We start from the raw sequence: 280,053 nt of genomic DNA, 5'->3' as shown, positions 1-280,053 counted from the left end.
AGAATGAATATATGAAAGATGATTTCTTCATTAAAATCGAAACATGGCACAAACCAGACTTGGGAACATTAGAAAATGTAAGTTTCAACTCTGCACTTTTAGTACAAAAGTCCCTGGAAACGAGAATTCTATATGTAGTTCACTTTGTCATCATCAAAGTAATGTCACCTGTGTATCTGACCGCACCAAGCTGTGTCAAATTGAGATGAGGCGGGCAAGCAGCCAGAAACCAAATAGGCTTTCCCTATCAGTCCGCTTGCCTTGACACTTTGGTAAAGTTGCTGTTTTGATCAGCAACTCTCTTTATCCGAGACAAGGAGAGCATGAATAAACAAAATTCACAGATAATCCCCAGCCCAATTTTAGCCATTAGTTTTGCTAATTAGATTGCTTTTATATCTGAGTGTTTGTCAGAGCTGCTCTGCATAGCAGGATTGATTGCTTTAATTTTTACCTCTTGTCTGCTTTGCAAGGGTATGGGCTCATGTTAGAGAAATGGCCAAAAGGCAGGAGGGATAAAGTACTTGAATAACTTACAAAAATGTTGAAAAGCTGTTGACTTATATAAGTTGGTTCACATTTATCTCTTTAAGATTCAAGAACATCTTTGAGTTAGGACTTAAAAAAATGTAATCATTAACTTTTGGTAAGGTTTGTCGTGGAACTTGGGAAGTCCTGTTGTATAGGTTGATGCCCTTGGTCTAGGAGTTCTCAAAAGTGTGGTCTTTGGATGGGCCAGCAGCAGCACAGTATCTGAGGACTTGTTTGAAATGCAAATACTCTGACCTCACCCAAGAACTACCGAACCAGAATCTCTAGGGGTGGGACTCAGCAGTTTCTGTTTTCTGATGCACATTCATTCCAGGAGAGTAGGTTAATGATTGTGGCAAATTCTGTTTTTACTGTTCTATTACGGTGCTCTTACGTTATTGATGCCAGTTAATAGAACTTTGAATTTTAATATGTAGTATTTTACTTGAGTTTTCTTTCAAGTGATCATTTGACATTTTATGTTGTTTTTCTTTTTGTTTTTTTTTTTGAGACAGAGTCTTACTTTGTTGCCCAGGCTGGGGTGCAATCACGTGCTGTCTGCTCAGTGCAACCTCTGCCTCCTGGGTTCAAGCAATTCTCCTGCCTCAGCCTCCCAAGTAGCTGGGACTGCAGGCATGCACCACCATGCCTGGCTAACTTTTGTATTTTCAGTAGAGATGGAGTTTCACCATGTTGGCCAGGCTGGTCTTGAACTCCTGACCTCAGGTAATCTGCCTGCCTCAGCCTCCCAAAGTGCTAGGATTACAGGTGTGAGCCACTGCACCCAGCCTTTATGTTGTTTTTCTTAGTAATCCTCTATAATTTATAATCTAGATAAGATTATTTGGTGTGCATTAATCTGTATGACTTAATCTGATATTTTCAGCTTTTAAATGGGCATATCTTTGGCAGTTTTCAAACAATTCCTAATTAGTTCACAGATGGCATTTCAGAAATAAATGATTGATCAACATGCAGTAGAGAGGAGTTGGCATCATACTGAAACTGAATAGCTTTAGGATAATCAAATTTTGGAGAGATTTTAGACCATACAGTGCATCATTTGAATTCTACTTGTAATGTCACCTTATGTTTGTATAGGACTTTGTTGGTTACAAAGGTTACAAGTACTTTGTTGTGTATCATTTGGATTAAGCATAGGTCTCGTATATTTAGTTACATAAATCATCTGTGAGGACTGTCAGAAGATAATATTGACAGGTTTCTATTCATTTGGCAGCATCCTCATTCTCTCCTTCCTTATTATTTGGGGTTATAAGTGGTAATAAAAGACTTTTAGATCCTGCAAAATGTCAGACAGCTAATATAATGAAATAATAATTTGGGTCTTTTAATTCCCTATAATGTCCCCTGAGAGACTCAAGATAAAGATTATATGTGTAAGCATAATAGAATAATCTACAGTTTGTTTTGTTTCTTTTCTCTTTGTCATTGGTAGGTACATGGTTTAGATCCAAACACATGGAAAACTGTTGAAATTGTCCATATAGATATTGCAGATAGAAGTCAAGTTGAACCAGCAGTAAGTATTACTCAATGACATTTAATCTGTTCCCTTTTACAGTTAAAAATTATTTTCTACTATCACATTTGGGATTAAGTTAAAAAAATTATTTCCTTTCTTTCTTGTATGGCCTACATTTCTATGCCGAAGTGAGCTTGGAGTGAAGTCTAGTACGTCTGTGCAGCAAAGAGACCAGAGTAAGAGAGAAGGCGATTTGTTTTCTGTGTAGATTTTGGCTTTGTGCAAGTGATCCCTTTAAGAAATCCCAGTATACCTGGGAAATGTAGGTTGTTTTCATTGAAAAACAAAAAACACATTGTTTACAAAATAATTCTCCCTCCAGCTAGGTCCCTTTTACTTTTCAAATGTGATTAAGAAAGCAAAAATTTAATTTGCATACAAGTATTTAGTAACTCAGCTACAGTTGTTATTTGTGGAAAATGGTTGGTGTAGAGTATCTTTTTAAAAATGTTCTTTTAGATTCCAGAAGTAGGTGTAGAGTATTTTAATTTAATAGTTGTTTAGCTTTCTATTTTGAATCCTATTAAGATGTAAATATTTCTACTCCTGGCTTTTGACTTAATAAAAAAATTTCTTTTTCACAAGTAAAGATGCTTATTCCTCATGCCAGATTAAGACTCAAGATAAAGATTATATATGTAAGCATAATAGAATAATCTTAGGCTGGACACAGTGGCTTCCACTTGTAATCCCAACACTTTGGAAGGCCAAGGAGGGAGGATTGCTTGAGCACAGGAGCTTGAGACCAGCCTGGACAACATAGTGAGATCCTGTCTCTAAAAAGAAAAAAACGATTAGCTGGGCATGGTGGCATGTGCCTGTAATTCCAGCTACATGAGGAGGCTTAGACAGGAGGATTACTTGAGTCCAGAAATTTGAGGTTGCAGTGAGCCGTGATCGTACCACTGCACCCCAGCCAGGGTGACAGAGCGAGATCCTAGCTCAAAAAAAAAAAAAAAAAAAAAAAAAGGCTAGACATGGTGGCTCAAGCCTGTAATCCCAGCACTTTGGGAGGCTGAGGCAGGAAGATCACGAGGTCAGGAGATCGAGACCATCCTGGCTAACATGGTGAAACCCCTTCTCTACTAAAAATACAAAAAATTAGCCGGTATGGTGGTGGGCGCCTATAGTCCCAGCTACTCGGGAGGCTGAGGCAGGAGAGTGGCATGAGCCCGGGAGGCGGAGCTTGCAGTGAGCCGAGATCGCGCCACTGCACTCCAGCCTGGACAACAGAGCGAGACTCCGTCTCAAAAAAAAAAAAAAAGGAAAAAACAGACCCCTGTCTCATCTTGCCAAAGTTTATGAATATTAATGTGGTTCTTACTTTATAGTGTGCTAAGTGCTGCTTTGGTTTTACACAGCATGTGTAAATACAAGCACTGGTCCTCTTCCTCTAATCTAGAGAGCTAAAGCTTTGGAATAAGAGTGGTACCCTTTGTTTTGTCGTGGTCAAGCACGGTATGTTCAGTAGGCGTCCCTTTCCATTTCTATTTTTGGTGCTTATTCCCTGAACTTGAGCAGTGTTGTAAGTGAAACAGAAATAAGTCAAACGCTAAATGTCTGGTTTTGCTGTTGAAATTTAAAGGTAAACTTGCCTGAACAAAGGTCCCCGACCTTTTCTCAGATGTCACTGGGGTTGAGACTGCCAGCAGTGACCCAGTGCCAGGCTGGGCCAACTCTGCTAGGGCCCCCTTCCTGCTTAGAAGTGTGAGCACTGATAAGGGACTTTTGTTCTAGAAGTTCTTAAATTTTAGTTTTGCTGTGATTCGAAGTTGTTTCAATTTTAGGGATATTTCCACCTTTGACATTATATAGGGAGTTTTTCAATCTGTAGAAATGAAATGATATATCTGTTATGCCCTTTTATTTCTCTTGGTATTGTTTACAGCTAAGATTTACTATATGTGAAAGAATGATGGGAAGAGAAGTAATTGGGAGTAATGAGTGAGTTAGTTAATGACTAGGTCAGGACAGCTTACAAGCCTGGAGCTGCCCATCACTAAAATACCAAGCAGCAGTATGCCACACCAGGATCGGGTGCCCTGGGGAAGGCATTCCCATTATGTTGTTGGTGTTTGAAAATGCTATAATGACCAAACAAAATGGCTCGACTGACTCAGACTTATGGTCCATAGGTTTGCAGTCTACGTTGTTCACCAGCAGAGTACAAGATACCTTTGGTTTTGCTGGAGGCATAAAAATTCTTTGTTCCTGTCCTCAGGCGAAAATGGGCAGTGTTTACAGGCATGAATGCTGGTGGAAAGAGCAGAGTAAGGGCAGATTGCACAAGAACCGTGGAGGCCCTGGTTCCCATCACCTCCACCTCAGCACAGACTTCAGAGAGGAGAGGAGGCACTGGATGCATGACAGCAGCACTTGAGATAGGTGCTCCAGGTGGAAGGCACTGCACATGCAAAGGCTGAGTAGGTAGTTCTCTGTGTGAAAATGGTGATGTTTGGGGTGGATAGCTAGTGAAAAAGACTGGATTGAGCCCAAGTGAGGAGGATCTGTGTTGTGAGGTATGGAGCTTTGACTAAAAACATACATTCTAAAACTAGGTGGGCTTCAGATTTCCATTCTGAGGCTCTGCCACCTACTGGCTATTTAATCTTGGACAAGTTGGTTAGCCTCTCTTTGCCTGTATTATCTTGTGTAAAATGAGAGTAATTATAAGATTAAATGTGAGCACTTAAGAGTATATTAGTCTGTTTCATACTGCTGTAAAGATACTACCCATGACTGGGTAATTTATAATGGAAAGAGGTTTAATTCACTCACAGTTCTGCATGGCTGGGGAGGCCTTGGGAAACTTACAGTCATGGTGGAAGGGGAATCAGGCACGTTTTACATGGCGGCAGGAGAGAGAGGAGGAGGAAGGAGGAACTCCTAAACAGATCTTGTGAGAACTCACTCACCGTCACCAGAACAACATGGGGGAAGCTGCCCCCATGGTCCAGTCACCTCCCTTCCTTGACACATGGGGATCACAGGTCCCTCCCTTGACATGTGTTAATTACAATTTGAGATGAGATTTGGGTGGTAACACAGAGCCAGATCTTATCATACAGCCAGTGTGTAGTTCAGTAAATGCTAGCTGTAATTATCATTATTATTAGCTCCAGTTGTACAAGAGTTCCAAGAGTCTGTGTTCACACCAAGCATTGTCTGGGGACTAAACACAACCTGCGTATATGTGGCTTTTTGATGTTCATAGCTCCTAATTTCCCATTACGTTTTAGAGATTAGTAAGATATAAATTTATTTTAAAGTTTATTGAATTTGCAGGAACTATTTTTTATTGGGATAAAATACACATAATCTAAATTTTACCCTTTTAGCCATTTTTAAATGTATAATTCAGTGGCATTTGGTACATTAACAGGGTCCTGCAACCATCACCACTGTTTAGCTGCAAAACGTTTTCATCACCCCAAGAGGACACCCTGTACTCATGAACAGTCGTTCCCTGATTCTCCTTCCCCCTAACCTCTGGCAACTGCTAACCTGTTTTCTGTCTTTTGGGATTTGCCTATTCTGGATATTTCATATAAATAGAATCACGCAACGCACAGCCTCCTGTGGCTGGCTTCTTTCTTATACTTCGCATTGATTTACAAGATTCATCTTCGTAGTGTGTGTCAGTACTTCATTCCTTTCTATGGCTGAATAATATTCCAGTGTATGGATAGACCACATTTTGTTCATGCATTCATCTGTTTTTTGTTTTGTTTTGTTTTTGAGACAGAGTCTCGCTCTGTCGCCCAGGCTGGAGTGCAGTGGCGCGATCTCGGCTCACTGCAAGCTCCGCCTCCGGGGTTCACACCATTCTCCTGCCTCAGCCTCCCGAGTAGCTGGGACTACAGGTGCCCACCACCATGCCCAGCTAATTTTTTGTATTTTTAGTAGAGACAGGGTTTCGCCATGTTAGCCAGGATGGTCTCGATCTCCTGACCTTGTGATCCTCCTGCTTCAGCCTCCCAAAGTGCTGGGATTACAGGCATGAGCCACCGCGCCCAGCTTCATACGTTCATCTGTTGATGGACATTTGGGTTTTTTCTACCTCTTGGCTGTTGTGACTAGTGCTGCTGTAGACCTTTGTGTCACAGGAGCTTTTCGTCTAATGTGCTGTCTTGGGGGATAATTAAAGAACTGTTACGTAAGGATTATCAGACCTTTTGATGTAAAAAAAAAAAATAATTCCAGTATGCATATTTCTCTGTTACAAAAAGAAAGAGAAGAACTTTTTGGTGGCAAAGTTGCCCTTGACAGTTTTTAAGCCTGGAGCAGAGCATTGAGCTTCCAGGGTTGGGATGGAGGGTGTGGGGGTGGGCGGTGTTGAAGGCAGGTATGGGTGGTGGCAGGAGAGCTAGGACCAGACCCCCATTTCAGGGAGGAGGTGACTGTGAAATCTAGTGGTGCAGGGACCCTGGGTCTGCTCTTTTCTTCTGCACATCCTTGTCTGTCCACTTTCACAGGCATTGACAGCTGCCCCTACACTCTAACCCTTTAATTTCCGCCCCATTGTTTGGGCCTTGACTAGTTAGTGTTTTAGGATTAGCTTCTGTCCCAAACACCTGGACCACCTGAAGGTCACTACTTCTTACCAGATCCAATTTGGTTTTCTGTTAAGTTAATTAGTTCATTTCATTCTGCCCTTTTAGGTAATTTTGTCACTCGAATATTCTAGTCTACAGTGTAGAGAAAAGGCACAACACCTTTGCTATTCTAAAACGGTAATGTCATAGCAGTCAATAGTACTGAATGCCTGTGCAGTGTGTACCAGTGCTGTGCATGCAGCACTGTGGTAGCTGTCGAGGATTTGTATAGCACCTACAAGAGACTTACAGTCTTAGCAAGAGAAGCCCAGTACAATGAAGTAGTTAACAAGTGGCAGAGGCTTACAGCGTGGTCCAAAGTGCTGTAGGATTTCAGAGAAGAGAACAGATGATCTGTAAGAATGCAAAGCTGAAAAGGCTGAAGGAAAGACTCCTGACATGAGGATGTGTAGAGTTTTGATGAGTGGAACAGTCATTACACTTTTTCCTCTTACACTCGTTGCTCTGACACATTATACGTTTATTTCTTCATTTTTCTCTCTCCCTTCCAAGTAGAAATTAAACCTGAGAGGGAAGAGTCTTTGCAACCTTAGCCCATGTCTCCCCAGATCCTATAACACTGTCTGAAATGTAGTGGGTACTCAGTGAATTCCTGTTAATAAATGAATCATAGGCAAGCAGAATAGAAATGAAGGTACAGGTGTACCATCTGACATTGAATTGGAGTAGTTTTTCGAGCTGAAGGGAACCTTAGCTACCTAGGCCTCCTTGCATTTAGACTGTGCTTCACATAATCCTAAGAGTTTCTTGCCCCCTCCTCCCTCAGGTTATCAGGATGGAGCAACTAGAATAAGGGGCTGAGTTCCTTCCTGTTCCCTCTCCCAGCGCAGTTGTGCTTGCTTGTCGTTAGTCTTGACTGTAAGATTTACTTTGAACACACAGTTCTGCAGCTACAGAAATTTTGGTTTCAGGGCTAACCTCCTGAGGCCCAGGTAAGCTAGTATTTCTCATGATCACTTAGCTAATGCCTAAAGTGGAAATCCCAATTCTCAGATCACTGACTGATTCTTCCCTAGCTCAGGCCTTGCCAGGGCAGTCACTCTTCGAGCTGCCACTTGAGCATTCTCTTCCTCTCCTCACACTGCTGTGCCACGGACCATACCCTATGCTTTCCTGTTCCAACACACTACTTGTTCTCACCTCCTTTCTGGGACTCCTTTCTCTGTCCAAAGTTGACATGTCCTTCAGGATCTAGGTAGGTCGGAGCTTGCCTCCTCCAGGGAGATTTCTTTCAAGTTGAAATCAGTCTTCCTCTCTGCTGAATTTCAGAAGCTTTTGCTCATTTCATTGGTGTGTTTTGTTCTCTTTGTTTAGCAACCTGTTCCCTTTTTACAGAGTAGGCCCTTCATAAATATCGGTCAGATGAACCTGATGAGCTTGAGAATAATGATGAAACTAAACACTATGAGCCAAGAGTTTGTACTGGAATACAAAATCAATTTGATGTCCTTTTGATAACACCTGGGTTGGCAAGGGATGAGGAAGCAGGCACTCCCATACATTGTCTGTGGGAATGTAAATTAGTGGAACTGTTGCTAGTCTAGCAGAATTACAAGTGTACATAGCCTGTTGACCCAGCAAAATTCTGCTTCTAGGAATTAACTCTACCCACTGTAAAGTGACAGGTGTATAAACCTAGGATCAGAAGTCTAAGTGTTTCTTTATCAATCGGGAACTGATTAAAATCATTGTGGCACACTCATGTGATGGAGTTCAGTGCAATCATTAAAAGGGAGTGAGCTCTATTTGTACTGATGGAGAATCCTTTTCAAGACAACCTGGAGGGAGAAAGACAAAGAAGTATGTATAATATGCTTCCATTTGTTATATTAAAAGGGAGAAAAATAGTTTGCTTAGTTATGTATGGACTATCAAGAAGAATGCATAAGATGCCATTAATAGTGATTTCCCTTAGGACAGGAATGGGATGGAAGAGTTGAGGTCTGACAGAGATGTGTGCAGTGGATCAGGGGATAAACTCCTCTCACCAACTGTATGGTTTCTGTTGCTGCATAAGAGATCACTACATATTTAGTGGCTGGGTAATGTGACCTGATTAGTTTGATTAATTAAGGGAATGGCCTCCCATTACCTTTGCCACAGTCTGTGGCTTAGAAGCAGGTTAGCGGTTCTGCTTGCACTTAACGGGAGGGAATTACATGAGGGTGACTTATGGCAGGGAGGGGTTTACTTTAGGATGCATCTGCCATACCAGCAGTCAATGTTTAGTGCCTAAAACTTGCTCTTTAAGGATTGGAGTGACACTAGAATCGAGAGCTTAGTAACTATGAATAGGCCAGTAAGTGGGTGTGGGATTGAGTGGGGGTGGGGCTGCACCCCATGGATTGGGTCGCCTGTTAGACCTGGGGAGGTGGGGTGGGTGGGGATATTGGAGCAGAATCTCCTTCCTAGATTTGCTGAGTCTGTCTTGTTCCGGGGACCAGAGGACAGCTTGTGGAGGCTCAGGTTGGATGGTTGAATGGCCAGATCCAGATCCTACCCCTTCAGTCAGCCCCAGCTCTTACCCTGCAGCTCAGCTGGGAGCCTGACTCTCTTGCTTTGTAAACAGGGAATGATCCCCTTTCACAAGACCACCATCATGTCTGGGCCTGTACTAGGAGGCTGTAGCTAGAACCTGCGTTTTTCTCAACACTATTTTTATGACCAAAGGGCAGCACCTTCTGAATGGGAGATCGTGTGACTACTGGGAATTCATGTTCCTCTAATGCGCCTGTGTTTAGTGGTAACACCTCACATGTAGAATCTGGTTACCTATGCAGTTGTGAATATCCAGAAGTCAGGTAAATCACTGTCTATAGTCTTACCCAATTTAAAATTTCATGATTTGACCTTTTCTCCCTTAAATGAATGTGTTGGTGGTGATTTGGAAAAAGAAAATTAGGAAGACCTTCTGAAGGTATAGTGATCCTCAAAGTTTGTACTTGTGGCACCTTGACTCCTGGAGATTTTTGTCTCAGTCTGATTTAATCAGTGATTTTTCATTCTGTATTTAATGACTTCTGGTTTTTCTTGAGTGAGCTAATTAAAAAAAAAGTTAAATGGTTGAGTTTCTTTCATATTACTTGCTTTTAAAAAGAAAGAAAACAGCTGCATTATTAAATTTGAGTGAAGTCCTCAGAGTCAGGACAAACATGAAATAGTTGGGAGTGCAAGAAACCAAGAATTTGAAACTCCACCTGGTGGGGGCTTTCTGTCACTGCAGGTGAATGTAATACAAATGCAGCCCCAAATATTTTAATTCAGAGTGATTGTTGATTACTCTTAAGATTTAACTCTCTCAGCTAGGTTGTCAGGTGGCTTGTATACCACTCTTGTAGATTTGCTGTCTTTGGTAGTGTTTATGAACTATACTTCACCATGCAGAGAAGAGATGGGATTTGACTCATGGCATAACTGAATACTTGAGTGGATGCTTTGACATGTTTACATAATTGGAGGGTGACATCATCACAATAACTCTAGGAACAAGGATTTGTTTTAAAAATCTGTCAGTGTGACCTAGGGTCACAGAGTAGTTTGCTACAAAAATCATATGTATTTAAATATATGGGTCATTAAGACTTTTTGTTGATGACTTGTGGGAAGTCTGTATATGACTATTGCTTTAGCCACTGTTCTCTGTAATTTTCTAGAAGCTACATCACTTCCTGATGAAAGAAGCCAAGTAGTCTGGGATTTCTGCATAATGTCCTCACTTAGTATCTTTTGTCCCTTCAGAATGTACCTACCATAGGAAACGGATTTCCTGTTTCAAGAGAAAGTGACATTGTAGTGAAGTGTTATTAAGTTGTTATATCCTTTAAGAGGGAAGCGTCCTTCTGCTGGTCATCCCAGTGGTCACAGAGTACACCATGCTCCAGCAGGACACACCTCACGCCCTCTCCATCCTCAGAGCCCCTTGTTTTAAACCCAGGCATCACTTCTAAAAGTCTTCCTCAGTAAGCTAGATGCCTCTTGGCGGTCAGGATTGTACTGTACTCATCATTTCTGTTTCCAGGACCTAGCAAGATGCTGGATGCATGGCGTGGCATAAGCTCTTCCATAAAGGTTTGGTAGATCAGAGAGAATTTGCAAATGTTTTTTCTGTCTAGTATTATAAAAAAGAAGAAGAAAAGGCTTTTTGGAGGAGTTGAAGTTTTTATTGTTCAAATAGTAAATGAAAAAATAAAATCTACTTTAATTCCTTCTTTAGTAATTCTGGATAAGATATATATTATATGCCTTAAATTCTAAAAATTTTGGCCAGACACAGTGGCTCATGCCTGCAATTCCAGCATTTTGAGAGGCTGAGGCAGGAGGATTGCTTGAGTTCAGGAGTTCGAGGCTGCAGTGAGCTATGATCATGCCACTGTACTCCAGCCTGGGCAACAGAGACTGTCTGAAGAAAATAAAATTTCTGAGTGTTGTTTCTAAATGAGCAAATACCTTTTTGGTCAGATTAAAAAGTGTTTTGGTTAGATCAAATTGTAGTAAGAACCAGGAGTATCCAGCATAAAACACCACAGTGTAAGTTTTAAAGTTTTTTAATTTCTAAAGTTGTCACTGATACACAACCACAGTAAAAAGTTTAGGATTCCTTAAATGTCCTGATGAAATGCACATGCATATCTTCAGCACATTTCCAAAATATACACAAATGAGTCAGTTGACATCTGCTTCTGCTTTTTTTTTTTTTTTTTTTTTTTTTTTTTTTTTTTTTTTTAGGTATAAATTTGAATCTGGCTCTTTTTAATCATCTCCAGCACTTTGTCTAAGTAGCTTTCCATGATTTATATACAAAAGTCACTTCCCGGGAGAGGAAGACTCTTTAAAGTGTAAGCTGAAGTATACACACGATTAACATCAGAGAGACCTTCGTTTTTGGAAGTAATTTGAAAGAAAATGAGCATGGTTTAGAAAAAAAAAAAGAAATTGGAACCACATTTTTAGATATTTATGTATAACAAGAAAGGATTGTATCAGCCTTCCTCTATAGTACATACTATGTGACTTTATTTGTATAATTTTCAAGGTACTTTTTAAGTAGAAACAATGTTTAATCCAAAATTTTAAGGCTTACATACCTAAAAGTGATGCACCTTAACATCTGAGTGTTTTTTACATGTTAATAATAAGGAAATAATGATATAAAAGCATTAAATTGAGAGATGTAGTTTAAAAATCGGGATCCATTTAATATTGAAATGAATCAAATTTAAAGAGAGAATGAAATTTTTCCCCTCGTCTTTCAGCATGTTTGAGTGTAATGCTTCAGTTCATGGTGAAATTTTTCCTAAATGAGATGGTTCAAGATCAAGCATTAGCATTGTGTGACCACAGTGCCAAGACCATGGCTTTTCAGCATCACCAAGGATGATGTTCTTGAAAGGAAGAGACACAAGCTAGAAACTCGTGTGCCATATTCGTTTTGGGTCACAGAATGTGCAGGGTATGCCCTGATTGATAGGGAACTTCCCTGCAGAGTAGGAGGGGTCCCTGTTTTGTGGGCTACGCAGTAAGTTTGTTGTGCTCCTAAGATAAAGCTCAGATTTCATTCATATCACGTTCATCTTTTTGTCCTTTTTAACTTCACACTAGTTGTTACTCTCATGTGCCTCTTCCTTACCTGCCCATGAATATAATTTCCACTGTCATATTTACCCAAAATCTCCATCCTTTTTTCTGGTACCTTTCCTCATTTGCAGATGTCCCCCCCAGGGGGTAATGGGGACACAATTACGGGCTTCGAGTGCTGCAGCCCTCCTGCCTGCCCCAGGCAGCCAGCCTTCCCTCCCTACACTGTGTGGTCCCTGGGTTGTTGCTGCTGTTGAGACTCTGGACCAGTCTGCAACATCTCTTTCCAGCAGAAACACTTCGTGCAAGCAGCTTTTTCAGCACCAGCTTCTGCAGCAAAGCTGTGGGTCCACTCACTAGTCACATTTTTTTTCTTAATACCCCAGAGGACACAGGCACTCCCAAGTGGGAGCATGAGGCTGCTGATAATCAGCTCAGCCTCCTTTGCAACACCTGAATCACCTCTGCTGAGTCCAGCTCACTCACACCTCCCCCGTCCTGTCCCCAGTTTGGTCTCCTTTGGAGACCATGGTCATTAGGCAGGTCTGTACATGCATGACTTCCAGTTGTGGGTTGGGTCTGTCCACTAGTCCAGTTCTCTGAAGATTGCCTGGAAGTTAAGAGGTGGTTCTTTTTAGAGCCCCTGAGGGTCGCTGGGGAGCATTTTTAGCTAACTTCAGAGCTTGCCTGTCAAAGCCTTTATTAGGACTCAAGCCAAAACCCTGAGTCCCTTTGCATTCAAGTGTGGTCTGCCCGCAGGCAGCTTATTAGAAATGCAAATTTGTTGCCCCTTCCCTGTTTAGAATCTTTGGAGTAGGGCTCAGGGCTCTTTCTGGCCCTCCAGGCCATTCCTGCGCATGCCCACCTTTGAGAAGCTGCATTCTAGTATACATTATTAATGGTGAAGATTGTAGCATAGGCACCCTTCTAGGATTTTGGAAGCAGAAGGAATCTCAGTTGGAGGCCATGGTCCAACAATATTCCCCTCAACCTTTATTTTTACTGTTAAAAGAATTTGTAGCCCAGGGAACTGCTGTAACTCCCCAGCCATGTAAGCAGTGGAAGGGGAGCCAGGACTCTAATGCAGAGCTCCTGACTTTATTTTTGTCATTCGAGAACAACTTTTTGCTGTATGATGTTTCTTCCTTTGCAATATGTTGATTAAGAGCATTCTTAATTTATTTGAAGGAAACAGGCAGCAGCTGTTCTTCCATCCCTCTTCCCTAGTCCCCTGAAACCCCAGTTTTTATCAGTAGTAGTCTTGGTCAGCTCCTCCCACAACTGCTGAACTCTGATGTATTTTGAAGTTCGCATATGTGCAATAGAGTAAAAGGATTGGACACCCAAAGATGTGTTTTGGTGTGGGTACTTACAGGGAACACCACTCATACATTTTCTCATTTGTTCATTTAATAAACATTTATTGGAACTTACTGTTTGTTTTGTGTTACTGTGGATAAATCTTTCTCCAGTTAAAGGAACAATTGTATCTGTCTAAAGAGAGTGAGTTTCTTAATCGCGGACATGCTGAAGTGTGTATAAGTGACTTACAAGTTCCAACTGTTGGTTGTGTAGTATGTGAGTGCTCCTTCACCAGAGGGTTATTTTTCCTTACAGCTGATACAGACCAGTGCTGGGCACCAGGCTGCAGCCATAGTCAAAGTTCAAAGACTAATCGGAGCCACGAGTTTTGGAGTTTTGCAGTTTACTAAATGAACAGACATTTTAATTGCTTGTCAAAGGACTATAATGGGATTGTTGGGCTTATCTAAACTGTTTCTGAGCAGCTTTGTAGAAGTCTCAGGTTAATCTTTTTAAGGATTGTGATGTCAAAGAAACTGAATTGGTCTTTAAAGTTTGTACTTTTTGCTTGTTCTTTATTTGGTGAGTATGTCTTGGTAGTAAGAACAGTGTCCTGTTTTAGTTGAGGGCAGGAATATACTAAGCCAGTACCTGTTTTTTGAAATTTCAGTTGCCTTTGGGAATGAACATAAATGATTTGCTTTTCCATACATTTAGTTCTTTTCATTTCGAACATACCATTCCATTTTTTGAGTTTTTTTAGTGAGCAATCTGACACTTCTTAATTGTTTTAAACCATGGGTGTATATTGTTTAAAAAAAAGGTATTTTGCTCTTTTTAAACATATTATTTTCTAAAAGTTGGCAAACTGATGAAACTTGGTTTAATTTATTTGGATTGAATCTTAGGGGCATGTAAGTTTTGGTCACACCTTAAGCAGTGCTTGTCTCTTGTGCTCTCAGAAGGATTTGGTGTATCTTTTCTTTTGATCATACATTCTCTGAGACAATGCCCAGATGTTACATACTTGTGTAGATAGTCTTGGTAACACATGCTTTACTAAACTTCGTCATTGCACTCTCTAAATAATCTTTATAATATTAAAACTTTTTTCTTTTCAAAATGAAAAAGAATGATGGAACATGACCAGAAAAAGTTAAATATTGGTTGAAGCCATGTGAAGTTGTTAGTATTTGTAAGCTTTTGAGCTACAGAAATGACGTTTTCTTATGGGTCAACCTAATATATCCTCCAAATTAATTTTTGGTAGATGATACCCTAAATGGTCAGCAGTCCTTTTGGTTCTCTCTCACAGCTTTCAAGAAGCTCCTGTGTTTTAGATGTTACATTTGTTCCAACTGCTGCTGCTTATTTCCTAAGAAGGGCTTTCTGCTTCTTGGAGCTGTGCAGTGGCTACCCGGCTCTTTAGACCTGAAAAGAGCTTTTGTTTATTAGAAGTCTGTGGCTGAGATCCAGCCAGTCCTAGCCGGGCCTATGGTTGCCAAATGCTGCTTTGGTTGTTTTCTTCAGCATGAGCAGAGACACACTTGATCTCAGTAGAGTACCATGTCTTTTTGCTGTTAAAATGAACCTAGACGTTCATTTCTGTCTTAAAAATGTGTTACTTATCACTAGGGTGTGTGATCCAAAAACTCTTTATTATGTGTGCATAATAAAAACATGAGAATTGTGACCCAGCTCCTAACTCAAGATGAATGCATGTGATAGTAGCTTTCCTGAACTTAGGGAGAAAGCACCTCAAATACACGTTTTGTGGTAGCAGTGATTTTGCTTATGCTTAAGAAATTTCTGTTTGCCAAACGCCTGTCTCATCTTGCCTTTACTGTGAAACAGACTGTTGTCAAGGTCTTTTGTAGTAAGTTAGAGATTTTTCCCCCATCTTCAAAGAAGATATAAATAAATGTAGGCATGTTTTCTATTAAAAAGAAATGTGAAAATGTTTCCTACATTATTCCACTGCCTTACATGGTCACACACTTTCAGATCATTTCCAGTAGTAGATTTAGAGAATGTCCACTATATTCGAAGGCATGGTTGGATAGTGCCCTCTTGTGGGAAAACAACATATTGCTTATGTCGTGCTTGCTTAAACATTAGCAAGGATTTTAAAATTTTATTAACTGGGTGCAGTGGCTCACGCCTGTAATCCCAGCAGTTTGGGAGGCTGAGGCAGGCAGATCACCTAAGTTGGGAGTTCGAGACCAGCCTGACCAACATGGAGAAACCCCCTCTCTACTAAAAATACAAAATTAGCTGGGCATGGTGGCATGTGCCTGTAATCCCAGCTACTCGGGAAGCTGAGGCAGAAGAATCGCTTGAACCTGGGAGGCGGAGGTTGTAGTGAGCCGAGATCGTGCCATTGCACTGTAGCCTGGGCAACAAGAGCGAAACTCCATCTCAAAAAAAAAAAAATCGGTGTGTACAAGCATGTTTTGTACAAAATGCTTTTTCACTAGAAACCATTATTAATTTAAGGTTTATTCCTAATTTCTTCCATGTTTTAAAAGTAAAAAGGCGGGGAGGGTAATGGAGGTGATGGGGGTGTGAATAGGATTTGCTCTAGTTCCTTGGGTGGGGGATAAAATTCTCTGAGAGTCAGAAAATGTTTTTGAGCAGCTCATGGCAGATATTTGTAAAGAAATAAGCATAAACAGCTCCAAGTCAAGTTTTTACAGTGCATTTCTTATAAAAGCCCCTTTTCAGCCATGTAAACTCTTTTTTAAGGAAGGCTCCCTAGGCTGAGAGGGAGCAAGCGTCCCTTCAGGTACTTGAGTCTAATCAAATGGTAGAATGTAAATCACATTTTTTCAATAAAGGATCATGGTTGGCTTTGGTGTCAGACAGGGCAGCATCTGAGTCCTGGCTCTTCTGCTCAGTGATGGTGGACTCTGGCAAAGAATTTCACTTCCCTGCCCCTAGTGGTGGTGATAGTCCAGTACCTTTATTTCAAGTTTTTGAGCATTAACTGGGAGAATGTGGGGGCCTGACACATAAGTGTGTGCTTCAAAATGGTAGCAGGAATGATGTTGCTTATTGGATTTTGTTCTTACTTTAAAAAAATGTTTAATTTTTTTCATATTTTAACTTTTTCATGTTGAATATTTGTTAACTTAATGCTAATGGACTAAATGGAATCTTGGGACTTAGAAGCTAAAGGCCAAATCATGGACTAACATTCAGAGTGAGAGAGGGCTCACTCTGAATTTTTACTAGGGTGTTTTCCCCCATTTCAGTTTAAGGAAATTGATATAATATGTTCAGTGATTTACTGTCATTTAAGGAAACATGCCTTTTTGTAAATAAAACTTTTCTAAATGTATCACTTACATTTCAGGTATATGCAGTATAATTTTAAAATATGTAATGTTTAACAAACACCTTTATGGAATTAACTTGTTAAAACTCATTTCATTGGTAGTAGAGTTTGAAATATCTTCATTTTTAAGTGTTATAATATATAAACATATACTAGTAATAAATACAATATTACAATAATAAATATATTCTATATTTGTGCATGAACTGCCCAAAGCAGGAACCCACCTCCCCCTGAGGAGAGTGCTGGGGTGTAGCCCATGGGCAGCTGCTTAAGGCAGCTCACTAGCCCCAGTAGCTCTGGGCTATACAGGAATCTCAAGAGCTTGCTCCATTGGGCCTCACTTTCTCATCTTATCCTGGAGCACAGCTATTTGGTTTCCTTGCTGTGTTGTAGGATATGGAGTGTATCACATAGCCATCTGTTTGTAACCTTTTCTTGGGGCTGAAATTCTGATTTCTTTCTCTTTCTCTATTAATTTGTATCCTTCCAAAGGCTTTAGGAGTCTGCCTCCATAAACATGACAGTGTTGGGGATAAGGATAAGATCAGAAAGAATGGAATGAACGATTAGTTTAGTTGTGCTCTAGCCTAGCAGTGCTCCCACCACCCACATGCCAGGCTCACCCCCACCATCTCAGGACTCTATGGAGGGTCTCTTTGAGATCAGAAAGATTACCAAAAAAAAAAAGTGTTATGTTCAGGGGTGTAGATTTGACTGCATTTCTCAGTTCTCAATACAGTTGTTTAAAATTCAGCTTTTAGGATTCATTGGTGGAAAGCCAGTAAGGTTTAATGAGAGGACTGAATTATAGAATATTTTTTAATGCAGTTTTGTCCCTCTGAGGTACATTCAGTAACAGAAACTAGGCCAACAAGTTATTGACAATTAGTGGTCCTTTGGGAATCTGCTTTAATGAATAGATAAGAATGATTTGTAATTAGCATAATAATTATATGCAAATGAATGCTTCTGAATTGCTCTAAAACACTTCTGAACTGTTTAAACAGCCCTCCTGAGATCTTGTTACTCTATTAATTTGTGTAGCAAATCTTTTTTTCATAGATCATGCAAAGATAAACTTCAGCCCAGCCCCTGTCTGAATGATTATGTATTCCAAGGTAGTAGGACCTGAATTAATGAGATTTACTTATACTATATTAATGGTACTCTGTGGGAACCTGAAAGGTTGAGGAGTCACTGGGGAGATGTAATTAAAAATAGAAAAGAAAGCTGCTTATTTGAAAATAACTGTTGAAATCAGTTTCTTAAACAAGTTAGTAAATGTTATTTCTCTTTACACCTCTGTTATTTGCTTTTGCAAAATTTAATGTAAACTTTTTTTTAATGGGCTTACTTACTCTTTGGAGTCTCGCTTGAATTTTGTCAGCTTGAGTTAGTTATTCGTTTGGCATTAGGGTCAACAGTGATAGGATCCAGGAACTCATTTAGGTGCCACAATACTGGAAAATTCAGGGCAGTGCTAATAAATGATGTTTGTTATTTATCTTCATATTTAATTCAGCTTTATTCCCCATCCTGGGCTTTATTTTTAGGATGTGATTAGAGGAAATAAGCCTTGCTAAGTTGAACTGCAATACCCATGCATTTAAAACTTAATGATTATCTTTGAGCTATTTTAATAGACACCTAATTAATCATTGTATGCTAAAGGAAAGCATTTTATATAACAGGCTGCAGGATCCTAATGTCTCTCTCAAGCTTTTATGTTTGCCCAGTAAAACACCCCCTCTCCACAGGATAGAAAATAGGGGTTGATCTTTTATAAGCAGGTGCCAAGGAGTTGCTAATGCTTGTGGTTTGGGTCCTCTTTTCCTTAGTTTACACTTAGCCTCACCTCTAGTAACCCATGCATGGTTATTTAAGCAGTTTCTGGTGTCTGGAGCTCATCTCAATTTTTCCACAAGCTGTCAAGAAACTCCTACCAGCCTGCCCCCCACCTCCTACTCACTTCCCCATTCATAATTAGGAGTTAAATCTGGGCTCAGGGACATTTAGTTTGGCTCAGCACAGACAGATTTTGTACTTTCATTTTTGGGGGCAGCCACTGTACTCAAAGATTCATGAAACTAATATTCTTTGTATTCGAAATGAATCCGGTTTCTATTGAGAGTTTCTGTTGAGATCTGTAGTAACAGATGTACACCCAAGAAGTAGCACAACTTTTGTATTCCAGTGACAGAAAACAGTTATTTATAAGAAATTAATGAGTGTATTCTGTGGCTCCAGTGTGGAGACTCAGTAATCCATTTATTTACCATATTATATTTTGTTTTGTTCTCCGAAGGCTATCCTGCCTTTTTTTCTTAAATAAGAGTTTTCAATTAAATAGAGTTGTATTAACACTAATCCGAATATACCTTATGCTGATACTATTGTATTTTTTCTTTGTTCAGGCACTATTATTGGTGGAGCAAGTAGTGTCTAGGGATATTACACCTAACTTGATAATGATGGTTTTACTAAGCCCTTATTCTGGCCAGGCCTCTGGGCATTATACAGATAATTAAAATTGAATCATAAAAAATTTTAAACACAGTGCACTTTAGCAATAAGATTTTTCTACTTTTAAACATGATTTTAAAACCCATTTTAAAAATGCATTTCCTTGGCCTGGTGAATTTGCTCTCTTTTTTCCCCAAGGATTACAGAAAGTGCATAGCAAATTCAGCCTTCAGAATACCCAGGAGCTGAAGACTCAAGTAGGCTACAGCTGTCTTCACCCACAGTATTCTAAAAGAACTAATGAGATGAGAAGTCTGCAGCTGGTGGCAAGCACAATAAACCATGAGCCAAGGGCTTCTCTTCATCAGAGCCTCCCCTTTCCCCATGGGATCCCAAAGGAGACAGAATACTAACAAAGCCAGCAGGCTGTCTCATTCCACACTATTGCTCATTTGCAGCTATAATTGGTAGCTGAGGTTGCATTCTGTATGCTGAAACTGTCATACATGAAGGAATATATTTGTTCATTGTGATACGGATATAAATTGGCCAGTTTTCAGATACAGCAAGACCAAACTAGATACCCAATAGTGAAAATGTAGCAAAGAAAATACTGTTCAAAAAATTAGGTGTTTGTTGTGGAAATACAAAACTGAGGTTGTTAAAAAGCTACTTCCTGCTTCTTAATATCTTGCAACTTAATTCAGCTGATTAAACATTTACGTATTCTTCATATTCAAACTAACGTAAAACAGAAATTCCTGGGTCTTGACAAGATTCATTATTCTCATCTTTCAAGGTTAAAGTGCTATTGTTAATAATTGGGTTTTGTTACGTTTTCAATATAATATCTTTAATATTTTCTGCTTTGTATTCAAGAGGAGAAAAAGCAGAGAGGGGAAGACTTCATTTCATACATACATATGTATATGTGTATGATATTTTACATACACACAGTTGTACTTCATAGGAAAATCCACTTTGATATCTCTAGTGCTGCGGCTTCTTGGTATTTTTGAAATGTGGTTTGATTGTCTGGCATTTGTTGACACCTTTTGCCATCATCCTGTGAGGTGTACCAGAATGTGCCCAGGACTGAGGCTAAGGAGGATTGAGTTGAAGTGCTGGGGTAGGTGAGCCCTACCACTTCCTCGTCAGACTGTGGTTTTAGCATCTGTCAAATGAAGGAGCTTGGGTGGTCTTTAAGGTTCACTTTACTTCTATGATTCTGTGAATCCATAGTTCACATTTTTCTCCTGTTAAACATGATTTTAAAATTCATTTTAAAAGTGTGTTTCCTTTGCTGCTTTTGTTTGGTTTTGATTCTGACAGTAATTGTCTCCATTCTCTGTTGGCAGTTAACAGGTACTTCCTGGGGTTTGAGTTACCTGTTCTTTGCTTGCTTCTTTCTTTATCCCAACTAGACTGATTCTTTAGGAGCCAGAACTGTGTTAGTTCTCTTTTACTTTATCTGTTTCCTTGAATTACCTCTTACTAATAACGTCTGGTGTGCTACCTTCTATATGGTGGCTGTTCAATAACTAGATTTTGATTGAGGGAAATGATGCTGAAAGTGATTATTTGATACAATGTTAAATACTTTCAATGTTTGAAAAAGAAAATGAGCTTGCTTTTAGGTTTTAATTCCAAGCCTCTGACCAGAAGAAAATGTTTTATGGTGTTACAGGTTTATTTATGTTAATAGAGTAGCTTATTTCTCATTGTGAATCCAGGTCTTGAAACCACCTGTACACACAGTTGATTCTTTTGTCAATCAGAAGTGGAGTTATTCATTTTTAGGATGCAGTTCAAAATTGTAGTTTAAGAATTCACACTTGCTGACAGTAACTGATCTTTCTGCTGCTTTGCCCAGACATAGGAAGTAAGTCCAGTTGTCCAGCTCCTTGCAGACTGTCCATCCCAGTTTGTCGTTCCTGGGTAATGCTGATGCCTGTGGCTATGCCACATTGCATATTGTAAAGCATTAAGACCCAGTATAGCCAGACCTATTTGCTGTTTAATACTTTGAGCTTATTGTTGGTCCTTTTTGTAGACAACCTTTAGAGAGGCTTCAAGTTCTGGGTCACATATTTACAGACTTATCTTTCTTTAAAGTTTTGTTTTCTCTCTGAACTGAACATTTTTCCTTCCTCACATAATTTGTAACTTTCTCTTTAGGAATTACTAACATGGCATATGCACTTACTGAGTAACTGTTGAGTTTTGAGTGGCTGCTTCTCAACGTGTTTTGTTGTTGTTGTTGTTGTTTGATTTGTGGAAAGTTCGTATTATACTGTGGAGCATGTTCAGTTCTTGCTTTTGCTCATACTGCCCTTATCTCTAGAACAGTGATTTTTAGTTAAGGTTTCATATCTGACTCATCTGGGCATTTTTCACTAAGTATGGGGTCTCTTCACGAATTCTGTGAAGGACCCCAGAGTCAGAAAGTCTGCTCAAGAAGGAAAGGACTCTCCCTGCTGTCTCTTTCTTTGCAGTGTTTTAAACTGACCAACCGACCACGGTCAAGTTATTGTTGCAAGTCTCTCTTATTGTTATTAATCTGGGCTCTAGCTCTTCAAAAGTAATTTTATCTTTTTTTCTGGAGAGAGAGAGAGTGTGTGTTTGTGTAATGACAAGAGAACTTTTGTAAAGCAGATAGATTTTAAAAGATTTTCTTTTTTCATTTCCTCCGTTCTGTCAGGAAAAAGATATACTAAGGGAAACAGAATTTACACACACTAGAACCCTGAATAAAACCTTCATTTTAGAGCCTTTCCCCTGTGGTATATAACTGAGGCAGTCCCGTGACACCCCTCCTTCGCCTCCTTTGACAGTGAGGGGATGACGTGAGTGCAGTCCTTCTATGAGGAAGACAAGCCATGTGTATCCCAGGGCTCTCGAACAAGGGTTTGGAGAAGCCAGTCAAGAAACTGAGATGTCCACCACAGACCCAGCTGTAGGAAGAGGTTGGGGGTGCTGCAGAATCGATAGTTCTGATTTTGTTCCCAGCCACAGTAGTTGCTCTGGCCAGCATTAACAGTCCAGTGTCATCATCTACCTGTAGTGTCAAAACTGGGATGGGTATGTTTTATTCTTTGAATGTGATTATCCATATATCAAAATGCTTAAATTATTTAAAAAACTGTTGAAAGATTTGTTATTGGAGACAGCTGTCCAGTAACCAGTCAGAATGGATTGCTAGTCCAGGACTTTTATTATTTCTTATTATGTAGTTATTTAGCCCAAGGTAAAAGTTTAAAGCAAAGGAAACCAAACTGAAAACAGTGTCTTAAAGAAGCATTTTTCTACTTTTACGCAAAAGCACAGTGAGTCTAATTGATTTCTGTCCTGTGTTTTGGTAGCTGCGAAGAGCTATTCTGGCACGGTTAAAGAATATTCTCTGGTTTTCTTCTCTGCCTCTGACTTTGTTTTGCTTTGCAGGACTACAAAGCTGATGAAGACCCAGCATTATTCCAGTCAGTCAAGACCAAGAGAGGCCCTTTGGGACCCAACTGGAAGGTACTGGATGCTGACCTTTCTGACAGGCAGAGTCTTGGCAACAGAACACTTGACAGGTCCTGAGTCTTGAAGAGCTGGTGACGTTTAAGTGAAAAATAGAAATGGCACAAAAATAGTTTTATTTGCGATAAGGACTTACAGCCAGTTGCAGTTGGCCAGCAAATCTGTGCTGCATTAACAAACAGAACAGAGCCAGACTGTCACTTTCAGCATAATGCAGCTCCAATAACTCTTAAAAGAGACAAGTGATTTAGTCTTTGGGGATTCTAATGTTCTCTTTTGAGACCTGAAGCAGTATAAAAATCCATTTTAAATGAAGGTTTATAGTTTAAATTTAGTCTTATTAAAAACTGAACAAGCTCCCTTCACCCAAGCTCATATTCCTGGACTTTTAATAGTTATATTTTTGGAAAGCAGGACACGAGTGAGCAATTTTTGTGGCAAGCAGTTTTTGTTTTTGTTTTGTTTTTGAGACAGAGTTTCACTCTTGTTGCCCAGGCTGGGGTGCAGTGGTGCAATCTGGGCTCACTGCAGCCTCTGCCTCCTGGGTTGAAGTGATTGTCCTGCCTCAGCCTCCCGGGTAACTGGGATTACAGGCATGCGCCACCATGCCTGGCTAATTTTGTATTTTTAGTGGAGACGGGGTTTCTCCATGTTGGTCAGGCTGGTCTCGAACTCCCGACCTCAGGTGATCCACCCGCCCTGGCCTCCCAAAGTGTTGGGATTACAGGCATGAGCCACTGCGCCCAGCCAGTAGTTGTTTTTAAATAAAGTGCACACCCTTACTTTATTCATGGAAGTAAGGTAATGTCAAGGTAATAATTTAAATTGCTATAGAAATATAATGCATTTTAAAGACATCTACTAAACTAAATGACAGATCCTTAAAGAAGTCTTAATGTGTTATTGGCAAGTTACTACAGCTAATTTGACAAGAGAAGAGCATAAAAACTTAAACATGCCCAGAGCAGATTTTCCACTCCCAGGGTCTTACTTGGTAACCAGTCTGTCTGTGCTGAAGCCAGTTACAGGTCATCGATAAGTGATGTCTAGGTACTAGTTGCATGCAGATAAGAGGATTACTGTTACAGCCCCACAGAGAACTCATTGAGTGGTTCTCCCTGGGTGTTAGACTGTTTTGTGGACTGTCTTGTGCATCAACTAAAAGGAAAAATGAATTTGACTTTGGTTTATAAGAAATGATTCATAACTATATTATTTTCACATTTGTTCTCTGGGTAGAGTTTAGTTCAGAATTCTCCCAGTTTTAATACTTAGCATGTTAGGCCAATCTTGCATTATTACAAAGAACCTGAGAATGGGTATTATATATAAAGAGGCTTGGGCCAGGTGCAGTGGCTCACGCCTGTAATCCCAGTACTTTGGGAGGCTGAGGTGGGTGGATCACTTGAGGTCAGGAGTTCAATACCAGCCTGGGCAACATGTTGAAACCCCATCTCTACTAAAAATCCAAAAATTAGCTGGGCACGATGGTGCTTGCGTGTAATCCCAGCTACTCAGGAGGCTGAGGCAGGAGAATCACTTGAACCCGGGAGGTAGAGGTTGCAGTGAGCTAAGATTGCACCATTGCACTCCAACCTGGGCGACAGAGTGAGACTCCGTCCCAAAAAAAAAAAAAAAAAAAAAAAAAAAAAACCAGGCTTAATTGGCTCACGGTTCTGCACACTGTATAGGAAGCATAGTGCTGGTATCTGCTTTTGGGGAGGCTTCAGAAAGCTTACAGTCATGGTAGGCAAAGGAGAAGCAGGCGTCTCACATGGTGGAAGTGGGGCAGGGGAAGTGTGCCATGCACTTTTATACAGCCAGATCTCGTGTGAACTCAGAGTGAGAGCTCACTTATCACCAAGGGGATGGCCCAAGCTATTCATGAAGGATCTGCAGTCATGATGCAAACACCTGTTAGAGGCTTTACCTCTAACATTAGGGATTGCATTTCAACATTGGGGATTACATTTCAGCATGAGATTTGAGCAGGGACAAATTCCCAATCTATATTACCCAGAAAGTGATATATACCACTTATAAATTAACAAATTCAGCCTGCTTGATGTAAATTTGCTTTAATGGATTTAGTGTCCCCAGCCTTTTCCAGATTTCTAGCTTCAGACTTTAGAACTCAATCTTAGTTGGAGGAGAAGCCCTTTGAGATTTCACACTGGTCTTCTAAACAAGGACACCATGCCAGAGAGCAGCCCAGATGGTGGCTACCTCCACTGGTGCTGTAACTTCTAAAAAAGTACATCTTGTTCCAGTGAGTAGTAGCTCTAGCTGACAATACTTTTACAGGGAGTAAAGGGGCATGAGGTTGAGACCCAGAGGTGAATTAAATATTGTATTTTCTTGAAATTATTAGCTTTTCAAGTATAAACATTAAAAGACAATGCTACATTATGTGGTGGGCTTTATGTTTGGGCTCAGATCCTTCCTATAGGAACTCCTGATTTTATAACAGGCAGCAAAAGTAGTTTGATACTATGACTTGTACTGATTTCTAACTTTTTAGGAACTTGGAATATATACCATGTCTGGCCTGATTTGTAACTGATATTGCTTTGTCTTTTATTATTGACTAATGATTGAAATTCTAGAATAGGTTTAGTTCTTAGAAATAATGTGAATTTTGTATTTCTGCAGATTGCAGAACTGCAGTTTTTTTCCATTTTCCCCCCTGTGTTAAACAGTAACTTATTAGGCTGATAGGGTGCTGGTTGTTTCTGCCCATTTGCCTGTTGATTGTTCATTTTATCCAGATGATGGTGTATCCAGCTACTCTTATAAATTCAGCTACTGCCTGACTGAATTTCTGTGAATTACTGTGATCTCAGAAATAACTAGTGCAGTCAAGAATAACTGATAATAATTAAGCCATCCACTTGCTGCTGTGGAGGGAAATAAAGCGTAAGAAGATAGCTGATAATATGGCATACAGGAAAATAGGAACCTTTGGACTTGATCTTACCAGTGTCTTCTGTAAACATGTTCAGCAGGCCCTCTTTGCCAATTACTGTCCTGGTGGAGGCACTGAGGGTAGCACTGGGGAACGATAATAGTTGGAAATTTTTATACTTCTGAAATGCAAGGAAGAAATAGGGAACAAACATGATAATTATGGCTGAAAGGAAGAAGAAATCTTATTGTGGACCCACTTAACCAGGGTAGTGTTGAAGAATGTTCTTATAGAAGAGCTGCCTGGTAGTTCCACAGTCTCTCTCTCAAAAGGCCTCTGTGAACCATCCCACACATACCCTTCAGCAGAAACCTGCCTTACCAGTACAGATTCCAAAGTCTATTCAAAGCTAAATGCAAATCCTATGATTTCTTTGAAACTTTTCCTTACTTGTCTGATGGTGGTATTTTCCCTCTGAATTATTGCAGTATTTACTTCCTGTCTGCACCAGACTGACTAGGGGTAAAGAAACTTTTCCTTGGTACCAGGTACTATACAAGGTTACATTTAATCTTTACAACCTTCCTGTGGTGTAAGTTCAGCTGCTTTATTTTATATAGTTGAGAAACTTGGGCAGAGAAACACATGTAATAGTTGTAGGAGAAACAGCAGAATGTCTGCCATTTCTGGAACACCTGATTCGGTGGTAGTTACAGCAGTGTGTAAGGTATGGAGATGTAGCAGATTTTAACTCTTAATCCAGTGACTCCTAGATCACCGTTCTGTACCTTTTATGCCCTGTTGCATCATTGGCAATTGTGTGATGCCCTATTCATGGTATTTGCCAGAATTTGATAATTTCTGTTACACTAGTGGTACGTTTTCAATGGTCAGGGAATCTGTAAGTGTCGGAGGCACTAAGGGAGATCCATTAAAAAGCCACTGGGAATCTACACAAGTTATAACTTAACCCTCACTCTGAGCCTTGATTTCCACATCTCCAAAATGGAAATGATTTTAGTAACTACCTCAGAAGGTAGTTGTAAAGACTGAGTGAAATAATGTTAAGTTCCCAGCACAGAAGAAGTGCACAATCAATGTTAACCGTTATTGTTATAATGCTTTTGTCTTTCGTCTCTTGGGGTTGCTGAGATCTATAAATGTGCCCCTGTATTTATGATGCGTAATTCTTATCTGTCTAGTATTCAGAGTTCCCCTCATTCTAGAATGTGTTCCCCTCATTCTGGTATCTAGGGATTGTTAAACACATCCGGGTTCACGTGTCTTTACCCCTCGTGGTTATATATGTTTAATGAGTGATTTTATTTGGTCATGCATAAAGCAGAGAGCCACACAGTTTAGAGAGGATTCACTAGCAGGGGATGATGAGGTTGCTAAGGAATATATTTTCATATTTTCCACATTTGTTAAGAGTACAGACAATTTTTTTAGCCTATGATGTGATACATATCTTTTATTTTTAAAAAACTACAAACCCAGAGATGCAGGCCTCAGTTGTATATTTATTTTCCCTCTGAAGAAAGAATTTTTAAAATCTGAGTGCAGAAATTATATTTTTGTTACTTAGGGTTCGGCACTTGATGAAGTGACTGTGTGCATAGTAATAGGAAAGCGATTTATAACCTGATTAAGATTTTTGCTTCAAGGCAGAATTGTGCATTTCTGATGGATGTTAATGTCTTGTTTCTCTATAGCACTGTGTGCACGTGTGTTTGTGTGTGTGTGTGTGTGTACCTGTTTCCATTTGTTTTTAGCTTTTCAGTTTCCCTTCCTGATTTGGGTGAGGAATTGTTATTTTAACAGATTGAAACACTACCTTTGACGATTATGGTTTCATTTTTATCCCATGGCAAGGCCTCATTTCTTCCTTCATTTAAGCCAGACACCTCTTGAAGATTTAAGCTTCTGTGTCTACAAATACATGATAGTTAATAATTAGGCCTCTAAAGGTCTTTGTAAGAGGCTTTGTCAAAGCGTCTCTTCCTTATAGGGCTTGATGTGTCTCGGAAGTCTCAGCCAGAGCTCTGAACTTTGGAATATATAAGGGGATCAGGTCAAATAAATAAGTTGATCCAGAAATTATGGTGGTTTTTAAATTATCTTTATGTACATGTTCTTTCTCATCATAAAGGCATGCCCCATTTGTCTTCTGTGTTAACTCTAGCCTGAGCAAATGCTCCAGCAGTCCGAGCTTGGCCTTTCAGTTTTTCATACTGTTTAGCTGCTCAGTCAGCTTTAGACTCATTCTAGAACAGCCGTAGAGGCCATTCTGGATCCTTCATGCCAGTGGAGGGAAACCATATTTCTGCATTATAGAGATGTTAATTTGTTTACTGCCATGCTACCAAGATTTCTTTCTTTGTCTACCCCATGTCTGTGAAAAGATGTTGGTACCCTTGGTGTCAGTGACCTAAGATAATGAAACTGCAAAATTTTTTTGGCCAGGGATAGGAGGAGTAGAAGTGAGTGATGAGGGAGAAGTTGAAATTCAGGTGTGGAAATCTCTTTTGAGATAGAGAGTGGCAGGAAAGCCACCCAGAGACTCAAGTGGCTTATGAGCAGTGTTTTTTACTTGTTAGCCGCCCTAGTAGAAACACTGGGAGGTGCTCTCTTGTTTCTTAGCCTCGACTTGTCTGTGAGGTCCAGGGAGGATACGAAGCATTTGAAAACATGTTCCCTCCCTGTAATCTCACATTTGAAACCCCATAGTGGGTGGCATAAAGAGGCTTAGTAATTAGTTTCTGGTTAGACCACATTTTGGATTATGTATAATAAAGCAGACCTTCAAGCATGGCTGATTTTTTTTTAATATCTAGTTTGATGACTACATTTTTTATTTGATTTTTAAAATAAATATATAGCACATAGTATGTACTAATTATATTAACTCCTACAGAAGATACCAAAAAAAAGCTGTTCCATGTCTTTAAGAAGCTAAGTGCCCAAAGAGTGAAACTGATTAATTCTAACCTTATCTTGGCTATGGAATGTCTCTGTTCTCAGACAGAGTTGAAGGATTCAGGCACAGACGAATGAATGTCTTATTCAGGTTCAAGAAGTAATTTGGCAGTGTGAGCTTCTTGCAGATTCTTCCAGACACTTCCAGAAACAAAGTTTTCTTCATGAGTTTCATTTGAAGGTGAACTTGGGGTTTTACTTGAAAATAGTGTCACTCCTGGAGTAATCACCCACAAGCATGAAGCATTTAACATAGTCCTCTTTAGTAAAATGGGTGTGAGCCATACAAAAAATTAAGTTTGGAGGAACATGGAAAATGTGACTGATTATCCTCTCACAGGCAGTAAGCTTTCCTGTCTGGATCTTATTTCGCCTTTTTGTGAAATTAGATTAACCTACAATTAGTTCAGTCTTTTTAAACTCACATTTAATCTCATGTTTACTTCTTCCATTTAATATTTTCCATTTACCCCACCAGATGGGACTTCCCCACCTTTGAATGCCACTAGAGTCTTGCCGATGACCTTCTCATGGCTCCCAGTGTGTCTTGGGTCAGGGTGGTGGTTTATGTATTCCCCCTGTCTTCCTTCCCCCCACCTCCTCCATCTCCTGTTGTTCACACTGAATTTTAAACGGTAGGCTTTGTGTCTGACTTACCTTGATATGGGTCAGTGCCAAGCAGGGAGGTTTGCTCATAGTAGGGGCTTGTAAGTATTTGCTAGATTCAAGTTAACTACCTTAAACCAAATAAAAATCAAATATTGGACTTCCCATGTATTTACAGAAATATAATGTCCAATTTAGGTCTGTCCAAATGGCTACTAAAATAAATGGTTACCTAAATAAAGTTTAGGTTACCTAAATAGAGAGAATAGCTGAGTTGGGGAATGGGGTTCTGCTTGAAATTTCAGTACATAGACGTCACATATATTTCGTAATCTTGTGTTGATATTTACTGATGCACACACACTGGCAGCACTCCCAGCAGTGCATTTATTTTTAACTTTCTTGGTGAAATCTGGGTTGGAAACTTAACATCACAGAATCAGCAGCTGAAATTAAGCATTCACATTGCCTAAAATTGAAAAATGAAAATATGAAGACAGTTATGAGCCTTACAGAAACTGCTGTGTCTTTGCAAAGCGTTAACTCTGGTTCAGTGTAGCACATACCTATTCCATCTTCATCCCAACACAGTTTTAAATAGGAAAAAGTATGTGTAAACTTGACAAGTCTCATGAAACTGAAGGGACTGTATTTTTAGAAAATACATTTCCAGAATGCCTTTGGATTCTTTTTAAAAAATGTTAAATCTCTTTTACGTTTGTTTATATTTGTTTGTCACAGATTCGAGAAACTAGTTCTTGTGGATAACATGTACTGATTGCTCACTCCTCCAGTTAAACACACTGTGTTTTGTTTAGTTACATTGTGTGCCTCTAGTATACATTACTCCCCCTAAGACCTCATCCACATACCTTAGAGTAACCTAATATGTGTTGTTAAATTAAAAACATGACTCAGGCTTGGGAGTTTCATTTACAGTTAGAAACATGAAATGTAAGGAATTCAGTGAATATACAAACTATTTAAATACAATTTTGGAAACATTTCACAACTAGTGCTTACTGTATTACAGATGAAATTTAAATTACGTAGCAATGAGTCATAATTTGAGGTTCTTGTTAGCCCATGACGTTCATCTTGTAGAACTTTTGATTGTTCTCTTTGTAATCAACCATTCTTTACCTTTTTAAGTTGTCCTTTTAAATTTTCATGCTTTATGTAAAACTCAATTTATTAGCAAAATCATTTTATTTACTCGCAGATTAGCAAAGAGTTAACTGTTTTGCCTTAGAGGAGGAAAATGTTAGGTTTGGGCTGGATTGGAGTTATGTGTCAAAGATCTTAATTCAGATTTTGGTTTTATTTGCTTTGGGGTTGTTTTTTAGCCAATGAAGAAGAAAGAATCAGAAAACATTTTTTTAAAACTTTTATTTTAGGTTTGGGGGTACATGTGAAGGTTTGTTATGTAGGTAAACACATGTCACGGGGATTTGTTGTACATAGTATTTCTCACCGCCCGCCCCTCCCCTGCCCATACCCAATAGTTATCTTTTTTGTTCCTCTCCTTCCTTTCACCCTCCGCGCAACATTTGTATTTTTTTAAAGCCAGAGAGGAAGCTTTGCCTTGCCACAGGCTGTGAACCTCTTGAGAGCTAGGCAGAGACGCTGGAACTTCTTTGGGTCCTGTGGATTCTAGAACATTGCTCTGAGAGTGGGGTCCCAAATATTTGCCCCATTGAGATTTTTCACATTTTAAAGGTTACACATTTCTTCACTAGCATGTTGCTGATAACCTAGAAGAGTTGATCATTTTATTTTGCATGTATACCTTGTGATTGCTTTCAAGAAAAATTAAATATGGGATGGACTAAAGTTACGTATTAAAGATCTTAATTCAGCTTTTAACTTGATTTTGTTTAGCTTTGTTTAGATTTAATTTATTAAACATCAGAAAAAAGAAGCCAAAAGCCAGATTGTTTATAGTGAAAGAAGAATGAAGACTTGAAATAGTACCCAGATAATTTAGGGTAAAGTTGGTCTTTGTCCGAAAATACTCTGCTGAGGGCAAAAAAACTTCTTTAGAGTCAATTTGTTTTTCAGTGTATTAGGTTTTTTTAAATTTTTAAATGATAACTTTGAAAATAATTGTACACAAAAGAAAAAAATTAGTTGTAGTCTCATTTAATTACTATTATTTGGTATATTTTCTGATTCCTGTAGTTTATTTTGTTAGGAATGTTTGTACCATACATAGATACCTATTTATATTAATTCTCCTTTTTTTCTCCCACATTGTTAACTGTTATTTGAATTTTTTTCTTTTTTTTTCTTTTTTTTGAGAGTTTTTTTTTGAGTTTTGCTGTTGTTGCCCAGGCTGGAGTGCAATGGCACGAACTCAGCTCACTGCAACCTCTGCCTCCTGGGTGCAAACAATTCTCATGCCTCAGCCTTCCAAGTAACTGGGATTATAGGCACCCGCCACCATGACCAGCTAATTTTTGTATCTTTAGTAGAGACGGGGTTTCACCATGTTGGCCAGGCTGATTTAGAACTCCTGACATCAGGTGATCCACCTGCCTCGGCCTCCCAAAGTACTGGGTTTACAGGTGTGAACCACTGTACCGCTGGAAAAAAATGTTTTTTAATGGCTGTATGCATAATAGCCCATCGTATGGAAGGCCTATGAAGTATTTCACCTGTCTCCTGTAGTGGGTATTTCAGTTAATAATTAATAAGTCCAGATTTTTGCTGTTAACAGATAAATCTGTGGTATCATTTCTTTACTTGATTAATAGGATATGTTTCTAAAAGTGGAATTACCAGGTTACAGGGTACAGGGTAGGATATGAACAGCTTTTAAGACTTTTTATTACCTAGTGTCAGATTTCACTCCAGAGAGAAGATACCAAAAGGATTCTTTTAGGTTAATGTACGACATTCAGACATTTTCACTATTTTCTGTGCCATCATAAGTATGGAGACTTTCAAAGCCATATTCTTAACTTAATCAGTACTTTAAATAACTGTAGCTCACATTTAACAGATGACTCCCACAAATCATTTTGAGAATTGTATGAGAACTTTTAGATATCATGTATACATTAATAATAATAATGATTGAAAAAAATGTATATAGCTTGTGTGTTCTCAACTTTCTTCTGGTAATGTTTATGTTTTTAGGCAGCAGGCTGTTTAGTTGTTTGTTTTTTAGTTGGGTACGTGTTCTTCTCTGAAGGGTTTTTAAAAAAATAATTACTTGTAAATTGGATGGAAAACAAAAATCAGATTGGGACTGAATATACATTTTAGATCTGGAAAGATATCTTAGGGAACTGGTTCCTTTTTGTCCCGTGGCTTATAGTTTCTAAAATGAATTTTATAGAACAATGCCACTTTATGAATTACCAGTATTAATTGATTTGAGTTGCTTGCCAGAGTCACTAGAAAGAATGTGAGAAATAAACTTGGTTGATTGTTGAAGTCACGTATGTGTACTCTGTTCTTGGAGCTCAAGTTTAGTGTAGGCATATTTGTATTACATTTAGCTTACTCCTTTAATTAGAACCATGCTTCATCCCACTGTTTTTATAAAATTGCTGGAGAATTCTGAAGCATCAGTGTTCTAGGTACACCCAAGATTTTCATTTAGTAGAAAGTGTCCAATGATTTGAAGTTGTAAAAGAAAGCTTTCAGGAGCTCATAATTAATAGGACCTTCTAATGTTCAATCTGGAAAGTATCTTAGAGTTCATCAGCAGTTTGGTGGGGTACTCAGTCATAGAGGAAATTCACTATGGGTGGGTGACAGGCAGGGGAATATTTCCTGAAGCCCAGGCATATTACAGAATAAAACACAAAATTGTAGGAAGTTTTAGGACAAGTCATTGGATGTCAAGGATATGTAATGTTTACCACCTACAGCCCTAGACCAATCCTGGCCCTCAAGGACCTTAGTTCGCTCACCCCTGCTTTTAGTTTTTCCTCAGTGGAGAATGAAAAGTCCTGATAGAGTCTAGTTTTCCTGTTACAGAGGGAGAAATGAGGCCCAGAGAGAGGTTAAGGATCCTGACCTTTGTTAAACAGGAAGTTTAACAAAGTAGCACTCCTAGTCTAGTGCTACTGTTTGGCAGCTATATCTCACAATTAAGTGCCATATTCTACATATACCCAAGTTGTATTGCATATGAGGATTTTCAGTGACATTCATTGGATTAGGAAGTACTTCAGCATTGGCTCATTGTTTATTGATCAAATGATCTGTGAAAGACCAACTTTGTTGTCATTTCAATAAAGCTGGGCACTTAGAAGCTAGCTGTGTCTTATGGAAGGCTTGTTGACTGCTTCTGCATCCAGGAGCCCAGCTTAAGTGCCAGGGGCCTGCAGAGCAAGGGGAGTAGTATGTAAATATTTGATTTTAGCCCAAGCCAGCATCCACAACAGGAGGATGTTTCCGGGGTGAGAATATTGACACCAAGGGCAGCATTATTTACATAATTATCCTCTTCTCTATTAGCTACATTTATGTCCCCTGACAGCACCTAGCACAGAGTAAAGGGTAAATGGTACCCACTTCATACCTGCTGAATTATATTACTAAAATATGGGTTTGTATGTGTGTATACATATACACATACACATACATCCTGAATTTTCACATTGGTACTCTGTTTTAAGGGGGAAACGTCATGGAAAAATAGAGCTAAGCTAGCCAAGATATTTTGTTAACAGAGCTCACCTGCAAGAGAACAGTTTACTATAATATTTTTATTTAACTGCTTACTGGTGTTACCTCGTTGATGTAGCCCATGTATCAGGTTATTCTTCAGAAGATGAAATGTTACTACAGAACAAATATCTTGAGAAAAGTTGATCAATCATGTAGGACTCTATAGAACATTCAGTCGCATTAATAATACCAAGATAATAATTTTTCATATAGTATATCCCTAGAATTAACTTAAAACTGGGCCATGGTAGATAATGGGGAAAAATGTAGTCTGGTGCTTCAGTCATATAAAGGAAAAATAATCTTGAGGTTTAGAATAAGACTTAGAAATTAATCATTTTTTGAATGTATGTGGCCGATTTGAGAATCTTTGCTCACACGCAGCTTTTTGAAAGTGGGATGAGTTGAAGCTGGTAAGTTGAAGCTGACAAGCAGTGGTGGCAGCACCCAGTGGGACTGATCACTGGATCAGTGGTGAAGTCTGGGCACCACCGTGTGAAGACAGGGACAGTGGTGAAGAGGGAAGAGCCCGTGGGAGAGGCAGCTTTGGCCTTTGACTCAGTGATTTAGTTTTTATAAAAGGGGTCCCCGTCGTGTTGCAGTGACTTTCTTCTCTTATGAGGCAATTTGTTCAAAACTGTCTTGCAGATTCAAAAGTGGTCAATACAACGTTTATTAAAGAACAAGGGAAAGAGAGAACTAATGTGTATTAAGCCCTTCAGTCTCACCTACTAAGCACCTACTACACTGCCTTACTCAGTCCGCACAACCTCACAACAGTCCTAAGATGATGTCCCTTTTTTTTCTTTTAATCATCTTGTAAGCACACCAACACTGGGGCTTCAAGTTTACAGAATGGCTCTTTTCCCCAGACCATACTTGCAGTCTGCCTCTGCTGTCTGTGGTGCTTTGATATGTGCCTTCTGTAGTAGACCGAGCCCCTGAGGACAGGACCATGCCTGTGTTTGCTCACTGCTGTGAACCTGTTCCAGGCTTTTCTGGGTCAGCTCAGAAGTATCTTGGTCTTCTGCACACATCACCTTGGAAGTGGACCTGTATATTTAAGTCACTGATGTATGCTGCAAGCTCCTGGTTCACACCCACTCACTCCTTCCTGAAAATAAACATGCTAGTATATTGAACTCACTAAGTAAGGCAAAGCCTTAGTAAGACTCACAGAAATCATCAATAATAACATAGGTTGCAGTGCCCCACCTCCCACCCCAGTTTATTTATGTCTTTATTATTATTATTTTTTGAGATGGAGTCTTGCCCTGTAGCCCAGGCTGGAGGGCAATGATGTGACCTCAGCTCACTGCAACCTCTGCCTCCCTAGTAGCTGGGATTACAGGCTCCCACCACCACCCCCAGCAAATTTTTGTAATTTTTTAGTAGAGACGGGATTTCACCATGTTGGCCAGGCTGGTCTCGAACTCCTGACCTCAAGTGATCTGCCCACCTCGGCCTCCCAAAGTGCTGGGATTACAGGTGTGAGCCACTGTGCCCAGCCTTTTTTTTTTTTTTTTTTTTTTTTCCAGAAATGGGGTCTTGCTATCTTACCCAGGCTGGTCTCCAACTCCTGGCCTCAGGTGATCCTCCCACTTCAGCCTCCCAAAGCTCTGGGATTACAGGCATGAGCCAGTGTACCCAGCATCTCTTGGCTCTTTAAAAAAATAGTTTATTTTCCCTTGTTTACCAGAACAAGTCTTGATTTGATTCCTGACTACACTATTTAAACTGTGAGGTGTAGTCATTTGTGGAAATTGAAGTCTGTATGTATAGGATTTACCTCCAAATATTTGGTAATTACAGATTATTTTTGCTGTTGCATCACTTTTCATATCTCCCTTCTATTGAAAATACCTCAGTTAATAAACAGTGCAGCTCCACTTGCCAATATCTGAAGATACAGAAGAAGGCTGAACTTCCTTGTCATTTTTTATTGTGCCTCACCACATCCACAGTGGGAGTGCGGTAATGGTGTTATGAGAACCCTTATGTATTAAAGACACTATTGGTTTGATGTGAATAGAATTTGGTATTTAATATGAAATCTGAATAGTGTTATTTGAGGCAGAGCAACATACCTATTAAACTTTAGAGCTAGGAAGTAACTTGGTCTGTGGAAGGAGGGTTTACAGCAGGGGAATACTGCGGCTTTTGCTAAAATGATTTCAAATTTTCAAATATCTGAATTAAACACATGAGATTGTAATTTTCTTCATGTATGTCTATGATGTCGTTATACAACAGTCAATTTTAATGAAAACATAAATATTTAAGTCATAATTTCTCCTTTTCAATTTTTCTCATCTAGAAGGAGCTGGCAAACAGCCCTGACTGTCCCCAGATGTGTGCCTATAAGCTGGTGACCATCAAATTCAAGTGGTGGGGACTGCAAAGCAAAGTAGAAAACTTCATTCAAAAGGTAAAATCTGCTCAAAATGTGGTGACTTAGATTTAGGATGAGATCGGAGCTAGCTATTAATGGGATATCTTCTCTGTTATTACTTTTTTTCCTCCTTTATGATATGAAAATTATTGTCCCTACATAATTCATTTCAGCCCTTCTTTATACCTCAAAGCAGCAAAGACAGATGGCAGCAGAGGTTTTAAGGGACTTTCTTTGGAGACAAGCACAGCAGCTTTTTGTTCAAAGTGCTTACCTTATGGTTTGCCCAGCGCTTCTGTAGAGAACCCTTTCCCCATACAGCACGTCCCCAAGAGGACCTGGTGTTCTGATCCTGACTGGAGGGAGAGAGCGGGCCCAGCCTGCTGAAGGACTCCCCTGCCCCATCTCAGCTGGACCCTTCCCCCTACCCTCCATATCTCTCAGAATATGTATGTGTGCCTTGTGCTGTCACAGGGGATGTCTTCTTTAGAGGTCTTTACTGAAAAATGGGCACACTGTGAACTAAGGTACACAATCTGAGGATCCAGATTCTACTTGTTTCTTTTTTATGTCTTCTTTATTAAAGTGAAAGTAACATGGGCAGTTAGATCTAGGAGGAGGGGAGAATTGGAATTTTATAAATGCACACGGTTGTTACTACCTAGGAATGTTGAAACATTTCCTTGGTGTTTACTTTTCCTGTAGGGCGAATATTTATTCTGTTATTATTATAAAGAAGCCCTCATTATATCTCAGATCTCCACAATTAGTTATGTCTGTTTCATCATAACTTTTCTATTTTTAAACTATAGCTGCTGTAGTATTTTATAAGACAAGGATCTCAAAGTGCTGGAAACTTTGATTATTCATGGGCCTGCTTACAGTCAGCATTCTGTAAATATTGGCATTCTTCCTTCCTCTCGGATCATAATCATAGATTAACAATCCAGTTCTGATAAATAGAAGTCACATATGTAATTGATAAAGTCCTTTCTATTCATGGAAGAAGATTTTTAAGTTGAATATTGTCCAGAAGTACTTACTGTTCCATGCACTTTTCTCTCTTCTTGGGAAAGCTGAATAAAACTTAAATAATCCATCAATTGAAACCGCTAATTATATACATGGTTTTTAAATATATTTATAATAGTGGCAGCAACATGTTGTGTAGAAAAATTAAGGGAGAGTTTGTAATGATTCTTAATTTAATAAAAGAACCCAGGACTCTTTTCTTTCAATGCATTATTGTATTCCACCTCATAGTGAATGTTAAGAATGACAATATATAGTTTTATAGCAGAAGAAATCTAGTTGACCTTTGCTCATTGACATTTAGAAAAAGGTAAAAATAAATCAGGCCCAGCAGGAATGTGTTGGATTAGGTCATACACACCGCATTTTTTTAGTTTCTACTAGATCATGACACCTTTGCCTAGGAGATTATTTTTCATTTCACAGGGAAAGTTTTTTTTTGTTTGTTTAATTTTGCTGGACACAATGATAATTAAATGGAATTATGATTTCCACAAATCTACAGAGTAGTCTTTTTGAACCAAATGTGTAAATTTCATGGGTTAATTGGAACATGTAAAGTTAATGTGTCATTAATCTTAGGTTTTTGTCATCTTATGCTACTTTTTTGTTGTTGTTTTAAAAGCAAGAAAAACGGATATTTACAAACTTCCATCGCCAGCTTTTTTGTTGGATTGACAAGTGGATCGATCTCACGATGGAAGACATTAGGAGAATGGAAGACGAGACTCAGAAAGAACTAGAAACAGTAAGACTGGCTGTTCTATGGCAATTCTCTAATTTTCCCTTTTCTAAAACTGTATACATGCTTGGTAAATACAGAGTTAGAATTAGGAAGAGTGTTGTTAAAAATCATTCCCTATTCTACTTATTCTCATCAAAATGGAGTTTCTTAGACACTGCTATTCCTTCACATATTCTGATCTCTCTTTTGTTGAGCATCTTGCGTGAAGGTAGACTAGAGTTTTCTCAGTCTAGAATTGGTTACCTGTTAAATATCTAATGGTTCTGTATTCTTTCTTACACACTAGCTTTAGTTCTGTAGGCTGGTTCCTGGTTCACAGTCGTTTTAGACACTTTGTCAGACTAAGTTGCTTTTGGCTCAGTTTGTATCACAGCAAGCTTAACAAATGTTAACATGATAAGTCCTAGTTCGCTTTTTTTGTAGAAAAGGTAAGGCTAATGGTATTGTTACTAATTCTGGAAATGCCTCCTCTGCTTCCCCCAACTGGCAGTGATCCTTATTTCTTCCTAAGCTTTGGGCAGATTCAGGTGATCCTTGGGCAGGAGGTCAGCATGCCACAGTTCAGTGTTACAGCCCATCCCAGCTGCTCCCCACCACCAGTGGGCAGGGCCGGCAGCCAGTGGGTGTCTTCTCTCTCCTCGGGATGGATTCTTCCCTGGCTTCCTCTTGCATGTGTCTGGTTTTGTTTTTGCCCTGGGCCATGCTTGTCTTCAGTTGGCAGTAAGGCCCCATGGGTGAAACAAACCCAAGGAATGTCCAGGGCCTGCTAGTGGTTTCCATGTGGTCATCTCGAGTCCTGCCAGCAGGTCCAGTTTTGGAAGCCCTGCAGGTGTGAGCGTTTGACAGACGCCTGCGTGTGAGGCAGAAACTCCATTTAATCACAGGAGAATGGCAGCAAATCAGATTCTTTGGCACAAAAGGAAACCTATTTTTCTGGCACATAGCATCGTAAAGAATCTGTTTAAAATTGCTTACTTTTGGTGATTACAGCAGATCTGCTTCTAATTAGTTTTATATAAACCTTCTGAGAGGACTAGGACATATTTTCTTTATAAGGCAATAAAATATTTTAACCTTATCTTATACATAAAGTAAACTATAGGCAGACTCCAACTTATGAATGGATTTTGTTCCAAAAAATTTTAAGTTGATTGTTTGAAATTTGGAACATATTTTCCCATAGAGACAATGTTATAAATTAGGGTTTGGTTTCTAGACTAGCCAGCATAATATGCCTCTTTGACCCCAATTTCTCATACTAATATTAGGACTCTGAGTTCTGGATATAGGGAATAGGGTGATGAGATGGCAAGAGTGGAAGATACCCCCCTCATTCCTTATTTTTAGTCTAGCCACAGGCAAAACACTTAAATAGGCAAGAGCAGATCATGGGCACTTCCTACCTTTCTTTCTAGGCCTCTCTCCCACTTCTGTGTTCCCTTTTTCAAGAGTCAGGTGCCTTTCTCTGACTCTAACAAGCACCCCCCTGGCCCTCGCTACCCTATCCAGTTTTAGTCCCATTTGCCTTGTCTGGTTTCACTCCCTCCAAGTGCCCAAGGCTTCAGGAATACCTGCCAGCTCTGCCTTTGGCTCTTCCAAGCAGCTGGTGGGTGTCCACTGAACATGAAACAGAAGCAGCAAGAGACACCCAAACACGCTAAGCCCATGATGCAGCACTGGCATTTCCTACAAGGATTTACCAACAGCTCAAACCCTTGGGAAAGAGCCCTTCTCTCAGTTTTTAATTTTTATGCTGAAGAACTGTGTGTCACATGGGGAAGAGTAGTTACCATTGACCAGGTGATAAGCCCTATCTGGTTTGGACTCTAAACCCTACCTATCTCTGGACCCCTTGGACAGAACTTGACTGAGATTTCTTCCCCCAGGGAAGTGCTCTTGCTTCTCTAACAAGTCCTCAGCCTCACGATACCTGAACACAGAATGGTCCCAGCCTCAACACGCTGTGACCCTCCGCTGTGGAGCTGGTGACTCTTGCTCTCACCTATGGCAGTGGGCCTGCAGGTGCAGCTGCTGCTCCATGCAGATCAGTTATTTGTGAGTTGGGAATTGCACTCGAGAAGAAGGTGTAAGATAGACAAGTAAAAGCCCAATTCCTTAGTGTCACCATTCTTATACCCACATTGCTGAAACTGATTAACCCCCTCATAAAGCTGGTGGAAAATCTATCATTGGTTCAGAGTGAGGGTACATAGCAGTTGCTTTGTCAAATATCTCAAAAACATTTTAAGACAAATTTCACCATTAAGTGGTGCATCTTAACGTTGAATCCCATTTAAGTTATTTTGCTGTAGGTCATTGGGGAGTGCTTGGTTCCACACACAGAATCAAGATGCTGCTGCTTTGAGTCCTAATGGTGGCTTTGTGAAAGCATCCTCAGAATCTGGGCAGCATCAAGCCTGCAGGCCAAGAATGCCTACCCAGAAAGCACCTGCCTCCTGAAGAGGCATCCCATTTTAGAGTCCTCTTCACACGCAGAAATTTCTTTTTCCTTGAGGTCCTGACCCCTGACACCTGATGATAGATTTTAATGACATTATAATGCTCTTAATTCACAAATATTTTAAGAATTGGATTTCTTTCAAATGGGTTTTGGCCCTGGAGAGAACTAGCATCTTGAGAGGTTAGGCACACGAGGAATGCCCCTGCCTATGATCTGCAGGGAACTGCCCTGGAGTTGAGGCTCAGCAGCTGAAGGAGGACTTTAGGTAAACATTTTACCTGTTTGTTCTTAACTGGCACCTCCGGTTCCGGGGTGGGGGTGAGGATGTGTTGAGTTTTAACGTATTTATTGCATTTGTTTGTTTTCTGTTCATTTCGTTTTTTGTTTTCTCATTGAGTGGTGTCACTTGTCTGGAGGCTATTGTTATGAATGCCTGTCCTTTCTAATACATCTGTGTGCCCTTCATGGTTTGCCATACATTGTTTCTGTGCTTGCCTTTTCTCCCTTTCATTCTCCCTCCTTGCCTTTTCTCCCTTTCATTCTCCCTCCTTTCAGTAAACTTCCTTTAAAGGACTCCACTGAGAGACCCTGTTCTCAGAAGCAGCAAAGAGGTGTGGCCCACACCCTCATGGCTTGCTTGTCTGGCCTAGGGACTATGCAAATATGGACCAGACCCTTGGGGTATTTTCTCACATTATATTGGCAAACAATTTGTTTACCCATTGGCTGTTTTTGATAATTTTTTATCAGTCTGCAGGCTTTTGTTTTTTACAGTTAAGGATAGATAAACCTTTTTTGTGCTAAGAAAAGCCTTTTGCAAGAATGTCTTCAAACCAAGGTTATTTGAGGGGCCACAGAACTTCATTCTTAATGTGGATATGGTTATGAACATCACTTCATAATCTCTTCTAGATCTTTTTTCTCCCCTTGCTTACTAACCCCTATTTAGAGTCTGATTTCAGCAGCTCACAATTTTATTTTACGTTTAGATGCGTAAGAGGGGTTCCGTTCGAGGCACGTCGGCTGCTGATGTCTAGATGAGTCCCCTGTAGGGTCAGAGACAATGTCAAACTGTGTAAGTGAAGACCTGGGTAAAAAGATGTTTCGAAACCTGTACCTTTTTGGTGATGGGCAGTTAACTTGCTGAGCAGAAGCTCTAAGTGTTAAATGTGGTTTTATTTTTAGAATTTAAAAGATAAATATTTTAGAAATTAATAGTGAACACTTATTAATAGTCTTTAAAAATTTTACCTGTGGACCAGGTTGAATTTAGTAATCCTGGGTTAGTTTTTAGTGTTATGGGTTAGAACCCAGCTGCCAGGTGCTGTTACTCATCATGTAGCACATTGTCCTGGAAGCCAGCTGATTTTTCAATACTGAGTTAATTGACCTGGTTCTTTGTAGAACCATTTGTGGTTAGTAAGGAAATATGCAAAATCACTTGAGATCAAATAAAGATCCTCTATCCCATACCATACGAGCCAACCTCAATAATTTATTTTGGCTGCAATATTTTCTGTGCACCAGAAAGTCTTCCTTGATATTTCGTCTTCAGTTGTTACAGTTAGCTTTACTCTGCGTAAATGCACTTTAGTTTTAATTTATGGTGTGAACCATTTTTGTGGTCTTATTTCTCTAACACATTATATGCCCATATAACAAATTTTCCCAGAGATGCAAAAAAAAAAAAATCAAAATCTCCCTCACAAATTGAAACCAGTGTGAGTAAACAAAAATCAACAGTGTGCTGTCATCATTTGTTTATACTGAACTATAATGTTTATTATAAAGAGAACGAGATGTAGCACTCCCCTCCCTCCACTGTGGTTCTTTGCTGCCCCACATGAGCTACCTGCTCTTTAATTTTTGAACATTGGGATGAATGAAATGTTCAGTTGTGAGAAAAGCTAGTTGTGCCAAATAAGAATGAAGTAACTCTTCCAAGATTCCCCCCAAACACTTTTAAATTCCATGTTCATTAAAAAAAAAAAAATTTAAGTTATTGTTACTTTTGTTAAACTCTCCTAAGTTTTTGTGATTTATTTCTGCCTCGACTTTATTTTCCCCTCTGATGAGACAATATATTGTGGCATTAGTAGTAAGACCAAAATCTTTTTGAACAGATGAAAATTGTAAGATGCAGTAGTTGGGGTACATTTTCTGCCAAAAGTTTTGATGCATTTGGAGAGTGTGTGTGACGAGCTGCTAACATTTCCTGTCTCTGTATTTTAACACATTTTGCACTGTCTTTCACTTTTCTTACAGTTACGTAATCAAGGTCAAGTGAGGGGAACAAGCGCAGCCAGTGATGAGTGAAGAAGAATCTGACCAGTATCTTGCAGTGTTGACGTTTCCCAGATGTGTGCTTGTGATGATACACACACATGCACAGGTTCTCAACCACGTGTGTATATATGTATGTGTGCATATGTCTGTAGCTGTATATAAAGCGCATGTAGAGCTACAGATCCAGATACACACACTTGTGTATATATGTACATACAGACATACTGAAGGGATTAGTACAATTTCTCCAAAGTACTGTACCTATCTTCAGCAAGAATGCAAAAGAAAATATTTTCAATATATATACCTGGAACAGATTTTAATAATTATCAGAGTAATACCATTAATGGACAAATTGACTGCAATGTAATACTAGCTGGTATGTTTCATAAATGTCAAGCTGTGGACCAACATATATAGCCTTTTATTATTTTTCTCTTCTTTTAAGTCAGTCTGTTATAAATTTTTTTTTAGTCCCATAAGCAGTAGACTCCCACAGAAAATTTCTTCAAAATTTTTTGGTGTTCCAATGAATCTGGGATGTAAACTCTGAATGTATTTATAACTATTTATTTCTGGATGGTCATTATCTTGTAGCCAAATTTGACAATATAAAGTAAGGAGCAAAGTTACAGGCCAGTTTTTACTTGTTTGCCCTGAGGGAAAAATCCTTTTAAAAAAAATTTCTGGTTTTTATTGGATTTTTGTATTTTAAATTTCAAATATTTTTCTACATCAAACCTAGCAAAAATGGAGATGACGGTTTCTGATTTATAATAAATACTAGACAGTTTTCAGGCTCCTGTTAGACAAACACATTGATGAAGAAATTAGTCTTAATAGGATTGTAGGCTGTGTAGAAAAGTTGGAAATATAGCACTTCATGGAGTCTTGTTTTGAAGATGACAGTTTTCTGTAACTACAGCTTGGAAACTATGCAAATGGTCTAGATTCCTCAGAGCTCACATGATAGGATATAGTTAGTGATGACATTTTGCTCTTCTTGTGGGAACACACACTTCAAGGAGGAGATAGTGACTTTGAGATAGGAACAGTTTAAGATGCAGTGTGAGTCTGGCCTGCGTGCGGTGAGGAGGCCCCGCCAAGAGACTGGTGGACATCTGACTGTGGGATGTGCTCTCAAGTAGGACGTCATCAGGACAGATTCTGAATAGGCATCATGAGAGTGCTGGTCAGAAACGGCTGCCACTTTTTTTAATTTAATTTTATTTTTTATTTAAAGGAAGGAACAATAGCTAGGTAAGATTTTTATCAGCTTTCTCTGTCTGAATCCAGTTTTTCCTCTGTCAGTCCTGGAAGCTTGAATAGAATTATATTGTTGAAGCCTTCAGGTCACAAACTGTCTTTTGTAACCTCCTGTCCCTCCTAAAACACGCCAACCCCTGCAGTCAAATCACATTAGTAATCTGATTTGCTGACAGTCCTGCCCTGCCTGCTCCTCGTTTTCCCACATGTCCTGCATCCCTCCCCCACTGGAGTGATTTCAGTGAATCAGACAAGGAAGGATGTGTAGGATCACTACTGCATTGCAATACCCTGTTATCCTCAGCAACAAAACCCACATTTCATACATCCTTTGTGTACTCAGGATAAAGACTGATGTTTACTCTCTGGGCACTGTTGTAAGATAGGTTTTGTCAGAGCATAATCATTGTCTGCAAAGTGTTTGGTGCGAGGAAGATTATTGCTAATTTTGTGAAATAAAGAGTCTAGCCCTCTCCTTTTAATGAACTTAACTCTCGCTGGCATCTGTAGTATCATTGGGAGCTTAGGCGCACATGGAAATGAGAGCCCGGCGCATGGATTTTAATGTTTTTCTAACAACTGTGGAGATTTGAGGGAATGTGTGGTGAATGTAAAATACCTAGTTTACTTGCCAGTCTCTTGTGTAAATTACAGTAAAACAAAGTAAATGAAATTTAAACAAAAAATAAATTTGATCACAAAATGCCACTTGTGTGCTTGAGTGGTTGTTTCCCTGAGCCATGTCTGGTTTGAAACACCTCAGACCACTACTCTGTTTTTCATGAATTCTGTAATTCGCAGCACTACCAGTCTGGGAAAATTATTTTGTTTTAATTGCAAATTCTTATTCTTGAAATGTACCTGTGCCACACTAAGTGGTTACGTTTGATTTCTTAAGTAATTTTCTGTCTTTAAAAGCTAAGCAGTAAACTAAAGGATTATATATTATTAGTCTCAGTGGTTTTCAGATTTATTTTTAAAGGGGAAAACAGGGAAAACCCATCGTATTTGTAAAGCACTTAGGATTTTGCCGTTTGTTTCTGATTGTTTGAAGATTAGGGCTTTTTGGTGCGTGGTCACCTTTCACCTCTCCTTTTAGGATTTAGTCCTTTCCAGTCTGCTCTTTTTGTGCGTGTCACAACCATATTCTTGTGGTTCTGGCTCATATTGTAGAACTGCTGAACATAAGGAGAGGTAGCCAGCTGTATGGTCGGATTTAATATATAATGTTATATGTTGGGATATCTTAGTGGTTTGTTTTCTGAGGTAAGTTTCTTAGTGTTGTGTTTGAGACATTGTGTTTGCGTTTATGGCGACACTGTCATTCATGCACTTGGCCATCTGAGCGTGGATACAGCGGGCACTCGGGTCTCTCTGCCAAGATGGATGAAAGCAGTGTACATTCCAGTGTGGGAGACAGACATGTGGACAGGTAAATTACAAGGCAGTGTGATAAAGAGTAGAGAGTTGGTTGAGAGAGATCTTAGACACCATCCTCATTGTATAGATGAGAAAGCAAAAGTCACCAAGGCAGCCTGGCAGCTGGGACCCAAGAAGCCTAGGGTGCCAGTCCTTGGGCAGTGCGGGGTTAGGCACACCCAGGGCCCTCCTGGTTCCTGGCTGACTCTTGGACTCTTTGTCTCTAATTGGAGGCCATGATGCCCAGCTGTAAGGTGGTCAGCTTCACTTGAGACACTATATCCTTTAGCACAGCGGGGGTGATTTCTTCCCTCCTGTTTCATTCATTTACCAAATGGCCTCCTAAATGATCTAAAATCACTTGGATCTTTTGTCTTTGTGGACCTAACACCTGGCTTTTAAAGTTTAACTTTCTGTCCCCTCTTCAGCTTGCTAAATTGAAAAGTGTTGCAGCCCAACCTCCACAAATCTTGTCTCAGGAAATAAGAGACATTTGTTAACATTTGTTTTGTACCTCTCAGCAGCTTAGTTGACAAGGGCACCGTGTGGGATTTCCTGTTCTTGCTCATTTGGAAAGAGAATGTTCTTTGTTCTTAGACCCTCAGCTCTCATGTGAGAGCCATAGAATGTTGCGAGGTGGAGTTCTGTGGATACAGAAGGAATGTTTTCAAGTTAGACTTACTGCCAATGTTAGGATTTGGGACTTTGCATGATTGGGAGGGAGAGGGAGTGCTGGAGAACAGGTTAAAAGTTGTCCCGCTGAGCTTGGAGCATCTCCTGCCAACCCGGAGTGCTTCCCAGGAACCCTGCCAGTGTCACTTGGGGTTATGTTTTCTGATTTGGAAACATTAAGCCGTAGCAGGTCTCTTCAGAACTGGTTCTTCAGCCGGATTGCCCTGGAAAGCAGAGATTGCAGCTCTTCTAAAACTGCCTCTCACAGAAGTTCCAAGGCCAGGCTAAATATTGAATGCAGTACTCAGCAGCTGGGACACCTGATGCTTTGGTGGCCATCCCTTTCTTCCATCCAAAAGGGCCCCCACTGGAAGGCATCTGTTGTTTTAAAAATATTTTAGGACTCATTTTTACTTCCCCCACTCCCTCAAGATCACATACACTCCCCAGTGGGGGTTACAGCCTCTTAGGAGGAATCGCTGCTTCATGACTTCCTCAGGCATTTACATTTTTCTCTTCTGTTGACTTAAATCATGAACTAAAATTTATCCCTAGAGGAAAAAAGAATGCTTCCTCCATTCTGGGCTCTTCTCACTGTACCCAGACTATGTCTTCAGGACTCTCATCTCTTGTCAGTTCTGTTGTGCTAGAAAGACTGGTTTGAAAAAATTCAGCTCGTGTAAACCTGTGCCCTCCACCCTGTGGGGAACCCATGTGGGGAGCCTTTGAAAATATCACTTATCAGCTGGGCGCAGTGGCTCATGCCTGTAATCCCAGCACTTTGGGAGGATGAGGTGGGCGGATCATGAGGTCAGGAGTTCAAGACCAGCCTGGCCAACATAGTGAAACCCCGTCTCTACTAAAAATACAAAAAAAAAAAAAAAAAAAAAAACAGCCAGGCATGGTGGCGAGCACCTGTAGTCCCACCTACTTGGGAGGCTGAGGCAGGAGAATCGCTTGAACCCGGGAGGTGGAGGTTGCAGTGAGCCAAGATTGTGCCTCTGCACTCCAGCCTGGGCAACGGAGTGAGACTCTGTCAAAAAAAAAAAAAAAAGAAAATATCACTTATCTACCAGTTGTCTTTCTGTGGCTTGGGTTTGGTGTGCTCTCTGTTCAAAGGACGGGGTAAATTGCTAAGAGAATTCCTGTTCTCTCTTCCTGGAAGATCATTGAGATGACTGCCTTCTCTCCCCTACCCATTCTTCAAAGCTCTGGCGTCAAGTGGCACTTCCTCTAGGAGACCTTAACTTGGAATGACTCCCTCTGCAGCAGTCCACACCCCTCATTTGGCTCATACAGACTACGCTTTGGTTAATAGATGTCATCTTTAGATCTCTGTGTGTTTTGTGTCCCAAAGAGTTTGGGAGCTCCTTAGAGGTAGGCGCCACAGCTGTGCCCCCAAGTAACTTTCCCTGATGGAAACTGACTCTGAAAATGGCTCCTTTTTACCTATAACAGATATCTGCCTTCCCTGTGCCAAGGACCCTTTTGAGTCCTGGGGTTCGAGCAGAGGGATTAATAGCCAAAAAGTCAGGAAGATGTAACTTCTGCCCTCAGAATTGAAGCCTACCAACTAGCAGTGGGAAGTAGTAGTTTTGGTAGCTGATTGTAGAAAATTCGATGAGAACAGAGGAGAGAGCTCCAAGTCTGCATTTCCCTCCTTGCTTTCCAGGCACCTAAACCAGAGGTTTCAGAGACTGCAAACTAAACGAATCTAAAGCAAAACTCTTTTTAGTCCTTCCTCCTTCCCCAAAATGTACTGTCTGCATTTACTATTGGTTAACTGTATCACTGGCTGTGCTGCCCAAGCCAGAAATCCTAACTGGCCCCTAAGTCTAAAAAACGCCCCCAAATGACTGAAATCCTGCCCCTTTTGTATGTCCTGGTCCAATGCAAACTATGCTCTGATGCACCATCCTCTCATCTAGGGTGGGGTCTGAAAAGTTCCTGTAGAAGATTTTAGGCTTTGTGGGCCATATGGTCTACTACAAATTATTCAGCTCTCCCCTCACAATGCAGAAACATCCACAGAAGACACATAAATGAGCACTGTACCTGTTCTAGTAAAACTTTATTTACACAGAGAAATGGCAGGCTGGATTTGACTGGAGAGGCCATGCCTCATTTGCCAAGCCTTGGTTAGGGGATTGTGTGTATAATCAGTCTCTGCCAGAGTTAGCTTTGGTGCTGTGCCCCTTCTGGAACACGTGCATGACTTCCTGAGGCCCAAAAAACTACTGCAGCCAAAGCCAGTGTCCTTCTGCCATTCTTAAAGTGAAGCCAATGAGGCTCATCAGTCTCACTGCCTGTACAGGGTCAGTCACAGGTGGAAGGAATCAAACTGATTTCTCTGCTGCCCTAAACATGCACATTGACCACAGAAATAGCTCTAAGCACCTGATCCCCCACCAATATGCACAGAAAGCTGAAGGGCAGAGCTATGATGGGTTAACAAAAGCAGTTGATGTATGGAATAGAATGAAGATAGGCTGGGCGCAGTGGCTCACACCTGTAATCCCAACACTTTGGGAGGCCGAGGCGGGCAGATCACAAAGTCAGGAGTTGGAGACCAGCTTGACCAACATGATGAAACCCCATCTCTACTAAAAATACAAAAATTAGCCGGGCGTGGTGGCACATACCTGTAATCCCAGCTACTCAGGAGACTGAGGCAGGAGAATGGTGTGAACCCTGGAGGAGGAGGTTGCAGTGAGCCGAGATGGCGCCACTGCATTCCAGCCTGGGCGACAGAGCAAGACTCTGTCTCAAAAAAAGAAAAAAAAAGAAGATAATTCTGATTAAACTCTTCTCAACTGGCATAGTTTCTCTCTACATCTGTTGTCCAGAAAATGCTGTCTGTGGCTGTTAAACTAAATCCTACACTCATAAAAAGGCTCATAGCTATCCTGTACCTTTTCCACGATTGAAATACAACTCCCTATATGAACACCTTACCCTGGGCTTGGGGTCTTGGCTTCTGATGGGATGTGCTAAGTCCAGGCCTTTGCTTAGAAAATGAGCCCAGAGTTTCTGCGAGTCAGTGACACTCCACCTTGGGTTGAATCTGTTTACTTCTTGGATTTCTAGGAAGCAGTAAATCGCCATGACATGCTTCCGCCTTGTTGATCCCTTATATATTCTGACACCACCTGCTAATCAGTCGATAGCAGAATTGCCTTGCACTCCAGACTGAGGGAGGTTCATGAAGTGGAACGAAGGAGTGACCTCCTGTGTTTATTAATGTATGTGCTAAACAAAAGCTTCGCCTCCAGGCATCCCATTGCATGCTGGCTCTCTGCAGCCCAGAATAGTGATGCCAGGTTTTCAGCGCCGTCTCCACTTTCCCATGGCCCGGGGAGTCCCTGAAACAACTTTTCAGCCTACCAAGAGGTGCTGCGAGTGCTCCCCACCCAATGTGTCCTATAGTCTTCTCTCCCAGTGTCATTCTAAGGGAGGTGCTGTGTAGGACGAGAGACTTCTCCCAAGTGAGGCTGGAGGGAGGTTCGGGATCAAGCCCAGAACAGCCATGCATAGACGTCACTCAATCCATTCATTCCCTTAAATCAGAGGTCGGCAAACTTTCTATAAAGGGCTGGATAGTACATATTTTTGGCTTCGTGGGCCATACAGTCTCTGTTGCAACTAAACTACTCAACGCTGCCTTTATAGTGGGAAAATAACCATAGACATTACCTAAATGGGCATGGCTGTTTCAACAGAACTTCACACAAACAGGCAGCAGGCCAGATTTGGCTCAAGGGCCACAGTTTCCCAAACCCCTGCTTTAAGATTCTTTTCATGGTTATTCCTCTTAACATATCAGATTGCAAACAATAATAGCAGTACCAACCAGCACTTAATAGCTAGCACCTACTGTAAGTCAGGTACAGCACATAATTGGCCTCTAATCTTCACAATCACCCTATGAAGTGGGTGCTGTCACTATCCTTTTATGCTTGAGGAATCTGAGGCGCAGATTAATATATTTTGCCCCAGATTTTACTACTAAAAGTGGTGGAGCCAGGGCTGTCATCCAGGGGCCACTTCAGAGGTGCTCATCCTGCTGCCTTGTCTTTGAGAACTGCAAAGCGCCATGCTTGTGGCGTTCAGCAAGGGGCGACCCTAATGACATAAATTCTGTTATGGACACCCTAGGCTCCCAAACACCCCTTAGGAGTAAACTTCCATGGCTGATTCTTCCCAGAGCCAAGAAAACATTTCTTCCTAGACAGTGTTGAGCATCCCCTCAGTCTTGGTGTCAGGAACCCCCATGTTGCATTTTACATCCAACCGAGACACCCTCCTCAGGCAAGGCTTTCTGCCATAACTCCTCATTCCCCCTTCCCACCCCTCATCCTTGGTTTTTGCAATGGTGCTGGGAGGCTTGAGGGTTTCAGGTCTCCTGTATCCATGCCTCCTATTGTAAGCCGCCTCGGAGTACTTGGAGGGCAAGGTTTAATGATAATGAAATGCAGAGACAGGAACTGTGCTGCAGCAGGGTGAGAAATCAGAATACCTGCCCTCCCTCTCCTGCCATGGCCAGGCAGGAAGTCTCCCGGCCTGCCAGCATCCAGAAGGGAGCCTCTGTGGTGGTTTTGTTAGCGTGGGGGGATCGTGGGTAGACGCCTCCCTTACCCCCAGAACTGTCTTCAGTGTTTTACTTGACAAGAGAATCTTACTAAAACTTTTTGTAAGACACAAGGCCTCAAGAACCCTTTCTATATGTGACTGTCCAGCGGTGCCTTCTAACACTGGGGATCAGATTTTTTCGGTTTGGCATCTCATGGCCCATGAGCTCACTCCCCTTCCTCCACACAGTGCGTGCCAGAAAGCCCATGTGGGGGTGGGGGCTGTATTTCAGGATTCCTCCCGGCCTCTTCCAACCTGACAGGCTCAGATTTTCCACTTGTGCGATTGAAGTCAGCTCCTGCATTCCTGCTGGGGAGCTCCCTGCCTCAGGCGGGGGCTTCTCCCACTTGCCCTGCGATTCACTCTCCACGTTGGTCTGCTGTCCCCGCAGGTTATGCCGCAGGGCATCCAGTATCCTTGGGGATGGGGGGGTGGGCAGGAGGGGGACTCTGTGGGTGACTAGGCAGCCAGTCCCAGCCTGGCTCCGGGCCACCAAGAGGAGATGGCCTCTGTCTGCTCAGGCCTTCATGGGAACAGGGAAGAGACCTCTGGCCAAGCAAGGAACAGTGGGATTGCTGTTGATTGGGAAGAGCTTCGTTCCATTACTTGTCAACCTATCTCAAGAATGTGCAGCTCGGTGGTCGTGACTGACGTTGCTGCTGGGGTTTTAGCATCCAACACCTGCATTCCAAGCCCACTGCCTCCACTTACCAAGCAACAGGCCCCCAAGTGGTCGCAGTCCCCCTGAGCCTCAGTGTCCTGCTGGTGGAACTCGAGGTCATTATACCAACACAGAATGTGGCTGTGCGACAGGCCTGGCCACAGTGATGCGTGGAAATCTCTGCAACACTGGGGTTGCCTCTTGGTTGGTCTGTTATTCAGCGAGGGTGACCAGCCATTCTGGTTTGCCCAGGATAGAGGGTTTCCTGGAAGGCTGGACTTTTGCTGCTAAAACCAGTACATTCCTGGGGGAACTGGAACAGTTGGTCACCCTATTGTGAACCCCAAATGTCAGCATTCATTTAAAAACAAATACGAGAGCTGAACCAACATTGTATAGGAAACGGGCAACCTTGTTTTGAAACCTGATGTGTCCCAGACCAACTGCCTAAACCCTCCCACTTGAGTCCTAGCAGGGCACGAAAGTTCCCAGGGTGGGGGTGGGGAACAGGTTATATGGAAGCCGTTATCCCAGGAGGTGCTGGCCAGGAGGTCACCGGCAGTGCTTTCCTCAGGCAGGATGATGGAGAAAGAGTGAATCCCTCCTCTGTGCTGTAGTGCCTCATTCCATCATGACAGCACCCTGGGGAGTGAGGAGTTACTGCCCTCCCATCTCCTTGAGCAGACATAGGTCAGGAAGCTGCTCTCAGGCCGGGCCCATGCCTGTAATATCAACCCTATGAGAGGCTGAGACGGGAGGATCACTTGAGCCTTAGAGTTCGAGACCAGCCTAGGCAACATAGCAAGACCCCCATCTCTACAAAAAAAAAATAATAATAAAACATTAGCTAGGTGTGGTGGTGCACACCTGTAGTCCCAGTTACTCAGGAGGCTGAGGTGGGAGGATAGCTTGAGCCCAGGAGGTTGGGGCTGCAATGAGCCAAGATTACACCCCTGTACTCCAGCCTGGGCAACAGTGAGACCCTGTTTCAAAATAAAAGTAAAAAATTTTTAAAAGCTTCTCTCAGCTGCAAAGAGTCAAGAGCTCCTGTAGCCAAAGATCCCTATCCAAAAGGAAGAGAGAGCATATCATTCCATCTTTGATTTCAGGACACAGACAAACCTCTCTGGGCCCAAGAGGCCCAGCCACCCTCTCCATCTCTGCCTAGCTGTTGCCCCTCACCACCAGGCTGCAGCCAGGATAGCCTTCTTCCAGGTTCTCTGAGACCAAAGCCCACAGTGTGTCCTGTAGGCCCGGAGCCCTTTTCCCTCCTCTTCATCCTTCATCCTCAGCCCCAGGGCCCTGCCCTCCAAGAAGCCTCCCTGGACCTTCCGACTCGACCAGCCTCCCTCCTGGGCACCAAGCTGGGAGCTCCTTAAGGCCAGATCCCAGGAGTGCAGGGCACTGGCCATGGTAGGCTCGAGGCCTGCCCATTGCCTGCCACAGACTAGCCCGTGCTCAACAGACCTGTTTTGAATGAATGGAGTGGAGAAACCCAGAGTTTAACGGCTCTCTTCCTATACCTTTCCCACGGGTCACCAGGCAGCCTCCCTGTGACCATTAACCATTTCCCTGGCCCTGCCTGCAGCATGACCCAGGCCCCACCCAGATAGGAGCCACTGTACCTCAATTCCCTCCCATCCTTTGCGGGGAAATATTTCTGTTTTATGACGAACTCTGCTCCTGATTTCTCTCGCGTTATCTTAATGAATTAACTGGGTCCCCATAGTTCCCCTGGCCCCCCGCAGTTTATGAGCTGTACGGCAATCTCTGCGATCTTACTCAACCCCACACAGTTGTTGTGCTGTTTCCTATTACAGTAATTGGCATAAACTTTATTCTTTTGCAGAGAGATTTTTTGGCCCGCTGAGACTGCATAACCATCTGCCATAAATTGAGACTAGTACGGCTTATTTTGGTGAATGCAAAATTGGATCTCATTCTTTACTCTGTGGCTTGATTCAACTTCCAGATGGTTAATCCACATGAAGTAATAGGAATGCACCACAGCTCTGCTTAGCTGAAGATGGAGACGTAATATTTATTTGCTGATGTGGAGGCCTCTGAACGCTGTCCTGTTGGGATGTCAATATATAACACAGCAGCACAAAAATGTCAGCTTGTTCCACAGGCGCGACAGTGTTCCTCTGAGTTGCCATGGGGAACCCCCGGATGTAATTTTTTTTTTTTTTTGTCTGCCCTTGACCTAATCTCAAGAGGTTTTGTTCTCTCCTGGGCTGTTTCTTATCAGTTATGTCTGCCCGTGTAGCTGGCTTCACATCTGCTTTGACTTTAGTGCCTGTGACATTTTCATTAATACTTTTCCAAGGTTGAGCCTTTATTCCAAATATCCTGCAGCTCACGGAAGCCATAGCTCAGCTGTGCCCAGCTGGGGGCTGCAGGGAAATTTGGCCTGGCAGTATGGGCAAGCTTGGACCTCTCCACTCAGTTAGGCTCATCAAATCCTTTTTAATTTCTACTTCTCCTTGCACTGGCCTGCTGTGCTGGGAATGCTCTGAAGCAGATCTAGGTGAGCAGATCTGGGGTCTTAGACCTCACCAGCACTTTTACTCCGGGGGGCCTTGGCTGCCCCCTCTGCCTGGATTACCCATCCTTTGCCAGCCAGCCTTGCCTGCACAAACTCCTCTGGATTTCAGAGTCTGTCCCAGGGAAGATGAGAACTCAGGGCTTCCTCTCTGTCCTGACCTGGCCCTGCAGATTCCCTGTGTCTGAATCAACTGGAGAGTGTGTTAAAAATAGAGACTCTTGGGTCTAGGGGGCACCAACCACCACACTTTGCCCAGGACTGTCCTGGTCTTAGCACTGAAAGCCCCACCTCCTGTAGAACCCCTTAGATTGGGGGCAAACTGGGACGATGGGTCACCCTAGCTGGACCCACCTACTGATCCAGACTGGCAGAACAAGAACTTCTGAGGGCTCAGGCCTAAAGACCTGCATTTTAATTTGTTCTCATGTGTAATTCTGATGGTGATTCTAAAAGCCGTTCAGCCACAGGTGCCTGCAGGACCCATGCTTTCTCTCTCCAGTGCCTGGCACACAGTGGACTTAGAGGACATTCTTACGATTTTAGTACACAACACCATCATCATGTACTTAACGGTGTTTGTCTCCCTCTGTCCGGGTCCCTTTTCTGTTCTCAGTTCCCAGCCCTGTGCCTGGCTTGCAGTCACCACTCAGAAAAGATTGACTGGAGGAATAATTGGATACAAGCAGATATTCATGGTAGAGAATGGGACACACAATTCTTTGCCACACACTTTTCCAAAGTTCTGGGGTGGACTGTATTAGAAATTAGATCACGGAAATTCTAGTAGGGCAGGCGTCTGATCTAGGCTCTTTTTTCAAAGGAATGAAAACCTTGAAAGTTTCAAGATGGAACAGATAAGGAATTAGACCTAAGAGATTCAAAGACAGAATGGACTAGAACTGTGAATGTTCTGAGATGGAATTGCTCTCTCTTCCTTAAATCGTCATGGGAGCTTCTATTGGCAGAATGAATAAGAAGCTGGACCCCTTGTACCTGATTAACGAAGTTCAACATTCCTGGGTGCTTTCAAATGTTTAAAGTTCGAAGCTCCTCCAGTACAGCTATGCATGAAGGTGGACTCAAGTGTGAGGTCTCCAGGCTGGGCAGTGGGAACTGGGAAATAGGCCAAGCCATGGGGAGGGAGTGGGAACCAGTGTCTGGGTCCAGCAGGATCCCAGTACCGTGATCCTTCACTCAACTTACACAGGGCTCACCCAGGTCCTGACTATCTCCCCATCACTCCAAGTTGCCCTGTTGCCTTGAGCAGCAGATTTTGCCACCTCTGTTCCAGTCTGTGCAGTGAAGATGAAAAGACCCTTCTCTTCTCTTGAGGTGAGGCTTCAAAGTAGGTGCAAACATACAGGATTATTTGAATGGGCTTTATCTTTCCGTGAAACACTGCAGTTGACCCAGGGGCCTAGACCCACACATTCTCTCTTGTTGGCAAGAGAGAATGGAGGTGAGGAATAGAGTCTGCAAATGGAAAAGAAGCCGAGTGATCCCCTTAACAAGGGATCGAACCCACTGGATTTAGTGGCAGTCATCATACTTGTTCAAATGCATGCACTAAAGCTCTAGTGACGGGCTGTGGCAGAGAGCCCTGGGCACCGGTGAGCTGGAGACCTGGCTCAACTCCCTGCTCTCTGACTGGGTCAGATGTGCCTCTCATGCCCACACTGGATGCATCAGTGGATCCCGTTGGCTCTGTTTTCAGAATCTGCCCAGGGTCTGACTCTTCTCGTCTTCCCATCACTTCTGTCCCTTCCACCCTGACCCTGTCCGGCTGCCATCCTCCCTCCCTGGATTGTTGCTCAAGAGCTTTCTAACTGGCCCCTTCCCCTCCCACAGAGGAACCACAGAGATTCTAGCCAGGCGTGGTGGCTCATGCCTGTGATCCCAGCACTCTGGGAGGCCGAGGTGGGAGGATGGCTTGAGCCCGGGAGCTCAAGACCAGCCTGGGCAACAAAGTGAGACCCCATCTCTACAAAAAATTTAAAAATTAGCTGGGCGCAGTGGCGTATGTCTGTGGTTCCAGCTACTTGGGAGGCTGAGGTGGGAGGATTTCTTGAGCCCCAGGAGTTTGAGGCTGCAGCGAAGTATCATTACACCACTGTAATTACATTACTTCAGCCAGGGCAACAGAGCAAGACATTGTCTCAAATAAAAGTGGGGGAGATTCTTCTAAGTATCAAACAGGTCACATCCCTCCTCTGCTCAGAGCTGTCCCATGCAACTCATAGTGAAGTGCAGATTCCTTCCTGTGGCCCTTACAAGTGTCATCCTTTCCCCATCTTCCAGTCCTTCTCCCCACTCCAGCCACACCGGCTGTCCAACACACCAAGCAGGTCCCCTTAGCCTTTGCACTGGCTGTTCCCGCTGCTAACACTCTTCCACCAGATCTCCTCCTCGCAGCTCCCTCCCTTACCTCACATAGGTACCCAAATGCTCCTCTGCAGGGGGCCTCCCTGGACCACTGTTTAGGCCCTGTTCCCATTTCTCATAGCTCTTAATTCTTCACGGCACTTATCTCTACGGGCAGTGTGTGTGTGTGTGCGCGCGTGCGTGTGTGTGTTGCTTGTCTCCCCACTGGACTAGAAGTTCCATGAGAGCCTGGTTTGCACTGTCCTCAGTGGCTGGAACCAGGCTTGGTCCATCCTAGGTGCTCAGTCAGCTTTTGCAAATGAGAAACTCCACCGTCTCTCTTGTGTTAAAATAGGCCAGCAACTCTCAGTGAACCACACAGTAGTTGCAAAGATCACATAAAGCTGAACAGGGCTGTCCAAATGTAATGATGGCCATTAGCGTCTCTCCACCTCAGAGCAGCGATTCTGGAGCATTCTGTGTAATTGGAGCACAATTAAGCATATGGCAGTGTTTCCACTGGGCCGGAGATCTGATTCCGAGCTTTCGCAACACGGTTTCTTTCTTGTTCCCAGTAACATCAAATCCGGATCCACCGTCAGGCGGGCTCTGTGGTCTGGATCACAGGAGAATACTGGGGAAAGAGAATCCTGCTAAAAGGATTTAATCTCAAGACATTGGGCCACATATTCAGGGATGATTTCTTGGATTTTGCAAGCAATGTAAATAACAGCAAGAGGATTCCCGCTGTGTGACGTGAGGTGCATCCTGCCGGGCTGGGACAGGAAGCTGCCCAGGCTGGGCTGCTATGGATGCACCAGGCAGGGGCCCCCGATGCAACTGATGCAACTGGCAGAGCTGCACCCCACTCCTCCCTGTCTCACCCATGCCATACCACCCACTGGCCTCACTCACTCTTCCAGGAGTGCCAGACACTGTGCAAAGCATTCTCTGGGTGGCAAGGGTTTAAAGGCCAATAACAGAGATGAGGATTAAGATGCCAGTTATCACCCAATTCAGTCATGGAGTGAGATTTCTTTCACTTATGTACAAATCATGGCTCCCTGGCTGAACTGTGAGCTTCCTGGGGGTGAAGTCTGCATTTGAAGCAGCCAGCCTGTGGCAACTTGGAAGTCATCTGTGGCATCTCATTTTTATAGATGAGACCATGAAAGGAGGAAGTGAAGCGTCTAGTGGGTCAGGTTTGGAAACAACTTAGATGTTCATCTGTGGGGAAATGGATAGATATAATAACGGATACTGGGTGGGCACAGGGGCTCACGTCTGTAATCCCAGCACTTTGGGAGGCGAAGGCAGGAGGATCGCTTGAGGCCAGGAGTTTGAGACCAGCCTCGGCAACAGAGTGAGACCCCCGTCTTTATAAAAACTAAAAAACAAGATTCTCCAGGTGTGGTAGTGCATCTGTAGTCCCCCCTACTTGGGAGGCTGAAGTGGGAGGATCACTTGAGCCCAGGAGTTCGAGGTTATAGTGAGCTATGATCATGCCACTATACTCCAGCCTGGGCAGCAAAGCAAGAACCTGTCTCTTAAACTTTTTTTTTTTTAAAGGGATATTTGTAAAATGGATTATTATACAGCAATGAAAAGGAGTGAGTTATCACCACACTTACCAGCAAGGATGAATCTTAAAAATTAATATTGACCAAGAAAAGAAAGTTGCAAAGGAGCCACAGTTGGTAATATCATATATGTTCATTTTAAAAACCATTTACCCACGGCAGTTCTTGGATATATACATGTGTGTATATAAAAGGGTGGCAGATAGCCTGGAAGAACAAAACTATGTTGAATACAGGATGGCCCATGTCTGTGGCTATGGGGAGGGGAGTTGACTGGGTTTGAGGGGCTGTCTAGACCAATGATGATATTGAGCCTCTCACAAACAAGTGTCCTTGAGGGAATCAATTCATTCCTGTGTCCCTGCCAATTAAAATAAGTGAGTAAGTTTCCCAGTGTCTCCCAGTCTGCAATGAACACAGCCTGAGCCAGGGGCCCATGACTCCCAATCTGCCTCCCCAATGGGTCTTCAAAAAACACCTGTCCAATTCATGAGACTTCTGCATTCATAAAATCAACATACTAGGAAAGCTTTCTTAGCCAACAAAAAATTCTCTTTTGAATCCTGAATACAAAAGTCTACCCCTGAGTGCATTCTCCCATCTGCCTGGAGATCCTGTGTGTTCTTTGGTTTATGTGAAACATCACTGTGTCTGCTTGTTTTTGCTGTTATGTCTTCTTGTTCTTGCTAAGGGAGGCTGATTCAGCCTTAGCACATCCCCTCCTTCTTAAGAGGCCCCCTTTGTTCTTCCATGATCAAACTTCTTTGGTTTTTTTTTATTTCCTTCTCTCCATCCAATCCCACTTAACTTGAACATCATCTCTGTGCCATGACCTCTGCTGGGTGGGATCCAGATGGCAGTGCAAGATAGTTCTTCCCCTCAAGGGACTTAAAATTCAGTACTCCCCTCCCCCAGGCCTAGCAACAGGGTAAGGCAGGGTCAGCGTGAAGAAACAGGGATCTCCAAAGGGAGGTCTATTCAGAGAAGTAACTTTCTTTCTGTCTTCTCTTTCTTCTCTTTCTCTCTTTCTTTTCCTTCCTTCCTTCCTTCCTTCCTTCCTTCCTTCCTTCCTCTCTTTCTCTTTCCTTCCCTCCATCCTTCCTTCCTTTCTTTCTCTTTCTTTCTTTCTTTCTTTCTTTCTTTCTTTCTTTCTTTCTTTCTTTCTCTTTCTTTCTCTCTTTTTTCTTTCATTCCTTCTTTCTTCTTTCTCTCTTTTTCTTTCTTTCTTTCCTTCTTTCTTCTGTCTCTTTCTCTCTCTCCTTCTTTCTTTTTTTTTTGAGACAGGGTCTCACTCTGTCACGCAGGATGAGTGCAGCAGTGCAGTCACGGCTCACTGCGGCCTCAACCTCATGGGCTCAAGCAATCCTCCCACTTCAGCCTCCCAAGTGCCTGGGACCACAGGCATATGCAACCATGCCGGCTACTTTTTAAATTTTTTAAAAATTAATTTAAAATTTAAAATTAATTTATTGGCCGGGCGCAGTGGCTCACGCCTATAATCCCAGCACTTTGGGAGGCCGAGGCGTGTGGATCACGAGGTCAGGAGATAGAGACCATCCTGACCAACATGGTGAAACTCCGTTTTTACTAAAAATATAAAAATTAGCCGGGCGTGGTGGCGCGTGCCTGTAATCCCAGCTACTCAGGAGGCTGAGGCAGGAGAATTGCTCAAACCAGGGAGTCAGAAGTTGCAGTGAGCCAAGATCGCACCACAGCATTCCAGCCTGGCGACAGAGCGAGACTCCGTCTCAAAAAATATATATATATATAATAATAAATAATGTATTATTATTTTTTTAAAGACACAGGGCCTCACTATGTTGCCCAGGCTGGTCTCAAACTCCCAGATTCAAGCAATCTCTCGCCTTGGCCTCCCAAAGTGCATGCCTGGCCCAGGAGCTTTCATAAAGACCATCAACAACCAGGCCTGTGCGCAGAGGAGGGTGGGCCGAAGCGGGAGGGAAGTGGAAACTGAGTTGATGAGCAATGGTGGAAGGGCCTGGAAAGCAACATTCCGTTTCAGAGAGAGGGGAGCGCTCTGCCTGTCTGCAGCCCTCAAGGATCCAGTCATGCGGGTTTGGGGGAAGGAGGGCCCCAGCTGGAGTCCACACGGGTTGAGACAATTAGGGGGATAATTTGGGCTGAGTCATCTTGGTGGAGGCCGGGACGAGGGTGTTGGGTGGGTGTGGGCCCCATCAGCATAATTGCTCCAGACTTCTGGTTCTCTTTGGCACAGCACTGAAATAAGTTAATCCACCGCTTGAAAAGTGTTGATTCTCCTCCTGTAACTTAGCATGAACAGCAAAGTCTGCCTGAACCTGACACCAGGGTGACCTAGTGAGGGTCCTGTCCCGGGGGCGGGAAGCAGGGATCAAAGGGGGAAAACAGGCCAGTGCTATTCCTGCCCCAAGCCTCAATAACGCCTTAATCTGGAAAATGGGAACAAGACCATATCCCATCAATTCTAAGAAGTGCTTTTCTTCCCTCATTTTAACATCTCTAAAATTGTGATGTGGTTTACAACTGGCAGTGTCTTAGATTTGGTGAACTATGATGATAAGAAGAGAAAAATAGAAGAATAGCTACCAATCGCTACCAAGCACAGAATGCTTACTCTGTGTCAGGCACTGTGTCTGTGAACTTTACAATGTAACCCTCTCATCAACCCTAGGAGACAGGGTTTCATTTTATGGATGGCAAAGCCAGGGTTCCAAGGGGGATTCACATGCTCATACTGGTCACAATCAGTATGTAGGGAATGCAAAATATGCTGAAGCGTTTGCTTTCGTTTTTGTCTTTTTGAGACAGGGTCTGCCTCTGTCATCCAGGCTGGAGTGTAGTGGTGTGATCACAGCTCACTGTTGCCTCAACCCCATGGGATCAAGTGATTTTCCCACCTCAGCCTCCCGAGTAGCTGGGACCACAGGCACGTACCACCATGCTCGGCTAGTTTTGTTTATTGTTTGTAGTCTCATTGTGTTGCCAAGGCTGATCTCAAATTCCTGGGCTCAAGTGATCCTCCCACCTCAGCCTCCAAAGTGTTGATATTACAGGCGTGAGCCACCACACATGGCCCCGTGAGGTGGTGTTGATGCTTATACATGTACATGTAGTTTGAAAAGATTGCATATTTAAGTATTCAGTGTGGTGCCTCACGCATAGTAGGCGTTTGATTGTTCTGCCCTTCCAGGCTGCCTCTTTTCAGATGGTAGCACTGCCAGGCATAGGATGGAGGCTGTAGAAATGTTTGCTGCCTGGCAGACTGGAAGGACGGATGAACTTCCCCTAATCAATGCCCCATTCACATGTCTCGGCTCCCTGCAGGTCATCTGCGGAGAGATAGCCCCTGTGCTCTTGGCCGGGTGACTGGACAGGCTGGCTAGAAGGGCTGGAGAGTTAACACCCCCAGCCCCACCTCAGGAGCAGCCCTCAGCCAGAGAGGGATGGGCACTGGTGGGTAAATACCCCAGCTCCCTCGCCCCTCTGTTGGGGCAGCTGCAGCATAGTGTGCACAGTTTCCCAGAGGTCCCCAGCAGGACTGCGCCCGCTTCCCACAGTGGTCAGCCACTCCCTAATGCATCCTTCGCTGGTTTCCTCCTCTCTCACTTCCCCACTCCCGACCCTACTCCTGGAATTACCTGGCAGACAAGGGGCTCACCCCGAGATCCTTGCCCGAGGGTCTTCTTTTGGGGGAACCCAGACTGAGGCAGTAGTGAAGTGGGGTTCAACCTGATGGCGCCAGCCAAGGTAGTGGCAGGTGTCAAAGGATTGGCTGATGATAAAGGGGACCTACAGGATGAAGAGGGGGGCCAGGCCCTCAGATGACTCACAGAAAGATGCTCCCAGTCACCGGGAGAGTTCTTAGTTCTGTGGCTGGAGATTGTTAAGCCTGGGGATCTGCCGAGGCGGCAGGTCAGTGGCCAGACGAGGAACCGCAGGTGAATTCATCACTCATGTCTGTGTGCAGAGTGGGGCTGGCTTCTGCCCGAGGCCCCGAGAGACACCTCAAAGTTGCTGCAACTGTGGTCCTGGGGAAACAGCGCTGGCTTGCTTGGAGTCAGACCCACCTGGGTTTAGATTCCAGCCCCGCAGCTTCTGGGCTCTGTGGGTCGCATCTCCTTCTGAGCCTCACTTTTCTTGTCTGTGCAAGAGTCTCCACATCACAGGTTGCTGAAAGGACTCGTTGCAATAAGATGTGTAAGTGCTTCGTACAGAGCCGGGCACATGGTAAACCCTCACCACGGAGGCTGGGTGTGCAGGCTGAGAGTCAGTTGCTGGGTTCAGGAACTTTCAATGTCTCTCTGAGTTTCCATTTTCTTTCACCTGTAAAATGGGAAGTGGGGGCAAATATCCTCACCATGAAAGCACTGTAAAGATTTAGAGGTTATGTACAAGAGGCTCAGAGGCAGTGTGCAGTGGCCATGTGGCGATGTTGGAACCACTGGTATGAGGAGTTAATAAAAATGTATTTTATCCCCAACATTCACTATACTCCTGCCACACTGGCCTATTTTGTTCCCACCACAGGGCCTTTGCATGTGCTGTTTCTGCTGCCTGCAAGCCCTCCAGAACCCTGACGTCCAAATGGCATCTCATAACCTTCCTTCCCATTGTTCCAACTATACAGCTTCATGTGCTTGTTGGAGGTGGCCTCTCCCTTTAGCTTGAGCCCCAAGAAGGCAGGGGCCATGGCTTTTTGGTTTGTGAAAGCTTCCCTACCTCTGCATGCAGATTCTAGCATACAATCAATGCCCAATGAATGTTTGTTGAGTGAATGTCTGAATAGGAGGCTTGTGTCTTCAGGAAACTCCTGAACATATGGCTCAAATGTAAAGAATTTTGGGCTGGGGTGGGTGAGGGAAGAGAGTTGTGTTTGTTTCAGCTGTTTAGTCCAGGCTGGAGGAAAGGGGCATGTTTGTGGGGCCTGATGAGCCTGTGTTCGGAGCCCAGCTGTGGCTCTTGCAAGCTCAGCGATGCTGCCCACCTATGGAGCCTCAGGCTCTTCATCTGTAAAACAGGGAGAATAACATGCACCTTAGCGAGTTGTCAGGGAGAGGAGATAAGTATTAGATTGGTGCAAAAGTATTGTGGTTTGATTGGTGCAAAAGTAATCACAGCTGGGCACAGTGGCTTAGGTCTGTAATCCCGGCACTTTGGGAGGCCGAGGCGGGCAGATCACCTGAGGTCGGGAGTTCGAGACCAGCCTGACCAACATGGAGAAACCCTGTCTCTACTAAAAATACAAAATTAGCCGGGTGTGGTGGTGCACGCCTGTAATCCCAGCTACTCGGGAGGCTGAGGCGGGAGAATCGAATCGCTTGAACCCGGGAGGCGGTTTTGGTGAGCCAAGATCGTGCCATTGCACTCCAGCCTGGGCAACAAGAGTGAGACTCCATCTCAAAAAAAAAAGTAATCGCTGTTTCTGTCATTGACAGTAATGGCAAAAACCGCAATTACTTTTGCACCACCTAATACATGGCTCAGCAAAGCCAGCTGTATCTGCAGATAGGTTATGTCTTCTACTTTTCTTCAAAGAAGGGGCTGTTTACCTGGCCTTGATGCTCTAGAATTCTCCACAGACCCCAGAGCCTGGAGCCCAGGGATGTACTGTGGTCATGAGGCCGTCACCTATTGCAAAGTTATAATTGCCAGGTCAGATTTAATAGCATCCTGGAGAGCAGATCGCCACGCCGGGTGGCTCCACACATCACTCTGTTGGCTCGCCTGGCAGGGTTGCCCTGGTGGGTGCAAGGGGTCTTTGTTCCCGAGATTCATGCAAAGGTCAGGCTGTGGTAGCATGAATGTTTCCAGGCAATTCTTGTCTATCGGGGAGGCATCTCTGGCCATGTCTCCTTCTTGGTCTGTGATAGGGAGAATTGAGACCAAGTCTCCAAGTGGGGACAATGAGGGCACAGGGACGGTCATCGAGAAGAAGACAAGGCTCTCGGGGCAAGGGTTTTGCCTTCAGCTCTCAGAAGGGCTGCAGAACTTGCAGGCCCAGGTAGGGGATGACAAACAGGATCATAAAGGGGCTCAGAGTCAACTGCCAGGTTTGTCCCAGCAGCCACTATGTGCAAATGGCTTCAGTTCTCTGGGCGTCAATTTCCTCCTCTCTAAAATGGGAATAATGGTACATAGAAAATGAGGAGATACAATTGTAAATAAGCTTTTTAAAACAGCCTAAGGTGCAGCCACTCTGACCGCACAGCTATTTCCTCTCCTGCTTATTTCCACCCCCTCCTGTCTGTGCACATTCAGCTTACGTGGCTGCAGGCACAATGTGCATTCTGCTTTTCTTAACTTTCTGTTAGATTGCAATTCCTCATGTTTCTACATGCTTCTCAGAGTTCACGTTTTTAATGGTTGCTAGGTTGTCCATTGTGGTGGTGTCTCAGGAGTAACACACACTCTTTCTCTGTCTCTGTCTCTCTGTCTCTCTCTCTCTCTCTCTCTCTCACACACACACACACACACACACACACAGAGAGAAAGAGAGAGAGAGAGAGAGAATCTTTGCCATCTGTGAGGCATTCAGATCACTGCTAGATTTCTACCATGACAGACAACACTAGAATGAACACCTTCCTATTGATTACTTGTTTTTACTGCTTTTGAATTATCTCGTGGGGATAAATTCCAAAGCCAGAGTTCCCTGGATGCTGCTCCATAATTTTGCCATTTGGGGTCAAGAGCGGCATTTCCAGCAGGCTGTTCAACAAAGGGGCAGGCTGCCTTGGGTGGCAGTGAGCCTCCCATGCCCGGAGGTGTGCAAGACAATTGGGGCGGCAATCCATTGATCTGACAACTATTTGTTGGGTCTCACAGTGTACCAGGCAGGGTTAGGGGCTGGGGAAGCTCAAGACTGGTGACTCCCTGGCTCATGCTGTGAGGACCGCACTCCATGCAGCCACGGCTCTGCATGTCTGGATGAATAGTGCCTGGGCAAGGACTATGGTATCCCATGCTTCAGGAACCTCAGCTCCATCAGCCTCTGGCTCTGTCTTCCCCTGGTGACCTTGCAATTCAGAGAGGCCATTGCGTGAGATATGATTGTTCCATTCAATCCTGACTTTAGACCAGAGATTACTCGAGGGTTCTCCCCTTTTAATATTTACCTGTAGAATTTATTCCTCCTGTCTAATTGCTGGGTACTCTGATCAACATTTCCTCATTCCCCCATGCCCCACCCCCAGCCTCTGGTAACCAGTCTCCTACTTTCTGCTTCTGTGAGTTTGACTTTTTTAGATTCCACATATATGTGAGATCACGCCGTACTTATCTTTCTGTGTCTGGCTTATTCACTTAGCATAATGTCCTCTAGGTTCATCCATGTTGTCGCAAACGACAGGGTTTCTGTCTTTTATAATGCTGAATAATATTCCCTTGTGTGTGTATATACATGCATGTAATTTTTGTTTGTCAATTAAATATAAAGGCCAGGTGCGGTGGCTCACACCTGTAATCTCAACACTTCAGGAGGCTGAGGTGGGAGGATTGCTTGAGCCTAGAGTTCAAGACCAGCCTGGGCAACATAGCAAAAAAAATAAAAAATTAGCCAGGTCCGTGGTGACACCCACCTGTGGTCCCAGCTACTCTGCAGGCTGAGGTGGGAAGACTGCTTGAGCTCGGGAGTTTGAGGCTGCCGTGAGCCATGATTGCACCAGTGCACTCCAGCCTGGGTGACAGAGTGAGACCCTAGCTCAATCATTCAATCAATCAAAAGAAATTAATGCATAAAAAAAAATACACACTGGGCACGGTGGCTCACGCCTGTAATCCCAGCATTTTGGGAGGCCGAGGAGGGTGGATCACGAGGTCAGGAGTTCGAGACCAGCCTGATCAACATGGTGAAACCCCGTCTCTACTAAAAATACAAAAATTAGCCAGGCGTGGTGGTGTGTGCCTGTAGTCTGAGTTACTCGGGAAGCTGAGACAGGAGAATCGCTTGAACCTGGGAGGTGGAGGTTGCAGTGAGCTGAGATGGCGCCACTGCACTCCAGCCTGGGCGACAGAACAAGACTTCATCTCAAAAAAAAAAAAAATTGCAGTTATTAAAGATCACAATGGGGCTTTTGAGATAGCAGCTGTGGAAGTTACTTCTTAAGTTTCTGAGAATCGCTGAGCAGCTTCTGTGGTCAGTCCAGGGTGTGTGCAGAAATCCCACCCTGCAGGGGCTCCCATCACAAACTGCTGGCCTTAGTGGTTGTCTGAAGGAAGTTTGAGACCTGATGCCGTTGGGTCGCTGTGTGTCCTTCTGCCACTCACTTCATTGTTCTCTTTCCACTTCAGGCAGGTGGTGATAATCCTTGGGTTCCAGCCCAAGCTGGGGCACTTCGCTCTCTCCCCTACATGGTCCATGATCAAGGTTCCTGGGGACAGACTCCAGATTTTCCTTTGGGGCCCAGCACCCGCTCTCCCATCCCAGACTGCAGATTTGGGATAGGGCTGATCTCACGCCCTAACTCTAGGGGTGGGCCTTGATGCAGACCTGGCCGACAAGATACCACTGTAATTGGCTGGGGGATGGGCCCATCAGAGCCAGCAAGTGCCAGCTCTAAGACTTTGGCTGAAAGTTCTATGCAAGAGGGATTTTCTCTCTGGTGGGGTTGCTAAGCCACAGGAGGCAAGCCTTGAGCTTCCGGAGACTATCTTGTCATCACAGAGGGAGGGCCTGTCTGGAAAGAAGCCAGAACATAGCCAAGACATGGAGAGAGGCTGGTTTCTAAATTGAGCACCTGAATCCAGCCATACCTGAAGCAGGAGTCAATTATATGAGTCAATGAATTTCCATTTGGTGTCAGCCAGTTTGCGCTGGGTTTCTGTCACTCCTGACTATTCTATTGCCTCCACTCATACTCCTGTGCAACATAACTGCTGCATAAGAGCTGGAATCATCTTTCCACAACACAAATTTGACCTTGTCACAACTGTTTAAAGCCGTGCGAGGCTCCCCAGTCCCCTCAGGATAAAGCCTGAACTCCTTAGCCTGGTGTTCAAGCCCCAGATCTGTCAATGGCAGCCTCCTTTCCCACTTTGTCCATCAAGGACATTATATTTAGCTATACACTCCCCTGTCACTACACCTTTGTGCCCTTCCTCATGCTGTTCCCTCAGCTCAAATGCCTGCCCCCATTGAACTTCACCTTCCATGCTCAGTTCCAAGGTAATTTCCAATGGAGCTGGGTTGGGTTTTGCACATTGAAATTACTTGCTCATAGAACTACCAGGAGTGTGCATTATAAATGCAGTTCCCCCCAACTACTGGGCTGGATTCTCTGGGGTGGGGGCCAGGAATGTTTTTTTTTTTTTTTTGAGACAGAGTCTCACTCTGTTGCCCAGGCTGGAGTGCAGTGGCATGATTTTGGCTCACTGCAAAATCTGCATCCTGGGTTCAAACGATTCTCCCACCTCAGCCTCTCGAGTAGCTTTGATTATAGGTGCCCACCACCAGGCCCGGCTAATTTTTGTAGTTTTAGCAGAGACAAGGTTTCACCATGTTGGCCAAGCTGGTCTTGAACTCCTGACCTCAGGTTATCCATCTGCCTCAGCCTCCCAAAGTGCTGGGATTACAGGTGTGAACAACTGTTCCCTGCCGAATCTCTGATTTTAATAAGACCCCTGAGCATCTTCCTGTCTCCCCCACTGCCCCATGTGTTTTCCTCCTCTGAGCCTCATTTGTCTGTAAAATGGATATGAGAAATCTACCTGGAAAGGCAGCTGGGGGGATGAAGTGCGACAATGTATATAAGCCTGTCGAGGGACACTTAATCAGGGCTCCAGAGTGATTATGATGGTCATTAGGGTTATGCTGTCTTGCAGGGCAACTCATTGTCCCCATTTGCCCAGGACAGAGGGGTTTCTTTGAATGTGAGACTTTCAGTTTTGAAACTGGGAAAGGTCTCAGGTGAACCAGGATGAGTTGGTTACCCTGCATCCCCTTCTTTCTTTTCCCTGGGACAAAGATCTTGCTTGCCTGCCCTGACCCCACTGTTCAGTAGGAATCACTAAATCTGGCACCACAACGGAAAGGCAGGGAACTCCAGGAACAAAAGGACCAACCAGTTTTGAAAATACTAAGGACTGGCGTTTTCCTTCCAGCAGTGACGTGGTCTGTATGTTAACCTTGTCCCACGGCACAGGTCACGTTGTGACACTCCACGACCTCTCAGCCCCACCCATGTGCGTGGTGGGGCCAAGAAAGCCATGTTGGCCACAGTCTGGCTTGTGTTTTCTCAGTTCTGGACACTCCAGACTATACATCTGAATATTCCTTTTGGTAGAGTCTAGGAGATTTTATTTATTTATTTTTTTTCTGCACTGAGTTCCTGGATTTATTTTGAGCCGAACGGCTCCTCACCCAAACTCCCCTGCCTCCTTTCAAAACCCAAGGCCACGTCCAACCTCACAGGCCCAAACCACGCTTACATAACCCGCAGTGACACTAAGTGTTTGTGAGGCCTGCTGAAGTGGGGCTGGGGCTGCCTGCTCTGGAGCACAGGGGACATTTTGTCCTGCAAAATGATGCTGTTTGGGGCGTGTGCGTGAGCGCGTGTTTTTCCCCTCCTGAAGTTCAAAAACAACTCCTTTTGCTCAAACTGTCAAAAAAGAGAAGAAGAAGAAAAAAAAGAAGAAGAAAGTCTGCAATAATTTCAGTGTTGGGCCCAGATCAAGAATTGCAAACACTAAGATAATATTTTCCAAAGTTACCAGGCGAGTAGGAGTCGCCGAGTTACGGGAAATTGGAGGCTGACCTGGTGTAACTTCCAGGGGCCCCGTCTCCTGGCTGCTTCCTCAACGGTGGTGGGCTTTTTCCTGTGATCATTACAGCTCACCGTGATCTTGTCCTTACTACATGCCAGGTTCCAGGTGAGACACTTCTCTCCTTTATCATATTTCTTCCTCACAAACGGGTCCTCTTATTATCCCCATTTTGCAGAGGAGAAAAATCAAGTTCAGAGAAATGGAAGACCCTAGTTCAAGGTCAGTGTACTGATTACTGGAGAGTAGCGATTTGAATCGAGGTCAGCCTGACTCCAAAATATAGACCACCACTGCATGATGTCAGATGAAGTACCTACTGTGTGCAGATAGATGCATGTTCAGTTTTCATGGGGCTTTCTTGATGAATATCTAGCCAAGACTCAGCTTCCATACTTCTTTTATATTTTTTATTTTTTGAGATTCAGTGTCCTTCAGTTATCCAGGCTGGAATGCAGTGGTGAAATCATGGCTTACTGCAGTCTCGACCTCCTAGGTTCAAGCAATCCTCCCACCTCAGCTTCCTCAGTAATTGGGACTACAGGCACATGCCACCATGCCTGGCTAATTTTTTTTTTTTTTTTGTAGAGATGGAGTTTCACCATGTTGTCCATGCTGGTCTTGAACTCCTGGGCTCAAGCCATCCACCCACCTTCCAAAGTGGAATTACAGGCATGAACCACGGCACCTGGCCAGCTTCCATACTTCTAGCCAGTCCTCCAAAAGGTGGCATTTGGTGGTTTTTTTTTTTTTTTTTTTTTTTTTTTGATGGAGTCTCACTCTGTCGCCTAGGCTGGAAGTGCAGTGGCATGATCTTGGCTCACTGCAACCTCCACCTCCCAGGTTCAAGCAATTCTCCTGTCTCAGCCTCCCAAGTAGCTGGGACTACAGGCACCCGCCACCATGCCTGGCTAATTTTTATATTTTTAGTAGAGACGGGATTTCACTATGTTGGCCAGGCTGGTCTCGATCTCCTGACCTTGTGATCCACCCGCCTCGGCCTCCCAAAGTGCTGGGATTACAGGCATGAGCCACCACACCCGGCCAGTATTTGGTGTTTTTGGGGTGGGGAGAGTTCTGTTCGAGAGGCTGGCACCTGCAGCCACACTGTGTTTACCAATGGGCCTGTGGTGAATGCTCCTATAACCTGGTTCTCTGATGGAGAAATCTGAGGGATGGGATAATTTCAGTGTTGGCCCCAGATCAAGAATTGCAAACACTTAACTCAGAGCCTGCGTCCATGAAACAGTTCAAAGAGAGAAAGGAGCTGCCAGTTGGCTGAACACCTTCTATATGCATGATGGACCTTATCTGATTTAATCCTTACAAAAACCTCTGAAGCCAGGTGCTGCCATGTATACCCACTGTAGAGCCAGGGAACCTGGACTCTGAGAGGGAATGGGATTGCCCAAGGTCACACAGCTTGGAGACAGTGGAGTGGAGATGGAACCCACATTCACCCGATTCAATCAATGTGTCCCAAATACTCATGCTGCTAGGTGAGGCCTCTGACAATGTGGAGGTGAATGAGACACACTCCTAGTCCTTAAGGTGTCTGGCTGGGGAGATAGGCCAGAGACCTTGCAAAGTGACAGTGCTGGAATGGAGCAGCTTGCGGGTCCGAGGGAGCAGTGAGGGAAGGTTTCTTAGAGGTGGTGATTACACCAAGAAATACCAGCCTAGAAGGTTCATGATGGCAGAGGCTGCATTTATCCTGTTCACCACGGTTGCCCAGCATTGAGACATTGTAGGCACTCAAAATGTATGCGTTGAATCACTGAACAAGTAGGCAAGGTAAGAGAAAGTGGTTGTGGTAGACAGAATAATAGCCACCAAAGATATCCTCCTCCTCATCCCCAGGACCTGTGACTATGTTACCTTACAGGGCAAAAGGGACTTTGCAGATGAGATTAGGGTTAAGGAGTCTTGAGATGGGGAGATTATCCTGGATTATCTGGGTGGGCACAATCTAACCATCTAGGTCCTTAAAAGCAGAGAGCTTTTCCTGACCACGCTGAGAGGGAGGTGTGACTACGGAAGAATGGCTGGAGAGAGGCAACGCTGCTTGGCTTTGAAGATGGAAGGAGAAAGCCAGGAGCTAAGGAATGCAGTAACCTCCAGGATCTGGAAGAGGCAAGAGGACAGGAGCTCCTCTAGAGTCTCTGGAAAGGAGCACAGCCCCAGCACCTCGATTTTAGCCCAGTCTGACCCATGGCTGCCTTCAGACCTCCGGAACTGTCAATTCATAAATTGGTTTTGTTTTAAGCCTTATAAGTTTGTGGTAATTTGTTACAGCAGCATTAGGAAACTAATACAGTGGAAGACAGTTCCAGGCAGAGGGAACAGCATGTGCAAAGGCCTGGAGGTAAGAACATGGCCTGCGCAGCAGAGTGCCAGCAGGGGGCGCCAAGGCTGGTGTGCCTGCTCCTGCTTCCTGCTCTCTCTTAACAAGACACATTGGCAATGAGATAGGTCCAGGTTCACCAACATCAGTAGACATCTGAAGGCTCCCCGTCCCCCTCCATGTGCACACCCAGGGGGCGTCCTCTGGAAAGCCAGCTAGGGAAGCCACATTGGCAGGTCACACTGGGAGAAGAACCCCTGCTCATCTCTGGCCTGCCTTCTTTCCAGGGATTTTATGAGACAACGCGGGGTAGGGCCCTTTGGGAAAGGGAGGAAAGCTTGACCAATGGAAGGGATGTTTAGCTGTCAGAATGGAGCCCAAGGGTTCTGAGTTAGGCCGTTCTTGCATTGCTATAAAGAAATACCTGGCTGGGTGTGGTGGCTCACACCTGTAATCCTAGCACTTTGGGAGGCCAAAGTGGGCAGATCACTTGAGGCCAGGAGTTTGAGACCAGCCTGGGAAACATGGCAAAACCCTGTCTCTACAAAGAAATACAAAAAATTAGCTGGTGTGGTGGTACACATCTGTAGTCCCAGCTACTCAGGAGGCTGAGGTGGGAGGATCACCTGAGCCTGGGAGATGGAGGTTGCAGTAGGCTGAGATGGCACCACTGCATTCCAGGCTGGGTGAAAGAGTGAAACCTCATCTAAAAAAAAAAGAAATCCCTAAAACTAGGTGATTTACAAGAAAATAGGTTTAATTGTCTCACAGTTATACAGGCTATATAGCAAACATAGATAGCTCCAGCATCTGCTTCTGGGGAGGTCTCTGGAAGCTTCCAATCATGGCAGAAGGCCAAGCGGGAACTTGTACCTCCATCACATGATGAGAACAGGAGCAAGAGAGAAGGGTTGGGGAGGTGCCATGCTTTACAACAACCAGCTCTCAAGAGAACTCACTCACTATCGTGAGAACAGCACCAAGCCATGAGGGATCCTCTACTATGACCCAAACACCTCCCACCAGGCCCCATCTCCGACACTGAGGATTACAATTCAACATAAGATTCGAGTGGGGACAGATATCCAAAACTACATCATGCTCTATTCTTATGTGCTCTCATAATCGTGGTACTATTCCTTTACGATTCTAACCTCGTTGTAGCACTTTATGGTGTGCCCTGTAGTCTCCCGCATGAGCCTCCCCTGAGCCTGTGAGGTCTGCAGAGCCAAAGGCAATAGTCCCAGGACACAGAGGATAATAGTGTTCAGAGAGGTGCGCTGACCTGCCTGAGGGTGCCCAGCACGGTGTGCAGAGATCAACTGGGGGACCTGTGTCTTCTGATGATTTCTTTCCTGCTCCCACACCACCTCTTGAGAGGTGAGTGACATGCAGTTTTTAAAAACTGTACATAACATAAAATTATCATTTTAACTATTTTTTTTTTTTTAGACAGAGTCTCGCTTTGTCACCCAGGCTGGAGTGCAGTGGCACAATCTTGGCTTACTGCAACCTCCGCTTCCCAGGTTCAAGCAATCCTTCTGCCTCAGCCTCCAGAGTAGTTGAGACCACAGGCATGTGCACCACCATGCCTGGCTCATTTTGGTATTTTTAAGTAGAGATGGGGTTTTATTGTGTTGGCCAGGCTGGTCTCAAACTTCTGACCTCAAGTGATCTGCCCTCCTCAGCCTCCCAAAGTTCTGGGATTACAGGCATGAGCCACTGTGCCCTGTCATTTTAACCATTTTAAATGGTACAATTCAGTGGCATTAAGTACATTCACAGTGTTATGCAAACAGGACTTCTAAATAGTTCCAGGGCATCTTCACACCAAAAAACAAAAACAAAAAAAAAAAAACCCTCCATATCCATTAAGCGGTCAGTACCTATTCCCCTGCCCAACCCACCCCCAGGCCCTGACAACCACTCATTTACTTTCTGTGTTTCTGGATGTGCCTAATCTGGACACTTCCTATAAATAGCATCATATAACCAATGACTTTTTGTGTCTGGCTTCTTTCACTTAGCACAGTGTTGTCAAGTTTCATCCATGACATAGCATGCATCAAGACTTCATTCCTTTTCATGGCTGAATAATATTCTGTTGCATAGATACATGTACCACATTTTTTTCATTCATTCATCAGCTGATGGACATTTAGATGGTGTCCACCTTTTGCCTATTATGAATAATGCTGCTATAAACAGGTGTGCTCAAGTTTTGTTTGAAGACCTGTTTTCAGTTCTTTTGGGTTTATTATACCTAGGAGTGGAATTGCTGGGGCCTATGGGTAATTCTAAGTTTAACTTATTGATAAACCTGAATTAACTTTTAACTTGCCCTTGGTCACAGTTTGTGAAAATTAAGATAGAGCTGGCGTTTCTGACTTGAGCCTGAGTTCATTGCCACAGTGCTCTCCTGGTTCTGAGGGGTACGGAACTGCCTGCCCAGGTTAGGCCCCCACACAGCTCTGAAGAGTCATCACTGTCACTTATTAAAAACTGAAGTTTATGGCACAGTCTGGGACTAATGGAGTTGCCCAGAGGAGGTGAGAATAGTAGGTGGACCAGCCTCGGCAACATGGTGAAACTGTCTCTACAAAAAATACAAAAATTAGGGCCGGGCTCAGTGAATCATACCTGTAATCCCAGCACTCTGGGAGGCGGAGGTGGGTGGGTCACCTGAGGTCAGGAGTTCGTGACCAGCCTGGCCAACATGGTGAAACCCCGTCCCTACTAAAAAATACCTTAAAAGGCTGGGCGCAGTGGCTTATGCCTCTAATCTCAGCATTCTGGGAGGCCGAGGTGGGCGGATCACGAGGTCAAGAGATTGAGACCAGTGTGGCCAACATAGTGAAACCCTGTCTCTACTGAAAATACAAAATTTAGCCAGGTGTGGTAGCATGCGCCTGTAGTCACAGGTGTGTGGGAGGCTGAGACAGGACAATCACTTGAACCCGGGAGGCAGAGGTTGCAGTGAGCCGAGACCACCCCATTGCACTCCAGCCTGGGTGACAGAGTGAGACTCCATCTCAAAAACAAACAAACAAACAAAAATTAAAACAAAAAACAAAAAACAAAAAAAATTAGCCAGGTGTGGTGGCCACCTATAATCCCAGCTATTCAGGAGGCTGAGGCAGGAGAATCACTTGAACCCAGGAGGTGGAGGTTGCAGTGAGCCAAGATTGTGCCACTGCACTCCAGCCTGGGTGACAGAGTGAGACTCCATCTCAAAATAAATAAATAAAATAATAATAAATTTAAAAAATACAAAAATTAGCTGGGTGTGTTGATGTGTGCCTATAGTCCCAGCTACTCGAGAGGCTGAGGTGGGAGGATTGGTGGAGCTTGGGACGTTGAGGCTGCAGTGAGCCATGATTGTGACCACTGCACTCAGCCCAGGTAACAGAGAAGTAGGTGGAGAGATGTGTTGGAGGAGGCCTTCTTGTGTGAACTTGAAGGAACAGGATGTGAGGGGACCAGGTGCCCGTCGGATGCCCTCCTGGGTGCCTGATGGGACAGAGTTCAGAGGTGAGGATGTGTTCCGTGCCTGTGGCCATCAACAGCATGAAGAGGGCACAGGGGCTGTGTGGAGGATCCAACAAACCTTGTTCAAGGCCAGCTGTGACGTGCGCCAACACTTCCCTAGACCCCAGATTTTCCATCTGTAGAATGGGACTGCTCATCTGAATCTCTCTAAGTGCCGAGGTTTGGCGGTCACATGCACAAATGCACAAGTGGGCCGGCGTCTGGCCTTGCAGACTCCATAAATGGCTGCTGGCATTGTTGTTACGATGAGTGTTAGGGTTATTTGGCCTCGGAAACTTCCCTGCCCAGGTCCAGGGCCCAAGCTGGCTCTGAGGAATCTTGCTCTCGATAAGAAAGCAGGAGGGCAGATTCCATTTAAATGATCACCCCCAGTTTGAAACATGTCCTTAAACAATTTCTGAACTGTTTCACAGTGTGAGTTCACCCGCACTGCTAATATCTTCAGGGATTTAAAAAACATATTTGCAACAAAGAGGCCTTTGTCTGCTGGCCCGGGCAGGCTGGCAGGGATGTTACACGAAACCAGATCGGCAGACGTTGGCCACAAACCTGCCGCATTGTGTCCCAGTGGCGACAGTGGTGATGGTGGGCTGGATTAAATCGGGCCTTTTGTCCTGGAGGGAATTGCCACCAGCCACATGACATGGGGTGGTGGGGGTGGGGGAGGAAGGCTTAACTCTGCAGGTCCGGAGTCTGGCAACCCCCCTTCCCTAATATTTCCCAGCCTTGGTGATCTCATCACAGTAGCCTGGAGAGGGGGCACTAGCACCGTCCTCAATTTCCAGACGTGGAGCAGGGAGCAGGGGATGGACTGAGTCAAGGTCACCCAGCACATGAGTGGCACTGTTAGGATTTGAGTTTGGATCTGAATGTAAGCCCTGTGCTCCCCTGTGGGACCAGGCATTGGGTTTCAGGTCCAATTATTCTGCAAACATATGTTGAGTATCTATCACGTGTCACCCCTCTGCAGGCACTGGGGATCCAGTAATGAATAAAGTGAAGACATGGGTTCATTCATTCATTCATTCACTCATTCATTCATCCAATATTGGTTGAGGTGAGTAGGAGAACTGATAGAGAAGCTGTCCAGCAGGTACCACACCGTGTAATCCACCTGCCTCACGCATGCTGTATCACACAGACCCAGGGCTCAGAAAGATGACCAGGTTTCTAGCTTTTTTTCCTGTCTTTTTCTCAGTGCGCAGGGCCATGCCAGGCACATAGTAGGTGCTCCAAAAAAAAAAAAAAAAAAAAGATATTTACACGCAGGTCCACAGCAGCATTATTCACAATAGGCAAAAGGTGGTTCGAGACCATCCTGGCTAACACGGTGAAACCCTGTCTCTACTAAAAATACAAAAAATTAGCCAGGCGTGGTGGCAGGCACCTGTAGTCTCAGCTACTCAGGAGGCTGAGGCAGGAGAATGGTGTGAACCTGGGAGGCGGAGCTTGCAGTGAGCCGAGATTGTGCCACTGCACTCCAGCCTGGATGACAGAGCGAGATTCCGTCTCAAAAAAAAAGGTAGAAACTACCCAAATGTCCATTGATGTGGATAAACAGAACATGGTATATCCATACAATGGAGTATTATTCAGCCCTAAAAAGGAATGAAATACCGAGACATGCTGCAACATGGATGGACCTTGGAAACATTCTGCTAAGTGAAAGCAGCCAGCCACAAAAGGCCACATAGTTACATGGTTCCATTTATATGAAGTGTCTAGAATAGGCAACTCCATAGAGACAGAGAGTGGATTGGTGGTTGCCTGGGGCTGGGGGAGGGGTGAATGGGGAGTGACTGCTTAATGGGTGTAGGGTTTCCTTTTGGGGTGATTAAAATGTTTGGAACTAGATCGAAGTGGTGGTTGTACAACATTGTGAAGGCACTAATTGCTGCTGAATTGTTCACTTTTATTTAGCATTCAATTTTATTTAGATTTATTTAGTTTATTTTTGTTTATTTCTTTTTTGAGACAGAGCCTCTGTCACCCAGGCTGGAGTGCAATTGTGTGATCTCAGCTCACTGCAACCTCCTCCTTCTGGGTCCAAGCGATTCTCCTGCCTCAACCTTCTGAGTAGCTGAGATTACAGGTGTGCACCACCACGCCTGGGTAATTTTTTTGTATTTAGTAGAGATGGGGTTTCACCATGTTGGCCAGGCTGGTCTCAAATTCGTGACCTCGAATGATCTGCCCACCTCTGTCTCCCAAAGTGCTGGGATTACAGGCAAAAGCCACCATGCGCGGCTGAATTGTTCACTTTTAAATGGTCAATTTTACATCCTGTGAGTTTCGCTTCCGTAAAACAAACAAACAAACAAACAAACAAAAAACCATGACTTGAAGGCCGAGGTGGGAGGACAGCTTGAGCCCAGGAATTTCAGACCAGCCTGGGCAATATAATGAGACCTCATCTCTGCAAAATTTTTTTTTAAAAATTAGCTGGGCATGGTGGCGTGTGGCTGTAGTCTGGCCACTTGAGAGGCTGAGGTGGGAGGATCGCTTGAGCCTGGCAGGGTGAGGCTGCAGTGAGCTGTGATTGCACCATTGTGCTCTAGCCTGGGTGACAGGGCAAGACTCTGTCTCTAAAAAAAATAAATTAGAAAACCCAAAATGTGACTTTTCACAGTGACTCCAGGGATAGGATTTCAGCTGTTCCCTCTTACAGATGAGGAAGTAAAGGCTCCAAGAGGGTGCTGGCCTTGCTGAGTGCCGGGATGGACCATGATCCTCTGGCAGTCTGGGCCTGTCTTCTGCAGACCCCTCTGCAGCAGCCTTGACATTGCGCTGTGCGCTTCTGTCAAACCCTCTGCAGGCTTCCCCCAGCGGCCCAAGGTCAAGGTGAGTATGGGGTTCTGTCAGGAATTTGTCTTAGCAGTGAGGACCCCAGCGTCTCCAGAAGGGAGCTTGTCAAACCAACTTGAAGGGCCTGGTGTTCCTGAGACGTATTTCCATCAGGCAGGTGAGCCAGGCTCTTCGGCCGCCTTCGTATACGCCTGTAACTGCCAGGAGACACTCAAATGCCTGTGCCAGAGGATCCACATTTCTCTGGGCATCCCAGGCCCCGTGGAGACAGGTCTGTAGCTAAGACGTTCAGAGAGGGCATGGCCCCTTCTCGCTGTTCAAACCCAGGCCTTTTCTATGCGAGTGTAGAGGTGACCCCATGCTCTAGTCACCTCCAGTGCAAAATTAGATTCTGCTGAACTTCGAGTACTTCTTGGGTAGTTGTCTTTGGTTGGAGGAGTCATGCCTGATATTTCTTCTGGGGGTTGGAAGAAGATGGTTTTGATTTTCTGAGACTAAAGGATCTCACAATTGGAGGTCAGGAGGTGGGTTCCAGCCTCAGTGGGGAGTTGTTTCTAGCTTGCTTTGTGATCCTGGGAAGCCTTCTCGACTCTGAACTTCATCTTCCTTATGGTGCTTTGTTCTGGCCAGAGTATTAGAGGGATCCAGGAAGGAGAATGTGGTCTCAGCTTGTTCTTTCAACCCATGCCACATACTATAGAAATATGATTGTCACCACCCAGAGCTGGACCTCATCTTCTTCGGGCAAAACTATAATTGCATGTGGATTTTTTTTTTTTTAGACAGGGTCTCTGCTGGAGTGCCGTGGCATAATCATAGCTCACTGCAGCCTCAGCCTCCTGGGCTCAAGTGATCCTCCCATCTAAGCCTCCTGAGTAGCTGAGGAGCTGGGAGCATGGGTGCATACCACCACACCTAGATATATATATATATATATTTTTTTTTTTTTTTTGAGACAGAGTCTCGCTCTGTAGACTAGGCTGAGTGCAGTGGCGTCATCTTGGCTCACTGCAACCTCCGCCTCTTGGGTTCAAGCAATTCTCCTGCCTTAGCCTCCTGAGTAGCTGGGATTACAGGCGCCTGCCACCATGCCTGGCTAATTTTTTTTTGCATTTTCAGTAGAGACAGGGTTTCACCATGTTGGCCAGGCTGGTCATGAACCCCTGACCTCAGGTGATCTGCCTGCCTCGGCCTCCCAAAGTGCTGGCCCCAGCCACGATATATATTTTTTTATTAAAAAAATTTTTTTTTGTAGACATGAAGTCTCACCATGTTGCTTAGGCTGGTCTCAAACTCCTGGGCTCAAGTGATCCTCCCACCTCAGCCTCTTGAGTAGCGGGGATTGTTACAGGTGCACCACTGTGCCTGGCTAATTTTTATTTTTGGTAAAGAAGAGGTGGTACATGCCTGTAATCCCAACAACTGGGGAGGCTGAGGCAAGAGAATTGGTTGAACCCAGGAGGCAGAGGTTGCAGTGAGCCAAGATCGTGCCACTGCACTCCAGCCTGGGTGACAGAGCGAGACTCCATCTCAGGAAAAAAAAAAGAAAGAAAAGAAAAAGAATCAAGGTGTGCTGAGTTGACTAGTTTACCCTGAAAACTCACATCCACTTGGACCCTGTGAATGCGACCCTTTTTTGATAATAGAGCCTTTATAGATGCAATCACATTAAAATGTGGTCATATTGGATTAGGGTGGGACATAAATCCAATATGACTGGCGCCCTTAGAAGAAGAGGAAGATTTGAATACAGGGACACACAGGAGGACACCACATGAAGACAAAGGCAGGGATTGGAAGGATGCCTCCACAAGTTCAGGAAAGTCAAAGGTTACTGGGAGCCACCAGAAGCTGGAAGAGGTGCGGAAAAGCTCTCCCCTAGAGCCCAGGAGAGAGCAAGCTTCTGCTCCCACCTTGATTGCAGAAGTCTGGTCTCCAGGACTGAGAAAATAAAGTTTTGTTGTTTTAAGCCACCAAGCAGGAGGTCACTACCCGTCCTGTTTCAGCTGCTCAAAGATGATTTTTTTCTATGTGACATAGTGTTGAGACTGATGGAAAGAGAATGGCTTAGAGAAAAGAAGGAAGGAAGGAGGGAGGGAGGAAGTGAGGAAGAGAAGGAAGAGAAGGAAGAAAGAGAGGGAAGGAAGGGAGGGAGGGAAGGGAAGGAAAAGGGGGAGAAAGAGAAAAGGAAGAAAGGAAGAAGGGAAAAAAGGAGGGAGGAAGGGAGGGAAGGAGGGAAAGAGAGAGGAAGGAAGGAGGAAAGGAAAGAAAAAAGGATCAGAAGAGGGAGGAGGGAGGGAAAGAAGGAAGGAAGGGAAGGAAGGGAAGGAAAAGAGGAGAAAGAAAAAGAAAGGAAGGAAGGAAGGAGGGAAAGGAGGAAGGAAGAAAGAAAGAAAGAAAGGAGGGAGAGAGGAAAAGCAGGATGTATGAAATATCGCAATCCGCTCTTGAGAGGGTTAGCTCCGGGAGGGGTGGGGCCTTGTCAATTCCATTCACTGATGTCTCTCCAGAGCCTAGAACTGAGCTAAGCAAAGCAGGGCCCACAGTAGATGCTACCTGCGTATTTACTGAATGGATGGATGAATGAACGGAGGTCACTTCTCCTTAATCTTCAGAGGCTTCCTTTGGTCAACAAGTCCTGAAAACCTGGCCCTGCCACCACCCTGAGCTTCTCTGATTGCCCTCAGCTCCTGAACTTTCCACACTCCTTTCTGCCTCAGGACCTTTGCATGCCATTCTCTGCCTTTAACACCACTTCTCTGTTTTTCTGTTTTTTCCCTTAGTTAATTTCTATTTGTTCACCCCAGTGCCCTAGTTTTAGTCAGACTCTTTCATTGAAGGCACTTACTGTCTTTTTCCCTTTAAGGACCTTAGGGGCTTGATCTCTTTGTCATTTTATACTGGTGGTGAGCATGTCACGTTCATACCTGTCTCCTCTGGACTGTGAGTCCATAGGAGGCTGAGACCACGCCTGCTTTAACCCATTATCATATTCCTGGTGCCTGGCACATAGTAGGTGCTCAGTTAAAGTCTGTTGAAATAAATTGTCATTTGCAGCAGTCCTAACCTTAGCTCTTCCTCTCTGGGAGCCTCAATTTCCCCAATGGCAAGGGCTTACTAGAACCCAGTTTGCATGGTTCCTGGGAAGTCACTTCATGCTTAGCCCAGGGGTGGTCTGGATGTGTAGTTAGGGCTGTGTGAGACCTTCCCCTCCCAAGGGGAGGAAGGGCTGGCAGGGATCCTTCTGGTTCTTTCCTTCAGGGGGTGTTGTGAATGCAGGTGCTGGGTTGCCTGGGGCCATGCAGGGCTGTGTGCTCCTGCCTCCCCTCCAACTCCACTGGGTTTGCTGCCCTTCTCCAACCTGCACCCATCCCCCACACCTGCCTCTTCTCTGCATCTTCCTGCCTCTTGGCCAGTGAGTGTATCTAGGTCATGTATGACCTTTTTCTTCCATGCAAACTAGAGTGAGGACCAGTTCTCCCATCCCAGCCTGCCAAACAGGAAACCAGGAGCCATCTGGGGCTCTTCCCTGTTGGCATGCTGTTCCACTGCCTAGAATGCCTTCCCTGCTTCTCCTGCAACTCTATTGGGGTGTCACCTCCTCGAGGAAGCTGGCCCTGACTCCCTTCCTCTCCAGGGTCTCCTCTCAGCTCCTGCAGGCCTAGAACTTCCCTCACACAGGCTTTCAGAATCTGCCCTGTGTTTATCGCCCCAGACTGAGCAGGGCTGGCCTGGCACACAGTAGGGCTCATGAAGCCTTTGCGGGGTGAGGAAGAACTTCACTCCTCTCAAGTCCTGGGTGCTGTGACCACACAGCCTCACAGGACAACGGGAGGCAGCAAAGAGGCCAGGCTCAGAGTCAGACAGAACTTTCGGGCCTCAGTCTTCCTGTCTATAAAATGGGTGCTGTGAGGATTCAAGAAGAGAAAGATCCGTAAAGATCAAGATACAGGACCCACTGTCCTGCTCACCTTTGAATTTCCACGGGTTTCACTGTGCCTGGCACATAGTAAGTGCTCAGTAAATAGTTTTTATAATTGAGGCAACAATTTTATGAAAATTACTGCCCAGCACATAGTAGGTGCTCAAGACATTTATTGCATGGATTAGTCAATATCTATAAAGCACTTAGCCTGGCATATAGACAGTGCTTAATAAATGACTATGGTTAATATTATTGTGTGTGTGTGTGTGTGTGTGTGTGTGTGTGTGTGTTTATTTTATTTTATTTTTTTCTGAGATAGAGTCTTGCTCTGTTGCCCAGGCTGGAGTGCAGTGGTACAATCTCAGCTCACTATAACCTCTGCCTCCTGGGTTCAAGCGATTCTTGTGCCTCAGCTTCCTGAGTAGCTGGGATTACAGGCACCTGCCACCACGCCGGGCTAATTTTTGTATTTTTAGCAGAGATAAGGTTTCACCATGTTGGCCAGGCTGGTTTTGAACTCCTGACCTCAAGTGATCTGCCCGCCTTAGCCTCCCAAAGTACTGGGATTACAGGCGTGCACGATGGCACTGTGCCAAATATTACTGTTATTATTATTATTTTGAGACAGAGTCTCACTCTGTCACCCAGGCTGGAGTGCAGTGGTGTGATCTCGGCTCACTGCAACCTCCGCCTCCTGGGTTCATGCCATTCTCCTGTGTCAGCCTCCCGAGTAGCTGGGACTACAGGTGCCCACCACCACGCCCAGCTAATTTTTTATATTTTTAGTAGAGACAGGGTTTCACCGTGTTAGCCTGGCTGGTCTCGATCTCCTGACCTCGTGATCCACCCGCCTCGGCCTCCCAAAGTGCTGGGATTACAGGTGTGAGCCACTGCACCTGGCCTACTGTTCTTATTAAAGGAAATGGAGGCCCTGAGAGGAGAAGTGACCTGCCCCAGCTCACATAGCTGGGGCTTGAAATCAGGGTGAATCCAAATCTGGGACCGCTGGACTTCATCTGCATCTTGATCATTTCTGGAAAATACTGAGTACTTACTATATGTCAGGCACTGAGCCTGGCACCTTGGGAGCACAAAGAAAAATGAGACACAGCCCCTGCCCCTGGTGAGCTTGTAGTCCAGTTTTGGCAATAAACAGGTAAGCGTGAGGTTAGACTACAAGGAGAAGCTTGCGGTGCATTATAAGTCAGCAGCACGAAGGGGCCTGGGTGCAGAGAGGAGAGGATGTCACCCTGCCCGAGGTCATCAGGCTTCTGAGGCACCGTGACTCCTGAGCACAGTGTTTTTAAGAATTAGTGGGCCTTAGGCTGGGCGCGGTGGCTCACGCCTGTAATCCCAGCACTTTGGGAGGCTGAGGTGGGTGGATCACGAAGTCAGGAGTTCGAGACCAGCGTGGCCAACATGGTGAAACCCTGTCTCTACTAAAGATACAAAAACTTAGCCGGGCATGGTGATGCACACCTGTAATCCCAGCTACTCGGAAAGCTGAGGCAGGAGAATTGTGTGAACCCAGGAGGTGGAGGTTGCAGTGAGCCGAGATAGTGCCATTGCACTCCAGCCTGGGCAACAGGGTGAGGCTCCATCTCAAAAAAAAAAAAAAAAAAGAATTAGTGGGTCTTGGGCTGTGTGTGGTGGCTCACGCTTATAATCCCAGCACTTTGGGAGGCCAAGGCGGGCAGATCACCTGAGGTCAGGAATTTGAGACCAGTGTGGCCAACATGGCAAAACCCCGTCTCTACTAAAAATACAAAAATTAGCTGGATGTGGTGGCAGGTGCCTGTAATCCCAGCTACTTGGGAGGCTGAGGCAGGAGAATCACTTGAGCCCAGGCAGCAGAGGGTGCAGTGAGCCAGGATTGCACCAGTGTCCTCCAGCCTGGACAACAGAGCGAGACTCCGTCTTAAAAAAAAAAAAAAATTAGTGGGTCTTGATTCAAAGAAGTTGGAAATATATTTTTCACAAATGCAGTAATTCACACATAATGAAACAAAAGTTTCACTAGATAATTGTTGTAATATAAGGTGTACTTACTTGTATAGCTTACGTTTTGTTTTTATTGTGGTAAAATATACATAACATAAAATGTATCACTTTACCCATCTTTAAGTGCTCAGTACAGTAGCATTAAGTACCACCACATTGTTGTGTAGCCATTACTGCTATTCATCCACAGAACTTTTTCATCATCCCAAACAGAAACTGCACCCATGAAACACTAACTCCCTATTCCGCGATACCCCGTCCCCTGGTAAACTTTAATTCTACTTTCTGTTTCTATGAGTCTTCTTCTAGTTACTTCACGTTAGTGGAATCACCCACTGTCTTTTTGTGTCTGGATTCTTTCTTTCTTTCTTTCTTTTTTTAGATGGAGTTTCACTCTTGTGGCCCAGGCTGGAGTGCAATGGTGCGATCTCGGCTCACCACAACCTCTGCCTCCTGTGTTCAAGTGATTCTCCTGCCTCAGCCTCCTGAGTAGCTGGGATTACAGGTACGCACCACCACGCCCAGCTAATTTTGTATTTTTAGTAGAGATGGGGTTTCTCCATGTTGGTCACGCTGGTCTCGAAGTCCCAACCTTAGGTGATCCACCCACCTCAGCCTCCCAAAGTGCTAGGATTACAGGCATGAGCCACCGTGCCTGGCCTGGATTATTTCATTTGGCATAATGTCTTCAATGTTCATCCATGTTGTAGCATGAGTCAGAATTTCATTTCTTTCTTTTTTTCTTTTTTCTTTTTTTTGAGACAGGGTATTGCTCTGTTACCCAGGCTGGAGTTCAGTGATATGATCATAGCTACTGCAGCCTCAACTCCCTGGGCTTGAGACATCCTCCCACCTCAGCCTCCTGAGTAGCTGGGACCACAGGCATGTGCTACCATGTCTGGCTATATTTTTAATTCTTTTGTAGAGACAGGGTCTCCCTATGTTGCCCAGGCTGGTCTCAAATATCTGGGCTTAAGCGATCCTCCTGCCTCAGCCTCCCAAAGTGCTGGGATTACAAGACTGTGCCTGTCTAGAATTTCATTTCTTTTTGTGGCTGATGAGTATTCCATTGTATGTGTATACCACACTCCCTAAATGGCTTTTTAATCTATAAATTGGTCACAATCTGCAGTTTGAAAAGTACCAAGTAGGGCCTTGCAGGATGAATAGGAGTTCATAAGACTGGACTGCAAGGGCCCTTCACTCCTTCATTCGGAAAATGAATGAAATGCAAACAGAAGTGGCCAAAACCAGGAAGAACCCCTGCTGGTTGGGTGCTCCTGATGGAGTGGGGTGGACTGAGATTCATTAAGGATCCCAGAAGATAACACTGCTGGATGTTGCGCTACCCAGACCTTGGGGGTAAGAGAGCATTCCAGTGCCGGGATTATCTGGTAGGAGTTGCCGGGGGCGGCGGGGGGCATTTCCCTGAGGATGTGGCGGCTGAGCTGAGGTGTGGCTGTGCCTTCACTGAGCAAAAAGCCCTCCAGCCATGGGCACAACCCCTGCCAGGGCCTGTGATGGGAGAAGGTGAGAAGGGCACAGTAGGGGCCAGTGCAGCTCTGGTGGAGGGACTGGGCCAGGCATGGCAAGGTCACCCGGGCTGGGCATGCAGGGCCTTGCACACTGCAGTGAGGAATTTGATCTTTATTCTCAAAAGATAGATCCACTGAATGTTCTAAGGATATGAGTGAAGGGCTGTCTGTGACCTGACTTTATCAGGTTTAGAGCCCAGCTGCTGCCCAGGTCTGGAGAGCGGTGGCCAGGGCCAGGAAGGGAGGGATAAAATGGGCAGAGATTTCAACAGACCTGGGAGTGGGCTGAATCAGTGTGGGCACTTTGTGCATGTGTGTGTGCATGTGGACACAGGTGTGCATGAGTGCATGTACGTGTGTGTGCACACCCAGCAAGCATTCAAGTTAGGGGAGCGTCCCCAGGCCTCCCTCTCTCCACCTGAGCCAAGAAGGTGCAGCAGACACACTGATGACCAGGGTGACTCCATGCCTGGTGATACTCCCCTCCTCCAGGCCTGACCTCTGGAACATCACTGGGTCCCGGTGCCTCCTGCTCCCGCTCTCTCCCAGCTCCCTGTGATTTAAGAGGCATTTTCCTTTTGGGTGATATAGATTCCAAAACGCTGCATCCATCTCCTGGGCTTGGTGAGGCCGGCCTGTCTGAGTTATAGCAGATTGCTTTCTGCTCAGGGAAGGGGGGCGGAGGGCACTGGTTTGCTCTTAACGCTCTCTGGGCTCGGAACATTTGAGCAAACATTCCTGGCCGCTTTGGAAGTTTGGAAACCCAGATGAGCTCATCGGAGCCAGAGGTGGGGGCAGCTGGCGCCTGCAGCCTGCCTGGAGCTCACCAGGTGGCCGGGTGGCAAATGTCGGAGGCTGGCGGCTAAGCCTCAGCTGGGGTGGAGGTGGCCAAGAGAGGGTGGGGCCTGCACAGCTGGGGCCTGGCCCAGAGAACCCGGGGTGAGTCCTCTCTCTACTCAGCGCTCCTTTTCCTTGCTGGCAGGGCCTTGGCGTGACAAGGCCTCCGGACCGGACCGGAGCCAGGAGTCTCAGGACCATGCAGCCAGGGTCTGAGGGGAGACCAAAGAGAGCAGGCACCTCATCAATTCAGGGCTGCCCCGCAGGGAGCCACCCGCCCTGCAGGGGCCTGGCTCCATGTAGTAGCTGCCGTTTATTGAGTGTTAACTACGTGCTAAATGCTCTGTGCTTGTTCACCCCCCTGACAACTCCAGAGAAGATTATCCTCCTCATTTGACAAATGGGGAAACTGAGGCTCAAGGAGGTAAAGGGACTATGTGCAGTCGAGCCTGAGGCCGACCCTGTTCACCTCCAGACTGCACTGCCTTCCTGCTATGCACACAACAACAATTAAAGGAAGAGCTGGTAACACTGTCACAGGGCGAATGGTGATGATTTGTGAACGTTTCCAAGAATCTGATCAAATAAGCACATTACTCACTGCCTCTGGGCTCTGTTTCCTAGTTGGGTGGGAAGGGCCATTCAAAGCCCATCAGCCCCATTGTCGTCCACTTTACAATCCCTTAGACAGTGTGACTGATGGTGGGGGTGGGAGGTGGGGTGTCTGAGGGTTCCCTGGGGGTTCCGTTCGTTTCCTTCCTGAGCCCTTTGGGCAATAAGTGTGGGATCTTCTTTTGGAGGAACTCTCCCCAAGCTCCTTCTCAAAGTGGTGTCCTGCCTCTAGGTTCCCGTCCATAAAATGGGCACACATCTATTCCTGCAGTACAATTGGTGCGAGAATTAGAAATAACCTATGGAAAGGAGTCCATCTTATGGTGAGTGCTCAGAGATGGGAGGCTGCTTTCCTCCTATCCTGGATCTCTGGAGGATGTCAGCAAGGCACCCCCCATTTCTTACACTGGAGCACACTTCCAGGGAGCCTTAGAGAGGAGGTGCCTCTACTCGCCTCCCAGGGATGGCGTGTGACTGCTGTGCTTAACCTACACCATTTCATTCCGTCTTCACGTATGTCCTTTGCTGTAGGTACTGCTGGAAACTGATTTTACAGATGAGGAAACTGAGGCACAGAGAAGGGAATGATGCACTCAAGGTCACAGATCTCAGATCTGTGTGATGCTCTAAACCACCCCAGCACACCCCTCTGTAAGGAAAGTGAAGAGGAATGGGGCGCTGTAGAGCAAACAGGGACGCACCTGCCACATGCCGGCTGCCGTCGCTGCTGACACATGGAGGAGCTTGGCTGCAGACTCCAGCTGCACACAGGGCTCCTTCCTGGAAGATAAGCTCAGCCTGGGTCTTGGCATTGGGGGTGGTTCCTTCCAGCACTTGCTCTTTACCTCAGTGGAGACAGGGCATGCAGCCATGGGTGTCTGAGAGGGTGGGGGACAGGAGATGCAGGTGACAATCGACAGTGTGATTTGAAAGGTGTCGGCTAATGACTGGTCCATCCAAAGTTTTCCCATCATAGATGCTTATTTTGTTCTGTTTATGAGGCTGGCTTTCCAGCGAGGTTCTCGGTGGTAATGAGCCCACATTGCTGATGGCCGCAGGGAGGGAAAATGAAGAGGTGGGGAGGGAGGGGCTTGTGAGCATGCTAAATAGGTTTGTTGAATAACCTGCTGAACTTTTGCATTTTCTGACTAATTGTGTGGTATGTGACGCTTTATGAGTGATGGCTGTTTTTTTTATTCCTCCTTTTTTTGCTGAATAGGGACTTTTTCAAGGGGAGGCTAACTGGGCCCTGGAGTCGCTGGGGCCTCCGTTCCAGCCTGTGGGGCTGGTTTGAGTTATTTTGGGAGCAGGGCCTGGGTTCAGCATACTTCACTTAGAGAATGGAAAATAGAAGCTCATAGCTGGATGCCGTCTGGGGAAGAGAAACCCACGTAGATGGAGACATTGGCAGGATGGCTCTAGGACCCTACGGATCCGAGTATGAAACCAGGCCCTGCCATGCAGTCGCGATGTGGCTTTGAACACGTCGTTCTTGTACCAATCAGAGCCTCCATTCCAGAGGATAATGGAGATGCTTACTTCCTAGGGTTGCTTTCTGGATTCAGTGAGGTCTAAGAGAGTTTCTGTGTTCAGAAAAGGGGAGGTTTGTAGCATCGTTCCAATTCATGCTTTCAAGCAAGGGTCTCATTTCTGATCCTCCATGTCACAAGCTAAGCGTGTTGCTGTGCGGTTGAGATACTGGCTCTGGCTCTGAGCTAGACTCATGAAAATGGAGCATTCCCCGGGAAGGTTGGGTTGTCCAGGAGATCTGGAGACTAGCGGCAAGCTATGGAGCCTCAGCCCCATGTGTCTGGTACCTGGGAAGTTGAAATGCCCTATAGTGGCCACAGCTCTTCTCCTGCACAGGTAGCCCTGCCAGGCCAAGTGCGCTGGGGATACTTCTTGTTCCAGGTATCTTTTGAGGGGAAATTCAGTAGTTCCCTACACTGAAACCTTGTGATCAGACCCCAGAGACCTCAGGGGAGCAGCGAAGTAAAACAATAGAGAAAGCAGGGACCCCTCTTTAGGGCTGGGACTCTCCAGGGGCTTAGACCCAGGGCCAGGCATCAGAACTGTGGGCAAGGCGTCCTCTTTCCAGATGGTAGCCCTGGGTTTGAGAAAGGGAGAATCTTTGTGACTGATACGTGGGCTAATGGTGAAGTTAGGCTAGGCCTGGTTTGAGTTCTGGCTCTGACTCTTACTTGCCGTGTGACCTAGGGCAAGCTCCTTCACCTCTCTGTGCCTCAGTTTTCACTTTTATAAAATGGAAAAAGAATAGAACCTACCTCACAGGGTAGCTATGTAATATACTAACACTATAAAATATACTGTACATATATAATTTATATAAGTTATATAGTGGGGACTGGGTGCTTTCTCACACTTTTGCCTCCCTCACACGCTTGGAGACAGGTCGGGGGTGGTGATACTGGGCTTTGAACCTAGGAGATCTGGCTCTCATTTAGAAATGCCCCTAAACCTACCCCAACTGAGAAATGGGCAGGAGGTCCTGCTCCGCAGAGAGCAGCATCTATAATCACCGAACCAAGAGGGGACTCTTGTCTGTGCACGGGCCTGAGATGGAAGAGGCAGCAGGCACGGTCCTGCTCTGTGCTGGCTGCTTGGGTACAGACCTGAGACTTCCCCTATCCCAAGCCCTGTTTCCAAGGAAACTAGGTAAAGATGGCTCCTGGGGCCACAGTGAAGGCAAAGAAAGGGAGACCCTCAGGTCTCCAGGGATATTTAAAACTCACCTTGGACAATGTCTCTTGGTCTTGCTTTAAACCTTTCCATAGCTCCCCAGAACAATGTCCAAACTTTCCCACCCGGCCTTGAGGTCCTCCTGATCCTGCCCCTTCCTCATACTGCTCTAAACTCACTTCTGCTTGAGCCTTCCTGCACCCCGTCTAACATGATTACTCCTCTTGGAAAGTCCTGTGACCCTATTTGGTTGTCAAACTCCTATTCTACTTTCAAAACCCAACATTGGGAATCCTTCTCTATTATCCCTCCTTCCCGGCAGTTATTTTGTCCCTTACAGGTGTGTAATGTAGTCCTTTCACATCAAATAGTAGGTTTCCTTTGATCTGGCTTGAAGGCTGGGACTGTGTCTGCTACATTTTTTCTTGAGTTCCTAGACCAGGCCCTGGCATATTATAAGCATTTGGTATGTACATAATGAACAGATCGAGGAGAGACCCCAAAAGACAGACATTGTGTGTAGCAAGATAGACGAGGTGCTGTTGCTTGGCAAACAGCAGACTATAGCTCCATGAGGGTCTCATATCTTCTGACTCTAGTCATCTGCCCTCTCCTCTGTCCTGGTCATAGCTGGGGCTTCCTGGGATTGTGGTTCTGTTCTGCATCTCCCCGCATCCAAACACAGAAGAAATAATCATGGTCATAAGAGGGGCTGCCATTTAAAGAATGTCTGTCCTGTGCCGTGCTCTGTTCCACTCTGAAAGCATTGTCTCCAGTCCCTATGCTGTATATCAACTGGCCTTCATGTCTCTTTCCAACAGGGGAAACTGAGGTTCAGAGAAAAAAGTATTTTGCTTAAGGTCACGCAGCTCATAAGTGGTGAAGACAAGACTTGAATCTGAATCTGTAATGCCCAAATCCTTGACCTTTCCACCACTGGCCCACTGGAGAGGCCTGTTCTGCTGACCCCAGGTGTCCGGAGAAGTAGCTTCCCCTCCAGTCCTTCTAGGAACACTGCCTGCAAGAAGGGCTTGAGCTTCTGTGGTCCCGGTGAGTTTCCAAGCTCCAAAGGATACGGGGGTTAGAGGAAGAAGGCTAAGGATATTGCTGTGTGTGTGTGTGTGTGTGTGTGTGTGTGTGTGTTTGTACTAGTTTCTCATGTTTGTGTGGGTGAGGGAGACACTGAGAATAATATGAATCATAATTTTGATAATATTTGGTAATAATCACAGTGGTAATAAAGGTTGCTAACACTTGTTGGCACTTACCATGTCCCCTGCACTGTGCTAAGTGTTTTACCTGAACGATCACATTCAGGTAGAGCAGGCCGTGGTTAAGAGACAGGCGTCAGTGTCAGGGAGATTAGAATCTCAGCTCTGCCATTGTTTGACTTTGGGAAAGTCCCTTGACTTTCTCGATCTCCTCATCTGTAGAATGGGTTCTGAGTCCCCACTTCATGGCGTTGCCGTGAGGATGACCATGGGTATAATGCACAAAGCACCAGCCTGACACGGAAGGAGCCTTCCATGTCCTGAAGCCAGTGGGCAGACTCATCCACTATGGGGAGGGGTGTGTGTGTGTGTGTGTGTGTGTGTGTGCTGACATCCCCACACTATGGAGGGGTGTGTGTGTGAGTACATGGATGCTGACATCCACACACTATGGAGGGGTGTGTGTGTGTGTGTGTGCTGACATAGCCACACGCTATGGAGGTGTATATGTGTGTGTGTGTGTGTGTGCTGACATAGCCACACACTATGGAGGTGTATGTGTGTGTGTGTGTGTGTGTGCTGACATCCACACACTATGGAGGTGTACGTGTGTGTGAGTGTGTTGACAGCTACACACTATGGAGATGTATGTGTGAGTGTGTGTATAAGTACATGGATGCTGACATCCACATACTATGGCGGGGTGTGTATGTGCTAACATAGCCACACGCTATGGAGGTGTATATGTGTGTGTGTGCTGACATCCACACACTATGGAGGGGTGTGTGTGTGTGTGTGAGTACGTGTATGCTGATATTGCTCTGTGTGTGCATGTGAGTGCATGTGTTTGCTGACACAGCCACACACTATGGAGGTAAGTGTGTACATGTGTCTGTGCTGGTGGTGTTGGGGGCCAACGGGGCAGGCACGAAGGCTGTGTGTCTCCTGGGTGACGGGTATTGGGTGTGGGTTGCTTTGTGTTTCTATAGAGTGAGAGTTCACTGGTGGGCTGCAGGCTGAGGCTCCTGGGCTAGCTGAGGTGTGCCAGGCTCTCCATATCAGCGGTGAGTGTTCTGGGGGCCATCCCAGGCAGTTCCCCACTTGTCACCAGCTTAAAACATCCCTCTCCAGCTCTGGGGCCCCATCCAGCTGTGTCTCCTCCTTCCCTTGCCCAGAGGGCCTCCTCTGGCCGTTGCCAGCACACTCAGTGCCCCCGGAGGGGGACCTGGGGAGGGAGGAGGATGGAGAAAGCCCTGGCGGGTGGAGGGCCCTGAGGCTCCTACTGCTCCCGGCTCTGCGCCTGCGGGGACTTTGAATTCATCTGAGCGCTAGGGGGCAATGTGTCTGTTCCAAAGAAACACTGCGGGACCTTGCGGGCGAAAGCACACACAGGCACACGCAGGGGTGCCCACACTGTGGAGGCGCACACGCCGGCGCATACACGGGCACAGATGGGCACAGGCTGTGAGGCACACGCCCTCACACTCGCAGAAAAAACAGATACACTGGAGCAGAGATACAGGCATGCAAGGGGTGAGGCAGCTGCACACACACAGGTACAAACGCAGTGGCTCACACACACAGAAATGCGGGGTTGGGGGACAGACAGAGAACATGCACCAAGACCCCCAAAGATCCATGCACGAACGCCGACGCAGGCATGGACAGAAACACACGCAGATGCCCCGCCACCCGCATACAAGCAAAGGCACAAAATGCAGACGTGTGCCACACACCCGCACAACATTTGCAGTGTTAAAGAAAGGTGACCGAGACACACATCCTGAACAGAAACTTCACCAGGTCCAAACACTCCCTTCTTTCAGCCACTCACACACCTTGTGGAGCTAACTCTTGGAAACAGCCCCAGAAAAATACTCCCACACCCCCCCTCCCTGGAGCACACGGAATTATTCCACAGGAAACCTGCCCAGGTGTGCTGGAGACCCCCACCCAGCCCTGTGTGAAGTCATGCCTCAGCTCTGCAGACGCCCCCATCCGGGTCTCCCCAGACGACAGGCCTGTGAGCCATTCTTCCCACTCTCCTGGCCCACCCCCAGGCTCCAGACAGGTCCCCACTTTTCCCTATTTCCTCCAGACACAGAAACACAGGCGGCTCATAGGTGCCTCAGGAGACACCCATAGTCGAGAGCAGACTGAGTGTGTGACCCAGTATCTTGGACTATGCCCAGGCCTTTGCCCATGTGGGGGCCTCTTCCTCACAACCAGGTTTTCCTATTGCCTCCCGCTTTTTGTCCAGGAGGTTCAAGATCCCCCCTGCTCTGTCTCGGGAGCCCCAGAGCCCCAGGGTCCTAGGCCCCGGGGCGGGCGGGGGGGGGGTGTCACTGGAGGGCCTACCCAAGCCTTTATTTCTTTGTGCCTAAATCAGCAAAGCCTCAGTCTTTTCTCTGGCTCTCACTTCCCTGTCACTTTGCTAAGTAATAATTTCCATGTCCAATTCCATTTCTTTTCTAGTTCTGAAACCTCTAAGCTATCAGCAAGAGGATAGTTCACATGAAAACTAATTACACAAAATCAATATTTAATCACAGACCAACAACCTGATCCTGCAGAAAAATCCTTTAAAAACTCCACCGCCCTGTACAAATACTTATTCCCTATGCTTATTTATGGACCCCATTTTTGATGGGGGTAATTTTCATTTTTAATTTCAAAAAAGAAAAAATATATATGTCTGTAAACTTCCACAACAGGAAGGCCCCGGGAAAGGTCTTGGATCTGAGCTTGCTCTGGCTGAGTTTTAAAGTTGTTGTTTTTTCTTGTTTGTTTATTTTTAATTAAAATTTTTTTTGGGCGGGGGGCAATTTCTTAGGAATTCTGCCGCTACCCCAAAGTTGAGCCCATTTCCCCCCACCCCCGGCATGTCGGTTCTGGCATACTTAGCACTGCCTTCCTAGCCGCAACTCAGGGGAGCAATGAATCTGCGCGTACGACATGGTAACTTTTTAACTCCTGCCCGCGACGGTGGAGTGCTTAATCTAAGGTTTTTAAATAAAAAGGGCTCAGGGGTTGGTTTTATTATAACGTTTATTTCATTTCAGATTTCATGCGTAATTTAGCAAACGCTAGACAGACTCGGGCGATAAACACTTTCTTTTGTGGGGGGGGAAAGGCATTTTCATACACCACGCTTAATTTTATTTAGATTTAATAGCGATATCAGGGGCACTTCAAAGAAAGTTCTTTTTTCGCCCTTCTCCTAAGAATGCGAATCTGCTAGCAAAATCGCCTCGTGCTATTTTATGGCAAGGAAAATTAAAGGCCTTCTCCCCCCTCCTTCCCTACACACACTTTAGGGAGGAACACACACACACACACACACGCATGCACAAACACACGCACGCAGGCGCGAGCACACGCACACAGGCGCACAGAATAAACACCTCTATCCTCCATCACCTCTAACTTCCAACTTCTAATTGCAAGATAGATTTCAGCCTCTGTGGGGATCAGGACGATCTAAACATTTTAACTAAGATTATTGGGATAAATATTTCATAAAGAGCAGGGCAGATATTAAATTACTCCTATTGATTTTAGTATCACAGCCCAATTCCATTCCTCGGCCTCTTCAGTTTAATTGATCTCTTAAGGAGGCCAACTTCGCACCCGCAGAGGGTCTGGGTCTTGGACCGGGTGGCCCAGGGCAAGGTGTGCGGCCCGGCGGGTGCGCCCTCTTCGTGCGTGTCTTCTCGGGGTTCCCAGCCGCCTCGCAAGTCGCTCCGGTTACTGGGCTCAACCGATGTGCTCCCCCATAAAGTGGCTGAGTGACTGTGACTCCTTGGAGCCCACGCCGGCCGGTGAGAACCGGGAACCCCAGGCAGTGGGGAAGGGGAACAATTGTGAACGCCCTAGTGACGGAGGAGTGAGCAAGCGCCCAGGTCTCTCGAGGAGAACCCTAACTTCGAGGTTCCCCGTCTGCTTTACCCTCCAAGAAAATCCCAGGGCCGGCTAACTTGGGCGCCGCTAGCGGAGAACGGAGTGTTCACCCCGGAGCCGAAGTGCAGTAGACACTTAGCGACTTTCCGTGGCGAGTCTAGGGTCTTTGCCTGGCGACCTCATTGTCTGAGCGCCCCGTACCGCTCACCGCCCACCTCCCCGCCCCCTGCCCACCCGGTGGGTCTCGCTCCAGTTGGGGGTGGGGAGTTGGGAACAGTGTGAATGGGAAGGGGGTGAACAAAGCCAAGCTCCCGCCATTCTCCTCCGCCTGCACCCTCTCCAGCTCGATGCGCCCGGAGGCCGGGGCGCGCCCCCAGCGCACTGACGCCGGACCCCGAGGAGAGGCGGGCGCAGGGGACCCCAGAGCTGGGGTAGTGCGGGTTCGTGGCGGGGGCTTCGGCAGCCAGGACCCCGGACCACCTTAAGAGCGAGCCCCGCCCCGAGCCCGGAACTTGGGCGGCGCTGATTGGTGCAAATGTAATGGCTGAAATTGATTGCTGAAATGCAAAACTTGTTGCTGCTTCTCCCGGCGCTGGGCGAGAGGCAGACACAGAGAGGGGAGCCGAGACCCTCGGAACGCCCCACGCAGAGCCCCCCCGCTAGTCGGGAGAGGGGTGCGCAGACCCCCCAGAGCTGCCCCCGCGCCCCCCTCCCCCCATTCCGGGCTCTGAGAGCGCAGCGGGAACGCCTTAGCCTGCTCGCCCGGCGTGGCCCCCCGACCCGCGTACGCCCCCCTCCCTCAGGTCCGAGAGGGACTCGCGAAGCACCTCAGCGCGGAGGCAGGGAACCGGAGCCTTGGAGCGACCCAACCCCTCGTCTCGCTGCCCTCCCGCGCCTGCAACGGTGCGCGGAGACTCCGGCGAACTCAGACACCCAACGGCGGAGAACAGAAGCGGCAGGCGGCGGACGTGGCCGCGAAGCTGCGCGCCGAACGCAGCGCACCCGCTGCCGAGCAGAGGAGCCGCGCCTTTCCCCGACCCTCGGCTCCAGCCCCCGGCGCCTGCCGCCTCGCAGCCCCTCTGCGTCCTCGGCTCGGGGGCCGGCACCGGCGATGCCGAGCGGAGCCTCCAGTCCTCCGACCCGCTGAAGAAGCAGCAGCCGCTCGCCCGGAGCCTACGGGGATTGTGCGAGCGGATCGTGCTCGGTGGAGGCTCGGGCTGCGGGGCGCGGGGACTCCGGGGGGCGGGGGGAGGGACCGCTCTGTCGGTGCCCGGCGCCAGCCGCGGCTTTGAAGGGTCTCCCTCCCCTGCCCTTAGCAGCTCTGCCACGGACTCCGGGAGGCTGCGGGCGGCGTCCTGAGGGCTCCCCAGCAGACCCAATCGGACTTGAGAAGGTGATCGCTCTGCTCTCCCAACCCCCTTCCCTCCCCATTCCCCCCACTTAACTTTTTGTCTCCGTTCATCCGCGGCTTCGTCCCCTCCCCGCAGACCCACCCGCGGCTGTGACAACCGCCCGGGGCATGGGCCCCCCAACACGGCTCCTAGAGGCCCCGCGGCCTCGCAAGATGTGAGAGGCCCTCCCCGGGCAGAATCGGAGCTTCAGGAGAGGAGCTAATACCCCGCCCCCCGTCCCTCACATCAGGCGGGGTGGAGGTGCGCGCTGAGCCCCCGCGGTGCTGAGCGTCCCGGAGCGCCCAATCCTGGGCTGGAACGAGTAGCTGGCCGGAGGCGCGCCGCGGAGAGCCGGCTGTCATGCCCTATTGATCCCCCTCTGCCCCCCGCCAAGTATGTTTGGGCTGGACCAATTCGAGCCCCAGGTCAACAGCAGGAACGCTGGCCAGGGCGAGAGGAACTTTAACGAGACCGGACTGAGCATGAACACCCACTTTAAGGCCCCGGCTTTCCACACTGGGGGGCCCCCTGGCCCTGTGGATCCTGCTATGAGCGCGCTGGGCGAACCCCCGATCTTGGGCATGAACATGGAGCCCTACGGCTTCCACGCGCGCGGCCACTCGGAGTTGCACGCAGGGGGGCTGCAAGCGCAGCCTGTGCACGGCTTCTTTGGCGGCCAGCAGCCTCACCACGGCCACCCGGGAAGTCATCATCCCCACCAGCATCACCCCCACTTTGGGGGCAACTTCGGTGGCCCGGACCCCGGGGCCTCGTGCCTGCACGGGGGTCGCCTGCTCGGCTACGGCGGCGCAGCCGGAGGCCTGGGCAGCCAGCCGCCCTTCGCCGAGGGCTATGAGCACATGGCGGAGAGCCAGGGGCCTGAGAGCTTCGGCCCGCAGCGACCGGGGAACCTCCCGGACTTCCACAGTTCAGGTGCCTCCAGCCACGCCGTGCCGGCCCCATGCCTGCCGCTGGACCAGAGCCCTAACCGAGCCGCCTCCTTCCACGGCCTGCCGTCCTCCAGCGGCTCCGATTCCCACAGTCTGGAGCCACGGAGGGTGACGAACCAAGGAGCCGTCGACTCGCTGGAATACAATTACCCGGGCGAGGCGCCCTCGGGACATTTTGACATGTTTTCGCCCTCTGACTCCGAAGGGCAGCTGCCTCATTATGCAGCGGGTCGCCAGGTTCCTGGGGGCGCTTTCCCGGGCGCCTCGGCCATGCCCAGAGCTGCGGGCATGGTGGGCTTGTCCAAAATGCACGCCCAGCCACCGCAGCAGCAGCCCCAGCAGCAGCAGCAGCCCCAGCAGCAGCAGCAGCAGCATGGTGTGTTCTTTGAGAGGTTCAGTGGGGCCAGAAAGATGCCTGTGGGTCTGGAGCCCTCAGTGGGCTCCAGGCACCCGTTAATGCAGCCTCCCCAGCAGGCCCCGCCACCCCCTCAGCAGCAGCCCCCGCAGCAGCCGCCACAGCAGCAGCCGCCGCCGCCACCCGGGCTTCTAGTCCGACAAAATTCGTGCCCGCCTGCGCTCCCTCGGCCCCAGCAGGGCGAGGCGGGCACGCCCAGCGGCGGCCTGCAGGACGGAGGCCCCATGCTGCCCAGCCAGCACGCGCAATTCGAGTATCCCATCCACCGGCTGGAGAACCGGAGCATGCACCCTTATTCCGAGCCTGTTTTCAGCATGCAGCATCCTCCTCCGCAGCAGGCGCCCAACCAGCGGCTGCAGCATTTCGACGCGCCCCCCTACATGAACGTGGCCAAGAGGCCGCGCTTCGACTTTCCGGGCAGCGCGGGAGTGGACCGCTGCGCTTCGTGGAACGGCAGCATGCACAACGGCGCTCTGGATAATCACCTCTCCCCTTCCGCCTACCCAGGCCTACCCGGCGAGTTCACACCGCCTGTGCCCGACAGCTTCCCTTCGGGGCCGCCCCTGCAGCATCCGGCCCCGGACCACCAGTCCCTGCAACAGCAGCAGCAGCAGCAGCAGCAGCAGCAACAGCAGCAGCAGCAGCAGCAACAGCAACAGCAACAGCAGCAGCAGCAGCAGCGCCAAAACGCGGCCCTCATGATTAAGCAGATGGCGTCGCGGAATCAGCAGCAGCGGCTGCGCCAGCCCAACCTGGCTCAGCTAGGCCACCCCGGGGACGTGGGCCAGGGCGGCCTGGTGCATGGCGGCCCGGTGGGCGGCTTGGCCCAGCCGAACTTTGAGCGCGAAGGCGGCAGCACGGGCGCCGGGCGTCTGGGCACCTTCGAGCAGCAGGCGCCGCACTTGGCGCAAGAGAGCGCGTGGTTCTCAGGTCCGCATCCGCCGCCCGGAGACCTGCTGCCCCGTAGGATGGGCGGCTCGGGTCTGCCCGCTGACTGTGGCCCGCACGACCCCAGCCTGGCGCCCCCTCCTCCGCCTGGTGGCTCGGGGGTGCTGTTCCGGGGCCCTCTGCAGGAGCCGATGAGGATGCCCGGAGAGGGCCACGTGCCCGCGCTGCCTTCACCGGGCCTGCAGTTCGGGGGCAGTCTGGGAGGCCTGGGTCAGCTGCAGTCGCCCGGGGCGGGCGTGGGGCTCCCCAGCGCTGCTTCGGAGCGCCGGCCCCCGCCGCCGGACTTTGCTACGTCTGCGCTCGGGGGCCAGCCGGGCTTTCCGTTTGGTGCAGCCGGCCGGCAGTCCACGCCGCACAGCGGTCCAGGCGTGAACTCGCCCCCCAGCGCGGGAGGGGGCGGTGGCAGCTCTGGTGGCGGCGGTGGCGGGGGTGCCTACCCGCCGCAGCCTGATTTCCAGCCCAGCCAGCGCACCTCGGCCAGTAAATTGGGCGCGCTCTCGCTGGGCTCCTTCAACAAGCCCAGCTCCAAGGACAACCTGTTCGGCCAGAGCTGCCTGGCTGCGCTCTCCACCGCTTGCCAGAACATGATCGCCAGCCTCGGGGCCCCCAACCTCAACGTGACCTTCAACAAGAAGAACCCGCCAGAGGGCAAGAGGAAACTGAGCCAGAACGAGACCGACGGCGCGGCAGTGGCCGGCAACCCGGGCTCGGATTACTTCCCAGGAGGGACTGCTCCTGGGGCCCCAGGACCCGGAGGCCCGTCCGGGACCAGTAGCAGCGGCTCCAAAGCCTCGGGGCCGCCCAACCCTCCAGCCCAGGGGGACGGCACCAGCCTCTCCCCCAACTACACCCTGGAATCCACGTCGGGGAATGACGGCAAGCCGGTCTCCGGGGGCGGCGGCCGGGGACGGGGTCGCAGAAAAAGGGACAGTGGTCACGTGAGCCCTGGCACCTTCTTTGACAAGTACTCGGCGGCTCCGGACAGCGGGGGCGCACCTGGGGTGAGCCCAGGGCAGCAGCAAGCGTCAGGCGCAGCCGTCGGGGGAAGCTCCGCAGGCGAGACGCGCGGGGCACCGACGCCCCACGAAAAGGCGCTCACGTCGCCATCCTGGGGGAAGGGGGCTGAGTTGCTCCTGGGGGATCAGCCGGACCTCATTGGGTCCCTGGACGGCGGGGCCAAGTCGGACAGTAGTTCGCCAAACGTGGGTGAGTTCGCCTCGGACGAGGTGAGCACGAGCTACGCCAATGAGGACGAGGTGTCGTCCAGCTCTGACAACCCCCAGGCACTAGTTAAAGCGAGCAGGAGTCCCCTGGTGACCGGCTCGCCCAAACTCCCTCCCCGTGGGGTAGGCGCCGGGGAACACGGACCGAAGGCGCCCCCGCCCGCCCTCGGCCTGGGCATCATGTCTAACTCTACCTCGACCCCTGACAGCTACGGCGGCGGTGGGGGCCCGGGCCATCCGGGCACTCCGGGCCTGGAGCAGGTCCGCACCCCGACGAGCAGCAGCGGCGCCCCGCCACCCGACGAGATCCACCCCCTGGAGATCCTTCAGGCGCAGATCCAGCTACAGAGGCAGCAGTTCAGCATCTCCGAGGACCAGCCTCTGGGGCTGAAGGGTGGCAAGAAGGGTGAGTGCGCCGTCGGGGCCTCAGGGGCGCAGAATGGCGACAGCGAGCTGGGCAGCTGCTGCTCCGAGGCGGTCAAGAGCGCCATGAGCACCATTGACCTGGACTCGCTGATGGCAGAGCACAGCGCTGCCTGGTACATGCCCGCTGACAAGGCCCTGGTGGACAGCGCGGACGACGACAAGACGTTGGCGCCCTGGGAGAAGGCCAAACCCCAGAACCCCAACAGCAAAGAAGGTATATGCACACTCGTTTTCCTCTCACTTCCCGGGTGACCCGCCCCATCCCCAGGGCAGGACTTAGCCTTCGCCTTTTGGGGTCCTTTGAGGTTTGGAGGGCACAAACCCTCCTAATCCCCAACTAGGAGCTGGTTATCCCACCTTTGCTTACACCAAGGGCTGTGAGGACAGACCCCCCCACACACACTGCCCCCAAGCCCCCCACATGTTACCAGGTAGATTCTAGTGCCACAGGGTGGCAAAAACTTAGATGGCAGCCCTTTGGGAATCTTGTAGAGTACCCCGCCCAGCCGCCCCCACACCCCCAGTTTTAGCTGAATTGCCCCTTCCCTTTCACACTAAGACCCCTCCCCACCCTCAACATTGAGGCTGGCTCCACTTTTTAGCAGCTGTGTGCCGCCTTCCCTGGCAGGACACCTGGGAAGTTGTGTTAACGCCTCCCACCTTTTCCTAGTTAGTCAGCCTCTAGCGCTAGTTCTTTTAGGTGCCAGCATTTTTAGGAAAAAAAAGTTACCAGCCCTGGTGTCGGCAGCATCACTCAGAGGCAACGCCTAATTTGACATTTGTTCCTAATGAATAGCTATTTTGTCTCTTCTTAACTATCAGAGTTTCATTGAAAAACGGGAGACCTGTGGGGGTTGCAGGAGGCAGGGAACCTTTTCAGGGCGCATCCCCTTGACATTTGGTGGGGTTGGGGAGGGGGAGTGCTGGGGTGGGGTCGGCTTGGACATCATTTGTGTATGGGGATATGGATATATACTCTTAAGACACAAAGGATCCGTGTTTGTCAATATCTCGCTTGGCTTTGGTGACAGATGTCCTGTCCCAGCTTTCGTTTGCATTCTAAGCACCCCCTCCCCACCAGGCCTGGAGGCCTTTAAGGTGGGAGGGGTGGGGTTAGTAAATGGGCTGCCATTCCAGTTAAAGTAATAACAGTTCTTTTTAACCTAAGGATGACTGGGTTGCCGTAGATATTTATTTTATCTGAATGGAGGTTTAAAATGTCTGTATATAAAGTGCGTGTGTGTGTGTGTGTGTATATATATAGGTGTATATATAGGTATGTGTGTCTATATATGTATCTATATATATCTAATGGCTTCTTAAAATCAGGTAACATCATTTCTTTCTTTCTATGTCTTTCTTTTAAACTATAGTTGAATTCCCTTGGTTTCCCTAGACAGACTATCACCATGGAACCAGTGGCTGGCATTTTAACCTTGTTTTTGAAAATGTGTCCCCCCCCAGTGCAATTCTTGCCCTCTTTTACAGTTCTTTCCTCCTCTGCCTTCGTTTCCCTCATCCTCCCCACATCCTGCCATGTCTTGACCCTGGATTTAAGGTGAGGGTAGGTTTTAGGAGAATGGCATGGGGGCTGGGGGAGGCAAGAGGAGAGGAAGCGAGAGTGGGCTGGGAGTTGGGTGGTTCAGAACTTGGGGCTTTCAAGGCGCGCATCCCGGGTAGCTTTCCCGCTTAGGTTTTCTAATTCATGAATGCGGCCTCTCTGCTTTTTCTCTTTGTTCCGCGGTTACTGCCCAGCCCAGGACGCCCGGGACGCACTCTCTCATTTGAAGCCGGGTGTTTAGCATGCACAGCAGACGCTGCGGCCAGCATCAGCATTCTCCAGGCTTCTCCCAGGCAAGGCCATAAATTGGTTAGTTTGGGACCCTCAGCTTCTTCTCCCTTTTTTCCCCCCCTTTTTAAAATCGAGTTGGACACAGCCTCCTGCTTGCTCCCCCCACCCCTTTATTTTCTTGTACACGACATCTCGATCTGGCCCGATCGATAGCTGGTTAGCACAAATCTCAGCCCCTGTCACTTCTACCTGGCCTGGCCTGGCCTAGCCGCCCCTCCCCCTTCCCCTTCTCATCCTCCCCTCCCACTCCTAGTAATTAAGAACATATTGGCCAAAATGAGGTGAGAAAAGTTAAAAAAAAAAAAAACAACAACCCTGATTTAAAGAATCCATTTAAGAAAAACAGTAGCACTTCATCTTCAAGTCTTTTAAAGGGCCTTCATAGACTAGGTGGACAGGTATAGGGTCATTTTAATGAGATTTTTAGAAGTTGTCTCTCCCCATCCCCTTTCCAGTCCTTCCTTTAGAGATGAAGATGCAGGCTGTGAATGAAGAAATGTCACCAAAGAAATGTTTTGTTTGTGTCATCATCACAGTCAGATGAATGAAAATATTTTTTAGAAACAGATGCTAGTCACTTTAGGGTTGATTTCTCCTGTAAGCTAAAGGAAGCCCTCCCCTGCATGCGGGGCGACAGGGACTTCCATCAGGGACCAGCAGGGCTGGCTGTCTTATAAGCACCAGCAGGGACACCCACTTGACCTCCTTTGTTTTCTACTCTGTGGTGTGGGAAGGACAGTTTCCTCGATAAAGCAGCGAATTGAGGTCACTCGAAGCTTCTGTAGCCTTGGGGTTGCTAGTTAAGGCTTTATAAGGTATCTGCATCTGAATCCTGCTCCCTTACTGGTAGTAAATAAGGATGATTAAACTTTTCATTATGATAACACCCTGTAGTTCCATCTGCACACGTTGTATAAATAGGTACACAGAGCTTTCTACAGGCCCCTGAGTCCCCTCACTGAAAATCAGAGTGAAGTGTGCCACTTCGAAATAGAGACAGAAAAAAAAATCATAGCAAAATGTTCTGCTTTTCCTTTAAAAACATGCTCATGGTCCCATTAGCCTTGAGCAGTGGTGTCCAATGGCTTTGAATGGACCTTCTCTAGGTACCAGCCCCAGCATTTTTTTTTCTACTCCCCTTGCAGGCAAAGCCCATTTTTGTAATGATATTTTATTTTGTCACGCCGTAAAACATGCCAGTACTAATGTGATTAAATATTAACACCGTTTCTGAAATTCTTCGCTCCAATGACAAAATACTAGTCGGTATTTAACAAAATGATCCGTGCTCGGATTGGAGGGAACGAATAAGTCTTCAGAACTGTACAAGGCGTGCAGCCACTGGGACGTGCCCAGATTGTCTTATGGGCTTGAGATGTCCTTTGGAGGGGAGGGAACTTGACTGGCAAGTTGTCGTTCTCGCAAAGTCTAGGCCAACATCACATGGGATGATGATTTTTTTAAACCAGGAAATCTAGCTAGTCTCTCCAAATCATGCTTCTCTTGACTTCTTAATCAACCCACCCAACAACTTTTATATAATGCAACTTTACCTCTGAGCATGAGGCTCTATTTGTACAAAGTTGTGGTGGGGGAAGGGTGAGATTGTGGAAAGGAAAAAAACAAAAAACAAAAAACAAAACCCAGCCTGAGTTTGGGCCTATTCAAACATCAATTAAATTGGTGAGAATTATATGGATTTAAAAAGAGTTTGCAAAATCATCCGCCTATCTTTGTAACACACTATAGAAATGATCCCTGAAAGTATAGTCTTCATCCACCTATCTTTGTAATAGGTGTGTGGCTACGGAAGAATTTCAACACAGAGAGGAGAGATAATGATAGATTATAGATAATGCATATTAAGTTGGAAAAAGTACGTTTTCTCCCCTCCTGCCCCTTACAATTTTCAAAAGTTGAATTAACCGTATTCTGTAATACGTTTATCTTTGCCAAACCTCCTTTCCCCTGGTAGCTCTATCTTGAAACCCAGGGCAGTCTTGAAGTACTCTTTCACATACATTGAAATGGGAGCAGTCTCGGTACACACTCTGCAAGCAATCCTGCCCTTTTTGGAAGTATGATATTTTTACAGTGATGCCAGAGAAATTTTTGGAATTTCATGCTTCTCTCAGTGTTGCAGTCAGAACACAGTAACAGCACTGAGCAATCCTAGGCAGGCAAGATTTGAACATGGAATTTCTTTAGACATAGGGCAGACTTGGGGCGGGGGGGCAGGTAGGTCCTAGCCTCAGAGCAAAGCACTGTTTTCCTGAGAGAATTTTTAAGGCTCATTTGAACTTGTTTGGGGGAAGGCAAAGAGCTTTGCAATCCTGTTTCCCTGTGAAATTACCCAGCACGAGTTGTATGCCTTCATGTGACTTTTGCGCCTCCGGAAGATGTAACCCAAAACTTCGCAGGTGTTAATAAGGGATAATGTAAACAGATAGGGCCCCCTTTGTGCAGCTGACGTTTGGGCCTCCCTGCTCCCTGGATATCCCAGGACATCAAACTACTGTTCTTTGGTGCTTGTTTAATATTTCATGGCTGTAATAAACCTGTCTACTTTGCCCGCCTCCTGACATAAAACCCCAACCTAACACACATCTGCAATCATACATTTCTACTAAATATTAATAAAGGACAAGGATGTTTTAAGGGGCTGAAAGCTGGCAGTGTTGAACTTGTCATGGTTTTCTACCACTGGGTTTTCTGGCTGTTTTGATTTTAAATAGCCATTGCTTTCTAATATGCAAAATATATTTATATATTCATATATATATATATATATATATATATATATATATGCAATTTTTATAGATTGAAGGGCTTTCCTCAAGTATAGCTTTCTTTAATATAAATTCATTTAGATTTCTTGTGAGGCCCCTTCAGACCGGAAATAAGGAACTATTGAAATGTACTTCTAGTTTATTGAGGTTTCTAGGAAAGGAGTGAGAGTTAGTTAATCTAATTTCTCTTTCTAGCAAGGAAATTCTATGATTCCTGATATGATTTTGTTTGCCTGACAGAGGTATTTAAATTTCCACAAAGAATCTTAATAGGTTTTGAAAATGCGGCTACTCTTGCCAAGAAGTTACTTGATACCCTGTGCTGATATAAAATATACATTTTTAATAAATAGTCCGGCAGGACCAGGTGAAATTAGAGGAGGAAAATTCTTCCCACTGTGGAAGGGCCAACTTGAGTGGGTCACTGGGATTTCACAGGATCTCCTAAACTCACTTTATGCTGGAAAATGTAGCAGAATCACTTGTGACCCGTTTCTCTCCACCTGAATGACAATGACGTCGGATTGTGTTCTTTGCCCAGGGAGTGATCAGCTTTGCCGAAAGCATTTAGGAGAGATAAACACTCTTGGTAAGGAATACTGTATTTACCTCTGTTTGGTTATTTTTAGAGATTAAAAGGCTGTAGCTTTATATAATAGGATCAAATGTCTGGGGAGTGTGTGGGAGCAAGCAGGCCTCCCAAGCACACCGCAACATAAAAACACCAAATCCTCTCATGCCAGAGCGGTCCTCTGTTTGTCGGAGGGGGTGGGGGGCTGCAACCAGTGGTTTCACCTTCTGTCCTTTTCTCACTACCCGCTGCTTGTTCCACCCAGTTCTCTGGTCTGGAGGGGCCAGGATCGCCCAACCTCATCATTTTGACTCAAGTCAGGATTTTGACTTGCCGACGATGTGTTTGTTTTAGGATGGTGTCTATATTTAGGCGCGTCTTGGGTGGACAGATTTGAGTGTGGGATTTGATCGCTCTTGGTGGAGATGTTGATGTATACATGAGTGCGTGATTGAGAAGAGGGACATTTGGAGGAAATTTTTCAAGCCTCCTCGCCTTCTCACACACACTGGAGCCAAATGAAGTGGTCTGGGGGCCAGCTCGAAAGAGCACAGCTGAGGTGGGTGGAAGCTCTGGGTCTGTATCTCAGGGGAGCAAAGCAGGGCCCCATGCAGTTCAGTGTGTGAAGAAGCCCCCCTCTCTCCCCCTCGCCCCATCCCAGCATCCGCATATATACATATGCATGGCCGAGTGTATTTCCATCCAATCTGGAGTCACTCCTCCAGTTTACCCTTAATCTGCTTTCTGAAGGCGAGCGGGGAAAGGAGCTCACCCTTCAGTCTCAATGGCCTTAGCTGACAGGTTCTGATTCTGTAAAGGACTGAATGAGCGTGAGTCCTAAAAATAGAGGGAGGATTTTGAAGATCCTAATTACGAAATCTCAGCCTCCCGGGCCTCCTGGGCTGTGGGTGACTTTGATCTGGAGTATTTCAGTAGCAGACGCACGTCGCCCCTCGCTGGGTTTTGTGCGTGAGCGTACGTGGAGGTGTCTCTCTGGCTGAGTTCAGCTAACACCAGTTTCCTGCCAGGAGAGGAATCTTTGAATCAGTGCCCCCTCCCCTTCTTTACTCCCCCCCCACCTACCCCCACCAGTTGTGGGAAGCGGACGCTGCTTCTCATTTATGGAAATTCCTAGCCTTTATTGTAATCTTTTTGTACCAACGACGTGGCGGAGACGACACTGGGCTTTCAAATTAGTCATGGTCCTGCCTGCAGGGACCCTCTGTGTCCTGATGCAGAACAGCTCAGCCACAGTCCCCAGCTCAGAGCCACCCAGGGCCCCGAGAAACTGTGAACAGGCCTCAAAAGGAGAGATGGTTCTGGGATCCTGGCACATTGTGCCCGATGGGTCACCCCGCACGAAGGTGGCCCTGGTCATTTCCTGCCATCTTCCGATGACAGGACAGCATGCAGCCTCACCTGGGTGATCAGCCGCTTTGCAGAGCGTGGGTGAGATGATACCCTGCCAAGTGTGCGCTTCAGGGGGCAAAACCTCCAAACTTATTTTGTGACCAGGATTGAGAAGCAGAGTTAAGTTTCATTTACTTGTGTGGGGAGGGACTTTTGAAAGGCATCATGTTCTCGGGATGTAATTATTATAGGATGCTGAGACCCGCTTTGTGTGCCGGCCTTCATTTTAATCAGCAGCCTCCGAGGTTTGAGCAGCCAGTGAAGTATCTGCTCCCAACCCGGTGTTTGCCCAAAAGGGCACAGAGGGGAGAAATGGCCACGGGTTTCTCCCAGTCTTGAAATCCAAGGGGTTGAAACTGGGTTCCCGATAGCTTCCAGTTTGGGCCTGACAAGACCATATTGGACTGGCACCCTAGGTACCTCCTGAGTCAGGACTTGTCCTAGCCACAGCATCCCAAATTGTCATTCTCTCTAGGCTGAGAAAGCTGGTGGGATTTCATAATCACCACTTCCTTGAGAAGCCGGAGCAGAGAGAACTTTATAGTGATTGCATGCGTATCTTTTCACGATTTACGCATCATCGTAGGGACCCAAATGCCCTTTAAACATAAGGCAACTGAATCTAGCAGTTTGGAGGTCTTAGAGCATTTGTAATAACATGCTGGCTCTCTGTGAATGTCCCAGAAGGAACATCTTCCATGGAATGGACTTGTCCAAAAAGGGAGAAAAAATTCCCCAATAAACATCCCCATATAAACTCACATTGTTGAGGGAAATCACGTTTTCGTGTTCTCATCTTGAAAGCTCTGAGTCCAGCGAACTCACCTTGCCCTACTTCCCCTGGAGTTTATAGGATCAACTATGTGCCCAGAAGCTTCCATCTTATTCCCATCTTTGATCTCTCTGTGGAAAATCTTGGACTCCCCCAAAATGTTTGCTCCTAGGATTTTGCTCCTTCTGTCTATCTCGGTTTCTTGGGCTACAGTTTGACTTACCTATGCTGGTATTTGGTTTGGGAGATGCAAGGTGTGTTGGGAAATAGTTTAGGGAAACAGGGAGACCCCTTGGCGGAGGCGTATTTGGGACCCATTGCTATAGAAGATCTTTGGAAAGTTGGGGACTTCAAAGATACCCACAAGAGAACCAGGTCTTGTTTTTATCCTGCATGTCTCAAAAACAATCTGCATAGTTACTCAGAAGTATATGGCCATGGTCATGTCTTTGGAGGAAACGTGGACTAACTTTGGTGCTGAGGCACCCTTGCAGCTTTGTTTTTCCTGCTCGCTCTTCGAGCAGCCTGACTCATGAGAACTAAGTGGCCCGTTGATGCATTCAATTGTGAGGATTTAAAAGTAGTTTTTTTCTTCTCAGTGCTGAGAAGAATTTAAAGAGTTTTGGGCATGATGGTTTTGTTTGATCTCAACACTTGGGACAAAAATTTCCCTGGAGTGACACCGTCTGGGGGGGTCTTTCTGATGCCACTCGTTTTGCGTGGTATGACTAGGAGAAATCTCTCTGCGTCAAAGTTGAGGGCCCCAGTGTGCCTGGTCTGGTTTTCTTGGTCCTATTTGGGAACTCCTGGAACGTGAGATGACAGTTAATAAGTGAACCCCTCCACGCATGCGCACATGCGTACACACGTGCGTGCACACACACACGCGTGCACACACACACACATAACTTCTTGCTCATCCAGTCATTCAGGGAAGGATGAGATGTCAAAAAAAAAAAAAAAGATATGACCCTTTTCAGTTACTGTGAAGCAGTGTTTTCAGACGCCCTTGGATCTTGGAACACAAGCATTGTTGAGTGATTGGCAGCGACCACCAGGAGTAAAATACTTCTGAGGGACCATCTTATGATCAGAGAAGGGGTGGGGAAGTCGGCAGAAAACCTAGCCTGCTTTGAAATCCCCAAAGCTCAGTCTTCCAGAGAAAGCAGGGGTTGGTTGAGAATTTGCTGAGAAGTTAGTGGGTTCTTCCTGGTCCCTGTGTGCTGTTTGAAAGCGTCCTTGCAAGTTTTAGGGCCCCGATCCTGATGTGGACACTGTAGGTCCTCATTTCCAAATAAATCAGAAGGCAGAGAGAGAAGCACCTCCAGTGAGGAAGACTAGATGGAAATTGGGGTGCGGCGTATTTTCTCAGGATAGGGGCATGGCAGAGGGACGGATGGGGCAGGGAGAAATGCGTCAACATGAGTTGAAGTGTCGTTTACTGACTCTTGGGGTTCGCGAGTGGAAAATAATTTATAAATGTGGAATTCATTTATAACAACATCACCTGGGCTAGGCTGAGGGTGTATGAATTACTTGGCGGCTGGTGTCGGCCGTCACAAAGGACAGAAGGTTCTTGCCCAAGCTTTCCCTGTGGGGCTCGGGGCTCCCACATCGCTGCACATGCATGGGGGAGGTAGATCCGGAGGACCCAGCCTGAGACTGGATGACCGCATTGTGGGTCTGTTAGCAGTCAGGACCCGTTTCTGTTGAGTTAGTGGCCGAGGCAGGCTCAAGGGGATGAAGACCCAGATGGGCCCTGGGTAGGTCAGGACCCAGACGTGCCTGTGGCCAATTCCTGCAGAGGAGCTGGTCCCTTGAGGCCCAGATCCTTCCATAAAAGAGGGATGATGGGGGTGGGAAAAGGGAGTGACCTTTCCCCTGGTGATCCTGTAAGGTGGCCACTAAGGCTTCCCTCCTAGCAAGACCCTCAGGGATGATCTTGGCTTTCACAGACCTTGTAGGCAGGTCCCAATGCCTTGAAATGCAAGTGTGCCCCATGATGCCCTCCCACACAATATATATATTTTTCCTTTCTCTGAATGGTAGGCAAAAAGGGGACCAAAGTAAGTGACAAATCCAGCAAGAGGAAGATTTCCCTGACTTGAGATAAGCCAAGTGTGGAAAGGAGCTGGAGAAATTAAGAGTCTCTTCTTTCCTCCCTTCCAGGAGACCCCAGGTCCAGCCTTCAGAAGCCCTTAATGCTTTTGCAGTGAGACCTAATTGACTAAAAACAAATTGGCCATTTTCATCCCCTGCAATGTAACTTTTGGCGATTGTTTAGTATTTGAAGGAAGGGAGGCTGCAGATCAAAATTTGGCTTTTTAGAACAGGAGCAATTTCACGATCCTTATGCCATGACTATTTCTAAATTGTCTGGGCAGAAAGCTTTGAATGCCTTTTGCCGGGCTTTGCTTGCGTGCACACACGCACGTGCACGTGCACACATACCACACAGGCCTGAGAAGTCTTAATAAGAAATGAATAAATAATTTTCTCCCCCAAGAAGAAGCTCATGCAAAGTTTTGGCCTCGTTCAGTTTGAAGTAGACGCGTATTGATCTCCATGCGGTCAATTTTTGCCGAATTTGTAATCCTGTTAGGCCTCCGGGAAAGGCATGATTAATTTACTTGTACATTTCACTATTTTGGGTCAGTTTAGTTAATAAGCATTTATTTTGTGCTCAGCGCCTGTGAAGCATTTTGCTGGGATTAGAAGTGTGTGTGTGTGTGTGTGTGTGCGCACGGGCATTAATGGGCCCGGATTGCCTGGCATAGAATAATGGCCACCAGTAGTCTAGGTTCCCACCACCTCCTCAGGACAGGAAGAGGAGGCGAGTGGCGCCTTTCACCATCACTCGTCCAGGAGGAGGGAGAAAAAGCCCAGTCGTTGAGCAAACCCAGCCTCCCAGAACCTTGGAGACGGCCAAAGAACACGGGCTTCCTTCTGGTGCCTTGGTTCTCCGACCCTGAGAGTTTCCCAGCATTAATTCTTAATTGACTGGGAGTTGAGCACTCGTGTGGGCCAGAGGTCTCTGCACATGGGTGGACAGTTGGGAATCTTCAACCTCTTTGCAGTACCTTTTATGCTGCTTCCTTGACACATGGTGGTGGTGGTGGTAGGAGGATGTGTGTGTGTGTGTGTGTGTGTGTTTAACTTTTAAGAAATGCATCGTTTGACTTCCAAAGAAGGAAGAAAAAGTATGCATAAGTCTCGGAAGCTGAGAAAAGGAATAACAAAGCAAAACAGCCCTCAGCTTTGGCCTTTCCTAACACTGAGTCTGTAAAGGGGAGCATGTGTCATTTTGATGGTGCGAGCACTTCAGCCTGGCTTCTTTGGGGGGCCCCCCTCTTCCTCTCTGGGCTCCCCACAGCCTTCCTGTCTCTCTGCCTTCAGAAGATGGGCTAAAATTCCACTCAAAAAACAACCATCAAAATGCCAGGGTTCGGCCATAACAGTTTTTGAGAAATGGTGTTTTCGGCACCCCCCACCATTTGCTTAATTCCTCGCTCATCTCGTCGGTTCCCACCAAGGCCTTGCCTTTGCAGAGTGAGGGCCAGACGGAGTCTTTGCGGCGCTGAGCCAGCCTGAAATGAACTGAAGGCGCTGAGGAAACAGGCATTTGGAGAGATGAGGATACAATTTCTTTTTTTATGTGGGCCCGTTAAAGTCTAATGGACATTGGTGTCTGGCCTTAAATTTGGAGAGGGTCTTTATCTAACCCTTAAAACTGGAGTCGTTTCCGGTAATTACGACACCCCAGGCAAGACCACTAAATCTTCCAGAGGCTTGTCTGGATGGCCGTGGTGGGGCTGGGAGGGGCCATGGGGGGGGGGCACACCTGTTACCTGTATCAGCTATAATTATGACATTTCTAGACTCCTGGTTTTAAAGGAAGAATTTATGGGCTAGGTAAAGCCGGAAGAGAGCAGCCAGAGGCGTTCTGGCTTATGGCAGCGAAGTTGCAAGAGCCCCCACGCTCGGTGCCCATCACGGCCCCTGCATTTCCTTAATGAACTAATTTAGTTCCCCAACATTTGGTATTAAGTAAGTAGTTATTTTGGGAATCGAAGAGAGAAAGAGCTGGAAGACTTTAAAAAAACTTTTTGGAAAAAAGAAAAAGTATTGCATTTTTAAGTTTGAGACGTCTTGGCGTCCAGGCGTAAGATGTGGGGGAGGACTCCTTTGGTGCGACGTGGCCGGACGTGGAGAAGCGGCCGGCCCCATCCCTGCCTGTGTTTTTGCTTCTCGACAGAGGGGGTTTTTCCGTTGTTAGGAACGGCGGAGGCCACAACACCCAGACTCCGAGCAGTTTGTTTGGAAGTATTGTTTAGATTATTCTCGCTTTTCAAATTGAGACAAACTTGGTTTAATGGGAAAATAGCAGTATTACTATCTTGGTGTGTTTGCTTTAGCGTTTAAAAATAGTTTGTTTTCATATCCCAAATTTCATCCTTTCCTTGTTTGCTTGTTTGATGGAAACCCGTGTGTGTGTGTGTGTGTGTGTGTGTGTGTGTGTGTGTGTGGCGGATGCCAGCACGCACATCTATATAGATGCCGGCGATCAAATAGTTGCAATCGTCCAACCAAAAAACGATTGCAATTTTACATCTGGCTAAAGGGACTCATACCATTTGTTTTTAACTTAAACCATCTTGTCCCTTCCTTCGGCATCAGCACACCACTCCCCAACTCCCCCCGACCCACAACCCAGCAGTATTTATTTCTTCCTTAAAAAAAGGAATGCCGGCCTGTTCGCTAAGGTCCCTGTTGGAATAGATTTTCAGAGGTTATGTATTAAATGTGTTTGAGGGCGATTTCAGCCCTCAGCCTGGTTGTCCCAGTACTAATGGTAGCAGGGCCTATTACAGACAGGCAAAGAATATTGTAAATGGCTTATGCAGAAAAACCATTTAGATAAAAATGCAATTTTCCCCTCTGCATAGAGTGCTAAGAATTAATAGCACATTCTTTCTAAATGGGTATTTTTATATTATATTTTCCCCCTAATGAAATTCTTTCCCCAAACAAGAGCATGTTTCATTTTAAACTTTAGAGTAAAATTGATCTGTTTTTAAGCCTGCAAAAACTGGTGTCCTAGTTCTCAGCAGGCCCCTACCTTCCCTCCTCTGCGTCTGAGATTTTTGACATTAGATTGTGTAGCGGATGGTAATGGCGGTTGTGTTTTTTGACAGTCCATCCACATTGAGGCTGAAATAGAGAGAAAGGCTGGGTTTGCCCACATTTTGGGTGGATATGGGGGTGTTTGGCGGTTTCAACAAACAGAGAAACTGGTCCTGAAATCTGAGCCGTGTGCACTCAGGCCTGGCCTGGCCTGGGAGGAGGCTCAGTTCCCTGCTCCCTGGGAGTGCCTGTGATCCCCTAGGTGCATCCCCTGCTCCTGGCTTCTGTATGACTGCAGGGGAGATCCAGGGTCCCCAGTCCTGCTCCCCTTTATACGACTTCTGGGAAAGGGGCTGCTTCCAGCTCCCGAGTACCCTCTGAGGGGCAGTTCTCAGGGGCCGGCTCTCTGCCAAGGCCTCTGTGGCCATTTTGGGAGGAATGGAAATTCAGAACTTCTTAGAAGGCTGACTTCAGGCAGACCAGCAGGAGCCTGCGGCGGCATCATCGTGGAAAGTCTTTGAGAGCTTGTTGCACTGGCCGCCATGGGCCAGTGTCTGCTGACCCAGTTTTCCCTGCCTGGGTGTGTGTACGTGGAGATATTCGGACTCGCCTTGGCAGCTTAGACGTCCAGACTTGACAGTGATAGACCCTGTGACATTGTAGTAGGTGAACATCTAAAACACAAGCTTGTGGTTTTTCACTATCAATATGGCACTGATGTGAAAGTTTAGGTAGAATTCTAGAATGGGAAAGACCTTCTCCTGTTTTTTGTGCCCCTCCCCTACAACATTTTCCAGTTGAGATAACGAAAGCCCAGAGAGGGCAGGCAACTTGGCCAAGGTCACACAGCACAGGCGCAGAGCCAGGACAGGACTATAGTTGACCTTTGGCCTTGGGCTTCCCTTCCTGCCCCTTAATGCCCTCACCTGAGAGCTAGGATTTGATTTTATCTGGCTAAGCCTCGTGCAGACCAGAACTGGGTCTTAAACTAGAGGTTTCCAAGCCTTTTTAAAAAGCACCATGACAGGGCCGGGCACGGTGTCTCAGGCCTGTAATCCCAGCACTTTGGGAAGCTGAGGCAAGTGGATCACCTGAGGTCAGGAGTTCGAGACCAGCATGGCCAACATGGTAAAATCCCATCTCTACTAAAAATACAAAAATGAGTGGGGTGTGGTGGGTGTCTGTAATCCCAGCTACTCAGGAGGCTGAGGCAGGAGAATTGCTTGAACTCTGGAGGTGGAGGTTGCAGTGAGCCAAGATCACACCACTGCACTCCAGCCTGGGCAACAGAGCAAGACTCTGTCTCAAGAAAAAAAAAAAAAAAAGCAGCACGACGTACATCCCCTGGTTGGTGGTTGGTGATGGCAACCCTTGTTCCCTTCCTCTTGTGGAGGTGGACATCGTGCAGGAGAGAATTCTTGACCTTGGGGAAGCCGCAGTAGCACCATAGCCTGTCAGATGGTTGCTGTGGGTTTCAGCCCTGGCGTTTTGATTCTTCCGAGCTGGGTGATCTCAGACAAGCCACTTCACTGCTCCCAGCTTTCTTTCCTCATAGATAAAATTGACAAGAGGAAAAAAAAAGTGTGTACCTCACAGAAATATTGTGAGGACCAAATAGTATGTTTTAGCTAGCATTATAATTATGTGACTAAGGGCACAGGCTTTGAAGCCAGACTACCTGGGTTCAAACCCCAGCAATTCCAGTTCCTGGCTGTGTGTCCTTGGGCAGGTTACTTAATCTTTCTGTTCCTTCATTTCCTCATCGGTGAAAGAGAATAATAATAGTTCCCGCCTCATGGGGCTAGAAGGATTCAGCAAGTTAATATATATATGAGTTGATACTCAGAAGCCTGCTTAACACAGAGAAAGTACTATATGCCAGCACCAGATTTTACTGAGCACTGACTATATACCAGGTGGTTCGTATATAGGGCATCAGTGAACCTAGGAAGTGCATGGTGGCATTGTCGCTATTGTTTGTCCCATCTTAGGGATGAAGAAATGAAAGGCACAGATTGGCTTGCAAGTGGTGCCGGCTGGAGGGGAAACGATGCCAGGCTGTACTTCAGGCACTTAGCCCCGGGCCTGGCACTGGGGACTTGCTCAGTAAATGTCACAATGTCATAGGGCGGGGCCGGGCTGGGACCCACTGCCCCTGCGTCAGCAATTTCAGGCCTCACTATTGGGCCGGTGTGGGGCCGGGGAAGGGAGGGGAGGATTATATGTGCAGACCTTCTCCTTGTTCGGGGCATTCAGACCCTGTGGTCTGGTCACAGCCTGCCACCATCGGGCACGTGTTCCTAGCAGTGGGATGGTAGCGCCAAGGTATTTTTTACCACCCGACAGCTCTCCCTGTGCCCCCCAAGGAATAGTTCCCTGATATGTGTGAGTAATGGTCAGCCTTCTTGTGGAGGGAATCCATGAGATGAGCTGGTCCGCGGCCCCTGATCATTTTGCCAGGAGCCCGAGTCAACCATAAACAGTCTGGGAGCCAGCAATAGAAAAATTAAACCCCTGCGTCTGGCAACTCAGGTGGGGCCTCAGGAACCTGGCAGGCTCGGGCTGAACAGAGATAGCAAGAGCAAGAGAGAGAGAGAGAGAGAGCTTGAGAGTGAATGAGCGTCCCTGCCCCAGGAGATAGTGGGAGGGTTTAGGAGGCAGACAAGCCTGGGATCGAATCCTGGCTCTGCCACTCGTGTGCTGTGTGACTCTGGGCAGGTGATTCACCTCTCTGAGCCTCAGTTTCCTCACCTGTTACATAGGTATAATTCTTGGGACCCTCTCAGAGGGTTGCTGTGGGGCCTGAGCATCTGGACAGGTTGGTGAGAGCATGGGCTTTGGTGTCAGCCAGAAGGTAGCTATTCTGTTCCCATGTGGGACTCTTGGACATGTCCAGTTCCTCTCTGGGCCTCAGTGTCCCTGGCTACAAACTGGGAAGAGTAACACCCTTCCCACAGGGTAGTGGGAATGCTCTTCACCCTGGGGCAATATTGCCCCCCCCAGGGCATACTTGGCAATGTCTAGAGAGATCTTTGGTTGTCGTGGCTGCAGGGAGGAAGAATGCTATGGGTCCCTGATGGGTGGAGGCCAGGGATGCTGTTCAATGTCCTACAATGCACAGGACAGGCCTCACTACTCTCCTTTCCAGGCCCAAATGTGAATAGCGCTAAGATTGAGAAACTCTGAACTACAGTGAGTGATTGAGGTTAGGTTCAAAATAATACTCAGGGCTGGGCATGGTAGCTCATGCTTGTAATCCCAGCACTTTGGGAGGCCAAGGCTGCTGGATCACTTGAGCCCAGGAGTTCGAGACCAGCCTGGGCAACAAGTGAGACCCTGTCTCTACAAAAAACACAAAAAATTAGCTGGCCATGGTGGCGCACACCTGTAGTCCCAGCTACCTGGGAGGCTGAGGTGGGAGGATCATCTGAGCTTGGGAGGTTGAGGCTGCAGTCAGTTGTGATCACGCCACTGCACTCCTGCCTGGGCAACAAAGTGAGACCTTGTCTCAAAGAAAAAAAAAATACTCAAAACTTTCTAGGCAGTATAGTCTATATTCAAGAGGGCTGGCATATTTATTCATTCAACAAACACTCCCAAGCACTTAACCACATGGCGATGCTGTTCTAAGTGGTGGGATGCAGTGGGGAGAAAGACAAATGCCCTGCCTTCATGGAGTTTACATTCTAGGGGAGGGGCCAGAATGACAGACAACAAAGAAGAACGCAGAGAATTAGAAGAGGGGATGTGCGTGAGAGTTCCTAGTCTGGGCCACCAGGAAGGTCTCTGAGAGGCAGTGACAGTGAAGTAGAATCCCTGAGTGATGACGAGGAGCCAGCCACTAGTGTTCTGGTGATTCTACTTTTAAACACCTGGCTCTCTGGGGTAGGGGGAGAGAAAAATAAATGCTCTGATATGCAGCATCTGCTGATTCCCGTGGTGTAAATACTCCTAATTTCAAGCCACCAAAGTGATGTCAGCTGTCAGCCGGATTGCAAAATTCCTGAATATTTAACAATGGGCTCCGGCACCCTGGAGCCAGCTGTATCAAGCTCTGCAGGAAGTGGGTTGGGCAAGGGGACAGTGAGGGCAGGTCCTAAGGCAGGACGGGGAGTGGGCCTATTTTAGGAAAAAGGCATTGCTGGTGAGAGGGGAGAGACAGTTCAGGCAGGCAGGGGCCCGACTGCTCGGGGCTTGTAGGCACGGTCAGATTAGCAGTTTGGAGTCCATTCTAAAGTGTGGCCGGGAGCCAGGGGAGGGTGTGGAGCACAGACAGGCTGGGATCTGACGGCACATAGTAGATGTGCATTGAACGGTGCTTCATCTGAGCCCAAGGTGTCTGAGAAAATGTCTGTTTCCCTTCCCTATGTTCTGGCCCTTTCTGAGATGGCAGAAACTTTCCTTCTGGTTTGGAGCCCCTGGGCCATAGGTTAGGGCAAGTTAGGCTGTCCCCTAGGACAGGGTGCTGGGGTCCTAAGGTAAGGGTTCAGCCTACCACAGGTGGGAGGGCATGGGGCATGTCAGTGGCTCCCTGAGCTGGGCAGGCCACAATTTATGTCCTGGTCCAGGGAGACTCTGTTTCCTCCTTCCCCCAGGCATTGTTCTCCAGGCCTTGCAGAGGTCACCCCGACAGGAAGGCACAGGCCCAGCTGGGGCCAGCCCGAGGAGGTGTGGAGGCCTGGGCCCCTGGGTGACCCAGGCCTGGCGTTCACTTTCTGGCAGCTTTTCTTTTGCATTCCTGCCCAACTCCCTGAGTGGCAAAGGAATCCTAACAAGCTACAGTTATTAAACACCCATCATGCCAAGCCCCATTTTACAGATGAGAAAACTGAGTCCCAGAGAGGCCAAGTGACCTGCCCAGGGGTGCAGTGTGGATTCATATCCAGGCCTTTCTGAGCCCGTGCTTAGAACCACTTATGGGCACGGAGATGAGGAGCTGTATTTCCTACCAACAGATGCTGGAGATAAAAACCAACTCTGTGTCTTGCCTCCTCATGGCCGTCACCAGGTCATGCCGTTGGCTGTTTAGGTCTTCCCATTTGTTCCCCACAGGTGACGGGACAGTGGTTCGAACCCCTAGCCTGGGGGCCGGGATGTGATTGGGGCAAGGCCGTGCTGCCTCACTGATCCTCAGTCAGCTATTCTATCCAGTGGCTCAATTCTGGCATCTCCTAGGACCCCAGTGAGGAGGAAGCGCCTGCCGGTATAGCTGGTACCTGCTGAGTGCCAGGGAGCACAGGTGCTTTGTTGCAGGAGTGCATCCTATCCTGGTCCCAGGCCTAGGGGGTGAGGACCCCATCCAGAGACAGCATTCATCATGGTCACCCTGGCACCCTGCTGCCTTTGGCCCCTGAGGTGTAGGAGGGGTGATGAGGATTTCCTGCAGAGGGACCGGGATGGACCCAGATGGGGCTGGTTCGGGGTCAGGGATCTTCACCCCCATCTCTGCAGGGGTGGGTAGGGAAGGAAGGGATGCCCCTGTATGGGAATTCCTTGTCCCAGCCCCGCCCACCTCATTTCTTCCTCCCTTATCCTTGAGAACACTGGTCTTAGCCAGCTTCTGCTTTCGTAGGTTGCATTTGCCTGGGCCGCTGTGGTCTGGGCTTCAGCCACTGTCCTACCCGAGTGAGGCTTGTTACAGACATCAGGGCCCACCTGACTGTGGTGGGCTACACGAGGATGCTCACATTTCCTCCATTAGTCACCTGATGGCTAGGCATTGGAGTCAGATTTTACGTCCCAGACCTCGGGGAGGAGGACAGTGCAGGAAGCCAGGCCTGTGGCCTTCCACTGGACTGATCTCCTTACTGCCCCGGGCCTCAGTTTCCTCATCTGTCTTTTGGGTTAAACGGGGTCGTGGCGAGGATTAAGACAGATAATGAAAAGCACTCCGCCCAGCGTCTGGCACATTGCAGACGTCACTAAGCCTTGGCATAAATACAGATGCTTCTCCTCCTGCACAGGAAGCATCGGGAACCTGTGAGGGGAGGGGGATGACACGTTGCATGAAGTGGAGAGGAGTGGGCGTCCCCCTGTGGGATGGCTCATTCTCCAGTGGGCAGTGAGAGATTTGCCTGCGGAATTTAGGAGGGTGGTCTTGGGTGCCGTTCAGGAAAGAGAAAGTGGCCGCGGCAGCTGGCAGAAATTCCCTCAACGGCTAGATGTGTTACAACGCCAACCAGTGAGAAAATGAATCTGAGACAAAAATTGTGCATTTTCTGGAACTCCTTAGAGTTTTAAATACCCTGGCCCCATATACCCACTTCTTAGATTCCCTGTTTGTGTAGGGCTGGAAAAATCAGTCCCTCGTTAGTGTTGGGAAACTCCTCAAAATCACGGCAACAATGCTAATAATATTTAAGAGCGCATTAATCACACCTTCTACTCTGCATATATATGGTGACGGGTTCTCCACGGGCAGTTACCAGACAAACCATGTGTAGCCCTTAAAAGCTGTGCCTGGTGGGTAGGAATCCCTGGTAGCTGTTCCCACTGCTTTGTCATCAGCCTGGGTCACTGACTCAGGATAAAAATGATGTACCCTGTAGAATTTTTCTTTTCTTTCTTTCTTTTTTTTTTTTGGAGATGCAGTCTCACTTGTGTGGCCCAGGCTGGAGTGCAGTGGCGTGATCTCGGCTCATTGCATCCTCCGCCTTCTGGGTTCAAGCGGTTCTCTTGCCTCAGCCTCCCTGGTAGCTAGCATTACAGGCATGCGCCACCACGCCCAGCTAATATTTTGTGTGTGTGTGTGTGTGTATTTTTAGTAGAGACACGGTTTCACCATGTTGGCCAGGCTGGTCTTGAACTCCTGACCTCAAGTGATCTGCCCACCTTGGCCTTCCAAAGTGCTGGGATTACAGGCATGAGCCACAGTGCTGGGCTGGACTTTTATTTTTTTTTTCTCTCTCTCTTTTTTTTTTTTTTTAGAAACAAGGTCTAGCTCTGTCACTTAGGCTGGAGTGCAGGGGCACCATCATAGCTCACTGCAGCCTCCAACTCCTGGGCTCACGCGATCCTCCCACCTCAGCCTCCAGGGTATCTAGGACTACAGGTGTGTGCCACCACACCTGGCTAATGTTTTATGTTTTCATAGAGATGGGGTCTTGCTGTGTTGCCCAGGCTGCTCTTGAACTCCTGGTCTCAAACGATCCTCCCTCCTCAGCCTCCCAAAGTGCTAGGATTACAGGCGTGAGATGCTGCACCCAGCCAGAACTTTTCTTCTTGCTTGCGTCTCTCTCCAAATCCACGCTATGGTGAGCAAACCCATTTGACCGGAGGTTTCATCTCGATTTTGCTTTCGGAAGAAATCTCTTGTGATTGTCTGCCTCAAGTGTTCATTTAGGGTTTAATCAAATAAAGGTGGGGCGGTAAAGGGATTGTAGGGAGCAAAATCCTATTTGTAGAGAGTGGGGAATACCCATGCCCTCCCTTGCGTTTTAAAGACCAAGGCAAAAACTTTTTGCATGCCAGTTCCTGGGGGACAGAAAAATCTCTCAGGCTTTGGTTCCCCAGGTGTTTGCTCTGTCTCCCTCTCCCCCACCGGCTCCCCCTCCTCTCCTTTTTCTTCTCTCCCTTTCATTTCTGGAACAATCGTCCTGGCCAGTTCCTTTGGGCTCTTCCACATTCTTTGCCAAAAACAAAAACCATTCTTAACCCCAGATGACCAGGCCTGCAGTCGTTTTGTCTGGTATGTGGCGTCCGCCCGAGTTGGGGCGGGTGAGGGGGGGCATGTATGCTTCCAATTTATATTCCAGCATGCCAGCTTCAAGGCGAGATGGGGCTAGGGGAGGAAAAAAAAAACCTCAAAAAGTGGGGAGGCCAGAACCACTGAATTTCAAGAGAGGAGAAAGAGGGAGAGGGTGGGGGAAAAACAGCCAAGCCGAGGTGACCGGCAGATTCTAGGTCAGGCCAGGCCCGCCCTTTCAGAGCCACCCCCCAGCCTCCGCCCTTCTTAGCCCTGTGGTAGACTTTGGATTGTGCTCTGTATTCTATTTGATTATTATTATTTTTTAATGAGGTCAGACTGAAAATCCATCTGCCTGGGCCTGCCTGCCTAGGTTTGAAGGCAATTAAACTGGAGACTAACCTCTTAATTAGGGTTTCCCTGTGTAAATCTCATTTGATAAATTCCTTATCAGCCTTGGCTTTAACTACAGCGCGTCCTCGAGACGGGATTGAGCTCCCCCTGGGACCTCTAAGTGAATCCCCCAAGAGAGCCTGCCCCACTGCAAACTCTTCTAGCCAGAGCCTCCCCCAGGAAGAGCCGGGAGAGAGGCCCCTTTCAGGGTTAATTAATCAGAAAATTTAGTGGTGCCCGGTGATTCCGGAGGACTTGTCTGCCACCTTTGAATTCTCCCATCTCCCCTTCTGCCTCCCTTCTAGGTCTTAAAAAATTTTTTTTGGGTGAACTGAACTCCGCTAAAGGAAATTTGCAGCCCCCACTGCTTCCTTGTGGCTCCCCCTCCCTTCTGCCCAACTTGTTTGTCTGTGTGGATGGTTAGATTTTTTTTCCTTCCCTTTTTTAAATGCAAGTGCGGCTGGGAGTAGAAATGTCAGGGGTCAGGCTTCAGGCGGCAGGGAGCAGAGGGGCAGCCTCAGCTGCTGTCGGTGCCATTCCATTCGGGGAGAGAGCGGAGCTGAGCTTAACCCTTTGGGGCCCAGGCCCTGCCTCTGGGTTCAAGGATACTGGGCACTTCTTTCCCCTCTCTTCATTAGAGTCGGAGGGGACTCTGGCACCTGGACTCCTTTTTCAGGATTTTAAGCTACAAATCACATCTGGGGTGGGACAGGGCAGTCATAGCAGCATCACCTAGGAGAGTGTGAAGCGGGAGTTTTGGTTCCATCAGCACGTCCTGAGCACCTGTGGGTGTGTTCCGGACCAGGAGCAAGATGCCACTCATATGCATGTGGTCACACAGGGCAGGCTGGGCCACGGCGGTATGCACTGCTATAACCTCGTCAGCATCCCAGGAGATAGCCCCATTTACAGATGGGGAAAACGAGGCCTCGAAGGGGTGGTGATGTGCTGAGTTCCCCAGCTGCTAATAGGTTGGAGTGGACGCGAGGCCCATCTTTCCCAGTTCTGAACCCTCGATTCCTGCGTACCAAGAACCCCTGGCCACTCCCACCCTCTGGAGTCTGGTCAGAGAAGAAGCCTGACTCACATACAGTGTTTGGATTCCTTCCATCATTCTGTAGCCATCGAAAGGGCGGGGGGCCAGGTTGGAGGGTGGAGCATGTGCCATGTCACCCACAGCACCCTCCAGCCGCTGTGAAGCAGCTACCGCTGTGGACCCATTTTATAGATGAGGAGGGCGAGGTACAGAGAAAGAAGGGACCTGCCTGAGAGCACAGCCGACATATGGCAAAGCCTGATGTATCCCCCATTCTTTCTGCCCACTGGGTCTGACTGCTCCTCAGCATGAGACATCACCAGCCCCTGGAAGCAGGAACAAGAGCACAGAACTGGGGCCTCCCACCTACCGGCTCCCCATCACCTGTGGAGTTGCCCAGGGGCTATGCAAGCTGGATGGTCTGTGATATGGGGGGCTCAGGAGGGGGTATAGCTGGCCTGGGTATTGTCAGGGTGACAGGGGGTCTAGTCTGCCAGTGGCTTAGGTTGGTACCTGGCAGAGCTGCCCCTGGCACACAGGGCCCTTATGGAATTGTCACGACTGTTGCTATGTCTAAGCCTCAGTTTCCTCATCTGTGAAATGAGGATGATGGCAGTGTCAACCCCCTGGGGTTCTGCGGGCACGAAACCCGTTCATGCGCAGAAAGACTCACCAGCAATGACCTGCACCTGGGAAACTTCAGTGCACATTAATTGGTATTATTATCATTTATTCCTAATATTGGAGGAAAAAAATGTAGGTACCAAGGAAGTCTCTGAGGGAAGAAACCCCATGTGATAATCAACACCTCCGTGGATAGCCAGGAGGGTGGGGGTTCCCAGTGGGAGCTGAAAGCAGGAGGCCCTGCCCTAGTCTGACCCGTGGGGTGGACCTCCGACCTGGGGCTGTGTGGCCCTGGGCAAGTTGCTTCACCTCTCTGTGCTCCCTCTGGTGGGGAGGAAATGCCAGCTTCTTCAGTTGGTGGGATGAGCGTGGACCTCAAGTCTTCAGGGCGAGGGGAGGGAGATTTGCTTCATGGCTCTGCCTTTAACTGGGCAGTGGCCTTAGAATCTATCTTGCTGGCCAGGCCTCTGTTGCCCTGTCTGGAATATCCCCGTTCACGACGGTGAAGTATAGAGGAAGCGATCTGCCCAGACGTGTTTTGCATTCTCCCAGAGAGCTCTTTAGACCTCAGGGATTATTATTAGAATAATGGAAAGTGGGATCATTTCTCTGCAGAGTTGGGGGGAATCTGGGCACACGGGAGGTGAAGCATTTGGCAGCTGCAGGTTTGTCCAGGGGGCCGTTTGCTCTGTGTCTGCCCCTGAGCCCCTACCACTGAGAGGGCACCGTGGGGGTGGCGAGAGATACTCATGTACATCAAAGGATCAAGGCCGGGCGCGGTGGCTCACGCCTGTAATCCCAACACTTTGGGAGGCAAGGCAGGTGGATCACCTGAGTTCAGGAGTTTGAGACCAGCCTGTCCAACATGGCGAAACTCAGTCTCTACTAAAAATACAAAAATTAGCTGGGCATGGTGGCGTGTGTCTGTGCCTCAGTATTCGGGAGGCTGAGGCAGGAGAACTGCTTGAACCCGGGAGGCAGAGGTTGCAGTGAGCTGAGATTGTGCCACTGCACTCCAGCCTAGGCAACAGAGCGAGACTCTATCATTCATGAATAAATAAATAAATGGACCAAGATGATGTTTGGGGCCTAGGGTTTGGGTCCTAGCATCCTCTCTTGTTGTATGGCCTTGAGTGAGTCACAATGCTACGTTATGTCTCAGTTTCCTCGGCTATGAAATGGGCATAGGGAGGCGGTGAGGACTAAGTGCGGCGAGCACGTGAGGCCCCAGCCTGGGCTCTGCACGGTGCACTCCCATGACTCGGGCCCAGCTGAGCCTTGAAAGGTTTGGAGTCGCCTGAAGCAGAGCTTGAATTCTCCCCTCGCTGGCCTGCGGCCTCCCTCTCTCCCTCGCTCTGAAACCAAAGCCCAGCATCTGCTTCCCCAGGAGCTGTTTAATATTCTGCCGTGGTAAAATGAACTCATTGGAGCCACCCGAAAACAGCTGAATGAACCCCCTGGCGCCCGGTGGCCTTTCAGAGTGGCTCCAGACCCCCCTTGGGCCTCGGGGAGGCTGGCAACGGTAGCAGCTGTGGAAGAGGGGCCCCCTTTTCTTCTTGGTGTCTCGGGGGAGCCTCTGACCTGCAAATGGGGCTCCTCGGGGGCTGGGTAGGGGATGGGAGTCTGGGGAGGGGCGGCCTGGGCTTCCCGGCCTGTTCGGGGCCTTGTTTGTGCTTCTTGGCTCAGAGGTTCTGTGTATGGGGCCTCCTTGGGGAGGCCGAGAAAGCTAGGCCTTCCCCAAATTCTTCTCCTGATTCTCCCCCACCCCAGCCTCAAACTGGGCCTAGTGCAGGCACTAGGCTGCTAGCCCCCAGCTGCCAGCCACACTGCTTGATTATGATGATGATGATGATGATGATGATGATGATGGCAATGGTGATAGTGACAGCAGCATCCATGGAGCAATTGCTAAGTACCAAACCCTGATGAGTGTGTTGTCTTGCTAGCTTATTGGCGGCTGGAAACCACTGGGAACAGTTTACTATTCTTATTCCCATTTGACAGGTGAGGAAACTGAGGCCCAAAGGGGCGCAGCTGCGTGAGAGATCATGGAGCTAGGAAGTAGCCTAGCAGGGCTTCACCCAGGCTCTCACCAGCACACCACTCTCCTGGTGCCCCACAGACGTCTGCACCTGCAGGGTTGTCTTGGGGTTGGTTAAGTGATGTCAAGCTGTGGAGCACTGCTCAGAGGCATACAGTCGGCACTACTTAAATGCTAGACTCTATCATGACTTGACGACTGTACTTCGTCACACTTGTTGCCTGTTAAGTCCAAGTTTCATGACCGTCTCCCTCCTCCCCACACTCTAACTGCTCTATTTCCACCCCAACTCCCTCGAAAGGCAAATGGTAACGAAGTGCTTCCAGGTAGAAGCCGGATTGATTTCATGTAATTATCCCTGACAAAATTAAATATTACTTGCAATTAGTCTTGGGCAATTTCTCTGCTGAGACACAGCGAGGCAGTGGGGTGAAAAAGGGCTGAGTTGGCCCAGCCCCTGCTGGGCTGAGGGCTGAGTCTGTTGGCAGCTGTGTGTGCTCTGCCCGAGAATGCCCTGTCGCCAGGACTTAAACCCACAGCAGCGATTTCTCCCCAAGACAGGGAGGACTAGGGAGGGCCGGGCAGGAGGACACACATAACAGCCCCTTTCGTCCCTCCTTATTTTATAACCGAGAAGCCTCAGCAAATAGTACTGGGATTGATTTTTCCAGCAGGTGAGTGGCCTGACATGTGTCGGGTCCAACAACCTCTCTGGAAGATTCCAATAATTGATATACGGCGGTGGAACCCAAGGTATAGGATTTCCTCCCCAGGAGTTCAAGCCCCAGCAACACTTCCCACCAGCTGTGGGACCTTGGGCAAATTACCTCCTTTCTCCGAGCCTCAGTTTTTCCAGTCTTTAAAATGGGGGTAACTTTGACTATTGAATGAGTTAACGCAGGAGTTGGCAAACTTTTTCTGTTAAGGGTCAGAGAGTAAATATTTTGGATTCTGCATGCCATAAAGTCTCTACTTAATTACCTATCCCTTTCCCTGTCATGCAAAAGCAGTCACAAACAGTGTGCCAATGGATGGGTGTGGCTGTGTTCTGATAAAACTTTATTTATGGACACTGAAATTTGGATTTCATATAATTTTCATTTGTTATGAAGTATCTTCTTTTGACTTTTTTTCAACCATTAAAAAATGAAAAAAGGCCAGGGTGGCGGCTCACGCTTATAATCCTAGCACTTCGGGAGGCTGAGGTAGGAGGATTGCCTGAGGACAGGAGTTTGAGACCAACCTGGGCAACATAGTGAGACCCCCCTACCAACCTCTATAAAAAATTAGCCAAGCATGGTAGCATGTGCCTGTAGTCCCAGCTACTTGGAAGACTGAGGTGGGAGGATTGCTTGAGCCCAGGAGACAGAGGTTGCATGAGCTATGATCATGCCACTGCCTTCCAGCCTGGATGACAGAGTGAGACCCTATCTCTAAAAAAAAAAAAAAAAAAAAAAAAAAGTTAGGGAAAAAACCCCACCAAAACATTCTTAGCTCATGGGGTTATAGAGTTTTTTTTAACCCTCCAAGATCCAAAAGTCAGATGGTGGGCCAGATTTGGCCACTGGGCTGTAGTTTGCCACCCCCAAGTTGACAGATGAAGTGTGCTTAATGCAGTGCTCAGCACAGGCAAACTGCTCAATAAATGGACCCAATGACTATTATTATTTTCTGGACTCGAAATACCTTTTATGGGCATATTTAAGAGTAAGTTAAAAATGGGCTGGATGTGGTGGCTCCCGCCTGTAATCCCAGCACTTTGGGAGGCTGAGGTGGGAAGAATTGCTTGAGGCCAGAAGTTCAAGACCAGCCTAGGCAACATAGCCAGACCCCATCTCTACTTAAAAAAAAAAAAAGTAGCCAGGCATGGTGGCTCATGCCTATAGTCTCAGCTACTGGGAAGGTTGAGGTGGGGGATTGCTTGGGTCTGGGAGGTTGAGACTAGAGTAAGCTGTGATTGCGCCACTGCTCTCCAGCCAGGGTGACAAGGTGAGAACCTGTCTCTAAAAATAAAATAAAATAAAATAAAATAACCAGGTTTGTACTGTGAAGTTCAGGTGATAATCATTCCTTTTTCAGTTTATGCTTGTATCTGTAAACTCTTCGTGTGTTCTTTGATCAAGTCAGGACTATTACTTCCATTGCAGGGAGACTGAGGCCCAGAGAGGGAAAGTGCCTTGTCCAAAGTCACACAGCTGGGACAAGGCAGAGGTGGATCCTGAATCCACATGATTCTCTGCCCAAGAGGGCCTCAGAGTCCTCTCCAGAAATTTATGTGTTGGAAAATGCACTGGACTGGGAGCCACCTCAGTCCTCTCTTCCCTGAGCCTCAGTGTTTCAACCTGGAAATGGCTGCCTTTCAAACCGCCAACTGTCTATGGACTGTGACTCTGGGGTGACAAGAATCTCTCTCCATCATCCTTTCAGTGGTTCTAAAATCCAGGTTACACCTGATCAGCATTTGCCCTGCCTGGTGGCTGAGGCTTGTGGGAGCTATCTGCTGTGCTGGCCGGAAAGGATTTGGGAGGGAAGGTTGTAAGATGAAGCTTGGACTGTGTTCTCTAGGTTAGGATGAGGACTGTGAAACTGTGCGTGGTCAGTGCTGAACACCCTGGATACTCATTGTCAATATTGGATTATGATTGCCAATTAGTGACTATGTGGCCTTGGGCGAGTCTTACTGAGCCATCGACTCTCCTTTTCCTCATGATCTGGGGGATAGTAATGCATACATTATAGATTGGCATGAGAATAAAGGAAGGTACCAGTGAAAACTGAGACTTGGGGCTGGCCACATAGCAGATGATTAAAAAAAAATTGGCATCCTTGCCGGGCACAGTTGCTCATGCCTGTAATCCCAGCACTTTGGGAGGCTGAGGCTGGTGGATCACGAGGTCAGGAGATCGAGACCATCCTGGGTAACGCGGTGAAACCCCGTCTCTACTAAAAATACCAAAAAAAAATTAACAGGGCGTGGTGGGTGCCTATAGTCCCAGCTACTCGGGAGGCTGAGGCAAGGAGAATGGTGTGAACCCAGGAGGCGGAGCTTGCAGCGAGCCGAGATTGCGCCACTGCACTCCAGCCTGGGTGACAGAGCGAGACTCTGTCTCAAAAAAAAAAAAAAAAAATTGGCATCCTTGATATTATTGCTTCGTTATTATCATCATTCTACTTCATCCTCAGTCACTGCATTTCCAAGCCTCATTTCTGAGGATTGCGAATTTCCACCATCCAGAGTTTTAATGGGGGAAACATGCTGGGAGAGAACAGGAGGCTGGGGGTGTGAATTTTAATCCTGTCCTGGCCTTGACTCATCATCTGACTTCAGGCAATTTACTTTATTTCACTGGGCCTCAGTTTCCCACTCTTTGTGATTGCAATAGGTCAGATTACAGATTCAATATCAAGTGCTAATCTGGATTAGTTTCGGCTACCTGCAGCATTGTGTCAAGAAAGACTCTGAAGGTTCCCTAGGAGGGAGTGCTGCAGTTGATTAGCAATGTCTGCCATGGACTTAAGGTGAAATATGTTTTGGTGGGAGCCCCGCGTGGTTGATAATCCTAGAAAAGATGACCAGCTCCTTTCAGCCCCAAATTTACATCAGTCTATGGAACCTGCCTACTTGAAACTGATAGGGCTTGCCTTTTGTAAGAAAACTAGTTGTCATGGCAGCCACTGATGCAGACTGGGAGAGACTTTGTAGATTATTTTTCTAGATCAGTATTGTCCCATAGAACTTTCTGGAATGATGGAAATGTCCTCCATAGGCCCTGTCCTGTACAGTATCCACTGGCCACACACAGCTGTCAAACACTTGAAATATTGCTAGTCATGAATGAGGAATTTATTTTTAATTAATTAATTAATTATTTTTAGAGACAGAGTCACACTGTGTGGCCCAGGCTGGAGTGCAGTGGCATGATCATAGCCTACTGCAGCCTCAAACTCCTGGGCTCAAGTGATCCTCCTGCCTTGGCCTCCCAAAGTGCTGGGATTATAGGCGTGCAACACCATGCCTGGCCAATTTTCAAATTTTATTTAAAAAATGTGAAAGCTGCACATGGCTAGTGGCTACCATGTTGGACAACCCAACTCTAGACTCATGGAGCTCCTGAGCTTGTAGGAGCTCCCAAGGCATCTACTTGTTACACCCCAGTGTGCATAAAGTCTGGGTGGGTCCTTGGGTAAAAGCCTGTTGCTTGGCAACCGACACCAAGCAGTACTCTCTGTAGCTCTACCCACAGGCAGCTGGAAACCACCTCTGCAGGAGTTTTGCTCAGGTGGGTGAGCTCTGCATAGGAGGGTAAATGCTTTTGTCTTTTGCATTGCATGCCTCCCTGGGGGCCTGGTTCTCCAGGGCTCAGACCCTGTAAGTGGGTGAGACCTGGCTTGAATCAGACTCTCTCCCTAACCCCTGGATGAGTATGCCCATCTCTCACCCTCTGTGACAATCCAGGAAACATGAAGGTGTTTCCAGATGCAGAGTCGGTGGGCCAAAGGGGAAGGCAGGATGATGGGTGTTTGGGAGAGTGGGAGACATGTTTTATTTTTCCTTCCCTCCTTCTCTCCCTTCTTCCCTCCTCCTCTCCTTGTCTGTCTCTCTTTCTGGTGTGGGGAAAAAGTAGAAGATGCTTTGGAAACTGATATGGCTTCATCCTGAGTTGGCTGCTCCCTTGCTGTGTGGTGTTGGGCAAGTCACCCCACGTCTCTGAACCTGTTTCTGCATCCTTTAAAAAGGAATAACAGTCCCTGCCTTTGAAGGGAGGACCCGATGAAGTAATATACATGAAATGCTTAGAATAGTGCCTGGCATGTGGTTCTCTTCCCTGGGAAAAAATTACCCTCCAATTTGCTGATACTGTCTCTCTCTTTCTCTCTTTTTTTTCTTTTTGTCAAAACCCCCCAAACCCTTAACCAACACCTCCACCCACCCAACCTTGCCTGCCCAGAGATGTTGTTGGAGCGGTGGAGGGTAATTTCACCGATTTCCATGCTTGGAATTGACTTAAATCTCATCTCAGAGATTATCCCTGTAGGTCCAGTCTCAGGGCTGGGTGGCATGTTGGTTGGGAAGGTGGCCTTTCTGGGTGATCACACTGGGCAGGAGGAAATTGCTGGCACTTGTCAGCTCATCCCAGGGGACTCCTGCATTTTTGTCTTTATTACAGGCACCTCCATTTCGGGGTTTTTGCACACACCAGTAGGGTCTAAAATAAACAAGAACTCTAACCTTCAAACTTTGAAGGAAGTCTGTTGGCTGGGCTGGGGTTGTGGGAAGTGAGTGGATATAATTCCTTAATCTCTACATGGTTTGTGAGAGGGCGTCGCCCCTCTCAGTAAATTTGGCAAGCCTTCCAATTAAGTCTTGTATTATTGGCACCCAGGAAGCCTTGAAAAGCTCCTTTTCAGGTCTGTCCGGGGGCTCAGGTGATGTGGTGTGAGTCTTTCTCATTTTAGGGACTCTTTAGGGTTTGTTCCTGTTCCCAGGAATTGATGTAGTCAGCACACTGAGGGCCTACTATATGTCAGGTGCTAGGGTCAGAGTGGGAAGTAAATAGGTGATACAAGGCCCCTAGTTTCATGGAACTCATACTCTTGGGGCCATGGCAGAGAGCAGGGCAAGAAGGAAAAGTTTAGCACAATTAGGGTTGGTGTGAGGTGTCACAGTATGAGGGGCACTGGAGCCCACTGAGGGACTTGAAGAGACCTCCTTGATGAAGGAAGATGGAGAAGAGTTAGTCAGGTGAAGAGAGAAAGGAAAGTGGTGGTCCAGGAAGAGGGGAAAAATGACAGGAATAGTGTTGCCTCCCCTTGGTGACAGCGTACTACAAACTCCATGGTGAAGCCTTCGGGACGAGGAGGGGGTCTGGTGCTGGCTTTGGCAGTAGGGCCAAAATCCTCTGATCTAGTCACACTTCTGCCCTTGACTTACCCCTCTGTGGCCTTGGTTTCCCTAATAAATAGCACTTGTCAGCCCAGTCTTCCTAGGTCTGGTTCTGCCATCCTTAGAAGACCACAGGGACAAGGGGCTGTGACTTCTGCCCTTGGAGGAAGAGGCACTGGGTCTTAATCCTGCTTCTCTATACCAGAGACATAGGCCAAATCTGGCAAATCCTTCTGAGAGGTGGGGTATAGGTGTTGCAAAATTTGTCTTGTCTGGAGAAAATTTGACAGAAGGTGAGGCCAGGGTTGACTCAGTCACTTACCCCACTCCCCTGCACCCGCCTCTTCCCACACCTCCTGCTGGAAGGAGTGTGGCAGCCCCCACCTTCCCCTTAAAGACCACACACCACCTTCCTAGGTCAATGCCAGAGATGACACTGGGCGTTGCAGGCCCAGTGAGAGCACGAAGAGCCAAGTCAGTCAGCATCGCTCAATCCTCTCTCCAACCCCCAAGGTGGAGACCAGCGAATATTTTCCAGCAGTCCACAGGATAATTTGAGGTGGGGAACACCCACTTGGGTGGCATCTTTAGGTCACGGAGTCCCGGTCCTGGCAGCTGACACTCTTGCCACTTTCAAAGGGGATGTCAGTTCAGAGAAGGCAAGTGCTGCACCTGAAATCACACAGCCAGCGTCCGGCAGAGCCCAGCTTCAGCTCCCAGAGTTGGGGAGGAGAGCCCAGTCCAGAGGGAAAGCAAGTTGGGGGTTGTTTGCGGCAGGTGCGCTTCTTCCTGGAAAGCCAAAGGCTGGATCTGCCGGGACCCTAGGGTGGTTGCCACTGAGGATGGGTGTGCCGGGCACAGGCACCCCGGGGGCTTAGTTCCCTGTCGTTTTAATGGAAATAATTAACCAGCTCCTTCTAAGCCCAGACCACCTCCTGCTGCTCCCCGTCTCTCTCCACCCCCTTCACCAGGCACACACCAGGGAGCGGGTAAGAAGACACAGCCTCTAGACTCATGTAGACCTGGGTTCAAATCCAGGCTCTGCCATTTTCGCTGCGTGGCCTTGGTTCTCATAGTGCTGTGGAGAGAACCTGGGCCAGACCCGGGTCAGTGCTCCCCCCACTACTGTCCACTCAGTTCCCGCTTGCCCGGCCGGTCACTGTCTGCTTTGCCCATCAGTCTGTCCTTTCAGAGTTGAAGCTGAGCTGCTGTTTGCTGGGCAGGCCATGCAGCCCACACGGGGGTCCTCAGAGGCCTTGCAGGGGTAAGTGCTGGGAGCCCCCGCTCGAGTCTCCCTCCTGCCTGACGTGGCTGACTCATTCGGCTTCAGAAAATCCACCTTTCTCCTTTTTTGTGGCTGTGTTCTGGAATGACTTTTTTTTTTCTAACAGCAACCCTCTGCTCCTAATAATGTTCTATTGATTTTTAAGTAGAAAGACAAAGAGGTTTCTGCTGTAGCCCAAGAGGGAAGATGAGGGCCATAGCAAATGACGAGGACATTTCTGACTCCCTAAAAGTGACAGCACGAATCTTCATAGATCAGGAGCATGGACTGAGCACCTACTGGGTGCCTGGCTTGCAACCTCCTCTTATGCGAACTTGGACAAGTGACATCACCTCTCTGAGCCTCAGGTTCAAGGGTCAGCACACTTTCTCTGCAAAGGGCCCAATCTATAGCAAATATTTTAGGTTTGTGGGTTATATACTGTGATGGTTAATTTTATGTGTTACCTTGACTGGGTCATGAGGTGCCCAGATATTTGTTTAACCATTTCTCTGGAGAACTCTGCCCAATGCTTACAATCTGATGCAACTCTAGGAAAACAGCCATAAACAAAATGTAAACAAATGAGCAAGGCTGTGTTCCAATAAAACTTTATTTACAAAAACAGGGAGTGGGCCAGTTTTGACTTGTGTGCTGTAGTGGGCTGACCCTAGCAGCGTCTTTATCTGAGAAATGGGACTAGGAGAATAGATGCTTCCTCCAGGGTTACATGAGGAATTATTGAGTTTAAAAGAATGAACATGTGATAGGTACTAGCGGTAATTATGTTATTGGTAATATCATATGTCATTCTCCTGGCAGCCCTGCCCGGTAGGTCTAAGATCTCATTTCACAGATGGGGAAACCAAGACACAGACAGATTAAGTGACTTGCCCTCAGCCCTTCTGCTCACTGTTGGATGACCTGGCACGAGTCCCCATTCCTCTCAGGCTTCTGATTCCCTACCTGTAGCCTCAGAGAGGACTTGGTGATGTAATGCACAGAGCATGATGATCACATCCATTGTGCAGAGGGGAAGTAGAGGCACAGGTGGAGCCCCTTGTAGAGGTCACCATCTGAGATGTGGCAGGGCTGGAATGAGGAACTAAGCTGGATTTCTTGGGGCCCCAAGTTAGAGGCATCTGACTTAGAAGCTGCCTTGGGCACCTGGCCAGCCCAGTGAGACCCAAGCTTTCTCAAGGTACCGTTCCCATGGGAGTGGGACTCTTTTCCCTCACCTTGCTTAGAGTTGGAGAATACAAGGGACTTGGTTCTCAATAAGGGGCTATGTTTCTAAGTCAGGTGTTCTACGGCAAGGTTAGATGGATGAGGTGCAAGCCCCTTTATTAATTTTGATGGATTCTCGATGCTCCTTCTCTGCTCAGAAGCCTTCCTTGGCTCCCCATTGCTGGCAGGAACACGGTCTAACTTCTTCCAGGGGTCTCCATGACTGACCTCACTTGAATTTTGCAGCCTCCTCTTCCCTCGTTTCACACCCATCCCTAAATCAGGGTCCCTGGGCCAGTCTCTTGCTTTGGAAGGAGTCACGCCTGGGTTTGGCGTGCTCCTCTCGCCTCCTCTTCCTGCAAAGCTTGCTTAACCCCCTACTTGCACACCGCCTCCTCTGTGAAGTCTTCCAGGATCCCCAGTTCTCCCCTCAGATCTCACAACATGGGCCTGCCTTTTGCTCTGGTGGAGCTCCTGCTCTATTTTGCAGGTTCATGTTTACCGGAATATCTCTCCCATAGGGTGGGAGCTCTGGAAGGTGGTGGAACCTGTGTTGGGTTCACCTCTCTGAGCTCAGTGCCCAGCACATGGCTGCAGGCACACATGTGGCTGTGATCAGCTCATTGCCACGTTGTTAGTGGCCTCACGAGGACTCCCTTCCTCTAGGCTGCCCTAGGCCCAGGCTTGGGGAATTGATAATGGTAGCAGGACTTTGACCGTCGGTTGGGTACCAATTCATCCCCTTCTTTGCAAGGAAGGAATGACCAAACCCATTTTTCAGAGGAGGCAGTGGAGGCATCAAAGTGGCTGATCCAGGGTCACACAACCCAACAGTGGCAGGGATGGATTTCAAACTCAGGCCTCTGTCTCCAAAGTGCGTGACTGTGCACAACTGACCCCTATGCAAAGCCCTTCCCCGGCGATGAAGCAGTGCGTGGGAACTTATGTGGGTAAGCCGGCCCCTTGCCAGCTGTGCTGACCCGACACAGGAAAATACCCCAGAGCTCCTGGCAGACCCATGGATGGGGGGGATGAGGCAGGTGCTCCATAGGACCTCCACCCAAAGTATCAGCACTTTGAAAATGTGTTTTTTTAAAATCCAGACTTGCACTGAACCTCATGTTTCCTCCAATGGGCTGGAAGCAATGAGGCTCTAATTCCAAATAAATGTGAATGTATATTTGTTTTGTTTTGTTTTGTTTTGTTTTTTTGAGATAAGGTCTTGCTCTGTCACCCGGGCCAGAGTGCAATGGCACCATCACAGCTCACTGCAGCCTCGAAATCCCAGTTTCAAGTGATCCTACCAAGTAGCTGAGACCATAGGCACACACCACCATGCTTGGCTAATGTTTTATTTTTTATTTTTATTTTTTGAGACAGCGTCCTGTTATGTTGCCTAGGATGGTCTTGAACTCCTGGGCTCAAGCAATCCTCCTGCCTCGGCTTCCCAAAGTGTTGGAATTACAGTCATGAGCCACCGCACTCGGCCTCTATTTGTTTACTTTTTTTTTTTATTATAGATAAAAATCATTATTTGTTGAATGACTTACCACTTGCCAGGCAGAGTGCTAGGAGTTCAGTGAGGTGTCAGCCCTGGTGTTTAGTTGCTCCAGTTTCTGTGCGAGCATGCTGGGGCTCAGAGAGGTACAGCATCCTGCCCAGGCCACTCAGTATAGGGTCTAACACTATGTGGGTGAATCTTGGGCAAGAAGGCAAGAAAACAGAGAGGGGGAGGGCTGTGCTGGAGACAGGGCTGGAGAGACTCTCAAATATAATAATAGTACTTAATGGTAATACTATTACCAGCATTACCGGTATTACCAGCAAATACTATTATTATATTTGAGAGTCTTTCCAGAATGGCAGCTACTATTTATGGGGTGAAGTCAGCCCCTGGCACTGTGCTAAGCACTTTGCTTGTATTGCCCCCAGGCCTTCCCTCCTATGAGAATGATACTGTCTCCATCCCCATTTCATAGATGAGGAAATTGAGGCTCAGAGGAGTCAATTTCCTCAGAACCGACGGGCTGTGCTTTTGCATAAGCACGCGGGCAACACCACCATCAGGAGGAAGGTGCAGGCTAAGCGACTGGCCCTCAGCCCCCCGGGGCCTGTCACATCTTAGCAGCATACAGGTCAGGAGTGGCCCCAGGGTGTGCAGGGCTGCATCTGTCACAGGTCACTGGCTGCGTGGCCGGAGGTGCCAGGCAGGACAGGGAGCCCAATCAGAGATGCCCAGGCCTGGTGCGAGGAGCCCACTCTGTCCATCCTGCCGTCCGCGGCTGTCATGCACCACCTCATCCCCTCCTTCAGGGCCAGGGACAGTCCCTAGGACTCAGCCTCCCCCCGCATTCCCCGGTCCTGCCCCCAGCTCCTGGCAGCCGGGTTCCGATGATGCCCTTGCAGCCTCTCCTCTGTGGAGCCCTCGGCCAGTTCTCAATCTAAATGACAGCTGCCCTCAGCCAAGTCAACTCAAATTAATTTCCTAAGGCTTCCAGGGGCCTGGCCCAGCCTCTCACCAGACTGCACTGCTGCAGCGGCCGGCGCGAGGCCTCTGCTTCACCCTCGTGGGGCCTGGAACGGGGGGGCCTTGCAGACCCCTCCTGCCCATCATGAGTTGGGGGGCTGTCTTTGCACCTGGCTCTGTGCCCAGGGCAGAAGGGGAATGCAGGCCCTCCCTGCCCCCAGGTGCCCCCATCCCTGCCGTGTGCTGCCTCCTGTCAGATGGGGGAAGGTTGCAGCTGAAACTTTGGTAACATCAGTGGTGAGGGAAGAAACGTTAAGGGGCGGGGGCTGTCCGGTTTTGTCCTCAGCTTCTGTGTCACCCTGGGAAGTTCTCATCCCATCTGTGAGCCTTGGGTTTTTTTTTTTTTCCCCCAAAAAGTGTGTGTGAGAGAGAGAGAGAGAAAGAGAGAGAGAAATAAGAAGAACTAGAGAATAAGAGGGAGGGGGAGAAGGAGAGAGGGAGGGAGATACGGATGGAGGGGCAGAAAGAGGAAGAATAAGAGAGAGGGAGAGAGAGAGGATGGATAATGGACAGAGGGAGGGTGAATAAGAGCAAGACATGAGGGAGAGAGAGAGAGAAAGAGAGAGAGCGAGAACGAGACAGATTGAAAGGAGGAGAATGCTTGCAAGAGAGAAATTGGGGGTGGTGGTGGGGTGGGAGAGGTCGTGCCAGTCACTTTGGCCAATGATGTTTCCCTTTTTCATGCAACTTTGATAAAAACCACACACTGTGACATCAGACGTCTCTGGGTGTGACCTTGGCTCTGCGGATGGCTGGCTGTGTGACCCTGCGCCTGTGGCATCGCCTCCTTGAGGCTCAGTGTCCTCTGCTGTAAAATGGGCTAGTGTGTCGGGCCATCTCTCCCTCTGGGTGTTGGAGTCATTCACTGTGACCGACTGAGCCTGCAGGTCATGTTCACGGTCACGCCCTGGAGCCGACTCGCATAGAGACAGTGGTCTGCTTTCCCTTTTCCTTTTCTCGATTGCCACGGTGACACTATTGATGGAAGTTGTCATTGATGGGAGGGCAGAGAAGGGGCAGGGGACACAGGCATAGGGCTGGGCCAAGGAGTGGCTAGTCCCCTGGGCCTGCCTCGGGCTCTGCGTGGCCCCGGTGGGATGCCTAGAGTGTCACGCAGGCTGTTGGCCACTATCTCTTGGTCCCCATCCTTGGGGTTGTGGGTGTGGTTCCCTGAGCTCAGGTCAAGATGTCTCAGTGGCCTTTGCTTAGGCTCCTGCCCCAGACTCTTGCCTATATCAAATGTAAAATCTTTCTTTCTTTATTTTTTTTAGAGACAGGGTCTTGCTCTGTCACTCTGGCTGGAGTGCAGTGGCATGATCCCAGCTCACTGCAGCCTCAATCTCCTGGGCTCAATAGATCCTCCTGCACCAGCCTCCCAAGCAGCTGGGACTACCAGCATGCACCACCATGTCTGGTTAATTTTTTTTTTTCTTTGAGACGGAGTCTTGCTCTGTGGCCCAGGCTGGAGTGCAATGGTGTGATCTCGGCTCACTGCAAGCTCTGCCTTCTGGGTTCAAGCGATTCTCCTGCCTCAGCCTCCCAAGTAGTTGAGACTACAGGCATGTGCCACTACTCCCGGCTAATTTTTGTATTTTTAGTAGAGATGGGACCATGTTGGCCAGGCTGGTCATGAACTCCTGACCTCAAGTGATCCACCCACCTTGGTCTCACAAAGTTCTGGGATTACAGGTGTGAGCCACCACGCCCAGCCAATGTCTGGTTAATTTAAAAAAATTTTATAGAGACAGTATCAGGCTGGTCTTGAACTCCTGGCCTTAAGCAATCCTCCCACCTGCACCTCCCAAATTGCTGGGATTACACATGTAAGCCACCTTGCCCAGCTCAAATGTGAAATCTGATTGCCCCAGAGGGATAGAAGGGATTTGGGGGGAGGGTTGTATATCTACCCAAACCACTAGTCATTTTAGAGAGGGCCAGTTAGGCCCAGAGAGGGAGAGTGACTTGCCCAGGATCACACAGCAAGCAAGGTGACAGAGCTGAGATGAAAATGTGAGCCATTCATTAAAACACTTAACAAATACTTATCAGGTGCCTACTGTGTGCTAGGAAGCAGGTGGGAGCCACATGGGCATGTCTGCCCTTAGGGTCTCCAGGCCATTGTCACTGGAGGGATTGTTATCCCCTTCTACAGATAGGGAAACTGAGGCTCAGCAAGTGGACCCACCGAAGATCACAGAGCTAGTGAGGGGCAGAGTTGAGATTCAGACCATGGTGGGCTTTGAACTCAGGCCTCCAAGCTCAGAGTTGGGACAACCTCTAAGCTGATGCGTGTCTGGGAGGGTTGGGGTGGGAGCCAACCGTGAAGTTTCAGGTTTGCTGTTTTCCTGCTTGGTTGGTGGCCGTGTAGACCTTCTTTCTGATCCCTGATATCTGGCTGAGATTTGCTGTTCCTGCCCCTGAGCCCAGAGTCTTTGAGTTTCCCAGGCCCCATCTATCTTTCTATAGAAGGGGACGTGGCCCAGGGATCAAGTGTGCACAGGCAGCCAAGGCAGGTCATTCTTGGGGTTGTGGGGCCCCGCAGACGGGTTCTAGTTGGGCTGTGGGGGCCAACTCCACAGGGGTCAAATCCTCCACCTTTCTCAGTGGTAGGTTCTTGGAGACAGGTCTTAGCACTGCAGTCAAAAGCCTGTGACTGAGCACGGTGGCTCATGCCTATAATCCCAACACTTTGGGAGGCCAAGGCAGGTGGATTGCTTGAGCTCACGAGTTCGAGACCAGCTTGGGCAACATGGTGAACTCCCATCTGTATAAAAAAAATACAAGAATTAGCCGGGCGTGGTGGCGCATGCCTGTAGTCCCAGCTACTTGGGAGGCTGAGGTGGGAGTATTGCTTGAGCCTGGGAGGCAGAGGTTGTAGTGAACTGTGATCATGCCACTGCACTCCAACCTGGGTAATAGAGCTAGATCTTGTCTCAAAAAAACAAAAACAAAAACCTGTGACTATACTTTCTATTGGGCAAGGCTCTCTACTCCTGTGACTTCTGTCTGCCCTGATAGCTGGTAGCATTTTCCTGGGTACCTGCCATATGCCAGGCACAATAGAACCTTATCTTCTTCCCATTTCACAGAGAAGAAAGGTGAGGCTCGGAGAGGGAAAGTGACTTGCCCAAGCTTGAGCTGCTGGGAACAATGCCAGGGACCAGGATACAGACCTTGGTCATCTGACTCCAAAGTCCCCCGTGATGTTTTCTGTGTTTGGTGGCCTGTTGGTGAGGGGCCCTGCCCTCAGAACACCCCTCTGCCAGAGCAAGATGTGTGAGCACATCCCTGAAGCCAGCAAGCCTGCAGCTAGCGGTATCATTACCATCATGGTAGCCGGAGCCAGGGGTGCCATCTGCCAGCAGGGAGAGAAGTATGCACATCTCAGAGTAGGGGTGTTAGAGAAACATCGCCATGGGGCTGACAGCCAGGTAGGATGGCAGGAGTCACCTGGGGTGAGGAGGGGCAGGTGCTCTAGGCAGAAAAAACCGCAGCAGCAAAGGTGTGGAGGTGGAAGGATCAGGGCTCTGCTGAGAGAATGTATAGTTGGGGCTTCAGTGCAGGAGAGAGCACTGAGAGATGAGGTCAGAGGCCCGAGAGGGAGTCAGCCTGGGGCATGCAAAGCTGCGAGGCACTGGGGAGCCATGGAAGGTTCAAGCAGGAGAGAGGCCTGCTCTGGTTGGTGCTTCAGGAAACTCCCCCAGCTGACAGGTTTGGAGGGCAGTGTGTAAGCAGAGAGTGAGGCAAGGTGGCAGCTGCAGGCAGGAGATGGTTGGTATGTGGGCCAGGGTGGGGTAGTGGGGCAGGAGAAAAGTGGGCAGACTTTGGAGGCAGCCTCTTCCCTCCTTGGTGCCTGGGCTGACTGTGGGGGATGGGGAGGAGGGAAGAGTGACCTGGAATGCCCGGGGCTTGCTTGGATGCAATGGCCCTGCCCTTCTAAGGAGGTGAGGAACAGAAAAGCTACCAAGGTCTGGGGGTCACAGATAAGTGTGTGGGGGGCCTAAGAGACTCCCAGGCTGTAGCACGAAGGCTCCAAGAAGTGGTGGCTCAGCCCTGTGGCCCACCAGACCTGATTCAGCTTCCAGGCCCAGTCGCCCAGCCCCCCAGTTGAGTGGCAGCTGTCACAGAACCCAATGTCTCCCCGCACCAGGTCCAAATAAAGGAAAAACCAAAATACATTTCCCTTTGTCGGAATCCAGCGAGGGTGAGTTGGGCGAGAGTCATCCGCTATTGTGTGCTGAGGCCCACACTGCTTCTTACATAAGCCCCGAGTTAAAAATATGCCCGGAATTCTCATTCTCAAGCTCTGCCTGGGATTGCACCCTGACCCCCAGCCTCGGCAGCTTCTAGCACCCACAGGGATGAAGAAACTGCCCCATGGCACAACGCTGGCACGTGGCACTTCTAGCTCTGTCTGCCTCCAGTGCCACGAACAGTAAGAGTGCGCCGGGTGCGGTGGCTCACGCCTGTAATCCCAGCACTTTGGGAGGCCAAGGTGGGCAGATCACTTGAGCCCAGGAGTTTGAGACCAGCCTGGGCAACATAGCAAGACCCCATCTCTACAAAAAACAAAAGAAAAACCAGGGGCTGGATTGCAGGCCTGGCTCTGCCCCTGACTCCGTGTGACCTTGATCAGGCTCTGACTCTCTGGACCATCTTTCAGTTCATCTGTAAAGAGCAACAGTAGTACCAGGTTAGGGGATTAGAAGGAAAAATGTGGCCAGGCATGGTGGCTCACCCCTGTAATCCCAGCACTTTGGGAGGCTGAGATGGGAGGATTGCTTGAACCCAGGAATACAAGACTAGGCTTGGCAACATAGTGAGAACCTCATCTCTACAAAATAAATTTTAAAAAATTAGCCGAGTGTGGTAGTGCACACCCATAGTCCCAGCTACTTGGGAGGATGAGGTGGGAGGATTGCTTGAGCCCAGGAGGTTGAGGTTGCAGTGAGCTATGATTGTGCCACTGCACTCCAGCCTGGATGACAGAGCGAGACTCTATCTCTAAAAGAAAAAGAAAAACAACAACAACAAAAGAATGATAAGTGTCAGAGCAGCTACCCTTTTTTTGACAAAGGGCTCACCTTATGCTGAAGGCTTTCCAGCTGTCATCTCACTTAATCCTCCTAGCAGCCTGCAAGGTAGGTTCTCTTACTCCTCCCGTACTAGAGAAGAGGTGAGCACCTAGCCCGGAGTACCCAGGGAGCCCTTGATATGGGCAGTTGTTGGGCTCTGTCCTTCTTCCCGAATACCCCTGGCTTTCCCTCAGGTAGGCAGCGGGGCAGGAGGTGGCTGGGTCAGAAGTCTCCTTCCCTGGGGCTCAGTGGTGGAACCGTGGCTGGGAGAACCACCGAGGCAGCCCTTTGCCTGGCGTGGGAGGTGGCAGCCACCTCCGCCCGGCTCACGACGCCTGAGCACGTGGCTCACCCACATTGGAACCTGGTCCGCGGATTTTAGTGCAGAGCAGGGTGATGACGAGGCCTGTTTTGCTGACTTCAAAGAAAAAAAGAAAACTCGGCCCCCTCTATGGGTGGGTGGCATCTCTAGAAGCAAAATTTAAAATGCAACATCCCCAGGTAAACGTCCCCTCTTTTCCATTCTCCCTTCACCCCAGGCACAGCCTGCAGAAGGGTCACTCAGCCCTCCCCGGGCCCAGCCCTGCAGGTCCCCACTGTCACCTGCAGGCTGGCCAACAACATTGACAGGCTGTACTCATAGCCAGCGTTGGCAGGAGCGCCCCACGTGCTAAGCGTTTTGCATGGATCATTTCACTTAATTCTCCTAACTGCCTCCATCACGGCCGGTCCTATTATTTCCCCCATTTCCTAGAACCGAGGTTCTGAGAGCTGAAGTGATGTACAAAAGTTCCTTGCTCCACGAATGGTGGCCACTATCATTGTTGAACCCTGTAAGAGAAACGGAGTGAGTTGAGTTATTCACGCAATTGCTTTTTTTGGCACCTGCTCCTGGTTCTCTCCTTCCCTTAATGGAACTGACTGTCTCCATTGTGGATGGAGAAGTTTGGAAGACAGAATCCAACGTGGGTCTCGTGATCGCAGCGGGGTGAGCAGGGGGCAGACTGAACCTCTGCAGTATGATGACCAAATGAAGTGCTGTGGTGTTCAGGGCAGGGGTGACGGGGTAGTAGGAAGAGGCCGGAAGATCAGCGAGGATTTGTGCCATGAAGAAAAGCTGAGGAGTGCTTTTGGGAGGAGAAAGAGCAGGGGTGTCTGTCTCAGCTCTGGGCCTTGACCCTGGGCATGGAGTGTGAGGTGGTTCTTTCTGGCCATAGCTGTCCTTAAAAACTGTCCTGCAGTCTTTCCTTGCTGGGCAGGCATGCCCATCAGTCCCCAAGAACCAGAGGCCCCTGCCCTCGGCCCCCTGTGCTGCCTGAATCGGGTGAGGCACACACAGGGTTATCTGTTTTGAGATGATGTTGCCCCAGCCTCTGGGACTGACCCCCCAACATGCACATGGTATTGCCAGTCTCTCGTGAGGTCTCCCATGCTGCTCTTAGCCGGGCTCAGCAGGAATCACCACCCCCAAGTTGCAGATGAGGAAACTGTGGCTCTGCAGACAGGAGCTGCCCAGATACAGGGCATTTGGGATTCCACCCTGGCCTGAGCAGCTGGGAATCCTGGGCTGAGAGGAGAGAGCCACACCACCAGAGCTGGTGACATGGCCGTGGGTGACCCCTGGGTAGCTCCTGCCCCTTAGAGCCTCAGTCTTCTCGTCTGTCAAATGGGGATGAAGGGCGCTTCACAGTCAGTACACTGGACCCAACTGAGGGCCTGGTGTGTGCAGGGTCGGGGGGTGAACAGACCAAACCTGCCCTTCTCCACATGGCCACAGTCTGATGGGGGAGGCTGACAATCAAGTGGAAAACAGAACAGCACTCACTGGGTCCTGTGATGTCTGCCAGTGCTGGGCGCTGAGTGACTCCATGATCTCCGCCAACCCTGGGAGCTTGGCAAGGGGGTGGTTTTATCTCTGGGTCCTGGCGTGGGGGCTGGCGTGCTTACCGCCTCAAGGAGCGGAGACTGAGGGCCTCTCTTGAGCTGGGGCAGGCCATGACTTGAGGCGGCTTCCGTGGGACTGATTTATCGGCAGCGACTCGGCAGCCCTGGGGAGCCGCGGTCTGAGGGCGTGTTAGGTCCCCCTAGCTGGAATGAATCCAGCGGGAGGATGAGTTTGGTCATGCTTGGGTTGTCAAGAACTGAAGAATAATATTCTCTCTTAAAAATATTCCCTGTGGATACCAGACTGGTTGGCTCTCTTTCTCATTCTAGGCGGAGGCTGGGGAATCCTGCACCCATGCTCTGTGACATCTGGCAAGGCTCTCACCCTCTCTGAGCCCAGGGTGGCCCTGCTGGGGTGGGGAGAAGGGGCACCCCCACTGATGGGCTTGCTGGGTGATGGGCTTAGATAATACACAGAAGTGTTCAGTTGTGTGCCTGGGATGCCCTCATTAAATCCACCCCTAATAAGAACAGCAATGGTTTCTGGCGTTAGTGCACGGCACGCTTATGGCTGTAACTTGGGGATGAAAGCGTCTTTCGAAAATTTGGCCATTTGGGTCTGTCTTACCCATCACTTGGCAGACCCAGCTTCCTCTGCCCGGTGTGTTGCTCAGGAATTTTCTTTCACTTTCTGGGTGTTTGCAGCCCCAGAGCAAAGAGTTTATCTCTCCTTTGGCAAGGAGCTTCATCCCTCGGAGTTTGTTTCCTCATCTGTAAAGTGGGCTCAAGCATTGCTACGTTCATTCCTTGAGATAATTTGTGCAAAGTGGGGGAAATAACCCCCTTTCAGATTTTCTCTCTTTCTCTCTCTCTGTGGCAGGTACTACTTCCCTCACCCCACCCCAGTCCAGATCTTGCAGTGCTTGGAATAAAATTCCTTTGGAGATATTAAGCAGGGTAGGGTGGAGGGGTCGCTGGGAACAAGGCAAGCATGGGTTCAAGAGCAAAGGTTGGGGCACTGTGCCTCAGTATTGCCAGAATCCAGGGCCTGCCATGTTCCTAGAAACCCTGCATCTGATGCCTTAAGCTTCCTGGTGTACCTTCTCCCCAGGAAGCCCTGGGTGGGGTATTAACAACATCCAGATTTCACCACTACTAACTAGCTTTGAAACCTTGGATTCAGAACCTCAGTTTCTCCTTCTGTGAAATGGGGCAAAGGCTCCTGTTTCATGGGCAGGAACACGCCCACCTAGCTGGGCCCCAGGAAGTAGTGGGGCTTTAGGGGATTCTAAGTGGCTGCAAAGCCCCCCTCACCCCCGACCCTCCCAGATATGAATGACAGTCCCAGCAGCACTGTTTGGGGGACTGTCTGTGTGCCAGGCCATTACAAGGCCCCAGGGGAGATGACATCATCCCCATTTCACCCATGGGGAAACTGAGGTCCAGAGAGGGAACATGGTAGAGCCTTGGCCACACAGTAGTGGGGCTGTGACTTCAAAGTGACCGTGCTTTGGTCACAAAGAGACACTGTTTCCTGGCCTCACCATCAGCTCCAGGAGGAGGGTGGGGATAGTGTCTGTCCTATTCCATGCTAGATCCATAGGGTTTGTACCATGCCTGGCATATAGAAGGTCCTCAATAAAGGCATGTTAGTTGCATGAATGAGGGAAGGGGCCAAGGAAGTCTCCTTTCTGCCCAGCTCCGGCTCCTCCCAGCATGCAGGTCCCAAAGCTGAGTGTCTCTGGGGCTCCAGGGTGGGGGCCCCAAGCCCAGTTAGTCATGGCCTGTCCTCAGCTGCCTGGGCCCATCCCTCTGGGAGGATTTTCTCTGCAGGCTGTGGCTCAGCTCCTGGGGGAGGCCTCCTGCTTAATCCCAGAGGGCAGGGCGGGCCGGTGACTCCTGCCTGGCACAGGGCCCTTGGCTGGGCTTGCACAGAGGATTGAGGGCAGGCCGGTCATGGAGTTCAGTATCTGGGTGTGCTCCCTCAGCTGGAGCAGAGCCCCCCACCCCCAATTTCAGCTTTTCTCACTACTACTGAGGCAGAAATTCAACATCAGCCCATATTCAAACCCAGCTTTCTGTCCCTTCCAGGCTGTGTGACCTTGGACATACTCTAAAGTCAGAGTCTAGGAAATGAGAATAATGAGACTCTTCATTGACATATGGCAGGTCTCAGGACAGAGCCAGTGGTCATGTGGTAGCCGTAAATGAGAAGTCCTGCAAATTCCCTGCTTTGGTCTAATTTATACTAAGATGTGAATGGTTGTCAGGCTCCTTTCTCCTCAAGCGTGTCTAACACAGACATCCCTGTGATCTGTGGTGCTTTCTGGCATTGTGTGACTCAATGAAAAGAGGGTTCAGGGGAGTTTCACTAAGGGTATGGGAGAGGAATAGACTCCCCCACCCCAGGCACCCAGAGTCCTTTCACGTAGTAGCTGAGAATGGTGCTTTTGTGCTGGTCTGATTGGGGAGCTCAGATTCTCTGTCTCTCCTGCTCTGAACACTTCATCTTCTGTCCTTGTGAGGACAACACTTTACAGTTTATACAAACACCTTGTACATATCAACAGCCTGGTTGACTAGCCATCATAAGGAGGTGCATGAGCCGGGTGGACACTCCCCTTTTCAGAGGAGGGGACTGGCCTCGGGTCCCTTTGCGGAGCTACAACTGGATTCTCTCAGCCATTAGGTTGGAGCTGTGTGACCCCAGGAAAGTTTCTGTGCCTTTCTGGGGCTCAGACTTCTCATCTGTAAAATGGAGTATGAGCAAGCTAAGGCCAGAGCGTAGGAGGGAATGAAAGACACAGGCAGGTGTCCCGAAGGGCTCCTCTTCTCCCATGCCCCCACTCTCAAAGCCACCTCTATGGAGCCTCAGCCCCTGCACACCAATGAGGGGCAGAACCTTCAGAGGTGGGAGAGGGGCTGAAAAGGGAGTGATTGGAAAGCACTGGGGAGCGCTTGGGGATTGGGGAGCACATGGGGCTTGGGGAGCTGTGGGCGTCTAGTCTTTGTGGCTCAGCTGTGCCAAGCTGGGTATCCACAGGCACCTTCTCCATCCTTCCTGCTCCTCTGGAAAGGGTGCTGTGACTCCACACTTTCTCCTGTGTGACTCGGGGCAAGTCATCTTCCCTCTCTGAGTCTCAGTTTTCTTAGCTGTAAAGTAGAGGTGATCATCCTTCCCCCCTGGAGTTGGTATGCAGTCTGGCACATTTTAAGAAAGTTCCCAGCTCGTGGTAGGCCCTAAGCAAATGTCTCTCCAGAGGATGACACACAAACAGGCTGTGTTCTGGACCCAGACAATCCTCCCCTCCACCCTTTCACTGCATGCGGCGAACTCCTACACATCCTTTGATGCCCAGTTTAGATGCCCCTCCTCCAGGAAGCATTCCTGACTTAGATCACGTCCAGTTAATCTTTTGGGAACTCTGGTGCATCAGAGATGGGCAAACTCTGAGTTTATCCTGCCTCACTTTCCTATTTCCCAGTGGGGAAACTGAGGCCCAACAGGGAGGTCTTCCCTTGGCTGAGATCTCACAGATGAATCAGGGGTAACAGCAAGAAGATTCAAAACAACATCTCTAGATCCTCTGGGACCAGCTTTAGCCATGGAAAGAGGGCGTGGACGGTGCCTGTCTTGTATGCCTCTGCCACTTTGGCCCCCATTATGGTGTCCCTCAGAGACGAGTGTGCCACTAATGTCCTCTCTTCCTTCTCTCTCCACAGCCCACGACCTCCCTGCAAACAAGGCCTCAGCATCCCAGCCTGGCAGCCACTTGCAGTGCCTGTCTGTCCACTGCACAGACGACGTGGGTGACGCCAAGGCTCGAGCCTCCGTGCCCACCTGGCGGTCCCTGCATTCTGACATCTCCAACAGATTTGGGACATTCGTGGCTGCCCTAACTTGAATGACAAGAAAGATCCCCTCCTCTACCAGGCCCTTCCTCTCCCCCTGTCTGTTTCCTTCCCCCTCAACCTTACCCCACCCCTCTGTTAATTTGAAAGGGCCACTATTGCTGAGTGGATGAGTTTTTTTTTTTTCTCTAGGTTGGTACCTGCTTAGTGGCATATGGACCGGAAAGGGTTAATTTAAAGGGGGGGAACCTCAAAAGTTTTTTTAAAAAAGAAACTTGTCTGCCACAGTATGTTACCAGTGTTAACCCTTCTGCAGTTAGCAAACTTTTGCTTAAGCCTTTTTCCTCTAGATACTCCCCATGTTTCGGTAATCTTGGCATACATTTTTTAGATGACCTCTTTCCTTGTTTTGTTTTCATGCTGCTGTATGTCCAAGTATTGTTATTTCATAATAAGACAAGAGTTGCTTTCTTTTTTATTCTTTTTCCTTTTCTTACCCCCTCCCCTTTTATTTTCTTTTTGCTTTGTTCACTGCTTATTAAAATGGAAATCCTGGAGAATAGTAGTTCTGGAATATTGCCGGGTGAAAGTCCAATTGTCATCACAATGTTATATATTGACACCCCAGTGTCATCAGTCAGGCAGGAGCCAAACAATGAATGCCCCTCTTAGGTATTCCGCCTGGGATTTTGTTTTGTCTGTTCCCTAAGAAAATATATTTTCATTCCTGCAAACACAGTGCTCAGCCTTCAGTTCCCTTCCACTTGAGTTCTCTCTTCTCCTGCTGGAAGCCGCCCCTCTCTGCGATGGACGTGAGGACGTGTCCAGCTCTGCTCTGTGGGAAGGAGTTGGAATGTTCGACAGCAGTGTTTTCTCTCCTTTTCTGGGCCTCCTCGCAAATGCCCAGGCCCTGCATTTTCACGCTGTGCTAAGCAGCCTTTGGTCTGCATGGGGGATGGTGTGCTCCCAGCCTGCAGTCTTTGGAGCAAGGCTGCTGCCCGTGCCTTGGGTGCTGGAGTTGGAGGAGGCTGTTCTCAGCCCTTTCCCTTTTCTGAAAGCTGTTCCTGGCCGGGCATCCCAGGGAAGAAGGAGGGGACTGCGTGTATCTCCTCCACCTCTCCCATTCCATCCCCAGTCCAGCCTGGGCAACCCCACCCCTGGGAGGGATGAGGCACCCTCTTGCTCAGCCTGCTCAGCCTTCTCTGAGCCTTTGCAGGGATCTGCAGACTCCTGAGGGCTAGAGGACAGAGAAAGAGAATAGAATGAAATGACTTTGATTCCTGCGCCTTTTAGTTTTGAACTCTGGAATTCCTCTGCCCCCTCCCCAACATTTTTTTGGAATCTCACCCTGTTGCAAAACTAGAGCCATGTCCCAAGCATCTCACAAAGGAATAACTGCTCTGAGCAGAGATGAGTGGTGGTTGGCAGGGGCAGGCAACTTTGGGTGCTGCTGATGCCTGCAAAAGCCATTTATGGCTTGTGGTGGGGGGCACATAGATTCCCCGGTGGGTTAGACAGGAAGTAACTGATATCACTTCACCCAAATATATAACCGTGATGGTTATCTATTTAATTTCAGTTTTTGTTAACGAGCGTGTCTTACTAAAACGCTCCACTTTGAGCTCCCCCACCCCCTCCAGGTCCTCAGAGTTTGCAGATCTGGGCTTTCTAAAGCAAGTGACCTGAAGGCTCTGGGCTCACCATACAACACCCACGTTGTTTATTTCAAAGAACTTTTCAGCGAAGGGAGAGGAGCTTTCAGAAAAACCTCACTCTTTCCCCTCCCTTCTCCCCTCTTTCCTTCTGCCGGTCCTTTTGGCTGGGGTCTGAGTCTGCGGTTCTCGCCTGGGCAGTCTTGACGAGGAGCAAACCCCGCCTTCAGAGGGCAGACAAAGCAGGTGGCATGAATTGATCAGCGAGAAAGGTGTGAGCCGAGGCAGTTCCTGCGTTCTGCTACAAAAGGAATGGAAAGGGAAGGGAATTTCCCCCCACCATGGGCTGTGGGAGAGTTGACCGTATTCTGGGCAAGACTCCATGACCCCTCTGATTCTGCAGTGTACAGCTGTTTGAGAGCCTCATCATTTTACTTTTGAAACAGGAATGATTTCTCCTTAATTGCTTAAGGCCGGGGAGCAAAGTGTCTTAACTTCTGTCTTTGACTTTCCCAGCGTTGAGTCATCAACACTTTGCCAATTAGCTCATGGTCCTGGCAACCTCAGAAACCCCTGAAGTTTTAAAAACTTTCTCGCTCCCCACGACCCCAGAATGAAACAGCTTTAAAAATAGCCTTAAGCAAAAGGATGTTATTTCATTAAATTTGGTTTAATGGAAAGAATAAAAGTAAATGAAAAACACACCCTACACACTAGACTCCGAACACTGGTAATCAGTACTGCATAGCAAACTCTTTGGGAAAGAAAACGAAAATGTTATTGCACATGTAAAATATGAAAACTTAACTCTGCTGTGTGTTAGGCAATCCTGTAATCTTTTTTGACTCTTAAAAGAAATTCATTTCTGAAATGCTTGGTTGGAAGACTGTGACAATAGCTCATGAAATTGAGTGTTATTTTTTTCTTTCTTTTTTAAAAAAATATGTAAAGTGCAGTCTTCTGTATTCCTGCATATTGTATATACCTGTATATGTTTTCCTGAGCAGTTAAATAACAATAAATATGACGTTAATGGTGACTGTGGTATATTTGTGGGTGGGGCTCGCTTTCTTTGTTTCCTCCCAACTCTATCCCCTTTTTACATCAGTCTCTTCAGATTCTATGGGACGTAGGGGTGTAGGTTTGGATGCTGTAGTGGGTGTGTCTGTGTGTGTGTGTCTGTGTGTGTGTTGATGTTCTAAGTTGGGTCATTTCAGTATTTCTCAACCTTGGCACTATTGACATTTTGGGCCTGTTAATTCTTTGCTGGAGTGTAAGGGGGGCAACTAGGCATTTGAGGAGGTTGAACGGCATTCCTGGCCTCCACCCACTAGATGCCAAAAAAAAAAAAAAAAAAAAACCTATCTAAACATTGCCCAATGTCTCCTTGGGGGAAAGATCCTTTGGGGGCCAAGAACCCTGTATCTGACTCATGTAGGAGGGAGGGGGCAACGGAAGTGCCCCCCCCAGTGGCTGTGTAGGGTGATGCTTATGCTTCTGGGTTCTAGTGTTCAGTTTCAGATCCTAGTAAGCCTGGGAATCTCCTGCAAGTTATGCAGCTTCTCAGCTCCACCTTTTCCTCATCTTTGAAAGGGGTCTAGCTCGTGGGGTTGTTATCGGAGACAATGCACTGGACACAACATGTAGGAAGGGCTTCATGTGCATAAAGCGTCAGCATCAGCACCATAATCTTACCACAGGGCAGCCGATGGCGGTCTGGAGTCACGCTGTCCTGGGGCGCATGCTGCTTCCTCCCCTTACAGCCATGGACCTTGGGCAAGCGGCTTAACTACAGCCCCCAGTTTTTTTGTTTCTTAAGTGGAGCAAGTAACATCTAGCTGGAAGCTCACTGTGAGCACCAGCCCTGTAAAAGGATCGGTTTGCCTATGGGCCACTCTTTGGGCAGTGGCTTCACTCCGGCATCTGCAGCCTCAGACCTGAGGCCACTGCAGACCATTCCTGTCCTTCCCTTTTGCACCTTTACCTCTCAGTGTTTCTCAAAGCATGGTCCACAGAACCCTGGCCGCAGAAACACCTAAGGGCTCTTGTTAACTCCAGATTTCTGGCCTTGTGCTAGACTACTGAATCAGAACCTCTGAACTTGTATTTTACACCTAATTATAACAGGTGCAGTTACCTTCTTTCACAGCCCACAGCAGATCAGAGGGCTAATGTAGGTGGGCGCCCAATGCCAGGTTGGAGCGGGAAGATGAGTCAGAAATGATGGCGGCAGATTGAGAGCTGCAGCGCGGCCATTCAGTGTGGAGGCAAACAGCTTACACGTGTCTCCAATGACTCTACCCTGGAAAACATCACACTAAGGCAGAGTGTGAACAGAAGCTCCCCAGACTGGCATTAAGCTGGTAAAACGTTTAATTACATCCAGGAAATTCCCCATCTCAGGAGCAAAGAACACATTTAGGAAGATTACCTGCCATAGTTACTTTGTCACTGGGGCTGGAATCCTGAGTGGAAAAACCTCTGCAGTCACTGGGTCTCCGGGAGGTAGGCAGTGCACTCTCTCTGAGCCTCAGTTTTCTTGGCTGTAGAGTGGACAGAAAGAGTGTTATGACCCCACAGAGCTGTCTATGGGAAGACTCCTGAGCACAGTGCCAGGCACAGAGGGGAAACAGGCAGTGCCAGCCCCTTTCTGACACCTGGTGACACCTTTCCATTGGCATTTGGTAGGACACATCTTCCAGACCCTCCAGAGTTAGACATGCTGCTTCCACTTCCTGTGACCCATCTACAGGATAGAATGACCATGGAGGAAATTTGCTTCCCTGGGACTGACTCAGAGACCTGGGTTCCCACCCCTCACTGGTAACCAAAGGACACCATACAGATGCAGGCAATTCAAACCATTTCATTCCAACTCAACACATTTATTCAGCTCCTATTATGTGGCAGAAACGGAGGATCCAGGTAATAAAACTGCCATGAATGGAGAGCCACACTCAGTACTAGGCACTTTACAGACTCATATTATCTCATTTAATTCTCACGGCAACCTCATGCTGGGGCAGATTCATCCCATGTCACAGATGAGGCAATAGGCTCAGGGAGATGAAGTGGACAAGGATGAGCAGTCAAAAAGTGGCTTTGAGTCCAGTTGTGATGGAGATCGTGAATCATCCTGCGGGAAATACGGTATAGACGGCGGAATAGGAGTGGATGGACAAGTACGTTGACAATTAAAAGTGAAGGGAATATGCCCAGTAACCCATGGTGGTACAAGACATGGATGCCACTCAGAGATTCATGAACCCCATGTGGGAGGCTTGGAAAAGGCTTTCTCCAGTAAGGCGTGTCCAGAGAGGGTTTTGAAGGATGAATAGGAGTTCATCCTATTCATCCCAGCACATAAATTGAGCCTAATTTTGTAGTTTTATTGTATTTTTTTCTTTCAACTTTTCAAGTTTTCTTCACATAGGTAATGGAATATTTATCAGAATATAAAGTTTTACAGATGAAGCCTCTATAGTCACCTAAATTTGGAGAAGCTTAAAAAATCTCTTTAACCTTTAAAGGTCTCCTGCTCAGAGTGACAGTGGTATATGATCACGATCAGAACCCAAGGAAGGAGAAAGAAGTGTGAAAGAATGATGAGCATTGGGTATGGGCATTTGGGAGACTTCAGGTTGGTGTGAAATGAACAAATGAGTGAAAGAAGGAACTCTCAGAGGGCCTAAGAACCAAAGGACTATGGCACAGACTGGCACATTGTGGGGATTGCACATGACATTGGGGTACATTTTGGCCCTGGGGAGGACCAGGATAGGGGTCTAGCAGTAGGCTGGCCCACCTTGCTGGTGGGGCCTTTCCATACTGACAGAGAAACACCCATCTCACACCTCAGAAAGACTGCCTTCTTCGTCCTGAGTTGACAGTCTGGGGGAACGAGGGGCAGAAGGCAGCCGAGGACCCTGGCCCAGCTTGGATTAGGAGGGTGGTGGCTCTCCTATTCATCCTTCAAAACCCTACCTGGACAGGTCCCATGCATAGTGCATAGAGTATGAGAGAGGTGCACTATCCATCTGTGGCAGATGGATGTTGAGCAAATTCCATTTTTGCAGCCTCAGAGGGGGCCATGTTATCTGAAGAAAGATTCTGGACGAAATACCACAGGAAATTCAAAGTGTGCCTTGGAGAGACACTGCTTTGGGCCTCCATTTTTCTTTTTTTTTTTTTTGTGAGCAACATGGCTGTTTATTTCACCTGGGTGCAGGCGGGCTGAGTCCAAAAAGAGAGTCAGCGAAGGGAGATAAGGGTGGGGCCGTTTTATAGGATTTGGGTAGGTAAAGGAAAATTACAGTCAAAGGGGGTTTGTTCTCTGGTGGGTAGGAGTGGGGGTCGCAAGGTGCTCAGTGGGCAGGAGTGGGGGTCGCAAGGTGCTCAGTGGGGGTGCTTTTTGAGCCAGGATGAGCCAGGAAAAGGACTTTCACAAGGTAATGTCATCAGTTAAGGCAAGGACCGGCCATTTACACTTCTTTTGTGGTGGAATGTCATCAGTTAAGGTGGGGCAGGGCATATTCACTTCTTTTGTGATTCTTCAGTTACTTCAGGCCATCTGGGCCTATATGTGCAAGTCACAGGGGATGCGATGGCTTGGCTTGGGCTCAGAGGCCTGACATTCCTGCCTTCTTATATTAATAAGAAAAATAAAACAAAATAGTGTTGAAGTGTTGGGGCGGCAAAAATTTTTGGGGGGTGATATGGACAGAGAATGGGCGATGTTTCTCAGGGCTGCTTCAAGCGGGATTAGGGTCGGCGTGGGAACCTTCCACTGTGAGAGTTACCCGAAGCTCGGCGTCCGTGATGGTCTGGGGGCTTCCGAGGCGATCGGGCAGTGTCAGTCTTCAGCCGCTAAGCCGAGAAGATCTGGGAAGGAGTCAGTCAGAGAGCCTTGGGCCAGAGTTCCAGGGCCTCTGGGAGTGGCTGCCAGGTGAGTTAAACAGTCCGATTTTCAGTGGGGTCCCGCACAGATGGGACGCGGCTTAGGAGGAATCCTGGGCTGCAGGCATTCCTTGGCCCAGTGGCCAGATTTCCGGCATAGGTAGCAAGCTCCTGTGGGAGGAGGTTCTGGAGGAACGCCTGGCCGCTGCGGTTCAGGCGTTTGGAAGTTCTTGTGTTGCTGGAGATGTGGCTGGGGTTCGTCTCACAGTGGAGGCAAGGAATTGCAACTTTTTTCTATTATTGTACACCTTGAAGGCGAGGTTAATTAAATCCTGTTGTGGGGTTTGAGGGCCGGAATTTAATTTTTGGAGTTTTAATGTCGGGAGCAGATTGGGTAATAAAATGTATTTTGAGAATAAGATGGCCTTTTGACTTTTTAGGGTCTAGGGCTGTAAAGCGTCTCAGGATTGCTGCCAAACAAGCCATGAACTGGGCTGGATTTTTATATTTGATGAAAAAGAGCCTAAACGCTATCTGATTTGGGATAAAGAAAAAGGAGCATTCACCTTGACTATGCCTTTGGCTCCAGCCACCTTTTTAAGAGTAAATTGCTGGGCAGGTGGGGGAGGGCTAGTCAGGGAACGAAACTGTAAGTCGGACCAGGTGTGAGGAGGGGAGGTGATAAAAAGACTATAGGGTGGAGGAGCGGAGGCTGAGGAAGAATTGGGACCTAGCTCAGCCTGGCGAGGAGCAGGCTGGGGAGGAAGGGAGAGGTCAGATGGGTCTGTAGAAAAGGAAGATTAGAAAGACTCAGCGACGCTTGGGGTTGGTACTGAGGGGACAGGGGGGAGGGAAAGAAGATTTGGGACGAGTTGCACTGGGCACAGAGACTAGGACGGGACTGATGTGTAAAAGAATGCCTGGACGTCAGGCACCTCAGACCGTTTGCCTATTTTACGACAAGAATTATTTAGATCTTGCAGGATGGAAAAATTCAAAGTGCCATTTTCTGGCTATTTGGAACTACTGTCGAGTTTGTATTGGGGTCAAGCGGCATTGCAGAAGAAAATAAGGCATTTAGGTTTTAGGTCAGGTGTGAGTTGAAGAGGTTTTAAGTTTTTGAGAACACAGGCTAAGGGAGAAGAAGGAGGAATGGAAGGTGGAAGCTTACCCATAGTGAAGGAGGCAAGCCCAGAGAAAAGAGTAGAGACACGGAGAAAGGGTGGGGGGTTCTTGCCCTCCAGAAAAGCAGAGAAGGGGTTGGGGCACGGAAATAAGGGATTGGGGCACAGAGATAAGAGGTCAGGGTGTGGAAATAAGGGATTGGAGCACAGAGATAAGAGGTTGGGGTGTAGAAATAAGTGACTGGGGGGGTTCTTGCCCCCTAGGAAAGCAGGACTTGCCGCTAAGGGTGAAGGAGAAGGGGTTGAGGGGTACTTGCCCCTGCCCCCTAGGAAAGCGGGACTTGCCGCTGAGGGTGAAGGAGAAGGGGTTGAGGGGTAGTTGCCCCTGCCCCAGGAAAGTGGGACTTGCCACTAAGGGTGAAGGACCAAGGCAGGCGTCCCTGCGTGGTCTGGCACCCTTGAAACGTGAGTGTATAATCAGAGAGGTGTCCCTGCAATGATTAAACACCAAGGGAAGGCTGCCTTCCCAGTCCGTGACCGGTGCCGGAGTTTTGGGTTCACGGATAAAACATGTCTCTTTTGTCTCTACCAGAAAATGAAAGGAATTGAAATTAAGAGAAGGGAGAGATTGAAGTGTGGCGCCAAGATTGAAAGGAGAAAGAGGTTGAGGGATAGTGAGGGAGGTTGGAGAAGAGAGTACAAAGAGGCCGCTTACTGGATTTGAAATTGGTGAGATGTTTCTTGGGCTGGTCGGTCTGAGGACCTGAGGTCGTAGGTGGATGTTTCTCACGGAGCAAAGAGCAGGAGGACAGGGGATTGATCTCCCAAGGGAGGTCTCCCCCGATCCGAGTCACGGCACCAAATTTCATGCGCGGCACCAAATTTCATGCGCGTCCGTGTGAAGAGACCACCAAACAGGCTTTGTGTGAGCAACATGGCTGTTTATTTCACCTGGGTGCAGGCGGGCTGAGTCCGAAAAGAGAGTCAGCCCCATTTTTCTTTCTCTACAGTAGGGTTGCATCATGGTGGTCCCTGAGGTGACAGGGATCTGGTGGCCCAAGGCCCCAGTGACTTTGGACATCTGTGGCCCTATGCCCTCTACTGCAAGTTATCAGAAGCTTCATTCTGAGATCAAGTTGTTTTTAAGGGATTTAGAAGAATAGAGGGCCCTGGTTAGAGATGGGTCAGTCCTTAGGAGGGAAAGGAGAAAAGAGGGGGCAGGGAAGTAATGACATCACTCCCTCTTGAGGCCTAGGAGACATTTTCATGGGGGTTTGCGTAGGGTTTCTTAAAGTCACTCTGGGTTGGGGTCACCTGGGTTGTGTGTGAAGAGAAGAGGGGGCTTTTGGATGTGGTGGGATGCCGGTGGGCCTCAGATTCCTAGGGTGGATGATGAGCATGTCATAGCCCAGGGTCTGGACTGCAGAGCCTTGCCTCTTTGCACCTCAGCTTACTCATCTGTAAAGTGGAGAGAATGTTCACAGTAATGATCACTTCATAGGGAGCTTGTGAGGCTCAAATGAGGGTTTTGCACAGGTCTTGCTGACCGTAAGTGCTCAGTGACTATCAACCCTTTGTAACTTTAGGAATCATGGATTCCTTTGAGCACCTGCCATATGCTGGGCACTGAAGAGGAGGTGATGCAGGCATATGGTAACAGCCCACTAAATGTCTAGACCTATGCTACCCAACATGGTGACCACTAGCCACATGTGGCTCTTGATTGCTTGAAATGTGGTTGGCCCAAACTGAGATGTTTTGTAAGTATAAAATACATGCCAGCTTTCAAAGATTTAGTAGGAAAAACACAAAAGAATTTAAAGTATCTCATTAATTAAAGTTAAAATTTTGTATATTGATTGCATGTTGAAATAATACTTTGGGTATACTTTTAAAATGCTGATAAAATAATCTCACTTCTTTTTCTTACTTTAAAAATGTGCTGTATTCGTTTTTTTGTTGTTTTTTTTTTTTGTTTTTTGTTTTTTGTTTTTGAGACAGAGTCTAGCTAGCTCTGTTGCCCAGGCTGGAGTCCAGTGGTACGATCTCGGCTCACTGTAACCTCGGTTTCTCAGGTTCAAGCGATTCTCCTGCCTCAGCTTCCTGAGTAGCTGGAACTACAGGTGTGTGCCATCAAGCCTGGTTAATTTTTGTATTTTTAATAGAGACAGGGTTTCACCATGTTGGCCAGACTGGTCTTGAACCCCTGACCTCAAGTGATCTGCCTGCCTTGGCCTCCCAAAGTGCTGAAATTACAGGTGTGAGCCAGTGCACTCAGCATAGTTTTCTATTACTACATCACAAATGCCTGCAAACATAGTGGCTTGAAGCAACATCCATTTATCATCTCCTAGTTTCTGTGTTTTGGGAATCCAGGCCTGACATATTCGGGTTCCCTGCTCTGGGACTCACAAGATGACAATCAGGATGTTGGTGGGCTGTGTTCTCATCTGGAGACTCATCTGGGGAATAGTCCATTTCCAGGCTCATCCAAATTGTTGGCAGAATTACACGGGGGCTGTGTAACTGGGGGCCTTAATTTCTTACTGGCTGATAACTGGGGCTGCTTTCAGCTCCCAGACATCCTCAAAGTTCCCTGTTATGTGGGCCATCGGCTGTTCACAGCATGGCTGCTTGCTTCTTCAAAGCAAGCAGGAGAGTCTCTCACTCTAGCCTGCTAAGACAGACTCTTACATAACATAATGTTATCATGGGAGTGACATCCCATCACCTTTTGACATATAAGGCAACTTAATCAGAGGAGTGACATCCCATCACCTTTGCCATATTCTGTCAGTGAGAAATAAATCACTGATTCCACCCACACTTAAGGTGAGAGGATTACACTAGGACATGACTCATGGGGGGTCATCTTAGGGTGTGTACACCTACACATGTGACTACTCAAAAATTCGAATTGGAGTATGATGCATGTGGCTTTTATTTCTATTGGACAATGCTAGTCTAGAGGCTCTATTAAATTGTGCCTTGAGGATTACTCAGCCTCTGATTGGGCAGGGAGAGCAGAGTGGATAAGAGAATGGACTGCCAGGCTCACGTCTATAATCCCAGCTACTGGGGAGGCTGAGGCAGAAGGATTGCTTGAGGCCAGGAATTCAAGACCAGCCTGGGCAACATAGTGAGATCATGTCTACAAAATATATACCAAAAAAACACAAAAAAATCAGCCAAGTATGGTGGTATCCACCTGTGGTTTCAGCTATTTGGGAGGCTGAGGCAGAAGGATCACTTAAGACCAGGTATTGGAGGCTGCAGTGAACTATGATTGTGTCTCTGCACTTCACTCTGGTCTATAGAGCAAGGCCCCATCTCTATAAAAAATTAAAAAAATAGAATGGGCTTTGGATAACTACTGGGCATCCCTGGGCAAGTTACTGCACCTCTCTGAACCTCAGCTCCCTCAGCTATAAGATGAGCTATAAGGGGTGGTGGCATCTACCCCTTGAAAGATCCAAAGAGGTAATGTTTGTAAAGTCTTTCTTAGGCTAATGCCTAGCACTTAGTAGGTGCTCTATAAATTCCCCAATCTGAAACTTGGCTCTGCTGCTTGTTGCTAGGAGGCTGAAGGACTTCACATCTCAGGGCTTCAGTTTCCCCATCTGTGAAATGAAGAAGTCAAACCACGTGATCTCCTAATGCCGTTAGATGCATTCTAAGTGCTTTGGGCAGGGTGAAGGTGGGTAGGGAGTCCAGCGGGGCTGTGTCCGCAGGCTGCAAAAGAGACAATACTCACCCACAAAAGGGAGCAGGAAAATGTAAAGAGGTCACCTAACCAGGCGACAGCCCCAGCGTACCCCAGTGCCTCATAGGAGGGGATGGGAGAGGAGTCAGGTGAACACTCTGTCCTTAGTGAGCTGGAGGAGGTTCAAGGAAGGAAGCTCATCCCAGTTTATTTTTACAAAGATTAGAAAAGGATAGCAAGACCAGAGTGCAGCATGGATTTTCCTAGCTGTCAAGAGTTTCAGCTGGGAGGACTCCACCATGGGGCCACTATGATTGAGCTGAAGAGGAGACAGAGGGTGTGGTAGATGCCAAGCCTTTGCCTCCAGTCTGACCTCACCTGACCTGGAGGTGATTGGGGGTAAGTATTAAATTCTTCAATTATAAATAGGATAAGACTCTAACTCTGCAATGAAAACACAGCCTGATGAGGTGCTCCAGGAATCTTGGAAGAATCTTTCTTTTCTTCCAAAAATGTATGGAAGAAAAAATGTACATAACATGTACATTAAAATGTATGTAACATAAAATTCACCATTTTAATAATTTCAAGTATATAAGTTGGTGGCTTTTTAGTATATTCACAATGTTGTGCAACCATCATTACTATCCAATTCCAGAACATTCTCATCACCCCAAAAAGAAACCCTGTATCAATTACTAGTCACTACCCATTCTCCTGCCCTTCTCCCAGCCCCATGGCAACCAGAAATCTACTTTTTTTTTTTTTTTTGAGACAGAGTCTTGCTCTGTTCCCCAGGCTGGTGTGCAATGGCATGATCTCAGCTTACTGCAACCTCTGCTTCCCGGGTTCAAGCGATTCTCCTGCCTCAGACTCCCGAGTAGCTGGAATTACAGGCATGTGCCACGACACTCGGCTAATTTTTGCATTTTTAGTAGACATGGGGTTTCTCCATGTTGGTCAGGCTGGTCTCAAACTCCTGACCTCAGGTGATCCATCCAGCTCGGCCTCCCAAAGTGCTGGGATTACAGGCATGAGCCACTGCTCCCAGCCTTCTATTTTCTGTCTCTACGATTTTGCTTATTCTGGACATTTCATATAAATGGAATCATATATGTGGTCTTTCATGTCTGACTTCTTTCACTTAGCATAATGTTTTCAAGGTTCATTTAAGTTGTAGCATGTATCGGTACTTCATCCCTTTTTATGGCTGAATACTACTCCATTATATAGATAGACCACCTTTGTTTAGTCGTTCATTAGTGGATGGACATTTGGATTGTTTCTACCTTTTGGCTATTACAAATAATGTTTTCATGAAGATATACAAGTTTTTGTGTGAACATGTGTTTTCAATTCTCTTGGAGTAGAATTATTAGGTTGCACCATAATTCTATGTTTAACTTTTTCAGGAACTGCCACACTCTTTTCTACAGCACTGCACCATTTTACATGTTGCAAGGATTTTTTCCTTTGTTGATTTAACCCAGAACTACCCTCCTTTTTCACATTTTAACAATGGTTTCATTTATATACAATAAAATGCACAGATCTTGTGTATAATTTGATATCTTTTCAAGAATGTATACACCTGTGTAACCTAAACCACTATTGAGATGATATAACATGACAAGCTCCCTAGAAACTTCTCCATTGCTCCTTCCCACTCAGCCCCTCAATCCCCAAAGCAACCAGTGCTCCAGTTTCTATCACTATTGATCAGTTTTGCCTGTTCTTGGGTCTTGAATGTCATATAAATGGGCATGCACTCTTTCGGGTCTGGTTTCTTTCACTCTGTATAATGCTTTTGAGCTTGTGCATATTAGTTGTAATTTGTTCCCTTTTATTGCTGAGTAGTATTTCACTGTATGGACATACCACAGTCTATCCATTCATCTGTTGATACACATTTGAGCTGTTTTCAGTTTTTGGTTACTACGAATAAAACTACTATGAACATTTGTGTACAAGTCTTTGTGTGGACAAAAACTTTATGGACGTACACCATATGAAAATCGAAATCAAAATTTGTCATATAGTTAAACATCTTTCTGAAATGGGTGAGTTACATAAGAGGTATACATTTCACTTCTTCAGACAATGCCAAGCTGTTTTTCAAAGTGGTTGCACCATTTGCATTCCCAACACCAATGTATGAGAGTTCTAGTTTCTTCTCACATCTTTGCTAACATTTGGTTTTGTCTGTCTTTTAAACTTTAGCCATTCTGGTGTGTGCTATCTCATTGAGGTTATAATTTGTATTTCTCTAATGATATTGAGTATCTTTTCATGTGCTTATTTGCTATCCGTATGTCTTCTTTGGTGAAACTTTCTGTTCAAATCTTTTGCCCAATTTTTTTTTATTACCTTGTGTTTGCCTTTTTATTATTGAGTTGTAAAAGTTTCTTTATCTATCCGTTTGTCTTCTTTGGTGAAACTTTCTGTTCAAATCTTTTGCCCAATTTTTTTTTATTACCTTGTGTTTGCCTTTTTATTATTGAGTTGTAAAAGTTTCTTTATCTATTCTGGATACAAGCACCTTCTCTGTGTTACAAATATTTTCTCCCAGTCTGTGGCTTTTCTTCATGGTGTCTTTCTAAAAGCAAAAGTTTTAAAATTTTACAGTGTTTGTTTTATCAAGTTTCTTTTGTGCCCTCTCTAAGGTCTGTCTTTAGTAGCTTTATGCTTTTAAGTTTAGCTCTTGTGTTTAACTCTATGACACATTTTGACTTAGATTTTCAAATGGTGTGAGGCAAAGGTGATTTTGAAAATATTTCCATATCTAGCTGTCCCAGCACCATGCGTTGAAGAGATTTTTCATTCCCCAGTTGGATTGCTTTGGTGTCCTTGTTGAAAATCATTTGATGGTGTATGTGGGGGTCTGTTTTTGGACTCTCTGTTCTACTCATCTGTTTGTCCCATCCTTTTGCCACGAGTACAGATTTTAAGCTGGGGTTACATTGGAGAATGGATAAGAACCCAGGAGAATGGATAAGAGAGGGAATCTAGAAAAAAGACACTGAACACCTTGAAAACTCGGCAATGTCACCATTGTCTGCTGAAGGTCTCTGGCCTGAGACCTACTCTCTCTACACGATCAACATGTTCACAAGAGTGTTGAAGACCTAGCAGCACTGAGCTGAGACCTTCTCCACGTAGCAAGAGGAAGTCTTGGAAAGACTTGGAAAAGGAGTGACTTCGTCACTGGGAGGCTGGGAATTGCTTAAGACTGCATTTGGGCACCTTGCATGCCACCCTGCTCCAGACTTCCGAGAAATGTCGCTCAATTTCTTCATTTTACACGTGAAGAAACAGAGGCTCAGAGAATCACGCGTCTCGCTCAAGGTCACCAACAAAGCAAGGGCCAGAATGGAATACCCCCCTCCTTGCCTCCTCCCTTGCACTGTGTCTTATCCTGTGGCCTGGCTCCAGGGTAACTGGAGAGGAGAGCAGCTCCACGTAGCACGAACCTTGTTTTGTTCATGTCGGGGTCCGCAGGAGGTGGCACAGGTCCTGGCAACTAGTAGGTCCTCACTAGATATGGGTGGAATGAAAGGGGCCACTGGTGGTTTCCCCTTGCTTCCTCCATGCCCTCTGCCCTCCCCATCTTTGGCTGTTGTTGAGGTTAATGAATGGAGACCTTAGGCTTGGGGCTGGGGACCAGAGCTGATGGCTTAGGCTGACTCTGGCTCATGCGTACGCCTGGGGCCGCTCATGGTTGTGCTCACAAAACTGCACAACAGATCCTGAGTGAATTCTGCTATGAAGACTAATACAGCGGGGAAGGCAATAGAGGGTGACGGGGGATTTCTCAGAGATACTTCCCTGAAGACGGCCAGGGGAAGAGACTGAGGAAGTTGGGGAGTGAGCCACGCAGATATCAGGACAGTGGGAACAGCATGTACAAAGCCCCTGTGGTGGGAGCATCCCTGGCAAATTGGGGCACCATGAACGTGGCCTTGATGATAACGATTCCACTAGGCCCAGAGTTTGCAAAGGTGCAGGATAGGAAGGGCCTTCCAGAATCCAGTCTCCATCCCTTGAACGTCTTACTCTGGTGCATTTGAAAACCCAAGCTGTGCCAGGTGCGGTGGCTCACGCCTGTAATCCCAGCACTTTGGGAGTCCGAGGCAGGTGGATCACCTGACGTCAGGAGTTCAAGACCAGCCTGACAAGCTGGGCGCAGTGGCTCACACCTGTAATCCCAGCACTTTGGGAGGCCGAGGCGGGCGGGTTACCTGAGGTCAGGAGTTCAACACCAGCCTGGCCAACATGGTGAAACCCCATCTCTACTAAAAATACAAAAATTAGCTGGGTGTGGTGGCACTTGCCTGTAATCCCAGCTACTCTGGAGGATGAGGCAGGAGAGTTGCTTGAGTCCAGGAGATGGAGGTTTCAGTGAGCCAAGATTGTGCCACTGCCCTCCAGCCTGGCTGACAGAGCAAGACTCTATCTCAAAAACAAAAAACAAAAAAGAGACCAGCCTGACCACCATGGAGAAACCCCGATTCTACTAAAAATACAAAAAATTAGCGTGGTGTGGTGGCGCATGCCTGTAATCCCAGCTACTCAGGAGGCTGAGGTAGGAGAATAGCTTGAACCCGGGAGGCAGAAGTTGCAGTGAGCTGAGATCACGCCATTGCACTCCAGCCTGGTGACAGAGCAAGACTCCGTCTCAAAAAAAAAAAAAAGAAAAAAAAAGAAAACCCTAGCTGAAGTGTACTGCCAGCTCCATCATTGCCTCATCACTGTCTCCTGGGACCCCAGACTGTCCCCTTGAAGTTGTCTGCCTTGGTCCTGACCTCATCTGCTACCTCATTACCTGGGCCTCATCTATTTCCCGGGTTCTCTGTCTTTATTCAACAAAGCTCATTAGGTGTCAGCCACTCATCTCACTTTATTTTACCAAGTAAGGTGACACAAGGATCTGTGTGTGCAGAAGTGGATGGGCCCGAGGGGACAGTGCTGGGGCCAGGGATGCAGGAAAGGAGACCTTCAGATCCATAAGGGAATGGTCGTGCTGCTTCCCTCACTTGAGCTGGGAGCTCCATGTTATAATGCGTCTGGGGTTTCCACTACCGATCCTGGCTTGCTGGGATGGGGAAGGGAATTGCAAGTGCTGCCTCTGACACGAGCTGCCACTCATGGAGTACATGTCCAGGGACTTCTCATGGAACAACCCCATTTTCCAGGGAAGGAAACAGAGGCTTGGAGATAGGGAGTGATTTGCCTTGGGGGTCACACACAAAACTGATGGAACCCAGGTCCATCCACCTCCCCATCCAAACCTCTGCCTGTTGCTCTGCAGCTGCCAGAAGGCCCTGTCCCGGCAGGGCAGGGTACATGGTGGGGTTTGGACAGATGATGCAAGTAAGCCCGCACTGAGGGTCCCCACCCTAGGCTTCAGTTTCCTCATCTTACAGATGGGCTTAAACTGGCACCCGTCCCAGATACCTCTCAAGGCAAGACTTACCTGAGATTAAGATGAAAAGGGGGATGTTGAAAATGGTAAACTGCAGCTGGGGGTGGGAGGACACTCCTGATCCCCTTAGTTGGTATCAGAACCTATGCAGCTAGAGGTTGTCGATTACCTACCATGCACGAAGTGCTGGTGAGCCGCTCACTGCACAATCAACGCTCAGGCAGCCATGCAAGCAAAGGCCTCACAATCCTTCCTTGTTTGCAGATGGGAAATTGAAGCTTGGGGATGTGCAGTCTTTTGGCCAAGTTTGTCCAGGAGGTGAATGGCTGGCTGGATGTACATTTGGGAAACTCTGAGCTCCAAGCTTGTGGCCTGGCAAGGGAGTCTCTCCTGTTGGCAGCTTTGTAGGGATTTGAGCAAACAGGGATAACCCTGCCCCCACCCAGCAAGGCCCTGTGGTCACCTTGTTTTTTTTACAGGGAGGGAGGACCTAGGAGGGACTGGAGCCTGGGTCTGGCAGTGGGCGTTAATCTTATTATACCAAGGTAGGGTGTCTGGGTAGGAGACAGCTCATCAGCTCTATATCCTGCTAATGATCTGAGTGGCCATTCTCCAAGCCTCAGTTTCCTCACCTGCAAAATGGGGCTGATTTCTGCATATAATGTGGAAATTAACTTAAATGCAGTAAAAAGGCCTTGCACAAGGTCTGCTCTGAGGGAACATTTGGTACTTGTCAGCAGCTGTTGGTGGTAGGATTAACCATTCTGTGCCTCAGTTTTCCTCTTTGCAAAATGGGGGGACTAGTAATTAACAATAATGGGAAACACATGTATGATGCCTGCTACATGCAGAGACCTGATCCAAGCATTGTACATTCACTGATGGGTTATATTCACAGCCTAGGAGCCAGACTGCATTAGGAATTCTATTTTCCAGAAGAAGAAACGGAGACACAGAGAGGTGAAGAGTGTTGACAGAGGTCACCCTGGCAGACAGTGGCAGCTCCCCTCTTGGGGTAATGAGGATTCAATCAGACTGCGGCTAGAGCACGTGCCTCACAGGGCCAGGTCGGGCTAGCTCCAAAGCCTCCACTGGGGGATAAAAATGAGGTTCAGAGAGGCACAGCCACTGGCCTGAGGCCACACAGCCAGTCAAGGGCAGAACACAACCTAACTTGGGTCTTTCAGGGTCCAAGCGGCCAGGTCTTTTTTGCTCTCCCTGCCCTGTTCTGTGTCCCGCATGCAGTAAGTGCTGGATAAATGCCCTGTTCCCACCCCCACCCCAAGCCCCCTATTCCTGCAGGTCCAGGCCAACTCTTTTCCTGTTATTCTGGCTGCTGTTTGCTAGGGAGGCAGGGAGGAGAGGCTGAGACAGAAAGAGGCTCCTGGTTTTCATGGCTCCCTGCTCCTGGGTGGCACAAGGCTGAGATCCTGGGCCCAGAAAGGAGCTCCTGGCAGCCTCCCTCCTATGGCGAGGTGGGAACTCCTGCTTCTCTGGCCTCTCCAGGTCAGGCTGGTGGGGTGGAGGCTGGTGAGCCTTGGGGACTGCTCAAATCAGTTTCAGTGTGTGCTGTGGCTGCAGCCTTTGTCCCCACCATTTCAGCCCCTCCTGAAAGGTTGGAGGAGTCTGACCCCACGGAAATCTCACCCACAGGGCTCATTCTTTCCAACCATGCTACTGGAGCCCCCATTGGGCACCCCAAGCAGCCCCCACCCCTTATGGCTTTGTCCCAGGAAGGGACCTGCAGGAGCTCTGAGCCCTTTGGAGAACAAATGTGGGGAGGGAAGAGGTGGGCAGAGCAACAGACGGGAGCTGATAAGGCAGGAGCCCACAGGGGCTGGGTTCAAATCCTGCTTCTGCCATGCAAACCTGGCTTGAACTCTAGGATCTTGACTCTGGGAGCCTCGATTTACCCATCTGTGAGATGGAGATGACTGGGGGACAGTGAGATAACGTGCACTGTTTTCAGTGGCTGGTTATTACCTCTAACTGTTCTGGTCATGAAGTGTGGGGTTGGATATTGATGATATAGATACAGAGATCATCATGGTGTACTGGAACTCCCTGGGGCCAGCTGTATCTTAAAACTCAGAATCTTGGAGAACCCAGAAAGGTGAGCAAGCCAGGGCTGTAGAGTATGTGCTCTGTGACATCCCCAGGAGGCTGAAATCCAATATGAGAACTCAGTGGAATATTCACATTAGGTTGGGATAAATAAAGACCTTCAGGCATATGAGTTTGAGAAGATCTCTCTGTTTTGAGAGCTGGTTTAGATTTTAGGATTGCACATAATAGAGTGTGAACTTTTACTGCCATCATTCATTCATTCATTCATTCATTCAGCAAATATTTATTGAGCATCTGCTGTGTGCCAGATTCTGTTTCAGGCTTGGGGGATTGATTCACTGGTAGACGGAGCAAAGCCCCTGTCCCATGGGGCTCACGATGGGGAGTGTGGGGCAATGTCTACACCTGTGTCTACGTGGGCCTGGGGGTTTGTGGAAGCATCAAGCCTTGCTACACATGAGGAAGCCAGTGTGGAAGGAGAGCATCTGCCCAGGGTCAGTAGCCAGGATCTGAACCAGTGCTATCCATCCAGAACACTTGTGTTTTCTTAGAATCTTTTCCCCGTGTTGAGTTAAAGGTGGGCATGGGGATGGGATGGTGAAGGGCTCCTGACATGGCCGACTTGAAGATAAGGGAATAGGCCAGGGCGTGAAGGGACCTGCAGCGGGTGCCCACAGCCTGAGTTCTGTGATCCCCAGAGCCTGGCTCCCCCTGGGCTAGAAGAATGCTTTGTGTGACTCCAGAGTATCGGAAGATCCTGGGTTGGAATTCCACTGGACTTTCTGCTCCTTGCGTGGCCTTAGGCAAGCCAGGTGGCTCTGGAGGCCTCAGTTTTGTCAGCTGTATAATGGGCTCCATGGCTCCCACTGAAGGCCTTCCAGAAGGACTGAATTCTCTGATGGGTGTGGAAGGGACCTAGAGCTGCTCAGGCTCCAGAATGAAGTGGCTTTTCTCCCTGGAGCTTGGAGCAGGGATTTCCCCCTTCAGAAAGCATCTGTATCACTCGGGGCTGGGGACATGGGGACACTTAAAAAACCCCAGAGGCCCAGGCCCTTGTCCAGACCCTCTGACTTACCCCACTGGATGTAGACTCTGGAATTAGGTCTTCTAGGCAGGCGGCATATCCCAGGTTGAGAGATTCCCCGACCGCTCAACTGTTCCGTCCTGGAGCCTGATGACCTCTTGTGCTGGGGAGGTGGAGAGGTGGCCAGGCCAGTGTCACATGGGGGTGGGGGATCAAGGGCTGTGAGCTGTGAGCTCAGATGTGGTTGGGCTGGGCTTCTTGCCATTTCAAGGCAGGTTGGCCACATCATTTGCAGGCCTTGGTACGAAATAAAAACACAGGCTTTTTGGATTACATTTGTCATGGGTCACTTTCAGAGGCTGAGGCAGGAGGATCGCTTAAGGGCAGGTGTTCAAGACCAGCCTGGGCAACACAGCAACACTCCATCCCTACAAATAATAGAATAGAAAAATTAGCTGCACGTGGCGGCGTGCACCTGTAGTCCCAGCTACTTGGGAGGTTGAGACAAGAGGATGGCTTGAGGCCAGGAGTGGAGGCTGCAGTGAGCTATGATTGTGCCACATCACTCCAGTCTGGGCGACAAAGTGAGACCTTTTCTCTAAGAAAAACAAATAAAAAATTCCAGGCCCCTTGTTCAAAAAGCAGAGAAAAATGGCATTAAGAAATGTACTAAAATATAAAGACTTTTTCCTTTCTTCCGTAGTCTCTCTCTCTTGCCTTGTCATGGCATTTTTTATTTGCTATTTAATATCCTTCTAAGTAAAGAAAAATTAAACTTTTATAAGTTATTAGCATGAATTTTACCACTCATCTTTATATTATACAATGCCTGTTTTAAGCGCAAATATTAGAGCATTTAACTTGTAAGCGGAATCACTGAAATGACAAAATTCATATTTATAGCTTGCACACACACAGGCATTTCATTATTACCAGAATGGCAGAAACGCTGCTCAAAACTAACTCAACTGTTATTATTATTATTATTACTATTATTATTGTTATTGTTATTTTGAGACATTGCCTTGGTCTGTCACCCCAGCTGGAGTATAGTGGTGCTATCCTAGCTCACTGCCGCCTTAAACTCCTGGGCTCAAGAGATCCTCCTGCCTCAGCCTCCTGAGTAGCTACGACTATGGGCACACGCTACCCTACCTGGGCTAAATTTTTAAATTTTTTGTTCAGGTGGGTGTCTTGCTATGTTGCCCAGACCAGTCTCAAACTCCTGGCCTCAAGTGATCCTCCTGCCTTGACCTCCCAAAGTGCTGGGATTACAGGTGTGAGCCACTGAGCCTGACCAAATCAACTGTTTTTATTTCACTTCTTGCCACATGCATACTGTACTAACACTCTCTACTTTTGGCTTACTGAAGAGTGAGGAAAGGCTGAAAGAAGGAACTGTGGGTTGCTCTGTCTTCCTCTTCCCTTCATTCTTTTCCTGCAGAAGTAAACATGAGTCCTTTAAGTAAACATTGGTCCTTTGTGTGTCTTAGAACATCATTGCCTCTTTCTGCCTTCAGGGTAAGGAAAAGTGCATGGAGAGTGGGGCCTTCTGGGGACGTCACCACTCCCACCTAGTCTTAGACACAGCCGGCTTATGACTGCCCCCGTCACACACTCATGAAGCTGGCCCTGCACCAGGGGTGCTACTTCCCATACAGATGGGGAAACAGACTCAGAAAGGGACAGACTCAGATGAGATCAGAGATGGCCAAACTAGGACCTCCCTGAACCTCAGTTTTCTCCTGATTGGATTGGAAATAAGATTTGCGTCATGGGGAAGGGGTATTGGTGAAGGCAGAGGTGGGGTTAAGCTCATTTCCCCTGCCTTCTACAGTTCAAGCATTTGCTTATTTATTCATTCAACAAACATTAGCTGACCACCACCTCCTGCGTGCTGGGCAAGGCGAACCTGATCCCACTCCTTGAGGAACTTCTAGTTTGGTGGATGGGATTCTCTATTCCTAGCCTAAGTGCACTGATTGGAAACTTTCAGACCCTGAGACAAACGTCAGGACTATGGTTGTCCTGTAAGTGGCCAGAGGGTTGGGCATTAGTGCTAGCGCCTGACTGAAGTGCCATGGAGATGGCTGCAAATTTGCTGGGAGTTTCAACAGCTGGAGAAAGGGCATTTCTGGAAGAGGTTGCAGCCTGGGCAAAGGGCAGCTGAAAGAGTTTCAGCAGAAACTACCAAAGCCTGGAACCTTGAGGACTAGGTGAAGGCAAAGATGGAGGTTTAAGCCAGAGTCTCTCAAAGCATTGCTCAAGGGTCATGTGACTCCAAATTCTATCCCCCCAGTTCTTTGGCCCAGGCCCCCAGCCACGATTTCGACTTGGAACTTGGCTCTCTGCATGAAGCTGAAGGAATTCCTCACAGCCCTGCTGATGGCCTAGATGTCTCAGGTTTCTTTTCTTTCCTTTCCTTTCCTTTCCTTTCCTTTCCTTTCCTTTCCTTTCCTTTCCTTTCCTTTCCTTTTCTTTCTTTCTTTCTTTCTTTCTTTCTTTCTTTCTTTCTTTCTTTCTTTCTTTCTTTCTTTCTTTCTCTCTTTCTCTTTCTTTCTCCTTCCTTACTTCCTTTCTTTCTTCTTTTTCTTTTTTCTTTCTTTCTCTTTTTCTGTTTTTCTTTCTTTTCTTTTCTCTTTTTCTTTTCTTTTTCTTCTTTCTTTCTCTCTTTCTTTCTCTCTCTCTCTTTCTTTCTCTCTCTCTCTCTGTCTCCCTCCCTTTTTCTCTTTCTTTCTTTCTTTCTCTCCACCTCTCTCTCTCTTTCTCTCTTTCCCTCTCTTCCTCTCTCTGTCTCCTTCTTTCTCCCACCCTCCCTCCCTCCCTTCTCTCTCTCTCCTAGCCTGGGGCCTAGAAGTCCCTCTGCTGAATCCCTGCATGAAAATAGCAGCTGCCTTGTTTATCCCACTGACTATATGTCCAGTAGTGTGCCAAGCCCGTGTATCTTTTCTACAAATCCTTACCCAACCCTATTGTTTTAGAGATGAGGAAACAGAGCTCAGGGAGCTGAAGTTACAACCCCAGGATCATTGTGAATGGGGGAGCTGGGCTTAAGTCCACGCCATTTGAAGCTCACCTGTGGGCCCTGAACCTCATGTTTAGGCCCGCATGCTCAAGTTTCCCTGCTCTTTCATTCATCTGCCTCCATTTCATTCATTTTATTCATCTGCCTCCATTACCTTCCCCCCTGCTTATGAACTCCTAAACATCCTTCAGAACCCTGCTCAAATGCCTCTTTGTTTTTTCAAGCACCCAACAAGGAACATTTCATTTCTCCCTCCTACAAATATTTGAGCACCTTCATATTCTAGGCATCGTGGTAGACCCTGGGGAAACACTGATGAATACACTGACTTGTTGCCACCAATTGACAAGGAAACACAAACCAGTACATTGTTATTAATTGTAAAAACAGTTATGAAGGACACGAACTGTGTGCTTTAATAAAGAATGATGGGGTGGGACTACTATGTAGTGGGTGATCAGAGAAGGTCTTTGGAAGAGGAAGGATTTGAGAACTCCTTCCAGGCAGAGGAAGCCAAGTGCAAAGGCCTAGAGGTAGGGAGAGTTTGATGTGTGTGAAGAAACAACAAGTTGGCCAGTGTGACTGGAGCACAAGGAGAAAAGAAAGACTGGTAGGAGGTGGATCAATGAAGCAGGCAAGCCTCCCTTAGCATAGTTCCCTAAGGCACTGAAGTTTAAAGGTATCTGCCTCCTTCCTGGGGCAGAGGGATCAGATCAAATCCTAGTGGTGTCGCCAGGGCAGGGCCTGACACCCAGGAGGTGTGCAGCTGAGATGGCTTGAAGCAGGGTCGGCCAGCAGGTGGTAGACAGCTCCGCCCCCTCCCTCCTTTCTTCCTTTCAAGAAAGAGGCCGGGCCCTTCCCGCATGGCTGGCTCCCCTGGGCCACCCTAAGGAACACCATAAGTCAGCTTGGTGGGGGGTGGACAACAGGGGCGCTGCTGAAGGACCCGGGAGGAGCCAGGGCGGTGCTCTTGTGGGAGTCACGCACCATCTGCAACTTGTTTTCCTGTGTCATTTGCATTTTCTCTGAAATTATTTTTTTAAGGATCCAGCCAAATGCACTGTCACGCAGGCTGCAGATTTAAAAGAGTGTGGGGGGTTGGGGGAGAGCAATAGGCACTGGGTGTGGCCCTTCCTGGCGTCTAGCTTCCCTGAACTCACTCTCCAACCCCCTCCCAGCCAGAGGCCACTGGGGCTGGGCTCTTGTTGTGGAATGGATAAGAGTCGTGAGTCATGCACAACTAGGGCTACAGGGGCATCCCCTGTGCCTGGCTCCATGTTCAGAAAGAGCCATTCAGACTTCACAAGAGTCCTGTGCAAGAGGAAAGCCCATTATCTGCCCTGCTAGGGACACCGAGGCTCAGAGCCTGCTCACAGCAAGCAGAGGGCTGGAACTTCCAGCACACTTGCAGGGTAACTCCTATTCTCACGTTAAGGGTGGACGGATCTGTCAGATGGAATACAGGACTGCCAGATTCACAGGCTATTGTCTCTCTGCTTAGGACAGGAAGGGTTCCCAGAGGTCCTTGAGCACAACCAACTATTGTATAGCCAAGGAAACTAAGTCTTTCAAATAGACGGGAAGGGGTGGGGTCAGGGTTTGAACTAAGAATGTCTGCTTCAGAGAAGGATGAGTTATATAACTTCAGCCATAAAACAGGCACGTCCCCTACAAATGTGGGGCTGGCTCTGCTCAGAGAGGATCGTGGGGGAGGTAGACTTCTGTGTGGAGCCCCTCCCTGGTACATCATGCATGCCAGTGCGTCCTGAAGGGCTGGGTGCATTCCCCTTAGTGGGACGTGAGATAAATAATTTTGAATTCCCCATTGAGACAGCTATTTCCTCCCAATTCCTCTCATGGCATCAGGGAAAGACTCCTGTTGGTGCTGATACCTCTTTTACACCTGTCTCCAACTCATGCTTGTCTCCCTTTTTGACAAAGAAGTCCAGAGCCTTCTACGGGCAATGCTGTCCAGCTAGGATAGAGTGGAGTTTTGTCGAGGAGCCATTTGAGCTGAACCCTGAAAGGTCACTGGGAGCTTGAGAGGCAACTGGGAAGAATATTCTGTGTGGCGGGAACAGCTGGTGTATAGTACTGGAAACATAGGGAAGCGTGGCACATTTTGTAGAAAGGGGAACCACTTGATGTGACTGTAGGTGTGAGTGATAAGGCAGAAAGGGGCACAAGGGGAAAGTCCCCTGATGCCACGTGAAAGCGCCTGGGCTTTACTCTATGGATGATGGAATGGCTTTGAGCAGAAGCAAGGGTTTTGGAGGGAGTGACACTAGAGGCAGCTAGGCAGTTACAGGATTCTATCAGTACTCCAGGCTAAAGATGATGGTGATCTGCAGGAGGACAGTGGTTGTGGTGATGAAGTCATCAGACCTGGCCTAACCACTAAGTTTTGCATAATGGTAATAGTGATGATGATGGTAACCATATGGTGAAGAAAATAGTGATGACGATGGTGGTGATAATGGTGGTGGTGATGGTGATGATTTTAATGATGATGATGGTGATGGTGCTGATGAAGGTGATGATGATGGTGGTAACAATATAATAATAGTACCAACTGACATTTACTTTTGCATTCTTCACCTCAATGTCATTATGAGACCACTTTCCCGTGGGATTGACACCACTTTAATCCCCATTTTTCACATGAGGAAACTGAGGCTTGCCTATGGCCACCTGGCTACAGAGTGGCAGAGTGGGGCTGGGGTGCCAGGTTGGCCTGGCCTGACTTCTGAGCACTGAGCTCTGGACTCCATGCATCCTGTTTCCAGCCAGCAGCTGGGAAGGGCTGTACCCTAGCCTTCCCCTGTGCCCAGGGTGCTGAGATGTCAGGTTTCTCTCTTCCTAGGCCCTTGTCCTGCTCTGACCCTATGGGCTAAGCCTTTGAAGGCTCTGGTTGCACTTTCGGCTGGGGGCTTGTCATCCCCTTCGCATCAGTAGCTGTGCTCTGGTCCCAAGCAGGAGGGAGGGAAACCTTTCCACAGCCCACAGCCCTTTCATGCCAAACCCTGGCCTGAGTGAGATGAGTGTGGAGGAATTTGGTCATGTGGATCTAATTTCTCTTGAAATATGCAGCAAATGGTGCTGGACAAAGGCAGGCTGCATTGGCTGGACCTGAAATATGTAGGTGACTGCTTCTGAGATGTTTGACAACTCCAAGACTCAGCTGAATGGGCCTGCAGTACCGGGCTGTGGCAACTGGTCCGGGAGGGAGCAACTGAATGCCATAGCTCATTCCATATGTGTGCCAAGGACACATGGACAGAGACCAAGATGCAGGGAAATTGGGCCAGGCTGGGTGACGTGCAGAGCAGGGCTGCGTAGGCAAAAGGGACCCTTCCAAATGGCACAGCATCACATAGTGTCAAGAGTGAAGTTTAGAAGTTATTTTTACATTTTCCTACTTCGTGTGACCTGAGTCTCTTGACCTGGCTGAGCCTTAAGGGTTTCTACTGTCAAATGGGGAAAGCAGATTTGGAGGGAATGGAACAGAGCCAAACTGAAGTAGGAGGCAGAACTCAACTCCAGAGGTGGGGCTCAGACACTGGACCAAATTGAAGACTAGCTAAAACAGGGCCAGGATGGAAGCAGCTTTCCACAAGACTCCCCTCACCCACCAGTGTGCCATCTCAGTTTACCATTGCCATGGCAACACCTAGAAGTTATGCCCCTTTCCATGACAACAACCCAACGACTCAGAAGTTACCATCCTTTTCCTAGAAATTTCTGCATAAACTGCTCCTTAATTTGCATGTAATGAGAAGTGGGTATAAATATGACTGTAGGACTGTCTCTGAGCTGCTACTCTGGGCACACTGCCTATGGGGTAGCCCTGCTTTGCAAAGAGCAGTACCTCTGCTGCTGCACACTGACACTTCAATTAAAGCTGCTGTTTACCACCACTGGCTTGTGCTTGAATTCTTTCCTAGGCAAAGGGAAGAACCCTCCCAGGCTAAGCCCAAATTTTGGGGCTCACCTGTTCTGCATCAAAAGCAGGCCTTTTTGTTTCATCTACACAGAATATACCCCCACCAATCCCACAACCGTCCTTTCCTTCCAGGCATCTGTTCTTCCTCTTCTCAATAAGTGCTTCTGCTGGGGGCTGCCAATCATACTATCCCACTCTCTGACTGCTGTGACTGGGCTAAAGATGGTCATGTGACTCTTAGTGGGCCAATCGGAGCTCTTCTCTGGGATTTTTGCCCTTGGGCTGGATGAAGGCAGCCCCTTTTCCTCCATGAAGATGAGTCCTGAGCTGTCTGTGGCTGTGTCCCCCACTCTGTGAAGATAAGGAAAAAAGAAAGTGACCAGTAAAAAGAGAGGCAGATGAAGTCAAAGGCAATGTCTAGATGAGGTTGGCATCCTGGGAGCCTGTCTCACACCTGTCCTTCTCACAGAATTTTTGGTAACAAGAGCTAAGAACAACTCCTGTTTTGCTTAAACTAACTGGATTTGTGTTTCTGTCTCATACAACTAAAACCATATTGATAAATGCAAGCCTTTCCTGGCTTCCAAGGTGCTGTGTGGTTCATTACCCTTGTTGTTCCTCAGAGCCACTCTTGAGATGGGTATTCCTATTTACAGATGTCAATAATCATAATCATGTCAATTTCCCAAGAACTCAATGCTGTGCCAGCTACTGAGCTGAGCTTCTCTTAGAAATTATTATACTGAATCCTACAGTGCCCCTGGAGGTAGTGTTTATTATTTTCTCCATTTTGCAGATACGGGAATAGAGGTGCAGAGGGTCAAGGGGCTTACTCCAGGTCACACAGCTGACAAATGACAGAGCTAGAATTTAAACTCAGGTCCAGTTTTCAACCTCCATGTTACTAGTCTGTGCAGGTGGTATTGATGATGAAGAGCAAAGATTTATTGAGCACCTACAGGGTGGCAATCACTTCAAACATGTTGTCTCTTTTAGTTCTCATGATGGTCCTATGAGGTAGACACTATTTTTATTCCCATTTGGCAGATGAATACGTAGAGGCTTAGGGAGGTTGAGTGACTTACCAAATACCAAGTGGCTAGAAAATGGCAGAGCCACAATGACTGTGTTATTTCAAAGCTGGTGCACAGAAATTCTACTTTGTAGGCTCTGTGGTGTTAAACTGATTGGAAAAGTCCTCAATTTCTCTTTACCCACTCCTTCTCTTATCTATGCCCCTTTATGATGTGGCTTTGCAGCTCCTTCCATCAAAAGATGGAATCTATTCCCCATGTCTTGACTCTGGATGTCTTAATTAGCCCAGGCTGCCAGAACAAAGTACCATAGACTGGGTGGCTTAAATAACAGAAATTTATTTTCTCATAGTTTTGGAGCCTGGAAGTCTGAGATCAGCGTGCCAAGCATGGTTGGATGCTGGTGAGGGATCTCTTCCTAGTTTGCAGACAGCCACCTTCTTACTGTGTCCTCATGTGGTAGAGAGAGGGAGAGATCTCTCTGTTAATTTTCTTATAAGGCCACAGTCTGATTGGATTAGGGCCCCTCCCTTATGACTCTGTTTACCCTTAATCACCTCTTAAAGACCTTGTCTCCAGATATAGTCACATTGGAGGTTAGGGCATCATATATGAATTTTGGAGGGAAGCAATTTAGTCCATAGCACTGGACTTGTGTTAGCCAGTAGAGTGTGGCAGAAATGGCATTGTGCTACCAAGTAGGGCCTAAAGGAAATTTTCAGTTTCTATTCCTTCTCAAAACCTGCATCTGCCATGAAAATAAGCCTGGGGTAACATGATGGAGGATGAGAGCCAAGCTGTCCTAGTTGAGGCCAGCCTTGACCCACCTGGTAGCTGACTGCAGATATAGGAGTGAGCCCAGTCATGACCAGAAGAACAGCCATACTGAGCTCAGCCCAACTGCAGATCAGCAGAATTGTGAGCTAAATATGTTTCTTGTTTTAAGCCAGCAAGTTTTGATATAGTTTGTTGCATAGCAAAATCTAATGGATACAGAGACGTTCTTGTGAGTGAATCCAACTGAGGTTGTTTCTTTTTTTTATTGAGATGGAGTCTCCCTCTGTCGCCAGGCTGGAGTGCAGTGGCGCGATCTCAGTTCACTGCAATCTCCGCCTCCTGGGTTCAAGCAATTCTCCTGCCTCAGCCTCCCAAGTAGCTGGGATTACAGGTGCCCGCCACCATGCCTGGCTGATTTTTGTATTTTTAGTAGAGACGGGGTTTCACCATGTTGGCCAGGATGGTCTCAACCTCTTGACCTCATGATCCACTCGCCTTGGCCTCAGAAGTGCTAGGATTACAGGTGTGAGCCACCATGCCCAGCCCAATCGGGGTTGTTTCTAAGAAATTTTGGGGCATGGAGTCAAGCCAAGGGGAAGTGAGAAGGGGTAGGGGCTTAGGTTGGAAAGCTGGAGAATATATTTTTAATGTATCAAGCTGGGAAAAGGCATTTAGGAAGAGATAGAAATCGAGACAGTATGAGTCTGTATTGATGAGCTCTGAGCAGATAAGCAGGTTGATTGGGCCCTCAGTCCATGGACACTAGATCTCTGCAGGTGGGCTTCTCTGTGGGTCTCCTGTGACCCACTGTGGACTGGGCTGGATGCTTACAACAGCCAGCTTAGGCCTGGCATCTCCTGTGCATTTCCACTGCAGGGAGGCTTGGGACACAGCAGCAAACGTTCTGGTATCAGACCTCCTGAGCTTGCATCCTGGCTCCCACTTTATTGCCAGCTGCCAATCTTCCTTTCTCAGCCTCAGTTTCATCACCTATAAAATGTAGACAAAAATAGTACCTACTTCCCAAAGTGGGGAGAATTCAAGGAGATTCTCTTTGTCAGTGTTGGCTTTCTTATTGTGGCGGGGGGGGTGTTGGGGGGTAGCTGGAGTTCTAGCTCTGGGTCCAAGATCTTGTAATTAACCTCTCTGGAATGGGGGTCACCCGTGCCAGCTCTCAGGATGACTCACATTTCAGGAGAGGTGCAGTTTCCTCCATGGGTTTGGCCCATGGCAGCGTTCTGCATGAGAGCCTCGCCGAGGCAAGCCAGAGGCTCAATAAGGACTCCCCAGGCAACAACTTCCTAATGGGCCATTTGTTTTAGATTGCCAGAGATTCCATGATTGAAATCTCAGCATTGGTTGAATAGAAGCAAACCAAACATGCCTAGATTTTTGCTTTTCAAACTTGATGAAAAAAATGTGTGCTCCTCATTCTGCTGCAGAACACACAAAACCAACCTTCAGTTCTGCCCTTTAGATGCTGGATTTCATGTCCTTTGCACAGTCCTAATATACTCCTGTCAGTTAATATTCTAGGCTGGGCATGGTGGCTAACACCTGTAATCTCAGGATTTTGGGAGGCCAAGGCATGAGGATCACTTCAAGCCATGAGTCCGAGACTAGCCTGGGCAACATAATGAGACCCACCTCTACTAAAAAAAAATTTTTTTTGTTTTTGAGACAGAGTATCGCTCTGTCGCCCAGTCTGGAGTGCAGTGGTGCAATCTTGGCTGACTGCAACCTCCATCTTCCGGGTTCAAGCAATTCTCTGCCTCAGCCTCCTGAGTAGCTGGGATTACAGGCACCCACTACCATGCCCGCCTAATTTTTGTATTTTTTTTTTTAGTAGAGACGAGGTTCCACCATCTTGGCCAGGCTGGTTGTGAACTCCTGACCTCATGATCCACCTGCCTCAGCCTTCCAAAGTGCTGGGATTACAGGTGTAAGTCACCGTGCCCGGACTAAAACATTTTTTAAAAAAAATTAGCCGGGCATGGTGGCATGCAGCTGTGGTCCCAGCTACTCAGGAGGCTGAGGTAGGAGGATGACTTGAGGCTAGCAGTTCGAGACCAACCTGGGAAACATAGGGAGACCCCTGCCTCTACTAAAAATATAGGAAAAAAGATTAGCTGGGTATGGTGGTGCACATCTGTGGTCCCAGCTACTTGGGATGCTGAGATGGCTTGATCCTAGGAGGTTGAGGCTGCAGTGAGCTGTGATTACATCATAGTACTGGGTGACAGCCTGGGTGGTAGAACAAGACTCTGTCTCAAACACCAAACAAAACAAAAACCACACACAAAACATTCTATCTCGCTATAAAAAGGCTTTTCTCTGGTGCCTATTCTCCCTTTCTCAGCTCTGTTTTTGGACCAGGAAGAGGTTAGGCAGCTTGGTAGGCTGATTACAATAACGGTCCCATTTCCCACCCCTCCCTGTGTTCACACCCTTTGCCATGTGACCCTGTAGTGTCCTCCTCTTCTGACTTTGGACTCAGCCATGTGACTTGCTTTGGCCAATGGGATGTTAGCAGCAGGACTCAGAAGTCCTGTTGTGACTGAGCTCGTTTGCTCTTGCCTTCTGCCCTTGCCAAGAGAAGGACATGCCTGGGCTAGCGTGCGGGAGGGTAAGAGGCATGTGGGGGACAGAACCGAGTTACTCAAGTTGTTCCAGCTGAAGCCAGCCTAGACCAACCGACAGCCAGCCAAGCCCCGGACATGACAGCAAATGCAGCCATGACTGGCAGAGCCACCTGGCCAAGCATCCTTGATGTGCAAGCAATAAATAAATGCTTAGCATGGGCACCACTGAGGACATGTCATTATTTTGTCCTGCAGATTTATCGTGACAGAGAGAACAGATAGGGACAGTGGGAGAGAAAGGAGGGAGGAAATGTCTTCCTTAAGCCATTTCTGTGTCTCCTTTGTTGGATGCCACGATGGTGGACCCTGAGACACCTTCTTGTCCACTCCCTGCATCCACCCTTTCAGCCACAGAGAAGGTGTGACATTGGTTTTCTACAGCTGTGCTTAAGTACCTGTAATTAATAGCAAGGATGACTCCAAAGCCCCATCCTAGCCTGCGCACTGCACTCAGAGTAGAGTTTGCAGGAGTTGAGTAATTGTATTGTTTATTGCACTAAATGGAACATTAATCAAACTGCTTGAAGGCACTCAAGCTGTCCCCAAGGGGTGTGTGCTCTGCAGAGTGTCTGGATGGAAAGTAGGTACTCGCTGGACCTGTCTAGTGGACGTGGGAGATTCCAGCTCCAGCTTTCCAGGTACCACCCCCATGCCTCCCATGCCTCTCTGTTCTTCCTGTGTTTTGGGCTCCATTTTACAGATATGGGAGTTGAGGCCCAGAGAGGTCAAATCACTTGCTCAAGATCACCCAGCAAGGGAGGGAGAGGGAGAAAATTTGAAGCCAGGTGCACATGTGTACAGAGCCAGGCTCAAAGCAATGCCCTGGCAGGGTCTCCTGGGTCACCAGGTAGCCCTGTGAGCTGTTTTTCTCAGCTTTGCTGAGTCCTGGGAAGAGAGAGAATGAAGGAGGCAGACAACACTGATGCACAGAGATGACTTGTTTAAAGCAGCAGAAAGACTCCTGAGCATGGGGCCTCAGTAAATCTCCATGAAGTGGTCCTGATCAGGTGCAAAGTGTGGAGGAGGGAGTGGCGTTGATGGGCACAGCTCCAAGAAGTCTTGGGTGACTCTCCATCTCATTCCTTTGCGTGGGGAGGGGGTATCTCTCCTCCCTATTCTTCGTGACAAGGTGGCTATTTTTAAACCCCTCTTTTTGTAGTGTTCATGTCAAAGTCACCACGCAAGGAATACGTCAGGCGTCCTGGGAAGTGACGTTCAGGCAGACAGAGCTGGGTGGAAGCCTCGGGCTGATGTTGGAGCAGCCAGGCATGCAGCCTGGGTGGGGCTTTGATGAGTCACTCCGCTCTTCCTCTCTGCTCCCCGTCACTCTGAGCTGTCTTGCTGGGAGTTTCCTAGGGACAGAGACAGTAAGTCCAGCCAGAACTGACCATTCACTCAGTCTCCTAACCTGAGTCCCAGGTGCCCTCTCTTCACCTCCACTGAGCACCAAGAGCTGATGGTGCTGCCTGCCCCCTGCCACCAGCCTTAGGATGGTGGAACCCTGGCAGTCCAGCCTCCTTCCCACAATCTATTGTCCACACCTTGGCCAGAGTGCTCCTTCAAAAGAACAGATCCAATAGCGCTCTCCCCTGCTCAAAACCCTTCCATGGTTCCACTCCCATTGCCTTCAAAACAAAGTTCTCCACCCTGCGTTCTCTAATCCTGCCTTCCTGCCAGCCTCATCTCATGCCGCTCCCTGCTCATGGGACTCCCTGCCCACTCTCTGCCCTGGCTGCCCTGTACTCCAGGGTTTGGCATGTGGTAGTCCCTCTGTTTAGACCACCCTTCCTCCAACTTCCTTTACCTGGCAGAGTGCTGTTGTTGTTGTTGTTTGTTTGTTTGCTTTTTTGAGATGGAGTCTTGCTCTGTCGCCAGGCTGGAGTGCAGTGGCGCGATCTCGGCTCACTGCAACATCTGCCTCCCGGGTTCAAGTGATTCCCCTGCCTCAGCTTTCCAAGTAGCTGGGACTACAGGCGCACGCCACCATGCTTGTTAATTTTTTGTATTTTAGTAGAGATGCGGTTTCACCACGTTGGCCGGGATGGTCTTGATCTCCTCACCTTGTGATCTCCCTGCCTTGGCCTCCCAAAGTGCTGGGATTACAGGCGTGAGCCACCGTGCCCGGCCAGTGCTGTTTGTTTTAAACATCACTTCCAACAAGAACTGGGAGTTGGGATGAGGGTGGCAGGTATGGAGAAGCCACCTGGGTTGCTGGGATTAACTCAGAGGAGGGACAGTGATACCGTTTGGCTCTGTGTCCTCACCCAAATCTCATGTTGATTTGTAATCCCCAGTGTTAGGGGAGGGACCTGGTGGGCGGTGATTGCAACGTGGGGGCGGATTTTCCCCTTGCTGTTCTCGTGATAGTGAGGGAGTTCTCGTGATAGTGAGGGAGTTCTCGTGATAGTGAGGGAGTTCTCGTGAGATCTGGTGTTAAAAAGTGTGTAGCACTTTCCTCTTTGCTCCCTTGCTCTCCTTCTCCCCATGGTAAAGATGTGCTTGCTTCCCCTTCATCTTCTGCCATGAGCGTAAGTTTCCTGAGGCTTTCCAGCCATGCTTCCTGTACAGCCTGTGGAACTGTGAGTCAATTAAACCTATTTTCTTCATAGATTATGCAGTCTCCGATAGTTCTTTATAGCAGTGTGAGAATGGGCTAACATAGACAGCAATCCAGGAAGCCCATAAAATAAGATGACAGGAGCAGAGTCTAGACCAGGTAGACCAGCCAGACAATGGAGGGGATTTTTCCTTGTTGCCTGTTGACTTGGAGAACAGCGTACCTTGGGATTTTCAAACTTTTTTGGAAACTTGAGTTCCTGAGAGGATCCTGGAGGCAATGGCAGGGTTCAAGTCCCCACTGACTCTGTTTTGACCTCCTTTCACAAATCTCTCCCAGAAGATTTTATTAGGAGGATATGTTTTGCAGCTAAAAAAAAAAAGTTTGAAAAACCCTATGTTTTGAAGTCAGGCTGCATATGTTCACAACCCTGCTCAGCCACAAAGCTGTGTGGCTTTGGGTAAATTACTTAACTTCTCTGAATGACTTAAATTCTTAGTTTCCTAATCTGTAAAATGGAAATAATAATTGCACTGACCTTCCAGTTGTTTTGAAGAATGTGGCAGATTGTGTTTTTCAAAGATGGTCATAACCACATCTCTCATTCCTTATGCCCTTGTAGAATCTCACCATTTTCTCATCAAGAAGTTGAGTGGAAGTTCCCTCTCCTTGAACTTGGGTGGGCATTTGAATTGCCTCAATCAGCAGAGTAGCATGGAGGTGATGCTATGACTTCTGAGGTTAGGTCATGACAATGCCATGCACTTGTGCCTGGTTCTCCTAAGTTACTCCTTCCCAGAACCTGGCTGCCATGTTGTGAGGAAGCCCAAGAAGCCCATGGAGAGGAATGGAGACCCACCCCCATGCCCCCAGTGGATAGCTCCTGCTGAGCTCCCAGCTAACAGCTAAAACCAATTTGCCAATCATGTGAGTGAGCTATTTTGGAGGTGGGTTCTCTGCCCCACAGTTAAGTTGTCTCAGCTGATGCCATGTGGAGCTGAGATGAGCTATCCCGCTGCACCCTGCATAAATTACAGATTATGATTGTTGTTGCTTTAAGGCACCATGTTTTGGGGTAATCTGTAATACAGCAGTAGATTACTGGAACAAGGAATAGGTAAGATAATGCACATGAAGTGCTTAGCACCGGACTAGGTGCATTAGAAGCACTTTTTACACAGGAGAAATTGAGCACAGAGACAGCGATGGTTTGGCCCAAGGTCACACAGCTACTGGACATGTTTTCCCGCTACTGCTTCTGCTTCTTCTCTGCATGGAGGTAGTGAGGATGTGACTGTTGAGTTCTGAGCTGATCCCAGGGCTGGGGGACTAGCTCCTCTCCCCGAAGACTGGCACCCATTGCTGAGAGCAGGGTTTATCAACCAGATCTGGGTATTTCCAGACAAGCTTGCTGCAAGTCACCTCCTCCCTGCCTCTTCCCTCCCAGGCCCTCAATGGCTGCCCCAGGAAGGTGGGGAAAAGTGGTTCGACTGGGCATTGGCAAGTGAAGGGCCCTGGAGGCGGGGAGGGGGCATCTCCTGGCACCAGCCCCTGCTTCCTGTCTGCCTGCAGCTCCTCTTCCCAAGCATGAGTGGCTTTGAGGGAGGATCTGGGTGACTCTTTCCTCTAGGCTTTAATAATACTGTTAATTAAGCAGCCAAGAGAAGAACACGGCTGGCGCCAGCGAGGGGACAATGGTCTGAAAAGGGAACAGAGAGACGCATCAACAGCTTCCCATGCAGGGCTTTCAAAAGAGCAGCTGTGGGGAGCAGGCGGGTGGGGGACAGAAGGGACACCGCCAGAGCCGATCGCAGTGTGGCTGGGCAGGGAGGCGCTGGGATGAGCCCATGCCAGCTGTCCAGCTGTGCTTCTCTCTGGCACCCCCTGCCTTCCCAGCTGGACGAGGGCTTCTCTGGAGCTTCTGGACAGGCTGGATGAAACAGGCAGCCAGAGGGCACCAGCTGGTCCACCCAGACCCCCCATGACACCTTATTTTGCCTCCATTTCCTCATCTACAAAATAGAAGGGTTGAACTAGTTTGCATTTCTTCTTATGTGCTGATCTCAATAGAAGGTGACTACTTGGAACGTTGACTTGAGAATTTAGAAGCCGAATCAATGCTCCACGGAGAAGCATGCTGGGATTGATTTGTGATGTCTGCCACGAATATAAGATTGGCCATTTGGGGCATGAATGCTATTCATGGATTGGATCTCCTAAGGTACATTCATTCAACCAATAAGTAGTTAAAAACCACCTACTAAGTGTAGGTCTTCTCACTCTCATCTAGTTTCCTCATTTATACAATGAGTACCTAGGGAGAAGTAGAGTCATCCCTCAGCATCCAGGGGGAATTTGTGCCAGGATACCACATGGGTATGAAAATCCACAGATGCTCAAGTCCTTTATATACAAAGGGAGTATTATCTGCATATAACCTACGCATATCCTCCCACATACTTTAAATCATTTCTAAACTAGTTATAATACCAATACAATGTAAATGCTATGTGAAGAGTTGTTATACTGTATTGTTTAGGGAATAATGACAAGGAAAAAAGTCATGTTCAGTACAGGCACAACCATCCATTTTATTTTTTCCAAATATTTTCACTCTGGTTTGTTGAGTCCATGGATGTGGAACCCACATATATGGAGGGCCAAGTGTACTTTCTTTTTCTCTGGGCTGTGATCTTTGGAGACAGAACAAATAGGAAGAAATCAGGGCCAAGAGAGAAGAGATATCAGGAGTGCTCAGAAGAAAGTGGTGGTATTTGCATATCGCCTTAAATCGGGTTGGCAAACCACAACCCCCGGGCTAATAAAGTTTGATTGGAATACGGCCACACCCACGTGTTTATGTATGGTCTGTGGTGCAGAGTTGAGTGGTAGGAGGGACAGAGAACTTATGGCTCACAAAGCCTAAAGTAGTTACTGTCTGGCTCTTTACAGGGAACCTTTGCCGACCCTGCTGTATACAATTCAAGGCATTTTCCCAGTCATCCTATCACTTGCTTTTCATGCCAACTCTCTGAGTTTAGCAGGGCAGACATTATGAAGTCCCATTTTCCGAAGAGGAAACTGCACCCCAGCCCCAGAAGGCCAGGCCTTGAACTTGAGCTTCCTATTTCTTTCCCTGGGCCCCCTTCTCCACGCTGCCTTCCATCTGACTCCAAAAGCTGCCAAGCTTTTTGATTTTGCTTCTGAAATCTCTGGCATCAGTCTCAGCCCCCAGTATCACTCACCTGATTGATGCTAACATCCTCCGGGATTTCTCCTTCTAAGCTATCTGATAGTGGCTAGAGAGGTTTTTCTTAAGCCCAAATCTAAATCAGGCCACTCCCTTGCTCAAAGCCCTCCCATAGCTCCCCCATGCTCCACTCCAAAGCCTGAGCTCTTTAGCATGATCTGTAAGGTCCCTGCTGCGCTTGGAGCCTCCCCTCTTCCCTGTGTATTCTGGAGGCATGTTGCTCCTTTGCTCCTCCCAGGAATTTCTCTCCACCCCTTCACACAGGATTTCTCGTTGCTAAGACCTCATTCTTTAAGGCTCAACTCAGTTCATGAGCCTTCTCTGCTCCCTCCCCATGTTCAGCCAGGTTAGTGCCTCCCCTGCCCATACTGACCTGGCCATTTGGGGCGTGAAGGCTATCCATGGATCGGATCTCTGAAGGTCCACTCATTCAACCAATAAGCAGTTAAAAACCACCTACTAAGTGTAGGTCTTCTCCCTCTGATCTAGCTTCCTCATTTATTATTATTCACTAGTGCACAGGCCTAGCATCCAGTAGGCATTCACTAAATGCTCTCACAGCCTTGCTGATGGGAACTTGCCCTCAGCTCTGAAACCCCAGGCCCCACTGTTAGCCTAATGCAGAGAGGTGCCCAGCCCCCGAAGACCCCCGAGGGCTCTCTACTCCTTCCCTCTCTATGGCTGCCCCAGGGCCTGAATGGCTTGAAGCTGTGAATTTGCTAGGCAAGGACCACGACAGCTCTTGGCCTCATTATTTTTGGCATCTGTCTTATTCCTTAAGCATCTTCTGTGGGGAAGAAGAACAGCTTGATAGGAAAATGCTCTGACAGACATTCTACCATTAACACATTTTTCCCATGCCCTGAACGTGCCCCACAATCCTTCAGGAAGCATCTATAATGGACAGAAAAAGGGATGGCAGTAAGGCTACAATGTTTCCAGGGGCAGGGGAATGAAAGAAGGCAGGCACTAACACCACCAAGTACCTATTGTGTGCCATATCCTATTCTGCTAATTATAGCTACCATTTGTATAGCCTTTACTTACGTGCCAGCCACACACACACACACACACACACACACACACACACACACACACACACACACACAAAGCTCAGGACTGGCTTCAGGCATGGCTGGATCTAGGTGCTCCAACAATGTCTGCAGGGCAGGACCTGGTCCCATTTTCCTCTCACAGGCAAGCTCTTTTTACAGAATCCTGAGTAATTCCAGAACTATATTCTCTTGTCAGAACTAAGACAAGAAAAACCTAAAAAAGCTTTTTATTAATAGTTTCAGCACAAGTTCCAGGACTCATTCTCACTGATTGTACTTGGGTCATGTGCATGTTCCTGAGCCAATCACAGGATCAGGAATGGAGCATTTTGATTGGCCAAGCCCAGGTCATGTGCCCTTCCAAGAGCTGGGGACTGGGATAAGGCTCTCTTAAACATCACAGAGAGAGGCCAAGGCAGGAGGATCACTTGAGGTCACGAGTTCCAGACCAGCCTGGCCAACATGGTGAAACCTCGTCTCTACTAAAAAATACAAAAATAAGCCAGGCATGGTGGCACATGCTTGTAATCCCAGGTATTTGGGAGGCTGAGGCAGGAGAATTACTTGAACTCTCTAGGCAGAGGTTGCAGTGAGCTGAGATTGCGCCACTGCACTCCAGCCTTGGCAACAGAACAAAACTCCATCTCAACAAACAAACAAACAAACAAACACAAACAAACAAAAAAAATCGAAAAACAACTAACATCACAGTCCAAGGGAGGTGGGAGAATGACGGATGATCCCTGAGGGAGAATCAGGGTGCTGGACAGGCAGAAACAATTGTCTTTCACAGGGGCCTGCAAATCTCACTTTTATGTTACTAATGAGGACACAGAGTTACAAAAAGGCAAATGGGCTGCCCAGACTCACAAGGCTGATATGTGGCAGAACCTTGATTGGAGCTCAGGACTCCAGGACTGACTTATAAAAGCCCTGGGGAGGCCAGGCACGGTGGCTCCTGCCTGTAATCCCAGCACTTTGGAGGGCTGAAGTGGGAGGGTTGCTTGAAGCTAAGAGTTTGAGACCAGCCTGGGCAACATAGTGAGACCCCATCTCTAAAAAACACCCCAAAAGCCCTAGGGAGCAATAAACTGTCCTTCTTTTCTCTCCCCCATATTTATTGAGCACTAATTATGTGCCAGGTACTATACTTTGGAGATTACAGTGGTGAATACGACAGATGTGATCCCTGCATTGATGGAGCTTAAACTTAAAGAAGTCAGTTTCTGGCCTCCCTTGCTCATTGCTCTACCCTCCACCTGGACAGCCCTTTCCACCCCCACCAGTCTCAGTCCCCAGTGACCTGTGTTCCAATCTTCCCTGTCTCTCTAGGTCTAGTTAGGGTCGTGCCATCCCCTCCAAGCCTGCCTTGCTGGTTGCAGCCAGACCTTCCCTTCCTTGCCTGAGTCCTGCAGCCCCTCTCTCCCATTAGGTTGCCCCTGCTTGCCCCTGAGATGTGCAGAAAAGATGGGGAGGCTGCCCCATCCTCTGAGGTTCTTGTTGGGGGAGGGAGAGGCAGGGAAGAAAGAGGATGGGCCAGACTGGGTTCTAGCAGCTGTCACCGCAGGGGCACACCCACATACACATCACACCCACAAACACACATGCACACATGCATACTCACTCATTTGCTCATTCGCAAGCATTTATTGTGTGCCTACTGTGTGCCGGTTACAATGCCAGTATTAGGGACACAGTGGTGAACAAGAGCAGGTCCTGGCCCTACCCAGTCCCCACTCCCCATTCCCCAACAGGGAGCTCACAGAGTAAGCACACAGTGCTTCAAGAGGGAGACATATAGAGTGATGAGAGTGTATACCAGGAAGGGCTTCCTGGAGGAAGTGGCAGCTGAGATATGAACTAGGTAAAGAGCAGAAGGGACAAGCATTCTAGGCTGGGAGGGAACAGCATGTGTGAAGGGTCTTCGGGGAGAGGAAGCATGGGCTCTGACAGGTTGAATGGAGGTCAGTGTGGCAGCAGCCTGAGAGAGACAGGGTGAGTCAGGACTCAGCTGTGGGGAGGAGGGCGATGGGGCCATGGGAGCCATGGAGGGTTTTAAAGAAGGGAAAGGCAGACGCAGACTTGGGTTTAGAAAGAGACTTCTGGTTGCTGTGCAGAGAAAGGCCTGGGAGTGTGGGTGCAGTTAGAGGGGGCAGCTGTGCCCTCCAGATGGACATGACAGGGGCCAGCAGTAGGGAGACTAGGTCAGGTTAGCAGGTGGCATGATGGGGAGGAGAAGCTGAGAGATTTGAGAGAAATTTCGATGGTAAAGAGGAAGGAGTGCAGATGCCACTGGTATCCGGTGTGGGCAGTGGGATGATACTCTGTACAACCCCTGCCTGGGGCCCCAGATACGGAGAAGGTGCAAGGCGGGGGAAGGTGCCCCTTACACTCTTAATACCTCCTTCAGACCTCCCTCACACCCCCACTCACAACCTCACAGACAACTCAACATAGTCACATGCACAGTCTCACTCACAAATTCATCTTCTTACATTCCCTTACTCACCAGTCCACATAGTCCCTCTATCAGTCAGTGCAGGATGGGTTATGCCATAGTAGCAAACATCCCCCAACACAGCACTGTTCAGCAGTAGAGGTTTCACTCACACCTATGCTATCTTACTCCCCCTGCTCTACCCACTCCCACTTCCCGTCATTCACACCCAGTCCCTGTATCAGTCAGCCTGGGCTGGATTTGGCTGTAGTAACAAGCAGCCCCAAACCTTAGCACCACACAGCAGTAGGGGCTTGTTTCCTGCTCACGCTCTATCCATCGTGGCTGGGTGAGGGCTTTCTTTCACCTCATCTTTCCTCCCAGCACACTGATATGCAGCCTCTCTCTTCTTGTGGTTGTGGAAGAGCAAAGGAGACGGTGAACCAGGAAGGGACTCTTGAAACTCCACCTGAAAGTGACACATGGCATTTTCACATTTTATTGGCTTGAGCAAGTCCCGTGGCCATGTTGGATGTCAAGACAGAGCGATCCTTCTGCATGGAGGGGCAAAGACTATCTATGCCTATGAATACTACAGGCCACTAATGCACCCACGTTTCTTCCCATGGGAACCCCTTCACTAAAACACTCACTGGCAGTCACACCTCTGCTAGTCACACACACATTTTCAGCCACATACTGTTTGTTCACTGTGCATACCCTTGGTGACACATGTATGTACTTGCACTTAACTCATACCCATCCCTCACTCATGAACACACTTTTTCAGAGCAGCTCTGATCCACACACCCTCTTTGTCACTGCTCTACACACCCTCTTTGTCACTGCTCCACACAATCACAGGCACACTTTAATTTTGCACACTTTCCCACACTTAACTTGGTTAACACCTACATCTACCCTGCTAGAGGCTGAAAGTTTGTGTTGCCCCAAAATTCATATGTTGAAACCTAACCCCCAAGGTATTGGTATTAGGAGGGGGGGACATTGGGCGGTGATTTGGTCATGGGTATGGAGCCCTCATGTCATGTATGGCATCAGTGCTTGTCTTAGTCCCGTTTCTCATGTTATCACAGAATACTGGAAACTGGGTAATTTATAAAGAAAAATTTATTTCTCATGGTTCTGGAGGCTAGGAAGTCCAAGAGCATGGTGCTGGCATCTGTTGAGGACATTTGTGCTGCATCAGAACATGGCAGAAGGCATCACATAGCAAGTGAGTACATGAGACCAAGAGAGAGTTGGACAGAACTCATCCTTTTATCATTCCCACCATAATTGACCTATTCCTGTGATAATGGCATTAATCCATTCATGAGGACAGAGCCCTCATAACCTAATCACCTCTTAAGGCCCCATCTCTCAATACCCTTACAATGGCAACTAAGCTTCAATGTGAACTTTGGAGGAGACATTCAAACCATAGTAGCGCTGTTATAAAAGAGGTCCCAGGCCAGGTGTGGTGGCTTATACCTGTAATCAAAACACTTCCGGAGGCCAATGTGGGAGGATTGCTTGAGCTCAAGAGCTTGAGACCAGCCTGGGCAACATAGTGTGACTGTGTCTCTACTAAAAAAAAAAATAAAAGTTAGCTGGATGTGGTGGCACATGCTTGTAGTCCCAGCTACATGGGATTCCATGGGAGGATTGCTTGAGCCTAGGAGCTGGAGGCTGCAGTGAGCCGTGATTGTACCGCTACACTCCAGCCTGGGTGACAGAGCAAGACCCTGTCTCAAAACAATAATCATAAAAAAAGAGGCTCTAGCCCAGGTGCAGTGGCTCATGCCTGTAATCCCAGCACTTTGGGAGGCTGAGACAGGTGGATTACTTGAGGCCAGGAGTTTGAGACCAACCAGGCCAAAAGGGTGAAACCCCGTGTCCACTAAAAATACAAAAAATTAGCCAGTGTGGTGGCACATGCCTGTAATCCCAGCTCCCTGGGAGGCTGAGGCACAAGAGTTGCTTGAATCCGGGAGGTGGAGGTTGCAGTGAGCTGAGATCATACCACTGCACTCTAGCCTGGGCAACAGAGCGACACTTTGTCGCAAAAAAAAAAAAAAATAAAAATAAAAAATAAAAGGCCCTTGAGAGCTTCTTCACCCTTGCCACCATGTGAAGACACTTTGAGAAGGAGGGGCCATCTCTGAACCAGGAAGCCAGCCCCCACCAAACATGGAATCTACCAGAGCTTTGGTCTTGGACTTCCCAGCCTCTAGCACCTTGAGAAGTAAGTTTCTGTTATTTGCAAGCCATCCAGTCTACAGTATTTTGTTATAGCAGATTGATTGGACTCAAACATGCCCACAGTTTCAATAACATGTAGCTTTCAGACACAAAGGTGCGCACTCATCTCTTCAATCATACATCCTTCCAGTCATGCCCCCGCACACACTCACATACAAGCACCTGCAGCCACCTCTTCTGCACATATACACGTGCACACACCTGGCACAAAGACACCTCACATGCACACACAGTAGCACACTTAGAAATCAGGCTCATTTGCTCCCTCCCAAGTGAAAAGGTCTCAGGGTCTTCTGCTCTCTGGGTGTGAACATGCAACTCCATCTGGCTTGAGTGTGCTGGTGCCACACTCCGAAGGCAGGCAGGTGGGTTCGCATGGAGCCTTGCTTGGTGAAAAGTCTCTAAAGCCCCCAACCCCGGCGCCAGGCTTGGTCTCCTTACCTCTCCAGGCGGGCTTGATCTGCAGTGCCTCCGTAATAGGCTGTTCAGGGAGAATCGATCAGCCTCTGTGTACACTGACCACAGAAAACATAATTAACAGTGTTTGGGATCCATTAATTGCACTGGCTAGGAATTCCAAACAATCTAATTTGAAAAGTCACTTAGGAGTGTATCTTTGCCTTGATGGAGCACGGGGTGCCTGAAATAGCTGTAGGGGACCAGCACACCCAGGCCAGGCCCCAGTGGCCTGTCCCTTCGTTAGGGGGAATTTAGGTCACTGAGGCTGTGGGAGGAGAAACTTCCCTCCTCCATAAAGCCCTCCTGGATTGCCACACGGCCCTCTGACAGCCTCTGGAATATCCTCACACCCCGGTTCAGCTCATGGCCTACAGCCTCGCTGGTTTGAGGTTGTTTTATGTGGATTTGTGCAGCCTCTTTTGTGGTCAGAGACCTTGTCTATAATACCCCTTCCCAGAGCCCTGACAGCTATTGTTATCATTATTGTTGTTGTTATTTCCTCATGGCCTCAATCTAGTGCAGGCCTTGAGGGGGTGGGTTTTGTGCGTTTTCCTTCTTTGTGAAATAGGGCTTCATTTGTCCTAAGTGCTCAAAAAGCTCAGGTCTGAGGGAATAAAAGTAAAACCAGTTTGGCTGTCCTGAGGCACTAAGAAAGATTATCACGGAAAATGTTTTGAGCTTCTTAATCTCTGAAATATGAAAATCTAATTTAAAAAAGAAAGAAAGAGAAAAAAGCCTCCGAAAATTGTTTTGGGGTTGCCTTGTGGATGTGTTTGAACCTTAAAACTCCTTCATATTCCGGCTTCTGTCTCATCCCAGAGCCCGAATTTCTGAGAAACCACTGAAGACCTGACCCCAGCGCTTAATTATTTCTCCTTTCCAAGCATCTCTCATGGAAGGCATCTTGGATGAAAAGACCTTTGGCAGCGTGGGTTTTGCAGGGTGAGTAGGAGTTTGACAGGTGGAGAAGGGGGTTGGGAAAGGGACCTTCAGGCAGAAGAAATGGCGCATGTAAAGGTAAGGCAGTGTGAGGGAGCTGAGTGAGATTAAAACAGCATTGCAGATGCAACTTGATATGAAAGTTGGACAGAACCTGAAAGACCTACCTGGAAACTTTAGTCTTTAGTCTTAGGGCACCAGGGAGCCAAGGCAGGGCTTATCAAGAGGGCGATATGATCAGATTTGCATGGTAGGAAGGTCCCTGTGGCTGTAGAGGGAGGTGAGTGGGTCTGGAAGGAGTAAAGACTTAAGTCGAGCAAGGAGCCCTGCAAGAATGCTGTTGTTCTGGTGCGAAGAAGAGGTGAGGGTGGCCTGATTGGGGTGCCAGGAGGGGAGTGGAGAGGACTAGAGGACTTGAGTCCAATTTAGGAAACTTGGTATCAGGCATGGCATGCATTCCGTACCTTCGCCTGCCCTGAGCCACCTATTTATGCCTCTAGGATTTTGCTGCTTCTGTTCTCTCTACTGAAAATGTCCTTTCTTACTGATATGGTTAGGCTCTGTGTCCCTACCCAAATCTCATCTCGAATTGTAATCCCCATAATACCCACATGTCAAGGGAGAGACCAGGTGGGGGTAGTTGAATCGTGGCGACAGTTTCCCCTGGGCTGTTCTCGTGATGGTGAGTGAGTTCTCACGAGATCTGATGGTTTTATAACGGGCTCTTCCCACTTCGCTCAACACTTCTTCCTGATGCTTTGTGAAGAAGGTGCCTTGCTTCCCCTTGGCCTTCTGCCATGATTCTAAGTTTCCTGAGGCCTCCCCAGGCATGCTGAACTGTGAGTCGATTAAACTTCTTTCCTTTATAAATTACCCAGTCTCAGGAAGTTCTTTACAGCAGTGTGAAAACAGATGAATACACTTACTTTGCCTGCCAAGAACGTTCATACTTATTTGCTGGGATCCAGCCCAGGTCTTTTTGTCTGGGAAGCCTCTCTGGTCCACCTTCTCCCTAAGGGCTGGTCGATCTCCTCCCCTTCCCTCTCCCATTACTGTGCATATCCACCTGTTATTGCATCAGTCAGACCACATCGTGACCTTGAGCTGAGGGCCAGGGACTCCTCCTTCTTCAACTTCACACGCAGACACCTGGTGCATGCCTGGCTACCAGTCACTGGCTAGTAAATATGCTGAATGGACAAACGTGTATGAGAACCTCAAGCTGTCTTTCTCAGCTGCCTGCAATCCTACCATCAGTGACACATTTGGGAATGGGCACAGATTGTGCATAGGTGCATATATGAGGGTGTGTTGTGTCTTGGAGCATGCGTTTCCATGAATGTGTGAAGTGAGGTGTGTGTGCACCATGTGTGGTGTCTCTGAGGGGTGGCAGGGACTGTGGGCGCGTGCATGGTCCATGTCGGGGGCTGGATTCACAGTGTGCCAGGCTTGCATGGCTTGTGCCCTGCTGTGGTTGGAATGTTTGTATCACCCTAGAATTTGTACGTTGAAATCTTAACACCCAAGGTGATGGTGTTAGGAGGTGGGTCCTTTGGGAGGTGATTAGGTCATGAGGGTCGATCCCTTGTGAATGGAACTAGTGCCCTTATAAAAGCAGCCCCAGAGGGCTTCCTTGCCTGTTCCACCAGGTGAGGACACAGTGAGAAGTCAGTCTAGGAACCCGGAAGTGGGCCCTCACCTGACTCTCAACCTGCCCAGGTGCCTTGATTTTGGATTTCCAGCCTCCAGAACTGTGAGCAGTGAATTCCTGTGGCTCATAAGCCACTCACTCTGTGGTGTTTTGTTCCAGCACCTCCCATAGACCAAGGCATACTCCATCCTGTGCTCCTGCCAGCGCTTCCCAAGCGTCACTCTGGCCACACGCCCCTGGAGCGGGGGCCTGGTAACGTGCAGGTCTGGATTCAGTGTGGGTTGATGAGTTTCTGCAGTTCTAACCATCTCCTGGATGCTGCTGGCCTGCACACCACACATGGCATTGCCAGGCCACTGGCACCCAGAAAGGGCCTAGGACCCATCACAGCTCACCCAGTGAGGCAGCGCTTGGAGGAAAACCCAGTTCTCTGCCCCCAGCTCAGGAGGCTGCTGTGGTCCTGGGGGCCCTGCGGCTCCCAGGAGTGTCCCCATTCTCTGCCATTCCCTGTTTTACAGGCGCTGTGAGGGTGGTTCCAGCATCAAGGGGTGTTAGCGGGTGGGTTTAATGTGCCCGGGCAATTCTCATGGCTCAGGTGCCAGCGGCCATAATTCACCTACTAAATTGTGGCTATAAATTTCCTCAAAGAGATGGGTCCCCAGGCAGGTGAGTGGGATGATGCTGGTATCATTGAGCAGAGTTCAGTCTTCTGTCCTAATTAAATGGGAGCATGAGATGGTGCGAGGCCTGGTCCCTGCCACACCAGGTGCCTGCTGTTTCACCGGGTCCCCTGGGTTTCTGGGTCTGAGGAGGCAGAGTGGGCACCCCCCATGGTGGTACGGGCAGGGGAGGTGGGCTCCAGTGTGCGCCTGTGTGTCCAGTGAAGGAAACCAGGCTCTGTTCTAAGCATCAATCCTGATACTGCTTGTCGTGGGTTAAATGGTGACCCCAACCCAATCTCCCAGAAAATGTCCCCCAGAAACTGTGAATGTCACTGTTTGGAAAAAACGTCTTTGCAGATGTAAATAAATAAAGGATCTTGAGATGGTATCAACCGGGATTAGGGAGGGCCTGAAGTCCAATGACAGGTGTTCTTGGAGAAGGAGAAGGAGAGGGAGGCCGCAGAAGAGAAGGCCGTGTGGGGATGGAGGCAGAGACTGGAGGGATGCAGCCACCAGCCAAGGAATGCTGGGGGCCACCGGAAGCTGGAAGAGATGAGGAAGGATCCTGCTGAGAGGCTTTGGAGGGAGCATGGCCCTGCTGATACCTTGATTTCAGACTTCCATTTTCTAGAACTGTGAGGGAATGCATTTTTGTTGTTGTCAGCCACTGAGTTTGTGCGAATTTGTTACAACTGCTGCAGGAAAAAAACTGCCACGTGACTCTTGGAGCCTCAGTTTCCTCTTCTAGCATGTGGGGTTCGAGTTGTGCCTTCCACTCAAGCCAGGTGTAGGGCGCGGTTCAGCGATGTCTATAAAGTGCCTGCAATAGCCTGTGATTGGCAGCTGGGATGCTTACAAGACGTGGCTGTGGCTGTGGGTGAGGCCCTGGAAAACAGGGTTGCCGGGCACAGGATGCATTGACTGAGACTGTGCTTGGAAAAGGCTTTTGCGAACTGTGAAGTGAGGGGCTGCTCCTTATGTTGATTGGGCTGTGAACCTGGGAGCCCCCAGCTGCCCCAAGAGAGCCCCTCCAGCCCATCATCCACTTTCCACTTTGCCATTTTTCCTAATTTCACTTCTACCGATGCTCATATTGATTCGGTACTTTTCATGAAACCAACTCATTCTTTCAGCTTAAATGAGCGTATTTAAAAAGGACACTTTATACTGCTAGAGTAAATGAAAAGCACGTTCCACTTGCCCTGAAAAGACGGTGACCTTAAACAAAAGTGCAACGAAAACAAAGCGGAGTGGTCTGTGAAAGTTCAGCCAGGCGCTGCCGTCTGCCGAGGGCTCTCGGCCTGAGGTCTGCTTGGTTTTTGTTAAAAAGGGAGGTAGCAAAAGGGGAGGCGTTGAAGACACATCAGCACCAAACCGAGGTTTTCTTCTTGTTAGTAATCAGGAAAGTGATCAGAGAGGAAACAATGATTTCATTTACAAAATTCTTTTTTTTTTTTTTTTTGAGACAGGGTCTTGCTCTGTCACTCAGGCTGGAGTGCAGTGGTGTGATCATGGCTCACTACAGCCACAAACTCCTGGGTTCAAGCCGTCCTCCTGCCTCAGCCTCCCAAGTAGCTGGCACTACAGGCACACACCACCATAACTGACTAATTTTTAAACTTTTTGTAGATATAGGGTCTCGCTATGTTGCCCAGGCTGGTCTTGAACTCCTGGGCTCAAGCAATCCAACTGCCTCAGCCTCCCAGAGTGCTGGGATATCGGGCATGATCCACCACACCCGGGCATTCATTATGTAATTGTTAATGTTGAGTCCATGTATCCCCCTAAATTAATCTCTCAGGGCACACACCCCACGCTATGGGAAACAATGCTCTGGCCAAGCATTCTTCCCCCACCCCTCCCCCATCCATACTCCTGGAAAACTGGTCTGGAGAGGGGGTTGGATAGACTCATCCAAGGCTGTAAAGTGAGTTGATAGCACAACCGCAACTAGAATTCACATCTTTTCATTCCCAACCCATTGCCCTTTCCACTGTACTAGACTCCCTTGCTGCTTTTTAAAAGAGGCTTTCAGTAATACATTGCTTTTTCCATGTGAGCGAGACTAGTGGTGGGGTGTTAGGCATTATGTGGCAGACACATCACTCCCCATGTGCTACAGTCTCAGAACAGGACCAGCCCCAGTGATCACCCTTCAGAGGTGAGGACGACTGGTTTTAAGGTGAGGCTCTGTGCCTTCTGCTCTTGGAACCTTAGTTGCTTTACTTGTCAAATGGGCACAAACAGCCCATCCTTGAAGGAGTATTGGGAGGCTTGGCAGCGATGAACAGGTAGCACCCACCTGGGGCACTTGACGCAGGCCTGGGCAGGGTGCCCTCCATCGGCAAGGCCCGCAGAGCTCAAGGCCAACTCTGGTGGGCTGGGACCAGGGCTTGGGACTGGGCAACCCGCGTCAGCTATCATGGTGAGCTGTTGGTTTTGTGGATTTTCACATTTTTGAAGTTGGCACAGGAATAGGAAACCCATACCTGTCCAGGTGGGCAGTGATTGGGCCAAAAATATCTCTGGTGGGTTTTTGTGGCTGCAGAGGAATGAGCACTGAGCAGGGTTCAAAGGTAGCATTCTAGGGTTTCAGCTCTGCTCCAGACATGCTGGGCACTTGGCCTCGTCATTTCTCTCTCTTGGGCCTTGCTTTGCTCATCTGTAAAGTGGAGTGACACGTCATCAGACATTCCAGTTCTCACGCACTCACTCATTCAGACCACACTGCTTGAGCCCCTCCTCTGTGCAGAGCAGGGTGCTGGAACACAGATGGAGAATGATAATCCTACAACAAACTCATTACATTAGGTGACATGAGTGGGGAATGTCGGGAGGTCGGGCCAGGTGTGATGGCTCATGCCTGTCATCCCAGCACTTTGGGAGGCTGAGGTGGGTGGATCACTTGACGTCAGGTGTTAGAGACCAGCCTGGCCAACACGGTGAAACCCCGTCTCTACTAAAAATACAAAAATTAGCCGGGCATGGTGGAAGGTGCCTGTAATCCCAGCTACTCAGGAGGCTGAGGTAGGAGAATTACTTGAACCTGGAAGGCAGAGGTTGCAGTGAACTCAGATTGCGCCACTGCACTGCAGCCTGGGCAACAGAGCAAGACCCTGTCTAAAAAAAAAAAAAAAAAAAAGAAAGAAATGTCTGGAGTTCCAACGCAGATGATCCTAGGGAGCTGACCTGGTCTTGCTGCTGGGATAGTACAGGAGCGTGGAGAAGCCTAAGAGAGCCTGGGTCTGAAATCTGGGAATCCCAGGCAGATCCAGAGGACAGTGCCGATCAGATGCCAAGCCAATGGCTGGTTATAAATTCCCCTAAATGGGGAGGGGGAAGAGACAAATGATGTTGGATGGCTGGGAGTGAACGCTGATAATTCTCCAGCCTGCTCCCCACAAACCGCTCTTGAGTTGTTACCCTTTCTTAGGAACAATAACCATTCTCTCAACTTTCAGTGCAATGGGAATAACCCTGTCTCATGTTACTATGTGGAACACAGTGGGCTGGCGAGGTACCAGGGTCTTACAGATGGGACCTCAGTCCCTTCTCTAACCAGATTCCCACCCCGAGGCCCACCGGGGTGCCATCCCGGCTGCTGCACGGGACCCTCTTGGGCGGTGCACAGGGATGTGGCATTCAGTCCCAGAGACTCTCCAAGGGACATCATTCTTCTTGAAATTCTTTTTCAGACCCTCTGTCTACACTGGGGAGAAAGTCTCTCAGCTTGGTGCTGATGTGTGTTTAATGCCTCTCTAGCCCCATGGACCTTCCTTTACAACAAAAAGAGAGAAGGCAGGCCTCGGGCTCAAATTGCCAGGAAAAAAAGCAGTAATGGTTGTCTGAGATTTAGTGACTTTTTTATTTTTTATTTTTGAGACAGGCTCTCACTTTGTCACCCAGGGCTGGAGTGCAGTGACGCGAACACAGCTCACTGCAGCCTCGACCTCTCGGGCTCAAGTGATCCTCCTGTTTCAGCCATTCAAGTAGCTGGGACTACAGGCATATGACACCAAGCCTGGCTAATTTTTGTATTTTTTGTGGAGACGGGGTTTTGCCGTGTTGCCCAGGCTGGTCTCAAACTCCTGAGGTCAGACAATCTGCCCGCCTCGGCCTCCCAAAGTGCTGGGGTTACAGGCGTGAGCCACCATGCCTGGCCTAATGACATCTTTTGTTTGCATTGTGTTTGTTTTAATTTCCTTTTCAGTGATTGTTATACGGCTTTTCCAGTTTTCCATAATGATGCTCTAAAGCTTCCTTGCAAAATAAATTTATTTAAGAGAATCAGTTTGAAGGAAACATAATGTCCAGAAACAGTTTGTTCAGGGGCCACATGGATAGAACAGGACTCAGGAAGGAGAGACTGGAGCTTGGCAACTGCCATCCTGTGGGAGTGGGAGCCGCTGCAGGTCTTGAGCAGGGGAGGGACCACCCGTGGCTGTCTCCCTGGTGATGCTGGGTTCCCAGAATCAGGCCCAGGCCTGTCCTGAGTCCATGAGGCCCCAGGCCCTGAACTTCCATGGTGATGGAGAAATATAGAGAGACAATAAGGCAGTGAACCGTGGCAGAGGGTTTATGAGGCGGCCATGCTCGAACGGTCAAAAGTTAGGGAAAATGTATTTATTACAACACTTTTCATGGGCAAGTTATCATTTTGTCAAACTTTATTAGAGGGACTAATTAATGGGTTGTAAAAAGTACTAGTGCGTGGCCAGAGAAAGAGCTGGTCCCGGGGACATTGGCAGCCCCAGGATTTATGACCCCACTGTTCCCCATTTATTAATGTGGAGAAGGTGCATGGAGTGGGTTATATATGGGCTGGTGCAGAGCCGCCCTCCCTCCCAGGAGGCTGGTGGGCCTGTGAGGGGGTGAAGGCAGAGGTCCTCTAGCCGCTGCCTTCTAGGGAAAGGCAGGTAGAGAGGCAGGTAGAGAGAGGCAGGAGGCCTGGGCTAGGAGGGAGACATCTGGCTGTGTGACCTTGGGTGACATTTTCCTCTCAACCTCAGTGTCCTCATCTGCACCTCAGGGCAGATGTGAGGAGCTAAGAAGGTCTTCAGTGGGAACATGCGATATAAACTGTGAAGTGCTCTGCACTACATAAATTATAAAGTGCTCGGTAGCTGAAGGATGGTGTGGTTATATGGTGTTATACTAGGCAGACAGCATGAATGACATTGAGGGAGCCCTACTGTATGGCAGGAACTGTGCAAATGCTTCTCTTGCTTTATTAACCCTAGTCCATGCTCCTCCTCCAGACCCTTGCCTTCTCATCTCTAGGCATTCAGCTCAGGTGCCTCTTCCTCCAGGGAGCCCTCCTGACTGCCCCCACGTGATGCACAGTGCTCAGTTCGTTTCCTCTGCAGCCCCATGCAATCTTGACTTATTTAGCGACTGGTTCACTTTGCTGTGTATTGTGTTTCCTCCACGTGGTAACAGAGCAGAGACTGTGTTCACCTTGTCCCCTGCTCTCTTCCCAGTGCCTAACACAGTAGGGGCTCAATGCATGTCTGCTAAGTAGATGAGGGAAGGCCTGCGGGCATAAAGACTGGGAGGCAGGATCATGTGGGACACATGCATGGAAGTGAAAGAAAGCCACTTGTTGGGTGGCGACTAGAGCAGGCACTCAATAAATGCAGTCGCCAGGTGGGAGGGTGGATCTGGGCCCATTCCTGACCCTCTCCACACAGCAGGGGGATCAGCTGGGGCTCGATCTTCTAGCACAAGCCCCTTCTGTCCGGGCTGTGAGTTATGGGGCTGGCTGAGCTGGGCTCCCAACCCTCTGACCCTCGGTGGAGACAACATCCCGGAGCTTTGGGTGAGAACCTGTATCGTTATCTGCTGTTTCTCAAAGGCCCACTCAGCTACACGCCTAAATAAAGAGTGTGGATGTTGGGGTGGGGAGGGTGTGCCCAGGCTGAAAATACCCACAGCAGAAATTGACCAAGGTCAGGAAATGGAGAAGACTAGAATGTCCTAGGGACATGGGTTCAAATCCTGGCTCCCCCACTTAGCAGCTGTGAGACCTTGGGCACGTCATTCAACACTCAGCCTCATTTTTCCCATCTGTACAGTGGGGATACTAAGGGTGCACCCCTCACCAGGCTGGTGCGGGGATTTGAGATGACGTCTGGGAAGCTCCTGGCACCAGGAGGTCCTTGGGAACTGGGAGAGCCTCACCCTGTTCTGTCTGAGTCCTGCTAGGGCCGAGGGCAGGAGGCAGGCGCCTCCGTGACTCAGGCTCAGCTTTCACCTGGGCTGAGCCTCGTGACTTCTGTGTGGACAGCTGGCTCCTGGCTGGGAAATGAGTTCTCCTTTTGGTCTCTTGACCGGTGTGGTATGAGGTCAGTGAGTGTTAACCTGGCAGGGACTGCTCCCTCTGCAGGGTCAGGGGGAGGACAGGAGACGAAGGTGGCTTTGAGCCACAAGAAGTGAATGACCCATAGTCTGCACCTCTGCAGCAGGGGACTGATGCACACTGGTTGTCATCCTCACTCCCCCCAGGTCGGGGCTGGCACTGTTCTGCCCACCCCTGGGACTGCTATGAGGGGCAGCTTCTGTGCGGAGCTTCACAGGCCTTGCTCATTCCCTCCTCCCCACAATGCTAGGAGGTTGGCATGATAATCCCATTATCCAGTTGACGAAACTGAGTCTCCGAAGCTTACGTTACGTAACTCCACAGGACCGTCTGGTACCAGGAACTGGCCAAATGTGAAGGTGTAAAACACAAAGTTCACACCCTGAAGAACCTTCTAGTCCAGTCGGGGAGATGGACCCAGAATGTCAGATTAAGGTGAGAGACAGACTCAGGACCAGAGGCGCTTCCTGGAGGAAGGGATATTTTAGCTGGGTATTGCGCATGAATTTACCCAGCACAGAAAGAGGAAACAGCATGTGCACAGGTGCAGAGGCTGAAAAGGGACTGCTGGCTGGTCTGATGGGGCTGGAATAAAGAGGGGAAGTTGGGATATGGAAGGATGTGAGTCAGACAAAGTCAGTGGGTACAAGTCCATGAAAAGCCCTGGAGGACAGGCCAAGGAGTTTGGCTGAGAGGAGAAATCTGATGGAAAAGGCTGCCTGCTATAGCTACACCATTGACTCGTTTGTCAATAAGATGCTTCCAGAATGAGTGCACCAGTCTTCACTATTTATGACAGCTCCAACTCTTCCCCAGCTCTGTGGGCAGATCTTCTGACTCTTGGTGAGAAGGTGGCCTGGTAGCAACTCACATGCCTGAGTCTGGGGGTGCAGATGGAGGAAGAACAGGAATCCCCAAGATTCCCGAGTCAGTGGACATCAACAGATGGCTAGAAACCCTTCCCTGGGAGGCTGCTAATTTTTTTTTTCTTTGAGACAGATTCTTGCTGTCTCCCAGGCTGGAGTGCAGTGGTGCAATCTCGGCTCACTGCAAGCTCCACCTCCCGGGTTCACGCCATTCTCCTGCCTCAGCCTCCCGAGTAGCTGGGACTACAGGCATCCGCCCCCATGCCCGGCTAATTTTTTGTATTTTTAGTAGAGACGGGGTTTCACCATGTTAGCCAGGATGGTCTCGATCTCCTGACCTCGTGATCTGCCTACCTCGGCCTCCCAAAGTGCTGGGATTACAGGGGCGAGCTACTGCGCCTGGCCTGGCCTTTTTTTTTTTTTTTTTAAACAGAGTCTTCTACTGTCACCCAGGCTGGAGTATAGTGGCACAATCACAGCTCACTGCAGGCTCAAACTCCTGAACTCAAGAGGTCCTCCCATCTCAGCCTCCTGAGTAGCTAGGACTATTAGATACACACCACCACACCTGGCTATTTTTTATTTTTATAGAGATAGGGTCTTGCAATGTTGCTCAGGCCAGTCTTGAAGTCGTAGCTTCAAGTGATCCTCCTGCCTCAGCCTGTAAATTTTGATCACCCACTCCTTGTGGCCAACTGAACTTCATACCAGCATGGCATGTACAGAGCAGGTTTGGTTAATAGCAAGGATCACCTCATGAAATAATCTGGAAAGAAGGGAAGTGCAACGCCAAACTGGCCCAAAGAAAGATGATGCATTTACTAGAATGCACGAACTCTCCTTGGGAGTATAAAAGAGAACCAGGACAGGGCAGAACAGGGTGCTTCCACCCAGACAGTGACCAAGGGCTCAGTGTGATGGCTGCGGATCCTTTGCTACACCTTGTTGTGGTTCTTGCTACTATCTCTAAGTTGTTTAACTTTGTTTTTGAGTGATTTAATCCCTTTCAGAGGGCGGCCAAGGATTCTAGTTTTTGAGACTGAGCCAGGAACATTCAAAGGTTGCAAGCAGCTGCCTGTAGAAAGGGGAGGCATGGTTATTAGGGGGAAAAGGCCAGATGCCCATGGATGCCAGACAAGGATACACCCGTTTTGGGCACCTTGGAGGGGCACAAATTGGGGGAGGCTACTATTGTGCTAGAAATTTTCTCTGGGTGTCCTGTTTTCTGTCTCTCTCTCTTTCTTTCCCTCCCTCCCTCCCTTCCTCTCTTTCCTTCCTTCCTTTCCTTCCTTCCTTCTTTCCCTCCCTCCCATTTCTTTTTTTCCTTCCTTCCTTCCTTCCTTCCTTTCTTTCTTTCTTTCTTTCTTTCTTTCTTTCTTTCTTTCTTTCTTTCTTTCTTTCTTTCTTTCTATCTTTCTTTCTTTCTTTCTTTTTCTTTCTTTCTTTCTTTTTCTCTCTCTCTTCCTTCCTTCCTTCCTTCCTTCTTTCCTTTCTTCTTTTCTTTTCTTCTCTCCCTCCCTTCCCCTCTCTCTTCCCTTCCCTTCCTTCTCTCTCCCCTTCCCTTCCCTCTCTCTCCCCTTCCCTCTCCCTCTCCCTCTCCCTTCCCTTCCCTTTCTTTCTTGACAGGGTCTCACTCCATCACCCAGGCTGGAATGCAGTGGCTCAATCAACACACCACAGCCTCGGCCTCCCTGGGCTCAGGTAATTATCTCACCGTAGCCTCTCGAGTAGCTGGGACTACAGGCACGCACCAACACACCTGGCTAATTTTTGTATTTTTTGTAGAGGCGGGGTTTCACCTTGTTGCCCAGGCTGGTGTTGAACTTCTCCTGGGTTCAGGTGATCCACCTGTCTCAGCCTCCAAAAGCCTGTTGTCTTTAGAATCAAGCCCAACCTTGTCAGCAATCTGCCAGACTCTGAGGGACTGCCCTGCCCGCCTCTTTCTCCTCTTCCTGTTTCCCTCCTGTCCACTCTGCTATGCCCTGTCTTCCTCTTCCTCACAAATGAAGGGTCCCTGTCTATTTTGTTTTTTGCCCAACCCTGGAGGCCTAGGACAGTGCCTGGCACACAGTAAGTGCTCATTAGATGGGTGCAGATTGGATGAGTGACCTCTTGCAGGTGAACACATCTCATTGAATCATGACAGCTGCCCTGTGGGAAGGCTGAGACAGGCCAGTTCCTGCCAAGGAGGGACAGCCGGGAGGGGCATTTGGAACCTGTCTATTGGTCTCTTCCACCTTGGCTCATGGGACTTCTCTGAAGCTACATGATGGACTAAGTCTTGGGCCTTCTGCCCCAAATCCAGAACCTGGGGTCCCTGTCTCCATCTCTTTATTCAGAAATTTGCTTCCCAGTAGGATCTTGTGGCCAGGATGGAGAGAGTTCTTTCCAGGTATTTTGCAGTATTGATGGGTGATAAGACGAGGGTACCCAGTGCTGACTTGGCACCCTAGGATCTAGGAGTGGGTTGTTGGTGGGGGGGTGTTGTCCCTTGTCCAGCCATCCCAGCTCCTTTGCGTTCCCTCCCCATCTCTTCTTTTCTCCTTCTACAGAAGTCTAGGAATCCTCTTGGCACTTGACCTTGGGCCTCTGAGATCCCAGCTATGACCAGGTATGGTGAGGGCATGGGGTGAGCCTCCAAGCTTCTCAGGCTTAGAGCCAAGGAGGAAAAAGCTGTACATGTCAGCAAGCATTGGCCACCTACTGTATACCAGGCGTCGGGGCATGGAGAGAAACAGACAGGATTCCTGCTCCAGATGCAACACTCTGAAGTGTCAGAGACACCCAAAAACACCCGAAGTGTCAATGGAGATGAAAAGGGGAACTCAGGTTGGGCAGTCCTAGAAGGAGAAAAGAAAAGACCCCAGAGAGATCCTGCTTGGGGCAAATCTTGAAAGATAAACCATTGTTTTAGAGATAGATAAAAGGAATTCCAGGCAGAACGCATGGCCGAGACAAAGGCATGAAGGTGGAAAACCACCTGATTCCACTAAGAGGCTTCCCTTAGAGTGTCAGATGAACCAGTGGCAGGGTCAGGCTCTTTCTTTTTTAATTTAATTTTATTTTTTTGAGGTGGAGTCTTGCTCTTGTCACCCACGCTGGAGTGCAATGGCATGATCTCAGCTCACTGCAACCTCTGCCTCCTGGGTTCAAGCAATTCTCCTGCCTCAGCTTCCCGAGTAGCTGGGATTACAGGTGTGCACCACCACACCTAGCTAATTCTTGTATTTTTAGTAGAGACAGGGTTTCACCATGTTGGCCAGGCTGGTCTCGAACTCCTGACCTCAGGCGATCCACCCACCTCGCCTCTCAAAGTGCTGGGATTACAGGTGTGAGCCACCGCACCCAGCAAGTCAGGCTCTTTCTAGGGGCACTTCAGGAAGACTATCTGCAGAGATCAAGAAGCCTGATCTCTACCTGCGGGTGCTGGTTGCTGGGGGGCACATTTAATCCACTTAGGGAAACAAACTCTTCACCAGTATTCTGGTGCCTCCTTTCTCTGCATGCAAATGGATGCCACTAATGGCAGTAGAAATCTGGGCTCCATTAAAGCAGCACCCACTCCCACCACTAATTTGGAAGCCCCTTTGGCAGTATGAGTGCCTGTGCATCTTCCAGAAGATGTTCTGTTTTCTTTAAAGAGCTGAATTATTCAGTCAGCAACTCAACAAATATTTATCCAGTGTGTTCAGCATGCCAGGCCCTGTGCCAGGACCTGGAGACACCATCCTGTCCTCGAGGGGCTGCCGTACCCGTTGGGGAGATGCAGAGGTACAGCTGTGCTGGGTGCAGTGTAGAATAAAACCCTTTCTGAAGGGTCTTGGTTTGGGTTGCTCAGAGGTGAGGACTCAAAGGCAAGTGGTTTGTTTGAGAAATGATTCCAGGAAGTGCTTGAAGGGGGATGGGGCAGTGAGACAGGGAGAGGGAGGCAGCTAATACAGGGAGTGTGGGTCGAGCCAGTTACCATGATGGGCAGCTGGAGTTCAAGCCTGTAGGACTTCAGGGAGACCATGTAGAATATACTCCTCAGAGGTGTGTGCCCTGTGAGGAGAGGGAGCTGAGGTATTGATACACTATCTTCCCAGAGCCATTAGTTCTTAGCACTTCCAGTGTGCCTTTTGCAGTTCCAGAAACGCAATCCTGGCCGGGCACGGTGGCTCACGCCTGTAATCCCAGCACTTTGGGAGGCCGAGGCAGGAGGATCGCCTGAGGTCAGGAGTTTGAGACCAGCCTGGCCAACACGGCAAAACCCCATCTCTACTAAAAATACAAAAATTAGCCGGGTGTGGTGGTACATGCCTGTAATCCCAGCTACTTAGGAGGCTGAGGCAGGAGAATCACTTGAACCCAGGAGGCAGAGGTTGCAGTGAGCTGAGATCATGCAACTGCACTCCAGCCTGGGCGACAGAGCAAGTCTCCGTCTCAAAAAACAAAAAACAAAACAAAACACGAAAACAGAAATGCAATCCTGGAGCTGGTGTTTGGACTTCCTGGATAATACAGAGATGGTCAGGTATGAGGAACACAGGTCGGGTACTGTATTAGTTTCCTGTGGCTGTTGCAAGAAATTTTCACCGATTTAGTGTCTTTAAACAACATACATTTACCATCTTACAATTCTGGAGGTCAGAAGTGCTAAAATCGAGGTGTTAGCAGGGCTGTGTTCCATCCAGAGGCTCTAGGGGGAGGAAAATCCATTTCCTTGCCTTTTCTAGCTTTTACAGGCCACTCACATTCCTAGCTTGTGACACTTTCCTCCATGTTAAAAATCAGCATTGTAGCATCTTCCAGTCTCTCTGTTTCTGTCATTACATCACCTTCTCTGACTCTAATCCTCCTGCCTTCCTCTTACAAGGACTCTTGTGATGACATTGGCCCACCAAGATAATCCAGGATAACCGCTGCCCTCCCACCCCCAATCTGAAGGTCATTAATTTAATCACATTTGCAAAGTTCCTATTGCCAGGTAAAGTAACATATTCACAGGTTCTGAGGATTAGGATATGGATGTCTCTGGGAGGCCATTATTCTGTCTACCACAGAGATCTTCAGCATCTGCTTTAGGTGGGTGCAGAGAGCCTGTCCAAGGGCAAGGACATCACTATTAAATGTGAAAGACGAAAAAGAGTTTCTCTGTGCAAGAAAAGTGACCAGACAGAGGATGTGTCTTCTCCGTGCAGACTTGGTGGCCTGAGCTGGTGTATGTGAGGCCTGATGAGAGGCCAGTGTAAATGGAGCAGAGTGAGGGCATGGGCACAGAGGGCAGGGAAGTGGAGGGTGATGACCTGAGACCCATCAGTGAGACTGCATCCCCCAGCACTTGTTGGCTGTGGAAGGATCTCAGAGTTTTTACTATTTTGAGATGGAGTCTCGCTCTGTCACCCAGGCCAGAGTGCAGTGGTGTGATCTTGGCTCACTGCAACCTCTGCCTCCTGGGTTCAAGGAGACCATGCCCAGCTAATTTTTGTATTTTTAGTAGAGATGGGGTTTCACGACGTTGGCCAGGCTTGCCTTGAACTCCTGACCTCAGGGGATCCAACTACCTTGGCCTCCCAAAGTGCTGGGATTACAGGCGTGAGCCACCATGCCTGGCCAGTCTCAGAGTTTATTCTGAGTGAAAGGGAACCTGTCACAGCATTCCAAGCAGGGCAGTAATCTGATTTGTATTTTGGGGCTCTCACTCTGGCTGCTGCCTGGAGGATGGGTTAGTGGGGTGAGCATGAGAGGCAGGATGACCATGTCCTGAGCCTGGCATGAGATGTGTTCGGGACAGAAGAGGGGGCTGGGGATGGACAAATGTAATGAGACTTGAAGAATACTGAAGAGGTAGAAGCAATGAGATTGTCGATAGATTGGTGCCCAAAGAGGAATTAAAATTGGAACTTCCTTCTGTCGGAGGAAATTGAGTGGCACCAACCTCAATCATGGATTTTAGACAAAGTGGCAGATTACTATACATGAATGCATGCTTGGCAAATGGGAAGGACCCCAGCTCTTTCCTGTGAAGCATCACCAGACTCATTGGCCACAGCCCGTAGTTGGTGTACGGTGAGGTAGGAGGGTGATCTTGGAGGTAGGGGCTGAGGCTTGTAGCCAATTTTTCTCCTTTCCTCTCTCCCTCCTTCCTTCCATTCTTTCTTTTCAGTTCAAATATTTTTTATTTTACACTTGTTCTTAGCCAAAAGGCCGATAAGTGATTCTCTGATTTTAAAACTGAAAGAAGAAAGCATTATAATCTCATTACTCTAAGAAACTTCAAACTGCCTTAGATGTGTATTAAGTAAAAAGCCAGACTTGCTTTACTTCATTCCTGCATTACCACTTTCCAAAGACAACCACTGCTAACAGTTCCTCATGTGACCTTACAGGCATTTTCATGGTGTTTGCTTTCTCATGGGTTTTATAATTTGGGATTGCAAGCTTATCTTATGGCATTATCTGTGGGAATCTTGAATGTCATGGTTGAGGGTGTCTGGTGGAGCATTTGTTTCTGCCTTGCTTGCCATAATATCATCACCCCTGGTCTGGCTTTTACGTTTTTCTCAGTTTGGGCGTTCCCATCTGTGCATGTAGTTCAAATTTAAACACCAAATTCCCATGATCACAGGTCCATAGTTATACAGTCTTAGGGGAGTTTGTTTTTTTCCTGAGCCCAAGCCAAGACAGACAAAATTCCTTGTTGCTGTCCTTTGCTGCCATACAATTTTTCCCTTACTTCATTATTTATTTGAGAATATTGCCTTTTGGGGACCCTGATTTTAGGTAGCAGTCTCAGTTCCAGCACTCCACCTTTGGAGGGCTCCAGGCTTTGCCTCCTGTCCCCATATGGCTGTTAAAACTCTATCCCCTCAATTCCCAGAAGTCTCTTATATGCCTTGCACCTCCAAATCTCCCCCATTTCAAAGAAATGGAACTCTCCTGTCAATCATTCTCCTTGTGTGTTGGGGAAGCAGTGTCATTTAATGGTTAGTGGTGGCTTTCAGACTTCCTGAGTTTGAATCCCAGGCTTACCACTCACTAAAGAAGTGACCCTGGGCACTCATTACTAAATTTTTCTGAGCCTCAGTTTCCTCATCTATAAATTGGGAATGACAATATTTTCTACCTCATAGGAGTCTTACAAGGGCTAAATAAGGCAATGAATTTGACTACCTAAAATAGTGTGTATTAATCCCTCAATAAATGTTGACAATTGTAATAAAACTATGTCCTTATGTTTTTACACAAATGGGTTCACAGGAGGCTCACTGTTCTGCACCACCCTTTTTCTGTAGATTGGCCTGCATCAGCCCAAATGGTTCCATGTTCTTCTTTTTAATGGCTGCATAGTACTCCTTTGCATGGATGCACCACAGTTCATTTAACCAGAGTCCTGTTGGCAGGCATTTCAGATGTTTGCAATTTTTCTGTGAGACCAACACCACTGTGATCAGCATCCTGGTAAGTCCATCTTCATCATTCACTCATTCCATTTTGCCTCCAGATCAAGTCCACGGAGTGAGATTGCTGGATGAAAATGAAGCCTTGTTTAGAGACCATTTCCCTCCATCTTCATTTCTTTAGTCCCTTTCCTGAATGACACCCAGGGGATGTGGTGGCTGGAGGGAAATGCACAGCAAAGGATTCAAAAGTGGTGTGCATGAACATCTCCCCCCATTTTCTGTTTTTTTTTTTTTTTTTTCCTAGAGTGAAAGATACCTTGATTAGACAGTAATTAAGAGTGTTTTGGACAGCACAAGGCACTAATAGCCTCCCAGGTGCTTAATAAGTGTCAAGACTGCCAAGAGAAAAATTTATTTAGCATTATAACAGACTCTATGGATGCCAAATTTGCCTTCAGCCATGGCGCTGTAACACTGGGGAATGGGAACAGGGTCAGAGCTTTAGTGCCCATTGGAAAGGGCAACCAAGGCAGCAATGTGGGTAGGTCAAGAGCACTAGATGGGACCCAGACAAATCTGGGTTCTAAGCCAATCACTGCCACTTACTAGTTCCAGGAGCATGGCCAAGTTATGGACCTTCTCTGAGCTTCATTGTCATCACTTATAGATCAAGGCTTGAAATATCTAACCTATCAGGTTCTGGGAGGCCATGGGTGCAGTCATTAAGAATGTGAACTCTGTTTGGGAGGACAAGGCAGGTGGATCACTTGAGGCCAGGAGTTTGAGATCAGCCTGGCCAACATGGTGAAACCCCATCTCAACTAAAAATATAAAAATTAGCCAGGCATGGTGGCGCACACCCATAGTCCCAGCTATTCGGGAGGCTGAGGCAGGAGAATCACTTGAACTCGGGAGGTAGAGGTTGCAGTGAGCCAAGATCACACCACTGCACTCCAGCCTGGGTGACAGAGTGAGATTCTGTCTCAAAAAAAAAAAAAAAAACAGTAAACTCTGGGTTCTGGTCCAGCCACTTCTACTCATTAGCTGAGGACCCTGGGCAGGATTCCAAATGTTTTTGAGTGTTAGTTTTCTCATCTGTAATGTGGCTATAATAATAATCCTATAAGCCCACCTTATAGAATTGTGGTTAAGACAAGAAAATGTATGCAAAAGACTTAGCCCAGTGCTTGGCCCAAATTAAATGCTCAAAAGATCAGTACCTCACATTGGTGTTAGAAATTTGCTGAGTGTTAAATGAGATAATGCATATACAACTGAAAAAAAGGTATAATGTATATGTGATAGTTAAGGAAGGCAATGCCAGCTGCTGTAACAGATGCAATTGTCACTTCAGTGGTTTAACACAGTATAAGTTTATTTCTCACTAATGTTACAACCCACTGCTGGCATTTCTGGTTGGGCAATCTGCCTCCATGCGGTGACTCAGGCACTCAGGCTCCTTCTATCTTGTGGCTCTACCATTTTCAACACTTACTTTGAACTCTGTTCCATTCAGCAGGCAGGTGGGGAAAGAGAGACCGAGGAGACATACCTGCTTGTTAATCATTTCAGCCCTGAAGTGATGCACATCACTTTTTCTCACAGTCTTTTGGTCAGAGTTAGTCACATGGCCCTACCTAGATGCAAAGGAACCTGGGAAATGTAGTCCATGCATGATCAACTGCTGCCCAAGAAAAACTCTGGAAGGAAAGCAAGAATCCGTGGTGGTCACCTCTACTTAGTCCAGCACCCTCATTTCCAAGGGGTGACCTGGAAATGACTCAAGAGTTGGGTAGTGACCCAAGAGTGGGTTGGAGCTGGGGGTGTGTACAGGGTATGTCTCCTTTCCTTGAGCCAGGGGCGATGTTGGTGCTGGAGGCTGCATCATTCCCTAGACCAAGTTAGTCCAACCTGGTGCCTGCAGGTCGCGTGCAGCCCAGGATGGCTTTGAATGAGGCCCAACACAAATTTGTAAACTTTCTTAAAATATTATGAGTTTTTTTTTGCAAATTTTTTTTTTTAGCTCATCAGCCATCATTAGTGTTAGTGTATTTTATGTGTGGCTCGAGACAATTTTTTTCTTTTAATGTGGCCCAGGGAGCCAAAAAATGGGACGGCCCTGCCCTAGACAGAGGGTAACGACAATGATTCCCGTTGGAGCACTGGACACAGAGCAATGATTCCCGTTGGAGTGCCGGACACAGAGCAATGATTCCCGTTGGAGCACTGGACACAGAGCACTCCGTCCCTGTGATCACATCTAACCCCTAAATAGCCCCAACAGGGCATTTTCATTATTACCATCACTCATGTCATGCACAGGTGAGGAAACTGAGGCACAGCATGGCTCCATGCCTTGCCTAAGTTCTCACAGCAAGGCAGGAGCAGACCCAGGCCTTGAACTCAGATCTCAAGGTGAACACGGTCCTCTTGGAGGCCAGGGTCACACCAGAGGGTCCCACATGCAGGGACGGGGTAAAGGATTCTCCACTTGCCCCAGCAAATTTTCAGACACCAAGGCCTGTGGGACAAGGCCTGGCTGCTGTGAGGCTGAATAAGCAAACCAGTGGAAGAACAAAGAAGAATGGTTCTTTCTGGAACCTCTAGTTTGTTCTTTGAGCACATTAAATATGCCCCTGTAACCTTGCTGACTCTCTTCATTGGCTCTGTAAACCCTCAGTGGCTGTCGCGGGCATTTTTTGTACACACTGTATTTAACACAGAGCCAGATGCACCAAAGGGCTCAGCATATATTTGTTGAATAAAAGAAAGAAAGCCTCAAGGGAAAATTTATCTAAATTACAACGATTTTTCCATTTGTGCGTGCAGTTGTGGACTGTGGAGGTTGACAGAGCTCCTATGAAGTACTAGGCCCAACTTGGAGTCTTCTCATAGCCCTGGGAGGCAGGTCCCACTGATATCTCTGGTTAATAGACAGGGAAACGGAGGCACTCCCCTGTGGCTCTGCATTGGTCGAGCCGGCCTGATTCTTTGTCCCTCCCACTGTCTGCTGCCTGGCACTGCCTCTGAGTCACAAGAGGCTGAAAGTGACCTCTGGGCGTCTATAATTAGGCCCTGCCTGACGTCAGGGCAGACGGATTTTCTGGCTTGGCCAACGTCGGCCTATCGTTCACTGCGTGCCAGGCACTGAGTTAAGTCCATTACATGCATTCCCTGACACTTGCAGCAACCCCACTAGGCCCCCATTCTCCAAGGAGAAAACTGAGGCCCAGGAGGGTCATGCCCTGGCCTGAGGTTACTCAGCTGGGAGGAGGTTGAGGCTGGATTTGAGCATAGACCTCTGCAGCTCCGGTAGCCACCAGGCTCTGTCAGTGATCAGTGGTAGCTGTATATTTCTAGATCAAGGGAAGGTTTCAACTGAGCCAGCAGGACAGAGGTGTGCTGAGGCTTGGTGGGCACTGGCCATTCTCACCTCTGACCACTGGCTTCCTAGCTTACTCTGCTCCTTTTTCCTCTTTCTCTAATTTTTTCCCACCTCCTGGCCTTTGCACATGGCTTTGCCTTTGCCTTTGCCTGAAATGCCCTTCACCCATATCCTCCTGTGTCCAGCTCCTTCTTATCTATCAGGTTTCTGTGTAATTGTCACCTCCTCCAGGAAGTCTTCCCTGACCACACCTGCTTCCAGTCTGTTGAGTTATTTTCTTCTTTGAACTGATCTCCAGGTGAAATGATCTCTACCTGTTTATTGCTTGTTTCTTCAACTAGATGTGAACTACATGAGGGCAGACTGTGTCTCTCTTGTTCCTTATGTCTCCAGCCTCGGGGACTCAGCTTAGCACAAAGTAGTTGTCCTAAAAATAGTCGTTAAGTGAGTGACTAACTGAAGGTGAGGGCTTCCCGGGGCAAGAAGCCACCAGGTTGGATGAACAGGTGAACATCTATGGGGACAGAGCCTCAGGTTGCCTGTATGCCCCAGAGCGGGATCTCCGCCAGATGTAGGGGGTCAAGGAGTAGGATCCCGCCTCTTGGAGAGGGAGTCTGGGCTCTGTGCAACAGGGCACTGAGGACAGCCAGTCCAGGTCTGGGACAGTGTGGCCTCTCTTTTTGACATGGGGACATCAGACACTGGTGGCTCCTGGGTCAGAGCCAGTTCTGGATTGTGGCCTGGGTGTCCTGATAAGCCAACAGCCTTTGTCAGGCCGAGCTCCAGGGACCTGCCTGGTGGAGCAGGAAGGACTTGAAGGTGGGGTTGCCGGAAGGTGAGAGACAGGTGTGACCTGGGGTAGGGAAAGAGGGATGTTTGTCATGACTTGGCCTGGCTGCCTTCTTTCCCAAGGCCTGGCGTCTCCATCACGCAAGCTTGTTGAAGGAATGAATGAAGGTATCATCCTAGACAGACCCCAAACAAACAGGAGATGCTCAATCTGGTTCAGCGTGCTTCCTAAGAGTTAATGCTTCTTATTCTTATAACAACCCACGAGTTGGGTCCTATCATTATCCCCATTTTTACAGAGGAGAAAACTGAGGCACAGAGAAATGAAGAGATTTCCCCAAATTCACACAGCTGGGGCTGGGATTTGAACCTGGCCTTCTGGCTCCACAGCGTGATGCCTTTAACTGTCCACTGTACTGCTTGTTTTGGGCTAAAAGCCAAGACTAAAAGGCAGTGGTGTGTACACTTTTGAAACGGAGCCGAAGCTTTCCATGAGTGAATTCTTATTGCTCAGAAACCCTACGTGCAAAATACAGGCCATGGGAGCCTCCCTGACTGAAGTGGGAATTAGGGTTGCGAGACCGCCACACTCATTCATTCCCACATACCCCATCCCCGTCGTGTACCCTCTTCCCACGGGTTCTGCCTCCTACTTTTCTCAAGAATTTTCACATTCCTAAAAGCAGGAAACAGACAGAGTTGACCTTTCCATTGCTGTTGTTGCTAAACTCTTTCTCGGCCCCTAGAACTCTTATAAAGGATACCAATCTGGGGAAGGGGTTTATGAATGAGAGCCCCCTGCCCAGCATCCTCCCTCTTTGGAGGCCTCTGAAACCCCATTAGGGTCCCATGGGGTAAGGATGCGCTCAGGGATCCTGCAGGATTCGAACTTTCCAGGCATTGTATCTCCCTAAGACAATCTAAGATTTCTAAAGATATTTTTTCTTTTCATGGAGACATAATTTATATACAGTAATATATATATACACAATTTATATACAGCACAAATATTACATGTTACACCCATGAAACCATCACTGAAATCAAGATATGAAGCATTTTCAGAACACTGGCTCTACAGAAAAAGTGTGCTGAGCCCTGTTCTGAGGCAGCCCTATTCTCTAGAACTTTCTATGACAGTGGAGCTGTTCTGGGCCTGCGGTGTCCAATGAGGGAGCCATGAGCCACACACGGCCATGGAGTATTTGAAACTTGGCTCATTTGACTGAGGAATTTTATTTATTAGTATTATTTTTTGAGACAGAGTCTCACTCTGTCACCCAGGCTGGAGTGCAGCGGCGCAATCTCAGCTCACTGCAACCTCCACCTCCCAGGTTCTAAGTGATTCTCCTGCTTCAGCCTTTGGAGTAGCTGGGATTACAGGCATGCACCATCACGCCCGGCTAATTTTGTATTTTTAGTAGAGGTGGGGTTTCACGATGTTGGCCAAGCTGGTCTCGAACTCCTGACTTCAGGTGATCCACCCGCCTCAGCCTCCCAAAGTACTAAGATTACAGGCGTGAGCCACTGTGCCCGGCCTATTTTATTATTTTTATTCTTTTTATTTTTGAGACAGGGTCTTGCTCTGTCATCCAGGCTAGAGTGCAGTGGTACAATCATGGCTCACTGCAGCCTCAATCTCCTGGGCTCAGGCGATCCTCCCACCTCTGCCTCCTGAGGAGCTGAGACTATAGGCACAAATCAGCATGCCTGGCTAATTTTTAAAAATCTTTTTAATTAAAAAAAAAATTTGGCTGGGCATGGTGGCTCACGGCTGTAATCCCAGCACTTTGGGAGGCCAAAGCGGGTGGATCACCTGAGGTCAGGAGTTCGAGATCAGCCTGACCAACATGGAGAAACCTCATCTCTACTAAAAATACAAAATTAGCCAGGTGTGGTGGCACATGCCTGTAATCCCAGCTACCTGGGAGGCTGAGGCAGGAGAATCGTCTGAACCTGGGAGGCAGGGGTTTCAGTGAGCCAAGATTGCGCCATTGCATTCCAGCCTGGGCAACAAGAGCAAAACTCCGTCTCAAAAAAAAAAATTTTTTTTTCTTTTTGTAGAGATGGGGTCTCAATGTGTTGCCCAGGCTGGTCTCGAACTATTGAGCTCAAGCCCTGCTCCCACCTTGGCCTCCCAAAGTGCTGGGATTACCGGCATAAGCCACTGCACCTGGCCAAAGCACTGAATTTTAAATCTTATCGAATGTTAATTCATTTACAATGAAATAACCTCACTGGCCCCAGTTCTAAAGGATTCTAACATAAGGACAAAAGATGCTGACATCCACACATCTTGAGAGAGCCCAGCATTCCAGGAAGTGTCACAAGTGTGTCCCTCAGGTTGGGTCTCCCAGTAGCAGCCCCTTCCTGGGCCCCATCTCAGGCCGGCAGCTTTGGGGTTAATGAAGAAGCAGCCTGGGCCTCCTGGTATTTTCTTCAAAGATGTTGTTCCTATTGATATATTTTTGGATGATGCTTTAGCATTAAAAAAAGAGAGAGAAAGAAAAAAAAATCAATGCTCGGCTGATTGTACCAGGAAGGGCAGTCGATTGGCGAAAAAGTTGCAGCGCGTATTGGGAAATAGATTTTTCTGCCCTCCAGACATTAGCTTGAAATTCTTTGAAATGAGGGACCACAATCTGTGTCAGAAATGAAAGATTAAGGAGGTTAATATGCTGGGCCTCCCCTCCTCCTTTTTAATTTCCACGTCCTGGGTGCCCTTGGCCTCCCGAGGAGGACGCAATGGGCTGTGCTGCACTCCATCTAATGTCCCCTCCCCCCATTTCTAGGGGGCTTCTGGAGGGTCAGATGCCCCCGTCACCTGCTCCTGGGGCTGGATGCAGACTGGAGGGAGCGGCAGGCTGACCTTCGTTCCTGGGGGTGGACTTGGGGTCTTGTGATCTGGTGGCCTTCTCCCTGGGGAAGATTTTCCAGGGGCTGGTGGCCGGGTCCTGGTCCCACTCATTAACCTGTGGGATCCCCGGGCTCCAGGCAGCTCCAGTGCAAGCCCCAAGGAGGCGCTGTGCCGAGGACACTGCAACTCCTCCGCCTCACCCAGTTTCATGCATTACAGATTTGCATGCATGCTATGAAATTCAAATGTGTGGAAATCGAGCATTGGTCCCCTGTGTTATAAAGAGGTGAGCATTTAATCCCTGGAGGGCTAAACTAGATGATCAAGTCTCCGAGTAAACTGTTTAGGCACGGTCGTTGATGGTCTATTTCCAGAATTTGGCACATGTCCATTTCGTTAGCTCTTTTCCTTCCCAGTTGAACATTTATCGGGGTGACTTTTCATCCAATAAGCAGCTGATTAAGGTGAAAGATTTGCCACTTCTGGCCTGTTCTGGGCAGTTTCCTTCTTGGTCTCCAACATACCAGGTTTATGAGACCAGTCCTTCTTCCTCTGGGGATAAACGCTTCCGGGTGTCGGGTCTTCATTCATTTTGGTAACACTTGTATGAAACCAAGGACAAGATAATATTCAAACAATTGCACAGAACGTTCTGCAGAGCATCAGCAAATGTAGAGAGAGGCTCGAGGGAGCCTGGTTTAGGGATGTGGGCCCCTTGGGAGGAGCTGGGGTCCCCACCAGCTGAGCTAACCCCATGGGATGTGCACAGGACAGCACCAAGGAAAAGACTTAGCTTTCGGTGTGTTCAGGGAGACACAAATCAGAGACCACTGGACACTTCCTCACCAGGGCCCTGGACTGGATATCTTCATCTTGGATCAAGATTCAGGAAGCATGGAGCCCCACCCTCACTTTCTACCCCACAACCTGCAGCCCCTGCATCTCCCAGGGTTGAGTCCTCCCCCATTCCAGCCTAGCTACGGCCACACAGCAGGAAAGGACCAGGCCATGGGTACTGGCGTGGGCTGAGATCCCCAGCTTCAGGCTGGTTCTGGGCACATACCAGGGAGAAATGTTTGTCCAGGAGAACGTATCTGCTGGAGGGGCACCCCAGATTAGATCCAAGGTATGTGTGTGAAGGATCAGGAAGGGCAAGACAAAGAGTGTCTTTCTGACCCTTCCCCTACGCAGGCCAGGTCAAGCCCCCAGGTGCTCTCCCTAGAGCTCCAGCACCTTCTTCTAAAGCAGCACACACCACGTGCAGTTTTTCTCCTGTTAGAGCCATTCCTAGGTAATGTTGGTCTTCCTCCAGAGCAGGAGCTCTGTGAGGGCAAGGTTGATGTCTTTTATCACTCCCCACTCTGTCTTTCTTGTTCATTGCTGCGTTTCCAGGACCTAGTGAAGGGCAGGGATGGGCAAAAATGTTAGGTGGATGAATGAATGCATGGAGTCACTGTGAAGGTGGAAAAGCTCATGTTAGCAAACACTTATTGAGTATTGAGTGCTTACTGTGTGCCAGGCACTGCTCTTAGCACTCCCACGTACTAACCACCACTGGAGAAAGAAGTAGCACAAGGAAGGGACTTAATACATGCTTCCGGATGCCTATGGAGCTAAATTCCACTGGAGGCCCTTCAGGGACCCCAGGGCTGCCCCCAATTTTCCCAAGTCTGCTGTATCCCAGGTAGAACCCAGTATGAAGTCATCCTGAGCAAATGGATTCAATTCCCCCTTGCTCTGCAGGAGTGAGAACTGTTCCACACAGGTGTCTCTCAGGAAAGCCCAGATCTCTCGGGCTGCTTTTATCTGGGGCCAGCAGGCCCTGGCAGCTCTTTCTGTCTGTCCCTGGGGCTGCACATTTCCAGCCCTGAGCCCTTGCCTTCAGTTATTCCGACAGTGGAGATGAAACAGGGCAGGCAGCAATTGGCATCGGATTTCCAGGACCAGCAGGACTTGGAATTTTACGAGATCTTGAGTTGGAAGGTATGTGAGAGATCATTCCATTTGTTCATTCGTCCATTCCCTCTGGGGCAGAGACGGATTCTTCACTACAATCGCTTTCTTCTTGGCACACAAGGAGGCCTCATTTCCCAGTCTCCTTTGCTCTTAGCTGTGGCTGTGTGATTGAGTTCTGGCCCATGGAGGCAGACGTGACATAAGCCACATGTAGGCCTGGCCCATAAACCACCCCCCACTCCCACAATCCTCCACTTTCTCTCTTTGTCCAACTGCAGTTGGAAGGAGGAGACTCTGACATCCTAGAGGATGGAAGAGCCACAAAATGGAAGTAGCCTGGGCCCTGGGATGGATGCCCACTGATGGGAAACACTCCGTGGCCTTCAGAGGCAGAGAACAAAATGATTGTGTTAAGCCACTGAGAACTTAGGGCTTACCTGTTAGAGCATCGAATGTTACCCCAGCGAATACAGCTCATTGAGCAAGTACTTATTGAGCATCTACTATGTGCCAGGCAGTGGGCTAAGCTCTGAGATAGTAGTGAACGGGTGGAAAAAGTTCCTACCCTGTGGGGAGCTTCCATTGTAGTTGGAGAGATGGAATAAACAAATAGGATCATTTCATGTGGTGGTAAGTGCAGCAAAGAAAAAGAAAGCAGGGTCATGACAGAGAGAGGGATGGGGTGGGAAAGGAGTTTTTAAATCAAGTCATCAGGGAAGCTTTCCTTGCAAAGGGAATATAATATCTGCCGTGAGATTTGAAGATTGAAAAGAAGCTGGCTGTACCTAGATCTGCAGGAAGAGGATTCCAGGCATGCGGAACAGCATTAGCAAGGCCCTGAGGAGGGAACAGGGTGGCTGGAGAGAATGGAGGAGTGAGTGGAAATGGGTTTGGAATGGGAGGTGGGAATCACACTTGCAAGACAATGGAGATTATACAAAGGGGTTTGGATGTTAGCCAAGAGTATTTTAAGTGTTTTGAGACCTGTGCATTGTGCTAAGCATTGAAGAAGATCAAATGAGTAGCAAAAAGAGACACTGCCCAATTCTCTTAGAGGTCAGATTCCAGGTGACTGACTACCCATCTGTTACTTGAATCCTCACTCAAGTGTCTCTGCCAAGCTGTCTTTGCTTGTCTGCCTCCAGTGACAGGGGGCTCACCACCTAGTGAAGCAGCCCCTTGCATCTCTGCATGGTTCTGTTGGCTCAAAGTCCTTCCTTAAATTGCCTCCCGGGGCCTCCACTCCGTGGCTCTGGGATTAAATAAGTCACCCCTTTCTGTCTCATGGAATCAGGGCAGCTACTGTTTTGCCCAGTCATCAGGGATAGCAAGGAGGATAAGACAAAGCCCTTGCCAGAGCTCCTAATAGCTCATGTCTTTCAGGAGAGGTCTTTCAGGCAGAGAGATGCTTTGATACATTGACCGATGTCTCCCCGCCCCCATCCTTCCTCCGTTCAGGCAGCCACAGGGTGTTCTGTATTTTCTGCCTCAGGGATAGATGTTACAACAAGAGGAGGATAAGAGAGTCAAGTATGTGGTTTTTGGATTTCAAAAGCTTATTTTAAGTCACTAGAGTCTGGCTTTTGAGCCTTAAAAGTATGAGTTTTGAAGGATCCAGGGTACAACATTTAGAAAATAACAGACAACGTGGAAGACTGTGATGAGTCAAAGATGGGTATTGGCATCTCAGCAGAGAGGGCAGCTCCTGGGTGGGGGACAGAGGGAGGGTCTGGAGATGAGATAGTCCCCACAGAGAGCAGGGGGAACCTCACCTCATATGCTGGAGGGGTAGACTCATAGAGAAGCAAATTTTCTTTTGTGAGGATGCAAAGTTTAGCTAGGGTGAAAGCAATGGCTAATATCTCACAAATATCCTAGTCCATGAAGCTGGGCATTGGTTCTGACCTCCTGGTATCTTGCTGCTAAGTGCTCAGCATTTCTTCATTCAGTCCAGGGCCTACTGGAGAGACCTTCTCTTCTGCTGGGTTTGCTAAACAACAGGGTGTAAGCTTGAGGGGGCATCTTGCCACCCTGACGGGAGAGCCTGCCTGACAACAAAGTAGAATGAGAGAAAAATTAAGTTGAAAGAGACACTCAGCTTCCTGTTGGTATTGTGGAGACTCTGGATGCAGCCACACCTGAAACTGTAGCTTCGAGAGTTTTCAGGTATTCAAGAAAACAGATTTATTATTCTTTTTTGTTTCTTAAGCCACTGTGAGTTGTGTTTCTGTCACCTGCAGCCAGGAATCCTGATAATACCACCTAGCAGAAGGGAGTGAAAGTGGGGAGTCATTGATTGGGTCAGGTGGGATGATTTCTCACTGGAGTCCCCCACAGCAGACGAGGTGGCTGAAACTCAGAGAAGGCATTGAACTAGCCCAGAAATAGCCAAAGTTTGAACATGGCTCTGCTTTATAATTTTGATCCACTGCATGCCTTCAGAGGACGGGGAGCTGATGCCCCTTGGTCCAATGTGCTCCTCTCATGGGCCACCCTGCTGCCCATGCAGCAGAGAAGAGGCGGGAGAAGGCGTGTGTCTGGAGCGTGCGAGGAGTTGTGCAGGCGAGCCTCTGTGCGCATCTGGATTGGGGAGCGAAGCAGATGGCCCATCTGACTTCACCACATCGTGTAAGTTTACGGCGTCGGCAGGTTCTCCTCCCCGCTGCGTTTATAGGGATGTCTTCAGGATTTCCTTTTTGATATACGAGAGAGGCGCGTAGGCTGGGGCCCCCTTCGTCAGAGGGTAATCTGTGAGTAAATCACTGTAAACCAGCAGGCAAGTGTTTGCACGGGCCGGAGCCCCGTACGTGCTTTGGGATAAATCTTCTCAGTAACGTGCTTATGCGTGTGACCCTGGGGACGAAACGGCATGAAAAGGTCAATTACAAGGGGCACAGGGAAACTTGCCCTTTGCTCCTGCTCTGGACCAGAGGATAGAACAACAGGATGGTAGGAGGGTGTATTGGTTTCTTAGGGTTGCTATAATAAAATACCACACATGGAAGGGTGTAAGACAACAGAAATTTATTCGCTCATGGTTCTGGAGGCTCGAAGTCCAAAATCAAGATGTCCACAGGGCTATGCTCTCTCTGAAGTTTCTAGGGGAGAATCCTTGCCTGTCTATTTCAGCTTCTCATGGTTTCTGCGATCCTTGGTGGTCCTTGGCTTCTAGATGCGTCACTCCAGTCTCTGTCTCTGTGGTCATAGGGCCTTCTCCTTGAGAGTCTGTGTCACTGTATCCAAATCTCTCTCCTTTTTCTCCTAGAAAGTCACAAATCACTACATAAGGACCTGCTGTAACCAGTCTGACCTCATCTTGATTACAGCTGCAAAGACCCTATTTCCAAATAGAGCCACATTCTGAGGATCCAGGGTGACAAATTTTGGGAGGATAATATTCCATCTGGCACAGAAGGGAAAAGGGAAGTTTTTGTCTGAAGAAGGGGCTTGTCTGGAGGTGAGAGGGGCTTCAAAATCTGTGCATGCCCCTTTGTGGGTACTTCCTTAAGATAGCAAAGCTCACGGCAGCTTCTGTTCTTTCCAACAAATAGGCCTCTATGGGGCCCATATAAGAATGAAGGCATTTCCTCTAACCCAGCAACTCTACTCCTAGGAATATCCCCATTAGAAATATGTCCTTATGGCCATTGGAAGACATATACTAGAATGTTCTCAGCAGAATTATTTCTCTTGGCTGAAAACTGGAAATGCTTATCTTGGCAGATTGCAAAAATAGTCACAGTTCTGTGCAGCCCATCCCATTAGGAGGCAGAGTCTACTTCTTCTCCCTTGAATCTACGTTGGTCACGTGATTTGCTGTGGCCAATAGAATGTGGTGGAAGCAACATGTGCCAGTACCAAGCCTAGGTTTTAAGAGGCCTTTTGCTCTCTTGGAACTTGCAGTTGCTGTGTGAAAAGTCCAGGCTAGCCTGCTGGAGGATGAGTGATGGGTGAAGCAGAGATGAATTTTCAGAGCTGGCTTCATCTGAGACCAGCCAGCCCTAGCTGTGGAAGGCAGACACTTAGCAAACCCAGCCAAGATCAGCCAAGCCCATCCCAGGGCAGAAGAACCACCAAGCTGATCCCAGTCCACATCTACTTCTGGAAGCACGTGCTAAATAAATGGTTGCTGTTTTAAGCCACTGAGCTATGGGAGGCTTTGTTTCCCAGCAATAACTAATTGATAAATCATCAACAGTAAAATGGATAAATGAATTGTGGTACAGGCACACGTGGAATGAAAAACATTAAGGAGAATAAATAAACTACTGCTACACAAGACAACATGGATGAACCTCACCAATACTAAGCCGGGTGAAGGAAGCTCAGCAGGCAGAGTGCATCCTACAAGATGCCTTTTATAGAAAAAGTACAAGAATAGGTGAGAGTAATCTATGGAGAGATAAGTTAGGGTAGTGGTTACCTTTGAGGGGGGACTAAATAGGAGGGGGTTAGCTACTGGGGTGTGTTCACTTGGTGACCATTTGTTGGGCTGTATACTTAACATATGTGCATTTTTGTGCATGTAGTTTATACTTTGGTAAAAAGATTTAAAAATATCAGGTCTCTTGTTTCTTTTCTAGTTGCTGGAGAGCCAGTGGGATTGCATCTTTTGCAGAGGACAGGTCCTTAAGGGCAAAATCGCTTAAGAGTCAAAATGGCCTTGAAAATTCCTTGGGAAGCCGTCATGTTGGAGCCAACCACTATTTCTCAATAATTTCAGCACAGCCAGTTTTTCCTCCTGCGTTGGGACGGATCGCTGTTTCTCCTGTCAAGCTCCAGATACAGTAAAGTCTTGTGTTTAGGGGCCACACAGTGGAGTGGGACACTCACAGGCAGAGGGAGGAACCAGGTGCTCCTACTCAGAGACACGTGGGACCCAACGGGAGGGTTTGGCTTGGAAGAGACACCTTCAAAGTGAGTGGTGTGGGGATTTCCCCATCATATAATGTCCCCTTTGGGGTGTGAGGGGCAAATGTGTTTAGTTAAGTGGATCTTAACTCAGTTAAATTAAATTCATGTATGATGTGAGACCAGCGTGGAAAGGTCTTACCTCTTGATTAACCAATTGTTCTTCCCCAGTCACTCCATTGCTCCTCTTTGAGCCATCCAAAAAGTCACCTCATCTTTCCAGACCTCAGGGTCCTCATCTGTAAATTGGGGGGCATGTGGACTTGGACAGAATGGGCCCTCTCTGTCACTTGGAGAGTCTGGGATTGTAAGCTGCCCTCCGGGAGATCAAAACACCACACGATGCAGGTGGTAAGGGCTGCCATCAACTCTCGGGGTGACCCAGGTCAATGGTCCCTTCTCTGGCTGCCCTCCCCATCTGTGCAATGGGGGTTTTGTCCCATGGTTCTCTTTTTGCAGGCACTGGACAGACGCGGGACACAGGGGCTCTGCTAAGGTCCCTGGTGCTACAGAAGAGGACGGTGATCACCAGGCCCAGGAAGGAGGGTTGCTGGGAATGAAGATCGCAGCCACGCTGCACGATGCAAGGCTAAGGTGCACGCAGTGCGCTGTGGCTTCAGGTCCCGAAAGCACAGGCCTGGGACAGCTTTTCCAGATGGCAAGTCTGCTTTCTCCCAGCCCCAACATGCCTTTCTGAAATGTAAAGCAGCCCAGTCCTGGCCTCAGAATGCTGGGGTGAACAACTGGAGAACGGGGTTCCAGCCACTGCAGATGAATCCAGAGGCACTAGAAACACAGAGAGAGCAAGAAGGAAAGGGAGGGGACACGAGGGACAGGCAGACACCCAGGGGCAGGAGAGAAAGCAGAGGGCCGTCCACTTGGCAAATATTTATTGAGTGCCTACTAGGTGCCAGATGCTGTGTTTGGGGCAAAGAGAGACAGAGGGAGACAGAATGGGAGAGGAGAAAGGAAGAGAGAGAAAGAAAAGGAGTCAGAGAAAGAGAGAGAGGAAGAGAGAAGGGTGGGGAGAGAAAGAGAAAGAGGGAAGGAGAAAGGGAGACAGAGAAAGAGAGAGGAAGAGAGAAAGGGGGAAGAGAGAGAAAGGGAAAGAGAAAGAGAGAAAGGGAGAAAGGGAAAGGAGAGAGAGAGAAATGGCGGGGGGAGACAGAAAGAAACAGAAGGGGAGAGTGAGGAAGAGGGAAAGGGAGTGAGAGAGAAAGGGGGAGAGATAAAGAGATAGAGGGAAAGGGAGGAAGAGGAAAAGAGAAGGGAAAAGGGAGAGAGAGAGATGGAGAAAGAGAGAAAGCAATAGAGAGAGAAAGAAGGAGTGGGGAGAGGGAGGAAGGGGTGGAGAGAGAATGAGACTAGAACCTGGTGGCTGGAGTTTGCAGCTGGGCGGTACAGAATGTTATGGAAACACAGACAGAGCCAGGTCTGACTGCAAAGCTGCAGCTCCTCCCACGATGGATCCTGACTTGGCCCCCCACTCCCCACTCCTCGAATTATACCCTCAGGACCTTACCTGGGGCTGGGTGGGCTGCACAGGAGTTTCCAAGCCTGGCTGCTCACCAGAAGTGTCTGGGAGACCCTCAAAGAAACTCTAGAGTCCTGGGCCTGACTCTGGCAATTTGGCTTCAGGATGATGGTCTGGGGCCTAGGAATCTGTATTTTAGCAGCCACTGCCTCCCAGAGCTCAGCGGGCACGGGAGCCCAGGTGGTGGACACGTGTCCCCGGGGGGCCTCCCCCGGGGCTCCCGCTGCTGTCACTGCCACACACGTCCTTTTGCAAACACACACGGCCCATGATTGATTCTCTGCCGCTCCCCTCACAGCCCCGTGGGTCTGATTGAATGGCCGGCGTGCTGCCCAAACACCCTGCTGGAACCACTTCCCTGCCCTCTGCCCTAGAAGTCGTTTGTTTTTAGACACAGCGTTTATGTCCAGCTGAAAGGACACCAGCCTCCCTGGAGCCACCCCTCTAAGCTGGAGCCAGGCTGGGGACCGTCCCTGGGTGCTGAAGGGACAGAGGGACCTGGGTGCCTAGGCTGGGTGTGGTGGCCCAGGTGCAGCCTCTCACACTCAAGAATGGACACTGAATCCTAGGAGGACTCTCAGGCTTCCTGCATCTAGGTGACACTAGAATTGTTTGGGTGTTTGAAGATATTTTCACCCACCTTGACATTGAGAACAGCTTCAGGGAAGGAATCTTTCCTTCCTCCCTTCTCTTCCTTTATTTATTTATTTTTTTGGGAGTGGGGGTCTCGCTCTCTCACCTAGCTGGAGTGACAGAGCGAGACTGGAGTGTGCAGTGGTGCGATCCTAGCTCATGAGCCTCCAGCTGCTGGGCTCAAGCGATCCTCCTGCCTCAGCCTCCCGAATAGCTGAGACTATAGGCGTGTGCCACCATGCCTGTCTAATTAAAAAAAATTTTTTTGTAGAGATGAGGTTTCGCCATGTGGCCCAGACTGGTCTCAAACTCCTGGGCTCAAGCGATTCTCCCACCTTGGCCTCTGAAAGCACGGAGATTATAGGCGCAAGCCACTGTGTCCGGCCAGAAACTGTTTCCTTTGACATTAATTTTGCACCTCCCATGAACTAGAGCCTAGCAGTCTTGGGTCTGGGCCTATATGAACAAATCCATAGGACAACCTCTGCTTGTCAGAAGACCCGGCTCTGGAATTTAACGGACCTAGGCTTGAGTCTCAGGCGCATGCCTCAGCGTCCTTATGTTTTAAATGGAATGATAAAGCTGGCTTTGGAGGGTGGTTGAGAGGGTTCCCAACACCCTGGATGAGAGAGAAATGCTTAGCACAGGTCTGGCACACAGTAGGTGCTCAGCCCCACTTCCTTTCTTTCTCCTTCTCCTCATCTCTCCTGGTCACTGTCACCTGGCCTTCTACTACCCCCTGGACATGTTCTATAGAGAGGGGAGCACTGGGCCAGGAGCACTAGAACCCTGGGTCCCAATTCTCACTTTTCTGGACCTTGCTGTGCAATGTTGGGCAAATATCTGGCCTTCTCTGGTCTGGCCAGATCATCTCAAGAACACTTTCTCGTGCTGTGGATCCAGGTTGTGACCTCTTGGGAGAACTGGACTCAGTTTCCCCTTTCTGTGTGCTTTCTATCCTGCCTGGTTCACAGTAGGTGCTCCAGGGACAAACATGGAAATGAGATGAGTGGGTCATTAGCGATATCTGGACACCAAACTGTGCAGATCTGGTTTGGAGGCCCTGGCTGTCAGAATGGTGCTCATTCTTCTGGGAGAGCTGGGCCAGGGTGGGGTGGGGGAGGGGAGAGGCTACTGCATTTCTTATTTTTTTGAACCTCTAAGGCCTTATCCTGTTCTTGCAGCCCCAGCCTCCACTCCTAGATGACGTGGGATTAGGGGGCCAGCTCTGGCTTCAGAGACCCCTATTTCTTTTTTTTTTTGAGTCGGAGTCTCGCTCTGTTGCCCAGGCTGGGGTGCAGTGGTGCGATCTCGGCTCACTGCAAGCTCTGCCTCCCGAGTTCACGCCATCCTCCTGCCTCAGCCTCCCGAGTAGCTGGGACTACAGGTGCCCGCCACCACGCCCAGCTAATTTTTTGTATTTTTAGTAGAGACTGTTAGCCAGGATGGTCTGGATCTCCTGACCTCGTGATCCGCCCACCTCGGCCTCCCAAAGTGCTGGGATTACAGGCATGAGCCACCATGCCCGGCCCCTTCTTCTCTCGCCTAACCCACCCCCACTCCCCTCCCCCTCCCCTCCCCCCTCCCCTCCCCTTCCTTCCCTCCCTCCCTTCCTTCCCTCTTTCTCTCCCTCCCTCCCTTCCTCTCTCCCTTCCTCCTGTCTTTCTTCCTTCCTCCCTTCCTTCCCTCCCTCCTTCCTTCCTTCCTCCCTCCCTGCTCCCTCCCTTTCTTTCTTCTTCCCTCCCTTCCTTCCTCCCTCCCTTCCTTCCTCCCTTCCTTCCTCCTTCCCTCCCTGGTCTAGCAAGAGAAAAAAAAAAGGGCCCTGTACACCCACTTGCTACTTCACCCACCAACCCATCCCATCAGCAATGGGTGAGCGAGGCCAGGCCCAGTGCCAGGCAATGAGTATACAGCAGAGAACAAAACCACCCTGGTTTTGCCCTTAAGGGGCTTTGAGCCTGGTGGGGTGACCGCTATCAGCAGGCAGTGTTCAGTCCAGGCTCTGAAATTTAACAGACCTAGGCTTGAGTCTCAGGCGTATGCCTCAGCTTCCTTATGTTTTAAATGGAATGATAAAGCTGGCTTTGGAGGGTTGTTGGGAGGGTTCCCAACACCCTGGATGAGAGAGAAATGCTTAGCACAGGTCTGGCACACAGTAGGTGCCCAGCCCCACTTCCTTTGTTTCTCCTCCCCATCTCTCCTGGTCACTGTCTGTGATCCCCAGGCAGTGTTCACTCAAGATATTGTGTGATGGAGATGCACAGGCCATGGAGGAGCCCATAGAAGGTCCTAAATCAGCTCGAGGCAGCAGCTATCTGGGCAGGCTGCCTGGAGGAGGGGATGTTTAGGAAGACACCTGCAGGAGTTAGCCAGGGGAGGAAGCAAGGGATGGTAAGTGTTCCCGGCAGAGGGAACAGCATGTGCAATCCTCTGGGGTGACAGCAGCACTCTCAGGAACTGAAAGGGGCTCAAAAATGGCTGGAAATGGAAAACCAATAAGACTACCACCATCAACAATCATGGTGGCCTTCTCGATGTGCCCAGCTGCCTCCTGCATGATCTCACTAAGCCCCTCCGGAAATCCACTCCTGTTTTACAGACCAGGAAGCAGAGGCCTGGAGATTCAGAGACTCACCTAGGCCCCGCAGTGTGTATGGGGCCCAGGGCGGAGCTGGGGTTGGATCCAGGCTGCAGAAGCTCAGCCTCCTCCCCAGGACAAACAGCCAGGCTCCGGTGGGGCAAGAGAGGCAGGGTCCTGGGGAAAACTTCCTCCCAGAGCTCCCCCGGGCCAGGCCTGGAGGCCCCGGGGAGGCCCTGCGGGTGGGGGCGGGGCGTGGGAAGGCTGTAAACTGGCTTGGGGCGGTAGGGCTTTCCTGTCGCTGCCGGTGGCCCCCGCCTTTGTCCTCATGTGTCACTGAGGAATGCAGCTACAGTCCAGATAAAGGCAGCTTTGTTTGGAGACCTCAGGAGGGGGAAGGGGGAAGGGGGAAGGTGGGGAAGGGGCAGAAAGAAGCAGGCTGGGGAAGGGGAGGGGTTACCATCACCTCCTGGCTGATCCCAACCCCCTGGCTCTGGGCAGGAAGCACCTATGCCCCCGTGGACACCCACATCCTCTGCCATCCCCTTAAGGCACTTCCTGACTTTGGGCAAGCAGCTCCCTCCTCTCTGAGCCTCAGTTTCCTCATTTGGATGATGGGGATCATCTGTCAACCTCTATGGATAGTTTGGAGGTTCCAGCCAAGTAAGTCATATGGTTGATTTGACTTGCAAGGCATATTGATGACTAAGAAAAAGACAGCCCAGAGAGGTCAAGTGACTTGCCCAAGGTCCACACAGCTTGACCTTGGAAGGAGTGATGCAGTCGGGTGTTTGCCAAGCATTGAGGGGGTGGGGCAGAACGAGGCTGGGATCCCAGGCTGCGCCCTTTGATGTGGCAAGCAAGAATGACAGGTGGTCCCTTGAATGTATGCACTTGCTCATGGAAGCCTCACCAGGGTGGGCGTTGAGTTTGCCCTTGGTCACTACTGTCCCCATGCCCCTCGGTGCCTGGCACAGGTAGGCAGGAATGCTCAATGATTTAAACCCACAGCCTCTGGGGCCAGGCGGCTACCACCTGGGGCTGTGTGATCTTGGGCTAGTCCTGATCCTCTCCATGTCTCAGTTTGCCCCTCTGTAAAACGGATCTAATATGAGGACTCCCCTCACGTGCACAGGCCGTGGAGGAGCCCATAGAAGGTCCCTAAATCAGCCTGAGGCAGCAGCTATCTGGGCAGACTGCCTGGAGGAGGGGATGGGCAAGTTCAAGGAGATGATCTGCACAGAGCCTGGCATCGGTTATTCGGATTAGTGGGACAATGGCTATCTGCTTGCTGGCTGCACAGAGGATTTTCCCAAGGTCATGGCCGAGGGTGCGCTGGGATCAGCCCAGGCTCCTCTGGGCTGTTTCTGCCCAGGAAGGAAGGGTGTGAGTCCTGCAGTGCAGGGGTGAGGCGGTTGAGTGCAGGAGGAGTAGGCATCATGTGCCACCCAGCTCCAGGCCGGGCTCTGCCCTTTTGAGAGGAGGTGTCATGTGGGTCTGGAGCTAAGGGACGTGGCCCCCTGGCCCCTCCTCACAGTGACGGATGTGGACAGACAGATGGTCTAGGGCTGGGCACGCTTAGTCATGGCCCAGATATAACCTGGGCCCCATGGGGCGGCTCCCTCTGTCTCACTGTCTCACAGCAGCTGCAGCCAATCCCAGTGGGTCTGAGGCCTCACTTTGCCTACTGAGTGGGTCTCAGCTCACTCTCTTTGGATGCAAGAGGAAATGGAAGCCCAGAGAGGGGAAGTGACCCACTCAAAGCTGCACAGCAAGCGAGGGACAAAATCATCTGGTCACTCACTGACTTGGCAAATATTTCTGGACTCTGAAGAGTGGACTAAGTCCATCAGGGAAGAACATACCTAGAGAAAGCACTGACTTGGACAAAGGTACAGAGGAGAAGTTCTGTGATGGTTAAGGGTGTGGGTACCAGTCTGCTGGGATCCAAGCCCTCTCTGGCACTTGCTGTGTGACTTAGAGCAAGTGAATCAACTACTCTGTGCCTCTGTTTCCTCACCTGTAAGTTGAAGATATTCACAGTGTTTATGTCATAGGGGTCTTATGAGGATGAAATGAGTTCATTCATGCAAGATGCTTAGCATGGGTCCTGGCACACAGTAGGTGCTCAATAAACAGGAGCTGTTAGGAAGGCATGGGGAATGAAGGACATGTGGAACATGGGAACCACCAGCCAGTGGTTGGTAGGGAATGTCTAGAGCCCAGAGTGGGGTGTTGTGGCCCCATGTGGAAGCTTGGGGAACCAGGGCTTAGCCTTGTAAAGAGAGTGGGTGGGGGCAGGGCAGGGTAAAGGCTGGGAGGTTCTGGCAGGAGGCAGGAATTCTAGGTGAGCAATACTGGGGCGATGAAACTAGAGCAGAAATGGAGGCAGGGACGAGAAGGAGGTGGAAAGGAGGGGCTTGGAACCTGTCTAAATGTGGCAGGAAGAGGAGGGGTGTCATCCAGGAGAACCGTCCCGGGTTCCAGTGGAGGAGAGGAACCTACAAAGGGAGAGATGGAGCCCCTGACTGGTGGGGCCAGCCACTCTCTGAGAGTCTCTGAGGTGCCCAGCCTGGCCCAGGAGGTATCATCATGCTTAGGGTGGCAACAAAATTTGCAGGCTGCCGTGTGAAACAAAACTGCAGTCCTCCTTGTTTAAAAGGCAGGAAAAATGTACAGTAAAGGTACTAAAATAGGAAATGTTTGCCCTTCTTCCGTGAGTCTCTTCTGCTCACCTGCATGCTTCACTGCCCCACTGGGCTTCACTTACAAAACATAGATAGGTGCAGAAATTAAGAATTTCAAGATGGTGGCCGGGCATGATGGCTCACATCTGTAAACCCAGCACTTTGGGAGGCTGAGGTGGGCAGATCACATGAGGTCAGGAGTTCAAGACCAGCCTGGCCAACATGGCGAAACCTTGTCTCTACTAAAAATACAAAAATTAGCTGGGTGTGGTGGCGCATGCCTGTAATCCCAGCTACTTGGGAGGCTGAGGCAGGAGAATCACTTGAACCTGCGAGGCAGAAGTTGCAGTGAGCCGAGATCACGCCACTGTACTCTAGCTTGGGCAACAGAGGAAGACTCTGCCACACACACACACACACACACACACACACACACACACACACACACAAAGAATTTCAAGACGGTAACAGCAAAACATAAACCCAGCTTGGAGCCTTTCTGAGCGCCGGGCTCTGTGCAACTGCAGAGATCTCATGGCCGTAAAGTTGGCCCTGATTCATGCCCATTCTGCAGAGGAGAAAGCTGAAGCTCAGAGAAGTGAAATATCCTGGTATTCTCACTCCAATTCCAGAACCCCCTATATTCTGCACCCCCTTCCAATGCTTGCTCATGTCTAATTGTTATTCACCAATCTCCAGAGAAGGGTTCGAAGCAATTGATGGTAAAATGCAGGAGCTGTTAACACAGGTGCAGTGGAAGGCACACCATGACCCTGAGGGAGGACGCCGGCCTGGGAGCTGTGTGACCTTGGATGGGCCGTGCAAACTCTCTGTGCCCACAGTCCCTCTGCAGAGACTGGTTCAGAACTCCTGTTTCCCCAGCCCCCAAGCCTTGCCTCCCTTCCTGACCCATATTCCCCTTGGTGTCTGAGGCTTGAAGCGGTTATAAAAAATAAAACCACAGTCCCCTGATGTGCTTTCTGGCTTCTCAGGCCTTATTTTTTTTGGCCGCTAAGGAGACTAATAAATGGCTTGCCACTTGACGTAATCATTAAGGGCTCCACTGAGCTGTGGGCAGTGTTTTCTCTCCTCCTTGGCCGGGCCTGGGGCGCACAGCCACCGAGGGTGGCAGTGATGGATGGTGTCATCATGGGGCTTGCCCGGGGGAAGTGCTGGTGGTGGTCGGCCATGGCTCTCTCTCCTGCAGGCTCCTGGGCTATTCATTATGCGAAGGAGGAGCTGAAGCGTGGGGGTGACGGCTGGCTTCCAGAAGGAGCATGGACTGGAATTCCAGGCGGAGTGTGGGCCAGGGTGTATATAAAGATTAGTGTTCGGGTGCAAAGAGTCAATTGATGAGTGGCCAATAAACAGAGGGAAGGAAAGCAGGGTATAATCCAATAATATACATTAAAACATTTTCTGAAGTTAGAAAATTGGTAAAAACTTTAAAAATAGAATTAAAAAATTAAAAATTAAAAAATTACGTGATTGTTTGCAAAAATGTTCTTAATTTGCCTCCCTTCTCTGTATCTGTATCCTTTGCAATGTGGCTTTGCAGTTCCTCCCATCAAGAGATAGAGTCTGTTTCCCACTCCTTGAATCAAGCCTCAGTCATGTGACATGTTTTGGCCAATAGAATGTGGTGGATGTGATGATGTGATTCTGTACCTGTTCTGAACCTCGGCCATAAGGGACTTGCAGCTTCGATTTGCTAACCTGAAATTCTGCTGCTGCCATGGAACAAGCCTGGGCTAGCTTGGGGGAGGAGGAGAGACCATGTGGAGTAGAGCCAAGCTCTGGACATTTGAGAGAGCCCGGTAATAATCAGCAAAATCAGCCAGTGATGCACAAGTAGGCTGATTGAGATCAGAAGAACCAGCTGACTGACCTGTGGATGCATGAGCAATAATAAATGCTTACTATTTTAAGCCATTGAGTTTGGTAATGGTTTGTTACACAGCAATAGCTGACTGATACAAATCATAATGCCCAGTATTGGTGATGGTGTGGGGAAATAGGCTTTCTCACACATAAGTAGCAGAACAGTTTGCTAAAATTTTGCATATCCATTGAAGCAACAACAACAACAACAAAAAATGAAAGGGTTATTATGGAGATTCTTTTTTTTTTTTTTTTTAAGAGACAGGATTTCATTTTGTCACTCAGGCTGGAGCTCAGTGGTGCAATCATAGCTCACTGCAGCCCCAAACTCTCGGGCTCAAGTGATCCTCCCACCTCAGCTTCCTGAGTAGCTGGTATTACAGATGTGTGCCACCAAGCCTGGCTACTTTTTCTTTAATTTTTTGTAGAGATGGGGTCTACCTATGTGGTCCAGGCTAATCTCGAACTCCTGGCCTCAAGCAATCCTCCCGCCTTGGCCTCCCAAAGTGCTGAGATTCCAGGTGTGAGCCACTGCTTGGAGATTCAATGCCTGGGCCAAATGCCTAGCATAACACTTAACACTTAAAAAATGCCCAACATGTCTTGGTCCCTTCTCTGTGGGCATATCACAAAGGGCAACAACATTTGGAAAGCTTATTCATAGTCTCTGTTTTGGGGATGGATTCCTTTAGAAATCCTAAAGAATTTGTTTCTTATGGACAAAGATTTTATCAACGAGGATGTCATGACAGCATTGATTATAGCAGATCAGTAGAAACAAACAACCTGACCAATGCTGTTACAACACTAGTAATAACCATTGTTACTTATTTTGCTGTTTTGTTTTTGCTTATTACCACTTATTTTTACTTACATTGCTTGAATCAATTAAGGTCTAGCTACAGGCTGAAATTCAGTTCAGCCATAAAATTAGGTCTTAGAAGAGGACTTATAGACATAGGGAAATACACTTTCTTACATATAACCAGCAGAGGGGCAGTTTGCTAAAACTTTGCATTTCCATTGAAGTAACAAAAAGATGGAAAGGTCTTTATAGGTTCAAGGTAATATTATCATTTTGTGGGTCAAATGTTCAGGCTGTTAAATGAGAATAAAACCAGATTACAAAATAGAATTACATTGTGATCTCCATATACCTGAAAAATTGTTGTTTTACATCTGTCTCTTTCTTTCTTTAAATCTGTGCAGAAAAAAAATATCTGGAAGAGAGTAATCTATTATAAGATGTTGTCTGGGTTTGTCCCTGATGTTGGGCTACAAGTCTCTTTTTGGTCTTCATCTTAGTGCATTTATTTTAAGCTTCTTCTGTGCCAGATGCATACATTTGGAGTCTCTTTTACTCCTTACAATGAATCTGTGATGTGAGTACTAGGACTGTCCCCATTTCACAGATGACGACATTAAGGGTTTGAGAAGCACCTTGCCTGATGTTCCACAGCTAGTAATATAGGCAAATACCTACATTGCCAGATTGTCTACAATATGCATTTACTGTCTTGATAAAATTAGAAAAAAAACCCTGAAGTTAATTTTTAACAAAAGAAAGACGGAAGATCAGTAACCACCCTCAAGATGTAATGGTGTCATCCAAGATGGGGCCCTGGGCAGACAGGAGCTCCTGGATAGATTTGAGGATTCTAATGGGCCTGATTTTATGGGACGATGACCATCATAGGAGGCTGCGTGAATAGTGGTGCAGAGTGGGAACCGAGGAGAGTGACTGTCACGGTCCATGTGGGGCCAGTAGTACATCACACTCAGAGAGACCTTGACCCCTGGGGGCACTGACTACAGACCCTCAGCTCCACAAGGGACAGGACGTGTCTGCTGTGTGCTTGGCTGGATCCCCAGAACCCTGCAAAGCTCCAAAAGTAGGAGCTCAAGGAACATGAGTTAAGTGAGTGAATGAATGAATGAAATCAGAAGCCAGTGGCCAAGATGAGGAGGGATCTGGAGAAATGAGAAATAGTGCCTGCTGGGCGTGGTGGCTCACGCCTGTAATCCCAGCACTTTGGGAGGCCGAGGCAGGTGGATCACTTGAGGTCAGGAGCTCGAGACCACCCTGGCCAACATGGTGAAACCCCGTCTCTACTAAAAATACAAAAATTAGCTGAGCATGGTGGCACGTGCCTGTAATCCCAGCTACTCGGGAGGCTGAGGCAGAATAATTGCTTGAACCCAGGAGCCGAAGGTTGCAGTGAGCCAAGATGGTGTCACTGCCCTCCAGCCTGGGCGACAGAATGAGACTCCATCTCAAAAAAAAAAAAAATTAAATTAAAAATAAATAAATAAATGAGCAACGGTATGGGAACAACTGCTGGTGTCTCCCCACCAGCCCACTGCACTCTCTCAAATTCCCCCACTCGTGTTTCCTTCTTGGTTTGCAAAAAAACAAGAGCCCCTCCTGCCCTCTTCTGCTGAAGTTCCCCTTTGCATTTTCCAGACCTGGAGGAACCCTGAGAAACGATCTCACCTTACATTCTCAGTTGAGATTTAGCATTTTTTTTTTCAAACAATCTTTTCACTCTGATGAACAAAGAATTAGTCACTGGGGAAAACGGGAAGAGTGATAAAAATATGATGGAGCAGAACGCTGCCCCTGCCCCACCTTTCACCTTTCCACCAGCAGAACAATCAGGGTTGACATTTGGCAGCTCTAGCTGCTTTAGGTGTTGGGGGCCACCTACAATTTGAGTCAAACAGGAGATTCCTCCGCTTCTTCACACTTCACAAAGGTCTGGTCTGTCATGTGGAGAGGAGGTGCGATCTGTTCAGGGTCTCTCAGTGAACCAGGGGCAGGCCTGGGGCCGGGACCTGTGCTGCCTGCCTTGTGCACTTATTGGACAATCGTGGTTGGGTGCTATCTGTACATGAAGACAGAATTGAGGCAGAGAAGAGTGTAGTGGTAATCCCAGCACTTTGGAAGGCTGAGGTGGGAGGATCGATTTGAGGCTAGGAGTTTGAGACCAGCCTGGGCAACATGGTGAGACCTTACCTCTACAAACAAAATAAATAAATAAAAAATAGCCAGGAGTGGTGGCACAAGCCTGTAGTCTCAGCCACTCAGGAGGTTGAGGAGAGAGGATTGCTTGAGCCCAGGAGGTCAAGGCTGCAGTGAGCTATCACCTCGCCACTGCACTCCAGCTTGTGCAGCAGAGCAAGATCCCATCTCTAAAAAGAAAAAGAAAAAAGAGCAAAGCAGGCTCCAAAGCAGGTGGGAGATGTTTCTCTGAGAGGTGACCTCTGAGCTGGGGCCTGAGGAATGAGGAGCGGCAGGAAGGCTGGAGGAAATGCCCAGGGTGAAGGCCTGGAGGCTGGCTTGGTGTGAGCAAGGCAAAGAGTGAGAGGAGACGGGGTCAGATTGCTGGGCAGGGCCAGGACACACAGGGTCCTGAAGGCCATGGTAAAAGGTGAGCAGAGGGTTTTAAGCAAGGGGGAGACGTGACTGGATTCATGTCCTAAAAGGCCACTGGCTGCCGTGGGGCTGAGGCTGGAGTTCTGCCGAGGCTCTGCAAGTCCAGCCCCTGGCACATGGTTCTGATGGGACCCTGCCCTCCCTCCAGCCCTCTGGCATCTCTCCCAGGGAGAGCGCAGTGGGTGGGTCCATTGGCTGGGCCACAGGCCAAGGCCTCCTTGCATCAGGGAGATAGTGGATGGGGGTCAGGGAGCGCCTGCCCTCACTGCAGGGAGATGGGAACAGCAAATCCCTTCCCCGGCCTGGCTGGGGCCTGCCTGCCCTGCACGCTCCCAGTGACATCCCACTCCCGTTCCAGGCATCTGCCAAAGCAAGGCTGGCTGTGTTCTGCTTTGCTCAGCTTCCCTGTGACTTCAGTGTCATGCCATGTGAGGGGCCCAATGACCACAACTCACTGGGCATCCAGGTCAGGCCAGAGCCTGAACTAAGCACCTCTTATCAGCTCTGGCATATCACACCGGCCCCCCCAGGCTCAGACTCAACCAACGCTCAGGGACACGAAGTCACCTGCTGAGGGTCACACAGCCCATCATGGGTGCAGTGTAGGACACATCTCTGCAGGTCCCTCCTGCTCCACCCTAGGCTGTACCTCTCAGCCCTTGGGGATGCCCAACACTAGGTGAGAGGAAGAAAGGTGGGGGAAGGGTGTTCCAGCCAGTGGGAACAGCATATACCAAGTCCTGGGTGGACAGTGTATATATTTTTTTGTAATTGCGTTATTGAGATACAATTTACATACCATACAATTCACCCATTTGAAGTACAATTCAATGGTTTTTTTTTTTTTTTTTTTGAGACGGAGTCTCACTCTGTCACCCATGCTGGAGTGCAGTGGTGTGATCTCGGTTCACTGCAGCCTCTGCCCCCAAGGTTCAAGTGATTCTCCTGCCTCAGTCTCCCGAGTAGCTGGGATTACAGGTTCGTGCCACCACGCCCGGCTAATTTTTTGTATTTTTAGTAGAGATGGGGTTTCACCATGTTGGTCAGGCTGGTCTCGAACTCCTGACCTCAGGTGATCTACCGGCCTTGGCCTCCCAAAGTCTTGGGATTACAGGCGTGAGCCACCATGCCCGGCCTTAATGGTTTTTAGTATAGTCAAGAGTTGTGTAACCATCACTACTGTCAAATACCAAAACATTGTCATCACCCCCAAAAGAAATCCTATAATGTTAGCTATCACCCCCTACCCCCTGACAATCATTAATCCATTAATACTTTCTGTCTCTACAGATTTTCCTATTCTGGATATTTCAGATAAATGGAATCATACAATATGAGACCATTTGTGTCCGGCTTCTTTTTTTTGAGACAGGGTATTACTCTGTCACTCAGACTGGAGTGCAGTGGGACGATCATAGCTCACTGCAGCCTCGACTTCCCTGGCTCAGATCATTCTCCCACCTCAGCCTCCTGGGTTGCTGGGACTACAGGTGTGTGCCACCACACCCAGATCATTTTTTTGGTATGATTTGTAGAGATGAGGTTTTGCCATGTTGTCCAGGCTGGTCTTGAACTCTTGGGCTCAAGTGATCCCGCCTTGGCCTCCCAAAGTGCTGGGATTATAGGTGGGAACCTCCATGCCTGGCGGCATCTGGCTTCTTAGCACAATGTCTTCCAGGTTCATCCAATTTGTGGCATGTGTCAATGCCTCATTTCTTTTTATGGCTGAATAATATTCAATTATGATAGATATACCACATCTCGCTTATCCATTCACTTTCTGAATAATGCTGCTATGAACATTCATGTGCAAGCATTTGTGTGTTCACGTTTTCATTTTCTCGGGCATGACCCTAGGAGGGGCATGTCTGGGCCAAATAGGAATTCTATGTTTAACTCTTTGAGGAATTGACAGGCTTTTCTAATACAGGTTTTTTAAAAATAGTGAATATATAATATGTGTGCATCTGCATGTGCACTTGTATTTATATGTATGCGTTAAGTATGTGAACACAATTGTATATGTGTCTGTGTTAACTTGTCTTTCATGGCTGGGTGCAGTGGCTCACGCCTGTAATCCCAGCACTTTGGGAGGCTGAGGCAGGTGGATCATTTGAGCTCAGGAGTTCGAGACCAGCCTGGGCAACATGGTGAAACTCTATCTCTACAAAAAATTCAAAAATTAGCTGGCGTGTTGGCATATGCTTATAGTTCCAGCTACTGGTGAGGCTGAGGTGGGAGGATCGCTGGAGCCCAGGAGGGAGAGGTTGCAGTGAGCCGAGATTGTACCAGTGTACCCCAGCCTGGGCAACAGAGCCAGGCCCTGTCTCAAAAAAAAAAATATATATATATATATATATCTCCTTTGTAAGTAGTAGTTGTCATGATCTTGCTTCTCCCACACACAGGAAGCCGGGAAGGGCATTCCTGGCAGAAGGATCAGTGTGGACAAATGCTGGGAGCTAGGAGTGAGAAGTGGAAGGGAATTCTCGCTTTGGAAAGTGCTGGAAAGTGGCTGGGTCCACAGTAAGCCCCCACATTTGAGCTCATACATCTTCTTTCTGCCCGCAGCTTCTCATGCAAATCATATGCAAATCTCTCCCCTCCCATCAGCCCCGCGGCACTCAGAGGAGTGGGAAATATTCTCGATTGGGCCCTTCCCTTCATTAATTTCCAGGTCGTAGTACATTACTCACAGATAATTAAGAGTGAGCTATTAATACAACATTTAATATTCAAGTGCAGCGAAGAGGAGAGAATTGTAAGTCACAGAATCCAATACGACAAGAGATTGCGGTTTAGCGATGATATATATATATATATATATATATATATATATATATATATATATATATATTTTTTTTTTTTTTTTGCCTTCCAGATGCTCAGGACTATTTTTCGCTGAAATGTGGACCTGAGAACTTCATGTATTGATAGAACACGAATACACCTTAAATCACCAGCAAACCCATTTGAAGGGCCCAGGAGATATGGCTGGACAGTGACTACACCCGGAAGTGTAACCGTCTCCATGGGGCATGTCCGGATCGAGGAGGTGGCCTGCCTGTCCCTTGGCTGGCTGGGTACTGATGTGGGGGAGGTTGGGCAGAGGTAGAGACAAAGAAGGAAATGTGGAAATGTGATGGTTCCTGTCCACACCTGGGGTGGGAGGTGGGGTGGGGGATGGAGCAGCTGGATTCTGTTCATCCCCAAACTCCCCTTTATCCTGGCTGGAGGCTAAGGCAGCCTGGACTATCCTGATGCCCTTCCCTGTACGACCTTGAAAATAAGGACTCGGCCGGCCGCGATGGCTCATGCCCGTAATTCCAGCACTTTGGGAGGACCAGGGGGGCAGATCACCTGAGATCGAGAGTTGGAGACCAGCCTGGCCAACGTGGTGAAACCCCATCTGTACTAAAAATACAAAACTTAGCTGGGCGTGGTGGCGGACGCTTGTAATCCCAGCTACTTGGGAGGCTGAGGCAGGAGAATTGCTTGAACCCAGGAGCTGGAGGTTGCAATGAGCAGAGATCGAGCCATTGCACTCCAGCTTGGGCGACAAGAGCGAAACTCCATCTCAAAAAAAAAGAAAGAAAGAAAGAAAGAAAATAAACACTCTGTTGTGTCTCAACCTCACTGATCTCCAGAAAAAGAGCTCAGTAAATATGGAGTGATGGAGTCGAACATCTCTGAGCATCTTGGGGGCCTCAGTTTCCAAAGCCATAAAATGGACTCTCCGTGGAATAATCGTGAAGGGCCAGTGCCCAACTTCCTCTGCTTAGAGGGAGCAAGTACATGTGACATGGGAGTGTCACCTCAATGCCAGAAGCCATTTGTCACCGAGGCTGCTTGGTGTATGTGGCTGGCAGACCTGGGTCACATCTTCGGACTGCAGCTCGCTGGCTATGTGTCCAGTCCTTTCGACCACACTGGGGATCCACCTCCTGATCTGCAAAGTGGGGATAGGGTTGTCTCTAGGCCATTCACACTTAATGCACAGAAAGGGCTTCACACATCCTGAGTGCTCGGTAGGTAAGTGGTACCTGCGGCTGGCATATGTGGTTCTGTTGTTTTGACAGTGGCTTTGGCTGTGAGCTGATTGAGTGGCCCATGGGGTGGTCGGTGGATGGAGGTGGGCCTGCAGGCAGAGGTGTGGAGCGGGAAGGAAAGCCTACTCTTCACCAGGCATGAGCTGGGCATGCCCATGCTTAGCGTGTTAACTGGATGGTCTAACACTCACAACCAACCTGCAAGGCATCATCATGTTGCTTCGTTTTACAGGTGAGCCTGGGGAGGCCCAGAGACATCAAGGCACTTGCCCAAAGGCACCCAGCAGAGCCTGGGTCTCCTGGAATCTCTGTCTCCAACGCCTGTGCTGTGATCTCTTGTTTGGGACTCATGGGAATGCTGGGTGGAGAGGCGGGAATACGGTGGCAGCCAGCTAAGGCTCAGAGTTAGATTGGCCCGAGTTTGAGTTCCACCTTGGCCCTGTGTAATCCTGGGAATGTCATACCTTGCCCCATCACCTGGGCCTCTCATCTTGAACTGGGAATAATGGAATCAGAACCAACCTGCTGGGGTCATTCTGCAAGGCAAACAGGTCAGTGTCCTCCAGGCTGTTTCTGGGCCCATAGGAATTGGCCAAAATACATCTTACCATTGGGGATTAGCCTGTGTGGCTGACAGACCTGGGTCACAGTGAATCAATCTCCAGTGAATTAGCATCCATCTGTGTCCATGTCACAGATGAGAAAACGGGTTCGTAGAAGAAAAGCAACCTCCAAGGTCACAAATAAATGAACTGTTTGAATCCAAAGTGAGCCTTACTACATCCCAGCCATAATTGTATTAGTTGGTAATATAATAATAACAAAACTGATATTCTTATTAATTTCTTCTTATACTGATCCCTCCCTAGCACCCCCAGAATTTGTGGATGATGAGCCTCCAGGGTCTCTCCAGAGGAGGAATCCCAGAAAGAGACTGTGTCCAAGGTCACATAAGAGCCAGACGTAGTGAGAAAGAGGTGATAGCTCAGGGACCATATTTATGATTTCCTCTGAATTCTGGGTCTGGCAAGGTAATCACTTCCCTTAATTCATTAATTCAACAGAAACTCACAGATCACCTACTCATCTCCTGCATGTTGGATACTGAGGCAGCTGAGATAAGTTTGCCAGAGACCCTGCACTTTGGGAGTACACAATCTATTAAGGAACCCAGATTCATATACTAGTGTGGCTGTGGGCTTGAGACCCACAATGCCCAGACTCTCATGCATGGCAAGCGTGTTACAGCTTACACAGCCTGTGTGTTTCGTTTGTCTCATTTGAACATCCAACAAGCAGTGCCTTGGAGCTGGCCTTATGATGTCCATTTTGCAGATGAGGAGATTGGGTTCAACTCAGAGAGGACACAGCCTTGCCTAAGACCATGCAGTGAACCAGTGGCAAAGGCAGCATGCATTACAATAGCAGCTACTTACTCTTAACAGGGAGTTTTATGTCCTAATTCATCGAATGCTCACAGTGACTGTAGGAGGCAGGGGCTGTCATGATCCTTATTTTACAGATGAGGAGATGACAGATTAAAAGAAGGTGTCATTGCTTGAGGTCACATCGTCATCCACACAGCCTGGATCTCCAGGCGGGACTGTTTGACCCTGAAGCCAGACTCTTCTCTGCTAGACCCTCTCTTGGGGGAAAGTCAAGGTATTCTGTGAGCTTTGTGAACACCGGGAACATGCCTGTCTCCTTCCTTGTTATAGCCTGGCTTAAGAAAGTCTTATTGAATGAATGAAAGAACAAAGGAAGGATGTTAGGTTTCCCCATTCACCCATCAACCTATGGACTGAAGGTGTGTGTCCCCCTAAATTAATATGTTGAAGCCCTAACCCTCTGTGTAGCTACATTTGAAGATGGGATCTCTAAGGAAGTGATTAAAGTTAAATTAGGTCATAAGGGTGGGGCCCTGAACTGATAGGATTAGTGTCCTTATAGGAAGAGACACCAGAGCTCTCCCTCTCTCTGTGTCTCTGGGCACACAAAGAGGAAAGGCCATGTGAGCACACCATGAGAAGGCAGTTGTCTTCAAGCCAGGAAGAGAGCCCTCACCAGAAACAGATCAGTTGGAATCTTGATCTTGGACTTCTACCCTCAAGAACTGTGAGAAAATAACTTTCTGTTGTTTAAACCACTCAGTCTTAGGTATTTTGTTATGTCAGCTTGTCTTAGTCAGTTGGGGTGCTATAAAAATGATCTTACACTGGGTGGCTTAAACAATACAAATGTATTTCTTATAGTCTGAAATCAAGGTAGCAGCATGGTTGGGTTCTGGTGGGGCCCCTCTTTCTGGTTTGCAGATGGCTGTTTTCTTGCCAAGTTCTTGCGTGGCAGAGAGCAGAAAGAGAGAAAACAAGTACTCCCCTGTCTCCTCTTATAAGGGCACTAATCCCATCATGAGGGCTCCATCCTCATGACTTACTTACTTCCCCAACTCCCCACCTTCTAAAGCCTTCCCACTGGGGAGTGGGGTTTCAACATATGAATTTTGTGGGGCACATAAACTTGTAGTGCATAATACAGCCTGAGTAAGTTAACACATTCTATTTCCCTTCTCCTTTCCTTCCTTCCATCCACCCATCCATCCATTCATCCATCCATCCCCCCATCCATTCACATCCATCCATCATTCAACTCTTCCTCCCTCCCTTCTTTCCTTCCTTTTTGCCTTCCTTCCTTCCTTTCTTCCTCCTACCCATCCATCCACATCCACCCATCATCATTCAGCCCTTCTTCCCTCTCTCTCTCCCTTCCTCCATTCCTTCCTTCCATCCTTCAACCCTTTCATCCATCTATCCATCCATTAATTAATTTTCCCTCCCTCCCCTCATCTACCTGTCTCTTTAGTATACCCTTCCTCCTACCCATCCTTACTTCCTCCCATCCATCCATCCATTATTCAACTCTTCCTCCCTTTCTCCCTCCCTCTCTTCCCCCTTCCCTTCCCCTTCCGTCCTTCCTTCCTCCTACCCATCCTTTCATCCTTTCATCTATCCATCCACCCGTCCATATCCACCCATCATCATTTAATCCCTTCTTTCCTCCCTCCCTCTCTCCCTCCCTTCCTCCATTCCATCCTTTCATCCTTCAATCATTTCATCCATCTATCCATTCATTTTTTAATCCTCCCTCCCCTCATCCATCTGTCCCTCTAGTATACCATTCCTCCTACCCATCCTTCCTTCCTCCCATCCATCCATCCATCCATCCATCCATCCATCCATCACTCCTTCAACTCTTTCTCCCTCTCTCCCTCCCTCTTTTCCCCACTTCCTTCCCCTTCCTTCCTCTCTTCCTTTCTTCCTCCTATCCATCCTTTCATCCTTTCATCTATCCATCCACCCATCCATATCCATCCATCATCATTCAGCCCTTCTTCCCTCCCTCCCTCTCTCCCTCCCTTCTTCCCTTCCATCCTTCTATGCTTCAATTCTTTCATCCATCTATCCATCCATTGGCTAATCCTCCCTGCCTCCCTTCATCTACCCGTTCTTCTACTACACCCTTCCTCCTATCCACCATCCTCCATCCCACCCATGCACTCTAGGGAGAATCAGTGCCACCCTCACCGTCGCACTGCACTCTGTGCCAAAGCGTTACCCAAAGCACACCAAAGTCTGCTCTTGGGACTCAGCCCAGGGATCAGTAGGATTCCTCTGTGTATTTTCCATTCACGGCACCTTATGGAAGTGGTCTCTCTTAGTCAAGTTACACTATCCCAAACTTGTTAAGTCACACTATCCCAAACTAACCCCTCAAATTTGGTTTAAAAGAATTCCAATCAGCCATTTGTTTGCACAATGAGATAACAAACAGAAAATTAATTTTATGTACACAGATAGAAATGACGAAATCCCAACAGCTGCCCAGATATTTCATGCTGCAGAGGCCAGAGCTTTTAGGGAGGCCTTCTCAAGGGAAGGCTGGCCTGGAGAAGCCAGGTACCTGGGGGAAGGTTGGGAAAACTCCCGACAGCCTTCCCTACTTGCTCCACCTTGGCCCCGCCCAGGCCGGCTCTGTGCAAATCACCCAGAAGCCTCATTTGCATCCACAACAGCTCATTTCCATACCTTCCAGCTCTGGGTGGCGAGGCTGCCACTGGGCTGTGGGACAGCAGTCCCTTTTGTTTTCCCATGCCATCCAGGGAGTTGCTCCTTCATCCTTCAAAGATGGAAAAAAAAAAAAAAAAAAAAGAAAAGGAAAAGAAAGAATGCAAGTGAGAAAAAAGAAAAAGGAAAGGGGAAGAAACCCTCAAGACAAAGAGACCGGCACCATCTGGGCAACAGGAAGGGAAGAAAATACCACTGTCTGGAGTTTGGACCCTGGGGAAGCAGGCGACAGAGGGACGGGGCCTCAGGGCTGGCTGGAGTAGAGGATCTTGGAATTGTCAGAACTGGCTCAAATCCCAGCCTCGTCATTTACTTGGCTTTGGGATCTTGGGCAGGTGACTGGGAGGCTCATGCCTCTGTTTCCCCATCTGGGACATGGTACTCTCACACCATTGACCTATGGCTGCTTGGAGAACTCCCAGGGGGCTGTGTGGACATTGCCTGGCATGCAGTGGCCCCTCAGTGCTTGCTCCCCTGATCATTCCTGCTGCAGACCTCGGATGGCAAAGGGACTGTCACGTCTGAGCTGGTGGCACTGCCTGGCACACCCTCTTCTGCACGACCAGTTGTGTCCACCCTGGCTCTGCCCTGCCCCTTTCCCTCTCTGGGCCTCAGTTTCCCCAAGGTGGTGGAACTCCAGCTCCAAAGGCTGGTGCCCTTTAGTCCTCCCCTCTTACTCCTGTGTTTAGCAAATTGCAACAAAAGCCAAGGTATAGTGATGATAATGCTAATGAGGATGATGATAATAATATGAATATATTTTTTAATTTTTACTTTTCGTGGGTATGGTATATATACCTATGGAGTACATGAGCTATTTTGACACAGGCATGCAATACCTTTTTTTTTTTTTTTTTTTGAGATGGAGTCTTGCTCTGTCGCCCAGGCTGGAGAGCAGTGGCGCGATCTCGGCTCACTGCAAGCTCTGCCTCCCGGGGTTCACGCCATTCTCCTGCCTCAGCCTCCCAAGTAGCTGGGACTACAGGCGCCCACCACCATGCCTGGCTAATTTCTTTTTGTATTCATGGTAGAGACGGGGTTTCACCTTGGTAGCTAGGATGATCTCGATCTCCTGACCTTGTGATCCGCCCGCCTCGGCCTCCCAAAGTGCTGGGATTACAGGCATGAGCCACGGTGCCCAGCCTCAGGCATGCAATACCTAATAATCACATCAGGGTAAATGGAGTATCCATCCCCTCAAGCATCTATCGTTTATGTTACAAACAATCCAATTATACTCTTTTAGTTATTTTAAAATGTAAAATTAAATTATTACTGACTATAGTCGCCCAGTTGTGCTAGCAAATACTAGGTCTTATTTATTCTTTCTAGCTACTTTTCTGTACCCATTAAGAATTCCCACTTCCCCACATCCCTCAACTACACTTCCCAGCCTCTGGTAACCATCCTTCTACTCTCTGTCTCCATGGGTTCAATCGTTTTAATTTTTGGCTCTCTCAAATAAGTGAGACATGTGAAGTTTATCTTTCTGGGCCTTGCTTATTTCACTTAACATAATGACCCTCAGTTCCATCCATGTTTTTGCAAATGCCTGGGTCTCATTCTTTTTCATGGCTGAATAGTACTTCATCATGCATAGGTACCATATTTCTTTATCCATTCACCTGTTGATGGACACTTAGGCTGCTGCCAGATCTTGGCTATTGAGAACAGAGCTGCAATAAGCATGAGAGTGCAGATATCTCTTCGATAGACTGATTTCCATTCTTTTGAATAATAATATGAATATTCATAGAGTATGCAACGGAGAACCTTGCACTGGGCTAAGCCCTGAATCCCTCGTTTGTCATTTTGTTCTTACGACCACCCTGCGGCTCATGTTTTAGTGTGATCTCCACTTTACAATCAGGGACAGAGAGGCTCAAACCCAGGCCTTCACCTCTGCTTTCTGCAGGCTTTGGAGAGGCAAAACTCTCATGTCCTAGAGAACTTTGCCCGTGGCCTCTGCCTATTTGCCTCCCCACCAGGGAGGACTCAAGTCTCACCCATGCCTATAGAGCAGCCCCCAGATCCCTAAAGCCGTGCATTAGTGGGAGGGGGCAGCTCTGTGGCAGGGCCAAGGGCCAGGGCGCTAGGCCCTGCCGTATCTCAACAGGGATGTGTGGGTTTGGTGGGTAAGAAGTCGAGGTGCTTTAGAGGTGGGGCAAGGACATAAATGTTTGATCCTGCACCTTGTTCCTGACCCTGCGACCGTTCAATACCTGGTCCTGACCTCACCCCTGGGTCCCTGGGTCTGTATACTCCCCTTTCTCACTATGCTCCTAAATTTCTCACATCCACCAGGTTCCTGGATGAGTGAATGTGGTGCAAAGGCCCTGTGGTCCACACAGTCTGGGGTCCTTTTCCCTTCTATTCTCACATGTTGGTTGCTGTGTGTGTGTTTCTGTCCCGCAAGCAGGAAAACATGCTTCAGTGCCTGTTTGTTTTTGTTCATGTACGTGCAAGGGCCCTTGTGTCTTCATGGTGGTGAAGAACATGAATGCTGCTGCCAGCCTGCCGTGGGTTCAAATCCCAGCTCTGCTAGTTACCAGATGTGTGACTTCAGGCAAACCATGTAACCTCTCTGAGTGTCATCTGTAAAATGGGGATGAAAACAGCACTTAGCCTTGTTGTAAGAATTGAATGAATAACACAGACAAACTGTTGAGAAGAGCATTTGGCCCATGGTAAACTCTTGTAAGAGATAGCCCTGGTGAGAATGGTTTGTGGGTGTGGGTGTGTGTACATGTAAGTATGTGTATCTATGAGTGGATGTGGCAAATTGGGCCCAGAATCTTATGCAAGCAGGTTCATATATTACGCTTGTGTTTTTATACCTGTGTGAACCGCATGTGAGCTGTACATGTGTGATGAGTAGGTCAGACCTGGTAGACAAGAGACTCTTGCAAGGAGTGGATTTGTGCTTGCTTAAATATTTCATATCAGTGTTCATTCAATTGATTAACAATTCTACTCTTCGTGTAGAAGAGTTTGTAGGAAAATATAACTTGCTCTTTTTGCAGGAAGTAGTATTATCTGCCTGAAGACCCACTAGAAAGAGGGACTTCTCTTGCCCCTTCCAGCTTGGAATCAGGGACGTTGCCCCCTAGGCAGGAACTAGGGAATGCTCACGTGCCCAGGGTGGGCTGGTAAGGCCCTTTGCTCAGCCTGTAACTATGTATCTGCAAGGCTGGCTTCAGGAGCCTCTCCCTGGGTCCACTGGGGAACCACCTCCCTCTGGTGTACTATGAAGGCCAAGGGAGGTGTTGGCCCCAGTCCTTCCCCCTGAGTGTTTTTATTCTGTCCTGAGGTTCACATTTCAGTTTTAAATTTAGCCACTCGCGAAGCCTTATGTAACCCTGGCAGATTTGTCTTTCCAACTCTGGCTCCTGTGTGGCAATTGGGGCCCGCTCCAGCCTTTTTGGAAAGGAAGAGAATCTAAATGATCAGGAGAGGAAACAGAGGGGCCAAGAGACCCTAAAAGTTCCCCTCAGTCTCTCCCTGAGACACATCCCATTTCTTAATCATTTCTCTCTTTTCGAGAGCCTCTATGCCACCTGGCCACTTCCCTCCTTTTTTTGATCACATGAAGCTGGTGCCAGGATACTTAACTGGAAGTCATAAGATGCAGGTTTGAGACCTGACTCACCTCGGGGTCTCTACATGACCTGGGGCAAGACCCTTCAGCTCCGTGGACCTCAATTTCCCCACTTATCCATGGAGGCTTCAGTTCCTCCCCCCTGGTTGTCTCTGAGGGCACCATGTGGATTCAATAGATGGGAGTGTGTTTATGAACTGTGATTCACTTACGTCTTCTCTTGAGTTTCCCAGAAGCCCTGGCTCTAGAAATCTTTATTGATTAATTTGTGGCTGGGAAGGGGAGTATGAGGTATGGTCAGGGGGCTCAGAAGGGGGCTTAACTTTTGTTTCCTCAGAGCCTGGCAGGCACATAGAAGGTGCCAAGCAGTTGGTGGTTGAATGGATGACACCTTCCTGGGGTGATCATTTTTGGAATGTGGCCCACCCAAGGTCACACAGCCGGTGAGGACCAGCTGGTAGCTATTCTCTCTGCTGTGAGGGCATGGACCCTGGTGGGTGACACCAGCCGCCATTGTGCATGTCCTATGTGTGCGTGTCCAGGAGGCGGGGGGTGGGGGATTAGCATTCATAGGGCACATGGCCGCTAGAGGAGGCTGCCTGGTCCCCCGTGGGAGGCCGGATGTTCCAGCCATTGGGCCAGCTTGTCTCGGGAGGGGCGAGAACCTGACACCCCCAAACACTTGGTCCTGTCACTCCTGGAGGATTTGGTGAGCTGGTGGGTGACTTGGTCGGGTACATGCTGAGCTGGGTGGCTGGGAGGTAGGGAAGTTGGTACATTCCTTGTGAGCCCAGCACTGCAGGACAGTAGGACATGGCACATAGTAGGTGTTTCATAAATATTTTTATATGAATAAACAACCAAAAAATTATTGATCTCATTGCCTAAAACCTCAACCAGTCTTCCATAACTCAATATATATGTTCCTCCCATGATCTCAAAACCTAAATTCAGAAACCTGGGAGTCATGCTTGCTTTCCCACAATGGTTCATCTCCACAACCCACCTATTTCCAAGACCTGCAAATTCTCCCTTCAAAATGTACCCCAAATCCACCCTTCCCAGCATCTCTCACTTGGATGCCTGTGGCCACCTCTGCATGAACCTCATTTCTTCTTCTCTCACTCCCACCACCTCCTTCTCCACCAGGTGATCTTGGCAAAGTGTGAGTGGCTCTGTCAGTCCTCTGTTTAAAACCTGTGGCTTTTGGCTGGGCGCGGTGGCTCACGCCTGTAATCCCAGCACTTTGGGAAGCCGAGGTGGGCAGGTCATCTGAGGTCAGGAGTTTGAGACCAGCCTGGCCAACATGGTGAAACCCCGTCTCTACTAAAAATACCAAAAGATTAGCTGGGCATGGTGGCACATGCCTGTAATTCCAGCTACTCAGGAGGCTGAGGCAGGAGAATTGCTTGAACCCGGGAAGCGGAGGTTGCGTTGAGCCGATATCACACCACTGCACTCCAGCCTGGGCAACAGAGTGAGACTCCCTCTCAAAAAACAAAACAAAACAAAAACCTGTGGCTTTTGAGTTAAAATTCACACTCTGTCTGGGTGCCTCCATCTTCTCCTTACTCATGAAGCCTCAGCCACTGCTCTCAGTTGCTCTCCTTAACCGTGCCAAGCATGGCTAGGTTCCCACTTCCGACCCATCTTCATGATTTTAGGGCTGGTTTTTTCTTGTCTGGTAGGCTCCTTATATTTGAAGCTTTGTTCTTATCTTCCTATTATTTTTTTTCTCGCAGTCATTTCTTGATATTAAGTTATAGGGACATGTCTGGGACAGGATTGCGATGAAGAAGGTAGAGGGTGGTTGGAATGATTTGGGAGGAGTGGAGAGGGATACTTCACCAGGATGGGCTGTTTGCCACGTAGTCACCCACTGAACTATACTCCCTCTTTCCTTCCACCATCCATCCATCCACCCATCCATCATCCATCCATCCATCCATCCATCCATCCATCCATCCATCCATCCATCCATCCATCCATGCATCCTACCCTCTCACTCATCCATCTATTCAACTACTAATCTCTATATCCGTTCATCCATTCATCCACCCACCCACCCATTCATATACCCATTTTTCCATCCACCCGCCCACTCACCCGTCTATCCATCCATCCATTCATCCATTCGTCTATCCATCCATCAATCTATCCACTTATCTATCATCCATCCATCCATTCATCCATTCTACCCTCCTACTTATCCATCTATTCAGCTACTAATCTCTACATCCATTCATCCATCCATCCACCCACCCACCCTTCTATCCATCAATCTATCCACTTATCTATCATCCCTCCATCCATTCATTCACCTATGCATCCATCCTTTCACCTACGCACCCACCCATCCATCCTTTCATTCATTTGTCCATCCATCTACCCATCCACCTACTTATTCACCCATCCATCCACCCACCTATCCACACACTCACCCATACACCTATCCATCCATCCATCCATCCATCCATCCATCCATCCATCCATCCCCCCATCCCTTCATCCCATCTTGATCTGGCCAAAGTATGTAATTTGCTGTACTTCAGTTATCTTTTCTTTAGAATGAGGCAACCCTACTTACCTTATGGGACTGCTGTGAGGATCACAGGAGATGATGTGTGCACAGTTGCTAAGAGTGTGCCTGGCACAGAGGAAAGGCTCAGCCAACATTTCTCTCAGAAGCACCTGGATTTTGGTACACAGCCTGCTCCTCTAGCCTTTGTACTCTTTAAGCTTCTACCTTCTCTTCCCCCAGCAAGTTGCTTCCTAGAGGGCTCAGTCACATCACACCACTCTGTGGAAGGAGGAGAGGAGCTGCTGCCCAGGTGACCCACAACCCAAGGGAGGAGGTGGGCATTGGACAGCCTGTCCCATTGCCCTGTGAAGGACAGGGGAGATACTCATGAGGGACCAGCGTGCGCATGTAAATGTAGGCACGTCTCTCTTTTTCTCTGGAGATCTCCCTGCCTCTCTTTCTTTACTTCTTTCCCCCTTGTTCCCATCTCTCTCCCCTTCCCTTTCATTCCCTTCTCTTCAATTCACTTCTATTTCTCTCCCCAACTCTCACTCTTTGTCTTTTTTTCCTCTCTCTTTTCTCTTATCTCACTGCTTCCTCCTCCTTCTCTTCCTTTTCTCCTCCTTCTCCTCTGTCTTTCCTTCCTTTTGCTCTTCCCCCTCCTCCTTCTTCTCCTTCTTGTTTGCTCAGCACTAGATGGAGGATCTGATTCTGCAGTCTTGGTTGGTCCTGGCTTCCCAGAAAATAACATCATTACACCACATTCTTAGAATCTTAGAGTGCCCCTATATGGCATCTGAGCTGCAGAGGGCCTCTGAAACAGAGAAGAATGGAATCAGAGGACCACAGTGTCAGGAATTATGAGAGCTAAGCTCTCTAGAACTTTAAAATTAAGGCTTATTGAATCTTGGAAAACAATAGAATGTCTGGAGAATAGGAGTTCAGAATCACTGACTTCCTTGGAGCTGGCTCTGCAAGTTTTCAATATGCCGTTCCTAGATTGCCACCACCTTCATTTAACAACTCTTTACTGTTGTAAAGCACCTGCTATGTGCTAGGCACTGTTTTGGGCTACTTGGGATAAACCCATGAACTAAGCAGGCAAAAATTCCCGCTTTCTGGACTTTGCCCCAGGGACGAGGCAGGGCCTGGGACTAACACATAGTGAACTGATAAGACAGGTGGGAGGTGAGTGCTATGGATTTTTTGGCATAACCATGTACTGCCTGTGTTCTTTACTTCATATTTTTCTTTAAGTAGACTCACTTTAAAACACACAAATATATTTTTAAAAGGAAGCTATATATTGCTGAAAATAATGAGAAACCAATATCGGTGTCCGCCAGCAGAAAGTGTCTTCAAAAATGAGTACAATGGGCCAGACACGGTGGCTCATGCCTATAATCCCAGCACTTTGGGAGGCCGAAGCAGGTGGATCACTTGAGGTCAGGAGTTCAAGACCAGCCTGGTGACACGGTGAAACCTCATCTCTACTAAAAATACAAAAATTAGTTGGGCGTGGTGACGGGCATCTGTAATACCAGCTATTTGGGAGGCTGAGGCAGGGGAATCGTTTGAACCTGGGAGGCAGAGGTTTCATTGAGTCAAGATCATGCCACTGCACACCAGCCTGGGTGACAGAGACTCCATCCCAAAAGAAAAAAAAAAAAAGAGGACAGTGGGTGCAAGCCTGTAGTCCCAGCTACCCTGGGAGGATTGCTTGGGCCCAGGAGTTCGAGGCCAGCCCAGGTAACATAGCAAGACCCCATCTCTAACTAAAAAACCAACCAAAAAAGGGCTGCAGTCAGTGGCTCATGCCTGTAATCCCAGCACCTTGGGAGGCTGAGGCTGGTGGATCACTGGAGGCCAGAAGTTCGAGACCAGCCTGGCCAACATGGCAAAACCCCATCTCTACTAAAAATACAAAAATCAGCTGGGCGTGGTGGCGCATGCCTGTAATCCCAGCTTCTTGGGAGGCTGAGGCAGGATAATTACTTGAACCCGGGAGGTGGAGGTTGCAATGAGCTGAGATCACGCCATTGTGCTCCAGCCTGGGCGACAGAGTGAGACTCCATCTCAAACAAAAACAAAAACAAAAACAAACTAACTAAAATAAATAAATAAATACAAATAATCGAACAAAAAACCCCAAAAAAAGAAGCACAGTGGAAATAAAATCCTGTAATGAGAAACCTGGCTTGATGCTGTTCCTTGTCTCTTTGGGAGCATGAGGACTGCATGCCCCCACTCTTTGTTGTGAAGGAGAATTGGCAAGTGTCGGAGCCACCACAAGCAGACAGGCTATAAAGAAGGTGAAAAAGAAAAAGAAATGATTTAAATATCCTCCCTGTACCACTGAAATCCTCGGGCCTGGCCTCAGCCTGCCGCTCCAGGGCCCCAGCAGGGAGGACCTGGGTGATGTTAGGGCAAATCACCTTACCTCTTTGAGCATCAGTTTCCCCATCTGGAAATAAGGGGATGATGAAGGCACCTTTCTCCTGGCACTCTTGTAGGGATTGATTAAAGTAAGTGCTTCAGGTGAACTGAAAGATTTGCAATTCCTTCTAGGCCTATAGGGACGGTCATTCCAGGCTGCTAGGGGGAGGGTCCCTAGGCCCAGCGTAGCACCTCCCTGGCCATCTACACCCTCACACCTTCTTCTCCACCTCCTTCTCCACCTACTTCACCTGGCCCTGGTGGGAGCTGGAAGGGTTGCCTCATCTAGGCTGAGCCCTCTGGAGTAATTTACGGGCCTGCAGTCCCATCCTCCCTAGTTTCTCCCAGCTGGGAGGCTCTCATCTGCCTGCCAACCCCCAACACCTCTGTGTTTCATGCCCATTGAGATTTAGGGTTCCACCATTTTCCTGAAGGCAAATCGGGCCGAGGGGAATTTTAATGCAGCTTTATCAGCTACATCATGCTCACTTTACTTGGCAGGGAAATTGCCGGTGGGGGGTTGGACAAATGCTTGGAACAGGCGATAAACTCCCAACATCTGTATTCCCTGCAAGAAGGGGCTGTGGGCCCTGAAGACCCTAGGGAGGCCTTGAGTTCAGATGGCTTGAAACTCCCTATCATCCACATCTAAACCTTCCAAAGGATCCAGAACTTCTCCAGGTAGGAAACTCATTCATTCATTCAGTCATTCATATGTGTAACTCATTCATTCATTCATTCGTGTGTTCCTTCAACGAGTATTTAACCAGTGCCTGCCCTAGGCCAAGCCCTGGGGGTCTAGTTATGAAAAGAACGTGAATCCTGCCCTCTTGGACCTCACATTCCTATGGGCAACAGGATTCCCTTGTCTCAGGAAGCCCAGGAGGCTGTGAGAGCCCGAAGAAGCAGCTGGCCCCACCCGGGAAGTCCCAGAAGGCTTCCTGGTGTTGGTGGTGATGATGGTGGTTGTGGGGCATATAAGTGAGCAACTGAAGGACAAAAAGGAGCATCTAAGTCCAGGAAGGCTTCCTGGTGGTGGTGGTGATGGTGGTGGTAGAGAATATAAGCTGAGTGACTGAAGGACAAGAAAGAACACCCAAGGCTTTGGACGATGGTAAGAACTGTGTTCTAAGGTGGTGGGGAGTCATTAAGGAAGTGGAATGGAAGTCAGCTGTGAGGAGGGAGGGGTCAGAGTGGACACAGGGAGGTAAGCGAGGAGGCCGCTGCCCTGTCCAGGAGACAAGAGAGGACTGGGGATGGAGCGAAGTGGACACACCTGGAAAATTTATGGGGTGGTATCCGTGGGACCTGGACCAGGGCAGAGGGTTTGTGGCTTGGTGGGTGTCAGTAGGGTGGGGGTCCTGGACCTCAGACCATCAGGGGACGGTAAAGAACATTTGTGCTGGGCGCGCTCTCGCTGCATTTGTTTTTCTTTGGCTACCCTGACTCAGAGTTGAAAAATCTCTTGTATATCAGCTAGGCGGCCTTGGCGTGCCCTGGGGTGGACCCCAGCTCCTGTCTTCTTTCCCAGTGAGATGGGAATGAGGGTTACCCTTGCAGCAAAAGCCCCACCCTCCCACTCCAGGCAGGGGGCTGGGGGCATGGGAGTCCACGACCTGGGGTGGGGCAGCGGAGCCCTTGGGGGCAGAGGTGAGGGAGGGGTGACCTTTCTACTATCTCTCAGTCCAGCCCTCTGGTTTGATCTGGGGCCCTCTGTGTGTTCTTTTGTATAAGGAAGACCTTGAGTTTCTCTCTGCAATGCTCACTCCCTCCTTCCCGCCCTACTTCCGTCCATCCACTCAGTCCTTATTTACGGAGGGCTCACTATGTTACAGGCACAGTTTTAGGCACTGGGGATACAGCACAGGATGAATCAGGCAAAAATCCCAGCCCTGACCTCATGGAGCTTACACCAGAGCAGAAGGATGACGAAGGATAAACAGAGTAGGCTAAAATATATAATATGCCAGAATAACAATAAAAATAAGGCAGAGGCAGCAAAAGAGAGCAGTGGGGTAGTCAGTGCCCTACTGAACTGAGATCCTGAATTACTTCATACCATTTCCACGCCTGGCCTGTACTTTACGGATACACTACCTACGCGTGTATCCATAAAAGGTATACTGTGCGGCTTGGCAGGTTTTAAAACTTTCTATAAATGCAAGCATCCCATATGCATATTCTGTGATTGCTTTTTTGGCTCGACATCCTATTTTGAGACTGATCCTTGTTGATACGTGACGCTCCAGTTGACACACTGTCACTGCGATAGACTATTCCGCAGTATGAATATGTCACTACTCATTGAGTCATCTTTCCGGTGATGGACACTTAGGTTGTTTCCAATTTTTTTTTCTCTTACCACCCAAGCTGTAGGAACTTTCTTATACCAGTCGACACCCCTGGACTCCAGTGTTTTCTAAAAGAAAAGCACCTGGCGACAGAAAGCCAATACTATCTGTCAAATTGCCCAACATGGTCTACAATGACGACGATGATGATGTTGAAAAAAAAATAGCTCCGGGGACTGAGGGCTTCTTTCATGTAGGATCATTCCAGTCACATTAGCCCACCACCTCCTTTCCATCCTCATATGATAAAAGGTAGACTCCAGGATTGTTCTCACGTAGCAGACACAGGCCCGGAGAACAGGGAGGTTAAGCAGGTTCCCTAAGGCCACTCGACTAGGAAGGGACAGCTGGAATGCCAACCTGGACACTCTGAGCGTCGCCACTGCACTGCCTGGTCCCTCTCTCTCCATAGCTCTGCTCCATCAGAGTGTTCTCATTATATCCCTTAAACACCCTCAGCATGGTCCTGCCTCTAAGCATTCACACCAGCTGTTCCCTCTGTCCAGAATGCTTTTCCAGTCTCATCTCCAAGGCTGCCTCTCAGACCCTTCCTGGATCCTTTCCTCCTTTCTTTTCTCTCTTGTTTTTTTTTTTTGAGTTAGGGTCTTGCTCTGTCTCTCAGTGTAGTGGTATGATCATAGCTCAATACAGCTTCAACCTTCCTGGGCTCAAGCGATCCTTCCATTTCAGCATCCTGAATAGCTGGGACTGCAGGCATGCACCACCATGCTCAGCTAATTTTTTGATTTTTTTGTAGAGACCAGGTTTCACCATGTTGCCCAGGCTGGTCTTCAACTCCTAGGCTCAAGTGATCCACCAGCCTCAGCCCCACAAAGTGCTGGGATTACAGGCGTCAGCCACTGTGTCCCACCTCTGGGCAGTTTCTTGATCTCATTTATGGCTATAACCTAGCCTAGCATGGCACAGACTATTGTAGATGCTCAGTAAGTGATACTTTGACAGAGTGCTTGCACCATGCCAGGCTCTGGGCTGAGTGCTTTGCAGATATAAGCTCATTTCACCTTCACAATTATCCCTTGAAGTGGGAAGATGGTTTTCATTATACACCAAGGAGGAAGAGGAGGAAGAGGATCAGGGGCTCTCAGAGGCATTAAGTAACTTGCCCAGTGCACGCAACAAGGGAAAGCAGAGGCCAGATTTGGAACCAGGTCTGCCCTGCTCCATCTCGCCACTGCCTCTCCATGTCTTCCTGGGGACTTGAGCATCACAGAACTCACATATCAGAGTTTGGTGATGACGCCTTCACTTCACAAGAGGGGAAAGTGAGGCCCAGAGAAGGACCAGGACTTGCCCAGGATCACCCAGCGAGTTGGTAGCAGATAAGGTCAAGCTCTTGTAAACTCCTGGACTTCCCAGGCCACTGTGACCCTGGCCACGCTGGCTTGGTATCCATGGCCCATCAGAATGAGGGTGACATGTGCTGCATCTCTCTCTCCACATTGGGGGCCGCTGGCCAGGGATGTGGCTGAGAAGGTAAAGCGAGAAGCCTGGATCAGAGATGTGTCTGTCACTGTGACGGGACGCTCAAGGCAGATCCATTATTCAGGTCATCAGGCTGGAGCCACCAGGCAGGCGAGGGAGGCCTGCTGCAGCCGGACGGTCAGCTGGCAGGGCCGAGGGGGGGCTGCAGGTCCCCGGGAGCTGTCACTGCTGACTGATGGATGGGGACAGCTTCCAGTCGCCGGCCATCCCCGCCACGAGCCCCGTGGCCATCTCTGCGGCCGCCCACGCTGGCCTCCCGCCCGGCGCCTTGCTTTGAACGTCCACAAGGCCTTTTGTTCTCGCAGCAGGAGCTGGGCAGGCAGCGTTGAGGGGCCCCTTTCAGAGGAAGGAGCCGCCTGCTGGGGCCTCCCCCTGCCCTCGACCCCTGCTGTGTTCCTCTAATTACCTGTGGGCAGGAGGGGCTGGCTGAGGGGTCCAGCTGAGCCCTGAGGAATCTGCTGGGGGAGGGGGTGGTGACGGTGGTGTGGCCATAGAGGCCTCAAATTCCAACCCAAAGAGATCGTCCCGATCACAAATTGGAAACTGAGTCCCGGAGAGGGCAACTGCCTTGCTTGAGGTCACACAGCGAGTTAGAAGTAGGGCTTGGTCTGGACCCAGGGGTGTTTTGACTCCCCAAGGTAAGAGGTGGGAAGAGAACTGGTGCTTAATAATTTTGAACACCTACTTGACACCTGCCATCTTATTGAATCAGGTCCTTCACTTCCCAGCTCCGGGTCCTCAGGCAGGTCAATTTCCTCTCTCAGCCCCGGTTTCTTCATCTATGCAACACACTTATTTACCAAGGACCTTTTCTATTCAAGACCATGACGAGACATAAATTAGACATGGTCTCTAGCCTCAAGGAGCCCACCAATAGAGGGAGTCTGTAGATGACTTGGCACCCGTGGTAAGTGCTGGGGTGCATGGGTGGAGATGGCTGTGGGGCCTCACAGGGGACAGGAGGGGCCCACGGAGGGCACAGTGTCTGCTGATTTTATCCAGGGAGGTGGCTTTGAAGAGCTGCAGATGATCTCCTGGCTGTGAGGAGCCACTGGAGGAGCTGAGGCAGAGGCAGGGGGTAGCCAGGAGTCTACTGGAAAGGTCCAGGCAAGAGGTGATGAGGGCTAGGTCAAGCGGCAGTCCCTGAACCTTCACACAGTCTGGACTTTGAACCAGTGGGCCTCAGACTCTTGGTGTAGCTGCTTTTTGGTGGTTCCTTAAAAAGCTAAACATAGATTTGCCGTATGACCCAGCAATACCACTCCTGGGAATATGCCCAAAGGAATTGTAAACAGATACTTGAACAGATACTTGTACACCCGTGCTTGTAGCAGCATTATTCATAGTAGGCAAGCTGTGGAAACAGCCTAGGTGTCTATCTACGGATAAATGGATAAACAAAATGTGGCATATCCATACAATGGAATCTTGTTCAGCCATATAAAGGAATGAAGTTCTGATACATGCTACAACATGAATGTACCTTGAAAACATTATGCTAAGTGAAAGAAGCCAGACACAGAAGGACAAATATTGCGTGATTCCACTCATGTGAAATATCTACAATAGGCAAATTCACAGAGACAGAAAGTGGTTAATAGGGGGCAGGGGGAGGGGGAAATAGGAGAGTTACTGCTTAATAGGTACAGAGTTTCTTTTTGGGGTGATCAAAAAGTTTTAGAAATAGACAGTTGTGGCTGGGCATGGTGGCTCATGCCTGTAATCCCAGTACTTTGGGAGGCAGAGGTGGGTGGATCACATGAGCCCAGGAGTTCGAGACCAGCCTGGGCAACATGGCAAAACCCTGTCTCTAAAAAAAATACAAAAATTATCTGGGCATGGTGGTGTGTGCCTGTAATCCCAGCTGCTTGGGAAGCTGAGGTGGGAATATCCCTGAGAGTGGGAGGCAGAGGTTGCAGTGAGCTGAGATCACGCCACTGCACTCCAGCCTGGGTGAGAGAGCGAGACCCTGTGTCAAAAAAAAAAAAAAAAAAAAAAGAGAGAGAGATGGGGTGATGGTTGTGTGACATTATGAATGTACTTAATGCCACTGAATTGTTCATTGTATAACTCATTGACATTGATTTAATACATTGCATTGAAATGGGTGAGTTGTATGCTATGAGTTTAGCTATCTCAATGAAGCTAAATTCAAAAACCAGGGCCGGGCGTTGTGACTCAAGCCTGTAGTCCCAGCACTTTGGGAGGCCAAAGCAGGAGAATCGCTTGAGCTCATGAGTTCGAGACCAGCCTGGGCAACATGGCGAAACCCCATCTCTACAAAAAATACAAAAATTAGCCAGGTGTGATGGCACACACCTGTAGTCCCAGCTACTTGGGAGGCTGAGGCAGGAGGGTTGCTTGAACCTGGGAGGTGGAGGTTGCAGTGAGCCCAGTGAGCCTGGGCGATAGAGCCCGACCTTGTCTCAAAAGAAAACAAAAACAAAAACAAAACAAAACAAAAAACCAAATGAGTGGAGTTCGTGGGTTGGAGTCCTGAGGCCCTCAGTAAAATGGGAAGAAGGGAAAGTCATCTTAGGGGAGATGAAGGCCACGGTGTGTCTGATTTTGCAAATCATGACTGGCTGCCCATGTCCCTTTGCTGTGGACATTTTCCGTTTTGGGAGATTCGAGCCCCACTCCTAGGCTGACTTGCTGTGTGCCCTTTGCTGAGTTGCACAACCTCTCTGAGTCTCAGTTGTCTCATCTATGTATCAATCTATTTGCTTCAGGCTAACCATTTGCTGGGCACAGGGTCAGACATTTGCTCTGAATCTTTCTTTCAGTCCTCACCCTATTTGAAAGGAGAACACAAGGGCCCAGGGAGGGTGGGAGCCTTGCCAGGAGCTCCTAGAGAGTGTGGCTGAGACAACCTGAGAGCTTGGCCTGGGGCTGGCCCAGGGTTTGCCTCAGTCCTCATCTCCCACTGGCCCTGAGAACTCCTTACCCAGCCCCGCTCCCCTCCCCTTTGCATCCGTTTGGAGTTGGTCACGGATTTTGTTCCTTCTGCAAATGATCTCCATGTGTCACGGATTGGGTTTCCCCTCGTCTGGCCCTGTCCCTCTTGGGACCCCAGGCCCCCCACGGGCTGATGCAGCTGGACGGGGCCTCCCCAGCAGCTCCGTGGCTCATTCTGACCCTGAGATGGGGCCCAGGCAGGATGGGGCCTGGGCATCTGGTTTAACCATCAGAGCAGGGGCTTGTTTCGGTTTTAATGACGCATGGAGACCTCGGGAGAGGGAGAGGGAGCCGACTGGCAAACGGGGTGCAGAGAGGCAGCAGGGCCGATGGGACAGCGGAACTGAACAAACAAATACCGGAGCGTTAATGGGGGACTCTGCGGCCGAGAAGTCGCACTCACACTCATGCACGTGTGTAAGCACACACACGCACACATGCTGATGGAAAAGCCACCTTGCACACACCTACTTGCAGACGTTCCCGCCTCCTTCGCTCTAGCCGTCTAAATGTCATGCTGGTCTCCGCACATTCTCAGTGCCGTCCAGCCCCTCGGCCTTTGCCTAGGCCGGCTCCCCCACCTGGAATGCCATCCCTGCAAATGCCAGTCCTGCGGTTTGCGATGCCCGTGCTTCAGGGAACCCTTCCCTCATCCCACCTCCCCACCACCAGAGGCGGGGCCCCTCCTCCTCAGGCCTGTGGGTGGGGGAGAAGCCGCAGACAAGCTTCTGCTCAGCTGCATGGGTGCCCTGTGATCTTGGGCAAGTCCCTTCCCCACCCCAGAGCCTGAGTTCCCAGTGCTCCATCTGGAAAAGGCAACTCCACACCTCCTGCCTTCCTGGGTTCTCGCAACCGCCTTACTGTGATTGTCCCCATTTTGAGGCTGAGAAAAGAGAGGTTCAGAGAGGTTTAGTAAGTAGTCCAAGGTCACCCAGCTGGTTAGTAGGAGACTGGCTGAAACCCCAGTACCTATGCCTTCCCCTACTTCTGTTGCTGAGAACGGTCAGATCAGCCCAGGAGTCAGACAGACCTGTGCCGACTGCCCCTTGGGCAGAGTCAACTGGGCCCTCATTGTTTCTCGGCTCCCCCTTCATTGTTATTCTGACAGGGGCATGTGATTCACAAGAGCTCATTTGCTCCCAGCCCAGCCAGGGGTCCCTGAGCATCTGCCAACCCCTCTCTGGGCCTCAGCCTCCTCATCTGCAGGTGGAGAAGCGTATTCCTGCTCTCTTGACCCTACCTGCCATGCTAGGTGGTACTTGGGGTGGGAATAGATGCTTCCAGTTCTCAGCAGAGGAAACTGAGGCTCAGGAAGGCCAGGGCGGGGCTGGGATTCAAACCCATGCTTTGGACTTCGTGCCTGGCTTTGTCCATTGACCCCAGACTGCCTTCTGCCTCTAACTGGCAGGTGCAAACCAAGCCTGGGGGGTGCCATCCACCTTGTTAACCCCTTTACTAATCCGGGCTTTGGAGGGTTTATCAGAATAAGCATGAGGGCTGGGAGGGTTTGGGAAGGTGGTCTGGGGAGGGAAAGACTCACTGGGGACTTGGGGCTCCGTGGATCTTTCTGCCCAACTCCCAAGTTCATTTCATCTGTCAAATGGGCATACTATTACTGCCTGCTTTGTAGGTGTTGGTGAGGATGAAGAGGAGTTAGTGGTAAAATATGCCCAGTGCTGAGAATGGTGCCTGGCCTATCCACGCTTCATGTAAGCATTGGCTGGTTACCAGCATCGAGTGTTAGCATTATTTATTAATCATTGGCTTGGAATGACATCTGTTAGGCACCGGGGCTGTCTTTTTAGCAAAGACCTAGTTCACTGTTACAAGGACTTGGGGTTGACTCAGGGTATGGCAATGGCCTTGGCCTCTCCAAGCCTCAGTTTCTGCATCTGTGAAATGGAGATGATACCCCCAGCCTCCCTCACCCATCTTTTGCAAACATAGTCTCTAGCTGTTCCAAGCTGCCAGATGCCAGATCTGCTCAGAGGCCCACACAGGTCTCTCAGCTCATCTCTGACAGCGAGTCTCCACCCCAGGGCTCAGGGAGGCCCAGGAGGCCAGCTTCTCCAGGGTGGGTGGTGGGTACTATTAGACTTCAGTGCCTGGTTTCTCTAACTGCGGGGCTGGCTATGGCCAGGCTGATCCTCCATCTAGACTGAAAATACCCGTGCAAATCCCTCCTGTAAAATCCTCGGCCCCCTCCTGTGGGGCCTCCTGGGGACATGCCAGAGGCTAAAATAAGACCTGAAGTCAGCAGAGGCCTGTCCCCGGCTGCCACCTGATTCTACCAGTCCCTCAGGGACTTGGTGCTCCTGGCACAGACGGATTCTGAAATGACCGTCAGCAGGCAAGTGCCAGGCTGAGCCATCTCCAGTCCCTGAGGAGTTTTAGGATGCAGATTCCCTGGACTGACTCCATGAGGTAGAGTCAGTGGCTCGCAGTCGGGCCCAGGGAAACTGTGTTTTATAAAACTCTCAGGAGGTTGTGCTGACAGCTAGTGTTGGATGTCCATGTTCCACCGCCATTGATACTGACTTCTGTTTGCTTATTCATGCCTTTGTCTCCTTTTCAGTGGTGCTGGGAGCCTCTAAGGGCAGGGCTGGGTTTTCTGTCTGTCTGAGCAAATGCTGGGTGAAATGATGAATGAATGAATGAATGAATGAATGAATGAATGGACAAATGAATGAGTGGATAAGCAGCTCCCTGGAGAATTTTGGACCTTCCCTGCCACTGATGGGGGTGAGAGCTTTGGGGCTGATATTCCCCTGGATACCTGAGCTCAGTTTAGAGGTAGGAGGAGGCATTTTTTTCAGATTGCTTGGAGCCCTCTCCTCCAGGGAGCCGTCCCTGATGCCTTCCCCATCTGCTGTGCCCCACATCCCCTACTTTCCCACCCATCTCATGCCCTTCCCTTGTTTGTTTCCCTCTGCCCAGGACCCACCTTATGCCTGACTCAGGATGCTGTCAGTAACTGTTGAATGACCATGCAGATGAATGAATGAAGTATCTGTAAGACCAAATCTCTCCTTGGCTTTGCCTTCCAATAAAGGGAAGTCTTGGAAGAAGATGCCCCTCTCTTGCCACACTCTGCCTCCCCAACCGTTGTCTTTACTCCAGTCCTGCCACATTTTTCAAGTTCTCTCCATTTTCTCCAGCCACCAAGCCTTTGCACCTGCTGTTCCTTGTGCCTGAAACTCCCTCTGCCTTTGCTAATTCCTTCTTCTCCACATCTTTGCTTCAATGTTTTGGCTGTGAGTTGCCCTGATTGCTCCCCCAAAGCCCCATGTTCTCGCCAAAGCTGCCACCTTCCTTCCTACTTAAAGTGTGAGCTCTTTGATGCAGAGGCTGTATCGACTTCATTTCTGCTTCTCCAGCACCCAAGCCGGGAATGTTTGTTGAATTAATGCATAACCTTGTTAAAAAGCCTCAGCTGTGCTTTCTAAAAATATTGGTTCTAAATCCCAGCATGGCTGGGGGACCCAGGCTGAGGATCCCAGAGACGGGTGAGGCGTGGAGGGTACAGATGTGTCTCTAGGACAGGGCCTTTGACAGGTCCTGCCAGGCCTGGAAATGCTGTTCCATCGCCCAGGACCAGAGACCACTTTTCCACTGAGCAGTGGCTCTCTGGCCTGAGGCTGCACTGACATTCCCATCGCCAAGCTGTCCATCTCTCCCAGAGTTCACAGTGGAACTGAACTGGCTGGAAGTCAGGTAGTGAGGGGTGGAGAAGCAGAGGATGAGCCTGCTGTATGAAGCTCCAAAGGGAGGCTGAAGAGAGAGAGTTCTGGGCTGGGCCCCCACCTGCCCTTGAAACCTGGAGGAGCAGCACCCAGGAAAAGCTCTTGGTAACTTCTCAGGCCCATGTGAATGTCAGGGTTTATGATTATCATCAGGTGACAAGTTCTCATGGTCTGATCCATCTTTCTGAGTGATGGTGATGATGGTAGTATCTCCATTGATTGACAGCTCATGATTGCCTGGTCTAGGGCTGAATGCCGGGGAGGTGGAGAAAAATAATAACACACCGACCACACAGATTGAGTATCTTGAATGTGCTGGGCACTCTTTTGATTGCACTTTCTATATGACCTCATTTAAACCTCTTGAGAACCCAGTTTACCAATGAGGCAACTGAGACCAAGAGAGGCTAAGAGAGTCTCTTAAGGTCACAGAGCTGGGAACAGACAGAGGCAGGATTTGTCTCAGGGCCTCTGTGCCTCTGACCACGATAATATGTGGTGTCTGGGTTGGTCATAGCCCCTGCATTGAGGGGGCCAGGCACTCCCACACTAAACTCTCAAGCTCCTGCAGCTCTTTCGTTCCAACAGGTGCACGCATGCCTTCGTGTCTTCTCTCACACTTATTCAATCAACAAACATTTGTTGAGTACCTACTATGAGCCAGGACTGTTCTCGGCATTGGGCTATGGAAAAAAGTACCCCATGCAGAGGAGATGACTTTTGAGCTTAAGTTATACTCTGGTACGTGCCCGAAGGCAAAGACCAGGTAAATGCACTCACCGTATGTGTGTGTGTGTGTGTGTGTGTGTGTACTCGTGCAAAATCAGGGAAGCCTTCCTGGAGGAAGAGAAGTTGAAATCGGGACCTGAAGGAGGAATGGGAGAGAGAGGGAGCTGGTGAGGGTGCAGCGGCAGGGGGACAGGAGAAGCTCGCATGGGCCGGATGATTGGGTTCGTCCCACCCCCAGGCCTTTGCTTGGTGTGTTCCTCTGCCTGTGACACTTTTCCCTCTTCTTGATATCACTCCTGCTTCCTTTCCAAGTCTCAGGTGAGACATTGCCTCCTCCAGGAAGCCTTCCTGATGGTCCCTCGGCTGGGTCAGTGGCCTCCTCTAGGTCCCTACAACTCCCTGTGCCACCTGAATTGCTTACTAGGCTGTGAGTTCCCACAGGGCATGGCCGGGTCTGGCTCCCGTCAGTGCAAAGGGGGTGCCCAGTGAGTAACTGAATAAATGAGGGAGTGAGTGAAACTGCTCCCCACTCTGCTGTGCTGAGGGTGAAGCCTGCAGAGCCTGGTGCCTGCCCAAGGGATCCACAGACACAGCTCCCTTCTGCCCCCAAATGGCCCCACCCAGGGAATTCCCTCAGACCCAGCTGATGATCCCATGTGGACCCACATAGGACCGGGCAGGGGAATTGATCCCATCTTTCAGGGCCAGGCTTCATCCAGTGTGCCAACTGCTTTTGATCTGATCTTCTCTTTGGCTGTTTAAAACTTCTGCCAGGATACACACATATGTTCCCACAAAGACACACCCAGACACGGACACACGCACAGGTACACGCACCCGCAGACGTGGACGCACGCACGGGCACACGCACCCGCAGACGTGGACGCACGCACAGGCACATACACAGGTACACACACCCCCACACAGACATGGACACACACGAACACATATTCAGACAAATACACATGACACACACCCAGAGACACATATGTGGACATGCACACAGACATACATGGATGCATATACATGGAAACACACAGACATGCACAGACACACATGAGCACACATAGAATACATACACACACACACAAATACACACATTTATGAGCTCTCGAGCAGGAGGGCCACCATTACGTCTTCCCCAAGGTTGTTGTGAGGATTAAATGAGCCAAAGCGGTGAAAGTCCAGCTTCATGCAGGCTCCGAGTAGGTGTTCAAGGCCATCATGAGTGTGGGACCCCTGCAGTCATGCAGGACCTTGAGCACAGAAGGGTCCACGCTTGGTTTAATGCCCTCCTGTCACCATGTTGAAATCCTTAATATTTGAACAAGAGGCCCTGCATTTTTATTGTGTGAGTCCTGTGAGTTCGGAGTTGGCGTTGTGTGTGTTCCTAGTTTAACTGGCAGCCTGGAAACACCGACAGAGAGTCTACATGAACCCTGACTTCTGTAGGGTTGTTTGAAAGGCAATGAGGCCAGCCAGGAAGGGTGCAGAATGTTGGGCTTGGAGGCTGGGGCTGGGAAACCCTGGCAGCCCAGACATTGCAGATCGGTTTGTAGCAAGCACCGTGTATATTCAGAGCAACAAAAAGTTGAGTTCATGAGCAAAGAAGGTGGGGATGTGGGACCTCTGGGATCCAGTCCTGGCTTTGCCAGCACCCTCGATGAGTGGCTGCATCTTGCTGTGCCTCAGTTGTCCCCATCTCTGCAGCAGGCACTACCAGCAGATGGACCAGTCTGGATATTGGGGTCCCATCCCTGCTCCCGCTGTCCACCTCCTCAACCCAGAGACTGAGACCTGATGACATCTACTTCATTAATCCACTCTCAGCGTCTTCTCCCCAGTTCAGCCGAGCAGAGATCAGCTGGCTGGCTGGAAGGCTGGTTATCTGGTGCGGAGCAGGTGGAGGGGCCACACTCGGGGCCGACTGGCCGCCTGGTTTGTATTTTTAACACCCGGCTCTCGGGCGGTGACAAGGTGTCTGCTAAGTGAGGTAATAGGCAATTGAGTGGGTTCCGCTTTGCCGAGGGCCCTCATAAATCATGTCTGTCAGGGGCCTGTGTCATAGTCCAGGGCAGCGCTGCGCGTCGGCAATTAGCCAGCCTGTGCCCGGTGGCCGGACTGCAGCCCTCTAGTCCAGGAGCACAGCCCTGGCAGGGCCTGAGGGGGGCTTTGGCCTCTGCCCCTTCTCTCTGTCCTCCCAGCCTTCTCCAGCTCAGCCTCAGACAGATGAGGAGGGACTGACAAGGAGCAGGAGTAGTCCTGGGGCTGCTCAGGAGGCTTTGGGTGGCCTTGGCAAGTGGCTTTCCGTCTCTGGGCCTCAGTTTCCTCATCTGCAAGGTGGGTGCAATAATGACTGCTTGAGGACTAACGAGTGAAACTGACAAGAAGAGCACACATCTTAAGGTAAGGAAACCTCAGTGAGTGATAGTGATGATTGATGATGTTAGTAAACACTCTGACGGTGCTTGCGTGCTGCCAGCACTGTTTATTCTAAGCGCTTTGCATGTATTCACTCGCAGAGTCTCCATGCCTATTCCTCTTCAAGCCATGCTTCCCTACTTCCAATGCTTCCTTTACGGAGGGGACCCATGGTAAAGGCTCAGGTTCAAGCATATTTCTAGGTGGTGTCACCACAGGTGATTTTTATCTTATTATTTTTACATCATTTCGTTCTTCTAAATGTGTCTTTCACCAAGTGTGACACCAGGGCTGGAGCAGAGAAGCTCCCTAAGCATGGAGGCTGAGGCTTGAGGTCTACACGGAGTGGCACTCCTGGGCCTGGGGACTCCAAGGTGGGAGGCAAAGCCCCCAAGTCCTTTGTTAAATACACACGCTGGCCCAGAGGGAGAAAAATGCCACGTGGAGTCACACACACACACACATACACACACACACACACACACACACTCACACACTCACATATACAAACACTCACATACACACATTAAAATACACACAAATATACACACTAACATATACACACATATACACACATTCATATACACACACATACATATGCATACTCACATATACACACACAATCACATACACACACTCACATATACACACATACACACTGAAATATATAGAAACATGCACACATATACACACATGCATATATACACATATTTACATATACACACTCACATACCCACATGCATACTCACATATACACACACAATCACATCTACACACATACACACTAAAATACACACTGAAATATACACAAACTTACACACATGTACACGCATGCATATATACACATATTTACATATACACACATGCAGTTACATATACACACACTCACACACACATGCATACTCACATATACATATACACACACAATCACATCTACACACACATCTACACACATACACACTAAAATACACACTGAAATATACACAGACTTACACACATATACACACATTCATAGATACACATATTTACATATACACCCATGCAGTCACATATACACACACTCACATGTATACACACTCACATACACACACTAAAATACACATCCAAATATACACACACTAACATCTACACACATTCATATATGCACACTAACATATACACACATGCGCACTCATACATACATACACACACTCACATGTACACATATATTCACATATACACACACCCCACATGCATACTCCCTTCCAGGCCAACTTATAAGAGCTTAGAAACAGAGACCCCCACGCCTCCCATTTTGCAAATGATTCTTAACACCTACTGTGTGTCTGGCATGGGAATACAGAGTCATCCAGATACAGAGAAATCCCTGCCTCAGGCACATGGACCCCCTGAAACTGCATCATTGCAAACAGAGTCTTACCCCCACAGCCCTCCGAAAACACACATGTAGGAGGTCCCTTTCCCCTCCATACCACCCTCTCTGGTTCCAAAGCTTTCATGCCTGCTGCCTGGGGTGGTGGGAGGTGGGTGGGGCTTCAGATAGCATTGATGGCGGCAGTGTCCTCCAGGGTCCCCAGGCCTCCTCATGATCCCCAGATGGGAATCCTTTCGTTGCCAGCAGCCCTGTCCCCTGTCTTCCCTCCATCCACCCCCCGCCCTGCTCGCCTGACCAACCTTTGTGATGGGGGATGGGAGCAGGGGGGAGGCCCCAGGAGAAGATTCTTCAAAGAAAGTCCCTGCCCCCACCTCTGCCCTGCTGCGTACAGAGCCTCTGGAGTGGCTCCCCCTGGGGGGCCTGGCCTGGTTAGAATAGGGGCCTGAGCAGGCCTCCAGGTGGCTTAGAGGGATGAAGGATGCTCCAGTTGGGGGGGACACATGGATCCCAGCAGGACAGCATTTCCTAAATATTTTCTGCCCCTTTTGGGGACCAAGCAACAAAGTCCAGCCTCCAGGCTCATGCGGAGCCCACCAGGTGCACCGTTCTCTGTCCGGGCTGAGTACACCCACAGGCAGCTCTGGGGTGGGGGGTGGGGGCAGAGGGCCGTGGAGACCGCCATCTGCACGGCTCTCTTGGCTGCCTCCCCTCCCTGGGGGTCGAGAGGGGCCGGGATCGATGCTGGGCCCAGCTGCCCAGCGGCGCCCCCATCCCGAGCCGGCCTGGCCTGGGTCTAATTGATTACACTGGGGCGTCTGCGAGGGCCCAGGTGGCAAGGCCCAGGCAGCCTCTGGCTCCCCTAAGGCACGGCCTGGCTGGGGACAGGGGTGTGGGAAAGAAAGAAGGCACGGGGCGGGGTGTCTGTGAGTCCCAATTAAGCCACGAGTGGCACAGCCTGGGCTGCCCCTAATTTGGTTTGGGATAATGAGCCAGGGAAATTGGCTCCTGTCTGACTGGAGTTTAAGCCCCATCTGGGCTGGGCCCTGGGAATAGCCTCTTCAGTCCCTGCCCTGTGGATTAGGAGAGGGGGTGGAGCTGGCTCCTCTGGTGGGCACAGCTCTCTACAGTGTGCAGACACTTTCTCCTGTGTGTTATCGATGGCATATATTTTTGGGGGATGGGGGCAGTTACTATTACTGCTCCATTTTACAGATGGGCAAACTGAGGCCCAGAGAGGGGAAATGAAGCCTCCCAGTTCATTCCTGGCTGGATCCAAGACTTGAACCCAGATTTTCTCCTTTTTCTTTCTGATTGATACATATATATATATTCTTTTTTTCTGGATTGCCCAATTTAGCAAATAAAGACAAAGGAGGCCAGGCGCAGTGGCTCACGCCTGTAACCCTAGCACTTTGGGAGGCCAAGGCGGGTGGATCACGAGGTCAGGAGATGGAGAGCATCCTGGCTAACATGGTGAAACCCCATCTCTACTAAAAAAATACAAAAAATTAGCCGGGCATGGTGGTGGACACCTGTAGTCCCAGCTACTCAGGAGGCTGAGGCAGGAGAATTGCTTGAACCCGGGAGGCGGAGGTTGCAGTGAGCCGAGATCATGCCACTGCACTCCAGCCTGGGTGACAGAGCAAGACTCTATCTCAAAAAAAAAAAAAAAAGAAAAAAAGACACAGGACTTCCAGTTAAATTTGAATTTCAGATAAATAATATATAAAATTAGTATGTCTGTCTCATGAAATATTTGGGATATCCTCATACTAAGAAAATCTGATTTGTTCTGTATGTTACCTGGCAACACTAGCCATTATTCTTTAGGACCTTGGTGGAATCTGGGGGTGGAGGAAACAAACTTTGGAGCCAGTCAGACTGGTTCAAACTGGTTTTGCCACTTTCCTCCCATGTGGTTGTAGTAGACAGAATAATGCCCCATCTCCCACCTGCAAGATGTCCACTTCCTAATCCTTGGAACCTGTAATATGTTACCTTATGTGGCCAAAGAGACTTTGAAGTTAAGGATCTCGAAATAGAGAAATTATCCTGGATTATCTGGGTGGGTCAATGTCATCACAAGGGTCCTTATAAGAGGAAGGCAGGAGGGTCAGAGTCAGAAAAGGAGATGTGACGATGGAAGGAGGAGGGAGTGACGTGCTTTGAAGATGGAAGAGGGAGCCGTGAGCCAAGGAATGCTGGTGGAAGCTGCTTTTTTAGAAGTTGGAAAAGGCAGGGAAATGGATCCTGTCCTAGAGCCTCCAGAAGGAATGCCGTCCTGCCAGCATCTTGATTTTAGTCCCTGTGTTAGTCTGTTCTTGCACTGCTATAAAGAAATGCCTGAAGGCCAGGTGCGGTAGCTCACGCCTGTAATCCCAGCACTTTGCGAGGCTGAGGCAGGCAGATCACCTGAGGTCAGGAGTTCGAGACCAGCCTGGCCAACATGGTGGAACCCCATCTCTACTAAAAATACAAAAATTAGCTGGGTGTGGTGATGCATACCTGTACTCCCAGTTACTCAGGAGGCCGAGGCAGGAGAATCGCTTGAACCCGGGAGGCGCAGGTTGCAGTGAGCCAAGATCGCACCACTGTACTCCAGCCTAGGTGACGGAGTGAGACTCCATCCCAAAAAACAAATAAACCAAAACAAACAAACAAAAAACCCGAAATGCCTGAGACTGGGTAATTTGTAAAGAAAAGAGGTTTAAGTGGCTCGCGGTTCCACAGGCTGTACAGGAAGCATGGCGGCTTCTGCTTCTTGGGAGGTCTCAGGAAACTTACAATCATGGCAGAAGGCGAAGGGGAAGCAGGCATGTCTTGCAAGGCTGGAGCAGGAGGACGAGAGAGATTGGGGAGGTGCCATACACTTTTAAACAACCAGATCTCGTGAGAACTCACTACCACCAGAAAAGCACCAGGGGATGTAAACCATTAGAAACTGCCTGCATGAGCCAACCACCCTCCACCAGGGCCCACCTTCAGCACTGGGGATTACAATTCACTGTGAGATTTGGTGGGGATGCAAAACCAAACCATAGCAGCCCTGCAGGACTCATTTTGGAAATCTGATCTCCTGAACTATAAGGTACTTTGTGGTGTCTGACGCCGCTACATTTGTGATTTGTTACAGCAGCAATAAGAAACTAATACAGTGGACTTGGGTGAGTTACTTAAGCTCCGGGCCTCAGTTTTTCATCTGTAAAATGGGGATGGTCCTTTCTTCTGCACGGGGTGGATGTGAGGTTTCTCCTCGGCAAAGCAGTCAGTTGTTCCCCTTGCCTGTGGCTGGTGTAAAACCTCACCGGTATCCTGAAGGCCCAGCTGCAGCCTCCTTCCTTGCTTAGCTTCAGATCTCTGGAGGGAGCCAAGGAGCAGACCTCCCTTTCCAGGGGATGAGCTGAACCCTGATTCCACAAACCAGGGCACAGAGCATCTCCAAAAGCTGCTCTTCAGAGACAAAAGATCATGGGACCAGGGTCTTGATGGACCTCCTAACTCTGCCATTTCTCAGCTGTGAGGTCGTGGATAAAGGAGTCACATTTCTGCCTCAGTTTCCTCAGTGGGGCTCAGGGCGCCTCCACCTCTCAGGGCCCTTTTGAGGAAGAAATCAAATGCAATCCCAAGCCCATACATGGGAGGCGCCAACAAGCAATCATGAGCACTCCAATGCGCTCCCATTTAACGATGACGAAACCAGTGTTGGACGGGACTGACTGAACAACACACAGTGTGCGGTTGTGGATGGCAGGCCCTGGATTGGACCCTGAACTTCCTGTTGCAGCCCTGTCTGTTCTTGTAGGACCTGCCTCTCCCCTTTGTTGTTGGTTAGGGGGGCTCTAAGGGGGTCTTTTAAACCTCAGGGAACGAGTTTGTTAAAAGCAGAAAGAAAGAGTACCTCCTAAATTAGACTGAAGGGCACAGCTCTGAGATGTGCCTCTGATTCAGGGTGTACCAGGTGGTGAGTCTGTGGGCACCCAAGTGGCTGTGGACCCTGTCATGAGGCTCAGGAGGTGGGCTCTCGTTCTCACGAGGAGCAGCTGTGCTCCTAACACGCCATGTGTCCTCTTGGGGAGTGAATTTAGAACCAGAAAACCACACAGCCTGCTACAATCCTGCCTGGACTAGACTCTCCTCTGGGGCTCAGCCTCTCCCTCCCTACCCTGCTGGATTCCAGAGCCCTCCCCCCTCTCTGGGATACAGATCTCAGAGGCCTTCCCCTCACCCCCATATCCTGGTTCACAGATGAGCAAACAAGCTAGGAGTGGTGAAGAGACTTTCCCAGGGCCACTCAGCTAAAAGGTGTTGGGAAAAAAATGATACCCAGGACTTCTGGGCAGGCCCCACGTTGATTCACCCCTACCAGGAAGAAGGTAGAGTCAGGTGATAGCAAACAAGGCCTCTGATGCCACGCTGTCCGGTTCAAACCTCGTCCCTGTTTTGCACTAGCTGTGTGACCTCAGGCAAGTCACCTAACCTCTCTGAGTCTCTGTTACCTCATCTGCAAAATGGAGTTGGTGATTGGACCTACTTTGAGGACTGTCAAAGGAATTAAATGAACTAATAGATGTGAAGTGCTTGGAATGGGGCCTGATAGGTAGGAAACTCCCCTTTGAGCACTGATATCCTTACATTGATTTCAGGGCAAGAGACATATACTATTGGTGAGACCAGGGTGACTGTTCATTGGCACATTGGACATGGCAGTAAATAACATCAAACCCCAGTGAGAAATATATTCCTGTGTTACATTCACATTCAGTCCTTTGAGTCATTGTCTAGGTGAAGGCGAAATTCTCAGTTGGGTGCTATCTCGGCTCTCACACTTGCTCATTTTCCTTTTTAACCAAGAGGGGCCGAGCTGCAGGCTGGAGATGCGGCAGGCAAAGATGGCTGGCTAGAAACTCCTAACACATCTTCAGTGAGCTCGTTTCTTTCAGGGTTACTTATGTTTTGTCACAATCGACACTGATTTCCCACATCATATGCTGCTGATACTAAATGTTCTTTCAAAACAAACTGACTTGAGGACCAAGGCCATGTCGTGGAGGAAGGACACGTGCCCACAGCCTGAATGTCCCTGTGCAGCCAAGGGTGGGCTTCTCAGTCTTGTATCACTGTGTGATATGAGTCAGAAGACTGGAGAGGGACTCTGGGCACAGTGACTCACGCCTGTAATCCAAGCCCTTTGGGAGGCTGAGGCAGGAGGTTCACTTGAGGACAGGAGTTCAGGACCAGCCTGGGCAATATAGCAAGACTCCATCCCTACAAAAGTAACAATAAAAAAATTAGTTGGGTGAGTTGGTGCACACCTGTAGTCCTAGCTACTGGGAGGCTGAGGCTGAAGGATCACTCGAGCTTAGGAGTTGGAGGCTAAAGTGAGCTATGATCGTGATGCTGTTGTACTCCAGCCTGGGCAACAAAGCAAGACCCTGTATCAAAAAAAAAAAAAAAAAAAAAAAAGAACATTGGAAAGGGAATTGCCAAAGATACTTACAAAATTGGAATAAAAAATCTTTTTTGGGCTGGGAGCAGTGGCTCACGCCTGTAATCCCAGCACTTTGGGAGGCAGAGGCGGGTGGATCACGAGGTCAGGAGATCGAGACCATCCTGGCTAATGTGGTGAAACCCCCATCTCTACTAAAAACACAAAAAAATAACCAGGTGTGGTGGCATGCGCCTGTAGTCCCAGCTACTCAGGAGGCTGAGGCAGGAGAATCACTTGAACCTGGGAGGCAGAGGTTGCAGTGAGCAGAGATCTCACCACTGCACTCCAGCCTGGGCGCTAAAGCAAGACTCTGTCTCAAAAAAAAAAAAAGTCTTTTTTGTATAATTTCTTTCTGGGATTTTGTGTGCCTATACATGTGACATGGGTGATTGTTTTATGAGCCGATCCATTTTCAAGAGCTCATTGTTGGGTTTTGGAAACACCAGAGGAGTGACTTTGTTTCTCCAAAGGAGGCTCCAAAAAGGAAGATGATTCCTGATTTTGCAGCAGTGAGGCCTCCTGGTCCCTCGTCTCCTGCTCCATGCAAAATGGCCTTTAACCACGCCTCCAATGTCTTGGGAACTGTATCATACTTTCATTTCTTAAGACTCAGAAACTTCTTAACTTTCTCCTCTCTAGTCTAAATAAACCCAGTCCCACTGCATACCCACCTTCCCTGCTAGTGAAAGTCCATTTTGGCCCAATTATTTCTGGAGGGCAATTTATAAGTAGACATCCAAAGCATCCTTTATAAGCCTCTATTTCTCTCTCTGCACAGCCATTCAGCTTCTAGGGTTCCATCTTTAAGGAATAAACGATCACACATCACATAACAATTCAGTGGTAAAAGTATATTTATCACAGCAAACATCTAGAAGTAACCCAGCTGCCCAACCATAGGAGGTTGGTTAAATGAGGAATGCTACATCCCCACAGTGGAATATGATATGCTCAGCCCATTAGCAGAATGTAGTGAAAGAATGTCAGTGGCAGCTCATCAGGAGCAAGGGTTTTGTTCATCCACTTGCTTTTTTACTGCTATATCCTCAGAATCTAGAACAGTGCCTGGCATAGAGTAGGTGCTCAATAAAAAATTGTTGGTGGATGAGTGAATAAATGAATGCTTAACAGCAGGGAAAGATCATTTTGCTATAGTCAAATTATCCGTGTTATCCTATTTTGTGTAAATATGCATAATGTAGGTATAGAGAAAAAGTTTAAAGGTAATAAAATGATAAGCTCGGTGATTTCCAGGCTTGCTGATTTTACGCAATTTTCCTTCATGATGTTTCAGTTATTGGTCTTTCCCACAATTTATTCAGTAAATGAATTCAATAAGCTGAAATCAGAAAACAATGCAAGTGATTTCTTTTCGAAATTGTGAAATTGCCTGTGAGATTGTGACGATGCAGCCCTCAGAGCCCTTTTGATGAAAACATCTCTAGTGCATAGATTCAAAATTCTCAAAACTCTCAGATCACAGTTCCTGAGAACATGTGGTTCAAAGTTCCAGGGGCCACACCAGGTCTGTGCTGTCTGGCTCTGGTCAGGGCTGAACTGGCCCTGACAGCCAGTTCAAAGCTCCATGACCAAGATGTCAAATCTGGAATTTTAATCCATGACAAAGCAGGAAATTTTCTCATGTTTCACTGTGGAAATCCTGGACTCTGCGCACCAAGGGGCCTGCCCTCCCCTAGTCATCCATTCTGGATGGGACTTTGAGGATCCAGGTGGATCGGCTTGGCCTGGTCTGCTACCCACCTCTGATCCTCCAAAAACTGGGGTTGAGGCTACGACCCCTGATGTCCTGGAGGGTCTGGAGATCCACAGAAGAGGATGCCCAGGGGCTGGGCTGGGGGTGGGGTTAAGCCTGACAATGGCTGAAAACGACTTGTAAACAAACAAACAAACAAACCAACAAACAAACAGAAACGTTATCCAGTGTTGGTTAAAGGAATTCCAGACATCAGGGCATAAAGGGGAAGGGAGGTAGGAGGTTTGGGCTTGGAGGGCTGAGGGAGAGAGATATGTACCCCCTGATCTGACCTCATGTGAAGAAGGCTTTCTTCATTTGTGGGTAAAGTCAGCCACGCCAGACACTCTAGAAATTGCAAAGAAATGGAAAAAATGCTTGTCGTTGTCTTTTAATTATATTCTTTTTCTGTCATTTGTCTCCCGTCTTGGGATTTGAATACACGAAGGTAGAAAACAGTGATGGCTCATTGCACCCATGTTTGACTCGACTGCATGCGGGTCTCATCGCGGGGCCTTCCTAGGAAATTTGCAAGCCCCACTTCGGTGACACACACTGACTTTAGAAACCAGCCTCCCCCCTAAAGGACAGGGGCCCCAGAAAACTTCCCTGGCCTCTCCACGCCCACATGATGGCCTTGTGACAAGTCTCCGGGCCGACCCTCAATTAACTTGTGGGTCCTTGACCATAGAGGGCCACCTAATTTATGATAGCGCATTGGGTTGAATTTAGGCCCAAGTGCCGTGTTAGAATGTTAACAGTGTAACTCAGGGTTCGAGTGATAGATTTGAGGGAGTCGGATGGCCATCTCTGTGCATGTGGCTGGGCCTAAGAATGCCCAGCTACACTCAGTAAGAACCACGGACCTACCTGGTTAGCTCTGGAGACGTGGGGCTGCTGGCTACCCAGGGGGTTGGGAGCCCATGGTGGGACAGCAGGTTACTAGCCCCTGAAATCCTGGAACTGCTCCCTCGCTCAACAGATGTGCTTGGGATGACGCCCACCCTTCCCCACCAGAGTTCGAGTGGGAGCCTTTGAACCTCCATCCCAGTGGCCTGGGCACGCTTCCTCCCCACTGGGGTTGGGGGCAGGAGGCAACACTGAAACTTGCTTGTTATACAGAGCTGGTGAGCCTGTGTCATCGCTTTGGTGACACCCACCGTATGATGGAGAAGAATGGCTCCTGATTTCTCTTTAGGAACCAGGAAATCCACCCTTAACGCATTAAAAATCTCACCCTCGGCCGGGCGCGGTGGCTCACGCCTGTAATCCCAGCACTTTGGGAGGCCGAGGCGGGCGGATCACGAGGTCAGGAGATCGAGACCATCCTGTCTAACATGGTGAAACCCTGTCTCTACTAAAAATACAAAAAATTAGCCGGGCGTAGTGGCGGGCGCCTGTAGTCCCAGCTACTCGGGAGGCTGAGGCAGGAGAATGGCGTGAACCCGGGAGGCGGAGCTTGCAGTGAGCCGAGATTGCGCCCCTGCACTCCAGCCTGGGCAACAGAGCCAGACTCCGTCTCAAAAAAAAAAAAAAAAAAAAAAAATCTCACCCTCAGGGAAGATGCAACCCCACTCTGTTTCCTAGAAGTACCATTCATTTCCTATCCTGTTATTCTCTCTCCTTCCATCCTGCTGGTTCAGTCATGGGGATTCTATTGGTATTCTTATTTTATCTTGTTATCTGTGGCAATGTTGGTCAAGAAAAATCTTGGAGAATTCCGGTGATAAGACAGATGAGAAAGGTTGACCTGGCTGGGGTGGGATGTGGGGTGGGAACCCTCCTGCTCGGCTTCCTCCCAGTCATACTCCACGGAGATGCTTGAGGAGGCTTCATGGAACTCCCAGTGTTCCACGGCAGACAGTTTGAAAACTACTGGTGGGAACTCTGACTCCCCTTCTGGGATTCAGCCTGGTCCGAGGGCTCGCTCTGCCCCGGGCTTGCCATGTGGACCCGTTTCTTTCCTCTCTGGGCCTCAGTTTCTTCACTTACTACAGACTTGCAGAGTTCAGAGGGGCCAAGATGAAAAAACCCAAATTTCTCATCCAACAGCAAGGAAAACAGGAGGCCCAGAAAGGAGTCTCCGCTTAGCCCAGGGCACACAGCCTCATCCCTGGGCAGCAAACGTCCCCGCTGGGGAGGTCAGGGCTGCTCCCCACATCAAGGGGAGATCCCTGTCTGTCCCAGGTGGGTGCCTTCCACACTGTCCTCACCTGGCAGGACCGGAGCAGGCCAGACGTCGGCATGCACACCAGTTCTGCTCCCCCGAAGCCACAGGGTGCTTTTCTTTCCTAGCTGGAAGGAGCAGCCCTCTTGGGGTATTTATTTTATTTCTATAAAAGTGGGAAGCAGCTCTCCAGGGCTCTGCTGATGACTTGTCTGGCCAGAATGCCTTCCCTGCTATTTCAGGATTAAGACAGTAAATTCCTTCTCCAGGGTGTAACGGTGTAAACACCGGGCTCTCAGGGGAAGGTGGAATGGCCACTGGGCCCTACCCTGTGTCTGTGGCTCAGGCAGGGCCTGGGGAAGGGGCTGGGGGCCTTGAGATGACCCCTACTCACTCCCTGCCAGGGTCCGAGTGACCTGGGTGCCTTCCTGCCCACCGGGGCTGGAACCAGGAGCAGCTTTGTTCTACTGGTGCCAATGAAGGATTGGGAGCCCCCTTCGGGGAGTGGTAAGTGATTTCCCTCTCTGAACCTGGGTATCCCCCCTTCTCTAAAACACGAGTAATCACCTGTGCTCGGCACTGTGCCAGGCCCATGGTAGGTGCTCCGTCCATCACAGCTCCAGTGATTTCACGTATTATTATTATCGTAAAGTGTGGTTGAACAGGACACACTCCCTGCCTCCCAAGAAGTTGACAAGAAATAGGGGAGAGAGAGGAGGGCAGGATCAGCAGTTAGAGACATGAGTGCTAAACCCACTGGTGGTAACAGGGAGGGTGAGGGAGGGTAGGGTGGGCCAGGTGGAAAAGCAGGAGGGAAAGAATGGTGCTCCAGGCAGAGGGAATGGCACAGGCAAAGGAAGGGAAGGGAAGCAGATCACCACTTGATCCAGTGTAGAAGGAAGTTCAGCAAGGCTGGGTGGCCGTGCCTGAGGGCAGTGGCGAGAGGAAAGCCCAGGGCATCCTTGGGCACCCAGTGAAACACACCCCTGTGAGTCATGGCAAGGAGTGTGCAGTTTCCCCAGAGACTTAGATTGGGAGCACTGGATGATACCTTAAACCCAGACGACAATTGCCAATGTATGGCAAACTTGCTGGTATTGACGAGTGACAGAGGGCTGTTGTTTGGGAACATCGAGCCTGGAGCAAGGGCCTGTGACACCAGGTGTGATTGAGTGGGGCATTCCAGCAGCCCGCATGGCTGGAGGTAGAGGAGGCCAAGGGGAGGCTGAAGAAACAGCAGGTCAAGTGATGCGGTGATGTTAAGCGGAGAGCTGAGAGCAGCTCCTAATTTCTGACTCTGTGGTTAATGTGCCAGTTAAGTAGCTGTAATCAGTAGCAGCTGTGAAGGGGACCTGCAGGCTCCACGGAATGTCGCCAGGAACCAGGGATCCGGCTCAGGGAGTTGACCGGCAATTGGATTTCCCATCGTTGGGGTGGGTGAGTCGGCAGGAACAAGGTGCAGCCCCGGGCATGGCCTGTGGAGATCTAGGATTGGAAGCAGAAACCTGGCCCAGGGAAGCTGCTCAGGAGGCTTAGTGGTGAGGGTCCCCTTGTGTGCACAGGCATTTTCACTTTACACAGTGCCCATGGATCCTCTAGCGTAATGTGGTGGTGGGTGGTGGTGGTGGTTCTGGGTTCTGAAGCCCTGCTGGATCCAAATCTTCCCGCTTCTTGAAAACTAGTTGATCTTGGAAAAGTTCTCATTTTATCTGAGGGTATTCTGTGGAATAGGTTTGTCACGTTCCTCCCACTGACTATTATATTGGGAAAGGCACATGATAGGATTGCAGGCAAAGTGCCCTCATGGTCGTGTACATAGTAGGTGCCCAAGAAGTGTCAGCTGCACAGTAACAAGAGGACGATGGTCCTAAGGCACTGGCACTGTCTGCTCACTGCTTTGTCTGGGCAGGTGGTGGCTCTGAGGTTAAGACACAGAGGCTGGGGTGTGGGACCCACTGATGGATGCATCCCATCAACATTCATGGGGACCGATGAAGATCAGATCCTGCATCTGGTGGGGACACAGGCAAGATGAGGCTCTGGCCCCACTCCTAACCTGGGTCCCTTCTTCTCTGCTGTCTCTGAGGCTCCCCACTGCATTCCTCCATCCCCTATCAGGGACCTCCTCTTTGTCCCATTTCCCTGTTACTCTTTTTCAGGTAACGCTGTGAGCTCCTCTTCTTTTTGTCTTGTAGGCTGGAGGTCCCATGGCTCAGTTCAGGCTGTTTATTGTTTCCCTCTCCTGGGACATTTCACCCACTCCCAGGGTTTGGTATCTGGCATCTACTAACACTTCTCCAATCTCCATTTCCAGCCCAGACTCATTCATTCATTCATTCATTTGCTCACTCTTCCACCCACAGATATTTGTGGCTGAAATGTTGTCACTGTAATGTAAGCTGCATTAAGCAGGAACGTTTTCTGTCTGCTCACCACCCTCTGCCCTGTCCCTGAAACCGGGCTGGCAGATGCAGACCCTCAACCACCCTTGCTCAATAAATGGATGAATTGGAGGACTCACAGGGGAGGACTCACGCTCTTAAACTTGACAGAGGCAACCCTCATGCCCTGGAGAGAGGAGGTCTAGGAGGAGCCTAATCTGACCCCAGAACCATCTACAGGAGGGTTGGGTCATTCAGCTCATGCCTCTCACCCCCACTTAGCAGATGATGAAACTGAAGCCCTGGGCAACAAGGTAACTTGCCCAAAGTCACAAGGTGATACAGTGGCCGCGCTGGCACCTAGCTTACGGAACAAGGCTCTTGCCTTGTGTCCTGCAGACCAGCAGGTTCTGGGAGGCCCCAAAGGTGTCCGACAGCAGCCAGCTGTGGCGTATTTCTGTCACGTTACATAATGGCAGGCAGGTAATAACCACTCAGCCTCTCCTGTCTCTGTGCATAATAGGTAGAAAAATGAATTCACATGTCATTTGCTGCAATAAAGGAAAGTATTCTTAGTGCTCGCAGCCTTCGGTGGGGCTGAGGAAAGGGTGCAGTACATTCTCAATGAATCACCGGTAAAGGCTGAGTGAGGGAATCTCAATTCTTCCCTGACAATGTCAGCCACAATTAAGCACAATCACCGAGGTTTTATTATTATTATTATTATTATTATTTTTGAGACAGGGTCTTGCCGTGTCGCCCTGGCTAGAGTGCAGTGGTGCAATCGCAGCTCTCTGTAGCCTCGACCTGGTGGGCTCAAGTTATCCTCCCACCTCAGGCCCTCAAGTAGCTGGGACTACAGGTATGCACCACCACACCTGGCAAATTTTTGTAGAGACAGAGTCTTGCTATGTTGCCCAGGCTGGTCTCAAACTCCTGGGCACAAGAGATCTGCCTGCCTTGGCCTCCCAAAGCATTGGGATTACAGGTGTGAGTCACGGTGCCCGGCCACTGAGGTTATATTTATAAGCGAAGCTGGTGAGTGTGTATGTGTGCAAGGGTGAGTAGGGCTGGGTATGTGCACATGGCTGCCTGGGGCACTTACACGTGTACGTGTGTGTGTGCGTGTGGCCCTGGGAGGGGTGAGAGTGGGCTTGTGCAAGCGTGCATGTTTGTGTGCGTGTGCACGCATGTGCCACTCATTCATTGGGACCTAATGGTATAATGTGTGCACCCCCTGGGCAGTCAGCCCCATGAGGACAGGGCTCCTTCTCTGTGGCATTTGCCCCTGTTTCTCTGGTGCCCAGTCTGGGGTGTGGCATACAGTAGGTGCTTCAAAATTATCTGTTAAGTGCATCGACAAGTCCCCCAGCCCTTCCTCCAATATAACCTCAGATCCTCCTCAGATCTGACCACTTCTCTGCACCCAGCTTTCACTACTCCAGATAAAGTCACTGTCCTCCCTATTTCCCCTTTTTCCTTCCCTTTCTCCACTATGATCCCTTTAGTCCTGGGTTCAAGCAATGGCTAGAGGGTTCTTCTTAAAACTAAAAAAAAAAAAAAAAAAAAAAAAAAAAAAAGCAACTCGCTCTCCTGATTAAAAAACAAAGCAAAATTAAAACAACCCAATGACTCCCTATAGCTCTCAGAACAAAACCCAAACTCTTCTCCAGTATATTCAAGGTCCTGCTTCATCTCCCACAGCCGCACTCCCATTTCCCCCTTCAGTTCTTCCAAGGGGTGGCCCTTTCCTGCCTCAGGGCCTGCCTTTGCATTTGCTGTCCCATCTACCCTCAACACAGCTGGCACTTCCTCTACCCTTGGGTTCAGTTTACATATGACACCTCCTCCAGGAAGCCTTCCCTGTCTACACTGTCTAATCTCCCCAGCCCTCATCTTACCCCTCTCCTTCAATCTTCTCTAACACAACTTTGGGACCTCAGGACTTGTATCATAACCTGTGAAGATCTCATATGTCCATTTCTCTGCTAGTCCTTAAGTTCCAGAGGACAGGGCTACTTCTGTTTGATTGCACAGAGTATTATAAGCGGCCAGCCCAGCACTGGGCACAAGGCAGGCACCTACTAAATGTTAGCAGATGGCTGGTGAATGGGTGTGTATGGGGCACCCTCCAGGGGGCAGGTAAGACCTGCAAACCACCAATCTATTGAGATGAAAACACATTTCTCAAACTGCTTTCCTTCCTTCCCAATGCTTTCCTTATGCATGCACCTCCTCTGATACTGTTTTTCACTTAATGTGCATTTAGAGGGACTTGCTTTTTCTTTCAACAGGCAACTTTCTATCACTATTTTGAATTGGAAACTGCCCATAAATGAAGTGTTAACTATTGAATTAAAAATGCAAGTGTCAGCCAGGCACCTTGGCTCATGCCTGTAGCACTTTGGGAGGCCAAGGTGGGAAGAGAGCTTAAGGCCAGGAGTTAGAGACCAGGCTGGGCAACATAATGAGACCCCGTCTCTACAAAAAATAAAGTTAGCCGGGTGTGATGGCATGCACCTGTATTCCCAGCTACTCAGGAGGTCAGGGCGGGAGGATTGCTTGAGCTCAGGAGTTGGAGGCTGCAGTGAGCTACGATCATGCCACTGTACTCTAGCCTGGGAGACAGAGTAAGACCCTGTTTCTAAAAAAAAAAAAAAAAAACAGGAAAAGAGATGCAAGTGTAGTGTGCTAGAGTGGCCCGCTCTGAGCCTCCTGGGCTGGGCTTGGTGGCCTCGCTGTTAGATGTCTAAGACCCAGCAGCACCCAGCTGAGGCTTTCTCCTTGCTGTAATCACGAGAGCTGAAAGAATGACCAGGCTGTCTTACTCTGATGTTCAATGTATTTGTCTCCCTGTCTGTGATCAGCCCCCAGCCCACTCTGTAGCATCTGTTTTCCTGCCCAGGACTTTCCAGTCCCAGGGAATGAGCTAAGCACCTTTCCAGTCTCTCCTGGTTGCCC

At 48.4% G+C, this 280,053-nt stretch overlaps 2 protein-coding genes and 3 long non-coding RNA genes across 10 annotated transcripts in view, besides 33 other annotated features; 4 read left to right on the top strand and 1 right to left on the bottom strand.

Annotated features, from left to right (window-relative positions):
- PITPNB (phosphatidylinositol transfer protein beta) overlaps positions 1 to 44,960 on the top strand; it is a 67,588-nt gene extending 22,628 nt beyond the window's left edge. For 3 of the 6 annotated variants that reach the window (NM_001284277.2, XM_011530052.3, XM_047441269.1), the window contains exons 6-11: positions 3 to 77; positions 1,991 to 2,074; positions 22,814 to 22,891; positions 36,388 to 36,498; positions 38,120 to 38,242; positions 42,966 to 44,960. In NM_001284277.2, coding sequence (NP_001271206.1) covers positions 3 to 77; positions 1,991 to 2,074; positions 22,814 to 22,891; positions 36,388 to 36,498; positions 38,120 to 38,242; positions 42,966 to 43,016 — 522 coding nt within the window. In that variant the 3' untranslated portion in view covers positions 43,017 to 44,960. Of the gene's footprint in view, positions 1 to 2; positions 78 to 1,990; positions 2,075 to 4,298; positions 4,501 to 22,813; positions 22,892 to 36,387; positions 36,499 to 38,119; positions 38,243 to 41,689; positions 41,776 to 42,965 lie in introns of those variants that run through there. The other 3 variants (NM_012399.5, NM_001284278.2, XM_017028707.2) reach the window with 2 other exon arrangements.
- Positions 653 to 702: an enhancer, noted in NCBI's record as "active region_18802". NCBI's record gives its function as "activates an Ori minimal core promoter by ATAC-STARR-seq in GM12878 lymphoblastoid cells {active_cell/tissue: GM12878}" and the evidence as "EXISTENCE:reporter gene assay evidence [ECO:0000049][PMID:35858748]".
- Positions 45,826 to 46,344: an enhancer, noted in NCBI's record as "OCT4-NANOG hESC enhancer chr22:28246273-28246791 (GRCh37/hg19 assembly coordinates)". NCBI's record gives its function as "activates a minimal SCP1, AML or CMV promoter by ChIP-STARR-seq in primed H9 embryonic stem cells {active_cell/tissue: H9 hESC(primed)}" and the evidence as "EXISTENCE:reporter gene assay evidence [ECO:0000049][PMID:30033119]".
- Positions 46,034 to 46,328: a silencer, noted in NCBI's record as "tiled region #2862; HepG2 Repressive DNase matched - State 6:EnhF". NCBI's record gives its function as "represses a minimal TATA promoter and a strong SV40 promoter by Sharpr-MPRA in HepG2 cells {active_cell/tissue: HepG2}" and the evidence as "EXISTENCE:reporter gene assay evidence [ECO:0000049][PMID:27701403]".
- Positions 52,899 to 54,304: an enhancer, noted in NCBI's record as "VISTA enhancer hs1271". NCBI's record gives its function as "enhancer in: limb[3/4]" and the evidence as "EXISTENCE:transgenic organism evidence [ECO:0001131][PMID:17130149]".
- Positions 66,176 to 71,151, top strand: LOC107985529 (uncharacterized). The gene is made up of 2 exons (XR_001755624.2): positions 66,176 to 68,988; positions 70,876 to 71,151. It is a non-coding gene; the product is annotated as an uncharacterized LOC107985529 (long non-coding RNA).
- Positions 74,867 to 75,366: an enhancer, noted in NCBI's record as "H3K4me1 hESC enhancer chr22:28217251-28217750 (GRCh37/hg19 assembly coordinates)". NCBI's record gives its function as "activates a minimal SCP1, AML or CMV promoter by ChIP-STARR-seq in naive and primed H9 embryonic stem cells {active_cell/tissue: H9 hESC(naive and primed)}" and the evidence as "EXISTENCE:reporter gene assay evidence [ECO:0000049][PMID:30033119]".
- Positions 85,577 to 86,098: an enhancer, noted in NCBI's record as "NANOG-H3K4me1 hESC enhancer chr22:28206519-28207040 (GRCh37/hg19 assembly coordinates)". NCBI's record gives its function as "activates a minimal SCP1, AML or CMV promoter by ChIP-STARR-seq in primed H9 embryonic stem cells {active_cell/tissue: H9 hESC(primed)}" and the evidence as "EXISTENCE:reporter gene assay evidence [ECO:0000049][PMID:30033119]".
- Positions 86,099 to 86,620: an enhancer, noted in NCBI's record as "NANOG-H3K4me1 hESC enhancer chr22:28205997-28206518 (GRCh37/hg19 assembly coordinates)". NCBI's record gives its function as "activates a minimal SCP1, AML or CMV promoter by ChIP-STARR-seq in primed H9 embryonic stem cells {active_cell/tissue: H9 hESC(primed)}" and the evidence as "EXISTENCE:reporter gene assay evidence [ECO:0000049][PMID:30033119]".
- Positions 91,336 to 91,899: an enhancer, noted in NCBI's record as "H3K4me1 hESC enhancer chr22:28200718-28201281 (GRCh37/hg19 assembly coordinates)". NCBI's record gives its function as "activates a minimal SCP1, AML or CMV promoter by ChIP-STARR-seq in naive H9 embryonic stem cells {active_cell/tissue: H9 hESC(naive)}" and the evidence as "EXISTENCE:reporter gene assay evidence [ECO:0000049][PMID:30033119]".
- Positions 91,900 to 92,464: an enhancer, noted in NCBI's record as "H3K4me1 hESC enhancer chr22:28200153-28200717 (GRCh37/hg19 assembly coordinates)". NCBI's record gives its function as "activates a minimal SCP1, AML or CMV promoter by ChIP-STARR-seq in naive H9 embryonic stem cells {active_cell/tissue: H9 hESC(naive)}" and the evidence as "EXISTENCE:reporter gene assay evidence [ECO:0000049][PMID:30033119]".
- Positions 94,873 to 148,352, top strand: MN1 (MN1 proto-oncogene, transcriptional regulator). Its single transcript, NM_002430.3, has 2 exons — positions 94,873 to 99,866; positions 145,533 to 148,352. The coding sequence occupies exons 1-2, from the start codon at positions 96,086 to 96,088 to the stop codon at positions 145,712 to 145,714; spliced, it is 3,963 nt and encodes a 1,320-aa protein (NP_002421.3). The 5' UTR covers positions 94,873 to 96,085; the 3' UTR covers positions 145,715 to 148,352.
- Positions 96,807 to 97,352: an enhancer, noted in NCBI's record as "H3K27ac-H3K4me1 hESC enhancer chr22:28195265-28195810 (GRCh37/hg19 assembly coordinates)". NCBI's record gives its function as "activates a minimal SCP1, AML or CMV promoter by ChIP-STARR-seq in primed H9 embryonic stem cells {active_cell/tissue: H9 hESC(primed)}" and the evidence as "EXISTENCE:reporter gene assay evidence [ECO:0000049][PMID:30033119]".
- Positions 97,353 to 97,899: an enhancer, noted in NCBI's record as "H3K27ac-H3K4me1 hESC enhancer chr22:28194718-28195264 (GRCh37/hg19 assembly coordinates)". NCBI's record gives its function as "activates a minimal SCP1, AML or CMV promoter by ChIP-STARR-seq in primed H9 embryonic stem cells {active_cell/tissue: H9 hESC(primed)}" and the evidence as "EXISTENCE:reporter gene assay evidence [ECO:0000049][PMID:30033119]".
- Positions 104,759 to 105,735: an enhancer, noted in NCBI's record as "OCT4-H3K4me1 hESC enhancer chr22:28186882-28187858 (GRCh37/hg19 assembly coordinates)". NCBI's record gives its function as "activates a minimal SCP1, AML or CMV promoter by ChIP-STARR-seq in primed H9 embryonic stem cells {active_cell/tissue: H9 hESC(primed)}" and the evidence as "EXISTENCE:reporter gene assay evidence [ECO:0000049][PMID:30033119]".
- Positions 110,705 to 111,232: an enhancer, noted in NCBI's record as "H3K4me1 hESC enhancer chr22:28181385-28181912 (GRCh37/hg19 assembly coordinates)". NCBI's record gives its function as "activates a minimal SCP1, AML or CMV promoter by ChIP-STARR-seq in primed H9 embryonic stem cells {active_cell/tissue: H9 hESC(primed)}" and the evidence as "EXISTENCE:reporter gene assay evidence [ECO:0000049][PMID:30033119]".
- Positions 116,074 to 116,700: an enhancer, noted in NCBI's record as "H3K27ac-H3K4me1 hESC enhancer chr22:28175917-28176543 (GRCh37/hg19 assembly coordinates)". NCBI's record gives its function as "activates a minimal SCP1, AML or CMV promoter by ChIP-STARR-seq in naive H9 embryonic stem cells {active_cell/tissue: H9 hESC(naive)}" and the evidence as "EXISTENCE:reporter gene assay evidence [ECO:0000049][PMID:30033119]".
- Positions 130,227 to 130,726: an enhancer, noted in NCBI's record as "H3K4me1 hESC enhancer chr22:28161891-28162390 (GRCh37/hg19 assembly coordinates)". NCBI's record gives its function as "activates a minimal SCP1, AML or CMV promoter by ChIP-STARR-seq in naive H9 embryonic stem cells {active_cell/tissue: H9 hESC(naive)}" and the evidence as "EXISTENCE:reporter gene assay evidence [ECO:0000049][PMID:30033119]".
- Positions 130,727 to 131,228: an enhancer, noted in NCBI's record as "H3K4me1 hESC enhancer chr22:28161389-28161890 (GRCh37/hg19 assembly coordinates)". NCBI's record gives its function as "activates a minimal SCP1, AML or CMV promoter by ChIP-STARR-seq in primed H9 embryonic stem cells {active_cell/tissue: H9 hESC(primed)}" and the evidence as "EXISTENCE:reporter gene assay evidence [ECO:0000049][PMID:30033119]".
- Positions 138,155 to 138,837: an enhancer, noted in NCBI's record as "H3K27ac-H3K4me1 hESC enhancer chr22:28153780-28154462 (GRCh37/hg19 assembly coordinates)". NCBI's record gives its function as "activates a minimal SCP1, AML or CMV promoter by ChIP-STARR-seq in primed H9 embryonic stem cells {active_cell/tissue: H9 hESC(primed)}" and the evidence as "EXISTENCE:reporter gene assay evidence [ECO:0000049][PMID:30033119]".
- Positions 146,306 to 147,176: an enhancer, noted in NCBI's record as "H3K27ac-H3K4me1 hESC enhancer chr22:28145441-28146311 (GRCh37/hg19 assembly coordinates)". NCBI's record gives its function as "activates a minimal SCP1, AML or CMV promoter by ChIP-STARR-seq in primed H9 embryonic stem cells {active_cell/tissue: H9 hESC(primed)}" and the evidence as "EXISTENCE:reporter gene assay evidence [ECO:0000049][PMID:30033119]".
- Positions 149,193 to 149,693: an enhancer, noted in NCBI's record as "H3K4me1 hESC enhancer chr22:28142924-28143424 (GRCh37/hg19 assembly coordinates)". NCBI's record gives its function as "activates a minimal SCP1, AML or CMV promoter by ChIP-STARR-seq in naive H9 embryonic stem cells {active_cell/tissue: H9 hESC(naive)}" and the evidence as "EXISTENCE:reporter gene assay evidence [ECO:0000049][PMID:30033119]".
- Positions 153,211 to 153,712: an enhancer, noted in NCBI's record as "H3K27ac hESC enhancer chr22:28138905-28139406 (GRCh37/hg19 assembly coordinates)". NCBI's record gives its function as "activates a minimal SCP1, AML or CMV promoter by ChIP-STARR-seq in primed H9 embryonic stem cells {active_cell/tissue: H9 hESC(primed)}" and the evidence as "EXISTENCE:reporter gene assay evidence [ECO:0000049][PMID:30033119]".
- Positions 153,713 to 154,213: an enhancer, noted in NCBI's record as "H3K27ac hESC enhancer chr22:28138404-28138904 (GRCh37/hg19 assembly coordinates)". NCBI's record gives its function as "activates a minimal SCP1, AML or CMV promoter by ChIP-STARR-seq in primed H9 embryonic stem cells {active_cell/tissue: H9 hESC(primed)}" and the evidence as "EXISTENCE:reporter gene assay evidence [ECO:0000049][PMID:30033119]".
- Positions 177,682 to 178,881: an enhancer, noted in NCBI's record as "P300/CBP strongly-dependent group 1 enhancer chr22:28113736-28114935 (GRCh37/hg19 assembly coordinates)". NCBI's record gives its function as "activates an origin of replication core promoter dependent on BRD2, BRD4, P300/CBP, MED14 and CDK7 cofactors, with strong dependence on P300/CBP, by STARR-seq in HCT116 cells {active_cell/tissue: HCT116}" and the evidence as "EXISTENCE:reporter gene assay evidence [ECO:0000049][PMID:35650434]".
- CPMER (cytoplasmic mesoderm regulator) lies at positions 181,659 to 220,869 on the top strand. Its single transcript, NR_186699.1, has 5 exons — positions 181,659 to 181,748; positions 189,813 to 189,935; positions 198,928 to 199,038; positions 206,744 to 206,909; positions 219,742 to 220,869. It is a non-coding gene; the product is annotated as a cytoplasmic mesoderm regulator (long non-coding RNA).
- LOC124905098 (uncharacterized) lies at positions 218,843 to 222,458 on the bottom strand. Its single transcript, XR_007068040.1, has 2 exons — positions 222,272 to 222,458; positions 218,843 to 219,099 (listed from the first exon to the last, which is right to left on the bottom strand). It is a non-coding gene; the product is annotated as an uncharacterized LOC124905098 (long non-coding RNA).
- Positions 226,903 to 227,197: an enhancer, noted in NCBI's record as "tiled region #2672; K562 Activating DNase unmatched - State 5:Enh, and HepG2 Activating DNase matched - State 5:Enh". NCBI's record gives its function as "activates a minimal TATA promoter and a strong SV40 promoter by Sharpr-MPRA in K562 cells, with weaker activation in HepG2 cells {active_cell/tissue: HepG2 | K562}" and the evidence as "EXISTENCE:reporter gene assay evidence [ECO:0000049][PMID:27701403]".
- Positions 226,903 to 227,297: a biological region, named in NCBI's record as "Sharpr-MPRA regulatory regions 2672 and 6919".
- Positions 227,003 to 227,297: an enhancer, noted in NCBI's record as "tiled region #6919; K562 Activating DNase unmatched - State 5:Enh". NCBI's record gives its function as "activates a minimal TATA promoter and a strong SV40 promoter by Sharpr-MPRA in K562 cells {active_cell/tissue: K562}" and the evidence as "EXISTENCE:reporter gene assay evidence [ECO:0000049][PMID:27701403]".
- Positions 228,674 to 229,173: an enhancer, noted in NCBI's record as "H3K4me1 hESC enhancer chr22:28063419-28063918 (GRCh37/hg19 assembly coordinates)". NCBI's record gives its function as "activates a minimal SCP1, AML or CMV promoter by ChIP-STARR-seq in primed H9 embryonic stem cells {active_cell/tissue: H9 hESC(primed)}" and the evidence as "EXISTENCE:reporter gene assay evidence [ECO:0000049][PMID:30033119]".
- Positions 241,651 to 242,147: an enhancer, noted in NCBI's record as "H3K4me1 hESC enhancer chr22:28050431-28050930 (GRCh37/hg19 assembly coordinates)". NCBI's record gives its function as "activates a minimal SCP1, AML or CMV promoter by ChIP-STARR-seq in naive H9 embryonic stem cells {active_cell/tissue: H9 hESC(naive)}" and the evidence as "EXISTENCE:reporter gene assay evidence [ECO:0000049][PMID:30033119]".
- Positions 253,708 to 254,641: an enhancer, noted in NCBI's record as "H3K27ac-H3K4me1 hESC enhancer chr22:28037955-28038888 (GRCh37/hg19 assembly coordinates)". NCBI's record gives its function as "activates a minimal SCP1, AML or CMV promoter by ChIP-STARR-seq in naive H9 embryonic stem cells {active_cell/tissue: H9 hESC(naive)}" and the evidence as "EXISTENCE:reporter gene assay evidence [ECO:0000049][PMID:30033119]".
- Positions 256,894 to 257,697: an enhancer, noted in NCBI's record as "H3K4me1 hESC enhancer chr22:28034897-28035700 (GRCh37/hg19 assembly coordinates)". NCBI's record gives its function as "activates a minimal SCP1, AML or CMV promoter by ChIP-STARR-seq in naive H9 embryonic stem cells {active_cell/tissue: H9 hESC(naive)}" and the evidence as "EXISTENCE:reporter gene assay evidence [ECO:0000049][PMID:30033119]".
- Positions 257,698 to 258,502: an enhancer, noted in NCBI's record as "H3K4me1 hESC enhancer chr22:28034092-28034896 (GRCh37/hg19 assembly coordinates)". NCBI's record gives its function as "activates a minimal SCP1, AML or CMV promoter by ChIP-STARR-seq in naive H9 embryonic stem cells {active_cell/tissue: H9 hESC(naive)}" and the evidence as "EXISTENCE:reporter gene assay evidence [ECO:0000049][PMID:30033119]".
- Positions 258,715 to 259,215: an enhancer, noted in NCBI's record as "H3K4me1 hESC enhancer chr22:28033379-28033879 (GRCh37/hg19 assembly coordinates)". NCBI's record gives its function as "activates a minimal SCP1, AML or CMV promoter by ChIP-STARR-seq in naive H9 embryonic stem cells {active_cell/tissue: H9 hESC(naive)}" and the evidence as "EXISTENCE:reporter gene assay evidence [ECO:0000049][PMID:30033119]".
- Positions 262,136 to 262,729: an enhancer, noted in NCBI's record as "H3K27ac-H3K4me1 hESC enhancer chr22:28029867-28030460 (GRCh37/hg19 assembly coordinates)". NCBI's record gives its function as "activates a minimal SCP1, AML or CMV promoter by ChIP-STARR-seq in primed H9 embryonic stem cells {active_cell/tissue: H9 hESC(primed)}" and the evidence as "EXISTENCE:reporter gene assay evidence [ECO:0000049][PMID:30033119]".
- Positions 265,360 to 265,978: an enhancer, noted in NCBI's record as "NANOG-H3K27ac-H3K4me1 hESC enhancer chr22:28026616-28027234 (GRCh37/hg19 assembly coordinates)". NCBI's record gives its function as "activates a minimal SCP1, AML or CMV promoter by ChIP-STARR-seq in naive H9 embryonic stem cells {active_cell/tissue: H9 hESC(naive)}" and the evidence as "EXISTENCE:reporter gene assay evidence [ECO:0000049][PMID:30033119]".

This window comes from Homo sapiens, chromosome 22 (assembly GCF_000001405.40).
Source record: "Homo sapiens chromosome 22, GRCh38.p14 Primary Assembly".
Lineage (NCBI taxonomy): Eukaryota > Metazoa > Chordata > Mammalia > Primates > Hominidae > Homo > Homo sapiens.
This window is presented reverse-complemented; position numbering and strand designations above follow the sequence as displayed.

Excerpts from the sequence above, each read along its gene's own strand:
- MN1 (NM_002430.3), top strand. The coding sequence starts at position 96,086 with ATGTTTGGGCTGGACCAATTCGAGCCCCAGGTCAACAGCAGGAACGCT. Across the intron at positions 99,867-145,532 it reads GAACCCCAACAGCAAAGAAG|CCCACGACCTCCCTGCAAAC; the intron begins GTATATGCACAC and ends CTCTCTCCACAG.